This window comes from Equus quagga, chromosome 7, assembly GCF_021613505.1.
Source record: "Equus quagga isolate Etosha38 chromosome 7, UCLA_HA_Equagga_1.0, whole genome shotgun sequence".
NCBI lineage: Eukaryota > Metazoa > Chordata > Mammalia > Perissodactyla > Equidae > Equus > Equus quagga.
Window position 1 is genome coordinate 85,443,600 of NC_060273.1, and position 245,570 is coordinate 85,689,169.

The 245,570-nt window shown below is 36.9% G+C and overlaps 3 protein-coding genes across 6 annotated transcripts in view; all 3 read left to right on the top strand.

Moving 5' to 3' along the window:
• Positions 1 to 4,966, top strand: part of ACSL6 (acyl-CoA synthetase long chain family member 6) — a 59,853-nt gene extending 54,887 nt beyond the window's left edge. For all 3 annotated transcript variants that reach the window (XM_046665536.1, XM_046665534.1, XM_046665535.1), the window contains exon 21: positions 1,496 to 4,966. In XM_046665536.1, the coding sequence (XP_046521492.1) occupies positions 1,496 to 1,633 (138 nt within the window). In that variant the 3' untranslated portion in view covers positions 1,634 to 4,966. The remainder of the gene's footprint in view (positions 1 to 1,495) is intronic.
• Positions 4,967 to 8,477: 3,511 nt separating this feature from the next.
• Positions 8,478 to 100,308, top strand: MEIKIN (meiotic kinetochore factor). The gene is made up of 13 exons (XM_046667793.1): positions 8,478 to 8,568; positions 8,748 to 8,841; positions 9,248 to 9,335; positions 11,004 to 11,064; positions 18,806 to 18,943; positions 26,313 to 26,429; positions 30,637 to 30,676; positions 38,344 to 38,408; positions 43,093 to 43,163; positions 47,423 to 47,503; positions 55,029 to 55,148; positions 91,824 to 91,947; positions 100,277 to 100,308. Exons 1-13 carry the CDS (start codon positions 8,478 to 8,480, stop codon positions 100,306 to 100,308), a joined length of 1,122 nt encoding a protein of 373 aa, XP_046523749.1.
• A 10,203-nt stretch (positions 100,309 to 110,511) lies between these two features.
• On the top strand, positions 110,512 to 240,171 carry FNIP1 (folliculin interacting protein 1). Of its 2 annotated transcripts, XM_046668275.1 has the most exons (18): positions 110,512 to 110,693; positions 153,923 to 154,049; positions 172,086 to 172,220; positions 175,589 to 175,689; positions 175,952 to 176,026; positions 182,060 to 182,151; positions 186,042 to 186,125; positions 187,316 to 187,387; positions 190,035 to 190,170; positions 192,226 to 192,427; positions 196,071 to 196,156; positions 206,812 to 206,958; positions 207,863 to 208,032; positions 211,488 to 212,907; positions 213,684 to 213,852; positions 231,409 to 231,606; positions 235,569 to 235,684; positions 237,396 to 240,171. In XM_046668275.1, exons 1-18 carry the CDS (start codon positions 110,602 to 110,604, stop codon positions 237,472 to 237,474), a joined length of 3,501 nt encoding a protein of 1,166 aa, XP_046524231.1. In that variant the 5' UTR covers positions 110,512 to 110,601; the 3' UTR covers positions 237,475 to 240,171. The 2 variants fall into 2 exon arrangements, with proteins under 2 accessions (XP_046524231.1, XP_046524232.1); XM_046668276.1 differs by lacking the exon at positions 186,042 to 186,125.
• The last annotated feature ends 5,399 nt before the right edge of the window (positions 240,172 to 245,570 follow it).

Here is a 245,570-nt window from a genome sequence, read left to right on the forward strand (position 1 = left end):
ACACATATTTTGAATTAATTTTTAAAAGTCTATATTATAGCAATTCTATTTTTTATATATCTAATGTATATATATATTACACCAAAAAATCTATATGCAGCAATTATAACCCTGTTTGCTATTTAATGATATGGGTCTACTATCCCAACAAAATCACTGAATTTAGACCCAGTTGTTAGGATACAATTTCTTGGAGACAGTGTCACTCCAGGATTCAGCTTAAGTCCAGATCATAAAATTCTCATAGAACTGACAATGACCCTTTCAGCTGGAGCCCCACATGGGAAGAGTCTACCCAGGCCCTCCTAGAATAGTTCATATATCTCTCTGGCTCCCCATTCAGCTTTGCAAAGAGACTTTGTATGAGGAGGCCTGGTATCTGCCTCATGAAAATAGGCAATGTGAACACTAAGTCTGATCCCTCCATGCCTCCTTCAAATAGGTGTGATAAAATTCCATCGCAGAACATTTTTTTTTAATGTAGACTCATCACGTCCCCCCTAGACTTTATGTTCCTCCTATGATTGGTACCCCCATCCATGCAGCCATCCAAGCCAGAAACCTAAGAATCCTTGAGGCTGCCTCCCTCTTTACTACATCTTGCCCATTTATCTCTGAATCGTTCTTAGAACAGCTTGCTTGTCTCTGTCTCTGCCACTGTCCTAAGTGTAGGCCCTTATCTTCTCCCTCATGGACTGGCCAGATCCTTCTGATTAGTTTCCCTGCTTCTAATATTAATGTTCTTAAAAAACATTTTCAGATTTCTCTTGGAAAGATCTTTCTAAAATGTGTATTCAGCCATGTCATTGCTCTATATAAAAACCTTCAGTGTCTTCCTATTGTCTTCAGCATAAAGTTTGAGCTCCTTTGTAAACTGTCCCATCTAACACTTCAGCTTCATCTCTCACACCCGTTACCTCCTACTTTATGTAACTACAACAAGAAACCACATGGATTTCCTTTCTCACACTGCCATTTCTCACTCCCATAGCTTTGTTTTTGGAGTTGCCTCTCCCTAGAATGCCCTTTTCCACCCACCTCTCCTCCTTTGCTGGTTAACTCTTACTCATTCTGAAAAACACTCACCTGATTGGGGAAGTCTTCTCTGACTACTCCTCCCTCTCCCCTACCATAACTGAGTTAGGTGACCTTTATCCTGTGCATACCATACTAATAACTGCCCAGTGTGTCTGTTCTACCGGATGCGAATGTGCACTCCCTAAGGGCGAGGGCACTCATGATTCCTGTTAGTATCCTTAATGTCTAGAGTAAGCAACCAGTCTATTTCTGTTGACTGGCTAAAGGAAGGAGTAGAAAGGAAAAAAGGTGGCAATAGGCTGAAATGTTATTAACATAATTTTGACTTTTAAATAATTTAAGTGTAGTGTTTTTATATCAATATATCTATTTCCATATGCACATTTATTTTTATCATGTATGCTATAAATGCTGTGTTATATTCCTGATAAAGATGTATTCTTCATTTGGTTTTTAGGTTAAAGCCATTCACATCCACTCTGATATGTTCTCAGTTCAAAACGGCTTGCTGACACCAACACTAAAGGCTAAGAGACCTGAGCTGAGAGAATACTTCAAAAAACAAATAGAAGACCTTTATTCAATCTCCATGTGAAGTTCAAGGAAAGTTCTTCTCAGTACAATGGACTGTGTAGCAATATGATAGTTATTCTTGAAAGTAATGAGTCAGAATGATGCAAATGAAAATGAATAAGCTTGTGACTTTATGACTGAGCCTTTTTCTGTTCCAAGAGGTCTTTAACAATATTTTCTCTGTCATCACTGAGTACACTTTATTTTTATTAAAATGATATTGTAGCAAGCTGCTAAAAATATCACAAATGGCAATGTGAAAATCAAGACTTTTCTCAAGAACCGTGTACCACTAAAAGTAATTATTCTCAATGTTCACGGAACTCCTATTAAACATAAAGGAAAACATAACTGATACATTGTACTTAATTATTTTTGAATAGTAACCATATACAGCAAATATCTAGGCAATGTGGACTACCTCATTCAATAACTGATGTCAAAAAATCACTATTAAACCAGACTTAAAAAAATCAAAACTAGGTGTATAGAATCATGCTAAAACAAAACATGATAACTCACATTCTACATAACTTCAGATTCTTTAAACATGACAATCCTTATTGATGTGAAAAGTTTTCTCTTGAATTTTTACATTTATCCATGAAAAATTCAAAATCAGATATTCTTAAAACAAATGTTATATATATGCAACATTTTACAAAGATCTTTCAATTCATTTTCTCACTTATTAAACTCATTAAAATATTCAGGAACTACAAGAAATGGAATGTCAAACTACTTCAAGGATAGTATGTATAGATTCATGGACTTCTTACCATAATGAATTCTATGAGATGTCTGTTGACTCTACAGTGGATGGACCTTTGGGGAAGACTTGGGAGAAGAAACCCAGAATTATTTCTCAGGGTGGCAGCCATTAATGTACTTAATTTTCCTTGCTGGGTTCTTCCAGTCTTCCATTTTCAATATGTCCGTCCTAGGCCTGGGAAACCAAATATGGCTATAATTCTGAACAATTTCACTTTTGTTCAGTTAGACAGGATGTGGGAAGGTGGGGATGTTATTTCCAAATGAAATAATTTTTCATCAACATAATTTTGAAGAACCTCTTCAAAATGCCCCTAGAAAACTTTTTAAGTCCATCATAGATAAATATCTCCTTAGGGCATAATTCCATTCATAAAATTTTTAGATGCTTCTAGGCTTAACCACAAAAACCTCCTCTCTTGCATTATATTTAGATCTTTCTTACACCTGGGTGCCAATAATTTGATATAATTAAAGCCCAGCTTAGACAGCAATTAAGTTCCAAGCTACAGACGGTGCATCTGAAGAAGCAACTTCTTCTAATAGAGACAGGACTCCAAAAAGCAGAGATGGGGGCAGTGTTCACAGTTCAGAAGCTCCTTTCCCCTGGAGCAAATCCAAACTGTAAATAAATGCTATTGGATAAAAACTGCATAATCACACAGGCCTACTGGATGAATCTGCATCAGTGATTGTGCATTTATATTTCAGTCGCCCACAGCTCATTTGATGTATTTATCCAATCTTTTACATATTCTTTTGGTGTATTTTCTCTGCAGACTCACTATTTGCACTTATAAATTTGACTTTTACTAAATGAGCTAGTTCTATGCACATTAATTTTTAAAGGCATTTCTGAATAAACAAATAACTAAAAATGTCCAAGGCCACATCTATATGGCATTACTTTTTTATATTCAATATATATTTGACTAATTAAAAGAGAAAATCATCACCTGAATTGGATATTCATACTATTTTAAAGACAAGCAGCTTCACATCTAAAAGAAAATGAAGCTGTTTCCCTTTGTCTTCCCACTCAACTAAAATTTCATAGTTGGCTTTGTTTCCAAAAGGATTTTGGACAATGTAATATAAGCAAATAATTTAAAACTTATTTTGATTCTATTTATACCTCATAGTAGTTAGATATAACTGATTGTGGACAACTTAAGATTTCTTTTTCTCACTTTAAAGATCTTATGTTTCTACTAGCCTTCCTTATCTGTGTGAACATCATCACATTTGGGTCAAAAGACAGGTTATTGCAGATGTGCTGAGGAAAGTTAGGGCCCTAAACATACTGGATGTATATTTATCTATTCTTCTGTTTAATTTCACTGAATTTTTTAATAAAGGAGAAATGAAACAATATGTGTTAGAAAAATCCTTCTTCCTCCAGATTTCCCAACTTTATTTTGGGGGAAAAAGTCTGCACTTCTCTTTAACCAATACAGAAAAAGGCTATGTACTTAAGACCTTCACATTCATAGAGGACATCAGATACGATTTAAGTCTGGAGGCATAAGAGAGGTCAACTCCTTAAGCATAAAGATGTTCTTAAATGTTTGGCCTTTTATCTGTTTCTCATTCCAATGTGTTCATAATTCTCACATTTTACAAACTAATCTTGTGTATATTATAAAATAGAATAGACACCAATTTTTTTTTCCTTTGCCATAAAAGACGTCTTTATACTGTATCATGATTCCTCTCCAGGTGAGAGGAAACTCTGACAAGGTGTGGCATTAGGCCTAGCTCCATGTATTAGGAACTCACAGACTCAGAAGTCCAAGGTATAAACATACCATGTCTCCCTCACGTGAGCAAGTCAACCTCTCATTCTGAATTTAGGTAAACCTGCAAGCATGAGAAAAATAGAACTTTCTATTGCACTTTTTATAGTCAGGTAGTGTTTTAGCAACTTGAAGTCAGCCAGCACTTAATTTGATTGTATTAGCCATCAAAGAACCAATAATCTTTTATTTTTCTGCAGAAAAGAAAATGAATTATTCTTTATTTTACAAATGTATAAAGCACAAATGTGATAGTTATTTAGAATACAAAATACTATAAAATGAATGTAAAGAATGGGAAAATATATTTTTGCATGAAAACAGACTACTTACAAACTTGCTTAATATCTCAGGAACAGAAAGAATGAATAATCATACATAAAACTGATAACTATATGTTGAGCTAAGTTGCTATATCTTCTTGCCTGTTTTTATTTTAAGGAAGCATATACATGAAAAGAAAAAAAAGATCCCGGTAGCCTGAATTTTCTCTCAAGTACGCTGCACAGTCCTGTCTGTGAATCTACAATTAAGTACAGTAAGAATGGGAATTAGCATTCAAGTGAGGACAAAGCCCTAAGTGAGAAAGTCTCAGTTAGCACACTGGAATGGTTATAACCCAGAGGCAATAGACAAAAACCTGGAATACAAGCATTTCTAAACGTAGTCCCAAACTGAAAAGATTTTTGTGAGGTGACAAACATTCATGAGACTGGTTATTTTAATTTTCCTTGTTAAGTCATTGCAAGAATTGCATGGGGAAGAAATGGATATTTTTTGAAGAATTGCTTATTCTACTTTCAATTTTTAAAAATTGAGAAGATTAAAATATTACTTTTTAAATATGCATAAAATAACTGTAATTATATTTTTAGTTGCTTTGTTATAATAGCATGCATATCAAATATAAAATGCATTTATGAAAACTTTTGTAAAAAATAAAGATTTTTCATTTCTCAAAGTTGCTTGTAATTGCTATTTTATATGTTTATATAGCATAATTCCCTGATGTTAGTATATTTGGTAATCATCAATCATAGTGCTTATGGTAAACATGGTATCACGCTATATCACTAGTCAACATACTCCACATTCTCTGTAAGGGTTCCAAAACTCCAAAGACTTATGGACTCCCCCCCACCAGAGAGGCTCTCCTTTGCTTGACACATTTGCTGTTACCAAATGTGTCCTGGACTTAAATGTGTCCTGGATTTAAATAATTTTTAAACTTTTAAAAGAACAAATAACTGTATTCAAATCTTCCATCATGATGGGCCTTAAACAGTATTTCCATAATGTCTTTTACCCATGTACAAGTTAACAGGTACACTTTCTTAAAATGGTACATTCTGCCAAGTCTAAGTTATGCAGATTCTGCCTTCTCTTCATGTTTGCTATTGTCCACTCCTCTATTCTCACAGCTGTTAGTGTAGTTGGGGCTGCTCTCATCTCTTGTCTGGAATATTACAGTGCTTTCTTAATTAGTCTTCCTGTTTCCACTCCAGCTCCCTCAAATTTCACCATCCACACTTCAGTCAGGGCGATCTTTCTAAATTGAAAATCTGGTCATGCCACTCTCCTGCTTAATATTCCTTTGATGAAATCCCATAGTTTCCAGGATAAAGTTCAGACTCCCCGGTTCAGCACACAAGGCCTAGCATTTCTTCTCCTGCCCTTCCTCCATGGAGCCTTGGCTCCAATCATACGAACTTCTTTTTGTAGTGCCCTAAAAGCACATGCTTTTCTGTGCCTTCATGTATTATATACAGTCCTCTTTTCATAGAATGCCCTTTCCTTTAATCACCTTAATTCCTACCACTCATCTCTTAAAACTCAGTTCAACTATCCTTTTCTCTGAGCAGTTTCCCACATGGTTGACTGGTTGATTGTCCCTCTGCCCCCTTCTACTCAGACTGTGAGTTGCTTGGGGTTGTAACTCCAGTGGATGCTCAAGAAATATCTATTGAATGAAAATCCCCTTGGCCCTTTTTCATATGTTGCATAGCATTAAGACTGCTATACCTGAAGGTACATTTCATCTATCACTGTGATTTTTTGCATTCTTGTCAACTAAGCAAAAATAAACGGGTTTTCTGTTGGATCCTAAAGCCTATGGATGGTACCACAAATGAAGCTGCTCAGTGGGTCACTCCATAAGAAAACATTGTTCAGAAAGATTTCTGGGCTCCAGGGAATATTAAACTCACGGACTGGTGGTTTTCCAAAAGCTTTCTTCAGAAATCTCTTTGAAATTTGAAATTTGTTTTCCCATGGAAGTTAGCATCTCCATGATAGTTCCAAACCTAGGCATACCCATCACATGACTGAACTGAAACATTGATAGCAGAATTCTGAGTCTAGATATGGGAGCAGTACAACAGAGAAATGGAAGAAGTTCCATTTAACACTCATGGCTGAATGCTTACTCTGGCGTTTGTGTATTTGGGGATGGAATCTGGGGAGACAGATGACTGAATTGAGATGTCTCTGCCCTACTTCATCCTTTTGTAGGGGACACATTTCCCTCCCCTTTTACAGGCTGGCTCTAGGTAAGGCTTTAAACAGACCTGTCTGTAGTCCTTTCCCCTACTTTGCTACCAAGGGCTTCAAGTTCACTTCCCGGCTACTCCTATTCTTTTCCCAGCCATGTATTAGGATGAATGAGAGCATGACAAGCACACTAGCCAAATGCCACCTATGCCAACTGTCATAATGAGCCTCCCTAGGCTGTGGTTTCCTCTGCCGCAAAATGTGGGGGCAAGTAGATCATCTCTAAGGAATTTTTTGGCTCAAGAAACCATACCAAAGGTTATTTCCAGTTTTGAAACCCTGTGCACTAACTCCCATAAATCTTTACTTGATGGCACTTCAGTGAATGTAATTCAGTACAGTGAGACAGAGTTCTAGGGAATAGGACCACTAAAAGGCAGATCAGCTTTTGCTTTAAGCTGTTTTCCTTTTTCAGTGTTTCTTCCATTTCTAGGCCTATGGCCTCCTAGAACCCAGACTGCCCAAAGGTCATTTAAGAACTCCCAAGTTTTTTCACAACAGCTCCCAAAGGGAGAGAAGGAGCCTGGAGACCTGGCTTGTAAACTAGAGACTGCCTGCCTGCATGTTATGGATGTGACTAAAAAAATGATGTTGAAATATGATAACTGCTTTATACTGCAACAAAATTGTGAGCTTCGACTGAAGGACTGTTTCTAACTCACCTCTGTATCCCTAGCATCTATCACAATGCCTAACACAGAGTAAGGGGCTAAGTATAGATTCAGTGACTCAAAGCATTATATCTAATTAGCTAAGAATGCCTACCCTCTGCTCTTTACAAAGTTAAGTTTTAACGATTAGTTATATAAATAAATTAAATAAATGATTAATTATATATTAAATTATATATTAATTATGTTTTAAATCCCTTACCAAAGGAGGTCAATCCTATGTCCCTCCACTTGGGTAGAGCAAAAGAGCTGAGCCCCAGGGCCCTAGCTGAGGAGCCCCTGTGGAATTCTCTACTTTGACCGCAGCGCTGCCCAGATGTCAAGGAGGTGACTGCTGGGCAGGGGCTAAGGGACTCTGCTTGTTGGTGAGAAGAAACCTCCTGGAAGTCAAGATCTTCGAATGCTTGGTTAGTCTCTCAAGTACCATGACCCCCCAGCAAATAGGTGCCCCCAAGGACTGAAATTGATTGCTCAGGAGGATACTCCCTGTCGCTTTAATGTGCTTTCGTTCCTCTCTGACCTTCCTGTACTGAGCCAGGTTGACCCCCAGCTAGATTCCCTGTGCTCAGAGACCTAAAACTGCATTACCACGGCCTTACTGCAGTCTTGATAGGGAGACCAGCCCAGCAGAGGCATCAGTAGCACATGTTGCGCCCATCAGACTAATGAGAAAATGAAAAGCAAGGAGTACCTCCTGGACAAGGAAAAGGCCTTTTCCAATAAGCTTCCTTTGAGAACGGTGAAAGACCCTGTGCCAGGTGCCCAGAAGCCACCAGGCCCACGCCAAACACCAGAGCGCCGTGCCTCCAGGAGGGTGGGGCCGCAGCCACGTTACTCCGTCTTCCCAGAGGCCACCGCGCGACTTGACTGAGATAAAAAGGCGGGAGCGGCTTCGCTCCAGTGCCGAGGTGGGCGCTCAGGCCTGGTGGTGGTGTTTCTTCGCTTCAGTCTTCTCAGGCTGATGCGCAGGCCGCCGCTGGACGCTGACTCCCGCCGACTGTAGCTCAGTTAGTCAGGAAGGCGACGAGACAGGCCGTCAAGGGCCGAGAGGCCGCTGAGGCCTGGGAGTGGGGTGGCAATGTGGCCGCTACGAGTCTATACCCGCAAGAAGCGGGCCGACCAGAGACTCAACCTAACCCCGACGCCGGACCTAGCGGAGCCTCCCCCAGGCCCGGGCCGAAGGCTCGCTGCCCGCTGTAAGCCCAGCCGGGCTGGCCTGCGGGGCGGCGCCCGGGGTGGGGAGCGTGGGGCGAGGGGGCTGGGGCGGCGGGGCCTCGGTCCGGGGACGCCTGAGACCAGCGGGCGGGCCTCCAGGGCTTTTGCCCTGAAACGTGTCGCCCTCTCTCAGGCCTGAAAGGAAATGACAAAGCACACGGTTTGCCGAAGATTGTGGAGAAAGCGGAGCGCAGTGCGCAGGGAGCTGGCTGCTCTGGGCTGCCGAGGTGCGTAGCCCCGAGCAACAGCCCCGGGCCTTCTGGCCGCCTCAAACCTTCAGTCCTGATCTTCTGCTAATAAGAGCTGCTTATTCTAGGAATCAACGAAGAAAATAGAATACTCTAATTTCGCTCTTCTCAAAACATACACCCACAAATTTGACTTCAGAAAGATTTAATTAAAAAACTAAAAAAGAAATCTCGTCAAGTCCCCTGAAAGCAAGTGAGATCGAACTTCCGAGAAAGCATTCATAGCTTTCGTTGGGTATCGGTACAATTCTCCCCATCCCGTCCTTCCTTTTTCCTAATGATGTCCCCAGAGAGCCTTTCAGATTCTGAACAGCGTGAGCAGTGAACAGACACGTGGAGAGCCCAGCCCAGACTGTGCCAACTAATTGTGTTGTTTGTTTGTTAGCACTCAGTTAAGAGTTACAGGAGAGAAAAGCCTGCAAGAAAGTAGCACTAGTGAAGAGCTCCAGGATGAGAAGATGGCTCCGCTGAGCGTATGTATGTTTCTCCTATGGTCCTTGGATACGCTTGGTGTAGAGACCAGCGGTACCTGATGTCCCTCCAGATGAAAGGATAATACGGTCTTTGTTACATAGAGACCACACAGCTTTCTAGTGTTTTTGTAGACATTGATGCTGTGTCTTTAGTCAGGGCCTTGAATTTCTGATTCTGGTAGTTTCATAGCCAGGCATTTTCATTTTTTCCTTCCTGCGACAAAAATTTGAGAAATATCTGTTACTGGCTAATTTTCTGTGGGACTGCTGCAAAGCGTTTCTTGGTAACTCTCATGTTTGGTACCAGTGAAACATTTTAAAGCCATTTTCATGTTTTCTCATTTGACTTTCCGTTAACAACTAGAGACAGAGGGTTCATTATCGTTAGAATATTATGTAACTTCTTGATCGACTCTATTTAATATGAATTCTGTGTAATATTTTAAAGATGTATAGCAATAGTTTGGAGAAACTCAGATTTTTAAAAATTGCTGTGACTCATCTGACATTAGCATTAAATTTGATAGTCATGTTTCAGTGTTTTAACTTATATGTTTCTCTATAGCATGCTTTTTGGGGAGAGGGCAGTTTGAACAAAAGGCATTTTTTGAAAAGGCTTTTACCCTAGATTTTAACAGTGTTAAGTGTTCCTTGTAGATGATTCAGACTATTTGAAAAAATTATTTAAACAGTTTCTTCTAATTTTTGTATATTTCTTTCCATTACTTTTTTCTGTGCCTTTTTAAAATTTTACAATTACCTTATTGTGTATTCCTCTAACATTAGTCTTCAGAAATATGATGTTCAGTATAGTGCTTTGTCTTATAGATAGATATACCATGGTTTATATAACTGGTTCCCTGTGGTTGGAGGAATGAGGTTGTTTCCAAGGTTTTGCTGTTTAGATATCAGTGGACGTCCCACTACGGAAGTTTTTGTGTACCTCAAATTGTTATCCTGAGACAAATACTTTGCAGTGGGTCAAAGGTTGGAACATGTTTAAAATTTTTTATTCATATTGGCAAATTTCCACCATCTTACCTGAAACTTAAAAAATATACATATTTGTTATTTGATAGATGAAATGTGGCATGTTGTTTCATTTTCCATTTTTTGAATGCTAGGAAAGGTGATACTTTTTTCCCCTCATTTTATTGACCATGTTGTTTCTTTTTGTGTGAAATACTTACATATATTGAAGATAGTTATACTTTTACACATACGTATATAACAAATATTTTCATGTTTGTTTGCCTTTAATTTTATTTCTGGTATTTAGACTTATCTTCAATCTTTTCTTTTGATTCATTTTCCTTTCATATTTAGAGAGAAGAAAACCCTTCCTACCTAGGGGATCAGAAAAATATTCACCTTTATCTTGTAGTTACTGGTTTATCTCACAGTAGTTAGTTGACTAGTGTATTGTTGATTCTCTAGGTATGTCCACAATATTATATTTTAATATTTATTTTTAGATTTAATATTAAATATGAGATTACATCTGTGATCAATAAACTGAAAGAATTTATTATATGTATGAAACTGATATGCATAGTTGACCTTAGTGTTTCATTTTCAAAATAACCAAATCAGTGTGATATGATATTATAATATAAAAATATTCAATCTCCTAATTTGTGCTATATCTTTAATTATTATTTCACATAGGAGTCAGTCCCTGATGACCTCCAGATTGACAGTAGTTCATCAAATAGTGAACTGTTATCAGGTAAGACTGTTAGGTATGAACTCCTTCAGTTTTCTTTCTTACAAACATGAGCATCCGTTTGTGTCTCTGCCCCATCTTCCCAACTCAATCTTTCTCCTAGTCCAAGGTGAATCCTTCTGCCTGTTCTCTGGACCTCATCCTCAAAGCCTTCAAGCACATACCAGTAAACTACAATTGTGATAAATGCTACAAAAAAGAGATTGACTTGAGTGTAACTAATTGAATTTAGTTGGAGAGATTAGGGAAGTCTTCCACAAAGGAATGGCAGTTTAATTGAGATCCGAAAACAGTGCAAATTAGCTATGCAAAGAGATGAGTAACAAGCAAGCCAGGTAGAGGAACAGCATGTGCAAAGAACAGCAAAGTAGGACCGACCGTTATGTGTTCATGAACTGAAAAAAGGCCAGTATGGCTGTGGTACAGAGAAGAAGAGGAAATGCGATAATAAGACAAGATTGAACAGACAGAGGCCTTGCATAGCCTTGTAGGCCATGTCAAAGATATTGATGTTTATCTTTGGAGCAGCAAGAAGTCACTGAAGTCTTTAAATAGGAAATGATGGGATTGCTTTAGCTACAGTATGGAAAGAAGCAGGAGTGGATACAAACAGACTAGTTAGGAGGTTATTTCAGTAGTTTGGGGGAGAAGTGATGGTGGTTTGTACTAAGGGATGACATTGGAGGTAGAAAGAAGTGGGCCTATCTGATGGCTATTTTAGGAAGTGAAATTGACAGAATTTGACAAATGAAGAGTGAAGGAGATGGAAGTATTAGAGATGACACCTGTCTCTGGTTTACATAACTGCATATAAGGTGGTATCAGTTGCTGAAAAAATCTTGTTGGAGGGAAAGATCACAAATTTTGTTTTTAATATATTAAGTATGGGTACCTTTCAGGTGACTAAGTAGCAGTGTCAGATAGACAGTTGGTTATGAACAACTGCTGATAGAAATTTGTGAGCCAGTACATATTGGGATACTTGAGGTTACTTTTGAAAACAAGAAAGGATGCCGTCAACACACCAGAGATACTGAAGGAATTCTTAAAAGCAGATGAGATCAGACTGATTAATATATCAAGAGCAGAGAAAAAGCACTGCAGAGGTAAGAATAGTTCTAGAGATAGTTGAAACACTTGGTCAATAAATGCAAAAAACTCTAGTAGAGGGGACCCTAAAGGAATTGTCAAGGTAGTGGATTAAGTACTCTCTGGCACTACATGACCTGGCCCCCTTCTCCTTATCCCCTTCTTATACTGGGAACACTGGCAGTTACCAGTGCCTGCTGCCAGTTTAAAACCCTCGGAATTACTCTCAAGCAAGGTGAACTAAGGGGTTGGCTCCTAAGGTTCAGTGTTGGGGCTTCAGTGAGAAGCAGAGGAGAGTGTGAAGTAACTCCAAATTGCCACAGGATAGCAGAGGGAGAAAAAACTAAAAGATACACATTATGCTTATGCTTGTTAACTATATAATATAGATATAGTATGGCTCTCTGAAGTGTGAATTCTAATACAGGAGACTTCCAGTGTACACACCAGCCAGATATTAGGGCAGCACCCCCATGTAACCTACAATACCCAGAAAATATAGGAGGACATCCCCACCCAGAACATAAGTTCCCCAAATGTCTCATCACTCTTCTAAAATCTCCAGAGGTAGGGTACTGTTTCAGAATTTATACTCATTGCCATACAAACAGAGATTCTCAAATAGAGATATGAACAGACAACCAGAAACAGCCAAATCTTTGAAGAAAACCAGTGACATGGAAGAGAGGCAACAAGTGCAACAAATGGAAGAACTAACACCTGAGGAAAAGGCAGAAAACTTTAAAGTAAATATCCCTTTAGAGACAAGAGGCCATTGAATCCATAATGTAACAGGTTGCTATAAAAAAAAATTATAGTCCCTGGAAACTTAAAAATATCACGAAATTTAAAAACTCAATAAATGTGCCCAATATTGGAATGAATTCAGCTGAAAATCAAATTAGCGAGCTAGAGAATAGAACAGAGGAATATTTCCTAGAATATAGTGCAAAAGAATATGGGAGGTGCTCAACAAATGCTTTTCTCTCCTTCCCTTCCCATCTTTGCCTGGTTAACTTCTACTTTTTATTCAAAAACAAATTCAAGTGCTGTTTCTACTGGGAAGCCTCTCCTGACTGCTCTTCTTTCTTTCTAGATGAGTTTTTCTATCCCGGTAGTTCTGTGGCGCTCTTTGTATACTGTCATAGGACTCAAAACAGCAGTATAATTGTTTTTTGTTCTTCTTGGCTCTATAGCCATTGAGAATAAACACTATCTTTTATCTTTCTTTCCCATACTTGGGACATAATATAGTTTCAAATGCTTGTTGAATAAGTTTTATACTCTATTTAGAGAAAATAAACGATTTAACTATAATCAGTATTTTCTAAAATTGTACTTTAAATATATGGTAAATGTCCTTGGTTACTAGGTTTGTCAAGTTGATGTGTAAAAGGTATAGGGAAATAGAAAATAGACTGTCTATTTTACAGACTGGTTGTGTTCTAAGAGTTCATTTGTTGATTGATATTTGAAACCTGGAATACTGTTTCCCATAATAAAATGTAAATGGTTAGGTTTTGAGTAGCCCACAGAATTCTATTTAACATATAATTAATTGTTTTAATTCTGTCTTGGAATCTAGTAATTTTACAACACGATGAAAATTAATTCAGGACTTCATTTTTAATGTGGAAAATTAAATATACGCATTTACTTCTCCCTTCTGAAACCTCACTAAGATATCAATAAAGGCATAAAAAAGGCATGAAACCACAAGGTGGAGAAAAAGAGAGAGAACCTCAGCTGACATAGATAATCAACTAAAGTTTGGAATTTGGAAGGTAGATGAATAAATTATAACTGGCCTAACAGACCAAAAGAAAAAGAATCCCAAAAAACTGAAAGCTAATTGTCTAGAGTAAGGACAAACCAATAAGCAAACTGACTCAGGCTGTAGGTTCAGGAATTAAGAGGCATCACATATTCCTGAAGGAATGAGTATAGATAGTGTTGAAAATAGGAGGATTTCTGGGAATCTTTAAAAGTACCAGTTAGACACTTTGATCCCTTACCAAACACTGTGTGGCCAGGCAACTACTCTTTTTCCTACCCTGGCAGTCCAGAGACAATTGAAGCAGAGGTTGTAGACTCAGGGATGGTAGGTACTGCTCAGAGCTGGGGTGCTATATTGAAAACTAGTGGGTAGGGTAAGGAGAGGAGGAGGGAAGGGAATTAAGAGAAGTCTGTATACTTAGTGGTAAAACCCTCAGACCCCTTATCCCACTCAGGAAAATACACCTCAACTAGGAGACTGGAGGATTCCTCTTTTGGAAACTTTTCTGTCCAGGAGAGGACCTATATTCTGGCAGTAATGACCTCATTCCTGTCTAAATACCATTCAGAAAATCCCACTACTTCCCAAACCCTCTCACGAATCCAGAGTTTCCAATAGCTACTTTAGTGCCTCATTCTTGAACATTCAAGAATTGCCAGGCATTTAAAGAAAACATTTAAAATAAAAGATAGATACCAAATAAAAAGAAACTTGAAGGACATAGACAATGTAAGAAAACTTTTAAAGACCGTATTTTCATTATTATCCTCAGGATGATAAAAAAAAAAATGTGTCCATGAAACAAGTGCAGGCTACTATAGACAGGAGCATTCAGAGAACAAAAACAATTCTTAAAAAATAAAAATATGGAATAAAAAATTCTGTGAAGGATTAGATGAAGAATTTAAGGAGGTAGTCTAAAAGTTGAACAAACGTCAACGAGAAGATAAAAATAGTGGCAATGGTGACAAAACTCTATGAGTATATTAAAAACTTCTGAATCATACACTTTAAAAGGTTGAGATTTATGGAATATGAATTGTATTCCAATAAAGCTGCTATTTAAAAAGGAAAAATAATTAGAAGACGAGTCCAGGCATTCTAACACCTGAAAAATAGTAGTTCCAGACATTATAGAGTAAACAGAAAGGAAATTATTGAACACATAAAACTAGAAATATTTTTAGAATTAAAAATGGTCATGAGTGTGCATATTGAAAGAGATCACCAACTGCCCATCACAATTAATGAAAAAAGACCCACACCAAAGCACAACATTATGTGATTTAAAAATCCTCAGGATAAAGAGAGAAATCCTTCAGTCTTCCAGAGAAAAAAATTGTTGATTGCAATTATGCAATCAAGAGTGTGGATGGCATTAAACTTGTCAAGAACAACTCCAGAAACTAGAACATAGTGGAAAAATGCATTTAAAATTCTGAAGAGAACTGATTTTGCAGAGACAGGATGATTCCCCACCCAAAATTTGGTTTTAAATTTCAAGATTGATGATGCCACCCACATTCCAAAAGGATATGGAAAAGTTTGTTACTCATATAAAATAAGACTTTCTGGAGAAGAGGGCATCTCCCAAGCAGGCCTGAAAATGTCTTGAGAGAGCAGGGAAGGGAGACTGGGTTGGGGGTTTTATGCGGTTAGAGGATGGGGCCAGGAAGAGGTTTCCTGTGCATGGTTATAACTTGCCATCATTGCCAAAAGATGGAGCACCGGGGCTATCTTATCAGCCTGCCCAGATGTGGGGCAGAAGAGGAAGAGGGAGCAGTGAGGTTTAAATCTGTCAAACATCAAAAATGGGAATCAGGACCGGCCCCGTGGCCAAGTGGTTAAGTTCGCACACTCCGTTTCAGCAGCCCAGGGTTTCGCCGGTTCATATCCTGGGCATGGACATGGCACAGCTCATCAAGCCATGCTTAGGAGGTGTCCCACATGCCACAACTAGAAGGACCCATGACTAAAATGTGCAACTGTGTACTGGGGGGATTTGGGGAGGAAAAAAAGCAGAAAAAAAATTGGCAACAGTTGTTAGCTCAGGTGCCAATCTTAAAAAAAAAAAAAAATGGGAATCAGTTTTTTTAAGGTACCAGTTTGGAATTCTATACCCAGCCAAATAATCACTCAAGTATGGAGACAGTATAAAGAAATTTTTAGACAGGTCTTCCATGCATCTTTTCTCAGAAAATGGAGATATTCCAGCAAAACTAGAGAGTAAATCAATAAGAAATCATGGGATCCAGGAATCAAAGGAATACAGGAAATATGCAAAATAATTTCATAGGATATTAATTTCTTAGGTAAAGGGAAATCCCAAGAAGACACCTGTGCAGTATGTCCAGAGGACAAACAGTCCAAATTTGAGTGAGTGTATTGAGATTGCCCATAGCAATGCTTCTTAAAAAAAGGAAAAAGAAAAAAGGAAAGAAAGAGAAAGAGGAGAAGAAGGAAGGAAAGAAAAGAAAGAAAGGAACTGGTAGATAACCTGGTGTTTTTTAAAGTATTGACAGAAAATTTACATGTTTGACAGAAGTTGGGATGAAATAGTGATAGATACTTAGAAAACTAAACATTACATAATCAACTCAAAGAGAAAATAAAAACTTGTAGCAAAAAGGTGATGAATATAACTCATAGTACATGGATCATCTGTAAATATATTTGAGCAATCATAATCATTGAATACATTTAATTTAGAAATATGAAGGTGGATATTAAAAGAAAAAATTACTAGAGCTGAAAGTAGTTGTCTCTAGAGTGTAGAAATTATGATGGGGAGGTATGAGACAAGACATTGCAGTTTTTGTTATAAGCCTTGTAGGACTACTTGACTTGTTAAAAAATGTATCATATAATTTGCTATAAATGTAATTTTAAATGCAATTACATTTCTAAATTGTGACACCAGGAACACCCTTCCACTGATATAGTCTGAACATTTATTTATTCTTTTCTCTACCCAACTACCCAGATGGTGAATACAGGGCTTTCCAAATTTCTGAACCTGGCTTGACTTCTGGGGTTTGGTGGAAAGGATAGCTTTCCTGTGAGTGGTATTTAGGGAATTTTGTGAGATGGAAGGCAAGAGAGATGTAACAACATGTGAGTGGGAAGGATGAAGACAGAGTGAGAAGTGTAAAAAGTAGCAAGGACAAGGACAGGACACTCCAGGGCAGTTGGAATAGGGGAAGCAAAAGATACTCAGAGGGATAACCCACCTCTGATGTCTGAGGAGGTGAAGAAGGATGGTAGATTGGGTTGATCAGTTTAAGTGTTGCAATGGTGGCTGGAGGAGGTGGCCAGATAGAAAATAATTGTCAACTTTAAGGAGGTGGTTGGAGTGGGAGAGAAAGGTGTGGTGAGGTCAAAGTAGGAAGGACAAAGAATTAGTTGTCTCAGGTAGTTAATGGCAATGGATCAGAGATAGGCATGTCAGCTCCAGGACAGGAAATAATAGGATTTAAGAGCAATGCTCCCTTTTCATTCCTTACCCCCTACCCTGCTGGCTTCTGTTAGTGTTGACCTCTATTTTGTCATGTTGGAAGTGTTTAATGAATGCTGAGACTATAGCAGAGTGTGTTTTCCCTTTTCTTACTAAACCTTCTGGTTCTTAACTTTTAGTACTAGGTTCTATCATTTGTTGGAAAGGTCTTCATGCTAGTCTACTCCCACATGGATGACTTCAAGATCTCTGAGTCTCAGAGATTCTCTTCAAATATTTTGCCTATTTTCTTATTGAGATGTTTGTTTTCTTATGATTGAGTTTTCATAGTTCTTTATATTCTGGATTCCAGTCCATTTGCAAATGTTTTCTCTTAGTCTGTGGCTTGAAAAAAAGGGCAGAGGATATGAACAGACATTTTTCCAAAGAAGACATACAGATGGCCAACAAGCAGACAAAAAGATGTTCAACATCACTAATTATTGGGGAAATATAAATCAAAACCACAATGAGATATCGCTTCACACCTGTTAGAATGGCTATTACCAAAAAGACAAGAAATAACACGTGCTGGAGAGGATATACAGAAAAGGGAACCCTCATATGCTGTTGATGGGAATGTAAATTAACAGTCTCTTTTGAAGAGAAGTTTTTAAATTTGATGAAGTCCAATTTATCATTGCTATTGCTTTATGAATCGTCACATTAGTGTTATATAAAAGAAATCTTTGCCTAACTCAGTTTCATGAAGACTCTCTCCTCGTGTTTTTTCTAGAAGTATTGTAGTTTTAGGATTAACATTTAGGTCTATGATCCATTTAGAGTTAATTTTTTATATGATGGAAGGTATGAAGTTATTTATTTTGTTTTGCTTTTGCTTATGGATATCCAGTTGTTCCAGGATGATTTGTTAAAAGAATAGCTTTCTCCACTGAATTGCCTTTGCGTCTTGGGCCAAAATCAGTTGTTCATATATGTGTGAGTCTATTTCTGGGCTTTCTGTCCAGTTATTTTGATCTATTTGTCTATGTTTAGGCTCATTGTTTTTTACATGGCATAACTAGAATCACCCTTTCTTCTCCTCAGTTAGTTAGCTTACAGTTAGTGGGTCACTTATATATAAAACTTGGATTTTTGAGACAAGAATCAAAGTAGGGAGTCAAAGTAGGGAAGGAATAAGTTGTGAAAATTTGAAAAACAATGGAAAAGGATTATAATGCATTTTCTCTACGTCAAAAACAAGATTCTTTTCTAAGTTTGAAATTCAAGCGGTATACAATAGCATGTGTTTTCAGTTGTATGTGGAAGTAATTTTACAGTCTTAGTGTACAACTGCATGTACATTTCTATAACCTTGGATTCTTAGGAATTTTAGTCTGTTTACTAATGAAACATTTTACTCTTTTTGTTTGTTTATTCTACAGGGCTAAGTTTGCAGCACGATATTTCTAGTTCTCTTCTGAGCTATTCAATCACAGACTCTTATACAGAATATAAGAGTTTTGAAGAGAGTTTAAGTAGCTTCCCGTCACCTGAACTCTTCAGAGGATCAGATTGTTTAGGTGAGAAAATAATTTCAACCTTAAGTTGCTCCATATAGAAATTGTTCCTTTGTCCACAAATCCTCCAATGAATAATTTTCTTTTTGAGAAGGCATACTTGTCTTCCTCCCCAAAACCTTTTTCCTCTGCCCACTGTCTACTGTGTTCCATCCTCAATCCTGGGACTATAGATCGAAAGCCCTCAGATCAGGAAAAGATGAAGAGATTAGCATTTACGTGTAATACATATCCAATTATTAAGCAATTTTGCACGTAATGAATGTATACTTGTTCTCTTGAACTATGGGCTAGCTTTTATTTCCTGTACTTCTCTTACTTTTCAGTAGATAAGCTAAATGTTAACTAGGCTATTCCCTGCTTGAATTTTCTCTACAAATTAACAGTTATTTACATTTACTATACATGTAATTAAAGGCCTTTGTTAATGATGACAGGTTGAACACATGCCTTCCTCCACAACTTTTTGCAGTAGCAAAAAGTGACTTTTTTTTAAAGACACAAACACTTAAGGGTAAAGAGCATTGGAAAGAATAAAGCATAAAGTTTGGAAAGCTAGAGAGCAAATGGTCTGATAAAGCAGACTTGAGAAAGCTGAGTCCTAAGTCAACAATGGAAATACACCAGAAACAAGCTGGTTTGTACTATGGTATCCCAGAAAAGCTCACAATTTGGCTGCAGCAAACACTTGTGAAAAGATACGTCTGAGGGGGCCGGCCCGGTGGTACAGCGGTTAAGTTCACGCATTCTGCTTTGGCGGCCTGGGGTTTGCCAGTTTGGATCCCGGGTGCGGACCTACATACTGCTTGGCAAGCCAGGCTGTGGGAGGCATCCCACATATAAAGTACAAGAAGATGGTCACAGATGTTAGCTCAGGACCAGTCTTCCTCATCAAAAAGGGGAGGATTGGTGGCAGATGTTAGCTCAAGGCTAATCTTCCTCAAAAAAAAAAAAAAAAAGATGCCTCTGAAACATGAAAGATGTGGTAATTACTCCTTTCCTACTCAAACGGAGTCTACAGATTTATTCTTTGGGATGTTTTGAAATGGAAGGACTCTTGACTGGAGTATACTAGGCACTGTTAAGAGCAGGGATATTGTGGTATTTTGAAATCTTGGTCCCAATTACTCATTCCACTGTAGTAATATTATATATCCATGCTCTTGCCATAGCCTCGTAGTGGGTGGAGTATATTCTCTCACCCTTTGGCTTTGGGGTTGGCCACATAACTTGCTTTGGGCAGTAGGATATCAGTGAATGAAACATATGCAAACCTTTGAAATATGCTTAAATGGTTAGGCTTGTCCTCTTATGCTTTTGCCATCATGAGAAGAATATATCCTAATGAGCTTCTGCCTCTCCTATGGGACCCCACAATGAGAAGTACAGAGCAGAACAGCCCCAGACAACCTGTGAACTGCAGAGAGCTGCACCAGCTGATCAGCAGGCCTCTAATCTGAAGCAGAGCTGCCTGAGCCAACCAGTAAATATGGGAATAAGAAATAAATGCTTTTATTTTATGCCACTGAGATTTTGGATTATTTATTATACAGAAAAAGCTGACTGCTTCAGATACTATACTGAATGTAGAAGAGGGGGAATTAAATGAAACTCTGCATTCTGAATTGTGAGACCTGCTCACCCAATGCCTATTCCCATCCTAACCCAACAGCTCATGTCTCTGCTCAGCTTTCAGAATAGTAGTACCCAGACTTGAACTTTCTAGGCAGAAGAATGGAAGATTCTTTCATGAGAAATCTGAGCAACCCTAAAGAAAATATTTAAAGATACTGACCTCAGTAGTTCTTCAATGAAACTGACAAGAACACCCTACAGTGAAGCCAACTATATGACAAGCCCCAACTAGGCCATAGAGATCCACTTAGCCTTTTAGGGACCCCTCTTAAATACGAGCAGAGAGCCAAGGATCACCAGACTTCTGAGGAAAGCCTGTAACATAAAACACAGAGATCAAAGCAAAGCAAAATATAGGAGTGATGTAAGCAAGGTGTTAAATTGGAAGCCCTGGCCCCTCCTTCCCCTATTGACATACCAATTCAACAGCAATGCACAGACAATTCCCTTTGTGAGAAATCTAAACTAGTTGAGGGGCTCCTGCACCCAAGGGAAGCATGAGACTAACCACTTAAAAGCCAGTAGGAAACATTCAAGACACACTCTCACCATAATCACTACCCCCGACACAGTGCCATACAAACTCCTAGCTCCCAGGTTCTCTCTGGGGAGGGAAGGAAAGGACTGAACCAGGCATCAAATGTTCTAAATTTCCTGGGAGCTTCCCAAAGGATTGGATACCGTCTTACCTATCTTAGAGTGCTCATGGGACCTGACATACTCTAGAAGCTTGATGGGTGCTAAGAACAAAGATAGCAGTTTGGTCTAGCATGCAAGCATTCACTAGATCCCACGTTCTCTCTAGGGAGAGAAAGAGTTGGATCATGTGTCCAACATTGCAATGTTTCCAGAGGCTGCCCGAGGGGATGGCTTCTGTCTCACCTGTCTCAGAGCACTGATGGGACCTAGTATACTATAGATGCTTGGTAGCCACTAAGAACAAAGGTGGTGATTTGGATTAGCAAGAAGGTTTGAGAGAATCCCAGAATCTCTGGTTGGGCTGATTGGTAGGGTCTTCTGTATGATGTCAGTCCATGAAGACTGAGAGAGGTGGCTCTTTGTTCTAATGTGCAGATACCAACACAAAGAATCAAAGAAAAATAAGAAACAAGGAAACACGGTCCAAAAAAAGGAATAAGATAAAGCTCCAGAAACTGATCCTAATTAAGTGGAGATGTATGAATAGCCTGACAGAGAATTCAAAATAATTGTCATAAAGATGTTCAAAGAGCTCAGGAGAACAATGCATGAAAAATGTGACATTTTTAAGAAAGATATAGAAAATTTTTTAAAGAACCAAACAGAAATCTTAGAGCTGAGGAGTATAATAACTGAACAGAAAAATTAAGTAAAGGAGTTCAACAGCAGACTAGATCAAGCAGAAGAAGGAATCACTGAACTCAAAGATGGGTCATTTGAAATTATTCAGTCAGAGGAGCAAAAAGGAAAAAGAATGTAAAAGAGTGAAAAAAGCTTAGAAGACTAATTGGACAAAACCAAACAGATTAATATGTGCATTATGGGAGTTTCAGAAGGAAAAGAAAGAGAGAGAGAAAGGATCAAAAAGCTTATTCACAGAAATAATGGTTGAAAACTTCCCAAATCTGGGGAAGGAAATGTACATCCAGACCTAGAAAGCCCAATGAACCTCAAATAAGATGAACCAAAGAAATCCACACTGGGACACATAATCAAATTGTCAAAGTCAGAGAATTTTGACAGCAGCAATAGAAAAGCAACTTGATACGTACAAGGGAACCCCCATTAGACTGTTAATGGATTTCTCAGCAGAAACCTTGCAGGTTGGAAGGGAGCGGAATGATCTAGTCAAAGCACTAAAAGAAAAAAACTGTTGACCAAAGATACTATAACCAGAAAATCTGTTCTTAAAAAATGAGGAAGACGGGCCAGCCCCATGGTGCAGCAGTTAAGTGTGCACATTCCACTTCGGCAGCCTGGGGTTCGCCAGTTTGGATCCTGGGTGCGGACATGGCACCACTTGGCAAGCCATGCTGTGGTAGGCATCCCATATATAAAGTAGAGGAAGATGGGCACCGATGTTAGCTCAGGGCCAGCCTTCCTCAGCAAAAAGAGGAGGATTGGCAGCAGTTAGCTCTGGGCTAATCTTCCTCAAAAAGAAAAAATTAGGAAGAGATAAGGACGTTCCCAGACAAACAAAAGCTGAAAGAGTTCATCACCACTAAACCTGCCTTAAGAGAAATTCTAAGGGGAGTTCTTCAAGTTGCTCTAAACAGAAACATAAAAGCATATAAAAGTATAAAATTTGTTGATAAGCATATAGACAAATATAATTAATAGTCACTTAATTCTAGTATAAAAGTTAAAAGACAAAAGTATTAAAAATAGCTATAAGAATGTGTTAATGTATGCACTATATAAAAAGATGTAAATTGTAACATCAATAACAAAGTATGTGTGAGAGAAGTAAAAGTGTAGAGTTTTTGTGTATGATTGAAGTTATTATCAACTTAAAATAGACTGTTAAAACTATGTTTTATGTGAGCTCCATGGTAACCACAAAGAAAATACCTATAGAAGATATGCAAAGTAAAAATATGAAGGAATCAAAGTATATCAGTATATTAAAAATCAGTGAAACAAAGGGAGATGGCAAGAAAGGGAAAGAGGAACAAAAAACTACAAAGCAGAAAACAATTAGCAAAATGGTAATAGTAAGTCCTTCCCTATCAATAATTACTTTAAATATAAATGGATTAAACTCTCCTATCAAAAGACAAAGAGTGGCTGAATGGATTTTAAAAAACCAAGATCCAACTAGATGCTATCTACAAAAGACTCACTTTAGATTTAAGAACACACATAGGCTGAAAGTGAAGGGGTGGGACAAGATATTCTATGCAGATGGTGACCAAAAAAGAGCAGAGTGACTGTACTTACATCAGATAACATAGACTTTAAGTCAAAAACTATCACAAGAGACAAAGAAGGACATTATATAAGAGGGTCAATTCACCAGGAACATATAAAAATTATAAATAAATATTCACCTAACATCAGAACACCTAACATATAAAGCAAATATGGACAGAACTGAAGGCAGAAATAGGCAACAGTACAATAATAGTAGGAGACTTCAGTACCCCCACTTTCAATAGTGGATAGAACATCCAGACAGGAAACACTTCTTGATTTCAAAATATATTGCAAAGCTTCAGTAATTATAACAGTATGGTACTGGCATAAAGACAGACATATAGAACAATAGAACAGAATAGAGAGCCCAGAAATAAATCCATGCATATATAGTCACCTGATCTTTGACATGAATGCCAAGAATACACAATGGAGAAAGAATAGTTTCTTTAACAAATCATGTTGGGAAAACTGGGTATCCACATACAAAAGAATGATATTGAACCCTTACCTTCCGCCATACACAAAAATCAATTCAAAATGGATTTGACTTAAACATAAGACCAGAAACTATAAAACTCCTAGAAGAAAACATTGGGGAAAAGCTTCACTGACGTTGGTCTTAGCAGTGTTTTCTTGGATATAACACCAAAAGCACAGGCAATGAAAGCAAAAAACAGACAAGTGGGACCACATAAAACTAAAAAGCTTCTGCATAATTAACAGAGTGAAAAGGCAACCTATGGAATGGGAGAAAATATTTGCAAGCTACATGTCTGAAAGGGATTAATATGCAAAATCTATAAGAAACTCCTACAACTCAATGGGAAAAAAATATCCAAATAGCCCAACTGAAAAATGGACAAAGGACTTGAATAGACTTTTCCGCAAAGAAAACATACAGATAGCCAACAGGTATATGAAAAGATGCTCAAGATCACCGAGCATGAGGGAAAAGCAAGTCAAAACTACAATGAGATATCACCTCACACCTGTTAGGATTATCATTAAAAAATTTAAAAACATAAGTGTTGGCAAGGATGTAGACAAATTGGAACCCATGTACAATGTTGATGTGAGTATAAAATGGTGCAGCTGCTATGGAAAACGGTATGGAGGTTCCTCAAAAAATTAAAAATAGAACTACCATCAATCCTACTTCTGGGTATTTATGCAAAATAATTGCAATGAGGATCTCAAAGAGATGTTTGCACTCCCATGTTCATTGCAGTATTATTCACAATAGCCAAATGTGGGAACAACCTAAAAGTCCATCAATGGATGAATAGATAAATAAAATATGGTATATATATACAATGGAATGTTATTCAGCCTTAAAACCATAGGAAATTCTGCTATATGCAACAACATGGATGAACCTTGAGGACATTAGGCTAAGTGAAATAAGCCAGAAATACAGAAAGACAAATACTGTATGATTCCACTTATATAAAATATCTAAAATAGTCAAATTCATAGAAGTAGAGCATAGAATGTTGGTTGCCAGGGCCTAGGGAGAGGGGATATGGGGAGTTGCCATTCAACAGATATGAACTTTCAGTTATGCAAGAAGAATAGGTTCTAGAGATCTGCTGTACAACACTGTCCCTATAGTTAACAATACTCTGTTGTACACTTAGAAATTTAAGAGGGTAGATCTCATGTTAAGTGTTCCTACCACAGTAAAATAAAAAATTAAAAAATAAAAGGAACCAAGCAGAAATAGAAACACAAGGAGAGGAAAATATTGAAAAAAAATTCTTCATTGAGCTAAGAAAATATATATTGCATCCATTGAATAGGAATAGGATGTTATAAAAAAGAGAATATTCAGAGAACAAATTAAATTCAATAGCAGAATGGAAAACTGAGTAGGAGAATTAGAAGATAAGGTTAAGGAGATTTCCCAGAAAAAAAGAGGAAAAAAGATTGCAATTTGGAGGAAAAAAAGATGTTGGAGGAAAAGTATGTGAAATTTAATATCAAATGAGAGGAGTTCCAGAAAAAGATAATGAAATAAACAGGAGGATGAAAATTATCAGAGATATGATTCAAGAGAATTTTCTAGAGCTAACGAATATGATTTGGGGGTTAAAAGGGTCACAATGTGCCTAGCACAATAGTTGAAAAACACCAAGATAAAGCATTATCAAACTTCAGAACACCAGAGAAAGGAATAAACAGAATGGATTTATACAATTTGGTAGAGTTTGGGATTAAATAGATGAAAAATACTGAGAAAACTAAAGAAACAAACAAAAAAGACTTTTGTTGACTCCAGGATAAACAAAAGGTGGTCATAGTATAACGCAAGAGTCAATAGCACTTTTATAGTAATTTATCATCAGAATGTCTGCACTGAGTATTGATCTAACCAAACATGTAATATAATAATATGAGGACAATGGGAAGTGTGGGAAAAGTGGGGACAGGGGATATAAGAGAGAATAGCCTAATTTTTCCATAGTGGGAAGTCAGTGGAAAACTTAAAACTGATGTCAAGTAATAGCAGTGTGCTATTTAGTGATATGATAGTTAATGGGACATAGATATAACTCATGCATAAAATATGAGAGGCAGCTCCCACGTATGCCATCTGTCCCTAAGATCAATAATCTTTATGAGGCAAAAATCTATGAAAGAAATTCGATTAGAGCACCGGAATAGGCCAAAGATTATTTACTGTACTCATGTCATCAATCCTTCTCATTTTTCTCTGTCTCACTCAAAACCGTCTTCAATTACCACAGCTTGTAGGGGGACCTGGGTTGAAGGGAGAAGATAACCTGCCATTTGTGTGCTGTTGTTCAAAGTTTTGTGCCATTTCTCTCTGCTTTTTTAGATTGGGAACGTCCCAAGTTAGAATACCTGCAATGCAAGAATTCAACTCTTCTGGATACCAGTAAAGCAGTACCGATAGAGAAGGCATCACAGTTTTCAAACCTCTCTGCAATTTTAAGTGAGTTTTCACATTCCTTTTTCTCTTGTCATAGTGGAAAACCCTCGCCTCTGTTGGGAAAGCCAAGTATTTTTTCCTTTGAATGATTTCTAAGCTAAGTTCATCAACTAGGATTACCTTTGGCTACAAGTAACATCTGACTAACAGTAGCTTAAGCACTTATGGGTTTACTTTTTTACTTTTATTTTGAATTAATTTTAGACTTGCAGAAAAGTTGCAAAAATACTACAAAGGGTTCCCATACACCTCTCACCCACCTTTCCCCAGTGTTATCTTGTATAACCTTAGTACAATGATCAGATTCAGGAAATTAACATTGGTATAAACTGTTAACTGAACTACAGATCTTGTTCACATTTCACTAGTTTTTCCACTAATGTCTTTTCTTCTGTTTCAGGATCCTACCCAAGATCCTACATTGCATTTGATTGTTGTTTCTCCCTTAGTCTACTGCAGTCTGTGACAGTTCCTCGGTCTTTCTTTTTCATAATCTTGATACTTTTGAAGATTACTGATCAGTTATTTTGTAGAATGTCCCTCAATTTGAGTTTGTCTAATGTTTTCTCATGATTGAAATGAGGTTATGTGATTTTTTATAAGAACACCACGGAAATGATGTTACACTTTTCTCAGTACATTGTATTAAGGAGTTCTTGATGTCAATATATCTTATTACTGGTGACATTAAACTTCATTACTTGATTAAGGTGGTGTCTGCTGGCTTTCTCCACTGTAAAGTTACTAGTTTCCCTTTGTAGTTAATAAATATCTAAAAAAAGATAGTTTGAGGCTCTGTAAATCCTGTTTCTCCTCAAACTTTCATTCACTAATATTACCAGTCATCAGAGAAACTTGACTACAACAGTTATTACTGTGGTGTTCAACTAATGGTGATTTTCTATTTTATTCTTTCCTGCTATATTTATTAATTGGCATTCTACTGCAGAATAACTGTCTCTTCTCTGCCATTTCTTTATTCAATTATTTATATCAGCATGGACTCATGGATATTTACTTGATTTTATGGGTTAAAATCCAATACTTTCATTATTTATTTTCTTATTTATTTAATTCTAGTATACACATAAAGAAGTTTTAGAATTGTTAAACCAGACCTCTGTGAGAAACACATTTACTAAATAGGTTATAGCGTTTATGTCCAGTTCCTTTTGTCTGTAGCATTACAATATCCAGTCAAAATACTGTTTTCCAAAGTTATGTAGGTTAGTTCTTTTCTTCCCCTCTCTTTTCAATGCTGTTGTTATTCACTTGTAATATAGTTAGATTCATTTGTTAGTGTTGGATTCAATTTTTGTTTCTCCCATCCTATTTGGTTTCTTTATTTATTCAAGGAGAGGGGACTATGTAAACGTATGTGAAACATTACTATGGCTCTAAGAGTCATAGGTATACAAAAAAAATATTCTCAGAAAAGTTTTGCTTCCTCCTTCTTCCTGCTACCCCAATCCCATTCCCCTTTTCTTTCTACCTCTTTCCTACCCACCCCTGTAAGTACCAACCTCTTCTGTTTATGGTTTATCCCTCTTGTATTTCTTTGCACAAATGAACAGATACCTATGTATTTTCTTATATCCTCTTGTTTCTTACATGAAGGATAGCATACTTATAGTGTTTTCATTTTGCTTTTTCCACTTAATAGTACGTTCTGGAATTCACTCAATATGGTTTTACAGGGATCTTCCTCATGTTTTTTATAGCTGCATAGTACTCCACTGTATGGATGTACGTTCATTTATTCAACCACTTGCCTATCAATTGGGTATTTAGGGTTTTTTCCCCAATATTTGTCATTAAAAACAATGCTTCAGTGAATAAACTTATGATATATACTTTCGTATTATTGGTGGTATATCTTCAAGGTAGATTTCCAGAAGTAGGATGGCTGGTCAAAAGGTAAGTGGATATAGTTTTATTGAGTATGCCAAACTTTCCTTTACAAGGATTATACTAGTTTTCATTTCCACCAGCAATGTATTAGAGTGCTTGTTTCCCCATATGCTCACCAAGAAAATATATTGTCATATTTTTAAATTATTGCTACTCCAATAGGTGAGAAATGGTATCTCAATGTTATTTTAATTAGCATTTCCCTAATTATATGTGAGTGCAAACATTTTTCATATGTTTGAGGACCATTTTTATTTTGTATGTGTGTGTGAATTTTCTGTTCATGTGTTTTCCCCATTTTTCTATCTGTTTTTTTATCCTTTACCCTCAATTTTTAAGAGTTCATTATATATTAATATTATTAGCCTTTTGTCTATGATATATATTGTGAATATTTTCTCCCAGTTTGTTGGGGTTTTTTTGTTTATGGTATTTTTTGTCAGCAAAAAATGTTTATTTATATTGAATTTACTTTTCTTCCCAGGCCAGAGCTAGTGGAGCAGCTCTATACTATCATCAAGATCGTGGACTCTTTCTATCTTTCTACTACCAAGTGTATTTGCTTGTTACTGTATAGGTGTAAAATGGCTGTTAAACCTCCAGGCATTGCACTTGTGTTCCAGGCAGAAAGAATGAGAAAGGGCGGTACCAGCCATGTACATCTCCTTTTATCAGAAGAGCAAAGGCTTTCCAAGAAATTCCCCACCAGACTTCTATATAAGTCTATTGGCCAGAACTGAGTCATCTATCTACTGACTCCTTAGGAGGCTGGGAAACCAAGTATTTTGCTTTCTTAGCCTCTGTAGTGGTAGAAAGCAAAGGAAAATGGAAAAATGGAGAGGAGGAGTAGAAATGGATATTGTCAGCCCACCTATGAGAGCCTGCAGGGGGAATATCAGTCAAAGAATTAGGCATTGGGGTCGGGATCCTTTATGGGAGAGTTGATAGCTGTCTGGATGGCAGTATTTCTAACAGTATTTGAAGGCCTTGTCTTCTGTGTTATGTTAGTTTGGCAACTCCTTTGCTGATGTAAAGTGCCCAAAAAAGTGGCCTGTCTCTTTAGCAAGTATTTCAGTTAGGTTCTTTGTCTACCGCAAATGACAAAAAAAGCCTACCTCAGACTATGTTAGATTAGAAAGGGAATTTATTGCCACATATACCTGAAAAATGCAACAGTAAATCAGATGCAGATACAACTTGATCCAGGGTTTCAAATGATATCAGTAGAACCCAGTTCCTTTCCATCTCTCAGCTCAGGATTCCTCTGTGTCTGTTGTGCTCTCATCCAGGGACCCTTCATATAGTAGTCCTTTTAGTTCCAGGTTTATATACTCACAGCCTCAAATGTAGTGAACAAAGTGCTTCTCTTTCCCAGTGATTTGACAAGAAGTCCTGAGCCGTACACATTGGCTTAAATTAGTTTATGTGCCTATCCCTGAACAGTCACTTGGCCAAGGAGATGCAGGGCTCTTACTGCGTTGAGTCACAGGCCATGTCTGGAGCATCAGAAGAAAAAGCAGGAGACTGTTATCAGCAAAAGCAGAGAATATATGCTGGATGATAAGGGTCTACAGTAGTTCTTTGTGTTGTGGGAAGCTTCCTTTCAGGGAAATGCTTTGCAATGATTGGGAGGCACTATTCGCTTCACTTTCATTTAACTGTTGGGATTTTTAAATTCTAATTTAACGTAAGCAAAGTTCAGCAGCTGCTGAGGGTTATAACTTCTTAGAAGACTACTCCTGTGGTTTTTTATATTCCTAGTAATAATATTCTAGTGTACCTAGGCAGTAAAATGTTGACTGGTAGGAATTCTTTTAACTAATCAATCTACTAATATGCATACCTGTGTATTTGGTACTGGACTAAGAACCATGAGTTTAAGTTCTAGGTGTACAGCTAGGTATACAAGTTTCATAACTTGACCAGTTTTTCTTTTCTTATATGTAAAATGGGGATAGTAAATTGGTATATTTGCCTCACAGGATTATTTTTAGAATCAATTAAGGTAATAGATGTAAGAGGACTTCAAAAATTATAAAGAACTATCTAAATACAAGGTGATATATTCTTGCATCTCATAAAATTTTGCAACAATTTTGTTTTATTTTGGTATTTTGAAAATACTTCCACCTAATTTAAGTGGTAGACGTAAACAATATAAAATAATAAAATTATAAAAATAAACTGCACAATCAACATGTATTTTAAAGGAATTATTTCTTTTTACCTAGAGTAATTTTAGCTTCTGGCCTATGTTTGAATTATATTTTTAATAGATTGGGGTTTTTTCCTTTCCTAGGTACCTCTTCAGAAGACTATCAGAAATGCCATAGGAAAATGTAAGAACTACATTTTTTAAATTGTGCTTTTTAAAACTCTGTGTTCTAATAGTTATATAGCAGTATGATTGTTAGCCCACAAATTCACGTATTCGTTTTTTCAATATTTGTTGAGGACTCACTCCATGCCAGAACTGTTGTGATTTCTGGAGATAGATAGTACTAAACGCAATTGATTAAAAACAAAATCCCTGCCCTCATTGAGTCTACATTCTAGTTGCAGGAGATGGACAATAAACAAATAAGCAAGTAAATTTATATTGTGCTATATGGTAATGAATGCTGTGGAGAAAAATAAAGCAAGATAGGGGGCTAGGAAGTTTGGGATGGAGGTTTGCTATTTATTTTACGTATTATGGTCAGAGATGTTATCATTGAAAAGGTAGCATTTTAGCAGAGACCTAAAGAAGGAGACAGAGCAAGTTGTCTGACTCACTGGAGAAAAGAGCATTCCAGGTAGGGGGAATCACTGGAGCAAAACCCTGGGTTCCTGGAGTGGAGTGAGGGAGGAGGAAAGAGGTAGGAAATGAAATGAGAGAAGACGCAGGAGGCTAGATCATATAAGGCATTGTAGGTGAATACAAGTGGATTGGGAAGCCTTTGAAGGATTTAGAAGGATGACATGATATGACATTTGTTTTATTTATTTATTTTCTTTTTTTGAGGAAGATTAGCCCAGAGCTAACTGCTGCCAATCCTCCTCTCTTTTTGCTGAGGAAGACTGGCCCTGAGCTAACATCCATGCCCATCTTCCTCTACTTTCTATGTGGGACGCCTACCACAGCATGGTGTGCCTAGCAGTGCCATGTCTGCCCCTGGGATCCGAACCAGTGAACCCAGGCCGCCGAAGAGGAACTTGTGCAGTTAACTGCTGCGCCACCAAGCCGGCCCCGACATTTGTTTTAAAAGAATTGCCCCTGGCTTCTGTGTTAAGACTAGGCTCCTGAGGAGCCAGCCCTGATCGCCTAGCCGTTAAAGTTCCACGTACTCCAGTTCAGCAGCCCGGGTTTAGTTCCCAGGTGTGGAAGCATACCACTCACCTGTCAGTAGTCACACTGTGGCAGCAGGTCACATAGAAGAAGCAGGAGAACTTAGAACTATGCACAGCTATGTAGTGGGGCTTTGGATGGAGGAAAGGAAGAAAAAAGAAGGGAGATAGACAATAGATGTTAGCTTAGGGTGAATCTTCCCCTGCAATAAAAAAGACTCCTGAGGAAGAGTCTAGAAATTAGGGAGATTATAGTTAGGAGACTGTTGCCCCTAATCTAGGCAAGAAATAATGGAGTATGGACCAGAGTGGTAAGAGTAGAGGTAGTGAGAAGTCAGACTTTGGATATATTTTGAAAGCAGAACTAACAGGATCTATTGATGGACTGAATGGTGGAGTATGAAAGTAGTAAGGCTGACTCCACAGTTTTGGCTTGAGCAACTAGAAGGATGGAGTTGCCATTTATTAAGATGCAGAAGACTGAGGAGAAACGTATGACTGGGGAAGATCAAGAGTTTGGTTTGGGGCATGTAGACTGAAGGATAAGGTGTATGTAAGAGAGACGATATCCAAGTTCAAGGAGGTGGTCATAGTCTGGCTCATGGATGGTCTTAAGGGCTGGGATTTTTCTTTTATCCTGAATATGATGGGAGCCTCTGAGAGATTTTCAATAGGACTGTAAAATAGAATGAAAATTTGTAACAGCTTAATCTGGAAAGGTTGAAGGATCTTATAAAAAATTTCATACAAGTTTAAAAAGTCAGGAGATATCAATCAAGAAAGTGAAAAGACAGTCCACAGAATGGAAGAAAATATTTGCAAATCATACATCTGATAAGGGACTTGTATCCAGAATATATAAAGAACTCTTACAACTCAACCATAAAAGGACAAATAACCCAATTTAAAAATAGGCAAAGGATCTGAACAGACATTTATCTGTAGAAGATATACAAATGGCCAATAAACACATGAAAAGATGCTTGATATCATTATCCATTAGGGAAATGCAAATCAGTGTTAATGAGATACCACTTCACACTTGCAGGGATGTCTATAATCAGAAAGACAGTAACAAATGTTGTCTTAGATGTGAGAAGTTGGGACTCTCAGGGCCAGCCCCGTGGCGCAGCGGTTAAGTTCGCACGTTCTGCTTCTCGGCGGCCTGGGGTTCACTGGTTCAGATCCCAGGTGCGGACATGGCACCGCTTGGCAAAAGCCATGGTGTGGTAGGCGTCCCACGTATAAAGTAGAGGAAGATGGGCATGGATGTTAGCTCAGGGCCGGTCTTCCTCAGCAAAAAGAGGAGGATTGGCAGTAGTTAGCTCAGGGCTAATCTTCCTCAAAAAAAGAAAAAAAAGAAATTAGGACTCTCATACATTGCTGGTGGGAATTTAAAATCGTGCTTTGGAAAATACTTTGACAGTTCCTCAAAAATGTTACATGTGACCCAGCAATCCACTCCTAGGTATGCATACCTAAGAGAAATGAAAGCCTATGTCCATGTGAAAACTTGTACATGAATGTTCACAGCAACGTTATTCATAATAGACAAAAAGTGAAAACAATCCAAGTGTCTATCCACTGATAAATGGATTAAAAAAATGTGGGATATCCGTAATGGAATATTATTCAACAATAAAAAGAAATGAAATTCTGATGTATGCTACAACATGGATGAACCCCACAAATATTACGCTAAGTGAAAGACGCAAGTCATACAAGATCACGTATTTTATGGTTGCATTCATATGAGATAGCCAGAATAGACGAATCTGTAGAGACAGAAAGCAGATTAGTGATTGCCTAAGACTGGGAGATTTGGAAAGAAATGGGGATTGATTGCTAATGGGTACAGGGTTTCTTTTTAGAGTGATGAAAATGTTCTAAAATTGATTGTGATGGTGATTGTGCAACTCTGTGAATATACTAGAAGCTATTGACTTATACACTTTAAGTGGGTGAATTGTATGGTATGTGAATTATATCAATAAAGCTGTTTAAAAAAACCAAATTTAGAACCAAGGAAATATAATTTGTGTGTGTGTGAGGAGAATTGGCCCTGAGCTGACATCTGTTGTCGATCCTCCTCTTTTTGTTTGAGGAAGATTGTCACTGAGCTAACATCTGTGCCAATCTTCCTCTGTTTTATGTGGGATGCCACCACAACGTGGCTTGACGAGGGGTGCTAGGTCTGCGCCCAGGATCCGAACCTGTGAACCCCAGACTGCCAAAGCACAGCATGTGAAATTAACCACTATGCCACTGGGCTAGCCCTGGAAATACAGTTTTTAATAGGAGCTATTGATAAGAAACAGGATAGAACAAAAATGAATAAGTCATAAGAGTTGAGTCAGATGGTTTAATTGAGCCATATTTTGGCTCTCAGCTTCTTGAAATACAAGGAAAAAGTCTGTAGCTTTTTGTAGATTTTGTGTCCTTCAAATAATCCTGTACAACTCTTACTGTCTTATAAATAGGTTTTTTTTTTTTTTCACCAGAATTAAGCGGTAGACTGTACAATGTTGTCTTCTTTGTTGGGGATCTATAGTATAGGTGTTCTGTGCTGATGAGTGTGTGAGGGTGAGAATCGGTATATTTTTGAGTGCAGATTTTCTGTAGAACTTTTACATTACTCAACCAAAATTCTTGCCTGTTATCCCACCTCTTCACAGAGATATACATGATCATATTTCTGTCATAGAGCAATCATTCTTGCAGCAAAGAAAAAAGATGGATTAGTGGAAGTGGTTAGATTAAAGGGATGACTATTGTAGCATTCCAAGTGAGACATGATTAGGATCTGAACTTTAGCAGCAAGGACAGCATAAGGAAAAACTTGAGAACAATTCAGGAGGGATAATCAATAGTTTTTAATGATTGGTTTGTTAAGGGAGGAAGATGGAACCCCAGCCCTCTGATTTAGGAAACTGGATGAAGGATGACTCTTTCACTGAGTGAAGGAACTCAAATAGAAAAGCAAGAGTGAGTTGGGGTGACAGATTGTTTTAGTTTGGAAAACACTGACATACCTACAGTATTTTGGAGTGGAGATATCTAGCAAGCAGTTGGATATCCCAGCCTGGAGGGCAAGGGAAAAGTTCTGGGCTGAAGACGTTGTTGTCCCCTTGGGAAAGTGCTTAGAGTAAGAGAAGTATAGCATTAGTGTGATAGCCTCCTATAAATATGCTTGTATCTAAATGGTGAGAAATTTCTGAAGAAAATAAAATCGATTACTGTTATTCTTGGGTGAATTATTCTTCTTTGGTAAATAACAGAAAATTCTAAAGATAAATTATTAAGGTCACCAGAGAGAAAGGATGATGGACTCACTTTTTAATCCTTTCCACAATTTGCAATGCAATATATTCTTAAGAAGGAAGGAGTGATGTTTGAAGAATAATGATACCAATTTTGAGCACCTGTTATCTACTAGACATTTTGGCATTCTCTTTAATAAACAGCACATTCACAAAGTTAAAACTGTACAACTTTGACATAATACGAGGTGGGGAAAAGGAGTTTTGTTTATATTGCTGTAAGATCTGTGTAGACCCACTTCAATGACTGTTGCATGAGTATTGAAATGGAGCAAACGTAACATAACGCTTGGTTATGTGTATCTGATCCTATTTCCTGTCTCCCTTAAATGCTGCCCTATCTTTAAAAAATAAAACCTACCACTTGAATGTGCAAAGAAACTATATCTTTATTTCTTATAATAACTGATCTAAACTGCTCATGGGCTCTCATCATCCTTCTACCCTATTTAGCTGGGTAATTATGAGTTAAACTTACTTATTAATGCCATCCAGTTACTTCCAATTAAAAGTCTCTTTTGGATGAATACTGAGTCCTTCAGGTTTTCTCCCCATTCCATATTTCTGAGGATGGCATGTAGGTAGGTGATCATAACTCTTGATTTGCCTGGGACAGTCCCAGTACGTGCCTGTTGTTCTGACATATTTTTAACTGAGCTCCCTTTTATTCTCAGAAAGGTTCCAGTTTGGACAAATAGTCACCCTAAATATGGGTTCATAGGCATAGGGGCAGGCCAGAGGTGGGAAGGGGTGAAGTTGGGGCTTGAGGGTGTCTGGAATCCACGAATTGTCTATGGACTTTTACTAATTTGTGCTGCAGGTCTCAAGACTGGATCTGTACCTGGGATGGACTCCATAGATAAAGTCATTGGTGAAAGGGCCTTATTTAGGGCCAGAGGTCCTCCACTGCTGATTTTTCTTCACCTTAGCTTTTGTTGCTACCCCAAACCCCTTGAGTCTCATTGGAGTCCTCATCCAGACTTTGACTTGGTTGCTTTCTACAATCTTTGTGGTAAAGTCACCTCACCACAGCAGCCCTATGCCAGGTATTTTGGTTCTAAACATGACCATCTTCTGCATTGCCCTTGGTATGTGGAACCTTGAGAACTTGTTCACAATGTACAGGAATTAAGGGACTCTCAGAAGGGCTAACTGAGGTCCCATCTCTGCTTGAATGTCCCAAGCTCTTACTTTTATGTTGTGTTTCCACCCTGGGTGGATGTCTCCTGCTAGAGTTCTAAATGGAGTTTGGCACACGTTTCCTCTACTTTTGGCTTCCTCTTTCCCTTTTCTAATGTCATCTTCCTACCTGTTACCCCTACCTCCAGATTTTGGGCTTGAGGGAGAGAAGTCAGTTCCCGTTGTCTTACTTCTTGTTTCCTAAGCCTCTGTCCTCTTTCTCTTTCGAAGAATCCTCTAGGCTGGAAGGTGCGGAAGGGGGATCTGTCTTTGGTTGCAGCCTGAGTTCTTTCTATATTCTATGGCTAATAGTAAAACTCCATGGTTTTGTCCACCAAGCCTTAATTTACGTATGTTAATAGGAACTTGAGGAATGTAGCAGGATGTTAAATGTGGCTTTCATGTAGCCTTAGAGTTTGGATAGTGACCTCAATAGATGAAAACAAAATAAAAATGACAATTACCCTTATCAGTATTCTGTATAGGACCATCTATGTAGACTTTGTAAAAGGTAAGGTCAAAACCCAATTCTTCGAGCGTAAGCCCATCATCAATCTCCAAACTACTTAAGAAAAACTAAGAATGCACTGAAAGGGTGAAATGACCAAGAATGTGTATTTCTTTGATAAGAGTTATTGGTGTCATATGCAAGGAGAGAGGGAGACTTCTCTGTCACCTTGATACAAGAGAGGAAGCTCCAGGAGAATCATTTGGAAAGTTTGACATATGTCCCCTGGAATTTGGTTTCTGACTCACACCTGAAAAGTCTAAAGGCAAGAGGGTGTGTTAGATGATTTAGAGTGCCAGAATCAAGAGGAGGCTAGATGTACTTTCAGAGTTTGGCACAACAAAGATTTGTGCATAATGCCCATAGGTCAGACATAGATCCCTCAGAAGGGAGCCGGTTATAGATTATCTTGAAAGGGATCATGCCCAGTGAGACTTCCTGCAAAGGACAAAGTAAACTCAATTGAAAGAGGCTGGAAGTTCTCTCATCGAATGGCAAAAGCTGAGGAGATCATTAATAGCAGCAAGTGAGAGAGCCCCAGGGATAGGGAAATCCTATCACTGAACACTTCAAAATACTTCAAATTTGAAAGAGTCAGCATTTGGTTATCTGTCACACCCAAACGGCACCAATAGTGTATTATAATTGTATCAGTCAAGATCAAGAAAAACCTTTCCTCTCCCTTTCTACAATCCCATCCCCCTACTCCAATGCCAGAAGACCCCAAAGAGTAGTTACCAAATGGGGGAGGAAAAAGAACAAGAAATAAAGAAGAAACCAGCCATGGTTGCTTTCCTCACTGCAGCTTATAAATCTAAATCAGGCCTAAGCTGGGAAAAGAAAGAAATTTAAACTGGATAATAAGAGTTTGGTGTTGGGCTTTTTATTATCCAAAAAATGACTATTTACTACAAGAGAATGCCACAAAAGCAATGAAATACACCTGAACGTTCATTCAGGGGCAAGAAAAAGTACTATTTTGACAGGATGAATTCAAAGGGGAAATATGAAAGAATAAAACTGTTTTTTGCTTACTGAGTTCAACTTTTCAATAAACCCCTAAAAGGAATTTAGAAAATCATCTTCTCACATTTGATTTCCAACTCCATTGTCTTGCTAGGGACTCAGAAATCCCATTTTGGTGATCACAGGCTGAGTTTTGATCTTTTTATATTCCTCTTGTAATAGCTAATCCTCTCCTACACATTTAGATAGATTTGGAGGTGGTCTTATTTATGAAAGTATAAAAGAGAAAAGGCTATTAATTTTAAGAAAGCTTTATCTGTCATGTTACTTGAGATCCTTACCATAAGAATCCTGAGAAACAAAATTGATATTCCTTTTGCATAAATGAGGTAACCAAGACTCAAGGCAGATTAAGTAACTTTCCCAAGGCTACTCAAGTGCGAGTAGCAGAACTGGGCTTTGAACTCAGGTCTTCTGATGGCCTTGTCCTCTACATATATTGTCTCAAACTGATAAATATATAAATATGTTGCCTTTCATTATTAAACTATTTGTTCATATAGATATGGTAACATTTTTTTCTAACCAGTATTTTCTCTATAGGATAATTGATTGCATATAAGTGTCCTGATTTTAAGTATTATTTGAGGATTCTTGAAGGTTACTGAAAGATTAAGAGTATACCATTAATTTGTTCTTATTATAGAGGGATGCTGTTAGCAGACCAAAACATTCCTCCAAAACCAAAGAATACTTCAAATTCAGAATCAGGTAATAAATAGTGAAACTAATTATTTTCATAATTCTGTTTTTCTTTATTTTTGTCACAATGTAGTGTATATTAAGAAAATTGATAGCAAGGAAACTGAGTACTTTTCAGCTTGTATTTAAGCTATTGTGTTTAAGTATTTAAGAACTGAAGATATGTGAGGATAGAAAGTGGGTCTTAACTATCCCCACAGCACCTGTCCTTAATTAGTTTAATAAATATTTACTGAGTATGTACTCTGTACTAGGCCTTGCTATATACATATACCAGTGGGGAGTGATATACATTCCCTCCCCTTGTAAGTTTCAGTCATAGCAGAGGAAGATAATCAGTAAACAGATATATTGGAGTTATGTGTGATGATTGAAAAATAAAAGGATCATCAAAGTGCCTTGCATATTAGGCACTCTGTTATTTAGTTTACTATTAGAATAAACTTCGCAAGACATTTACAACCTTACTAACCTCTGCTGTATCTCAAGATTCCTGTTTTCTTTATTTCTGGCAACAAGTTTTATAGTATCTATGTGAGGGTAAACTTGAAGAATTGCTGGTTTTGCTCCTGATGGGTATAAATGTCTGTATGAACTTAAAAAAAAAAGTTTTCAGTTTAAGAAGTTGTCTTAATGAGCATTTACTAAATGCCAGATATTACATTATGAACTGTGGGTATAAAAATGATTAAGATAGTTTCTGTTCTAAGGAAAATTAATCTAGTGATACAAACTATACCTGTGAAAGCACACATCCTTGGAAGGAATAGCACCTATTACCCTGAAGGGTGAGCATTAGAAGGAGGATTTGTTTTATAGATCAAAGAGTAAGGGAACTTGTGAACAAGAGAAGAGAGGAGATGACAGGGAAAGTGGTTCGGGTACCAAAAAACAATCTTGATTTCACCTAGGTCTTGCCTAATAGAAAGTTTTGCTTTGGCTGTGGAAAATATTATTTATAAAGCCTGGTAGTAAGGCAGAATAGTGATTCTGGATTTGTGTATGCTTTTGTACTCTTACTTTTATGTGGTTGATCGATGTAAAATTTAAAATTAAATAAATCATGTCTTGCTCTAGAACTACTTTTTACACATTCCTTAATTCAGCAAATACAACTCTGTTCCAGTTGTGTATCAGGCTCTTTACTAAGTATTCGAAAACTGAGAAATGGCTGTTTTCCTGTCCTCAAGGATCCAGTAGTCTAGTAATAGAAACAAATAAACAGGAAATTACTTCTCAGGAAACTCCTGCGTAGTTTCCTTTGCAATCTTATCTACTGCTATTAGCCATTAAATGTGGAGTTCTTCAAGGCTGGTTCCTAGATTTTAACTTCTTTTCAATCTACCCCCGATATGTACAGGTATCCAGTAAAAAGCAGGCCTTGTAAATTTTCTCTCAGTCTGGAATCTCTTCTGAGTTGAAGACCCTTATATGCGGCTGCCTCTGAACATCTTCTCTGCAATGTTTCAGAGACACCTCATCTCGCCGTTCATTAATACCATTCATTCAGCAAATATCTATCAAGCACCTGCAGTGTAACACAAACAGTTTTAGTTGCTGGGAAACATGACAAAGTCCTTGTCCTAACAGAACTTATGTTACAGTGGAGGAAGAAAGATAATAAACAGATAAACAAATAAATACATAACAACTTCAGAAATAAGAGTAATGAAGGAAAATAAGGCAGAGTAAAAACAGAGAGTGGGACTAGGGATGCTATTTTAGACAGGGTAATCAGGATAGGCCTCTGAGGAGGTGACATATGTGCAGAGCTTGGATGGAGTGAGAGAGTGGGCCAAAATCTAGGTGCAAAACATGCCAGGCAAAGGGAACAACAAGAGAGTAAGCCATGAGATGGGAATGTGCTTGGTGTGTTCGAAGAAGAGGAAAGAGGTTAGTGTGACTGGTGCAAAGAGAGTAAAAAAATAAACGGTTGAAATTGTGGTCAGAGAGCTAGTCAAGTCGTGTATTGTAGAGTCTCGTATGCTGTCGTAAGGAGTAGGGATTTTGTTCTTTTCTTTCTTTTTTTTTTTTTGGTCAGGAAGATTCACCCTGAGCTAACATCCATTGCCAATCCTCCTCTTTGTTTTTTTTTTTTCTTGAGGAAGATTAGTCCTGAGCTAGAATCCATGCCAATCTTCCTCTAGTTTGTATGTGAGATGCCTTCATAGCATGGCTGATGAGTGTGGTCGGTCAGCACCCAGGCTCTGAGCACAGGGCTGCCAGAGCAGAGTGCACAGAACTTTAACCACTTGGCCACAGGGCTGGCCCTAGGATTTTATTCTAAATGTGCTAAGAAGGACATTTTAGAGCAGAAGGATGATGTGATCAAAGATATATATTTTTTTAGAATCATCACTCTGGCTACTATGTGGAGATAGACTAAGGAGGCAAGAGTGGAAGCAAGGAGATCTTGTTAAACTATTGCAGTGGTCAGATAATGGTGTATGAGACTAAGGTGCTAGCAGTGGTCTGATATGGAATATATTTTAAAGGCAGATGTGCCAGGATTTTCTGGTTAGGCTAGATGTTGGGTAGGAGAGAAAAATAGAAGTCAAGGATGAATCTTAAATTATTGGTTTGAGCAACTGGATGAATGGTGGTATCATTTCTTAAGACAGGAGCTCTGTAGAGCAGAGCAAGTTGGGAGAATGATTAAGAGAATTTGATTTGGACATGTTAAATTTTATCTGTCAGCTCACGTACATAATGTTACATGAGAGAAGGCAAACACAAACATGTATATACTGTGTAATTCCATATATATGAAGTCAAGAACAGGCAAGACTATTCTGGTGGATAGAAGTCAGAATAGTGGTAATCTACGGAAAGAGGGAACTCACTGGGAAAGAATATATAGGAAACTTCTGGGGTGTTGGAAATATTTTATATCGTGATCTGTTTGGTGATTATATGGATGAATACATATGCATACAATATTTGTGCCATATTAAAACATTGAGAGGCTTATTAGCCTTCAAGTGAAGATATCATGAAAGCAGTTTGTAACACAGGAGTCTGGAGTTCAGGGCAGAAACGGGCTGTAGATAAATATGTAGAGCCAGAGTATAGATGTTTTGAAGCCATAGGATTAGATGAAATCACATAGGAAGTGAAAATAAGTAGAAAAGACATATATAAAAAGAATATAAATGGAACACTCCAACATTTAGAAGTAGCTAAAACAAAAGTTACCAAGAGATTAAATAAAATGAGAATTGAGGACTGAGAATTGTCATGACCAAGACCTAATCTGGTCCTCCTCTGGTGTCCTCCATTTCAGTTAGCAAATGTAGCTTAGCAAACCAGAAACATGGGGATCATCCTCAACACCTTCCTCTTTATAATACTTCCTATTTCTGATCTGTTACCAAATTGGTACCAATTTTATCTCTTACAGAACTCTCAAACCTACTCCTTCTCTCTACCTTGGCAGATGAAAATGAGAGGAGTGATCAGCCTCAAAGGTTGCCAGATTTAGCAAATAAAGATACAAAATGCCCAGTTAAATTTGAATTCAGATAAGCAGCAAATAATTTTTTAATATAGTCTGGTCACAGATATTGCACATGCTTGTACTGTTACATGGAAAATACTTAAACTAAAAAATTATTCATTGTTTATCTGAAGTTCAAATTTAAGTGGGCATCCTGTATTTTATTTAGCAAACTATTGCCCTCGACAATGAGACTGGGAATATATATACAATACAGGGATCATAAAAACCAGAATTTTGTATGCCAAGTACAGGAGGTTAAGTTTTAACTTGAGGGCAGTGGAAAGCCTTTGAAGAGTTTTAAGCAAATAGTATTAGATTTGTATTTTAGGTATATAGTGTGAACAATGGACTGCAGAGGGAGGTGAATTGAAAAGCTATTGGAATAATCTAAAGGAAAATATTTTGGTGCCTTAAATCAAGGTACTGGTGTTAAGAATAAAGAACAGCCATTAAGTATATATGATAGGTAAAATTAGCACATAGCAGACACTCACTAAATATTTGTTGCTTTGGATTGAGTCTGGAGAGTGAGGAAGAGAGAAGAGTCAAGATTGAAGATGCCGGAGGGGGGAGATGTTCCTGCCTGTCGTACTGAGGTCCAGTAAGGTGCAACAGGAAATGTTTCTGCTCATATTGATGTGAGCTGAAACTAGATTGTTGTGGGTTTGGGAATAAATAGGAAGAGAGGAAGTTATGTTAGTATACGTGGACAGCTCTTTGAAGAAACTTGCCTGTGGATAAGAAGAGAGAGGGGATGTAGCAGGAAGGGGGTTGGGATACAGATAAAGTTTTTGGTAAGATGAAAGAGGCCTGAGCATTTTTTAAATGCTGGTAGAAAAGCTGCAGTAGAAAGGGAAAGCCTGAAAATACAGGAAAGTAGAAATGGAAGGATAATTAATGAAGAATTTTAATCACATAGAACTTTTTCTACTAATCGAAAAGTAAATCTTATATAGAGTTTATTTACTCCTGTGAAATCTGGAGCTCTTGAGATAAAGATATTTTAAAGAATACTTTCTCCTATCTGTAGCAAGTCAGATTATTTAACATATATTGTTTTTCTTTGATAACTATTAAAAGGCATAGTCGGTAAAATCTTTTTTGTTTTTTTTTTCCAAATTTGAGTTCTCTTTTCTGTACCTATAGTTAATAGAGGTTAAATAATTAAAATCTAAAGTATGTTTTTATTTATAGATAATGCAGCTTGTGAAGTTTTACTTGCTGAGAAAACTTGTCCTTCAACCCCTGAAAAAACAAAGAAAAAAGCAAGTATTGAAGCAGAATAACTACAAAAACCATACATTTCATTAGTATAGGGCATACTTTTAACCATCACTTTTATTGGAATTATTTTTCATCTAAGTCAATAATTTAAAACATTTTTGGAGTTTGCAATTAGGTTACATTATTGTTACATGAATATGTACTCTATATAAGTTTAATGAAAGAGAGTTAAAATTTACAATCTTTCCAACTTCCTTTTGGATAGTTGGTTGTCTATTAATCATTAATTTAAGGTAAAAATGAGACATTTGCTGTGTAGCCAGAGCAGTGTTTTATGCTGAGGAACACTTGTGAATTAGTACATTAGACCTGGAATCTGGAGGTCTTTGAGAAGGAATTTGGACTTTATTTTGTTTGTAGCAGGAGCTACTATTTGAGTGGCTACTCAGTGCTAAGCTTTATTCTAAGCACTTTTCATTAATTATGTCTTTTCTTTATAGCATTCCTATCATGTAAGTTTTTTCTTTGTTTTGGTTTTATCTATTTTATAGATGAGAAAAAAGAGGTTTGGATGTTAACTAAGATGTTTGAGGAGCTTGTGGTAGGTCTTTCTGGATCTAAAATCTGTATTCTTTCCGCTATACCCTACTGTCATTCTATAATTAGGGAGCAAATTGAAAGAGGGCGAGAGTGTTGGCAAGAAGACTCATTAGAATGAAATTGCAAAGATTTTTGGTGCAAGATTGTGGAAGTTTTGACTAGGATGTTTTGTAAGGAAGATGGAGAAATATGAATGGATTCAGGATAGTTTTGCCTGTAGAGTTCATTTATTGGATATAGAGGATGAATGAGTGAGAGGTGTCAAGACTTCTAGGTTTCTGTCTTAAGAAGCTTTGGTTAAAGGTGCTATTTAACATGAAAAGAAAGGCAGGAAGGAAGTCTGAAGGCACATTAATATGAAAATGTTGGAAGGGCCATTGGCTATAAGTCTGCAGGTCAGGAAAATAGAAGAGGAGTGTACAGTATTATAGATATTTTTAAATTTATGAAAATAGATAAAATTACCTGGGAAAGAGTATCTATAGAGTGAGAAAATGATAAGGGTCCAGGATCAATCCTTGGAAAACTCTGTAGTCAAGTAGAAAATGAATAGTGGACAGAAAGAAGGAGGAAAATAAACACAATATGATATCATAGAAGCCAAGAAGAATGTTTACTCCTAAAAGGGGGAGTGGTCAACAATGTATATGTATTACAATAAAAAGAGGACATCTGAGAACTGCTTCAAATGCTTCTACAGCAATTGAATACTGTGAAATATATTTCACAATTGTGAATTTGGTTTCAGCCTGAAAAAGATCCTGAACCTAGAGATACAAATTTTCAAACAAAGTTAAGCTCTCAGCATCTAAAAATCAAGGTTCCGTCATCTCAGCAGAAGTCTACTCTTGAAAGCAGTGCAGGTAGATCAGTTACCAAAGTTCTGCTGCCTCAGCCCCTGGAAACTGCATTGGTAAGCACTGGCCTTTTATTAACTAATTCTTGAAAAGACTATAAAAAGAAAATGTACTTATTGGGAAGATTTAGATATGCATAATTTCTTAACAAATTTAGGAAAAAATGCAGAGAAGCTATATACTTACAGCTATATACAGGCAGATGTTTTTTAAGTGGACTGTTAGTTGACAGTTGTATTACTTGGAACCACTGGGAAGCAGATAGACTTAAGAGTTCAGGTGGCATATTGGAGGGGCTAATAGCTGAGAAAGTAAACCAGGGAGGAAGCAGGACTGGGCAGGAATAGCCTCAGTCCTCAATGCTCAATGATCTGACAAAAGCTCTCCCAGTGGGGACCTCTGGAGCAAAGATTGTCCATTAGAGGAATCTTATGTTGGGCTGCTGTGTTCAGATGTTGGCTAAGGATTGCCTGAGAAGATGGTGGCCTCAGCCTGAAAACTGAAGGAGATTCTAAAGATGTTGCACCTGGGGGCTATCTGCTGACTGCATTCCTTTCAGTGGAACAGTGGCTCCTTTGTTGAAGGAGATCTGAGTAGAGCACCTCCATGGCTGCCACAGTGATAATAATAATAGCTATCATTGAATGTTTCCTACTCTCTGGGCACCATAGATTCTCTTTACATGTACTGTTTGTAATCTTTGCACAGCAATCTCTAGGGTAGAATAATAGCCCTTGTTCAAATGAAGAAATTAAAAGATTATATAACTAATAATTATAGAGCTGACATATTCATTGTAACAAGTAAATATATCCATAAATTTGTGTGTGTGTGTGTGTGAGGAAGATCGGCCCTGAGCTAATATCTGTATTTTATGTGGGATGCCACCACAGCATGGCTTGACAAGCGGTCCTAGGTCGCACCTGGGATCCGAACCTGAGAACCCCAGGCCACCAAAGTGGAGCCCAAGAACTTAACCACTACACCAATGGGCCAGCCCCCATAAAATATTTTTGATAAAAATTTTCCTGATAAACTATTCCAGATTATGTCTTGAACAAACAACTAGTTTAAGAGATTTTAAGCCAGAAAGAAAGAAAAGAGGAAAGAACGAAAAAGAAACCTAACAGAAACTTTCCTATGATGTTCAAGTTTTAACACTGAGTTTGGGTTCCAGACTTGGCAGCGTATAATAGACACCTATTCAAAGAGATTTATCAGAGAGATGTGGTTGTTGCATGGAATCCAGGAGTTGAAAAGGCCGCAGATTGCTAGAAATAAAACTGCCCATCTTCTCTCTCTTTAACTATCTCTATCACTCTGTTTCTCTCTGCTCTGTGTTTCTGTTTCTTTGTCTTTGCTCTCCCTAGTTTTGTCTCTCAGTCTCAAGCTCTGTCTCTCTCTTCTCCATGTCTCTATCTTGATCTCTCTCCGTCCTTCTATGTCTCTGACTTGGTTTCTCTGACTGTGAATCTCTTTCTGCTCAGTCTCTGTTGATATCTGTCTTCTCCATCTCTCTTCTCCCTCCCTCTCTCCTCTCAATCTTCCTGTCTTTTTTCCTTCCTCTGCCTTTTGTCTCCCCATCCTTCCTTTCTTCCCTTCTTTACCCGCTTCCTCCTTCTCCCTGCCTTTCTCTCCCTTCCTTCCTCCCAACTTGTCAATCCGTCCTTCCCCCTCTCTCTTAAACTCTTTAGCTCTCTGATCCTGTCTCTTTCTCTTCTTGCTCTGTCTCTCACTCTTCTTGATTTGTCTGCCTGTCTCTCTTTGTCTGTCTCTTTGCATCTTCAAGAAATAGAAAATGATGGGGCTGGCCCGGTGGTGCAGCGGTTAAGTATGCACGTCCGCTATGGGGGCCCGGGGTTTGCTGGTTTGGATCCCAGGTGCGGACATGGCACCGTTGGCACACCATGCTGTGGTAGGCGTCCCACATATAAAGTAGAGGAAGATGGGCATGGATGTTAGCTCAGGGCCAGTCTTCCTCTGAAAAAAGAGGAGGATTGGCAGCAGTTAGCTCAGGGCTAATCTTCCTCCAAGGAAAAAAAAGAAATAGAAAATGAGTTTGTATCCTACTTTATAATTTTTTTAACTTTATGTTCCATAAAAAGTATCTATATACATTTAAATGTATGTATTTTAAACCAATTATCTTTGTTCCATATATATTTTAACAGTGTCAGAAATAACTTATAATCCCTTTCCAGAAAAAGTACAATAGTATACTAGAAATTAAACAAATGCTAAATGTAAAATACATTTATTAGCACTTAACAAAGATAATCAAAGCACCGTTTCCTAATTCAAAACTTTAATTAGGGGGCCGGCCTGGTGGCGCAGCGATTAAGTTTGCACATTCTGCTTTGGTGGCCCGGGGTTCTCTGGTTTGGATCCAGGGTGCAGACATGGCACCGCTTGGCAAGCCATACTGTGGTAGACGTCCCACATATAAAGTAGAGGAAGATGGGCACAGATGTTAGCTCAGGGCCAATCTTCCTCTGCAAAAAGAGGAGGATTGGCGGCAGATGTTAGCTCAGGGCTAATCTTCCTCAAAAAACAAAAAAAAAACTTTAATTAGGTTTCTTCCTAAATTAACAGCTATTTCAACCAAAGTATTCTCATATAGTTGTTGTACCTCATAGAGGTCTCTTGAGAGTTGTTTGACCTAGCTCAAGCTGGAAAATTCTTTAGTTACCTGTCAAGTGATTTAAAATTTAATTAGCAGATTAAAATTTTATTAGTATGACATGTTATGATCTAGTCTACTAATTTTAAATTGTTTTTTTACTGTATTAAAGTAGTTTATTTCTTTCTGCTATTCAATTCCCTATTTCACAAAACATTGATAGAACACAAATTCCAGTACTCCTGATAAGAAAAGCAGAGGCCTGTTAACAAGTACTCCGTCTTCACAAACAGCTGGCTTCGTGGTAAGTATTAGAGTTTGGCACTTGTAGTATCTATTTTCTGGCTCTTTGTCCTCCTCATTAGAATACTGGGGAGTAGAATACTTTTGTCACACCAGGGGAATACTGCAGATAGAGAATAATGTCTGTATTTTTCTGTTGCATTAACACGTTCACTGGATGTACTCTATATATTTCTGTACATAGAAGAAAGAAAGATTAGAATACTGCAGCACCGACAAGGTTCTTCTTATTTTGTTTTTCATTTTTTTATTGTAGCAAAATATACGTAAATTTTATCATGGTAATGATAAATTTTATCAATTTTATCAGTCATTTTTTATCAATCATTTTGACCATTTTTAAGTGTACAGATCAAGTACATTCACATTGTTGTGCAACCATCACCCCATCCATATCCAGAACTTTCTTCATCTTGCAAAACTGAGACTCCATACTCATTAAGCAATAATTCCCCATTCCTCCCTCCCCTAGTCCCTGGCAACTACCATTCTACTTTCTGTCTCTATGAATTTGCTCTAGGTACTTCATATAAATGGAATCATATATTATTTGTCCCTTTGTGACTGGATTATTTCACTTAGCATAATGTCTTCAAGGTTCATCCATGTGATAGCATGTTTCAGAATTTTCTTCCTTTTTTAAGGCTGAATAATATTCCATTGTGTGTATATACCACATCTTGCTTATCCATTCAGCTCTCTATGGATATTTGGGTTGTTTCTGTCTTTTGACTATTGTGAATAATTCTGCTATTAATATGGGTGTACAAATATTTCTGTGTCCCTGCTTTCAGTTCTTTTGGGTATATACTTGGAGGTGGAATTGCTGGATCATATAATAATTCTCATTTTAACTTTTTGGGGAACTACCATACTGTTTTTCATAGCGGCTGCGCTGTTTTACATTCCCACTAACAATGCACAAGGGTTCCAGTTTCTCTACATCTTTGTCAATATTTGCCATTTTCTGTCTTTTTGAATAATAGCCCTCTTCCCGGGTGTGAGATGGTATCTAACTGTGGTTTTGATTTGTATTTTCCTAATGGCTAGTGATGTTGAGAAGAATCATTTCACATACTTATTGGCCATTTGTGTATCTTTTGAGAAATGACTGTTTAAGTCCTTTGCCTATTTTTAAAATCAGGTTGTTTATTTTTGTTGTTGTTGAGTTGTAGGACTTCTTTATATATTCTGGATATTAAACTCTTATCAGATATATGGTTTGCAAATATTTTGTCCCATTCTGTGGGTTACCTTTTAATTCTGTTGATAGAGTCCTTTGATGCACAAAAATGATTATTTTTTATGTAGTCAAATTTATCTATTTTTTTCCTTTGTTACCTGTGTTTTTGGTGTCATATGCAAGAAATCAGTGTGACACCCAATGTCATGAAGTTTCCCCCCTCTGTTTTCTTCTAAGAGTTTTATAATTTAGCTCAAACCCAACCAGGTTCTTCTTAGGTTCAAGTGAACAACAGGAATACAGCTTGCAAGCAGGTCAGAATCAGGTGTTCCCTTCTGGGGAAGCAGTCCTCATACGAGGCCATGTAGCAGCTTATATAGCAGTCTGGGGACAGCTCAGGTACAAGGAGATGAGATCCAATGTCTTTTTTTTTATTATTATTAATGTTATGATAGATTACAACCTTGTGAGATTTCAGTTGTACATTATTGTTAGTCATGTTGTGGGTACACCACTTCCCCCTTTGTGCCCTCCCTCCACTCCCCCTTTTCCTTGGTAACCACTGATCAGATCTCCTTTTCAATATATAAACTTCCACCTATGAGTGGAGTCATATAGAGTTCGTCTTTCTCTGACTGGCTTATTTCGCATAACATAATACCCTTGAGGTCCATCCACGTTGCTGCGAATGGGCCAATTTTGTCTTTTTTTATGGCTGAGTAGTATTCCATTGTGTATATATACCATATCTTCTTTATCCAATCATGAGTTTCTGGGCATGTAGGTTGGTTCCACGTCTTGGCTATTGTAAATAATGCTGCGATGAACATAGGGGTGCAAGGGACTCTTGGGATTTCTGATTTCAGGTTCTTAGGATAGATACCCAGTAATGGGATGGCTGGGTCATAGGGTATTTCTATTTTTAACTTTTTGAGAAATCTCCATACTGTTTTCCATAGTGGCTGTACCAGTTTGCATTCCCACCAACAGTGTATGAGGGTTCCTTTTTCTCCACAACCTCTCCAACATTTGTCGCTCTTGGTTTTGGATGTTTTTGCCAATCTAACGGGTGTAAGGTGATATCTTAGTGTAGTTTTGATTTGCATTTCCCTGATGATTAGCGATGATGAACATCTTTTCATGTGTCTATTGGCCATATTCATATCTTCTTTTGAGAAATGTCTGTTCATGTCCTCTGCCCATTTTTTGATCGGGTTGCTTGTTTTTTTGTTGTTAAGCAGTGTGAGTTCTTTGTATATTATGGAGATTAACCCTTTGTCAGATAAGTGGCTTGTAAATATTTTTTCCCAATTAGTGAGCTGTTTTTTTGTTTCAATCCTGTTTTCCCTTGCCTTGAAGAAGCTCTTTAGTCTGATGAAGTCCCATTTGTTTATTCTTTCTATTGTTTCCCTCAACTGAGGAGTTATAGTGTCTGAAAAGATTCTTTTGAAACTGATGTCAAAGAGTGTACTGCCTATATTCTCTTCCAGAAGACTTATTGTTTCAGGCCTAATCTTTAGGTCTTTGATCCATTTTGAGTTTATTTTGGTGTGTGGTGAAAAAGAATGGTCAATTTTCAATCTTTTGCATGTGGCTGTCCAGTTTTCCCAGCACCATTTGTTGAAGAGACTTTCTTTTCTCTATTGTAGGCCCTCTGCTCCTTTGTCGAAGATTATCTGTCCATAGATGTGTGGTTTTATCTCTGGGCTTTCAATTCTGTTCCGTTGATCTGTGGACCTGTTTTTGTACCAGTACCATGCTGTTTTGATCACTGTAGCTTTGTAGTATGTTTTGAAATCGGGGATTGTGATTCCATCAGCTTTGTTTTTCTTGCTCAGGATTGCTTTAGCAATTCGCGGTCTTTTGTTGACCCATATGAATTTTAGGATTCTTTGTTCAATTTCTGTGAAGAATGTTCTTGGGATTCTGATTGGGATAGCATTGAATCTGTAGATTGCTTTAGGTAGTATGGACATTTTAACTATGTTTATTCTTCCAATCCATGTGCAAGGAATGTCTTTCCATCTCTTTATGTCATCATCAATTTCTTTCAAGAAAGTCTTGTAGTTTTCATTGTATAGATCCTTCACTTCCTTGGTTAAGTTTATCCCAAGGTATTTTATTCTTTTCGTTGCGATTGTGAATGGGATTGAGTTCTTGAGTTCTTTTTCTGTTAGTTCATTGTTAGTATATAAAAATGCTACTGATTTATGTATGTTGATTTTATACCCTGCTACTTTGCTGTAGTTGTTGATTATTTCTAATAGTTTTTCTATGGATTCTTTGGGGTTTTCTATATATAAGATCATGTCATCTGCAAACAGTGAGAGTTTTACTTCTTCATTACCTATTTGGATTCCTTTTATTTCTTTTTCCTGCCAAATTGCTCTGGCCAACACCTCCAGTACTATGTTGAATAGGAGTGGTGAAAGTGGGCACTCTTGTCTTGTTCCTGTCCTCAGAGGGATGGTTTTCAGTTTTTGTCCATTGAGAGATCCAATGTCTTTTTAATAACACATACATAGCTTCCCAGGCCCCCACAAGGGACATGCCTAATTACAAGAATCAAGGAAACCCAAAGTATGGGGCTTTTTATAGTATTTATTTAGTTATAATGCATTTATCATTTATTTAGAGCGCATTTATAACTTCTCCCCCTCCAGGTACAATCATCATTTTTACCATAAGCAATGTTGTCTGGTGACACAGTTGACTTTCTTACCTTTATCAGGTTCCTAGTGGAACAGAGCTAGAAAGTTAACCAAAGATAAGTTTTGTTTTGTTTTTTTAAATCTCTGCTCTCCTTGGCTTTCTTTCTTTCTTTCTTTTTTGTGAGGAAGAGTGGCCCTGAGCTAACATCTGTTGTCAATCTTCCTCTTTTTTTTTTTCCTTCTCCCTAAAACCCCAGTACATAGTTGTGTGTTTTAGTTGCAAGTCATTCTAGTTCCTCCATGTGGGATGCTGCCACAGCATGGCTTGATGAGCGGTGTGTAGGTCCATACCCGGGATCTAAACTGGTGAACCCTGGGGCACTGAAATGGGTCACGTGAACTTAACCACTCGCCCATGGGGCCAGCCCCCAAAGATCCATTTCTCAAGCTAGGTAAAAGTGTTCTGTTAACACTCTGCTCACAGTCTTTTCAGTGTTCTAAAAGTTAGTACTTTTTCCAGAAAATGAGTGTTTCATTTTTTGTGCATTTTTACTTAATATTTGGGGTTAAAATGTATGGAAGGGGAATAAATATTTCAGACTGAGTTTTTTCCCCAGAAAAACTAATTTAGTGACTATTTTATGAATACCAACATCTTTAAACAATTGAGCTATAATCCACATTTTATAAAATCTACCATGCTAGAGTGTGAATTCAGTGTTTTTTAGCATATTCATAAGGTTGTGCCACCATCGCTACAATCTAATTGAAGAACATTTTTTACCACTCTATTAGCAGTTACTTACCATTCACCCCCTCTCACCCTCCAGTTCCTAGAAACTACTAATCTACTTTCTGTCTCTACTTTATTCTGGCTATTTCATATAAATGGAATCATATGATATGTGGCCTTTTGTGTCTGGCTACTTCCACTTAGCATAATGTTTTCAAAGTTCATCCATGTTATAAGATGTATTAGTACTTTGTTATTTATGGCTGAATAATATCACATAATAAGGATATACCAATTTTATCTACTAAGTCATCAGTTTATGGGCATTTGGATGAATAAGATTGCTATGAGCATACATGTACAAGTTTTTGTGTCAATTATGTTTTCAGTTTTCTTGGGTATATACCTGGAAATGGAATTAGAATTGCTGGGTCAAATGGTAACTGTATGTTTAATACTTTTTTTGTAGTGGGCTTTTTGAAAACAGCTTTGTTGAGATATAATTTGCATACATACAATTCACCTATTTAGAGTGTAAAATTCAGTGGTTGTTTTATATCCACAGAGTTGTGCAGTCATCACCACAGTTACTTTTAGAACATTTTTATCACCTCAAAAGGAAACCCCAGGGGCTATCCCGGTGACATAATGGTTGGGTTTGTGTGCTCTGCTTTGGCGGCCCAAGGATCGCCAGTTCGGATCCTGGGCGCAGACCTGTGCACTGCTCATCAAGTCATGCTGTGGTGGCATCCCACATACAAAATAGAGGAAGGTTGCCACAGATGTTAGCTCAGTGACAACCTTCCTCAAGCAAAAAGAGGAAGATTGGCAACAGATATTAGCTGAGGGCCAGCCTTCCTCACCAAAATAAAAAAAAGAGAGAAACCCCATACTCTTTAGCTTTTACTCCCTTATTCCTCCATCCCACTATCTAGCCCTAAGCAACCACTAATATACTTTCCATCTCTATAAATTTCTGGACATTTTATATGAATGGAATCATATAATATGTGGTCTTCTGTGATTGCATTCTTTCATTTAGCATAATGTTTTCAAGGTTCATCCATATTGTAGCATATATAAGTGCTTCTTTCCTTTTTGTGGCTGAATAATATTTCATTGTGTTGAAGGCCATTTGGGTTGTTTCCACCTTTTGACTATTATGAATAATGCTTCCATAAACATTCAGCTACAAGCCTTGGTGTGGATATATGTTTTCATTTCTCTTGAGTATGTACCTAGGAGTAAAATTGCTGGGTTATATGGTAGCTCTATGGTTAAGTATTAGAGGAACTGCTAGATGTTTTCCAAGGTAATAAAACCATTTTACACTCCCAGCAGCATCATATATATGCTTTGATTTGTCCATATGCTCACCAACACTTATTATCATCCATCTTTTTAGGTGTGAAGTGGTACCTCATTGTGATTTTGCACTTATTGGCCATTTGTTTATCTTCTTCAAAGAAATGTCTACTTAGATCCTTTGCTTATTTTTAAATTAGGTTATTTGTCTTTTTATTGTTGAGTTGTAAGAGTTCTTTATATATTCTAGATACTAGACCCTTATCAGATATATGGTTTACAAATATTTTCTCCCATTTTGTGGGTAAATTCTAGTATCTCTTGTTTTTTTATTTTTATTTTTTTTTTGAGGAAGATTAGCCCTGAGCTAACATCTGCTGCCAATCCTCCTCTTTTTGCTGAGGAAGACTGGCCCTGAGCTGACATCCATGCCCATCTTCCTCTACTTTATATGTGGGACGCCTAACACAGCATGGCTTGCCAAGCGGTGCCATGTCCACACCCAGGATCCAAACCGGCAAACCCCGGGCCACCTAAGCTTAATGTGCGAAATTAACCACTGTGCCACCAGGCTAGTCCCTCTAGTATCTTTTAATAAGTAAAAATACTTTTGAGAACATTTAATGTTCTTGACATTTTAAAGTCTGTATTTTCTTACCAAATGAGTCTGAGACTGATTGCCCTTTGGTGCATTCCACAGCTTGCTCCCACCAAATGAAGCATGTATATCCCCTTCAATTACAAGCTGTCAGTCCTTGGCTGGCCACCTCTAAATAAGGCTGGTTAACTCCAGAACTTTGGGAGATTTTAATTTTCCTGGGTCTCACTTTAATGTGGCCTTTCTGACACTGTTCTAAGATACAAGTGAGTAGGTGAGAAGTTGTTCTGTCCTCCTAAGAGAAAGAGGAGCTAGGCAAGGGTAGACACCTGCCCACTCCCCACCCTGCACAGCTGATAATCCATTTTGAGCACCCATGCATGTGGTCTAGCCTAGGTTCAGGCCAGATTACTCTAGTCAGGTCTAGCTGGTCAACATGACAGAGCTTCTTGGAATCCCAACCTAAAGATTATGGATCATGAGTCTGGTTTTAAATATTTTCAGTTCAATATAGAAATATGTGGTGATTTCAGTAACTCGATAGTGATGTGGATATGGTGCTCAAGAAAGAGTTCTTTGCTAGAGCCAGAGATTTTTAAATCTCTGGTGTTCAATTTGTGGGCAAGAATACAGCAAGCGCAGAACACTGGGGAAGGCTGATGTTGAAGGGAAGAGCAGGGGAAATTATTCCAGGAGGTGTGGTTGCTGGGTAGATGAATCTCATTTAGTAAGTGCTTAATAAATATTAATTGGATGAATGAATAGGAAAAAATTACATAATACTGTAACAAACAAAAATTCCTATTTAAAAAAGAACTTTAAAGCTAAAGAGCATTATAATCTTCTTTATAGATTGATTTGTCCCCAAACATGTGTCTTTTGAAGAATTATTTCCAAATATTAGCAATTATATTAATTCAGATAAAATTGTTGGTATGTCAAGCTCACAAGAAAATGCTTCTAATGAGACAGTATTTCAACTTTCCTTTAATTACTTAAAAATAATTGTTTTTGCAACATTTAACTTCTACAAAAGAGTAATATATTCTTTTATAGATTGATTTGTCCTCAGTGCAAAAAGCATCTTTTGAAGAACTATTTCCAAATGTCAGCAAATATGTTAATTCAAATGAAATTGTTTCTGGGTCAAGTTTGCAAGAAAATGCTTCAAATGAGGTAGTATTTTCCATTTTTCCTTTAATTACTAAAAGAAATAATTACTGTTATATGAGATACTTTGTATATGAGATACTTTAAGAAACCTGTAATTCAGTTAAGGCTAATATCATCCACATGTGGAGTAAGTATCAGTCACAATTCTAAATAAAGGATATTAGGCTGCCACAGCCAAAACGCTTTGTATCATCAGGACTTGGGGGTATTAAACAACTAGAAGAAACAGTAGTATCCTACTTGATCCAAAATTCAATTTTTGTTTGTACATATAAATTGTAGTCACCAACCTCATTATATTAGGATGAATATATGGAAGTGCTATGCTCCATTAATTCAAAAGACATAAAACTCATGACTCTAAGAGCCATTGGGGGTGGGAGTAGAGAGAGGGGATGAGCAGAAAAAGAGAGAAGAACAAAAAAGAGGAGGGAAGAGAGAAAGGGCCAGAAAGAAGGGCAGTAGGGGCAGAAAGACAGAGTAAGACAGAGAGAAAAAAAATAGAGAGGCAGTACTTTAGAGATATGTAGTGGCTCAGGGTAGCTGGACCTTTTCAGTGTGACCTGGGATAAGGGTGGGGATCCAGCTGGTGAGGAGAAAGCTGGAGATGAGATTATAAAGATAAACAAGGGCCAAAATCATAAAAGGTCTCATAATCCATGTGAAAATTTGGATTTTTTCCTGAGGGGTGCCAATAAAGAATTATAAACAGAAGATGATATCAGATATTCTTGTGAAAAGTTTATTCTGGCTCCAGTGGTGGAGAACAGATTGTGAAAGGCTGAGACTAGAGGCAGTTAGAGGGATAATCTCCTGAGAGCGAGAGTGAGAGAGAGAGAGAGAGAGAGAGAAAATGTAGGATAAGAGGCTTAAGGAAAGTAAAAATAGTTTGAAACAGGAGTTTGGGGGAATGGAAGAGCTAGGGAACACGATTATAGCACGTTGTTGAGAGCCCAGTTGAAAGTGGAAACTATTACTTTTTTAAAAAGAATCTTTACTGAGGTATAATTGACATGCAATAAACTGCATATATTTAAAGTGTAAAATTTGAAAGTCTTTATGTACATATGCACCTTTGAAACCACCCCCATAATCAAGATAGGGAAAATGTAACCGAGCAAGGGCTCGTTCTACACACTGCAATCTTGAAGCCAATCAATTGCAAGATGAGTCTGTGCTTGAGAAAGGAATTTATTCAGTTAGTCAATAAAATTGAAAGACGGTGGACTCATGTCCCAAAGACCATCATAAACAAGCACAAAGTTTAAGCAGTTATACAGGGCTAATGGGCTATGAAGGAGAGGTCAGGTATGTTAGCCATCTGGCATGAGTGACCAGAAACACCAAACCAGATCTTTCAGTTATCGATGATGGATACCAGCATAGAAGTTCTTCTCTGAGGAGGTCATCATATTCCTAAGAAACTCCAAAGAACAACGTCATCACCTATCACTACAGGGAGTACATGCATTGGCCAGGATTATAAAATCTACAGAGTGTGCACGTTTCCCAGAATGAAGCTATTTATTTCCTAGGCTATGTGCAAGGTAAAACATATACAGTGTGAGTGAATTAGTCAGAGGTCATTCTGAGTTACAGTATAGCTTCCCTCATGTCAGCTTTATCCTAGACTGGTATCAAAAATATCCATCACCAAAAGTTTCCTCCTCCCATTTTATAATTTCTTTCTTCCTGCCCCTGCCCCACAAACAACTACTGATTTAGTTACTGTCATTATAGATTGGGTTACATTTTCTAGAGTTTGGAGTCATGAGAGACAGACAGAGAGAGAGATCTTTTTTGGTCTGGCTTCTTTCACTCAGCATAATTTTTCTGAGATTCATTTATGTTGCTGAGTGTATCAGTAGTTTGTTCCTTTTTATTGCTAAGTAGTATTTCATTGTATGGTACACCAAAATTTGTTTATCCATTCACCTGTTTTTGGACATTTGGGTTGCTTAGTTGCTATTCATGTACAAGTATTTGTATTGACAAGGACTCTCTCCTCGATCAAACTTTAGTTAGCATCCTTTGAGCCCTCTTCTCACCTAGGCGTTAAACTGGGACTTGCTGAGTACAGTTTTAGCAAGAATTCTGTGAAGTCACTTTAGAGAGAATCTTCCATCCCGATATCTTATTACCCTGGCCTGCCTTTAGCACCTTGTCCTATTAGGTCTAATTGGGTTCCTAGACCCAATAACATGTGTGTGTGTAGAGGAGGCAATTTCTCCACACCTCCAACAAGCAATGCTCCAGAGACCAGCTGGGTGTCCTAGAATTCAACTCAATTCTGACACTGTCTACCCAGAGATAGTATCAGATTCCAAAGGTAAAGGGCTCAGTTCCCAGAAGACCACCCCTCACTTCAATGACAATCACAAGCCCAGGTTGTTACCTGTGCTTCTGACTGACTGGCTACCGATTGGAGATTCCCCCTCCTTCAGTTCCATTAATTTGCTAGAGCGGCTCACAGAACTCAGAGAAACATTTTAATTACTGGATTACCGGTTTATTATAAAAGGATATAATTCAGGAACAGACAGATGGAAGAGATGCATAAGGCAAACTATGGTGAAAGGGCACGGAACTTGCATGCTTTCTCCCAACATTCCACTATCCCCAAATCTCCACGTGTTCACCAACCCAGAAGCTCTCCAAACCCTGTCCTTTTGGAGGCTTTTTTTATGGAGGCTTTGTTACATAGGTATGATTGATTAAGTCGTTGACTATTGGCTATTGATTCAGTCTCCAGTCCCTTTTCCCTCCCTGGAGTTCAGAGGTGGGCCTGAAAGTTCCAACCCTCTAATCACATGGTTGGTTCCCTGGGCAACCAGTCCTCATCCTTAGGTGCAGTCCGAAGGTGACTTCATTAACATAGCAAAAGACACCTTCCTTGCTTTCATCCCTTAGGAAATTCCAGAGGTTTTAGGAGCTCTGTGCCAGAAACAGTCATGAAGAACAACTATATATTTCCTGCTATAAATCACAATATCACAGGTCAGTTTAGCAAGAATCCCCTTACCCTTGATGTAATTTCCTAACCACTGATGCCCTTACTCTGCTCATTGGCTATAAATCCCCAACTGCCTTTACTGTATTTGGAATTGAGCCTGGTCTCTCTGCTCTGTTGCAATAGTCTTGAATAAAGTATTCCTTATTGTTTTAACAAGTATCAGAATAATTTTTTCTTTAACAGTATGAATGTATATTTCCTTTTCTCTTGGGTAAATAGTTAGGAGTGGAAATTGCCACTGTTTTCCAAAGTGATTGTACCATTTTACATTTATACCAACAGTGTTTGAGAGTTGTACTTTCTCTACATTCAACATTTAGTATGGTCAGTCTTTTAATCTTAACCATTCTAATAGGTATGAAGTGATATCTTATTATGGTTTTAATTTGCATTTCCCTAATGACTAATGATATTGATGACATTTTCATTTTTTTTTTTTTTTTTTTCCATTTGTATATCTTCTTTGGTGATGTATCTGTTCGAATCTTTTGCCCATTTTAAAAAATTGCTTGATTTTCTTATTGTAGATTTTGAGTTTTTTATATAATCTGGATGCAAATCCTTTACCAGATATATACTTTGAGAGACATTTTCCCAGTCTGAACCTTGTCTTTTCATCCATTCCACTATCTTTTTAAAAAAATGAAGAAACAAACTTTTTGTGGTATATTTTACAAGTCATAAAATTCACCCATTTCAAGTTTACAATTCAGTGATTTTTAGTAGATTTATGGAGTAGTATAGTCATCACCATATGTTAGTTTTAGAACATTTTCATCCCCCTGTAAGATCCCTCATGCCCACTTACACTTAAGCCCTGTTCTCACCACCGGTCCCAGCCAAATACTAATCTACTTCCTGTCTCTAGAGTTGCCTTTTCTGGGCATTCCGTATAAATGAAATCCTACAATATGTAGTTTCCTGTGAAACTATCATTTGAAAAACATAAGTTTTTAGCTTTGATGAAGTTCAACTTGTCAATTTTTTTTTTAATGGAGAGTGCCTTTGTTTTCATATCTAAGAAATCTTTGCCTAACCCAAGGTCACAAAGATTTTCACCTATGTTTTCTTCTAGAAATTTTATAGTTTAAAGTTTTATACATGTCTGTGAGTTAAGTTTTGTATGTGATGTGAAATATGGATTCAACTTAATTTTTTTGCATATGGACATTTAATTATTCTAGCACCATTTGTTGAAAGACAATTCTTTCTCCACTGTATTGCATTCATACCTTTGTTGAAAAACAGTTATTCATGTGTATATATATGTGTGTGTGTGTGTGTGTGTGTGTGTGTGTGTATGGGTTTGTGTCTGGATTTTCTATACTGTTCCATTGATCTACTTGTCTCTTTTATGCCAGTATCATACAGTATTGAATAATGTGGCACTGTAATAATTCTTGAAATCAGATAGTGTTAGCTCTCTAACTTTGTTTTTCTTTTTTCAATTGTTTTGGCTATTCCAAGTCCTTTACATTTCTTTTTTTTTCCAGTTATTTTATTGAAATCATATTGGTTTATAAGCTTTGTAATTTCAGGTGTACATTATTATATATCAGTTTCTGTATAGACTGCATCATGCTTACCACCAATAGACTCGTTTTTATCTGTCACCATACACATGTGCCCCTTCACCACTTTCGCCCACCCCTCACCCCTTCCCCTCTGGTAACCACTAATCTGTTCTTTTTATCCATGTGTTTGTTTACTTTCCACATATGAGTGAAATCATATGGTGTTTGTCTTTCTCTGTCTGGCTTATTTCACTTAACATCATATGTTCAAGGTCTATCCATGTTGTTGTGAATGGGATGGTTTTGTCTTTTTTATGGCTGAGTAGTATTCCATTGTGTATATATACCACATCTTCTCTATCTAATCATCAGTTCATGGGCACTTGGGTTGCTTCCACGTATTGGCTATTGTGAATGATGATGCAATGAACATAGGGGTGCATAAATCTCTTTAAATTGTTGATTTCAAGTTATTTGGATAAATATACACAGTAGTGGGATAGCTCAATCGTATGGTATTTCTATTTTCAATTTTTTGAGAAATCTCCATAGTGTTTTCCGTAGTGGCTGCACCAGTTTGCAGTGCTACTAGCAGCGTGTGAGGGTTCCCTTTTCTCCATACCCTCTCCAGCATTTGTTATTTTTTGTCTTGGTAACTATAGCCATTCTGACCAGTGTAAGGTGATACCACATTGTAGTTTTGATTTGCATTTCCCTAATAATTAGTGATATTGAATGTCTTTTCATGTGCCTGTTGACCATCTGTAAATCTTCTTTGGAAAAATATCTGTTCATATCCTCTGCTCATTTTTTTTATTAGATTGTTTGTTTTTTGTTGTTGAGTTATATGAGTTTTTTATATATTTTGTAAATTAACCCCTTGTCAGATATATGATTTACAAATACTTTCTCCCAGTTAGTTGGTTGTTTTTTCATTTTGTTCCTAGTTTGCTTTGCCTTGCAGAAGCTTTTTAGTCTGATGAAGTCCCATTTGTTTATTTTTTCTTTTGTTTCCCTTGCCTGAGTAGACATGGCATTCGAAAAGATACTGCAAAGACTGATGTCAAAGAGTGTACTGCGTATATTTTCTTCTAGGAGTTTTATGGTTTCAGGTCTTACATTCAAGTCTTTAATCCATTTTGAGTTAATTTTTGTGTATGGTGTAAGATAATGGTCTACTTTCATTCTTTTGCATGTGGCGGTCCAGTTTTCCCAGCAAATAAAATTTATTGAAGAGACTTTCCTTTCTCCATTGTATGTTCTTGGCTCCTTTGTTGAACATTAGTTGTCCATAGATGTGTGGTTTTATTTCTGGGCTTTCAATTCAGTTCCATTGATGTGTGTGTCTGTTTTTGTGCCAGTACCATGATATTTTGATCACTATAGCTTTGTAGTATATTTCGAAGTCAAGGATTGTGATGCCTCCAACTTTGTTCTTTTTTCTAAGGATTGCTTTGGCTATTCAGGGGCTTTTGTTGTTCCATATAAATTTTAGGATTCTTTGTTCTATTTCTATGAAGAATGTTATTGGGATTCTGATGGAGATTGCATTGAATCAGTAAATTGCTTTAGGTAATATGGACATTTTAACTATGTTTAGTCTTCCAATCCATGAGCATGAAATATATTTCCATTTCTTTATGTCTTCTTCGATTTCTTTCAATAATGTCTTATTATTTTCAGTGTATAGGTCTTTCACCTTCTTGGTTAAATTTATTCCTAGATACTGTATTCTTTTAGTGGTGATTGTAAATGGGATTGTATTCTTGACTTCTCTTTCTGCTAGACTGTTGTTTATATGTAGAAATGCAACTGATTTTTGCAAGTTGATTTTGTACCCTGCCACTTTGCTGTAGTTGTTGATTATTTCTAATAGTTTTCTGGTGGATTCTTTAGGGTAATCTATATATAGAATCATGTTGTCTGCAAAGAGCAAGAGTTTCACTTCTTCCTTTCCAATTTGGGTACCTTTTATTTCTTTTTCTTGCCTAATTGCTCTGGCTAAAACCTCCAGTACTATGTTGAATAAGAGTGGTGAGAGTGGGCACCCTTGTCTTGTTCCTGTTCTCAGAGGGATGGCTTTCATTTTTTTACCATTGAGTATGATGTTGGCAGTGGGTTTGTCATATATGGCCTTTATTATGTTGAGGTACTTTCCTTCTGTACTCATTTTACTGAGAGTTTTTATCATAAATGGATGTTGGATCTTGTCAAATGCTTTCTCTGCATCTATTGAGATGATCATGTGATTTTTATCCTCACTGTGTAAATGTGGTGTATCACATTGTTTGATTTGCAGATGTTGAACCATTCCTGTGTCCCTGGTATAAATCCCACTTGATGGTGGTGTGTGATCCTTTTAATGCATTGCTGTATTAGGTTTGCCAATATTTTGTTGAGAATTTTTGCATCTATGTTCATCAGTGATATTGGCCTGTAATTTTCCTTCTTTGTGTTGTTCTTGTCTAGTTTTGTTATCAGGGTAATGTTGACCTCATAGAATGAGTTAGGAAGCATTCCATCTTCTTCAATTTTTTGGAATAGTTTGAGAAGGTTACATATTAAATCTTCTTTAAATGTTTGGTAGAATTCTCCAGAGAAGCCTTCTGGTCTTGGACTTTTGTTTTTTGGGAGGTTTTTGATTACTGCTTCAATCTCTTTACTTGTAACTAGTCTATTCAGATTCCCTATGTCTTCTTGATTCAATTTTGGGAGGTTGTATGAGTCTAAGAATTTATCCTTGTCTTCTAGGTTGTCCAATTTGTTGGCATATAATTTTTAATAGTATTCTCTTATAATCCTTTGTATTTCTGTGATATCCATTGTAATTTATCCTCTTTCATTTTTAATTTTATTTATTTGAGACTTCTCTCTTTTTTTCTTAGTAAGTCTGGCTAAGGGTTTGTCAATTTTGTTTATCTTCTCAAAGAAACAGCTCTTGGTTTCATTGATCCTTTCTACTGTTTTTTTTTTAGCCTCTATTTCATTTATTTCTGCTCTAATTTTTATCATTTCCCTGCTTCTGCTGACTTTGGGCTTTGTTTCTTCTTTGTCCAGTTCTGTTAGGTGTAGTTTAAAATTACTTATTTGAGATTTTTCTTGTTTATTGTGGTGGACCTGTACTGCTTTAAATTTCCCTCTTAGAACCACTTTTGTTGCATGCCATAAGAGGTGGTATGTTGTATTTTCATTTTCATGTCTTCAGGTATTTTTTATTTTTCCTTTATTTCTTCATTGATCCAATAATTGTTCAGTAGCATGTTGTTTAGTCTCCACGTGTTTATGACTTTCTCATCTTTTTTTTGTAATTGATTTCTAGTTTCATAGCACTGTGGTAAGAAAATATGCTTGATTTGATTTCAATCTTCTTAACTTTTTTGAAGCTTGCTTTGTTTATGTAGTCTATCTTTGAGACTGTTCCATTGCACTTGAGAAGGTGTATTCTGCTGGTTGTGGACGGACTGTTCCAAATATATCTATTAAATCCATCTCTTCTAGTGTTTCAAGTCCATTATTTCCTTGTTGACTTTCTGTCCAGATGGTCTATCCATTCAGGTAAGTGGGGTGTTAAGGTCCCCTACTGTTATTGTGTTGCTGTCAATTTCTCCCTTTAGGTCTGTTAATAGTTGCTTTATATATTTTGGTGCCCCTGTGTTAGACGCATATATATTCATAAGTGTTATGTCCTCTTGGTGGAATGTCCCTTTTATCATTATATACTGCCTCTCTTTGTCTCTCATTGTCTTTTTTGTCTTGAAGTCTGCTTTGTCTGATCTAAGTATGGCAATGCCTGCTTTCTTTTTTTCACATTTGCTTGGAGTATCATCTTCCATCCCTTCACTCTGAGCCTCTGTTTGTCTTTAGAGCTGAGAGATGTTTCCTGGAGGCAGCGTATTGTTGGGTCTTGTTTTTTAATCCATCTAGCCACTCTGTGTCTTTTGATTGGATAATTCAATTCATTCACATTTAGAGTGATTATTGATATACAAGCGCTTAATACTGCCATTTTATCTCTTGTTTTCTGGTGGTTATATATTCCCATTGTTTCTCTTCCTTTGTGTTTCTGAATGCCTTTTCAGTTTGGTGGTTTTCTGTGATGGTTTTATCAGTTTTCTCTTTATTTATGATTTGTGGCTCTTCTCTGATTTTTTGTTCAGTGGTTACCATGAGGTTTGTATAAAAGATCTCATAGATGAGATAGTCCATTTTCCGATAGCTTCTTATCTCCAGTAGCCTAGGCAGGCTCCATCCCTTTCCACTTCCCCTTCTGAGTTATTTTTGTCACAAATTATCTATTTTCTGTTGTGAGTTTGTGACTAAATTGAAGTATTTATAGTTATTTTTGATGCTTTACTTCCCTTTATCTTTTACATTATAATTAAGTGTTTGCTAACCTTTTCTGATAGAGAGCTGCAATTTTCTGATTTTGTGTATCTCCTTGCTCAAAGCTTTGTAAAACTTTTCCTTTTTTGTTTTGGCTATGAGGGCTTCCTTCATCATTTCTTGTAAGGGAGGTCTAGTGGTGATGAACTCCCTCAGCTTTTGTTTATCTGGGAAAGCTTTTATGTCTCCATCATATCTGAAGGATAGTTTCACTGAATAAAGTATTCTTGGCTGAAAGTTTTTGTCTTTCGGTATTTTGAATATGTCATTCCATTCTGTCCTAGCTGGTAAGCTTTCTGCTGAGAAATCTGCTAAAAGCCTGACAGGCGTTCCTTTGAAGATTATTTTCTTCTTCCTTGCTGCCCTAAATACTTTTTTTGTTGTTGACTTTTGCCAGTTTTTCTATTATATGCCTTGGAGAAGGTCTTTTTGCATTAATGTAATTAGGAGTTATATTGGCTTCATGTACTTGTAAGTCCAGTTCCTTACCCAGGTTTGGGAAGTTCTCAGCTATTGTTTCTTTGAAGAAGCTCTCTGCTCCTTTCTACCTCTGGAATACCTATAAGCCTTATAGACCTTTTCCTAATTGAATCAGATATTTCTTGAAGAATTCCTTTATTTTTGAAAAATCTTAGTTCTCTCTCCTTCTCCATCTGAAGCATTTCTGTATTTCTGTCCTCTAAATCATTAATTCTCTCCCTTATAACATCACCTCTATTTTTTAAGGATTCTAGATTATGTTTTATCTCATTAATTGTGTTCTTCATATTGGAATTTCTCTTTTTTTTTTTTTTAGAGTTTCAATCTCTTTAGTGAAGTATTCCTTCTGTTCATTAATTCTATTCCAGAGCTCATTGAACTGTGTGAGTTTTCTTGTAACTCATGGAGTTTCTTTATGCCAACTATTTTGAATTCTCTGTCATTTAGATTGTAGATTTCTGTGACTTCAGGATTGGTTTCTGGAGACTTGTCATTTTCCTTCTGCTCTGAAGTATTACTGTAGCCTTCATGGTCTTTGATGAACTGATCCTTTGCCAGGACTTTTGTGGTAGTATGTGGTCACAGGTTCCATCTGCCACTGCTGAGAGGAGGCAGGAGCTGTTTTTCTGATCCTGTCTCATCTGCTGAATGTTGTACAGGTATGGCTGCTTTGCATTTACATGGCTGGCCACAGCTGCTCAGTGAGTTGCTCTTGTGGGGGCATGGCATCTGTGCTCAGTGTGTGGGTTGTGCAGGCATGGGCCAGCACTGTGCTGGATACTGTCACAGGGACTGAGCTGAGGCCACTCACTGGGGAGCATACCCACTGGCAGGGCTGCTGGGGCACAGTAGGCACTCACACAGGCTGGGCTACCCCTCTGAAGGTGTTCATACTGGGCTTCTCCAGCCTTCTCTTACAGTCATGCTGGCCCCTGTGCTTTTTGAGTAGGGCCCCTTCATGGGGGCCGATCTGAGGTCACTTGGTGGGGAGTTTTCTCACTGGCAGGGCTGCCAGTATGCAGGGAGTGCTCGTGCATGGTGGGCTACCCCTCTGAAGGTGTTCATGTGCACACCAGACTGCCCCTGCCTCTGCTTACACTCATGCCGGCTGCTGTGCTTGGTGGACGGGGCTCCTTCACAGAGGCTAAGCCGTGGCCCTTGGTGGGGAGTGTTCCCACTGACAGGGCTGCTGCAGCATGGTGGGTGTTCCTGTAGGCTGGATTACCTGCAATAGTGTTCTCATGCAAGCTGGGCTGTCTCCACCTCCTCTTAGGGTCATGCTGGCTGCTGTGTGAGGCTCTGCAACCTGGATCACTGCTGCTGGAGATGGGGAGGGGTGCGCTCACCCAGTTCCACTGCTTCCCAGGGATCCAGTCCACCACCTTCAGATGTGTAGCTGGGTGGTTCTCTCAGGCATCCTATTGTGCTGCCTGGATATCCTCTGTTGGTTAATGGAAGTCCGTTTAGTTGTAATTTGGTGGGGGAGAGACAAAGGGAACAGCTCATTCCGCCATGTTGCTGATATCACCAAGCTCTTGTATCCTGCAACCTTGTTATAACTGATTATTAGCTCCAGGGGGTTTTTTGTTGATTCTTTCAGATTTTCTATATAAACAATCATGTCATCTGTGAATAAAAATAGTTTTATGCCTTTCTTCATGCTCTGTATATCTTTTTTTGGGAGTGACGTCAGCATCATGGCAGAGTGAACTTGCCCGGGACGTTCTCCCTTCCAACATATGACAAAAAGGAGCAACCACATTCCAAAAGAAAATACCCTAAGAGCACAAAATCCTCAGAGAGTCACAGCAGCCACATGGTGGAGGGTGGAGAGGCTAGAGCCCCTCTTGGAGGAGCTGGAATGGGATAAGGGAGAACTTCACTCCCTCCCCGAAAGACTGGGATCAGTGCCATGGGAGGCTCCAAGAGGTAAGGAGTTGGGGAGGGGTCGTGCATCTGCAGGATCACCCAGGACTCCCTAGGGCCCTTGCAGCCTAGAGGCAAGCCCTCTAATGGTGCAAAAGCTGTCACACAGGGTGACCTCATCAAGCAAGACGCCAGGAGACCAGACAGTGAGAGCTGATCAGGAAACCCAAGACTGCACACAGGCGAAAATGCCCCTCCCCCAACCCGTGCCATTCCATCTCTGCTGAAGGCAGAGGGCTCAGAATACGTGGATCTCGACCCCCACCCAGTGGTGATAGGCTGTAACTGCAACCAAATAATACCAGAATGGGAAAGACCCTTCGTTCCAGCGTCAGGCACTTTATCAAATCTCCAGACCAGAGGGAAGATGACAAGCACTCAGAACTCAGTCCTGAGGACACAGAAATATATAAACTAAATGACAATGAATTCAAAATAGCTATCATCAGAAAACTCAATTAAGTAAAAGAGAATATAGAGAAACAATTCAACGAGTTCAGGAGCTATTTCACAAAAGAGATTGAAACTATCAAGAAGAATCAATCAGAAATATTAGATATGAAAGACACAATGGAAGAGATAAAACAAAATATGGATTCCCTGAATGCTCATGTGGACATTGTAGAGGAGCAAATCAGCATACTTGAAGATGGACATGTTGAAATGCTCCAGACAGAGGAGGAGAGAGAACTGAGACTAAAAAGAAATGAAGAAAGTCTCCAAGAAATATCCAACTCAATGAGGAAATGCTACATAAGAATTATAGGTATTCAAGAAGGTGAAGAGAAGGAGAATGAAGCAGAAAGCATGAAATAAAAAGAAAGAAATAATAGCAGAGAACTTCCAAAATCTAGGGAACGAGAGGGAAATATATGTGGAGGAAGCTTCCAGATCTCCTAGATTTGTCAATGTGAAAAGACCTACTGCAAGGCATATAGTAGTAAAACTGGGAAAAATAAATAACACAGAAAGAATACTCAGGGCAGCAAGGCAGAAGAAAATAACCTACAAAGGAACCCCTATCAGACTCTCAGCAGATTTCTCTGCAGAAACATTATAGGCTAGGAGAGAATGGAATGACATATTCAAAACTTTAAAAGATAAAAATCTTCAGCCAAGAATACTGTATCCAGCAAAAATATCCTTCAGATATGAGGGAGAAATTAAATTTTTCCCAGACAAACGAAAGCTAAGGGACTTTGTAGCCACGAAATCCCCACTACAAGAAATCTTCAAGAAGGCCCTCATACCTGAAAAAAGAAAAAAAGGGAGAAAGGGGTCACAAAACACAGGGTAAGGAGACAAATAGGTAAACAGAACCAGAATAGGATAGCAAACATTCAACTATAGCATTAGGCTAAAGGGAAGGAAAACACCAAAAACAAAGACAATCTTCTCACTTTAACCACAAACTCACAAGTTGGAATAAGATATGAGAAAAATAACTTAGGAAGGGAGGAGGAAAGGGACTGAATCAGTTTAGACTAAGGAAATAAGAGGCCATCAGAAAATGGACTGTCTTATACACGAGATTCTGAATACAAACTTCAGGGTAGCCACTAAACTAAAAAGCAGAACAGAGACACAAAAAATAAATAAGGAGAAAACAAAGAAACACTTCTTTAAAAACTACAAAATTCAACGGGTAGCCCAAAACACACAGGACAAGAAACAAAGGAAATGCAGGGAAACCAGAAAACGAGTGATATAATGACAGCATTAAGCCCTCATACATCAATAATCACCCTCAATGTAAAGGGATGGAACTCTCCAATAAAAAGACACAGAGTGGCAAGATGGATTAAAGAACAATATCCAACAATTTGTCACCTCCAGGAAACACATCTCAGCTCCAGTGACAAACACAGGCTCAGAGTGAAGGGGTGGAAGATGATACTCCAAGCTAATGGCAAACAAAAGAAAGCAGATGTTACAATACTTATATCAGACAAAGTAGACTTCAAGATAAGACAGGTAGAGAGAGACAAAGAGGGGCAGTATATAATGATCAAAGGGGCACTCCATCAATAAGAAATAACGCTTATAAATATCTGTGCACCCAACACAGGAGCACCAAACTTCATAAAGCCACTATTAACAAACCTAAAAGAAGATATTGAAAATAACACAAAACTAGTAGGGGACCGCAACACCCCACTCACATCATTAGACAGATCATCCAGACAGAAAATCAACAAGGAAACAGTGGAATTAAATGAAAATCTAAACCAGTTGGATGTAATAGACGTATATAGAACATTCTGTCCAAAAACAGCAGAATACACATTCTTCTCAGTGTATATCTTTTTTTTAACCTTTTCTTGCCCTATGGCATTAGCAAACACTTCCAGCACAATGTTGAAAAGCAGTGGTGAGAGGGGACATCCTTGCTTTGTACCTGATCTTAGTGGGAAGTTTCAAGTTTCTTACCATTAAGTATGACATCAGCTATAGGGTTTTTTTTGGTGAGGAAGATTGGCCCTGAGCTAACATTTGTTGCCATTCCTCCTCTTTTTGCTTGAGGAAGATTGGCCCTGAGCTAACATCTGTGCCACTCTTCCTCTACTTTGTATGGCTTGATGAGTGGTGCAAGTCCACACCTGGAATCCAAACCTGCGAACCCCGGGCTGCTGAAGCAGAGAGTACTGAACTTAACCAATACACCACCAGGCAGCCCCAGCTATAGGTTTTTAATGGATATTCCTTATCAAGTTGAGGAAGTTCCCTTCTATTCCTAGTTTACTGGGAGTTTTTATCATGCACAGCGTTGGATTTTGTCAAATACTTTTTCTGCATCTATTGATATGGTCATGTGGCTTTTCTTCCTTAGTCTGTTGATGTGATGGGTTGCATTAATTGATTTTCAATCGATGAACCAGGCTTGCATACCTGGGTTAAATCCCATTTGGTCATGGTGTATAATTCTTCCTGTACATTGTTGGATTCAATTTGCTAATATTTCACTGAGGACTTTTGCATCTATGTTCATGAGAGATATTTGTCTGTAGTTCTCTTTACTTGCAATGTGTTTGTCTAGTGTTGGTATTAGGATAATACTAGCCCCTCTGCTTCTATCCTCTGAAAGAGATTATAGGGAATTGGTATGACTTCTTGCTTAAATGTTTGGTAGAATTCACCAGTAAGTGCATCGGGCCTAGTGCTTTCTGTTTTGGAAAGTTGTTAATTATGTATTCGATATCTTTAATAAATATAGGCCTATTTAGATTGCCTGTTTCTTCTTGTGTTCATTTTGGCCAATTTTGTCATTCAAGGAATTGGTCCATTTCATCTAAGTTATCCAATTTGTATGTATAAAGTTATTCATAGTATTCCTTTATTTTCCTTTTAGTTTTCATGGGCTTTGTACTGATGTCTTCTCTTTCATTTCTGATAGTGGTAATTTGCGTTATTTCTCTTTTTTCTTAGGTAGCCTGACTAGAGGCTTATCAATTTTATGGATCATTTCAAAGAAGCAGTTTTTGGTTTCATCGATTTTTTTCCACTGATTTCCTGTTGTCAATTTCATTGATTTTTGTTCTAATTCTTATTATTTCTTTTCTTCTCTTTACTTTGGATTTAATTTGATCCCTTTTTTTCTAGTTTCCTAAGGAGGAAACATAGATTCCTAATTTTAGATCTTTCTTCTTTTCTAATATATACATTCAATGCTATAAATTTCCCTCTGAACACTGCTTTTGTTGCATCCCACAAATTTTGATAACTTGTGGTTTCATTTTTATTTAGTTCAAAATATTTTGAAATATATCTTGAGATTTCTTATTTGACCTACATGTTATTTGTGTGTTATTTAATCTTCAAGTGTTTTGAGACTTTCCAGCTGTCTTTCTCTTATTGATTTTTAGTTTAATTTCACTGTGGTCTTTTAGCACATACTGTATGATTTCTGTTATTTTAAACTTGTTAAGATGTGTTTTATGGCCTAGAATGTGATCTGTTTTGGTGAACGTTCTGGGTGAGTTTGAGAAGAATGTGTAATCTGCTGTTTTTGTATGAAATAGTCTATGGATGTCCATTATATCCTGTTGATTGATGGTTCTGTTGAGTTCAACTATATCTTTACTTATTTTCTGCCTGCTGGATGTATCCATTTCTGAGAGAAGGTTTTAAATTCTCCCAGAACAATAGTGGAATTATCTATTTTTCATTGCAGTTCCATCAGTTTTTGCCTCATATAGTTTGATGCTCTGTTGCTGGGTGCATACACATTAAGAATTTTTATGTCTTCATAGAGAATTGACCTATTTATCATTATGTAATGTTCTTCTTTACCCTTGATAACTTTCCTTACTTTTAACTCTGCTCTGTCTGAAATTAATATAGCTACTCCCACTTTCTTTTGATTAGTGTTAGCATGTTATATCTTTCTCCATTTACTTTTAATCTATGTGTCTTTATTTGAAGTGTGTTTCTTATAGACAACATAAAATTGAGTTGTGTTTTTTGTTTCAGTCTAACAATCTCTGTCTTTAAATTGGTGCATTTAGGCCATTGACATTCACAGTGAGTATTGATATGGTTGGGTTAATATCTAGCATATTTGCTACTGGTTTCTATTTGTTGCCCTTGTCCTTTGTTTCTTTTTCTTCCACATTTTTTCTTCCTTTTGCCATTTTAATTGCACATTTTGTGTGATTCCATTTTCTCTCCTTTCTTAGCACATTAGTTATACTCAAAATTTTTTTAGTGGTTGCCCTAGTGTTTGCAATACACATTTACAACTAATCCAAGTCAACTTTTAAATAACACTATACCACTTCATGGGTATTACAAATACCTTATAATACAAAAATAATCCTAACTCATTCCTCCCATTGCTTGTATCATTGTTGTCTTTCATTTCACTTATATATAAGCATGCATAAGTATATATTTTATATATGTATAAGATATATACATAAGGAATCACAATTGAATTCATTGCTGCTATTATTATTTTAAACAAACTGTTGTGTGTTACATCAATTCAGAATTGATTTTTAATTGATTTTTTATTTTAATTGACAATTGATTTTTCAATTAAGAAAAATAAAATTTTTTATTTTATCTTCACTTATTTATTCTCCCATGCTCTTCCTTTCTTTATGTAGGATCCAAGTTTCAGACCTATATAATTTTCCTTCTTCCTAAAGAACTTTTATTAATATTTCTTGCAAAGCAGGCCTGTTAGCAACAAATCCCTTCAACGTTTGTTTGTCTGAGAAAGTGTTTGTTTCTCCTTCCCTTTTGAAGTGAATTTCACAAGGCGTAGAATTCTAAGGTGTTGGAGTTTTTTCTCTCAACACTTTACATATTTTATTTCACCTTCTTCTTGCTCAGGTGGTTTCTGAGGAGAGGTCTGTAATTCTTATCTTTGCTCTTCTGTAGGTAAGGTGTTTTTTCCCCTCTGGCTTCTTTCGAGATTTTTTTATTTCTGTTTTATTTTCTGATGTTTGAATATAATATGCCTAGGTGTAATTTTTTGGGAATTTATCCTTCTTGGTGTTCTCTGAGCTTCCTGGATCTGTCGTTTGGTGTCTGACATTAATTTGGGGAAATTCTGTCACTATCGTTTCAAGTATTTCTTCTGTTCCTTTCTCTCTTTCTTCTAGTATTCCTATTACACGTTACACCTTTTGTAGTTGTTCCACAGTTTTTAGATATTCTGTTCGGGGTTTTTTTCCAGTCTTTTTTCTCTTTGCTTTTCAGTTTTACAAGGTTCTATAGTCACATCCTCAAACTCAGATATTCTTTCCTCAGCTGTGTCCAGTCTACTAATGATTCATCAAAGGCATTCCTCATTCTCTTACAGTATGTTTTATCTTTAACATTTCTTTTTGGTCCTTTCTTAGGATTTGTATCTCTCTGCTCACATTATCCATCTGTTCTTAAATGCTGTCTACTTTGTCCACTAGAGCCCTCAGCATGTTAATCATAGTTGTCTTAATTTCCCGGTCTTTTAATCCCAAGATCCTTGCCATGTTTGGTTCTGATGCTTGCTCTGTCTCTTCAAATTGTGTTTCTTGCCTTTGGTTTGGCTTGTAAGTTTTTCTTGATAGTTGTACATGATGTCATATTAAAAGGACATGCTGTAAAGACGTCTTTAGTAATGTGTTGGTGAGGTGTGGGGGGAGGGGAAGCATTCTATAGTCCTATGATTAGGTCTCAGTGTTTTAGTGAGCCTATGCCTCTGGACTGTTAACTTCACAAGTGTTTCTCAGGTTTTCTCCTCCCCACTTAGGTGGGATAGAATGGCTAGAGTGGGCTGGAGTTGGTTCTCTCTCACACATGGAAAGATAGAGCCAGCTGGAGTAGGTATTTCCCTTCCCCAGTTAGTTAGGCTCTATTAACTGGTTTCCCCCGAGGATAAGTATTGTTAAGAAGAACAGAACGCTGTGGCTTATTTCAAAATGATTCCTTTTCTCGTCCCCTTACTGGAAGCCTGAGAGGATTTTCCTCTGACATTTACTGTGGGAATCTAGTGGAGCTCCTGTAGGTAAATCTCACAATATTATGGGACCTTCCCATGACTGGGTCCCCCTGGATTTTTTAACTCTCGCGGTTGTCCACACTGAGCCTCCGGAAATTCATCACTTACAGTTCAGGTTCGCCTACCCCAGCACTGGTTCCCACGGCAGTTTCAACTCTGGAGTCTCTGTTCCTGTAAGCCTAGACCCCTGTATTCACCTGTTTGTCTCTTCGGTCTTAGAGGCAGCAGTTTATCCTGTGTCTTTTTCTCTCTTATGGATCCAAGAAGAGTTGCTGATTTTTCAATCTGTTCAGCTTTGTATTTATTGTTAAGATGGAATGGAGACTTCTAAGCTCCTTACTTGCAGAACCACCATCCTTTTGCTTTTCATTAATTTGTGGTTATGTAGTGTGTTTCTTATAGGCAGCATATAATTGGGTCTTGGTTTTTAATCCAGTCTGTTGATCTCTGCCTTCTAATTGGGGTACTTAGATCATTTGCATTTAATGCAGTTATTGATGTGTTTAGGTTTGAGTCTATCATCTTGCTGTTTGTTTTCTGTTTGTTCTATCGTTCTTAATTTTTCCTCTTTTTCTGCCTTCTTTTGGAATAATTGAGCATTTTCTGGTGATTGCAGTTTATCTCCTCTGTTAACTTTTAGCTATAACTCTTGGTTTTGTTGTTTAGTGGTTGCTTTATGGTTTATACATCTTTAACTTACCACAGTTTACCTTAAAGTGATATTGTACTGCCTCACATATGCTATAGTACCTTCATTTCTTACTTCCCAGCCTTTATACTATTGTAAGCATACACTTTACTTTTACATATAAGCCCCATGAAAGTGTTATTACTTATTTATTTTGTTTCTGAGGAAGATTAGCCCAAACTAACATCTGCCACCAATCCTCCTCTTTTTGCTGAGGAAGATTGGCCTTGAGCTAACATCTGTGCCCATCTTCCTCTATTTTATATGTGGGACACCTGCCAAAGTATGGCATGATAAGCAGTGTGTAGGTCCATGTCCAGGATCCAAACCAGCAAACCCAGACCACCAAAGCAGAGCACACGAACTTAACTGCTACACCACTGGATCAGCCTCAAAAGTGTTATTATTTTTGTTTAAGCAATTATGTTTTTTTTAAGATCATGTTGGTTTATAACATTATATGAATTTCAGATGTACATCATTGTATTTTGACTTCTGTATAGACAGTGTCATGTTCACCACCAAAAGTCTAGTTGCCATCTGTCACCACATGCATGTGCCTCTTTACCCCTTTTGTCCTCCCCCCACCTCCTTCCTGTCTGATAACTACCAGTCTGTTCTCTGTGTCTATATGTTTGTTTCTTTATCTTCTGCATATGAATGAAGTCGTATGGTACTTGTCTTTCTCCATCTGACTTATTTCACTTAGCCTAATTACCCTCAAGGTCTGTTTATGCTGTCACAAATGGCACAGTTTCATCTTTTCTGAAGTTGGAGTAATATTCGATTGTGTATATATAGCATGTCTTTATCCATTCATTCGTTGATGGGCACTTAGGTTGCTTCCAGTCTTGGCTATTGTGAATAATGCTGCAATGAAGATGGGGTGCATACATCTTTTCAAATTAGTGTTTTCATGTTCTTTAGATAAATACCCAGAAGTGGAATAGCTGGATTATATGGTATTTCTATTTTTAATTTTTCAAGAAGTCTCCATACTGTTTCCATACTGACTGTACCAATTTACATTCCCACCAGCATTCCTTTTTCTCCACATCTTCTTCAACACTTGTTATTTCTTATCTTTTTAATAATAGCCATTCTGATGAGTGTGAGATCATATCTTGTAGCTTTGATTTGCATTTCCCTAATAATTAGTGATGTTGAACTTCTTTTCATGTACCTATTGGCCATCTATATGGCTTCTTTGGAAAAATGTCTGTTTATGTCTTCTGTCCATTTTTTGATTGGTTGTTTGTTTTTTTTATTGTTGAGTTGCTTGAATTGTTTATATATTTTGGGTATTAACCCCTTATCAGATATGTGATTTGTAAATATTTTCTGCCAGCTGGTAGGTTGTCTTTTCATTTTGTTGATGGTTTCCTTTGCCATGCAGAAGCTTTTTAGTTTGATGTAGTCCCATTTGTTTATTTTTTCTTTTGTTTCCCTTGCCTGAGTAGATATGATATTCAAAAAGATATTGCTAAGACTGATGTCAAAGAGCATACTGCATATGTTTTCTTCTAAGAGTTTTATGGTTTCGGGTATTACATTCAAGTCTTTAATCCATTTTGAGTTAATTTTTATGTATTGTGTAAGATAATGTTCTACTTTCACTTTTTGCATGTGGCTGTCCAGTTTTCCCAACACCATGTATTGAAGAGACTTTTCTTTCTCCATTGTATGTTCTTGGCTCCTTTGTTGAAAATTAGCTGTTCATAGATGTGTGGTTTTGTTTCTGGGCTTTCAATTTTGTTCCATTGATCTGTGTGTCTTTGTGCCAGTACCATGCTGTTTTGATTACTATAGCTTTGTGGTATATTTTGAATTCAGAGAGTGTGATACCTCCAGCTTTTTTCTTTCCTCTCTGGGTTGCTTTGGCTATTCAGGGTGTTTTGTTGTTCCATATAAATTTTAGGATTCTGTGTTCTATTTCCATGAAAAATATTGTTGGGATTCTGATTGGGATTGTGTTGAATCTGTAGATTGCTTTAGTTAATATGGACATTTTAATTATGTTTATTCTTCCAATCCATGAGCATGGAATATCTTTCCTTTTTTTAATATCTTCTTTAGTTTATTTCAACATTGTGGTACAAATTTCAGCATATGATCTTTCGCCTCCTTGATAAATCTATTCCTAGGTATTTTATTATTTTTGTTGCAATTATAAATGGGATAACTTTCTTTATTTTTCTTCTGATAGTTTGTTATTATTGTATAGAAATGAAGCAGATTTTTGTATATTAATTTTGTATCCTGCAAATTTACTGAATTCTTCTAACAGTTTTTTGGTGGAGTCTTTAGGGTTTTCTATGTATAGAATCATGTCATCCACAAATAGTGACAGTTTACTATCAACTGTAGTAAACTATATTTTACTTATATATATTTTTATATATTTTATAGTTTATTTTATCTATTTTTATATATTATATAGTTTATGTATTTTATAGTAAACAATAGTTTACTTCTTTTTTTCCAATTTTGATCCCTTTTATTTCTTTTTCCTGACTAATTGCTCTGGCTAGGACTTTCAATCTTATGTTGAATAAGAGTGGTGAGAGTGGGCATCCCTGTCTTGTTCCTGTTCTCAGAGGAATAGTTTTCAGTTTTTCACCATTGAGTGTGATATGGGCTGTGGGTTTGTCATATATTGTCTTTATTGTGTGGAGGTACTTCTATACACATTTTATTCAGAATTTTTGTTATAAATGGATGTTGAATCTTGTCAGATGCTTTCTCTGCATCTATTGAGGTGATCATGTGATTTTTATTCTTCATTTTGTTAATTGGTTTATCACATTGATTGATTTGCGAATGCTGAACCATCCCTGAGTCCCTGAAATAAATCCCACTTGATCGTGGTCTATGATTCTTTTAATGTATTGTTGTATTTGATTTACTAATAGTTTACTGAGGATTTTTGCACCTATATTCATCAGCGATGTTGGGCTATAATTTTCCTTTTTTATCTTGTCCTTGTCTGGTTTTGGTATCAGGGTAATGTTGCACTTGTAAAATGAGTTAGGAAGCATCCCTTCCTCTTCAATATTTTGGAAGAGTTTGAGAAAGGTAGGTATTAAATCTTCTGTGAATGTTTGGTAGAATTCACCAGAGAAGCCATCTGGTCCTGGACTTTTGTCTTTTGAGAGTTTTTTGATCACTGTTTTAGTCTCTTTACTTGTGATCTGGTTATTCAGATTCTCTATTTCTTCTTGATTCAGTTTTAGGAGGTTGTATGAGTCTAATTTATGCATTTCTTCTAGGTTATCTAATTTGTTAGTGTAGGTTTTTCATAGCATTCTCTTATAATCCTTTGTATTTCTGTGGTATCCATTGTGATTTTTCCTCTTTCATTCTGGTTTTATTTATTTATTTCTCTCTCTCTTTCTTAGTGAATCAAGCTAAGGATTTGTCAATTTTGTTTATCTTTTCAATGAGTTAGCTCTTAGTTTCATTGATCCTTTCTAATGTCATTTTAGTCTTTATTTCATTTATTTCCACTGTGATTTTTATTTCCTTTCTTCTACTGACTTTGGGCTTTATTTGTTCTTCTTTTCCTAGTTCTTTGTGGTGTAGTTTTAGATTGTTTGAGGTTTTTCTTGTTTCTGGAGGTGAGCCTATATTGCTATATACTTCCCTCTTAGTACTGCTTTTGCTGCATCTCATCCATTTTGGTATTTTGTGTTTTAATTTTCACTTGCCTCCAGGTATTTTTTGATTTCTCCTTTGATTCTTCATTGAACTAATAGTTGTTCAGTGGCATGTTGTGTAGTCTCCACATATTTGTGAGTTTTCCAGATTTCTTCTTGCAGTTGATTTCTAGTTTCATACCATGTTTCACAATGTTGTGAAACTAGAACATGCTTGCTGAAAACATGCTTGATTTGATAGCAACCTTCCTAAATTTATTGAGACTTGTTTGGTGTCCCAACATATGGTTTATCTTGGAGAATGTTCCACGTGCACTTGAGAAGAATGTGTATTTTGCTGCTTTTGGCTGAAATGTTCTCTATAGATCTATTAAGTCCATTTCATTTAAGGCCAATGTTTCCTTGTTGACTCTCTGTCTGGATGATTTGTCTATTGATGTTAGTGGGGTTTAAAGTAGTAGTGGGATTAAAGCCCCCTACTATTTTTGTTTTGATGTCAGTTTCTCCCTTTTGTTCTGTTAATAGTTGCTTTGTATACTCTGGTGATGCTGTGTTAGTTGCATATACATTAATAAGTGTCTTCTTGGTGGAATGTCCCTTTTTGCATTATATAATGTCCACCTTTGTCTCTTGTTATCTTTTTGGTTTGAAGTCTGTTTTGTCTGATATAAGTATGACTATACCCACTTCCTTCTGCTTGCCATTTTCTTGGAATATCATCGTCCATCCCTTCATTCTGAGCCTATGCTTGTCTTTAGAGCTGCAATGGGTCTCCTGGAGGCAGCATATTCTTGGGTCTTGTTTTTTAATCATCTAGCCAGTCTGTGTCTTTTGATTGGAGAGCTCAATCCATTTATATTTAGAGTGGTTATTGATATGCGAGAGCTTAATATTGCCATTTTATGTTTTGTTTTCTGGTTGTTCTATATTTCCATTGTTTCTTTTTCCTTGTGTTTCTGTCTGCCATTTCAGTGTGGTGGTTTTCTGGTTTGTTTTTCTCAGTTTCCTGTTTTTTTATGTTTTGTGACACTGCTCTGAGTTTTCGTTTTGTGGTTACTGTGAGGTGTGTATAAAAGATCTCATAGATGAGATAGTCCTTTATCTGCTGATAGCATCTTATCTCCGTTTGCCTATACAGGTTCTTTTTCCTCTTCCTCTTCTATGTTTTTGTTGTCACAAATTATCCTTTTTTGTATTGTGAGTGTCTCCCTTTACTTCTAGAAGAAAGCTGGTAATATTCATTATTGTCCTACCCCTTATCAGATTCTCAGAATCTAAATTGCTGTGATCTGGAGGGTGAAATGAAGAAGTAGAGAAAAATTTCACCCAAAGAGAATTTCAGAAATTCACTAATTTGCATTGTAAAAATCCCCAGGATATTTTAATTATTCTTTCATTCAACAAATACATATTGAGCATTTATTATGTACCAGACACTGTGCTAGAGTTAGCACAGTGAACAAATGCAGACAGAATATCTGCCTTTCTGTCTGATGGGGAAGACAGAAACAAGAGGAAAATTACAGCTCTGACAAGTGCTACAAAGGAGAGGCACATGGTACTATAAGAGCCTACTTGGCGTAGTTGAGGAGATAACGGAAAGCTTCTCTAAGGAGCTAACAATTGACCCTAGATCTTAATGATAAGTAAGAGTTATCTAGGCAAGGAAGGTTAGAAAGAGTGTTTGAAGAAGATGACTTGGGGGCTGACCCAGTGGCACAGCAGTTAAGTTCGCATGTTCCACGTCAGTGGCCTGGGGTTTCCCGGTTCAGATCCTGGGTGTGGATCTATACACTGCTTGTCAAGCCATGCTCTGGCAGGCATCCCACATAAAATAGAGAAAGATGGGCACAGGTGGTAGCTCAGGGCTAGTCTTCCTCAGCAAAAAGAGGAGGATTGGTGACAGATGTTAGCTTAGGGCTAATCTTCCTCAAAAAAAAAAAAAAAAAGATGACTTGGCATAAGGCCCTGTGGTGGGAAGGGCCTGAGGGAATGCCATCATGACTAGAGTGGTGAAAACAAGTGAGGGGATGATTTAAGATATGGCTGAATGGTGAGAAAAAGTTGGTCAATTTAGAGTTTTTAATGCCACGTTATTGATTTTGATTTTTATGAGTTTGTTAAACTTTATTTTTTATTTTATTTTTTTTTTGAGGAAGATTAGCCCTGAGCTAACTACTGCCAATCCTCCTCTTTTTGCTGAGGAAGACTGGCCCTGAGCTAACATCCATGACCATCTTCCTCTACTTTATACATGGGACGCCTACCACAGCATGGCTTTTGCCAAACAGTGCCATGTCCACACCTGGGATCCGAACCAGTGAACTCCAGGCTGCCAAGAAGCGGAATGTGTGCATTTAACCATTACACCACTGGGCTGGCCCTGTTAAACTTTTAAAATTGAGTAACTTAAAAAAACCCTTTCTCTCAAATTTGTCATTGAGGCAGATTTGATCTAGCAATAAATTGTCAATATAATTCAATAAAATACATATCTCAAAACAAAAAATTCAATAACTTTGCTGTTTTTATTGTAATTGTTTTTAGGATCACTTTTTATTTTTGACGAATAATAATGATTTTCCATTCATGAAAATGATACAAATCTTCTTTTGTTTATTTATTTTTATTTTAGTTTTATTGTGGTATGAACACATAACATGAGACCTACCCTCTTAACAGATTTTTAAGTGTACAATACAATATTGTTATCTACAGGCACAATGTTCTACAGCAGATCTCTAGAACTTATTCATTTTCGTAACTGAAATTTTATACCTGTTTATTAGCAACTCCTTGTTGTCCTCTCCCCCCAGTCCCTGACAATCACAGTTCTGTTCTTTGCTATTATCCAAAAAAATAAAAGACAACAAGTGTTGGTGGGGTTCTGGAGAAATTGGAATCCTTGTATACTATTGGTAGAAATGGTGCAGCTGGTATGGAAAACAGTGTGGAGATTCCTCAAAATATTAAAAATAGAACTACCAGGGGCCAGCCCCGTGGGCGAGTGGTTAAGTTCGTGCACTCTGCTGCAGGCGGCCCAGTGTTTCGTCGGTTCGAATCCTGGGCGCGGACATGGCACCGCTCATCAAGCCACACTGAGGCGGCATCCCACATACCACAACTAGAAGGACCCACAGCTAAGAAGATACAACTATGTACCCGGGGGCTTTGGGGAGAAAAAGGAAAAAAATAAAATCTTTAAAAAAAAAATAGAACTACCATATGATCCAGCAATCCCACTTCTGGGTATTTATCCAAAAGAATTGAAGCCAGATCTCAAAGAGATATTATCACCCCCATGTTCATTGCAGCACTATTCACAATAGCCAAAATGTGGAAACAACCTAAACATCCCATTGACAGATGAATGGATTTTTTAAAACGTGGTATGCAATGGAACATTATTCAGCCTTTAAAAAAATTGGAAATTCTGAAATACAAGACAACATGGATGAGCCTAGAGGACATTATGCTAACTGAAATAAGTCAATCACAGAAGAACAAATACTGCATGATTCTATTTATAAGCGGTATCCAAAATAGTCAGTTTCCTTTTAAAATTAAGTAAAAAGTTGGTTAATTTAAGGAAAATATTAGTATGTAATTGATATGTGGATATGACAAAACAAAGAAGATGATACTGAATAACTAAACTTTGAGATCAGTGCTTTAAAGAATGATTTGGGGGAAGGAGGGAGCTAGGAGGTAAAAGCTGCAGCATCGCTGTCTATGGTGGAGGGCAGAAACGTGACTGGTCTAGACGTTCTTGTATAAATTGTTTAATTATCTTGGTGTTTACCCCATAGCCTACTGCTGTTCAACTTGGGAGCCCATTAATTCTAAGTTTGGAGCTTTTATGGGGTGTGTTTGGGAAGAACAATGCTAATCTTGCCTCAGGTTTTTCTTCTTTGGTTTTGTTGAGTTATAATTGACATAAAACATTGTGTTAAGTTTAAGGTGTTCAATGTGATTTGATACATGTATACATTGCAATATATATATATTGTTTACCAAAATAATGTTAGTGAACACATCCTTCACCTCACACAATTACCATTTAGTAGTTGTGTTGTTATGGTGAGAACATTAAATCTCTACTCTCATAGCAGCTTTCAAGTATACAATATGGTAGTGTTAACTGTAGTCATCATGCTGTACCTTAGGTCCCCAGAATTTATTCATCTTATAACCGAAAGTTTGCACCCTTTGACCAACATCTCCCCATTTCCTCTCCCCCTCAGCCCCTGACAACTACCATTCTACTGTTTCTATGAGTTCGATGTTTTTAGATTCCACATATAAAGTGAGATCATACAGTATTTGTCTTTCTCTGTCTGACTTATTGCACTTAGCTTAATGCCCTCAAGGTCATCCATGTTGTTGCAAATGGCAGGATTTCCTTCTGTTTATGGATGAATAATATTCCATTGTTTGTATGTATGTGGTCTCATTCGTTTTTTTTCCCTTAAGATTGGCTCCTGAGCTAACACCTGTTGCCGATCTTTTTCTCCTTCTCCTCCTCCTCCCCCTCACCCTCCTTCTCCTCCTCCTCCCCTCCCCCACGAAAGCTCCCCGGTACATAGTTGTATATTCTAGTTGCAGGTCCTTCTAGTTGTGCTATTTGGAATGCTGCCTCAGCATGGCTTGATGAGCAGTGCTAGGTCCACAGCCAGGAACCAAACTGGTGAAACCCTGGGCTGCCGAAGTGGACCATGCAAACTTAACCACTTGGCCACGGGGCCAGTCCCATCATTCTTTTTTGATATACATGTACTCAGTACACTATCTTGATCCGGAAGCTTCACCTTTAAACTTTTCAAAAGTGTACTTTAACTTATATTTTGTTCATTGTCAGAGTAAAACATTATCGTTTGTGTCCCCCAAATTTAAAATGATGATTTTAGTGTATTTTTCCTTCCTAACCAAAATACTTGCATTCAGTTTTGTAGCCAGATTTACAAAAATTATTAACATTTATCATTGTTTGTTTCAGTATTCACCCAGTTATCTTACATCATGACCCTCCCTTTTCTGAGTTCTTAACTTTCATTTATTTCTTAATTAGACAAGGTGTATCTGAAGGCAAGATTTTCATGAAGAACACAGTGATGCATTTTCAGAGTTTTTATTATTTGAAAATCTCTTTTTGTCTGTACAGGGGGAATGTAAGTTAAGTATAAAAATCTTAGGTTATGGGGCTGGCCCGGTTGAGCAGCGGTTGAGTGCACATGTTCCACTTCAGTGGCCCGGGGTTCGCCGGTCAGGATCCTGGGTGTGGACATGGCACTGCTTGGCAAGCCATGCTGTGGTAGGTGTCCCACATATACAGTAGAGGAAGATGGGCATGGATGTTAGCTCAGGACCAGTCTTCCTCAGCAAAAAGAGGAGGATTGGCAGGAGATGTTAGCTCAGGGCTAATCTTCCTCAACAAAAAAAATAAATTAAAAAAATATCTTAGGTTGCAAGCCTTTTCTTTTCAGAACTTAGTAGACATTGTTTTATTGTTTTATTTTACAAGTTTCTTTGGTTACAAATACAAAAACTCAGCTCAAGTAGCCTAAGGCAAAAAGCAAAAGGAATATTATCAACTCATAAATGAGAAAGAGAGGATTGAATCCAGAAACTCAACTGAATCTTGTTAGAAATCCCTCTTGAAGCTTCTAGGTGTTTTTATTCTCATCTTGTCTTTGGTTAGCTTCATTTTCTTGGGCTCCTGCTGCAAACAGGCTTCCACAATTCTTCTGTGGTTCATAGCCTTGAGTGAAGGAGGGAGTTTCTTTTTCTGTGTGTGTATTTTAGTCCTGGGTCAGGACACCAGTTAACTTTGCTTGGGCCATATGCCTGCCTCATGGACCAACTATCATTGCCAGGGAAATGTCAAACTATGATTGGCCAAGCCTGGGTCACTTGCCTACATCTGAAGTCAGGGAACCAGGTTTATAGCCGAAAAGAGGATGAGAAACTTGCTGAGCAGACAAAACAATAGCTATCATGGTCCATTGTAATTTTTTGTTTTGTGTTTAGTGTTGAAGAAAAAAACTAGCCTATTTTTGTTCCTTTCCTGATAACTTGTTTATTTTTCTACCTGGTCATTTGTAAGCAGAAAACGTCCTTCTTTTGAAGTACTTGAATATAATTCTTTTTGATTAAAATAAAGGAAGAGGGAACAATCCTGTGTGGTATATTTGAAAATTGTTAAGAAAGTAGATCCTAAAAGTTCTCATCACAAGGAGAAAAGAATTTTTTGGTAAATATATGAGTTTATAATTGTTAACTAAACTTATTGTGGTAATCATTTTGTAATATATATGTATGTCAACTCATTACGCTGTATACTTTAAACTTACACAGTGTTGTATGGCAGTTATATCTCGATAAAACTGGAAGGAATCAAAAGAGGGAGAGGAGGCTTTAGGAGCATGTTGAGGGCTTTCAGTCCTCTTGCACAATTTCTTTTTTAGCTCAAAGATTTTCTAGTATATCTCTGATTATTGCTTAACTTCATTTAATCTCTGTTCTAGTACAAAATAATCTTTATTTGAATGTTTTTGATGTTTTCTGTATTGATCTATCTTTTCTCTTATTATTTTCATCTTTCGGTTCTTTTCCTCTGTGTTTTGAAAGAGCTTCCCAAGTGTTTCCTTCAAAATATTGGAAATTATAGCAACCTCATACAGCAGCTACCTATATAGAGGCTGTTCATTCTGGAAAGGCACTGAGTCTTTGATTTGGGAAAGGGTTGATCTTCAAAATATTTAATAGCTCAGGCAGAGGTACAGCTACTGATCTATCAAAATGGATGTTGGCCCAATCAGATCAACCTCAGATAACTGATACAGATGTGAACCGCAGCTGAGTGTCTGCCCTATAGTCAGATGGTGGATGAGCGAGAAAAGATCCTCCTCTTAATTTTTTCAGGCACTCTGAAAATGGAAGTTTTGTAAGACTGAGACATAATGGGTTTTTCTCAATTCAGTTTCATAAATCTTAAACTCAATGGAGCTTCTACGCTATTTATGGTATAAGATAAACTATTATTACCACTTTTCCTTCTGTTTTTTCTGGAGTAAATAATTATCCTCTTTACTTGTATTGGTTTCCTAGGGCCACAGTAACAGAGTACCACAAGCTAGGTGGCTTCTTAAAACAACAGAAATTTGTTCTTTCACAGCTCTGGAAACTAGAAGTCTGAAATCAAGGTGTTAGCAGGGCCATGTTCCCTCTCAAGCCTCTAGGGAAGGATCCTTCCTTGCCTCTTCTAGCTTCTGTTAGCCCCAGGCATTTATTTCTTGACTTGTGGCAGCACAACTCCAATCTCTGCCTCTATCTTCTTGTAACTGTCTTCCCTCTGTGTCTGTGTCTCCATGTCTTCACGTGACACTCTCCCTGTGTTTTTGTGTCCAAATTTACCTCTTATAAGGACACCAGACATACTGGATTAAATCCTACCCTAATGACCTCATCTTAACTTGATTAAATCTGCAAAGACCGTATTTCTAAATAAGGTCACCTTCACGAGTACTGAGGGTGAGGACTTCAACATATCTGTTTTTGGGAGGACGCAATTCAACCCATGAGACTTGCTTTCTTATTTTTCTGTCTAATCAATCCTAAACTCTTTTCCAGTTATCCATATGGCCTCTCTAGATCTTCAGTTACATCAAGTTTTCCATGAATTTCAACTTACTAAAATCTCTCCTGAGCCTTCTGACCTGTTCTAATATTATGTTCTATATTACCCTCTATGCCTGGGACGTAGTTGTCATCCTGGGCTCTCCCCGTACCATCATCCTGGGGATTACTTTGCCTCTCTCCAGGGTTGGATTTCCTGTTTCTCCTAACCCATGGCTTTCTCTTTCTGCCTTATTTTGGTGGAGTTGGTGACCCATTAGCTTCCTGAGAAAGGGTACATGGTATAGAAATTGTTTGAGACCTTTCATGATTGAAATGTTTTTATTCCGTCCTCATGTATGATTGATAGTTTAAACTGGCTGGAGAATTCTAGGATGGAAATAACTTTCAACCAGTATAACTTGATTATGGTTCTGGTCTCCAGTGTTGTTTTGAGAAGCATGCTGGTTCCTATTCTTTTATTAATGACCAACTTTTCCTCTGTGGAAGTTAGATCTTCTCCTTTTCATCAGTATTCTGAAATTTCATCATGATGTGCCTTCGTATGGGTCTTTTTCCATGCATTGTGCTAGAACATGGGGGATTCGTTTAATCTGGAAACATGTGCACTTTGGTTTTGGGAGGTTTTCAAATTATTTTATTGATAATCTCTACTTCCCTGTTTTTTTCTCCTTTTTCTGGAACATCTATCATTTGGATAGTGGACTTCCTGTACTGGCCCTCTCATCTTCTTATCTTTTAAAAAAATCTTTTAGCCTTTGGTTCTACTCTCTGGGAGATTCCCTTATATTATTGAATATATTGAATATATATTCAAATCTTATATTGAAGATTTTGCATTTATGCTATAGTTTTTAATGTACAAGCGCTCCTTTTTTTTTTTTTTTTTTTTTTTTGAGCAAGATTAACCCTGAGCTAACATCTGCTGCCAATTCTCCCCTTTTTGCTGAGGAAGACTGGCCCTGAGCTAACATCTGTGCCCATCTTCTTCTACTTTGTATGTGGGATGCCTGCCACAGCGTGGCTTGCCAAGCGGTGCCATGTCCACACCCAGGATCCTGACCGGCGAACCCCGGGCCACCGAAGCAGAACGTGTGCACTTAGCTGTGCTACGGGCAGGCCCTACAAGAGCTCCTTTTTGTTCCTTGGATACTCCTTTATTATATCATACTCATTTCATGGTTGCCATATCTTCTAATGTTCAGTAGTTTAATCTTGATGTTTTCTTTTACTACTGTAGTCTCTGTTTCCTCCAAAATGCATCCTTTCTTGTTTCTTTTCCTTTCCCCTCCCTCCCTCTTTCTTCCTTTCTTCTTTCCTTCCTTCCTGTCTCTAACTGTTATGTTAATTACTCAGCTGTCTACTCATATTATTGATTGTGGATCTAGAAAGCTGATTGGAAACTCTAGCTCCTGGATGGGGTTTTTCAACTGTGAAATTCATTGTAGGGTGATATGGCTGAGCCTTTTACTTGTATCAGCAACTTTAGATTTTTCCCTTTTGGACTGCTGAGAGAAGAATCTTTCACTCTCTCGCCTGGAGGATAAAGGCCTCTTTTAGGGCTGAGTCTCAGCACAACACCTCCTCCTTCAGCTGCAGGGAATCCCTCAGAGAGGATACCATCGGTTCTACCCTTTTCATTGAAAAATCCTCCAGTCTTTTGCTTGAGTTGGGGAAGAACAGTTACAAGAAGTGGGAAAGTAGGTCTGGGAATCTGACTGCTTTCTCTTTATATAAATACAGCATTCATACAAAAGAGCCTATGCATAGTTTAAAGGAAAAAATAGATGAACACCCTTGTGCCCACCATGCAAACAATGAAATAGAACATTACAAATTTGTACCCCCCTTACAACCAATGAGTCTCACCGTGATTCCATTCACTCTCTCCTATAAGTAACTATTATCTTGAGGTTTGTGTCATTCATTCCTCTACTTTTATTTTTATTTTTTGGAACTAACATCTTTACTAAATCTTTCTTTCCATGAATGTAGTATATCTCCTCATATATTTAGGTGTTCTTTAATATTTTTCAATAGATTTTTATCATAACCAGAATGATCTTGCATTTTTTTGGTAGACATATTCCTAGGTATTTTATATTATTTGATGCTATTGTAAATTATATCTTTTTGTAAGTTACATTTTCTAATTTTCACTAAGGGAGTATAGAAATACAATTGATTTGTGCATATTTGTTTATCACCAGAACCCTGCTAAATCTTATTAATGCTAATGTATGTCTGTAGATTCTTTTGGATTTTCTATGTAGACAATCATATCGTAAGTGAATAATAACAATTTTATTTCTTCCCTGTGAATTGTACTTTATTGTCCTGGATAAGACCTCCAGTATAACATATTTCTTATGTGGGATCTTAAGGGAAATTTTTTTCAAAGAATCACTGTTAAGATTAAAGCTTGTGCAACTTATTTTATAGATAACTTGTACTAAGCAGAATAAGCTGTGGTAACAAATAACTCAAAAGATTTTAGCAGCTAAAACAATAAAGGTTAATTTCTTGCTTATGCTATACCTCCATTGGGTTGACTAAGGGCTCTGCTCATTGTAGCTGACAGAGCAGCCACCATCTTGAATATTGCCTGAAACTAGGCTAGTGAAAAAAGAAAGCTCTGAAAGGTCTTCTTACCTTGGCAATTAAACATTCTAGCCTGGAAATGACATTCATTACTTCTGCTCAAAACTCACTGGCTACAGTGGTGTAGTGATTAAGTTTTCCTGCTCTGCTTCGATGGCCCAGGTTCGCCAGCCTGGATCCCGGGTGTAGACCTACACACTGCTTATCAAGCCATGCTGCAGCAGCACCCACAAACAAAATAGAAGAAGGTTGGCACAGATGTTAGCTCAGGGCAAATCTTCCTCAAGCAAAAAGAGGGAGATTGGTAACAGATGTTAGCTCAGGGCCAACCTTCCTCACCAAAACAAAAACAAACAAACAAACAAAAATATTTGGTGGGGGTTGGGAGAGGAAAGATGCAAATGAGTTATTCTTTAAAGGTGATATTATATTTTTCTTTACCAATTTTTTAAGATTTTTGAGGGCTTCACTTAAGCCAACATAAAAATAAAGTTATAACACACATAAAATGCCTGGAGGGAAAAGTAAAGACTAAACATCAGGGGCTGGCCCCATGGCCAAGAGGTTAATTTCACGCACTTGGCCTCGGCAGCCTGGGGTTTCACAGGCTCAGATCCTGGGTGTGGACCTGGCACCACTCATCAAGCTGTGCTGAGGCAGCATCCCACATAGCAGGACTAGAAGGACCTACAACTAAAACATACAACTATGTACTGGGGGGCTTTGGGGAGAAGATAAAAAAAAACAGGAAGATTGGCAACAAATGTTAGCTCAGGGCCAATCCTTAAAAAATAAAAAAAAAATTTTAAAAGACTAAACAGCAAAATACTTTGAAACATGTGGGAAAAGTGTGCACAGATGATAGACTGAAGAGACATATGAAATGCTATACAGAGTAAAACATTATGTATTCTCCAAATACAGTGCACAATTCAAATGTGTTCCACATCATAATTTCTACCTAGAAACATAGAATAAATTGGGGGAATGTCTTCGTCTGAAACTGTGATGTCAAAGTATCACTTTGTATCATGTACTTATTTACTGTGTATTAAAAGGCATTGCACTTGAAAAAGGAAAAAAAAACTTGCTGGCCAGAAATGGTCACGTGGCCTTACTAAACCACAAGGGAGCCAGAGAGTGCATCTTCTCCAAGGAAAACCAAAAATCTTTGAGAAACAATACACAAGACCACCAACATCCTTAACTAGGTTGAGAACTTCCCCATATTTCTAGTTCACTATGATGTGAATATGATTTTTATTAAATATTTTTTCCGCATCTATTAGGTACATACTTCTGTATTGACAGTGATTTTTCTCTCTGCTCTTTGATCAGTGGTATCGTTCCACTGTCTTCTGACTTCCATGTTGCTTTTGCGACTCTTCTGTTAGTCTAACTTTCTTTTTTTGTTTGGTTTTTGAAGAAGATCAGCCCTGAGCTAACTGCTGCCAATCCTTCTCTTTTTTCCGAGGAAGACTGTCCCTGAGCTAACATCCGTGCCCATCCTCCTCCACTTTATACATGGGACACCTACCACAGCATGGCATGCCAAGCGGTGCTGTGTCCGCACCCAGGATCCAACCAGCGAACCCCTGACCCCCAAAGCAGAATGTGTGCACTTAACCGCTGTGCTACTGGGCTGGCCCATGTTAGTCTAACTTTCATTCCTTGTAAATTATATGTATGCTGGAAAGGGTTAGCTCAGCAAGCCTGCACATTCCCAAGATCCTCAGGACTGTCTTGGGGCAAGGCTCCTGGGAGATGACCTCTGAGCCCTTGAAGTATCCTGCCTGATAAGAGTGTCTTTGTATGTCCTGAGCCACAGCCAGATAGTTTCTGATAACAATGTGATTTATGGTAAACACCCTAATGCCTGAGACTTTGGGCCACCTTGTATCAGTTTGACCTCTGGGGGACTGGGGTCTGAGTAGCTCAGGTCAATCACACAGGCCCCACATGCTTATGTGACTGACTCCAAATAAAAACTCTGATGTCAAGGCTCACTGAGCTTCCCTGGTTGCCAACATTTAGCATATGGAAGAATTAAATGCTGTCCGTGTGACTCAAGTAGGAGAGGACAACTGGAAGCTTGTCCTTCTGGATTCAACTCTATGTGCCTTTTCGCTTTGCTGATTTTATTCTGTATCCTTGTGCTGTAATAAACCATAACTGGGAGTATAACAGCTTTTCTGAATCCTCTGAGTCCTTTTAGCAAATTGTTGAGCCTAATGGTAGTCTTGGGGACTGATATATCTTTTCTTTCTGGCTTCTTTTAAGTTCTCCTTATCTTGGATACGGTATAATTTCACTGGAATGTGTATGTAAATTGATTAACATTTTTGTTTGCTGTTCTTTTTTAATTCTAATTTTGCTTGAGATATTGGGCTTCCTGAATCTGTGGACTCATATCTCTCATCAATTTGTGAAATTTCTTAGCTGTTACCTATTTTATTCTCTCTGGAATGGTAATTAGCATGTTAAGCCTCTTTCTATCCTCCATATCTTTCAACCTCTCTTGAATATTTTACATTTATTTGTTGTATTCTGGGTAATTTCTTCATTAATTCTCTCTTCAGCTGTCATTTCTACTGCTTAAGCCTCCCACTGAATTTTTTATTTCAGCAATTTTTCTTTTTTTAAGATTGGCACCTGAGCTAACAACTGTTGCCAATCGTCTTTTTTTTTTTTCCCCAAATCCCCCTGGTACATAGTTGTATATTTTAGTTGTGGGTCCTTCTAGTTGTGGCACGTGGGATGCCGCCTCAGCATGGCCTGATGAGTGATACCATGTCCGTGCCCTGGATCCAAACGGGTGAAAGCCTGGGCCGCCGAAGCGGAGTGCTCAATCTTAACCACTTGGCCACGGGGCCGGCCCCAAGAATTTTATTTTTCATTTCAAGAAGTTCTCGTTTTTTTTTCAAATCTGCTTTTTGTGCCTGATAGTTTCTTATTACTTGCTCATCTGTGAGATTTCAGTTGTTAATTTTTTAATCATTTCATACATTGTTATTCTCTCTGATTTGACAGTTCTAATATCTGATGTTCTGGCGGCTTAAATCCATTGTTTGATATGTCTGTACGGTCTTACACGTGTTAGCTTGATTTCGCGTGAGTTTGGTACTTCCTTTATTGTTGTTATAATGAAACTATAGGAGAAGGTGAAATGTGCTTTGGCCATCATTTCTGTTTGGAAATATTCTGAGCTGAATCTTGAAGAACAACTCTGACACTGACCTTGACCCTTATCATTTATTTCCTTGCTCTTATTTGATAAGAATCTTATGGGCCCAAATTGGGGATCCCATCTTCCTAAGAGGATTTGATCTGTTTCTACTACAAAAGCTATAGCTAGGGTTGGGTATCAATCTGGGACCACTTTGGACCCCTTTAAGGATTCTGGATTAGTACCAGAATATCAGGTTCAGCATTTCCTTCTTCCTGCTGGCCCATTTACAGTGTCCTTGTCTGAGCCAGTCACTATTTCCAGGGGCATGGAATACATTGATTGGCTAGGCTGGGTCATGTGGCCATCTCACTGCTCAGAAATGTTCTCAGCTCCTCCTGATCTATAAGGAAGGAGTGGTGTGCAGGCTGGTAGAATGAGTAGATTCTTCCAAGAAAACTGTAGTACTATTTAGTACCAGAAGGATGGAAAATGAATGCTGGGCAGGAAAATAGCAGACGTACACCACAGAGGATGATATGAATTTTACAGTAGAAGAGGTTTCCATGCAGGCTTTCTTTAAAATGGGATAGCCCTTGATAAATACATATCTCTACTTCTGAGTTCTAAGAAGTAAGATATGTCACTTCTGAAAGATGTGGTATTTCTTTATTCAAGAGACTGCTTGATAGGAAATTGTCAAAATTAACTGAATTGGGAAATCAAAGAAATTTAGTGTTTGACACAGAATTAAATTTAAATTTGTGTTTTAGTTCAGTAAATCATGTAAACTTTCTCTCCCACTTTGTGGTGCTTGAATCTCAACTCTGTCATTACTATCTCTCTGTCCTTAAATAAGTTGTCCAACCTCTATGAACCTAAGTTTCTTCATTTTACAAATGGGGATAATATAATCCACCTTGCCTGGTTCTTGTGAGTATTAAATAAGCAAATGTTTGAAAACCAATTAGTGTCTGGAGTGGAGTAACCATTTCATAAATGCTTTGTATTGTTAATATCTATGAAATGTGAATATTGAGACTATTTATCTTTGAAATAAAACAACATACAAAAATAGTACCTGGAAGGAAAAATTCTGAAATATCTGCTTCTTTTTTTTCTTTCTCAGGTTCCTTCAAAAACATCAGAAGTCTGTTATATTATTAGAGCATCACCAGGAACTAGACAAGTGAAAAGTAAAAGTGTTATTGTAAAGAAGAAGACATATTCTCCTCCTAAAGATATTCCTCAAGGTACTATAGTATGAATACGGAGCCTACTTTTTGGAAGATATAAAACATTTTTTCATTGTAAATTCCTTATATACACAGGAAGGGCATTTATAAATTGTCTTCTGGGGGGTTCTTGCACACAGTGAAAATGATAAAGTTGTAAAAAGTTTGGTAGTACTATTTTTGTATGTTGTTTTATTTCAAAGATAAATAGTCTCAATATTCACATTTCATAGATATTAACAATACAAAGCATTTATGAAATGGTTACTCCACTCCAGACACTAATTGGTTTCAGAACCTGAGTAAAATAACTTTTTGAAAGTCAAATACTTCATCTTTTGAAAAATTATCTGATGCTGTTGATTTAAAATGTATTTATCTAGGATACTTCCTCTTATAACTTTTGAAATTTAGCGTTGTTGAGTTTCATTTTTAGTAGCATTCTTTTTAAAGATATGGAGATATTTTTACATTCACTTAACGTTGGTTGAGCACTTCCTCTATGAAAAGCATTGAGCTAAGCACCTTATTATATCTCATTTGTTTTTCACTATGACTTTATGATAGATAGAATGTGTACTATTATCCTCATTTTATATATGAAGAATCTGAGGCCTAAAGTAGTATGCAATTTGTCCAAGATCATACTGCTACCAAGTGGTGGAGAGGAATTCAATCTTTCAAGGCTTCTAAACACACATTTCCTTAAACTGTATTTAATCCCCAAATAAAGACAATAACAAAGTCATACTTCTGTGTAATCTAATACAACTCTCCTACAAACAACCAAAAATATGCTAACTCCTTCCCTAGAAGAGGATGCAGAATCCTTGGGTGAAGTTTACTCTTCTCCTTGATATCCCATAATTCGAGTACTGTGATATAAATTTAACTATTATTAATGCATCTTATGTTAGATAGTATGGGGATAAGACAGGGAAGAAAACAAAGATATTTGCTTAACTAGTCATGTGGTTGTAACTGGTATTTATAACTGTCTTCCTCCACTACCCATTCTGTATTCCCTCTGCCCTCAGCAAGCCCTTCAGCTGGTCGTGGTTCTTTAACTGGTTGGGTGACACAGACCCTCGTTTCTGAAGGGTCTGAGCCCTTAGTAGTCCTGTTTGTGTGGGGTTGTTGTAGTTTTCCGTTGACTTCAATCACAGGGCATGGCAATAGTAAGAGATGCCCTAAGGGATCTCTTGTACTCCAGATATACTTTTCCTGACCTCCACTGTGGAGTAGTAGTCCAATTTCCCCTTTGAAATCAGGATCAATCCGCACAGCCAACACAATAAAACTCCCTTCTTTGCCTGTTCACTCAGAGGCATGAGGAGCCCATAGTGGCCAGGTGGCAGTCTCAACTTTCAGTTCAATGGAATCACTGTTGTGTCTCCTGGTGGAAGCATTCCTCCCTTTGGAACTAAGACCTCTAGGCCAATAGAGCGTAAAGTCATGGGAACAGGAAGCAAACATTTTGCTCGTGGGTCACCAGGGGTAATATTGAATGATCCCACTTCCATTTCCACCCCTCGATCCTGGACTTGTAAATCCTGGCTATGGAAGAAACAGCACCATATTGGATGCTGATTCAAAGCATATACAACCTTGTGGAGAACCTTGCCCCAAGCCTAAAGGGTATTGCTACCTAGCTGGTGCTGTAAATGAGTCTTCAAAAAGGCCATTCCACCATTCTATCAAACCAGCTGCCTCAGGATGGTAGGGAACATGGTAAGACCAGTGAATTCCATGAGCTTGGGCCTATTGCCATACTTCTTTTGCTGTGAAGTGAGTTCCTTGATCGGAAGCAATGCTATATGGGATACCATGATGGTGGATAACATATTCTGTAAGTCCTTGGATGGTGGTTTTGGCAGAAGCATTGTGTGCAGGAAGGCAAATCTATATCCAGTTTAAGTGTCTATTCTAGTAAGAATAAAATGCTTCCCCTTCCCTGATGGAAATGGTCCAATGTAATCAACCTGCCACCAGGTAGCTGGCTGATCAATCCAGGGAATGGTGCCATAATGGGGACTAGGTACTGGCCTCTGCTGCTGACAGATTAGGTACTGAGCGGTGGCTGTAGCCAGGTTGACTTTGGTAAGTGGAAGTCCATGTTGCTGAGCCCATGCATAACCTCCATCCCTGCCACCGTAGCCAGTTTGTTTATCATCTTATTGGGCAATGACAGAAGTGGCTTGGGAAAGAGGCTAACTTGTACCCACAAAACAGGTCATCTTATCCACTTGATAATTAAAATCCTCCTCTGCTGAGCTCACCCTTTGGTGAGCATTCACTTGAGGCACAGATATCTTCACATTTTTTGCCCATTCAGAGAGTCTTATCCACATGCCTTTTCCCTAGATTTCCTTGTCATAAATTTTCCAGTCATGTCCCTTCCAAGTCCCTGACCATCCAGCCAAACTATTGGCCACAGCCCATGAATCAGTATATAATTGTATATCTGACGATTTTTTCTTCCCCAACATAGTGAATAACGAGGGGCAGTGCTCAAAGTTCTGCCCACCGGGAGGATATCACTTCACCAGTTTCCTTCAGGGATATCCCAGAAAGCAGCTGTAGTGCTGTAGCTGTCCAGTTTCCGGTGGTGCCTGCATATCATGCAGAACCATCTGTAAACCAAGGCTGAGTTTTCTTTTTCGCAGTCAACTGATCGTAGAGAACTCCCCATGATGCCATGAGTGTAGGCTGGAAGAGAGAAGGTAATGTAGCAGGAGTAGGAGCCATGGACATTTGGGCCACTTCCTTGTATAATTTGTGCCTTCAGAGCCTGCTTGAGTCCAATCTTGTAGACACCATTTTCATATGATAACAGAGTGCTGCTCTTCACAGCCAACTTTAAAGCATCAGACAACTCACAATGCATGATGAGCAGCTTGTCTCTCTTTGAAACTTGGTGGCTCATGGTTAAGCATTCAGTCTCTGTTAAGGCCCAGGAGCAGGCCAAAAGCTGTTTCTCAAAAAAAAAAAAAAAAAAAAAAAAACACAGAGAGAGAGAGTAGTTATCCACAGAGGATGGCAGGGCTTTGCTCCAGAATCCTAAGGGCCTGTGCTGTGATTCACCTACAGGCTCCAAACAGCATCTGTACCTGCCGCTGATACTTCAAACACCATTGGATCTGCTGGATCAATATGGTACAAGTGGCAGATTATATTGCACAGTAGCCAGGATTTGTTGCAGAGCCTTTTCTTTGTTCTGAGACCCTCAAAACCAGCATCTTTTTAGGTCACTTAGTAAATGGGCTGGATTAGTACACTCAAATGAGGACTATGTTGACTCCAAAATCTAAAAAGGCCCACTATGCATTGTGCCTCTTTTTTTGTTATAGGAGGGGCCAGATGCAACAACTTATCCTTTACCTTAGGAGACATATCTCTCGTATCACTGGACCCTTAGAAATTTTGCTGAGGTGCAAAGAGACCCAGAAATTCCACTTCCAGGAATATATCCAACTGTAATATGTACATATGTTCATCAAAAGATGTATACTAGAATGTTCGTAGCAGCTCTGTTGATAAAAGCCCCAAACTGGAAACTATCCAAATGGCCATCAGCAGTGGAATGGATAAAAAAAGCTGTGATATATTCATTCTTTGGAGTGCTATATAGCAGTGAGAATCAACAATGTACAGTTACATGTAACAATATTGATGAATCTCACATAAGGAGTCAGACACAATAGAGTGCATTTAATATTACTTATATTTAGTACAAAGTAGGCAAAACTAAACTATGATGGAAATAACCATAGTGAATGTCCTTGTTGGGGTGGGGGTATGAACTCGAAAGGATTATAAGAGGGAATTCTACGGTGCTGGTAGTGTTCTGTTTCATTATCTGAATGCTGGTTACATGAGTGAGTTAAATTTGTGAAAACCCATCAAGCCGTACAGTACACCTATGTGTACTTCTCTGTGTGTATGCTATACTTTAGTAAAAAGTTAAAATGTAAAAATAGGGAAACTTTCTTTAATTTGATCTTTATGGCCTTTCATCTTTCTTTATGACATCAGCTAATGTCACAATTCTGGGTTTAAATGTGCAATAAATCAAAACAGAAATGTGTCTGGGAAGTTCTTTTGAGTGTTCAGACCAAAATTTTTAGTTTAATTTACAGAAAGACCCCCTGATGCATGTTGAATCAATTGTGCCACCTCCTGGCTTCTTTCTAGGCTCTCACCTTATTTAGCAGCCTGTTCATTTAAGTAATTACCTTTCAACCTCTGGCCACTTGTCTCTCCTTTCCTTTAGTAAAAATAGCAAAGCCACAAGCTAACTGGTGGTCATGTTATTTTAAACATGCAGCAGCCTATTTTTAGTGCTGGCATTTAACATTTTAGCTAGTTTGGCAGTAATCTAATCAGGACTACAGAGTGAGGTTCACTTTTGATAGTCTAGGACCCCTGTTCAGTATGCTGCTTGTTCATTAATAACTGGCACTATGCTGATTAAAGAAAAAATTTGGTGAAAGTACACCACTATAGGAGTCCAAAAAAGATGTGAGAGAGGAGGTGGTGTGGGCAAGAAGAGGTCCAAGAATGGTGACAGCCAGACAGAAGAGCCTTAGTAAACATCTAGCCCAAGGTTTCTCAATGTGTGGTCCTCTGACTACCTGCACCAGAATCACTGTAGACCTGGTAAATTATAATCTCTAGAGATATGGCACAGGAATCTGCAATTTGATGACCGCTGAAAGGGATATCCAATAAGGTCTAAAATTTGAAAGCATATAATGATCTAATCTATTTTGCTCATTTTACATGTAAGAAAAATGACCTGGCCAAATCAATAAGTGACTTGCCCACGTTCACACAGCTGATTACTGGCTGAATTAGAACTACTGCTTAGCTTTCTCAGTTTTCAGTAATTTGACTGGTTGGTTGTCAAATAGGAGATGGTGGGTACAGTAGATAGGGCTCTGAGTTTCCCAGTTCATCCAGCCAGACAAAGCAGTTTTACTTCTCTTTGCTTTGCACATTGGGCTTCTGTATTCTACTTAAACAGAGACTTTTTTTTTTTTTGCGCCAAGAAAAGGCTTGGGCAATCATCGCTTTGTACTTCTTACAGTTATAGCAATGGATGTTTAGTATATTGGTACTTTAATTTGTCCAACAAGCATGCATTCGGCACTGCAATATTAGCTAGGATATGAGTACAACCATAGCTCTCTGGGGTTTACAGACTAGTGATGAAATAGTCACAGTGTTCTCTATAAGGTGATAAGCTAGAAGTAGAACAAGGCATTATAAGAACCCAGGAGGGGATACTTTTAACTTTGCTTTGAAGTGTCAGGGAACACTTCCAAGCTAACAATACCTTTTGGAAAATCAGACAGAACCTGTAGCTATCCTTATAGTAAGATTTTAAGATTTATATTTTATTTTGATTTCCAGAAGAGATGATAAATGATGTGTTATAAATTCATATCTCAAGCTGGTAGTAGAATATTCATTATTCATTTTACAATAATTATTATTTGCTTCTATAAGTTAGGTTAATTCCTGAAGTCTAGCTCACTACATTTCCTTTTCTCTCTTTGAAAACTATTCCTTTGTTTTTATTAATTTACAACAAACCTAAAATATGTGCTACGTTACTGTATTTGATGATAGATTTGGTTATGCTATCTCATGTAAAAAATATATCAGTTAAGTGTAGTCCTTGACACAGACACATTGATCTAATACAAATACAGAAATGAAGTATGCCAGTTAGTTTGTTGGGGAAAAAGAAATCAAACTTGACATCATGGAGACCTTTTAAGCCTGTTGATTTGGTGTCATGTAGCTATAGAATAAAAAGATGAAGTTCTGCAGTTGTTTGGTTCATTCATTCAGCAAATATTTATTGAGTCTATATGTCATGTGCTACATGCAGTTAGTTGCTGGTAATATTAAGATAAAGACATAGTGGTCTTTATGAAGTTCGTAGCTCAGAGAGGAAGTCAGATACGTAATACAAGTCCAGAGGAGGCACAGGTGCTTTCATAGAGTTATATGTGAGACCCTGTTGGGGTACATAGGGAAGATAGGAAATGCTCTGAAGGATGACCTGAAGCCCTCAGGGGTATGCTGAGCATAGGCCTTCTAGGCAGAGGCACCGGCATAAATAAATGCACAGAGGCTTTAAAGCATCCTCGGGTAGTTAAGGAACTGAAAGTAGTTATGTTCGGCTGGAGTAGAGATTGGACTCTCTGAGAACTTAGTCTTGAGCAGTAATCAGGGGTCAGATCGTGGAGAGCCTCCTATGCCATACTGACTTTTGACTGTATCCTGGGCAAATTGCTTTTTAATTAGATCATTCTGGCTAGAAGTGTGGAGTAATTTGCAAAGAAATGAACCTGGAAGCGAAAAGATCAGCTGGGAGTTTTGCAAAAGTCCTGATGAACAAAGTTGAGAAAATAAGGATCTGAGCTTTGTATCTCAAATTGTGGTACTCAGACCACCTAAGGAATTTTTAAAAAATGATGCAAATTCCCAGGTCATTGCTTCTTCAGTGATTTTATTCAGGAAATCTGGGATTTTAGAACCAGTGTAAACTAAAAATGTTTATTGGTATAATTGTCAGGGCTTAGTGACTGATTAGGTACTAGTACAGGGTAGTGAAAGAGAAGGATAGTTAGAGGATGACTCCTGAGTCTCTTGTATTGTGAAGTATCAGAAATGATGCGTTCTAGGTGATGTCAGGGGAAAATATAGGACATAGCCCTGGAAGTATGAAGGCTAAGCAGGGGTAGGTGAGACTAGGTAGTTGAATGGGCTGTTTACCCAATGGGAAGTTACTCAAAAGTTGGTATGCAGGGGCCGGCCTGGTGGAACAGCGGTTAAGTTCGCACATTCTGCTTCTTGGCGGCCCAGGGTTTGCCGGTTCACATCCTGGGTGCGGACATGGCATCACTTGGCATGCCATGCTGTGGTGGGCGTCCCACATATAAGGTGGAGGAAGATGGGCATGGATGTTAGCTCAGGGCCTGTCTTCCTCAGCAAAAAGGAGGAGGATCGGTGGTGGTTAGCTCAGGGCTAATCTTCCTCAAAAAAAAAAAAAGTTGGTATGCAGAGGATGACTGTGGCCCAGTTTCCAAAGTCTTTAATAAATGAGCAGACAGTGTCTGAGGTCAGTAAAGACAACAATAAGGAGGAGTAGAGGGTAGAATAGCCAGTGCTTCCCAAACTTTAATACAGTCGTGAATTGTTTAAGGATCCTGTTAAAATGGAGATTTTGATTCAGTAGGTCTGGAATGGAGCCCACGATTCTACATTTCTAATAAACTGCTAGGTGATGATGAAGTTACTGGTCCATGGGCCACACTTTGAATAGCAAAAATATAGGTCTCGTGTTCAAACTTAGCTGCACATCAGACTTTCCTGGATATTTGAGTCCCTTGCCCAGAGATTCTGATCTAATTGGTATGGAGTATGGCCTGGATATCAAGGATTTTTAAAAGCTCAGGTAATTCTAAGGTGCAACGAAGTTTGAGAACCATTGATATAGGCTGATTAGGCCAGGGGAAGACGTGTATCTTAGTAAGAAAGTGGCAATGGGAGTAGGTAAAGCTGCCTCTACTCTGGATCTCCTGGTACAAGATATGGGGGGAAGCCCCAGAATTCTGTACTGGGAAGAACGTGGGTTCAGCTACAACAAAGAGTAGGAGAATGCAAAGGAATGGTGGGTAGGAAAATGTGAGAGGCTTCTTCCTGGGTGGTGGCTGAGGAGGCAGGGATGAGAAGCACAACTGGATCAATTCCTCCAGGTTACAAGGCAGGGGTTAGAGGCCTTATGATGGCCCCAGACAGCTGTCTTTGCTACACTTTCCACTGGAATGTTATTGAGCAGGTCTCTTTGTGTCTCCAAAGAGAAGTGTTCTCAGCATGTTCAGGAAGGAGTGAGCCAGCTATTCCTTTTTTTTTTCCAATGGCCTCTGGAATTGTTTCCTAAGGCTTGACTGAGTGAAACTAGAGTGGCCTGGGCATCAAGAGTTCTCTCCTTCAGGGGCCGGCCCAGTGGCACAGTGGTTAACTTCACACGTTCCGCTTCTCGGCAGCCCAGGGTTCCCTGGTTTGGATCCTGGGTGCGGACATGGCACCACTTGGCACGCCATGCTGTGGTAGGTGTCCCATATATAAAGTAGAGGAAGATGGGCACGGATGTTAGCTCAGGAGCAGTCTTCCTCAGCAAAAAGAGGAGGACTGGCAGTAGTTAGCTCAGGGCTAATCGTCCTCAAAAAAAAAAAAAGAGTTCGTTCCTTCAGGGACTGGTTATTTGTAACTATGGGACACCTGCTTGTGATGTATATGAAGTAATCTATTGTTATATTTTTTTCTCCAGATATTATAATAAAAACAAATGGCAGGATGTAGCAGCTGTGGCTGAATTTAAACTACTTTGAAGACATGAATATGAAGTCAAAGTCTGTGAAACAAAATGTCTGCCTGAAATTGCATGAAATTCGAAGATCAGAAACCTCTAATTATTTGTGATATATCCTGGTGTTGAAATTCTACTGAGATTCTTGTAATTTACCTTTAATAGTTAAGAAGGAAATATTTTTCTTTATGCTTCTTCAATACATATGTATTTGTGTTGTAAAATAAGAACAGATAGCTTATATTAGAAGACTGTACACTAAATAGATGATTCCAGCTATCTATAAAGAGCCATCACCAGAATACTATGTAACTTCCTTTGATTGTTTTTTCCCAAAGTTTATCCTTTCTATGGATTAAAAGTAGTAAAGTTGTTGAAGCGCTAAAAATGAAAATGCTTATATTACGAGCTATTTTTAACAGAACTTAATTGAAACCACATGAGTGAGAGACCTAATTCCAGGTCTGACTGAAAGAAACTCTATACTCAAGGTTTGCTGAAGCAGGGAATGTATAATATGTACAAGCAATCATACACTAAGTATTGAATATATTACCTCATCCCCAACAACTTTGTTTAGCTAATACTATCCGCAGGTTGGTCTTTTTTTTGGTAAAATAATTTGTTGTGGCATCTTGACAACGCCCTTCCTAAAAAGCAGCAATCCTGTTGTCAGTGAACATAGTACACTTGTATAACTGTTGGTGAGATTTTAGCTCTGATGGTTATACTAATGTTATTATACATAAAAGTAAGTAAGAGTAAAAATTTCAAAGCTGCTTAAATAAGAAAGTTCTAAAATCGATAGAATAATTTGAGGTTATGTAATTCATATAGTATTGATTTTTAAATAGGAGTCTTGTGAAGATAGTCTTGTAAATAATTTGACAAGGCCTTAAGCCACTAACAAAGCTATTTTTGATTTGTTTCACATTTTCATATGGAGGTGAAATATGGGAAAATTGTTAGGAAATGTAGAAGAGCTCATTAATGATGGAGGCTAGAACCAAATTTAGACCTGAATTCTAAATCAGTACTCAACTAAGTCAGCAACTCTTGTGGTGGTTTTAAAAGCAGAAATGTGATAAGCAGTGGGGGGAAAAGAAATGAAATAGAAGGCCTATTCCCTGCCTTCAAAGAGTTTATAATCCAAGGGGGAGGGGAGAGAATGAGAATGAATTATTAGTTTCCATTCAGGTGGTAGGTTCCTGGGAGAAGGAATGACATCTCATTCTTAGACTGGGCCTAGTGGGGCTGGAAGAAATAAACATTTGATAGTTTCACACTGCTCAGAAGGAAAATATAACTAGCGCAGTGAAGTAAATACTTGGCCAGGCCGATGTAATTTAGAAAGTGATAGAGCCAAGATTTGAAGGCAGGACTATTGGAGTCCAATATTTTTGTTTTATCAGCTAGAACACAGGGAAAGGTGGGAGGGAGGAAGAAGATGCAATTGGCATTCAATGCTTAGGGGTGGAGGACATCAAGTATGATTAAGAGGAAAGAAAATAGAATAAGCCTGCTTGCTGTCTGGCAGACACAAGAAATCCAAAGATTCCTGCTGGCAAATCCTAGAAGGTGCTACTTTTTTTTTTTTTTCCTGAGGAAGATTAGCCCTGAGCTAACATCTGTGCCAGTCTTCCTCCAATTTATATGTAGGTCGCTGCCACAGCATTGCTGAGGAGTGGTGTAGGTTGGTGCCTGGGATCCAAACCCACCAACCTGAGCTGCTGAACTGGAGTTAGCCGAACTTAACCACTAGGCCATGGGGCTAGCCCCTATACTCTTAACTTTATATCTGTGGGTAGGCCTCAGAGGTCTTTCAGTGAACGTCCCTGGAAGAGCATCAAAAAAGGAGTTCAGGGACCAGCCCAATGGTGTAGTGGTTAAGTTCACGTGCTCTGCTTTCTTGGTCCAGGGTTCACAGGTTTGGAACCCCAGGTGTGGACGTACACACAGCTCATCAAACCATTCTGTGGTGGCATTCCACATACAAAATAGAAGAAGATTGGCACAGATGTTAGCTCAGCGACAATCTTCCTCAAGCAAAAAGAGGAAGATTGGCAGCAGATGTTAGCTCAGGGCAAATCTTCTTCACACACACACACACACACACACAAAACAGAACAAAAGAAAAATGAAAATAAAATAAAATAAAAAAGGTTAACAATGGGACTGGAACCCTTTACTTCAGCATATAAGTAATTGAATTTCATTTTTAAGCATTTAAAATTATATTTTCAAATTGTACTTCATGAAAAACAATAATCTCAGGTAATAAGTAACCAGAAAATCCAGTTAAAAATGCATGAAAGTCCAGGCATGATGTCATTTCCATTTAAAATTTTTAACTGGTGTTTTTTTCACCTCTCCAAGGTATAATTCATCATGGTTCAGTTATGAAAAGCCTCTTTATCTCATATTGTATATATAGCATAGGTGTTTATATGAAGGGTGTAATGCCCAGATTTTCCAGATAAAAATTGTCTTCAACTTCTCCTGTTCTACTGTTGCTTTCTAACCTGAATTTTAAAATGTTGAATCATCTTATGTCTTAAATCCTTTCTTGATTCCATATGTTCTTCTACCTACCCAATCTTTCCACGCCTGTTTAGGTCCGTTTTTCCTAAAAAGAATGCTTTCTGCTTTCTCACTGATCCTCGCTCCTCAGCCCTTCTGCACCACCCGCCCCACAAACATAGCGTCTGGCTTCAGCTCTGGTTCTCCACTGACACTGGGCCTCTCAAGGCTACCAGCAACCTCCTTGATGCTAACCTAAGGAGTATTTTTCAGTTCTCATTTTACCCAATCTCTCCTAGCCAATGATGTTGCAGATTAGTATGCTTTTTTTGAAAGCCTCCAGTAAGAAATGACCTCTTTAAAACATTACTCTCCAGGCTTTCATCTCATCTCTAGCTCTTTCTCTTCCATTTCTTCTGAAGGCTCATTTTCCTCTGTCCAGTCTTTAAATTTTGGTGTTTCCCAGGGCTCTAGTCTAGGGCCTCCTCTCATGTTACACAGTCTCCCTGGGTGATCTTATCTACCACTGGCTTCAGTTACCATCTCTGTGAAGTTGACCCCAAATCTTTGTCTCTAACTGCCATGGATATTGGTAGTGGACATGTATGGTGACTGTCCCTGCATCTGTCCCCCAAAAGGTTCATTGTTTTTCCTTGTATTCCCACAGCATCCTGTACTTGCCCACATCATCATAGCATTTATCACAATGTACCACAATTGCCTGTCAAATTCTGTTTTTTCTTCCTAGACTATAAACTCCTTGAGTGAAAGAACTACATGTTCTTCATCGTGGTATTTCTATTCCCTTCTACCTCCATCCTAACTGGATTTTGAATTTCCAAGCCATATGGTTTAGGTGGGATTGATCCCACCCTTCAGTTCCAGGGGTGGCCTTTAATGGCTTAAGTCAATAAACACAGCCCTCTCAACTCTGACACAGTGATTGGCTCAGGAATGGTTTCTAAAAAGGCCCAAAATGATCCTATCAGATTAAAATCTCAGAGCTTTTTCTGGGAATGCTGGGATACAGACTTTTTCCTTTTTTCTTGGATTTTTACCTGAAGGGATTTTACCTGAAAGGAAAGCTGCTGGTAGCCATCTTATGTCCACAAATGGAGGCCCTCTGGGAATGGAGTTCACACAGAGAAATTAGAGCTGTGATGGAGAAACTGGATTCTTGATATCATTGTTGCAGTCCCTGGATGCAGTTGTGCCTGAACTGTCCATCTTCTTTAGGTCCAATTATGAAAGCTAATCAATTTCTTCTTTTGCTTACCATAGTTTAGTGTGGGTTTTCTATCATGTGCAAAATAGAACATCCTGGACTCACGGACTCAACCAAGACCTCGCTGGAGTTCTAGATCTGTGTAGCCAAATGCTTACTTGTCATCACTACCACTACAGGGGTTTACATGGTATCTCATACTCAGTGTACCCTAAGCTGAATTTATCTTCCCCCTGAAGCAGTTCTTTCTCCTGTTATCTTTTTCTTTTTCTTTTTCTTTTTCTTTTTGAGGAAGATTAGCCCTGAGCTAACTACTGCCAGTCCTCCTCTTTTTGCTGAGGAAGCCTGGCCCTGAGCTAACATCTGTGCCCAACTTCCTCTACTTTATATGTGAGACGCCTATCACAGCATGGTGTAGCCAAGCGGTGCCATGTCTGCACCCGGGATCCGAACTGGCGAACCCAGGGCTGCCGAGAAGCAGAACGTGCGAACTCAACCACTGCCCCACTGGGCCAGCCCTCTTGTTATCCTTTTCAATGTTAGCTATCTTCATCCATCCAAGTTACCTGAGCCAGAAATTTGGCCATCCTCCATGATTCCTCCCTTTCTCATACTTTCTCACAGGCAGTCAATCATGAAATCCTGTTGATTTTGAATCCTAAATAGCCCTCAATATTTTCCACTCTGCTCCATCCCTATGGATGTTGTCTGAGTTCATGCTTGTACTTTCTTGCGTGGTTTAGTGTAACAGCCTCCTCACTAGTTTTTCAACCTTTATGCTTGTACCCTATAGTTAATTTTCCACAGTGCATCTAGAAGATTTCTAAAATGCTTATCTGATCATGTTGTATTCTGCTTAAAATCCCTCAATAGTTCTCCAATGCCTTCTAGATAAAGTCTAATCTTTTAAGTATATTTTACATAGTTTCCTTAATCCAGTTCAATTTTACCACTAGATTATCTTATAGGTCACTGATTTTTATATTTTCTCTTGCCTCCAAGCCCTGCATGTACTGCTCCATCTGCCTGAAACATACTTTTCCTGCCCACATCTTCTTTTCTTTACCTGCTTCTGTTTTTATTTTTAATCCTTATTTATTCCTTCCTTCAGAAAACTCTCCTTAATTTCCCCAAAAGGCTAGTTGTCTTTGTTTATATTCGCACAGCTTCCTGTACTTATTCACATCACAGCATTTATCACAGTGTACTATAATTGCCTGTCAAATTCTGTTTTTCTCCTTAGACTGTAAGCTCCTTAAGTGAAGGAACTACATCTTATTCATCATTATATTTCCATGTTCTAGCACAGCTGCCAGACACATATTAAACATATTAAGTGCTTGAAAAATATTTGTTGAAAGACTGTTTGTCATAGAGGTGTGCCATTATTTAAAGACCTGCTTTTTGTCTACTTCTAATAGAATTCAAGGTGATGATTTCAAGCTAGTTTATTTTATTTTGAAGGTAATAGTTTGATTCCTTAAAAGCACTTACCATAACTTGTAATAACTTGTTTGTTTGTTTACTTATTGGTTTTTTAAGGGTGAGGGCTGTACCTGTCTTGTTTGTTATTGTATTCTTAGCACTTGGAATATAGTAGGTGCTTGATTTCACCATCTCTATTAGATTATTTCCATTAAATCCACACAAAATTCTCTAATATCTTCCATCTCAAAAGAAGAAAAGAAAACAAAATTCCTCTCAATCCTGATCTCTTTGCTCCCTATCTCAGCAAAACAGAAGAGTTGTCTTATACTTGCTTTACTACTTCCTCTTTACTCTTTTTTTTTTGAACCCACTTCATTCAGGCTTTTGCTCGCATGACTCCATTGAAATTGCTCTTGTCAAGATAGCCATGTTGACAAATCTAATGAACACTTAAATTTTCAACAACATTCAACACAGTTGAACCCTTCCTCCTTTTTGGGGCATTTTCTTATTACTATTCTTTCTCATTCTTCTTTGCTGGATCCTTCTCTTCAACACTTCTAAGTGTTGTCCTCTTTTGAGTCTTAGTCCTGAACGCTCTTCTGTATATATATATACATTCTCCCTAGGTAAACTCATACATTCCATTATTTTAAATTCTAAGTATGAGCTGATGCCTCCCAAATTTCTCTCTCCAATCCTGCCTTCTCCCCATATATTCTACTCAGAATCTTCACATGGATGTCTGTTAGGCAATTCAAACTTAATATACCCAAATTTAATATGCTTGATTTTCCTCTTCAGACCTATGCTTTCCCTGGCCTTTCTGTCAGGAAATTACACCCGTTTAGGTGCTCAAGGCAAAAACCTAGGAGTCAACCTGTTTTTTTTTGCCTTCACTCCTATTAGAAGTCCTGTTAGCTATATCTCCAAAATAACCCCAGTCAGCCACCATCAGTTCTCGCCTAAAATACATGGTCACCTCCTATATGGTTCTTTGCTTCCATTCTCATTCATTTATAATCCCTTCTCCACAGAGCAGCCAGAGTAATCTGCTAAAGTCATAAATTGGATCATGTCCCTTTCCTGTTTTAAACTCTTGCAATAGCTCCCATCAAATTTAATCTAATCTCCTTCCAATGACTTACAAGGTCCTACATAATCTCACCCCTTATTTCTTTCTACCCACATTGCAAACATCTTCCCCCTCCGAGAGTGTACTCAGCTACTCTGGCCTTCTTTTTCTTCTTCCATTTTTTTTTTAATGTTGCAGCTTCTTTTTTTTTTTTTTTTTTAAAGATTTTTATTTTTCCTTTTTCTCCCCAAAGCTCCCCAGTACATAGTTGTGTATTTTTAGTTGTGGGGCCTTCTAGTTGTGGCATGTGGGATGCCACCTCAGCATGGCCTCATGAGCAGGGCCATGTCCGTGCCCAGGATCTGAACCAGTGAAAGCCTGGGCCACCCCAGCAGAGCACGCAAACTTAACCACTCAGCCATGGGGCCGGCCCCTGGCCTTCTTTTTCTTCTTCAAATAGGTCAAACCCATTGCCACCTGGGAGCCTTTGTACTTTCTCTTCTCTCTGCCAGAGTGTTCTTCACTACTTTCTTCCCATGGCTGGTTCCTCTTCATTCTTTAGACCTCAGTTCACATCCCACATTTTTGGAGAGGCCTTACCTCACCACCCTGTCTAAATTTGGTCCCCTTCTGTTGCTTGCTATCAACTCTTTCTTTTCCTAGCTGCTAGCACAACTTGCAAACTTGTTTATTTTGCCTCTTCCCACTAACAACTAAGTTCCCAAGAGTAGGGACTCTCTTGTTTAGCACCATATCCTCAGTGCCCTAGAACACAGTCTCAGACTTTGGAGGGACTCAGGAAATATTTGTTGAATAAATGAATGTTGTTTATGTTTTCTGGTGCCTAAAACCACTGACATTCTCTTACTATATAGCAGTAAATTATTAGTTGCTTTAAGAGTTTTTAAAAACTGAGGTACCCTGAGTCCATCTGTGTTATTCACACCGTTTTACTTGATCATCTTGATTCTGAATGTCTTGTTCTGAGATGTTATCAATGAGAATTTAATTTGTTTCAGGAGAATTTAGCATAATTGAAGCCATGCTTAGTAGCATCGTGGTTTAAGGAGCAAGATTCCAGTTTTATTGCCACCATTTCCTATATATGGTAACCAGAATGAGTGCCCCTGTGTTCTACGTTATTGGAAGCAGGTGGACAGAGACCCATAGGCCGTTGGGGTTTTGGGGACACTGAATCTTCTACTCCTGAGTGAAAGTACAGGCTAAGATGTCTAATCTTTCTAACCCAACAGTTCCACATTCATATAACATTAATGAATAGCTAACAGTTATTTTCTCTTTCACATTTCCTCTTTGCTGACTCCCTAAACTTAAAGAGGCTACTTTAAGACACCTCAGCCTCTTTATAGGAAGAGGTAGTATTAAGTAAATGGGGGGAAAAAAAGATAATATACACCTTTACTGAACTTGGAAATATTTTCAATTTAATTTCCATAATTAAGTATAGTTAAATGTCCTCTTTTATGACAAACTTCTACCATTTCAGTGCTCTCTGATTATGTAATTTATTATGCTGCAACATAAAGGAAATATGATGAATAATGGAAGTAAATTTACTTTTTTCTGTACCTTTCAAGTATAAGACTAAATGAGACTACAGAAATGAAGTTATTACATGATAAGAGAATACTAAAACAAAGTATCTCTTATGCAAGCAGGACTGTTCTTTCCCTTACTATTAATATCTATAATTATCCATGAAGTAACTTTTTCCCAAGATGAAAGCACACAAGGTTATTGTATTTAGAAACTACCTTCTGGGGGCCCTGAAACTACTCTTCTCTGTGCCAGCCATGGACCAGCCATGAGTCCTCAGTGTCTTTGGTCCTATACAGACAGGGTTGAGCCTGTTTCCACTTGCACTCATTTGGTGTAACTTGCTATTATAAATACAAAACAAAACTTCCCCAAATGATTGATTCATTAATTGATTTATAGGATGCACATTTTCTCATTTTTAAAAAGTTGCATTGATTTCACTTTTTGGTTTACAAAAATTTCATTCCGTGTTCACATTTTGTGTGAGAAAAATATGCATAGCTCATTTTGACTTATTAAAATCTTTCAGTGTTTGGTGCCAGAGTCCAGAGGATTATCTTAAGTGTATAGGTGATATAGTCCTGCTATTTTGAGCCTATATTGCCCAGTAACTTCTGGAGCTTGGGCAATATACAGAGGAACTTTGAATGAATCTTAACCTGAGCACCTCAAATGTCACCTCCTCAGAGAGACCTTCCCACTCTATTTCATAGCTTTCATAGTTTCATAGTTCTCATACAGAATACTAGTCTGAAATTACCTTGTTTACTTATTTACTGTCTCCTCATAAAGTTAGCTTTCTTTTTTGTTTACTTTGGATCCTCAGTGCCTAGACCAAGGGCACTTAAACATTAGTGAAATGAATAATTTATTGTCTATAAATAGTGCTTTAAAAAATCTTGTAAACATTGAAACTCAACATGACCACTGAAATTCTCAAATATATATTCTGCCTATTACTTTCTTTTCTTTTTTCTATATAAAAATAATTTGATTTGTATGCCTAGTTAAATAAAATTCTCAAAAAAAGTATTTTTATCTAACCTTCCAACCACATAGCAGTCATTTCCCGACATCCATATTTGTCGGAGAGTTGCATCCCATGGTACAAAATTTCTCATCCCGGAGGGGGAGTGGGTGAATGAATAAGGGTGCTGAAAATTTGTGAGACCAATTTGATCCGAACCCTGAAAAATGTTGGCTCCTTGGGTTTAATAAGACTATAAGGTCATTTATGAAGAATGTTTTTCTTCGTTTTTGGGGGGGGGGGGGGGAGATCAGCCCTGAGCTAACATCTGCCAATCCTCCTTTCTGCTGAGGAAGACTGGCCCGGAGCTAACATCCGTGCCCATCTTCCTCTACTTTCTATGTGGGACACCTGCCATGGCGTGGCTTGATGAGCGGTGCCATGTCCCCACTAGGGATGCCAACCGGGGACCCCAGGCCGTCAAAGCGGAACGTGCGCACTTAATTCGCTGTGCCACCGGGCCAGCACCTATTTTTCTTCTTTGGAAAGCGGTTTTCCTCCTCTGAAGCCCATTTGTTTACAATTCCACAGTCCTCTCTCCCTCCATACCTAGACATTAAGACTGAGCCTAAATCCTGAGCATCCATCGCCAGCTCTTCCAAGGAGCTAATTCCTGGTGTCAGGGTTTGAGGAGCTAATCGCAAACTCTGAGGGCAGCTGCTCGCAGTCCCGGCCGAGGCCGTCTCTGCTAGGAGTCATGGTTGTGGCGAGCGTCTCGGCAGGGTCCTCCACCAGACCCCGAGAGCCAGCCCCGCGCTGTCAAGCTCTGAGCCCAAACCTCTCACGGCCCCGCGCGGGCGGGCCTCTGGCCCCGGGCTCGAAGTCCAGCCTATGCCGCGGCCTCATGGGTACGCTCCGGCGCCTTCTCTGCTCAGGGGGCCGCCAGACTAGCCAAGCGCCGGATAGAGGTGCGAAGCCATAGAGGCTAAGGAAGGGACGGCGGGGGAGGGTCGGCTGCCAGTGGTGCTCTAAACATCGCTCTGTTGTGGGTGCGGGGAGCCGAAGGCTTCTGCACTCTCAAGTCCCTGGCGTCGTGCCCGCGCCACCCCGCCCTAGCCTCAGATAGCAGCTGACAGCGTCGCGGAGAAGGACCGGACCTGGGCGCGTTTCTCCTTCACTTCCCCGGCCCCGTTCTCGCTCCCCGCCCCTCCTTTCCGCGCACGCCCCGCCCCGTGAGCTGCCACGTGAGGGAATCCTCTCGCCAGCCTATGGGCGCCAGCTCCGCCCCACGCCCCCGCCTTGCCCCTGCTCCTCGCACCGCCACGTGATGCGGCTCACCGCCAGCCAATGGACGCCGCCCTTGCCTCGCGCCCCGCCCCGCGCGCCGTGGCCGTTTGAAGTGACTAATTTCTGTCATATGACTGAGGCGCCCATGGGGGTGGCGGGGCGGCTGTAGGAGCGGGGGCCTAGCAAGCGCCCTGAGGAGCGACCCCGGCCTGGCCGTGGCCAGCATGGCCCCTACGCTGTTCCAGAAGCTCTTCAGCAAGAGGAGCGGGCTGGGCACATCCGGTCGGGACGCGCGGGACCCGGATTGCGCGTTCAGGTAGGGCGCTTCGGGGCGGGGGGCGCCGAGTCGGTGGCCTTGTGGGCTCCGAGCTTCGGAAGAGCTGGGGCCTTCGGTGTTCACACCCGTGCGGCGGTGCCGCGCGGGGACCTGGACCCCTGGCCCGCGGGCGGGAGGGGACGGGCAGCTGCGGACCTGCGCTGGAGGGTTGGAGCGAGGTCCTCTCCCCACCCCCTACTCCCGCCGGCGCCCCTTCCCCCTCTTCGGGGTCGGTTTGTTTACGTCCTGCTCGGCAGCCACGCGCAGTTCTGCCCTCGGGACCGAGCCCCGCGGCCTGAGCGTAGGGTCCACACGCCTTCCTGACGGCGAGTGTAGTTGGGCGCGGGCTGGATTGGATCTCTGCCGCCGTCCTCCGGGTGGAGAAGTTCTCCCCTCCTCCCTGCGACCAGTCGCCCTCTGGGTGCTCCATTCCAGCTTGGCTGGAGGTGAGGAGAGAGCTGCACGTTTTGGCCAACCTTCTGAGTGTAGAGAAGGCTGGAGGAGCGAGTAGGCAAGGTGCCGTTCTTTAAGGTTTCTTGGAAACTAAAATTGGAGGTGTGCAGTTACCGGACCGAACGGCCTTAGTGTTATCGAAGGAGAAATGTGAAACCTAAGAGGTTATGGTTACTACCGACAGTGAAGCAGGACCGAACCAAATGAAGCATGGCCATAGAATTGACAATAGAATCATCCCCGTAGAACCGTTGCTAAAAAGGAATCTTTAACTATTGAAAACGACAGCAAAATATTTTGTAGTATTACAGGCTATTTAATTTTTGGTTGCAGTACCTGTTGCTGGTAGAAAAACTTTAAAATGGTAAGGCAATGTAAATCTGAATTCAAGGTAAAATTTAGTCGCCAAACTGCATTTGAAGAAGAGATTATGTCTTCCAAACAGCCTTACTACTTGTTGCGGTGTGGAAACTTGTAAATATAACTAGGCTAGATGTCAAATATCACTCAAACCTGGTAGGATAGCAAAGAGCCCAGTAGTACATTAGTAGTAGGAAAAAATGAGAATCTCTTAAATTTTGCAACAGAAGTGTGAAATGAGTGTACCACCTTGGTTTAAAAGGTTTTGGTGTTCTTAAAATTATTCACGCTCTCTCACTAATGCAGATCACATTAGTAAACATTCAGTAATACATGTGGAATTGAAGTATTAAATGGAAAAATTTAACTGACTTTTAGAGGAAGAAAAATCTCAGTTTTGAACATCTTGGAAAAGTGCTTAATAAAAGACAGTTTTCTAGGTTTTCGTCTTTTCCACTGGAAAATAAATGTCTTGCCATGCTTATCTAATGATTTTCTTTGAACAGTTCCTTAGTGTTTTTCTTTTGAAAAATGAAAGTGCAGTCTAGATAAAACCACATTGAACCATTCAGTTAATTAAGAGTCAGTAGAAAGCAAGTTCAGGAGGGATATTAAAAAGGTGGCTTTCAAGTAGGCTTTCTATTTCTGGGCAAAGATTGACTCTGGGGTACTCCAGTTTCCAAGGGTCTCAAGTCACTCGTGAAAAAAACGTTTTCACGTTTGTTTTTTAAAAATGTAAAGTTTACTATACAGTTGTGTAATACTTCTTTAGAGTTGCCAAAGCACTTTCTCATTAGTTATCTCATGTGGTATTTCACAACAACCTTGTGAGATAGGGCAAGTAGCACTGTAACTAGATGATCTTTTTTCCAGTCGAAGTAAAGATTATGTGTGAGCCCATTAACTGCGGTACACTATAGAAGTGATTGCTTTAAAAATAAAGCGTGTTCAAATGTGCGTATGAGAAAATGAAAGCTGGTTAATGTCACACAGCTAGTAACTTGCAGATCTGATTAACCCGGATCTTTTTTTAAACCACTTCACTGAGCTATAATTTACATACAATAAAATTGAGCCATTTTAAGTGCACAGTTGTCTGAATTTTATGTGTATTCAGTCGTGTACCCACCACCCCAGTGAAGTTTTAGAAACTTTCATCACCCAAAAAGTTCCCTTGTGCCCTTTTGCAGTCAGTCCTTAACCCCTCCTCACCAAGGGCAATCACTGAACTGCTTTTTGTCTAATGATAGCAGTTTTGACTTTTCTAGAATTTCATATAAATGTAATCATACTGTTTATAGTCTCTTCTGTCGGGCTTATTTTAGCTCAGAGTGATGATTTGGAGATTCCATCCATGTGGTTGTATTTATCAGAAGGTCCTTCCATTTTACTGCTAAGTAGTATTCAGTTGTACAGGTATACTGTAATTTGTTTATCCATTCACCAGTTGGCAGACATTGGTTTGTTTCCAGAGTTGGGTTGTAATGAACAATGCTGCTGTAAACATTTGTGTACAAATCTTTGTGTGGACATATGGTTTTGTTTCTTTTCAGTGTATACCTAGAAGTGGGATTGCTGGGGCAAATACTAAGTGTATGCTTAACTTTAAAAAAAATAGCCGAACTTTTCCAAAGTAATTGTACCATTTTGTATTCCTACCAGCAGTGTATGAAGGTTATGGTCGCTCTACATCCTCTCCAATACTTGATATTGTTAGTCTGTTCTTTTTTAGTTAAAAGTTTTTTGTATTGGTGGAATATAAACAAGTACTGGGACAAAGAAAACAGTTCAGTGGTTACCAGGGGAAGGGGGTGGGAGGGACATAGGGGGTGAAGGGGAGCACTTATGTGATGACAGTCAAGAAATAAGGGACAACTGAAATCTCACATTGATATAAACTATTACGAACTCAATTAAAAAAAAGTATTGTAAAAAACACATAATATAAAACTTACTAGCTTAACCATTGTTGAATCTTTGATAATAGCCGTTCTAGTGGGTATAGTGGTATCTTGTTGTGCTTTTAATTTTCATTTCCCTAATAACAAATGATGTTCAGCATCTTTTCTGTAACTCAGGTTTTTGAGTGGACTAAAATTTAATGTTCATTCTAGTATACCATGTTTTCCTTTCTAGGTTCCTTTTTTGGTTTTGTTTTGTTTTAGTCAGCTTAAGTTGTTAAATCGGGCTTGGACACAGTTAGCCTTTGGCATCTAAGTGTAGCTCAGCCTCTAAGAGTCAGTTCCTAGAGTAAGCAGTATACAGGAACCCAGTGCGAAAAGCCACAGTAGAGCTCTAGGATAGGAGAGGCTTGTGATAAAGAAGGCTTAGGAGCCTTTCAGTATTCGTCTTTTATAGTTAGCCCATTGGAAAAGGTGGTTGTGTCTGATGTGTAATGTATAGCTAGGAACAGGCCTGTTAAGATTTGTAGAATTAAGCAGATTCCTAGGAGGGAGCCAAAGTTTCATTACAGGGAGTATCACAGGGAGGGAGATCATTTCAGTCATTTATAGAATTAAAATAATCACTTGTTTTCATCTTCTGAAGAATTTGAGAGAGAAAGTGCTTTCTAGGAGAAGACACTGCTTTATGTTTTCTCCATCAGGCCACCTTCCAGTGGAATTAAGAATTAAGTGTAAGTCCAGTAACTGCAGTACATATAAAATGATTGCTTTAAAAATAAAATTCTTGAAAAAAATGTCTAATTTAGTGAAGAAGGTTATTTCAGAGTTAAATGTAGGATATAATTCATGTTTTGTTCAAAAACAATTTCTATATTTTTGTTTTGTTTCCACTGCATGAGCATTTGCTGTCTGTAGCAGGAATTCTTGACTTGTTAAAACAACCTGTTAATTGGTCTTTTCCATCACTCGCCTTTCTGCAAACTACTCTCAACACTTCATCCTTTGAAAAAGTGTAAATTCTGATTATGAGCAGGCAAAATGGTATAGAATTTTAGGTCTCCATTACAGAGTTATTTTAAGGATTCAAAGAGATAAGTCGTGTAATGTACTTAATGCAGTGCTTAGCACATGGCTTTCAGGAACCAGAAGTCATTATTGCTATGATGATCTCATGCTTATGTGTTAAACCATTCAGTGTAGGCACGAACTCCTTAAAGTGGCCCTGTGTGGTGTGGTTTTTGTAAGGTCTCTAGCCTTGACCATTTTTTTTCCCCATAAGGTAATTTTTTAAACACAGCCATTATTCTACTGTTATATTTAACAGAATTAATAGAAATTCCTTAATATAATTTATTTTTAGTCTATATTCAGATTTTCTCAGTTGTCTCAAGATGTCTTTTTTCCAGTAGGTTTGTTTGAATCAGAATCTTAAGAGTCTGCATATTCCATTTGCAGTTATGTCACTTAAGTAATTTTTATTCTTTATTCTTAAGTAACAGCCTCCTCCCCTTTTAAAAATATGATTTGTTGTTGAAATTGGGTCATTTTTCCTATAAAATCTCCCCCATTCTCTGTTTTGCTGTTTGCTTCCTTATAGTTTCCTTTAATTCACTGGTTCCCAGCAGTTTGTGTTTACAAGCCCCCTCCAGGTGATTCTGATGCTCAAGTTTGAGAACCATTCATGTAACTTATTCTCTATTTTCTGAAAACTGGTAGTTAGATACTTTATTAGATGGAGGTTCAGTCTTTTTTTTTTTTTTAATAAAAATATATCACAGATGTTGCTGTGTACTTCCTGTCCATCAGAGTTGCATAATGTCTGGTTGTCCTACTTTTAGTGATGCTAAGATTGATTAGTGATTTCAGGTGGTATCAGCCTTATTCTTCCATTATAAAATTCCCCTTTCGTTAATGCTCTTAGCATCTTTTGTTGATTATTGCCTGAATCTATTATCTTGTTAGGGGTTGTGAAATGGTGATATCCTGATTCATTCTTTCTCCATTTGTTTCCTGGAAGAACTTTTTCTTACCGTGTATTTGGTTACTCTTTGCTACAGGAAAGGCAGCATAAAAGTTTTGGTTGTTTCATTTTATCATTTTTCCGAATAATTTATGAGTTGTTCAGTGAAGGTTTTTTTTTTTTTTTTTTGAGGAAGTTTAGCCCTGAGCTAACTGCTGTCAATCCTCCTCTTTTTGCTGAGGAAGACTGCTCCTGAGCTAACATCCATGCCCATCTTCCTCTACTTTGTATGTGGGATGCCTACCACAGCATGGCTTGTCAAGCGGTGCCATGTCCGTACCCAGGATCCAAACTGGCGAACCCCGGGCCGCCGAAGCAGAACGTGCACACTTAACCGCTGTGCCACTGGGCCAGCCCCAGGTTTTTGTTTTAATTATAAATTTTAATATCATCATGAGCTCTTGGATTTTAATGTGTTTTAATCTATATTTGGTCAGTGGAAGACTTTTCAAGTTGACTTCTTTGTCCTTTTGACATGATCTCATTAGTCTTTGATAACTTCTTGCTTTCTTTTGACCTTGTCTTAATCCTCTTTCCCTCTTCTCTGATTTTATCACCTTGGACTTGTTTTAGGTTTTGGGATGTGCCATGCTGTGCTCTTCCCTGTTCTTGGCATAGTCTTCTATACCTTTCAGTTTAGCTTTTTGTAATGATCATCTGAGCTTATCCTAATTATCTTTCCTCCAGGAAGCCTTTTGTGATTTCTCCTAGACCTAGTTAGGTTTCATTGTAATTATCTTCCATAGCTTACTGCATTTCCTTCTGTGACATCTGTCACAGTTGTCATTATTTGTCCACATCTCTCTTCTTTGCTTGTTTGAGAGCTCTTTTCAACTTCAAGGTGTATTTTGGAGTTAGAACCATATGGAGCCACCTGATGGGTTGTGAGTGGAGAACAGATACCTAGGTTCTTGGCTGGAGCAGCTAGGTAGACACCATTTTTTGAAGGAGACAATGTAATGTTGTGGAGGCCTGTCTTGAACACTCTATCCAAAGTAGCAGACCTCTCCCCTATTCTCTGTTAGAGCACACTGTTGATATCCTTCATACTTTTTTTTTTTTAATTAATGTTATGATAGATTACAACCTTGTGAGATTTCAGTTGTACATTTTTGTTAGTCATGTTGTGGGTACACCACTTCCCCCTTTGTGCCCTCCCTCCACCCCCCCTTTTCCCTTCCTTCATACTTCTTTTTACAACTTAGCATCTGTCTCCCTCAAGTTCACGTTGTTGTGCCAGTGTACAGCACAGTGCCTGAGCATATGCTCAGAAAATATTTGTAGAATGAATATATGAAATAATTTTAAGGACAGAGGGAGAGTCAAAAGTTCTGTTTTGGACGTTTTGTCTAGTTTTAATTGCCAGTGACATACCCACAGAGTTGTCCATTTGACAGTTTAATAAAGTAAATCTGGAGTTCACAGTAGAGGTTGGGACTGGAGATAAGAATTTGGGCTTATGGTCAATTTTAAAACTAAGGGAGTGGATGAAATCATCTAGGAAAAGCGTGTAGATAGAGAATTGGAAAGAACAGGGCTTTGTGCTGAGGAAATGTAAAATGTACAGATGTGGGAGAGGAAAGTGTACAAACAGAACTGCAAAAGAGAGAAGGGGAAAGCCAAGGGTGTGTGGTGGTAGAAAAGCCCAGAAAAGAAAGTGTTTCAGAAATGTTGGAGTAATAAACTGTTTTGTATGCTGGTTACTGATAGCTCTTCTGAGATGAGAACCAGAAAAGTATCTACTGGATTTGTCAAGTTTGAGATAATTGGTGACCTTAATGTTTTTTTTTTTTTTTGAGCAGGGTATCTTTGTGCGAGAAAGTAGGATAGATGTGGAGTAAATATGAGAGGCAAGGAAATGGTTTTATTGCTAAAGCTTTCTGTTTTTGTAGAAGAAACAATGTGTAGTGCTGAGTTATTTTTTTCACTTTTAGTATTCTGATTTTATGTCACATTTTGGGCTTCTGCATTCTTAAAAGCTAGCTTCTTAATATTGTCAATATTTGTAAGAACCACATTTCAGAAGTTTTGTTTTCTCAGTGTGACTTTTAAAGATTTGCTGCCTTCACAAAGGTTTTTATTATTTTTAAAATACTACTTCTCCATAAATTTACCTTTTAATCTTACATTAGAAATAGTGGGGGGGGGGGCTGGCCCCGTGGCCGACTGATTAAGTTCGTGCGCTCCGCTGCAGGCGGCCCAGTGTTTCGTTGGTTCGAATCCTGGGCGCGGACATGGCACTGCGCATCAAACCACGCTGAGGCAGCGTCCCACATGCCACAACTAGAAGGACACACAATGAAGAATATACAGCTATGTACTGTGGGGCTTTGGGTAGAAAAAGGAAAAAAATAAAATCTTTAAAAAAAAAAAAAGAAATAGTAGGGACCAGCCCCATGGCTGAGTGGTTAAGTTTGCCCACTCCGCTGTGGTTAAGTTTCACCAATTCGAACCCTGGGCATGAACATGGCACTGCTCATCAAGCCAACGCTGAGGCAGCATCCCACATGCTACAACTAGAAGGACCTACAACTAAAAAAATATACAAAACTATATACCGGAAGGCTTGGGGAAGAAAAAGGGAAAAAATAAAATCCTTTAAAAAAAAAAAAAGAAATAGTAGAAAGTTATAATATTCTTTACAGATAATTCTTTACAGAGCATCATGTCTTTCTTATTAAAGTGGGAAGCTGAGAATTTTAAGTAATCACATGTTAATGTTCTGTGGTGTCAATATGTGGTCAGTAAGAGTCTAATTTTGCAGTAATAAATGCAAGTATTATATTGTATTGTTAATTTGATTTTCTTTTCTATCTTTGAGTAGTAGTATTAGATTTATTTTTTTAGACCCATGTTTATTAAAAGAAAATAAGTTAGTGAAAAATATAACTTCAATATTCAGTTTATAAAACTTGGACTTCATTTCTTACTAATATAATAATTATTGTCTTAAATCCTACTGAGTTTAAATTATTTTTTAGGAAAGACTTGTTTAAAACACTCCCTACATAAAACATAGCATAATCTCCTTTTCTTAAAGGAGTCCTAAACCATCCTCACACAATCTTCTGTTTCTGTTCCTGGCACCACCATTCTCTTAGTCTACCAAGTTGAAAATCAGAAAATCATCTTTTACTCCTTCCGTCTCTGGTTGCCACATTCAGTCGTTTGTTAAGTCCTGTTGATTCAGATTCTGCAGTGTCTTAGTTCTTTTCCATTTATCTCATTTAGACCTTTAACACTTTTCGTAAAAGCTTGCTATAACTTTCCCACTTCATGTGTGCTCCCCTCTACACCATTCTTCTAAATTGATTTTCTTAGACATAATTCTGAGCAAATCACTCAGAAATCTCCATTGACTCCCTACTCCTTAATAGGGGATTGCTCTGTGCCGCACACTGTTTTAAGTGCTTTACACATGTTCGTTTAATTCTCATGATAGCTTTATAAAGTGGATCTGATTATCCCTGTTTTATAGACGAGGGAATGGAGACACAGAGAAGTTAAGAACCTTGCCCCAGGTCACACAGTTAGTGAGTGATGAAATTAAGATATAAACTCAGATATTCGAGTTCCAGAGCCTTTGTGGTTAACAAAGTCCAAACTCTTCAACTTGGCATATCAGCCTCTAGAATCGTATCTTGCTGTGATGGACTTGAGTTCAGATCCACTCCAAGAGTTTCTGTATATATATAACCTTGCGAAGCAGTAGCATGTTGTTATTAAAGGCGGGGTGTGTGTGTGTGCATGTCTGAGTTGGGGAGTGGATGCTGGAGAGATAGTCCTAGTGTCCATTGCACCTACCATCTTAGAATTGTTTTGAAGATTAAATGGCATGGCAATCTCTCAAATGTTAGAATTACTTCCCACATCTCCTCACCCCTCAGTTTACCCTTTCCAGTCTTCTTTCTCATTTTTCCTCTAGCTTTGGGTTCTGAATCAGACTACTTAATATTTCCTGAGAATAATCTGGTTTGCACACTATTTGGAATAACACAGCTACAGCACATCTTTCTTTCAAGCTCCAATAGAACCCATGTTTTTCCTGTATTTCTGCATCATGGCAATTTATTTTCTTGTGTTGTTTTTGCTTATTTGTGTATCTATATCCTTTACTAGATGGCAAGTTCCATGAAGGTACAACCTTTGTCTGACTTGTGTAGTGCTATATTCCTGCTGCTTGGCTCACAGAACACATTAAATAAATATTTGGTGAATGAACAAGTGAATAAAAATAGTCACTGAGTTGAGGAAATTTTGATTTGTTTAACAAAGATGCTTCTGTTTTGGGTTATTTGCCCAAAGTTGTTATTCACTCTGAGTAATTTAAGCAGGTTTTTCTTTGACGTCAATGTTTACTAATTTAAAGGAAAACTTCATTGCTATTTTGATTTTTTTAAGATGGCAAGGGTGGTCTGATTTTCTAGAAATGGGATAGATCTTGCATTTATATCCCCTTGTAACACCTCTTACTTTCCCTTCTTACCGCTTATCACATTCAGAATTTGTGTGTGTGTGTGTACACACAGATGCCTTCCCTGACACAGTCAGTATTTGCTGAATGGGTAAAAGAATGAATAAATGAACTAATATACGCCTTTCGGTAGTAGGAGTTTATTTCAAGAACACAAGAGGTTTTGAGGTACCATGAGATTCCTTTTCCTTCCGTTTGAGCATACTGAGTCCTTGGACCCTCTAAGATTGTCAAGCAGACCTTATCGGGAACTGGAGCAACAATTTAACCTAGTTCTTTGGGGACACATTCAGAGCTCTAGAGGTCTGCATCCTTGTACTCACACTGCCTAATATAGAGTATCTCTTGACATAACAGCATTTTATCCCAAGTCACCCCAGAGGTGGTTCGGCATTGTCATATACTTTTCAGTTCTCCCTAGCTAATCCTAATGGTTAGAGCGGCAGAATTGGTTTCAAGAATGTGTGGGATAATGAGCCATTCCTGTTTATACAGTTATGATCCCATTTGTAGGACGAAGCTGGCAGGCTCTTTACAACTTTTTGGCCTGCTTTCCCACTCTGTTGTGGTCTGTTACATAATTTAAAGATTTCCACTTATGTCAAGAAACTACAGATCGTGAAGTTAGTGAGAAGGTGAATAAAATGGAGTCGTGATATGACTTCCACAAACAGGGATTTTGTGTTAATTTTGGTTAATTCCTAGTTACTTTAGAATATAAAACATACATTGTACATTTCTAGAATGCATAAATATAGCAGAAATTATTTGTGAATAACTTAAATGTCTTAAATTTGTACCAAAGAAATGCCTGGACGCATTTTAAACATTAGATCGTAAAACCCCATGTTAATGCACCAGCTATGACATGACTGGCTCCTAGACCCTTGGAACCCCTGACTGGCTACCTAGGCAAGCTCATTACTTGTGATAATCTGACTCTAAATTTTACATATTGAATTTTTTGCCCATAGCCCAACAGCATTATGGCTGGAATTTATCATAGTAAATTCCTCAAACCCAATCCTGATCCTTGAGGCAACTACTTTTTCAATTATTTTGCTGTTTGAGTATTTGCTTTTGTATTTCTACATAATACAAATGTACTGTTTTTAAAAAAATTTATTCATCTTGGACATTCTCTGTTTCCTGTGTTGGTAAAGATTTAGTTCTCAAACATGCACATATATACACATACTTATATCCTTCCCCTTCATTCTTCCAATATTATAGTTTTTGGTTAATTTAAATGACCAAGGTTAACTGTATTATTATAATATTAATATTCACTACTGAGCTAAGTATATTTTATGTTTTCTTGTACTTTTTACTTTTTTTGGAGTTAATTGCCCTTTTTTTTGCTTCTGTTCGTTTTCTTTGAAATTTTTGGTATTTCTGCATCCTTCAACAGCTCCATAAAATACCCCTCAAACAACTTATCTCTTAATTAAACCTATCAGATACTTGATTAGTTCATATTTTTTCCTCCTGGATATGTTCTTCTTGGAGCCCTCTGCCCTTCTCCTGCTCTAGTTTGGACTGCTTGCCCCTAGGTCTGCTCCACAGCATCATCATGAGGCTTCTTTTGCCTTCCTCCTGGAAATTCCTTTAACATTTTTTTTTGTTAGGATCTCCTGTCAACTGGCTTCGTCGACTTCTTCCTCTTTGGATTATTCCCTTATTTTGGTGGTGCATAACCCTCCAGGAGCGTCCTGAGAATGAGTGCATGGAGATAAATTTTTCGAGATTTTGCAAATCCGAAAATGTCTTTATTCTATTTTTATGTTTGATTTGAAGTCTGGTAGATAAAGAATTCTATGTCGAGAATCATTTTAACTCAGAAATTTGAAGGCATTGCTCCATTGTCTTCTGACTTTCAGTATTGCTTACTGTGAAGGCCAAAGCCATAACTTTCAGCTGTCAAGGAGCTTTTGGAGTTTTCTCTATTTTTTTCTGAAATTTCATGGTAATATACCTTTGTTCTTTAAAAATTCATTTCCTGTTGGTGCGCCTTTCATTCTGGAGACATTTTAGTTCCGGGGAATTTTCTTACATGGTTTCCTCACTTCTGTTTGAAACTTTTACTAGTAAAGTCCTCTGGGGGAGATTTCTGTACTGATCCGTCAAATTCCTTGTTTTTCTCTCCCAATTTCTGTCTTCATATCTTTCCACCCTACTTCTGGGAGATTTCTTCAACATTATTTTTGGGTGAATTTTTATGTCTGTTTTTATTTCAGCTATCATATTTTTAATTTCCAGGAGTTTATTATTCTTTTTCATAATCTCCTGTTTTCAGCCCTCTGTCTCAACCGTTTTCACTGAAGTTCCTAAAGACCTTGAGGCTGGTGCTTCTTTGACAGTTTCCCAAGAGAATGAACATCTGTTCTGTACAAGGGGTAGGACTAGGAGGATGGAGAAGGCCAGCTTCACGTCCTGTGAAGGATATGCTTTTTGTTCCTCTGTATACTTTTTAATACCTCATAGAATTATACTTGGTTCTCTGTTCTGCATTTACTTTATAAAACTTAAGCTAACATCATGTAATCTGTGCAACAGCATATAAAGTGAATATTGTAGAGGTGATTGCTTTGACATGCGGCTACAAGATCTTTTAGGCACAGAAGGAATTCAGAGGGGATGTGATTAGCAAATTCAACTGACAGTTGTCAGAGAAACAGCAGGAGGCTCCAAACATTTTATAACAGTTGAATTTTTCTTTAATTTATTCCACTGCTCTGTCATCTTATTCCTCCGCTTTTTGAAGTACAATTTATTGAAGTATAACACATATACAGAAAAGTGTGCAGGTCATAAAATGTACAACTCAGCAAACTTCCTCAAAGTGAATACGCTTATGTGACTAGCACGCAGATGCAGAAACAGAATGTTAGCAGTTTCCTAGAAGCCTGCCTCCTTCCCCCTTCTAGTCATCCTCTGTCACCTCTGTGCAGGTTAACCACTATCCTGACTTAATAACACTGTAGTTTTGTCTCTTTATATAAATAGAATCATATTGTATTCACATACTCTTGTGTCTGGCTTGTTTTGTTCAGTGTATTTCAGATTTATCCATTTTGTTGCATGTAGCGTTAGTAGTTGCTGTGTAGTATTTCATTGTGTGAATATGCAATAATTTATTCATTCTTTTATTGATACAGAATTATTTCCAACCAAAGAGTTGATTCTAATTTTTGACTATTAAGAATAATGCTGCTATGAATATTCTTATATATGTCTTTTAGTGAACAGATGCTGAATACTTTAAACTGATAATTTCTCTTTAGCATTCGCATGTTTGGAGTATACATTACGTGACAGTTCCCAAGACACACAGATTGCATTCCTGAATATGTTATGTAATACAAGTTGCACATGTCAAACTGCATATTTAGCCCTAATATAATTATGCAATATAGTTATCCTCTAACATGTAGAGGATATAGATGAAACCAGACCTTTCCATGTAAAATATGTGAAAGTAGACACCAGTGATATCAATTTTGCTGTGATTGCAGTAAGCAGTACAGTTCTGCACATATACCATTTTAAAAGCAGTATGTCAAACTTTCTGGATACAGAGGTGAATAAGACGGCTGCCAAGAAACTCACAGCCTAATAGATAATGTATGATGTGAACATACCTATTTTATGTTGTGCTGCAGTCATTTAAGTGCCATAGAGAATGTTTGAAGTACTATAGTAGGTAGAAGCAGGATAGATTTTGTTTAGCCAGAGGAAGGACGGTTGGAATTTAGATAGATAGATAGGATTCCAGGTAGTGGGAACAACGTGAGCAGAGTCTCAAGGGGGAAGACCACAAGTATATTCAAGGAACTTTGAGGAATACAGGTTTACTTGACCATATGGTTTGTGAAAGGTGAGTTAGGTCTAGATAGTGTAGAATGCAATACCAAGAAATGTTTGTGAACAGTGGATGATCCTGGAAATTTGAGGAGTGATGTTGATGTTTGAATACTAAAGTGGTTCTGTGTACCACAACCATAGCTATGATCTTCAGTTTCAGAAGCATTTCATAAAAATAAAAGGCTGTATCACCCCTTACTTATGCCTGCATTCAGCCTGCTTTTTTTAAAAAAAAATTGCAGCTTCATTGAGATATAATTCACATACCATATAATTCACCCATTTAAAGTGTGTAATTTAGTTGTTTTTAGTTTATTCACAAAGTGGTGCAGCCATCACCACAATCAATTTTAGAACATTTTCATCATCCAAAAACAAACTTTGTACCCATTAGCAATAATTCCCAATTACCCCCACTGACTGCCACCTACTCTGTCCCAGCCGTAGACAACCACTAGTCTTACTTTCTGTCTCCATAGATTTGCCTATTCTGGACATTTTATATAAATGGAATTATACAATATGTGGTCCCTTGTGGCTGTCTTCTTTCACTTAGCATAGTGTTTTCAAAGTTCATCCATGTTATATAACATGTATCAGTACTTCATTCCTTTTTATGGATGAATACTGTTTCGTTCCATGGATGTCCCACATTTTATTTACCCGTTCATCAGTTAATGGACATTTGGGTTGTTTCCGCTTTTTGGCTGGCTATTATGAATAATTCTGTGAACTTTTATATACAAGTTTTTATGTGAACATATTTTCATTTCTCTTGGGTATGTGATAGGAATGGAATTGCTGGGTCATATGGTAACTCACTGTTTACAATTTTGAAGAACTACTGTACTATTTTCCAAAGAATCCACTGACACATCTTTGTGATGTTGAGACAAAATAACTTTAAGCCTAGAATTCTGGTGAATTCTTCAGAATATCTAGGGAAACTTGTTTAAGAGTGAAGGCAACAAATATATATCCTTTAGACAAACAAAAGGTAAGGGAATACCACTAATAGAAAAATATTTGCAATACGAGAATAAATGGTAAAGAACAAGAAATAGACAGCAACGTAAACAGTACACATGAGTATATCTACACAGATGTTGGCAGTATAAAAACAACAAACATGTCAAAGACAGAGTTAAAATACTAGAAAATAGTGCCTTGTGAAGGAATAAGTGGTTGAGGTGGAGAGTGGAGTATAAGTAAACATTCTAAAGCTCTTTTCTTTTTTTGAGGATGGTAACAGTTCAGTGATAACTTAAAGTATAAAATATGCATATTAAAATTTCAAGGTTACGTGCTAAATGAATAGAAGTAGAGTATATAATTTCCAGATTAATAGAGGGAAAATGAGTATAGAAAGATAAAGAGAATGTAAGAAAAGGTAGGAAAATGAAGAGAAGTCATAGAACAAGTACAAAGCAACAGAATAAGGTAGTTGAAAGAAATGCTAGCATATTATATGGATCACGTTAAGTGAAAGCAGACTAAATAATGCAGTTAAGACAAAAATTTGTTAGGCTGGAAAAAAATCCAGTCCAGCTGTATGCTGCTGTTTATAAAAAAATATATACTCAAGATATACAAATACAGAAAGATTAAAAGCAAAAGGATAAAAAAAGATATCTAGACAAATAACCAAAAGAAAGCTGATCCAGTCATAGCAAATAAAATAGACTTTAAGACACACAAATTACTAATGATAATAATGACAAAAGGTTAATTCACCAGGAAGGTACGATATATTTTGAAAATACGTAAAGCAGAAATTGCCAAGGAGAAATGGGCATATCTACTAATATAGCAGGTGATTTTTCACATACCTCTCCTAGTTACTGAAGGTCAAGTAGAAAAAAAAATAAAAATTTTTTAAACAAAATCAACATACTTATTTGATTTAATAGACATATATAGAAACCTGCACTTGGCAACTGGAGTAAACACATTCTTTTCTAACATTCATAGAACAGTTATGGAAAACCTTGTGAGTCAAAGGAGAAGAAATCGTGAATGGAGTTTAAAAATAACTAGAACTGAATTATAATAAGTGCCATATTACAAAACTTGGGATGTAGCTAAAACCTTGCAGTAAATTTGTAATGTTTACATAAGAGAAGAGGAAAGGTTCAAAGTTCAATGAGTTGAGTATTCTACTTAAGGAGTTAGAAATGGGAAAATAGAATAAACCTAAAGAAAATAGAAAGAAAGGAACAATAAAGCTAAGAGCCCAAATTAATGAAATAGAAAACAAATGTATAATGAGAGAATAAAGAACTGAAAGCTGGTTCTTTGAAGTAGGCAAACCTGGTAAAAATAATAAAAAGAAATGAGGCATAGATAAATAATACTAGGAATAAAAAATGGGACCGATCTACAGATGAGTAGAGATGAAAAAGATAAGAGAATCTTAGTAATTGTTACAGCAAAATATTTGTGCAGTGCTTGTTATGTACCGGGCAGTATTTTAAGGACTTCAGATATATTAATTCATTTTTTCATCAGAACAACTCTACAAGGTAGGTAATATCATCCCTATTTTGTAGATGAGGAACTGAAGCACAAAGAGGTTAGATAACTTGCTCAAAGCCTAACAGGTAGCAGGAGGTGGAGCATTAAGAACCCAGATGCTGCAGCCTGATTGGTCTTGAATGTTAGCTTTGTGTTTGTTGGTGAGACCTGAGGCAAGTAATTAAATCTCTGTGCCTCAGTTTCATTATCTGTTAAATGTAAATAATACTTCACTAGTTCATTAGAAGGATTGAGTCAGTATATGTAAAGCACTTTCATCAGTATCTGGGACATTGAACTAAGTGTTAGTTATTGTTTTTATTATTTATTGAAGGAGAAAGACTACATGATTAGTCAATAGATACGGATTTACTTGAGAAAATTCAGCATCCATTTATGGCAAAAACTCTTAGTAAACTAAGAATAGAAGGGAATTTTCCTAATCTGGATAATGTTTGGTAGATAAAGGGTATCTACCAAAACCCACAGCGAACATATTTGGGGAAAGAACAGTGCAAGCAGGTTGACATTAGTTTGGCAAAGGCCAAAAAGTTGGATAGTACCAAAAAGTAGCAAGAATATGGAGCAGTGAAAACTCTTAATAGTCCTTATGGGAATATAAATTGGTACAACCACTTTGGAAAGCAGTCTGGCTTTATTAAGTAAAACAGAAAATACTCATACCGTATGAGCCACTAGTTCCATTTTATGGCAGATTTGTTTACTTCTCAGAAAATTTTCATACGCTCTTCTGTATTTCAGAGCTCTTGTAGTCAGACAGGGCCATGTGACTGTTGTTGCTTATTGGCTGTAAATGCCATTTACTTGTCATTTCTGGGGTCAAGCTTGGAATGGATGACATGAGTTCTTCATGCTGTCATCTCTTGCTATGAAAGCAACCCATATCCCTAACTCTACCCTTTGGAAGGAAGCTGCCCTAGAGAGCAGCTGAGCTCACGGTGGACCTTAAAGCCAGAAAGAAATTTACTTATATGTTAAACTTAAATGTTAAACTCTACTGAGTTTGGGTTCTTTTCTGTCTCCTCCCTTCCCCCTTCTCTCTCTCCTCCTCCTTCCTTTCCCCCTTCTTCCTCTCCTCCCTCTCACCCTCCATAGTTATATCCTAGCCTATGTTGACTAATGTACAGCCCTTGTACGTGTTCTAGTAGAGCAACTCATGCTTGTGTGACCAGGAGATATGTGTAAGAATTAATAGGAGCTGGAATGATAAAATTTCTGGACTGTAGTGTGGAGGCTGCAGAGTAGGAGAGAGAGTCATTGTTTCTAGAATCATGGACCTGTCAAGTGGCTCTGTAGTCGATAACCAACCCCCACTTCCCTCCACCCCCAGACAGTTTCTGATTGGGTTTCTGTCGCTATAGATGAATTTTGCCTATTCTAAAATTTCATGTAAATGAAATCCTATGATATGTACTCTTTTGTATCTGGTTTCTTTCACTCAGCAGAATGTTTTTGAGATTCATCGTGTTTCTGCTTGTTTCAGTAGTTCATTGCTTTTTATTGAAGACCAGTATTCCATGATGTTGATATACAAAATTTTGTTTATTCATACGCCAGTTGATGGATATTTAGATTATTTCCATTTTGGGGACTATTATGTATAAAGCTGCTATGAACATGTTTTCATTTCTGTTGGGTAGATACCTAGGAGTGGAATTGCTGGGTTGTATGCAAATGTGTGTTTAACTTTATAAGAAACTGCCAAACTGGTTTCCAAAGTAGTTGCACCATTTTACTTTCTCACCAACGTTGTGTGATACCTCTAGTTATCACCAACACTTGGTATCAGTCTTTTTCATTTTAGCAATTCTAGTGGTTGTATAGTGGCATCTCATTGTAGTCTAATTTGCCTTTCCCTCATGCCTAGTGATGGTTGAGCATATTTTTTGTGCTTTTGGCTATGCATATATCTTCTTTTGTAAAGTGTCCAAGTATGTTGCCCATTTTAAAATTGGATTACTTGCTTCCTGTTGTGAGTTGTGAGACTTCTTTATTTATTCTGGATAAAAGATAATACGTATTGCTAATTTTCTCTGGTTTGCCTCTACTTTTTAGTGGTATAGTTCAAAGATTAGAAGTCTTAAATTTGATGAAGTCTAGTTTATTGTACTTTTTAAATTTTGTTTTTTTGTGTGTTGTAAGAAATTTTTGCTTAAAGATCAGCAAGATTTTTTCATGTTTTAGAGATTTTATAATTTTTGAGCTTTTTTATTTAGATCTATGGCTCATTTTGAGTTAATTTTTGTATGTGGAGTGAGATGGGGTTGAGCTTTAATGTTTTCCATATGAACATCTAGTTTATCCAGCCCCATTTGTTGAGATGTGATCTTTTGATTTTTGCTTAATTAGAATACGTTAACATGTATCTCTCTCATATTGATGCATCCTAGTTCAGAGGGAATTTCCCAATGAACAATAATAAATGCTGTCCATCATATACTTGAGGTAGTATAGTATAAGATTATGCATATTTTTGAAATGTAGAAAGAGAAGTTATGACATTTTATTCTAATAATCAGCAGAAAAACTCAATATCCTGTACATAATATGCTTAATAAATAAGAATGTTTGCTTTGGGACTTAGCTTTAGCTGCACATAAAATATTTTTATTCAGCTCTTCTAAGCAGTCTGTAGGGTGAAAAGCAATAGATGACTGCTTTTAGTAGAATCTCCAACCCCAAGAAATTTAGAATCCAGTGGCAGAGGTTCTGTATATATCTAAAAGGAGAGCACATATTTGGTAATATGTGAGAAAGGGAATGGCCTTTATTTCCTGATTTGGCAGTGGTTCTCAACCTGCTGTGTGCATGAGAGTCACCTATGAACCTCTTTAAAAGTCCTTTAGATTGCCCTAACTGGAATTAATTATCAATCTTCTAGGGAGGTATTTGGGCAGGTAAGTTTGTTTTGAAGCTCTCCAACATGATTTTGATGTACAGCCCCAGTTACCAATCACTGATTAATGGTCTCCATTTTTTCTCATTTGACCTCTCAATCATCTTTTGAGACAAGTAGTGTTAGGTTAGTTTCACACGTAAGGAAGGTAACACTCACTGTGATTAAATACCTTGTTCCACAAGTGATATAAACAAGAAAATTCACAGAAGACATTTTAAAGTGGCTTTAAACATGTTGAATGATGTTTAACTTAATAATTAAAAAATAAAGATATGTCTATAATTTACTAAGCCATCAGTCTGACAAAGATTAGAAAGAGTGATATCTTATGGCAAAACAGTAGTGAAGTAAGCCCTATTTTATGATGGTGAGAGTGTGTATAACTGTTTTGGAGAGCAACAGTTGTGCAGAGGTAATCATATAAGCCTATTCTGATGTTCACTGAAGCATTATTTGAAGTTGTTTCCAATTTAAGTTTTTACTGTGTCCATAATTAGTAGATTCATTAAATAAGTTATGGTATATACATTGGAATACTGTGTAGCTATTAAACAGAATAGAGTAACTGTATGTCCTGGTAGAGATTTCCACATATATTAAGTTAAAAAAGTTGTAGAGTAGTGTGCAATATGATCTTGCTTTTATAAATATTTGCATGTTAACTCTGTTAGTATGTTTATTTTGTACATATATAGGAAAAAGTCTAGAAGGAAATACAAGAGTATTGAGAGTGGTTAAGTCTGGGGAGAAAGATTGGTAGGATAGAGTTTTTTACATTTTATTCTTATTTATTGTTTGTATTCCCTTGTCAGTAAAGTCTGTTGCTTCTATAATTTTAAAAAGATATAAAAATATAACTTGCTCCAGATCAACGCAACTGGTAAGTGGCAGAGTAGGACTTGGAATTATCAGACTCCAAGGGAGAAGTTTTACAGGCAAATATTTATCAATGTGATAAGAATTTTAACTGATTTGCAGTAGAAAAACATTAAAATGTTTTGTTCTTGTTGTTGAGGAAGATCAGCCCTGAGCTACCATCTGTGCAGTCTTCCTCTCTTTTGTATATGGGTTGCTGCCTCAGCATGGCTGGTGAGTGGCATATGTCTGTGCCCGGGATCCGAACCCATGAACCCAGGCTGCCGAAGTGGAGTGTGCCAAACTTAACCCTCATGCCATGGGGCCAGCCTGCTAAAATTTTTTTATTTTTAAAATTTATATACAGTTTCCATTTTTGTGGTGTACAGTGCTGTGAGGTATTTTTTAGTAAACTTTTTACACACTTCAGAAAAGTGTATGTATTTTAACTATTCAGCTCAGTGAGTTTACACGCTGTGCCAGGTTACTAGTACCCAGCTCAAGAAACAGAACATTGCCTGTGTTCCTAAAGTCCCCTCATAACCCTCTCGACCCCCACTATCCTGACTTCTAACACCAGGGATTAATTTTGCCTGATTTTGAGCTTTATGTAAATGGAATCATATATATGTGCTTTCCTGTGACTTCTTTTTTGGTCAACATTATGTTTGAATTTATCCATATAGTTGGTGTAGTCTAGTTCGTTCTCATTGCTGTGAGCCAGGACTTCTCAAGCTCGACCCTGTTGACATTTTGGATGGGATAATTCTTTGTTATGGGAGGCTCTCCGGTGCACTGAAGGATGTTTACCAGCATCCCTGATATCTACCCACTAGATGCCAGTAGCACCCCTTTTTGTGATAACCTAAAATGTCTCCAGACAGTGTCAGATGTCCTCTGAGAGGGGTCAAAATTGTCCCTGGTTGAGAACTACTTCAGTACAGTATTCCACTGTGTGAGTATGCCATAATTTATTTACCCAGGTTACTATGTTGATAGATATTTGGATCATTTCCAATTTGAAGTTGTAATGAATAATGCTGTTATAAACATTTTCGTTACAAGTTTCTTGGGAAAGATGTATACACATTTCTGTTGAACATGTACCTTGGATGGAATTTATAGATCATAAGATATGTACATGTTCAGCTGTATTATATTTTGCCACGTTATTTTCTAAAGTGGTGGTACCAGTTTTCACTCTTAACGGTCATGTATGAGAGTTCCATTTCCTTCACATTCTAATGAGGCTTGAATTTGAACTACGAATTTTTAAAGTTTAGGGCCTAAGTCTTAATCTTTTTGGTGTACCCACTTGTTGTCACAGTAAATGACACCCAGAAGATGCCAGTTGGGAATAAATAAGGGCATAAATTCTGGTTTAATGTTCTGTGATCTTGATAACTTATCACTTAGCTCTGGCAATTGGGAAGCAGTTAGTTACCCATCAGGGGCTTTCTTGTGTTGGTGACAAGCTCTCCCTCTCCACCAACAACAGCAGCTTTTGGACTCTGTAGGCAAGGCCATGTTTCCACTTTGTTGATGAGTTTCATATCCTGATGCAATTATCAAAACCAAATGTCAGTAACTGATTTCAAAGGTAAACTGAGGTTGTTTTTAACCTTTGTCATTCAAACAAGGCTTGCCAGTCAAACAAGAATCCATTTTTCCTTTTATCCTGTGACTATATTTTTATGAAGGGATGGAACTCTTTTTATTTTTTTTAATTAATATGTTTTAAGTGTTCCAGGGGTTCTGCATATTTTTCATGTTATGCGTGTTGAAAGCAGACACTACACTCTCCCTGGTCTTTGTAAAGCACATATCATTACCACTGTATCATCATCGTCGTTGTCACCATCATTATCACCCTTATGTTGCTTTTCTATGAAGCTTCATATATATGTGTTTAGATATATAATTTATTGAGGTCAAATTCATATAACATAAAATTAGCCATTTTAAAGTGAACAATTCAGTGTCATTTAGTACGTTAATAGTGTTGTGCAATAGCCACCTCTGTCTATTTATAAGTAGTTCCAAAACATTTCCATGACTCCAAAGTAAACCCCTTATCCTTTAAGCAGTTTCTCCTTGTCTTCTTCCTCAGTCCCTGGCAACCATCAATCTGCATTGTCTCTATGGATTTATCCATTTTGAATGTTTCATATAAATAGAACCATATGTGACCTTTACTGTCTGGCTTTTTTCACTTAGCATGATGTTTTCAGGGTTCATCCATGTTGTTGCCTGTTCCAATACTTCATTCCTCTTTATGGCTGAATAATATTGCATTGTATGTATACACCACACTTTGTTTATCTTTTCACTCACTGGTGGACATCTGGGCCATTTCCACCTTTTGACTGTTGTGAATAGTGCTGCTAAGAATATGCATTTACGTGTACTTATTTTCAGTCCAGACACGTGGTTACATTATTATAACCACCATCACCACCACCAATACTGAACAATTCCAATGCCCCAGGGAATTCCTTCATGCTACCTCTCTGCAGCAGACCCTCCCCCTCCTAATGGCTGGCAACCGCTGATCTCTTCTCTGGCTTTATAGCAGTAAGAAATTTAAGTAGTATCACAGCTATGTAGTCTGGCTTTCCTTAGGTGTGTAATGGATTTCTCAGGAGTTAAATTTTTAGAATTAGAGACAATGTTTTAGAAGCCAGGGACTAGAAATACTTTATGTATTTACTAAACTCAGTTTTTCCAACTTGCTAATTATAAGAACTAAATTAAAATTACTAGCATGAAATTCTACACTTATCAAGAGAGCAGAGACAGCTGCCAAGAATATTATCTTGAAATATTTTATAAATTCAACATGAAATTATTAGATTAAATAGGTATTTTATTTTTTAGTAAACTGTTTCTTATCCTTACTGTTTTGTTTTATTTGTGTACAAAAGATGCTTTGGGATTTTACATTTTCTTCCTGCCAAAATCTTCAGTTAAATATATACTGATATGTTTACATGTTAATTTTAGAAGCTCAGAGGCAAGATTATTCTTCAGCTTTCTGAAAACATAGCATGCACAATAAAATAACTGTTTGCCAGGAAAAAAAAAAAAGCCCTGTTGTCTTCTAGTACCAGTTGGTATTACGTAGGTTTGTTTGGTGTCTCATGTCTTATTTATAGTAGTTTGGAACTGGAAACTAGATACTAAACAAACACTAATGTTCCACTGTAGCTTAACTATGCATTAGTGTCTTTTTTTGATCATAAATTGTTTTTACTTGCACATATACTTCTGTGAAACCAGGAACTTTTGAGAAACTGGCAGCTCACTTGAATCCGTTTTTATATACTTTATTACAGAAACAATATGTAGCATATCTAAATGTACTCATTTGTTTAGGTGATATTTATAAAAGCTTTTTAACATTATTAATAAGTTATGAATCAATAGAAGATATTAATGATACTCAGTAGTTACGGAGAGAAAGCATGAAGAGACATTTATCAGTATTGTTTGGCTGTAGAAGCTTTCCAGACTCCTTCCTCTCAAGAAAAGAGCTTTTGTTGGGAGGAATCTCAAATCTGATGACTGTGTTTCCTAAAATATTTCAGTTATATACTAAATATTCTAGGGCTCTAAGAACTAGCAAGTGTTTAAAAATCATATTGCTAGGTCATTTCAATTGTGTGTTTATTCTTTTCTTGGTATTTAGCCATTGTCTGACCTTGCTTACCTCCTTCAACATGCAGACCCTATGCATTGGGATGGCTTCATTTTATGCTGGGAGTGACTTTTATTAGTTGGCCTGATTACTTCTTCATAATAACAAAGAGCCTTTGTGAATGAATTTTGCAAAGTCTTACAGAGCATAGTGGGAAAGTATGAAATGAAAAAAAAAGATGTCAGGTATGTGGCTTTCAAAAGTTGACCTTAAAGCTTAAGCGCTTAAAAATCCATCACCCAAGATTTGTTCAGTGTCTTTTTTTTTAGAAGTAGTATAAGATGTCTTATCTGATATACAGTGGTCCCTTGTTATCCGCTGGGGATTGGTTACAGGACTTCCCCCCATACCAGAATCTTTGGGTACTCAAGTCCCTTAGTCAGCCCTCTGTATCTGCAGGGCCCATTCCACCAACCTCAGGTTGTAAACATAGTACACGATCTGCAGTTGCTGGAACCAGCGGTTGGTAGAACCAGCTGTCAACCACTGTACTGTCTGTACTGTTTGGAAAATAAAGAGTACTTTGACTTTGTTTTAAAAATGCAAAGGAGTTAAAAAATTAACTTCAGACGTATATGGATTCATTCATTTGGTAAGCACATTCTCGGCACTTTTTTAAAAAAAGTTTAGACACCATGCTGGGCCTTTGGAGAAGAATGAAATCCTCTATGGCGGGAGTTCTTAATTATTTTTCCTGCTGAGTACCCCTGTGGTAGCATGGTAAAGCTTGTAGACTTCTTTTCAGAAAAATCTTTATTAATGCATAAAGTACATTAGATTATAAAGGAACCTCATTATATTGAAATAATTGTCAAAAATGTTAAATTTGTGATATAGTAGCGTGTACTACATATTAACTCAAATACTAAGAGCCAGCATTGGGTCTAATAAGTATTCTAATTTTGAAGTAATGATAAGCGTAAATAATTTTTCTAGATATCTAGATATAGTGTGATGAAACTATGATTCCTCTTGGTGATCAAAGTTATAAGAACTGCTAATACCTCTGAGGTTTGTTGCCTACATTTTAATTGCAGGAAATGCTAAATTGTGGTTAGATGTTAGTGAAAGTAAATATATCATTTTTTTCCCTATCCAAGTTTATTTTGCACACTGAACCACAGATCCCTTTGTGGGTTAGTTGACTCGATGTTAAGAACCTCTCCTTTAAGGGCTCTTAGTTTTTAGGCTGTGAGACAGACACTTGAATAGGTAGTTATAGCTGAAATCTGGGCAGGGATTTTGTCTTACTCATCTTTGTATTTTCATAATCCCACAATGCCCAGTAAATGTTAAGCAGATGACTATAATATGCTCTAATAGAGCTATGCAAGTAGTTCTGAAGGTGCATTAGGGGAGATTACCTCTCTTTAGTGGTTACCTCTGTTTCTGTTAGAGGATGTGGTATTGAGCTGCATCCTAAATTTAGGATACACTGGAATTGTCATGTTGGCTGAAGTAAGGAAGAGGTCCTTATAGTTGAGGCATGCTCATAGGCATAGCCTAAGGAAAAGGTATGGCAAGTTTAGTGGATTATTGAGAGTTTTAGGGTATATGTATAAGGGAATGGCAGGAACTGAGAAGTTGGGATAATGCTGAGGCTCAAATTATAAGCAGAGTTTTGTGTATACTAGGCAGCTGAGAACTAGCAGTATGATGCGATCATCTTTGTGTTTTAGGATGTTATCTCAGATGGCATTGTGACAAACAAATGGGACAGAGTGGGGAGAGATTGAAAGTAGATGCCAGTGAAGGCACTATTACATTTGTTACAGTCTGTAGAAGGGGAGGTCATGACAGTAGCAGAAAGATGGGAAAGGAGTAGTTATATCTGAGAGAGAAGGATCGGTGACTGAATATGAAATGTGAAGGAGAAGGAGTTGTGGCTGAATCTACTCTTTTGGGAGACAGGAGCATGGGAGAAGATAGTGTCATTAACCGAGGTGAGGAATACAGGAGAGAAGAGTAGGTGTGGTGAAGATAAGGAAGTTTAGCTACACTTAATAAGTTTGAACTACCTTGAGATTCAGGTAGAGGTTTCTTAGTGGGCAGACAATTGGGGCTAGAGATAGAGATTTTGAAATCTTTAAATCAGTGCATTGCAGTCATCTGTGACGATTTGTTTTTTTTTAAGGTTATTTTATTGAGATATAATTTACATGCATTAAAATTCACTCTTTTTTAGGTTTGGAGTTTTTGGCGAGTTTGACAAATATGTAGTCACTCACAACTGCCGTTGAGATATAGAACATTTCCATTATCCCAAAAAGTTCCCTCATTCATACCCCTTTTGTAGTGATTCTCCCCTACCCCACATCTAGTTCCTGTCAACTGCTGATCTGATTTTTGTCTCTATAGTTTTGCTTTTTCTGGAATGTCATATAAATGAAATCGTACATTATGTAGCCTTCTATATCAGGTTCTTTCACTTAGTATGAATGCTTTTGAGATTCTCTCATGTTATTGCATGTATCAGGGTTTTTTTTAATTGAAGCATGACTGACAAACAGTATCCTATTAGTTTCAGGTATGTATCATAGTGATTAAATATTTATGTACATTATGAAAAGATCACCATGATAAGTCTAGTTGTCGTCTGTCACCATATAAAGTTATTACAAAACTATCGACGGTATTCCCTGTGCTGTACGTTACATCCCCATGAGTTATTTTATAACTAGAAGTTGGTACCTCTTAATCTCCTTGACCTCTTTTGCCTGCCCTCCCACCTGCCTCCCCCCTCTAGTAACCACCAATTTGTTTCCTGTATCTGTGAGTCTGTTTCTGTTTTGTTTTGTTCATTCGTTTGTTTTGTTTTTAGATTCCATATGTAAGTGAAATCATATGGTATTTGTTTTTCTCAATCAGACTTTTTTCACTTTAGCATAATACCATTTAGGTCAATCCATGTGGTTGCAAATGGTAAGATTTCATTCTTTTTATGGCTGAATAATATTCTAGAGTGTGTGTGTGTGTATATATGTATATGCTACATTTTTTTGCTTGCTTGTTTTTGTTTTTGGTGAGGAAGATTGGCCCTGAGCTAACATCTGTTGCCAATCTTCCTCTTTTTTTTTCCTTCTGCAAGCCCCAGTACCTAGTTATGTATCCTAGTTGTAAGTCCTTCTAGTTCCTCTATGTGGGATGCCACCATAGCATGGTTTGATGAGCAATGCTAAGTCCGCGCCCAGGATCCAAACTGGTGAACCCTGGGCTGCTGAAGTGGAGGGCAAGAACTTAACCACTACACGGGCCGGCCCCTGTACCACATCTTTTTTATCCATTCATCTCTTGATGGCCACTTAAGTTGCTTCCGTATCTTAGCTATTGTAAATAATGCTGCCGTGAACACAGAGGTGCATATATCTCTTTGAATTAGTGTTTTTGTTTTCTTTGGATAAACTCCCAGAAGCAGAATTGCTGGATTGTATGGTAGTTCTATTTTTAATTTTTTGAGGAACCTCCACACTGTTTTCTGTAGTGGCTGTACTAATTTATATTCCCACCAACACTGCACCAGGTTTCGCTTTTCTCTACAGCCTCACCAAGACTTGTTATTTTTTGTCTTTTTGATAATAGCCATTCTAACAGATATGAGGTGGTATGTCATTGTGGTTTTGATTTGCATTTCCCTGATGATCAGTGATGTTGAGCATGTTTTCATGTGCCTGTTGACCATCTGTATGTCGTCTTTGGAAAAAAAATCTATTCAATTCCTCTGCCCATTTTTTAATCAGATTGTTTTTTGATATTAAATTGTGTAAGTTCTTTGTGTATTTTGGATATTAACTCCTTATCGGGTATATGATTTGCAAATATCTTCTCCCATTCAGTAGGTTGCCATTTTATTTTGTTGATGGTTTGCTTCACTGTGCAAAAGCTTTTTAATTTAATGTAGTCCTGTTTGTTTATTTTTGCATTTGTTGTCCTTGCTGGAGGAGACTGGTCCAAAAAAATATTGCTAAAGACCTATGTCGGAGAGCTGACTGCCTGTGTTTTCTTTTAGGAGTTTTATGGTTTCAGGTCCTAGCTTCAAGTCTTTAATCCATTTTAAATCTGTTTTTCTATTTGGTATAAGATAGTGGTCCAGTTTCATTCTTTTGCATGTAGCTCTTTTCCCAACACTATTTATTGAAGAGATTGTCCTTTCTCCATTGTATATTCAGTAGTTTATTTTTGAAGCTGAGTAGTCTTCTGTTGTATGTATGAAGGTTTTTAAAAACACGTAGACCTGGCCTCCGAACCCTACTATATCTGAATTCAGAAAGATAGCCAGGAAATGGTAATGTGTTGGAAACTGGATAAGGGTATGAGGGAATAGAGTGCAAGGAGGTGACAGGGTCACTTGTGACCTGTTGTGACAGGTTTATGGGGCACTAAGAGGCTGTGCTTAGGTAATTTTTTTAAGTTTGTTTTAGAAGGAAAGGAAATGTGGTAATAATATCGAGTGTTTTAAAGATAAATGGGTGGAAGAAACAAATCAGAGTTATAAGAAACAGACAAGAATGAGTAAGAGTCCAGAAAGGAGGAGATCAACTCTGTAGACGTAGAGAGGGAGAGGAACACCTTTCCCTTTAAGGTAAAAGGGGAGGAGGTGATGTGGTTGGGTGCTGTTATAGGTGAATTTAAGGATGACGGAGGAATGGTTACCTTAGAAAATTTGTGAGCATTCATATGAAAGAAAATAGCCATTGATAGTTTTGCACTAATGGAATGACCTGATGAAGTATTATATTCCTAGAAGGTGAGCCTGGAATGAGTTGGAATGGGAGATCCTGAAGTTAAAAAAAAGGCTCTATGTACGTATAATACATTGAGGGCTTGGACTTTAGGATTGTTGTAAGAAGTGGAAGTGATAGGCACTAGAAATATTTATATTTTTTGTGGTTTAGAGGTTATTTTGAGAATTGTTAGCAATTTAAACTATTAGCTAAAAAATTATTTGGAGAAGGATTAATAACCTGATGGAATTGGTGTCATTGAAATGATGCATGATTTTCCAGTCTTTTGCGTTGATTTTATGTGCCTGTAGAATCACCAGTGTGATTTTAAGTTAACTTATTTTAGTTCTTATTCGTGAAGCCTTCTCTGAATAACCCATAGCACAAAGACTTCTCTAAAACCTATTTCTTTATTTTAGACAACATCCCAATTTTCAAATATTAACTTTAGGCTGATGTTGAAAAATGAAACCTTTTAATTTTTCCTTTTTGAGGATTCAAAAGACTTTAACATGATGAGTGATGTTTGCTTTCTTTCAGATAGCCTCTTGATTCTCATAAGTCCAGAAGCATCTGGTCAATTAAAAGACCCTTCAAAACAGTGGCCTACAGGTTGATTATTATATATACATAAAATACCAGCAGGCTGGTTTTAAAACTACTTCTATTTCTTCTGTAACTTAGGAGTTAAATGTATTGGCTACTAGCTAAAAAAGGGACGCTACTAAGTTATCTGCATACTTTGTTGAGTTTTCTTGTCTTCAAGAATGCTGAGATTTTCTCAACCTAAAAGTAGATGAAAATCTGTTAATTTGGAGATCATTTTAGAATTGGAGACAAAAACAAGGAGAAAGAAAAAAATAGATTTTATTGTAGAAGCTGTCAGCTCTGTGCTTCTGATTTTCAAAATTATGTCTTTATGCCTGACTTTCCAGCAGAGGTACATCCAGACACACATTTTAGCTTTTTTTGGGACATGTTTGATTGTGACGTCCCTCCAGTGCCTTAGGGTAATTACAAAATCAAATTTTTTAGGCTGCTTATGTCTGCCAGTAGGTTATTTTGAGGAATAGTTAGCACTGCCCTAGTACCACATTTAATTATTTACTAAGTCTTTTTGATTCTTGCTTTCTCAGATACTTTCTTCACCATTGCCTTTACTATCATCCTAGGCCCAGTCTTGGTAGTTTCAGGCTGGTTCTCTCTGTTACATTTTTAACGGCACCTATATTGTGCTACTTCCTTGCTAAGAATATGTGATGTTCCTGGGTTTTTCTTTCTGTTGTTTGAGTTTTTTTGGGGCTCATATCTGAAAGTTTTAGAATTCTTATGTCTGAGGATTTCAGTGGGTGAATTCTACCTTTCCATCCTTATTTTCCAAATCTATACACAACCCTTGGGTTTAGTCAGCCTGTGAACTTGCTGCTTATACTTTACTCTCATCTTGTAAGTTCTAGTCAGTACTGTGCATCTCCCCGTATCACAGTGCCTCCTTAGGTATAGAAACTTATAAAGAATTTAGGATATATCTTATAATACTCCATCATATAACAATTAATATTTTGGCACATATCCTGTCATCTTAATTAGATTATAGGCTCTTCCAGGGCTGGGATGGCTGTTTTTACCTCTACAAAAGCCTTTTTTGACTTTTATGTATTATAATAATAATAAAAATACATATTTGCAATGCTAATATTTCTGTAGCATAGAATAAACAAGTGTATTTTTGTATCTTAAGCTTCGTTTCGTGCCTGGTGCAAAATAGGTCTCTAATGTAGTTGTGATCAGTGAGTTAAATGCAATTAATCAATTAATAGCTACCTTTTATTGTATATTTATATTATGCTATGCATTGTGCTAAATGCTTCATACATATTAAGCTCCTCTAAATCCTTGGAACAGTTGTATGAAATAAGTGTTATTTACATTAATAATTGTAACATTTAGCAATAAGTCTAATAAATGATAGAACTGGGACTTGTACTTTGGTCTCTCTGCTTTTAAAACCACTTAATTACTGTGCTGTGCTCCTTCCTGTAAAGTGTGTTTATGTGAATTTATGTATTTAAGATGTCTACGTTTATATTAAGCATCCTAAAACTATCTCATATTTAAGTGCCTGGTTAAAAATATGAAGCTTACTCTGTAAATTTATACTCCTAAAATATAGGATAGTGGTCTAACCTATACATTGCACTGTGAAGAAAAAGTCTAGTTTGACAGGAAATCAGAGGGCAGTGTATACCAATCATAAATTCAGAATTGGAAGTGGTCTTTCAGGGATTCTGACCCCAGAAAGGGAAAACAATTTGCCTAAGAAGTAAGACTCAAACCCAGACTGGTGTCACTGTGTATCTGCCTTAACTAAGGTAGTCTTAGTTTAGTTTTCAATATGAATTGGCTGTAGAGATTTCAGGATATAAGATGAAGCCTTAATATAGTGTTTGATAACAATGATAGGGCTAAATGGGGGGGGCATTTGCTAGATAATGAGTAAGAAATAAATTAAAGCTGTGCCAAGTAACAGCAGTGGTTCATTAGGAGGCTACTATACAATGTTTCTGTTTTCCTATAGCAAGGCTCTTTAGTTGAGAAAGAAAGATTATGGAGTCAGAGGGAAGGATGTGGTGAGGGTGGGAATTCAGGATTGGAAAATGGCCAAGAGTATATCTAGAAGGTAGGGGATCTGAGGAAATTAGGGTGATGGTAAAGGGAGTGTTGAAGTGTCAGGCTGCAGAGTGTAGCTCAACCAGAAGGCATCTGCACTAGAACTAATGAACTAGGGGACTTGAGTTACTGGAGGGACAGGGTAGAGTGAAAAAAGTTGTTTATTCTACAACTGAACAAATATTTTTTTGCTGAGGAAGATTAGCCCTAAGCTAACATCTGTTGCCAGTCTTCATCTTTGTTTTGCTTGAGGAATATTAGCCCTGAGCTAACATCCATGCCAGTCTTCCTCCACTTTATATGTGGGTTGCCACCACAGCATGGCTGGGAAGTGGTATATATCTGCACCCGGGATCCAAACCTGTGAATCCAGGCTGCTGAAGTGGAGCATGCTGAACTTAACCACTATGCCACAGGGCCAGCCCCTTGTGTTTTAATGACTCTGAGCAAAGGAGGACTACTTCTCTTTTTATACTGCAAGCTCTATCCCCATTCCAGCCAGATAGACATAGTACTTAACTCTGTGAACACTTTTTCATTATTGTGGTGGGGGGCCCCGACACCACCCCCAGGTTTGGTAATTCACCATAAGAACTCAGAGGAGTCAGCATATAGTCATACTCAGAGCTAAAACTTACTACAGTGAAAGGATACAAAGTTTATACAAATCAGCGAAGGAAAAGGCGCCATGGAGCAAGATCCAGGGGAAACCAGGTTCAAACTTCCAAGTGTCCTTTCCCAATGGAGTCACATAGGATGTGTTTAAATCCTCCAGCAATGATGTGCTATTTTGGGGGACTGGTCAGGTAGTGCTCAAGGTTTTTATTGGGGACTGATCATGTAGGTACCTCTGCTTAGCATGTACCAAAATCCAGACTCCCAGAAGAAAAGCTGATCTTCAGCATAAACCACATTGTACTATTTAGTCATAGGAAGCCACACTTATCACTTGGGGAAAGTTTCATATCAATGTAAGGTCCAGTTCAGTTCCCACATGCCAGCCAAAAGCCAGTCTTGCAAGTAGGCCTTTCCAAGGATTGCAGTCTTAGGCCTGCCATATTAACTCCTTTCTGCACTGTCATCTGGCTTTATTCATGCTGGTTTCCCAGCTTTCTTGTAGAATGAATGCCTTGTCCCTAAGTAGACAAAGCCAGAAATAGTAGTTTACAAATTTCTTTCATGTATGTTAACTTAATTCTCCCAACAAGTCTGTGCTTGAAGTTGGTAGAGGAGAGAAATTTCATTAACCATTTTGTGGGTGAGCAAATAGAATTTAAGGAGCTTAAATGATGTCCAAAACTAATAAAGTTTGGAGGCCAGCTTCCATGAACTCTAAACATTGTAAATACTCTTTCATAAAGATTTATGCATTTAAATTTGGTCAGCACTGAGAGGAAAGTTAAGAAAGGAGAATTTTAAAGTTAAGTGTTTTGATAGCTTCCCATTAAAATCTCCCTCATGTTTATGACTTGGACCCTCCCCACAATCTTGGAGGAAGAGAGAAAAGAGGATTGTATAATCAGTTTATATTATGTTTTGAATGATTATTCTTTTTGAGGACAAAGGGTTGGGGGGGAATACTGAACGCCGTACTCCTAAGTATGAGCAAGTAGGTACTAAAAGAAATATTTTTATTTCATTTTCATAAGAAAACCCACTAAAATCCCATTTAGTGTTTTGTTAACATTAAACTCATCTCAAGGTTAGAAAGTATTATTGACTTATTGACAGACAGCTAAATATCAGCCATGGTGCTAGACACTGAAATACAGCTGTGCACAAGAGAAGTGTGGTCCCATCCTCACAGGGCTTATGGTCCTGTAGAAATAGAGACAATAAACAGACATTTACGACAGTAGTCGGTTAAGCAACGGGATGGAAGATGTACAGAGTGTCAATTTAGGGCTCTATTTGGGGAAAGAGAGATGCTCTGGAGGCAAATGGGCAAGGGAACCTATTCCAGTTGTAGGGTGGGAGATCATAGTGATCAGGAAGGTTTCTTGTGGGAAGTAACAAGTAAGTTGAGACCTGAAAAATGAACCAGGCAAATAGGGGAAGGACAGAAAAGAGTGTGCCAGACCAGATTAAAAACACAGTAAAGATAGCTGGAAGTAAAAACTTTGCATTTAAAGAACTGATTGGAGTGAATATGGGCAGAGGGTGAGAAGAGAGAATAGGCGAAGGCCAAGTCTATTGAAAAGTTAGAACTTTAACCTGAGAGCAATGAGGTATTAGCCAGGGATTTTTAAGTAGGTGATAAACATATTGAGGTTTTCGCACTTTGGCTACATTGTGGAGAATAAATTGGAGGAAAGCAGGAGGAGAGACTGGGAGACTAATTTAAGCAGTGAGATATTGTGGTAGCTCAGACTAGGATGGTGACAATGTGGTTGTGGTGGTGGTCTGACTCAAGACATTTAGGAGATAGAATGAAAATGACTTAGTGACTTGTAGATTTTTGGTTTGAGCATTTGGGTGAATAGAAACTTTAGTAGGTAGACATTAGAGAAATAAACTTCTAATTAATTCACCTACTGGCTTTCCTGTTTTGGAACACTTCCTTTTTGTTCCATTGTTTCTTAGTTTTGTGGCACTTTGCTGCTTTTGAGCTGGTGGCCATCAAACTTTTCTCTGGCTAGTTCTTTTCTATCCCAAAACTTTTCAGTGGAAAAGCAGATCATGTTCTGCCATAAGATTATGATGGTAATCCAGCTATTTTGTATTCCTTGGAGGAGAGGTTATCCAAAACCTGGGGAGTCAAAGAAGTGCTTATTGAAATGAATGTGAAGTTTTGATACCAGATTAGAGGGTATAGAAGAGCATAATGCGAAAGTAAATGTATTCCTTCCTTTCTCCAATTCCTAGTTTTGTTGCCTAAGGGTCACTTCTTTTAAGAGTTAATTGTGTCTCTTTGTATTAAGTTTATTTATCTTTCTTTAAAATGTTTAGGGCACATACAAACATAGTGATATGTTTGTTTGCCTCCACTCTCATGGCATGCATACTGTTTTGAACCTTACTTTTCTTCACATAATAATTACCTTGGATATCTTGTGTGCTGCTCTATCTCGTCCTATTAAAGGTTTGCACAGTATTCCTCTAAGTGATTGTGCTGCAATTTATTTATGAAGTCTTCTGCTGGTGGGCATTTTAGTTGTTTCTAGTTTTTTTCTCCTTTGATACGTTTAGTGCTGCAGTCAACATGCTTGTATTATGTATGATCATATTAAACTCAAATCTGCATCACAGGTCTATCATGAATGAGCTGTGAAACCTTAGATCTGTTAGCCCTGTAAAACCATTTAGTTTATTTTTGTGTCTGTATGCAGGCTTCTAACTTAAACAATCAAAGATGGATTTTTTAAAAATAGACTTTAGTTTTTAGAATAATTTCAGGTTCCCCCCAAAACTGAGCAAAGGTACATAGATTTCCCATATATTCATGCCCCTATGCGTGAAAGGTGGATTTTAAAAGTTTCTGCCTAATGAATTGTGGAGAAATTGCTAGAACCACTGTGGCAGATATTTGCATATCTCAACAAGTACTAGAATTATTAGAATTCATTATAAGGTATCACAATTAAAATAAAGTTACAAGTTTTGTAACTGGGACAAGAAGGCATTGTATTTGAAAGAGACAGGTATCTCCAGTAGCACATCAGTAATTCACCAAATGTTTATTAATGCTTGATAGGTGTGACACACTGTTTTAAGTGTTGAAAAGGTAAAACACTGTTCCTGTACTAATTATAGATATAGAAGAGGCATCTGAGGACTAGAAAAGTTAAGGCACTTTTCTAAGATCACAGTCAGTCAGTATGTGACAGAGTTCGTATTTCAATCCAAGTTTGGCTGATTGAGAGCCCATTGTTCTGTTTCTGTCATGTTGGATGTGAGGAATGATTCTTGATCTTAGCATGTTGTCTTTTAGGTTGTGGATTAATAGCCCATTGTATTAAGGCATTTCTGTTACTGCATTAGTCATATCTGCATAATACACAGATGTACTCTGGTTTTTCTGGAAGAACATGCTGATATATGTTAAAATACAAACCCAGTGAAAGACAGCATTTTTAAAGCAAGTTGAAATGTCTCTATTTCATGAACCAACCAAATAATGTAATATGGTAGTCTTGTTGAAGTTTATAAATTCAAAGGTAGTATTTTGTGCTAGACTTGTCTATCTGAATTCAACACAGGGTTCAGATTAGTGAGCCAGTTTACATGCTGGCCAGTCTGGGTCCTGTGATCATTAGGGCTTGGTTTTCCAGTTGCTTGTCATCTGGCTAGAACACAAGCTTGCTGTGGCTTCCAAGAATGTGTATGTGTGCTTGTCTGAAATGGCAGAGTTCGGACACAGGGAAGTTGAGAAAGGAGCTATTCTGTTTTCTTGTTTATTAAATGAGCCTGAGTTCCTTATAGATGGGGATTGTGGAAGATTTGGGTTCTAGCCGTAGTTGCATGAGCACTCTGCGCAGGACCAGCCCGAGTGGGTTAAAGCACCCTTGAAAAAAAATTGGCGTTCCTAGTCTGCACTGGCTGCCAGAACAGCACTTAGTCTACAGAATGCTTAGATTGATTTTCTTTAATCATATATTTATAGTAGAAGAGATAAAGGAATTGCAAAGTAGTCATAATTTGCTTCTGTAAAAATCTCAGACTCCAGTGAAACAAAAGAACTGGATGTTACTCATGAAACAGTAGGACTGAATAAATGAAGCCTTTTGTAAAAATAGATTTTGTCATGGGCAATAGATTTCTTAAAGGCTCCCAGTCCCCCATAGTCCTGGTGCTAGGATTTAGCCTTCTTGCATTGCAGCATGGAAAGGCTTTTATTTGAGTTAAGTTCAGACTTCTTGGTATGTCACCTGACAGTCTTGTGGTTTCAGATGAATATGGTTCATTGCTATTATTATCCTGAGCTGGTAGTTGTGCATAACTGGAGTTTTTAGGGATGTTGAAAAGTGGAACTGCTTAAGAGAAATAGAGATGCCACTAAAGTACGGCTTAACTCATTATTTTCAAGTGTTGTTAACATCAAAATCAGCCCAAATCTAATTATAAATTTGGTGATATGTTTGTTTTAAAATATCTGAAGTAAAAATTTAAATTCTGAAATTTTTTAGATATACTTACTTTATGAACAGTTGATTAAAATTGTGGTGATATATTATAATTAGAAGGACTTCTTGAGAATGTGTTAAGCAGGTGGTAATAATTATTTCAAATATCTAATTTATAAATACTGTATATTAGTTCTTGGTGTATGTGTCTCTTATTCTCTTTCTGTCATTCACTGCTCTTTCTCATGTTTACATAGGAACACTCACTACAGATATTTGGAAAGCAGTGTGCTTTTGTGTATGTATCTCATGTACATATTTCTAAGTAAAATTTAAATTAAAAACTTGACATTGTATTATTCAACTCATTGATCATAATCCAGTCATTTTTAAAGTGTTTTTGATATGGACCTTAATTTATCTGGTAATGTTTTTGATGCTCTGTGAACATCTTAACTATGTGACACAACTTTATGACTCGAATTAAATAATTTGAAATAGTAGTAAATTTAGACTAAGGTACATTGTTTTTATATTTTAAATAAATCTTACTATGAAAGTTTAAAAATATTTTTTCAATATGTGTAACCCAGTTGAACAACTTGGATTTGGCTCTCTCAATTGTTTTAGCTCATTTTAACATTCTTCCAGTGTTCCATTGTACTTTCTTAAGTTCTCAGGTATATAGAATTAATGTCAGAAAGTTGAAAACCACATGGGTCAAGTATATTTCAATTACGTGTATGTGTTGCTGAAAAATACTAAGTAAATATGCTAGCAGATATGATACTTTGTATCCTCTCATGGTTTAGAACTTTACTATTACTGAGGTTCCATTTCACCAAGAATTCATGTTATAGATTATTAATTTCCCTTCTCTGAAATACTTTATGTAAAATTTTACTTTGTGTATATGATTTTTAATACATACTAGATTATGGGATAAGTATAAATGGATTTGGGGATGTTTAATGCTGGTAATAGTTTATGTTTTTATCTTACAGTATTTTTTCACATGTATTATCTAGTTTGATTAAATGATGATAGTAATCATCATTGGTGTTTGTACAGCTAGGAAGTACTGATGAAGTACAGCCCAGTAGGTGACTATACTTGTCATTGAAGTATAAATGACAATCATTAGGATTTTGTTTGTTTTGGGTATAATTGAATTTAGTATGACTAAAGACAGACTAAGGATTATCTAGTGTTTTTATAATATTTAGTTTATTAAAATGTAATTGGGGAAAAATAACTGGATGTAAACAACCTATATAAAAATACCATTTTTCTGATAAGAAAAACATCTAGTTGCTAACTAAGTTCTTTGGAACTGAGATTAACAAATAAATCATGGGATTATTTTTCTGTCAGGTTAGAGAATTATAATTGTGTAGAGAAGTAATTACTATACATAAATCCTATACATATAGGCTTCCAATATTAAAATGGTACCTCCTGAAATAGCTATTTATTCACTTACTTGTTCGGTAAATTAATTGAAGTTGTCTTATATTTCGTCTCTCTCCAAGCTTCTCCCTGTGGTACTTAGGAAGATACTGAAACATGAAAAGCAAAATGAAAATATGAACTGAAATTTATGATTAACAAGTTGTCAATCTGGGAGGAATTTCCGCTGTTTATAAAATCGGTTTGAATTATATTGAAAAGCAAAATTGGTGCAATAATGGCACCTTGTCGCTGATGATCCTACCTGCTTAAGAAAACTTTTTTTAAGCACTGCTTTGATGTGTGACTCCTAGTAGAAGTGCAGTGATATTCTGAATAGTGATTTGTATTTTTTCTTATTTTACATACTTTTAAAACTTTCTGCCCTGTAATTTTTACATGTATTTTGTGATTCCTATAATTTTATGTATATGATTCTTCTATTTTTGTATATATCCTGACCTTAGGTCTTTCAACCCCTGAGTTGGGGAGTTAGTGACTTGGGTCCTTGACTCTACAAAAATATTGAGTACTATCTATAAACTGAGTAAGTGTCTGATGCATATGTAGTTCTGTTCTTCGCATGCATATAGATGTTCTTTTGATTAATACTATATTGAATTCATAGTAGCTTTCAATCATATTTTCTCAGGTACTGGATACTAGTTTTCTTAAACATTAAAAAGATCTCCTTTTACTAGAAATGATTGGGGATTGCTGTTATAGACTACATGCTCACAATTTTTATTTTTTTTAATGCACAGTAAATATATCAAAAGGAAAATAAGCTCTCATCTGATACAGTTGGGACTCCCAGATTAATGGAAAAAGTTAATTGAAGTGAGGAATTTAAAGAATTATACATCTTGTGTATCATTTTATTTTTAGCTTAAAACATAAATGTGCATTCATTTGCCAGTTCTTTGCTGGTTAGTATGTTTTACAGAGGGAATGGTGAATATTATTTCTGCGTTGTGTGACCCAAAACCAAAATGTTTGTAAAGTAAAAAAGCATTCTAAGACTTAGATATTTTACTTTCGTGAGACATATTTGAATGTTGGCTAGTTTGCAGCAGATTTCTCTAAGGCAAAATTTGTCTCCAGGTTTTTAACAAACTCAGATTGGGCCAATCCTGTGGCGGAGTAGTTAAGTTCGCACACTCTGCTTCGGCGGCCCAGGGTTTCTCCGGTTCGGATCCTGGGCGTGGACATGGCATCACTAATCAGGCCATGCTGAGGCGGCATCCCACGTAGCACAACTAGAAGGATCTGCAACTAGAATATACAGCTGTGTACTGGGGGTTTTGGGGAGAAGAAGAAGAAAAGGTTGGCAACAGATGTTAGCTCAGGTGCCAATCTTAAACAAACAAAACCCAACAACTCAGATCACTTTCCCCATGTACAGAAAATATTTCTCCAATTGAATATGGTGCTTTTGGCTCTGATCTGATGGTGACCAGTTCTTGGTATGTTGGTATGTTGGGAAAGCTTTTTGCTTGTCTCTTGTAGCCTAATTTAGCATTCTTCCCTTTCTCTCTCCCTCCCTTTCTCCTTCTTTTTCTCCCCCCATCCTTCCCTTCCTTCCCATAATTCATCCTTCACCAAACTCAAAATGTTTTCTGAGACTGGGGGCAGTTTCTGTAATTCTACATACATAGATTTTGAAACTTGGCTGCCCTCTCTCTCCATTTCTTGCAAGAGTATAGGGTGTTAGTAGTTTCTCAGAGCTAATCTGCATCATCTTGCATATTTCCATTTCAGTGAGACAGCAATGATGGACAAGGCTCAGGAAAGAAGAGCTAACATAGTACCAGGTACATAGTAGGCACTATACATATAATTATTGAATGAATGAACTTAAAATCTTCAAGTTTGATAAGAATGCTGTATAAGAGAGATTATCCCAGACCCTTTGATGCTAAGTAGAAGTGAAAATGTATGGATGATCACTTGGAAATAGGTGTAGAAAAAGAGAAGAGACCAGTTGATATTTATCTACAAGTGCATGAAATCGTATTTTAGGATGATGGATGAGGCAGAAGAGTTGGTCAAATGAAAAAAAAAAGGTGAATTATTTAGATGTTTTCTTTTTTTAATTTTTTTTGTTTTTAAGATTTTATTTTTCCTTTTTCTCCCCAAAGCCCCCCAGTACATAGTTGTGTATTTTTAATTGTGGGTCCTTGTAGTTGTGGCATTTGGGATGCTGCCTCAGCATGGCCTGATGAGCAGTGCCATGTCAGCACCCAGGATTCAAACCGTCGAAACCCTGGGCCGCAGAAGTGGAGCGCGGGAACTTAACCACTCAGCCACAGGGCCGGCCCCTTTAGATGTTTTCTTTAAGCATGACAATCGTTAATGTGTAGAGATACAAAAACTAGCGTTTATCCTGGTGTTTCTCAACCTTTTTTTTTTTTTTAACATTACTGTCCCCCTAAGGAGCCTTTTCTTTGACGTTTTTTTCCCCTTAACCAGCCCCCCCATGAAATTTTAATACCGTAGATATACTGTGTATTTGCCTATGTATTGTGGTTCTTTGAGGGCTACACTCATTGTAATATCTAAGGTTTTTTGTCTCTTCCTCCCCTCCCCCCGCCAAGCAAAATTTGCCTCCTTGGAAGCCATCTTGCTCTCATTGAGCATGCGAGATTTAGCCCTAATTTAGTAGCTAGTAACGTGTTATAGGAATTCATATGGTTTTCTGAGGTGCATTGTCAGTTTGTAAAGGCAAGTGTCTATTCCAGCATGTTTATTTTCTATTAGCATTCTTTGAAGGTGTCAGATAAAAAATATGCAGAGCAGATAAGCTGACATAAACTATAAATAACATCTGTGTAGAGTCTTAAAATAGTTTGTGGCTCATCACTGAGTAATTTTCTTACTAAAGTTTAAATTAATATTATCCTCAACACAATAGCTTAATACTGAGCAAAGTTTTGCTATAGTATATAGATAATTTTTGTGAATGGTGATGATGTGCTTACCGCTATTAATGATTTGGCTTAGTTATGTCTTCAGTTAAATTTTGATAAAAAGAGGCAAAGTGGAAAGCGTGGTGGATTAGATCTCAGAAGACTTAGGTTCTAGTATAATAAACGATCATTCCAAACCCTTTGAGTGCTGAGCAGAAGTGATACCAGTGAAAGATAGAGATGGGAGTGAAAGGAAGGGAAGAGAGCAGCCAGCACTAAGCAGAACAATGAATTTAGCTAGGTCATTTCTGCTTCTCTTTCACTTCTTTCATTTGAAAATGAATAAATTTAGGGTGACTATTAACGATTCAAAATTATTTGCATATTAAAGGAATCCCTTTGGGGTTCTTGTTTGTTGTTTAATATCATGTTCTCCTAGCATATTTAAGATAGAATTAATTTGTCAGGCAAGTTTTTGGTAACAAATCTATTGAGTCAATTTTGTGTGTCTATAAATTTCAGACTTCACATTTTCCTTCCATTATAAGGTAAAGGGAATCAAGGCTTTATCAGTAAACACTCTCCATGTCAGGGATATACTCTGCAGAAGCACAGATGTCTTCCCGGATAACTTACGACTAGCTTTTTTTTTTGAATAATTAGTGACTCTAGGGACTTGTGTTGTAAGACCAAAATGACTTCACACAAGATTTCTGTTTAAATATAAGGCTACGTTGTTTCTGACTCTATTGTTATCTTACTCTTTTTCCCATCTTACCTATCAAAATTTTTACCTTGACTGTTTTTTTTTGTGTGTGGGGAAGATTGGTCGCAAGCTAACATCTGTTGCCAATCTTCCTCTTTTGTCGCCGAGTTAACATCTGTGCCAGTCTTCCTCTACTTTGTGTGAGATGCCGCCACAGAGCGGCCCGACAAGCGGTGCTGGGTCCACACCCAGGACCCGAAGCTTCGAACCCTGGGCCGCTGAAGTGGAGCGCGAGAACTCAACCACTAAGCCACCAGGCTGGCCTCTACCTTGACTCTTTTTCGCTCTCTACTATTCCCACATTTTAGAACCTTTCCTTTATTTCCCTTCACCTACTTTACAAAGAAAATAGGGCTCTTAAACATGAATTCTCTCAACATTGTACCATCATATCTACAAATCTTTCTATACTCATGTTTGTCTTTGTCTCCTTTCTTTCCATGCTCGTGCAGGGTTTATCCTTTCTTCTGTTTGAGGCTGATGCCTTAACCTGTATTCTATACTGTATCCTCCTTCACATCCTCAGAGGCCTTGCTTTTATCAGCCACCATCTCCCTTCCACTTCACATTCTTTGAGATCAGTATGTAAACATGTTCAGTTGTGCTTTTTTTAATAACAAAATAACTCTCACTCTATTTCATGATTCCTTTTCTTTCTCTCTTTCCTTGACAGTTTTCTTAATTTACTATTTTCTCTGTTCCCGTTCACTCCTCAGTCCTCTGCAGTTTGACCCCTGTACTCTTTACTCTTTAGAACTGTTCTTGCCACGGTCATCAATGACTTCTTTGTTTCTAAAGCTAGTGGATGCTTCTTAGTGACTGCCATGGCGTTTTTTCTTCCTCTCTAAAATGCTGTTCTTTCTTGGTTTTTGTGAGACCTCTTTCCTGATTTTCACTCTACCTCGCTCTGTCTTACAGTTTCCTTTGTGTAATATCAAAGCTCAGTTTACTAAAAGCACTTCAGTAGCATGCAAATCATTCAGCTCTAAGGATGAATCTCTGGTTTAGCTTGAATGTCTAGGGTAAGTCTTTCATCAGTTCCTTACACACATACATTTGCTAGAGATTAGACAGGAGAAAGCTAAAATTGTATTTACTGTCAAGAGTTTGGCATGAAGATATTTTATGTTGCCAGTTAATGGGTTGTTTAACATGCATGATGGGGTTAGGGCTAAGGTTCTCATAAGGAAATGAAAGAACCCAATCAAAAGCTGTGACTGATGAATTGTGAGGAATTGACCATTCAGCCTGATGTAACTAATGACAAACAGCTCCTGGAATGGCAGTTCTCCTGTTTCTTAGCAACTGTCCTATCAGTTGTAGTGTGTTGTGTACCAGACTAGTATCTCCACCATACGTTTTGTTCTTTTGTCTCTTTCCCTCTCCTCCACATCTCACTCACTCCATTAATCTTCTTAATTGTGAAATATAATGCATATATAAAAATATATAAAACAAATGCAGTGGCTTTTGTTGTTGTAGTTGTACTGTAAAGTAAATATTTATGTAAGCACTATCCAGTCAAAAAATTGAACATAGTCAGTGCCCCAGTTTACCTGGTAAATCCCTTCTTGGTTACACCTCCACCACCTTCAACCTTACTCCAAACTTTTGAAGCCATCACTTCCTTTGTTTTCCTTATAGTTTTAAAAACTAAATATGCACCCATAGATAAAACTTTGCCTGATTTAAACCTTTATATAAATGGGAAAATACAGTAACTATTTGTATGTGTGTTTCAGTGTGTGTCTTCTCATTTCTTTTGCTCAGTGTCCATCCATCTTTTGCCTGTAGCTGAAGTTTTGCCTGTAATGAAGTTCATTCATTGTGTTTGTTGTGTAGTGTTTTGTTATCTGAATAAACCATAATATGTTTACCCTTTCTATTATTGATGAACATTTGAATTTTTTCCAGTTTTCAACTAGTAGGAACAGTGCTGCTATGAACATTTTTGTATAATAGTAAACTTTTTTGTAATGGAATTGGTGTAGTCAACTTCAGTTTTACTAGATTTTGTCTGTTTAGTTATGTATCTTAAAAAAACTCTTCTCTAAAGAGATTGTGCCAGTTTTTACTCAACATCAGTATATATGAGAATTCCCACTACATTTGGACGTTTGTTACTTTTTCACTTGTTACTGGTTTATAAATATTTAGCTGCTGTTATTTAAACTGAAAGCCGTTTCTGTTTTTACATTTCTATGTTAAAGAAACAGTAACAAAACTATTTAAAAATAGACATTAACTTTATGCCATCTGGGTCCATACTATAAAATCAATTTGTATTTTCATTATATTAAATGTACTTATGCATTTTTATTGTTAGCTATTTTTAGATTCATCTTGGATTACTGTATTTTATATACACTGAGTAATACTTGCCACAACTTTTATTTTTACTTTTTAATCTAAAATGACATAGCTATAAGTTTTCAGCCCTAAACTAAATAGTAGTATTTTATAAAGATATCTGCTATAGATTCTTTAGCAGTAATACAACCTTGGGTTTTATTATATAGGTTTTATTTCTAGGTATTTATGTGAAATATTTATTAAAGTAACGCTAATGGGTCTCTATTTTTCTTTAAAGTTGGCCTTTGCCAGAGTTTGATCCAAGCCAAATTCGACTGATTGTTTATCAAGACTGTGAAAGACGAGGGAGAAATGTCTTGTTTGACTCCAGTGTTAAGAGAAAAAATGAGGACATATCAGTATCGGTGAGCATCATTATTGATTTGGAAATATAATGTTAAATATTTTAATTCAAGATAGAATGGGTAAAATTTCAATTATCGTACTTTTGTTTGTGAGTACAAAACATCTTCACCAGATTTTTAAAATTCAGAGCCCTGATTTTGAGAATTTTTAAAGGAAAAAACACTTGCCTTGTCATCACTCTAGTACCAGAGAACATTTTAGTTTGACATTTATTTCCTTATATAATTGTATTGTGCGATATGACTAGAGCTACAGTGATCCTTATAGAGGATCTGGTCCAAACCTCTCATCCCACATTTGTGAAAAGTGTGACCTAGAGAGGTGAAATTATTTTTCTGAAGGTGCAAAGCATATTCAGCCCTTACTCTATTGTATTTTCCCCTACTTTACAGTGGTAGCGAGAGCATCTATTCTGTTAACTTTCAGTGTCATATTTTGGACTAACTTAAAAGACAAGTTTAGTAGTTATATGGACATTTACTTGGTTGTCCAAGAAAACCTAAGTTGTTGCTGCTACTGCTATTACACTTTCTGACATAAAGACTTGGTCCCCTGGACCTGTAATCTGGACATGGAAGCCTGTAATTGTTTTTTTCTCTCCTCTCCTAAATTGACAATTTTCACTAATATTTCAGTAAGCAACTGAAAACAAAATAATTTGAGAGAGCTTCTCCTACCGGTAGAATTGTCTATTAAAGGAAACAAATGTTTATTTTTTGAGACTTGGGAGTTTGTATTTGAGATTTTATGTTCTTAGAAAAATTTAACATATTGGCCATATTCTACTGTCTTATTTACAACTACATCCTCAGCGTCTGTTACACTGGCATGTAATAGGTACTTGACTTATTTCTGAGTTACTTTAATTGCCAAATTTTATGATGTCATTCTAATTACTAACACATTTTTCAGTTTTCTGGCGATTGTGCTTTGTTTAGGTTTCTTAGGCATTCTCTAGGCACTTTTTTCAATCTGGTAAGAAAAAAGCATTACAAAATGTTCTTAAAGTATTGTTTATTTGTGAAAATAACTAAATAACTATGAAGTATTAGGCACTTGGAGATTTAGCAGTCTCTGCCCTCTTGGTGTCTGCAATTAGGCACCCTTTTAGGGGAGGTAGACATTGAACAAATAAGTACACAAATAAATCATTCCAAATTGTGATTGAGTACTATGAATGAAACACACAGGATGCTTATGAGATTCCACAGGGAGGAACCTGGTTTTCTTCCATTTGAGTGTAGGAATATTAAGGAAAATCTCACTAAGGAAGTGAAATTCATGCTGAGATCTGAAGAAATTGAGGGCATGGAACAGGGGATGAGCACTCCTCAAAGCAGGACCAACAAATGCAGTCTACAAAGTGACTTAGGAGCTTGGTGAATTGAAGAAACTGAAAGAAGACCAGTCTGGCTGGAATGGTAGTAAGTAGTATGTAAAGTAGCTAGAGATGAAGTTGGAGAGAGATGGAGCAGCAGCCAGAGTATTTAGGGCCTTATAGGTCTCTGGGTTAGAAGTTTAGATTTATATCCTAAATTTAGAGGGAAGTCGTTAAAGGAATCTGGTTTACATTTCAAAAAATTGCATATAAGATCGTTTGGTTTATGACAAAGGAACCAAGAATATAAATGAGGAAAGGACAGTCTCTTCAATAAATGATGATGGGAAAACTGGACAGCCACATGCAAAAGAATGAAACTGGACCACTGTCTAACACCATACACAAAAACTAACTCAAAATAGATTAAAGACTTGAATGTTAGACCTGAAACCATAAAACTCCTAGAAGAAAACATACACAATAAGCTCCTTGAGATTGGTCTTGGCAGTGACTTTCTGGATTTGACACCAAAAGCAAAGGCAACAAAAGCAAAAATCAACAAGTTGGAACTACGTCAAACCTAAAAAGCTTTTGTACAGCAAAGGAAACCATCAACAAAATGAAAAGGCAACCTACTGAATGGAAGGGAAGTATTTGCAAATCATGTATCTGATGAGTTAATAACAAAAAAATATACAGAACTCATATAACAATAGCAAAAAAACAATCTGGAAAGAGTCCAAGATAGTGGCGTCAGAAGATCCTGAACTTATCTCCTCCCACAGAGACACCAGGTCTATATCTACATATGGATCATTTCTTCCTGAAAGAGATCTGAAAGCTACATAAACTGCTTCTCCACAACCAAGGGTAAAAGGGCCACATTGAGATGTTTAGGAGAGACACAGTCTCATCAAAAACCTCATCCCCAGTGCATTGACACAGAGTAGGGAGGGATCTCACTGGTCCAGCTCTTCTCCTGGAGGAGTGAGGGTTTTGTACCCCACATCAGGCACCACTAACCCCTGGGATCTGCACCGGAGAGATGAATTCCCAAAATGCCTACCTTAGAAAACAAATGGGCTGATGTCCAAGGGACTCAAAGGTCTATAGGGAACTGAGATTCTCCTTTTAAAGAGCTCATGTGCAGCCTTACTCACCCTGGGACCCAGCGCAAAAGCAGCAGTTTGAAAAATGCCTAGATTATTTTTGAAGGTTCATTTGCTAATCTTAAGACATCTGCTGCAGGGGCAGGAGACACTTGAAACTCTCTCTGGACACGGAGGCACTGGCAGATGCCATTTCTGTACTCTTCACCTCTCCAGCTAGTACAGGTGGACAGGCTTGGACTTGGCACCCTCCCGCTGCCTTGCTGAGGTAGGAGGGGGCCGAGCAGTCATGGCACTATCTCTCTGCCTTGCTGAAACCACAGAGCATAGGTGGATGGAGTGCTTCTCCGCTCCCTGGCTAGGGCAGGCAAGGACAAACGGTCACGGCATTGTTCTACTCCTTTGCTAAAGTCTGTGAGCACAGATGGTTGCAACACTCCTGCACTCCCTTGGTGGAGCCGGCAAGCACCAGACGTCATAGCATTTACCTACTTCTTTACTAAAGCTGGCTGAAGCCAGCAAGCATTCCTTGCTCCCTACGTTCTCTACCTGCCCCAGTAAAGCCAGCAGGCCCTGCACAGTTCACACAGGGGATGACCCTTGATTGCCTGGCCCTGGTGGCCAAGGTTGCTGGATTTCCTGGGCCTCACAAGAATGTAACAATTGGAAAGACGGTTCTTGACAGGTGCCACCACCAGGATACTACGCAGTTAGTAGACTGAAACACACCCCCCAGTCTTCCTGTGAAAAAGGCCTATTTGCTTATCCTGGAGCTTCAGCCTGGGGGACAGGCCTCAGGTTTCTCACGCATCTAGAGGCTACAGAGGTGCTTCTAGGGAACATAAGAAGGGAGACTGTATTCTTGTGCATCATGTTAAGTCTCACTACAGCTTAAGGATACCTCCCAGAAACTCATCTGGAACCCAATTTTTGCACCTCTCACCCAGTGGACACCTCCAGATCTCCTGATCTGGAGGCCAGCAAGGTTTAGGATTGAAGCCCCACAAGACTGTATATATTTGCATGCTTTAAAGCTGCTACCTTAGGGTCTGGCTTTCAGTCAGCCTGAAACTAGGTGCTAACTGAGGTTTCTCCCCTTGGAACACTGACAGGTCTGGGCAAACTCTCAACAATGGGAACCTATCAAGAATAAATCAGGCTGTTGAGACAAATCACAAAGGTATGAGAGACAACCAAAAACTAGGGCAAGGTTGAAGGATAAGGTTCATCACCTATACAAGCCCACTCCTTGAAGACTGAGAGAGCTAGGTGTTTTGTTTTGTTTTTTTTTTTTTTTATTAATGTTATGATAGATTACAACCTTGTGAGATTTCAGTTGTACATTTTTGTTAGTCATGTTGTGGGTACACCACTTCCCCCTCCATACCCTCCCCCCACCCCCCCTTTTCCCTGGTAACCACCGATCAGATCTCCTTCTCAATATACTAATTTCCACCTATGAGTGGAGTCATGAGAGCTAGGTGTTTTGCCTCCTGCATAGAAACAAACACAGAGTTAAGCAAAATGAGGAAATATAAAAATTTGTTCCAAATGAAAGAACAAGACAAAACTTCAGAAAAAGACCTTCATAATACAGAGATAAATAATCTACCTGATAAAGAATTCAAAATACTGGTCATAAAAATGCTCACTGAACTTGGGGAAGAATGAATGAACACAGTGAGAAATTCAACAAACAGAAAATATAAGAAAGTACCCAACAGAAGTCGTAGTGAAGATTACAATAACTGATGTGAAAAATACACTAGAGAGATTCAAGAGCAGACTGGATGAGGCAGAACAGATCAGCAAATGAGAGAGAAAGGGGCATAAAACTTATTTCAAGAAATAATGGTTGAAAACTTCCCTAACCTAGGGAAGGAAATAGACATCCATGTCCTGGAGGCCTAGAGAGTTCCAAAAGAGAGGAACCCAAAGAGATCCACACCAAGACACACCGTTATTAAAATGTCAAAAGTTAAAGAGAGAATGTTAAAAGTAGCAAGAGAAGAACAACTTGTTACATACAGGGGAAACCCCATAAGACTATTGGCAGATTTTTTTCAGCATAAACTTTGTAGGCCAGAAAGGAGTGTCATGACATATTCAAAGTGCTGAAAGGAAAGGATTTCCAACCCAGAAGACTGTACTCAGCAAAGTTACCATTCAGAGTTGAAGGAGAGAGAAAGAGTTTTCGAGACAAGCAAAAGCTAAAGGTGTTCATCACCACTAAACCAGTCTTATAAGAAATGTTAAAGGGACTTTTTAATCTGAAAAGAAATGACATTCATTAATATCAAGAAAACTTATGAAAGTAAAAATCACACTAAGAGTAAATATATAGTAAATGTAGTGGATTAATCACTTATAAAGCTAGTATGAGGGTTAAAAGACAAAAGTAGTAAAATTAAATAAGACTATAATAATTAGTTAAGGAATACATGAAGTAAAAAGATGTAAAATGTGACATCAAAAACAATTTTGGTGAGGGGAGAGAATGTCTAATTTTGAATGTGTTCAAATTTAAGTTCCTATCAACTTAAAATAAACTGTTGTACACATAGGATGTTATATGTGAACCTCATGGTAACCACAAATCAAAAACTTATTAGTAGATACATGAAAGAAAAGGAGAAAGGAATCCAAACATAACGCTAAAGAAAGTCATCAAACCACAAGGGAAGAGAGAAATAGAATAAGAAAGAAACAGAGAGGAACTACAGAAGCAGCCAGAAAACAGTTAACAAAATGGCACTATGTCCATACCTATCAATAATTACTTTAAATGTAAATGGACTAAGTTCTCCAATCAAAAGACATAGAGTGGCTAAATGGATGAAAAAAACAAGACTCATCTATATGCTGCCTATAAGACACTCACTTCAGAAGTAATAACACACAGACTGAAAGTGAAGATATGGAAAAGGATATTCCATGCAAATGGAAATGAAGGGAAGGCTGGTGTAGATATTCTTATTATCAGACGAAATAGACTTTAAAACAAAGACTGTAATAAAAGACAAAGAAGGGCGTTACATAAAGATAAAGGGTCAATCCAGAAGGAAGACAAAACATTGGTAAATATATGTGCACTCAACATAGCAGCACCAAAATATGTAAAGCAAATATTAACAGACTTAACGGGAGAAATTGACAGCAATACAATAATAGTAGGAGACTTTAGCACCCCACTTACATCAATGGATAGATGCTCCAGACAGAAAATCAATAAGGAAACATTGATCTTTAACAACACATTAGACCAGATAGACTTATAGATATATCCAGAATATTCCATCCGAAAGCAGCAGAATACACATTCATCTCAAGTACACATGGAACATTCTTCAAAATAGATCGTTAGTCTACAAAACAAGTCTCAATAAATTCAAGAAGATTGAAATCATATCAAGTATCTTCCCTGACCACAGTGGTATGAAACTAGAAATCAGTTACAAGAAGAAAACAGGAAAATTCACAAATATGTGGAAATTAAACATGGTACTGAACAGTGACTAGGTCATCAAAGAGATCAGAGGAGAAATAAAAAAATACCTAGAAGCAAAACAGAAATACAACATACCAAAATCTATGGAATGCAGCAGAAGCACTTCTAAGAGGGAAGTTCATAGCAATATAGGCTTACCTTAAGAAACAAAAATCTCAATCTAATTTTACACCTAAAGGAACTAGAAAAAGAACAACAAATGAAGCCCAAAGTTAGTAGAACAAAGCAAGTAATAAGGACTGGAGTGGAAATAAATGAAATAGAGACTCAAAAGACAATAGGAAAGATCCATGAAACTGACTAAGATCTTGTTCTTTGAAAAGATTAGCAAAATTGACAAACGTTTAGCTAGACTCACTAAGAAAAAAAGACATAAGGCTCAAATAAATAAAATCCGAAATGAAAGAATTAGAAATGAAAGAGTTACAACTGATACCACAGAATTACAAAGAATCGTAAGAGACTACTATGAACAATTATATTCCAACAAATTGGACAACCTAGAAGAAATGGATAAATTCCTAGAAAGCTAAAATCTTGCAAGAATGAATCATGAATAAATAGAAAGTCTGAATAGATCAGTTGCTAGTGAGGAGATTGAGTCAGTAATCAAAAACCTCCCAACAAACAAAAGTCCAGGACTAGATGGCTTCACTGGTGAATTCTACCAAACATTCAAAGAAGATTTAACACCTGTCCTTCTCAAACTCTTCCAAAAAATTGAAGAGGAGGGAACACTTCCAAACTCATTTTTTGAGGCCGGCATTACCCTGATACCAAAAGCAGACAATGACAACACAGAAAAAGAAAATTACAGGCCAATATCTCTGATGAACGTAGATGCAAAAATCCTCAACAGAATATTAGCACACCAAGGGCTGGCCGCTTGGTGTAGTGGTTGAATTTGGCACAGTCCACTTCAGAGGCTTGGGTTTGTGGGTTTGAATCCTGGGCGTGGACCTACACTACTTATCAGCTGTGCTGTGGTGGTGACCCACATGTAAAGTGGAGGAAGATTGGTGTAGATGTTACCTCAGGGCTAATCTTCCTCAGCAAAAACAAAATATTAGCAAACCAAATTCAGTAATACATGAAAAGGATCTCACAACATGATCAAGTCCCCTTGCATTCCAGGCATGTGAGGATGGTTCAGTATCCACACATCAATCAACATGCTACAGTCCATTAACAAAATGAAAGATAAAGATTATATGATCATCTCAATAGATGCAGAAAAAGCATTTCACAAAATTCAACATCCATTTATGATAAAAACTGTTAACAAAGTAAGTATAGAAGGAACATACCTCAACGTAATAAAGGCTATGTATGACAAGCCCACAGCTAACGTCATACTCAATGGTGAAAAACTGAAAGCTTTTCCTCTAAGATCAGAAACAAGGCAAGGATGCCCACTCTCACCACTTCTATTCAACTTAGCAGTAGAAATCCTAGCTACCTCACACCTGGTAGAGTGACTGTTATGAAAAAGACAAGAAATAACAAGCAGTGGCAAGAGTGTGGAGAAAAGGGAACTCTGGTGCATTGTGAGTGGGTATATAAATTGGTGCAGCCACTATGGAAAACAGTATGGAGGTTCCTTCAAAAATTAAAAACTATGATATGATCCAGCAATTCCACTTCTGGATATTTATCCAAAGAAAATGGATACACTAACTGGGAAATATATATGCACCCCCATGTTCATTGCAGCTTTGTTTACAGTGGCTAAGACATGGAAGCAACCCAAGTGTCCATTGATGGATGAATGGATAAAGAAGTTTTTGTGTGTGTGTGTATATATATATAATATAATATATTATACTATACTATATTATATTATATACACACACACATACGTATATGCAGTGGAATGTTATTCAGCCATAAAAAGGACATCTTGAAATTTGCAACAATGTGGATGGACCTTGAAGGCATTATGATGAGTGAAATAAGTCAAACAGAGAAAGACAAATATTGTATGATCTCACTTATATGTGGAATCTAAGAAAAACCAAACTCATAGACACAGAACAGATAAGTGTTTGCTAGAAGTGGGCAGATGGGAGGTGGACTAAATGGTTGAAGGGAATCAAAGGTACAAACTTGCAGTTGTAAACAAGTCATGGAGATTTATTTAATCTACAGCATGGTGACTATAGTTAATATAGTATTGTGTATTTGGAAGTTGTTAAAGGAGTAAGTCTTAAAAGTTCTCATCACGAGAGAAAAAATTGTAACCATGTATAGGAATAGATGTTAACTAGACTTATTGTGGAAAGAATTTCGCAATATATACAAATATTGAATCATTATCTTGTACACCTGTTATGGTATATGTCAGTTTTATCTCAATTTAAAAAAATGCAGGGAAAAATATCAATTTGGCTGCCTTGTGGAGAACAGTTAGATGTGGGGAATGAGGGAGAAAGAGATGTTTGGTGAATCCAACATTATGATTTGAGTAGCTGAGTGGTGAGATGCCTAAGCGTCATAGAATTGTAAATGGTCAACCAGACAGTTTGAAATCTAAGGCCTTGCAGCAAATGTGATAAGCATGTCTTCTTTGTATTTAGACTGCTGATAGATAGCTCAGCAGAACTAGGCTGAGGCTGACAGCTTGACATTGATTAATCAGTACTCTCTTGATTATTTTTTTTAGCAAATATTTGTTGAGGCTTTTCTTTGTGCTTGATATTGTTCCATTGGATTGCAGTGTATGACCTCTCCTTTACTATTTATGTTAATTAATGTTATTTATTGTGTGTTTCTTCAGTATTCTTCCTTTTTATCTTAAACAGCCTTATGAGTCTCGACTCATGCCTTTTCTTGAACCTTCCCTGTGCACCTTTTCTGGGAAGATGCTTCATTAGTCTCATTAGTCTTCTCTCCTGCTGGTGTCTTCTTTATGCCCTCTCAGTTAGCTTTTTTCTTTGCAAACATTCACAAAGCCTCTTTACCCAATACCAACAAAATAATTATTCTTTTGCTTTCTCCTTCATTTATACGTCTTTCTGTCTTTTTCTGTGTCTCTTTGTCCCTCTCAGTCTTCCTTCTCACTGTCTGTTGGTGTTTCTCAGTCTCTGCCTCTCTATCTCTCAGTCTCTACTCAGTGTCTCTTTTCTCAGGCTCTCCTATCTCTTGGTCTCTCTTTGGTGTCTCTTCTTGGTTTCTTCTCTTCTCTCTTAGTCCCCTATCTTTCTCTTTGCGTCTCAATAGTAATCTATCTGCTGGCTCCTCTAGGTATATTTCTTTTCTTCTCCATCAGAATTCTCATAATTCTTTGCACATAGTCTTTCATAGACTTGTGTATCATAAATGTATTTTTAGTGTATTTCTTATTAGACTGGAAAAAGAAAACCAAAGTAAAAAATTTGTTATTCACCTTTGTTTCCTAAGCTTCACACTGCCTCACATATGGTAAGTGCTCAGGATATATTTTGATCAATTTTAATAACTGTTTATTATCAAAATCATGTAAATATTTTCGTGGATATCTTGTATGTTCCTTTTGAACACTACAGAACACATTGAAATACCCATTGTTTCATCCAAATTGCAAGCTGTTTGAATCTTTAAGTGGTTTGTTCCATCTACTTTACTGTACCTGTACCCTTGGAGCATCAAATCATGTGGGTTCTATATAGGCAAAGAAGGACTATGTGATATAAATGATAATTTTAAACTTCTTAACAAAATATTTTTGGTCCATACATAATAATGAGGTAGTTTCGGCATTAGTAGTTTGCTGGATAAAGGTAAATTGTTCAACCTTCTCTTTGCATAGCAGCCTTCTATTTTGACATGATAAATGTTAAGGTCACTTCTCATGTCCTCCTCTTTCTTAGTTTAAAACAATCTACAGGAGGGAATAGGATTATAAATACTAATTTGGCCAAATAATTTACCAAAAATTTCTTCACAGAAATTTTTCTCTTAATGTTGACAAAGTAATAGCATCATGAGTTATAAATAGGAGAGTCAAGCTTTAGAACGTGAGCCCTACTAAATTGCTTTGTTCTGTTCCCTTTACCAAAAATAAATTAACATTTTCTAGTTTGGAAAGAGCTGTAAATTTCTTAGGCAATTTAATACCAGCTTGAGTCTGAATTTTAGGATTATCTTTGAGAAGAACTTATTTGAAAGTTGTCAGGAGTAGAAGATAGTAGTACTTGGGCTCACTAAATAAGTTTGAGTGTAATTAATTGGATCAAAATCATATTAATGAAATTTGTTTGCTTTGAAGCCATAGCAATATTAAGAATGCCCATGTAAAAATAGTCTTGGTCCCTTTAAATAAGACACATGATAGATAGTTTTCTTTGTAAAGATGATAGGTCATCATAATTTACTTTACTGAGTACCTTTCATGTGGGATGGGGAAGAAGTCTGGCAGTATTTCACAACAAAATACTCATTCATTTCTGTATTTGGTTGAAACAAATCCTCTATAAAGAACATGATAGCTCCTTATAGGGATAAGAAAATCATGTCTCTATTTCCACATAAAGCAAATACTGTGTATTTAGAGTATATTTAATGGGTTTTGAGAGGAAATGAGGGAGCTGTGTATTTTATTGTATTTCAAATACTATGACTGGTGAATTACATAAATGCTTTGATGTTGTTTTGGAAAGTAAATAACTTTTCATGCGTAAATACTGTCTTACAATGCTGAAATAAAATCATATTTATCAATGTACAGCTTTCTCAGAACATACATTTTACAGCTCTGTTGTTATATTGTATGAAAATGACTGTTGAACTGGAAAACCTGATAAAAGTGAATACATTCAATGATTTTAATAAAGGGACTTCCCTGGTTTGTAACAATTTATTTTATTTTTTTACATTTGATCCTGAGACCTTATTCATCTTATAGCTGAAATGTAAAAATTATTGGGATGTGGTTTCCTTGAACACTGATATACCCAAATGGATCCAATGTGATTTGATCACATGATATTATCCTTATCTTAGACATTGTTTTTGTTCTAACCATAATGCAGTGCTATTTCATGAGTCCCTGTGAAGTTATATGATCATTCACGTTTCAGCCTCCATTGGTTATACACAAGGGTAAAGTTGTACATCAGCAAATTCACATAACTTTGGAAAACTAAATGCAAATTACAATGTGTGAGAGTTTTGTATGCTCTGAAGCATTGTACAAGTGCTAATAGTAGAGTCTTAATTATATCAAATTTGAAACATAGGACTTGGTTAGGTAATTGGAGGTGATAAAAGTTAATACACAGAAATCAGCTCAGTGTATTACAAATAGCTGCCAATTAGAAGATAATGAAGGAAGCCAAGACTCCATTTAAAATAGCAGTTTTAAAAAGTGCCCGTGCATAAACTTAACAAAAACCTATGTATTTAGAACTTTAAAAGTCTCCTGAAGTCCCTAAAAGCTTACTTGAGCAAATGGAAAGGTAAAATATATTTTTGAGTAATATTCAGTGTCATAGAACTGTCCATTTTCTCTAAGTTGCTTTGTAAAATATGCTGTACCAATAAAAATGCCTGCTTCTTTTTTTTTTTGGTGGGGGATGGTGTCTGGAACTAGATAGTAGATTCTAAAGGTCAAATGGAAAAAAATTAGCAATAGTGGGTTGTAAAAATGAAAAAGAAAGGCAGTGAGGATGAGCTAGCCCTACTAAATTTGAAAATATACTGTAAAGTCTCAATGGTTCAAACAATGTGTTTTTGACACATAAATAGGCAAAAATGACTAATGGAATGAAATAGAGGATCAGAAATAGATCCAAATACGTGGAGGAATTTAGTATATGATAAAAGTATCATCTTAAAATCAGTAGGGTAAAGATTAATAAGTGGTATTAAGATAATTAGATAGCCATTTATTTTTTTAATTTTTATTATTTTTTTGAGGAAGATTAGCCCTGAGCTAACATGTGCCACCAATCCTCCTCTTTTTGCTGGGGAAGGCTGGCCCTGAGCTAACATCCGTGCCCAACTTCCTTTCCTTTGTATGTGGGACACCTGCCACAGCGTGGCTTAACAAGCAGTGTGTGGGTCTGCACTTGGGGTCCAAACTGGTGAACCCCCGGCCGCCAAAGTGCAACATGCGAACTTAACAGCGGCGCCACTTGGCTGGCCACTAGATAGCTAGTTAGAAGAAAAATAAATTTGGATTCATATCTCAAATGTATCAAACATTTAAATGTAAAAAAAAAAAAAAACCTGTAACATTACAAAAGAAAACAAGAGTGAGTTCCTATATATCTTTGGAGCAGGGAAGACCTTTCTAGCTAAGACTTAAAACCCAGAAGCCATAAAGTAAGAGAGTGATAAATTTGACAGTCAAATTAAAAAGAAAAAAACTTCTTTGGTAAACAAAATAAAGCAAAAACAAACAAAAAAAACCCCACCACCATACGGAAAGTTAAAGGACAAATAATATCCTGGGAAAACACTTTTACAATATATACGACCAAGGGCTAATCTATGTGAAGAGTTCCTAGAAATCAACAGGAGAACCACTTAGTAGAAAATTAGGTGAAGGACAAGAGCAGAGAATTCACATATAAATGGCCATTACACATTTAATAAAATTCTTGCTCTCATTCATAATCAAGGAAGTGAAAATTAAAACTGTATTGTAATTTTAGTTCTTTCCTTTTTGATTGGCAAAAACCCAAATGTTGAATGACAACACTTTGCTGTTAAAATGAGTGAAGTGGTACAGTCTTCTTGGAGGGTAATCTGGCAATATCTACCAAAATTATATGTATTTACATTTTGACTCAGCATTTTCACCAGCAGTGTCATTAACAGATGACTGGTTAAATAAGCTATAGTGTATTTATACACCAGAATACTGTGCAGCTGGAGATATATATATATATATATATATATATATATATAAAGAATGTGGAAGATTTCTAAAGATAGATAGAAAGATTCTCCAGGATATTAGTGGAGAATAAAGCAAGGGCAGAACTGAATTACTTACCTTTTCTGTTAGAGAGGAGGAATAGTAATATTATGCTTATATTTGCAAAAAGAAATATTTGAAGAATAATAATAAACCACGAAAAATGACTTTACCTGTTGGGAATGTGTGGAGTGAGAAATAAGATAGTCGAAGAAGGATGGAACCCAGATTTCTTTGTGTATACTTCTTCATATTGTTTTGATTTCTGAATCTTATAAACAGATTACTTACATACAACTTAACATTCTAAAAAGTTGACAGAACAAGAAAAAAAGTTGAAAATTCATTGAAAGAGTTTTGTAAACTGAGAAATACTTTATAAGTACCAGTTATTTATTTGAATTTTAGTTGTGGTATAGAATTTAAAACGTGGAATATGATTGTGTGTCCAGATTAAAAAATTATAATCCACCATGCCTACCTTCCTCCCACCCTTCTCCTCCTTCTAAACAATTGTCCTAAAACATTAGGTAGGGCTGAACACGGATGTCAGGTGCTGGAGGCATGGTGGTCCAAAGCAGAATATCAGAGCCCAGGTAGTTTGAGGAGTGCAACATTTACATAAGGTGTTGACTGACACAGGGTGTTAGTGCCCAAGCGGGATGAGGAGGGCATCTATCCTGTGTATCTTGAGCCTGAGGGAAACATCTATGCAGGTGAGGGAGTGACAGGGAATATGAGAGACTAGTTTTATACGAGGGGGTTGATAAAATAAATATATGTCAAGGAAAATGAGAGACATGTTTTTCTCAGTGTCAGAGACGGGAGTTATAAATAAGGAAAGGGAGAAAACTAGAAGAATCCTGTGATGTTGGATTGGAATTGGAGATATTAGTGTCAACTTATGTTTATATATATATGTACACACACATATATATACACAAACACGATAAATGTAGATATAAACTTCTGTGTGTGTATGTAGACACATACATGTTTTCTCTAGCTGTGTCCACTGAGATTGTCTAGGAACAGTGAGATTCCAGTATAACGGGCATACCTAGCATCTAGATCTTGTTGTCTAAATTTCCTTCTCTGCTAAAAGGAACCAGCACTCCTTGGGGAAATGACTGGTCCCTGGGCTGGGACAGGGAAAGAAAAAGATGAGCCTGGAATTTCTTGTACTGAAAGCTTAAAGAATGATGAGAATGTGTCAAAAGGACAACAGAACCCAACTTGGAGGGGCTCTTACTGGCCAAATCAGGAAAACTTTAGTATAAAAACCAAATAATGATAGTAGCAGATTACAACTCATTGAATAAAATAGGAAACTATGAGTTTATACTAATATAAATGAATAAACTGGAAGTTTGATGAGAAATAGCATATTTATAGCATATAAATATAAACAGCATATAGTTTCATAATCTCCCCTGACAAAAATATTATTAATTACAAAGGAGAAAAGTCTCTTTACAGTGGAAATGCTTGATAGGCACCACCTTAATCAAGTGATCATCAGTATCAAGAATATTATCACTAATGGAACAAATTGAAATCATATGCCACATGATAAGATTCAGTGAGAAGAACACAGTGTTACTTCTGTGATATTACATCCCAGAATGTATAACCTGAATCTTATCATAAGGAAACGTCAGACAAATTTAGCCTGCAAAATAACTGCCCTGTAATCTTCAGAAGTTCAAGGTCATGAAAGTCAAAGAGAGACAGAAACTTTTCCACACTGAAGGAGGCTAAAGATATCTAACAAGTAGGGGCCAGCCCCGTGGCATGGTGGCTAAGTTCACACGTTCCACTTCAGTGGCCTGGGGTTTGCTACTTCAGATCCCGGGTACGGATCTACGCACTGCTTGTCAAGCCAAGCTGTGGTAAGCATCCCACATATAAAGTAGAGGAAGATGGGTACGAATGTGAGCTCAGGGCCAGTCTTCCCCAGTGAAAAGAGGAGGATTGGTGGCAGATGTCAGCTCAGGGCTAATCTCCTCAAAAAAAAAAATATATATATATAACAAATGTAGTGCAAGATTGTGAATTAGATCCTTTTGCTGTATAGAACGTTATTTAGAGAGCTGGCCAAATTTTAATGGAGTCTGGGGATTAGGTGGCTATGATGTATTCACGATGAATTCTGGAGTTTTTGCCTGTGTTGTGGTTACATAGGGGAATGTCGTTTTTTTGTAGGAAGTAGACATTAAAGTAGTCAGAGTTGATGAGTCAACTTGCTGCCATTTGGTTCAGAAAAAAAATGAACTGAACTTCCGACTTGTTTATGTGATTGTTTGAAAATGTGAAAAAAGTTAATAAAAATTATAGTCTATTTATAAAAAGCCAGGGTTTTTTTTCAGTCATGTTTATAACATTTCTTATGCATAAGTAGGGTGTGTTATTTGTTTTTGTGGATTAAAAATAAAATATGGCATCACTTCCCTTAGGAATGAAAGTAAAATAGTAAGAAGAAATCTAAACCCTTTTTGCCCTACAATTTTGCTCATAGAAGGCCTGTGTCTACTTGAGGGTTGCTGACTCTCCCTGGCCCCTCACTACACCATCTTCCACTGAAGTTGTTGCTGTTTGGTTTCAAAAAAGCCGTGACTTCAGAATGGAAAAGAGAAGAGATACTGGACAGCTGGGGAGCTGTGGGAGAAAGGAGTGTGTGTGTGTGTGTGTGTGTGTGTGTGTGTGTGTGTATTTATGTATGTATGTATGTGAGAGCTTTTGTGTACACTGTTACACACGCTTTTATACTTCAGTCCTGGAGCTGGTGTATGTTTGTCCCTTTCCTCTCTCTAGCAAATTGCTTCTTGATTCAGAGGTTGGACATACATAGTTCCCTCAGCCTGGAATATCTTTCTAGCCCTCCCACTCTTCTTCTTTCACCTTAACTCCTGTGCTTTTTTTAAAGTAGTCTCAACTTAAACGTCACTTCCTTGATCTCTCTAGACTAAGTTAAGTCCTTTCTTGGGCAATTTACTTAAGCATCTTAGTTCGTTAACCTCTTCATCTGTAAAATGGGCGTAATCATAGTACCTACTCCGTAGAGTTGTTATGGGGACTGAAAGAGTAAACATATGTAAAACAGAGTAGTACCTTGCCAGATAGTAAGTGCTATATGAGTTAGCTGGTGCTATCATTATTTTATTAGACATATTTAAAATATATATTTCATTATACATATTTGTCTAATTATTTGTTAAATGTCTGTTTCCCATGTTAGATTCTTAGTTCCATGAGGAAAAGGACTGTCTTTTATTCACCTCTATTTACCAGTTCTTGTTACACATAGTAATCAAATACTTTTGTTGACTGATAAAATGGTAGTTGGTAATTATGGATAAGTCAGGCCAACTGGATTTTGACTCTAAGTGTATTATAGCCTTACTAACTTTTATAACCTTGGTGAAGTTACTTAACCTCTCTGGGCTTCAGATTTGTCATTAGTAAAATTGGATTATAATATCTACCACACTGAGTATTATAGAAAATATACTTAAAGGCCTAGTATTTTGTTGGTGGTCAATAAGTAGTAAAATTATTAAGATGTGGCCAAGAATATCCATACTAAAAATGCCAATATTTTAAGCAGGTGTTTAAATGAAATAATATAAATAGACATATCTAGTGAAGTTCCTGATTCCAGAGTAGGCATTCGATTATGTTAACTCCCTTACTTTAACTTTTTTCCTGATAATATTTATAACTACAAATCAGCAACCATATGCTAGTTTTCTAGACATTATTTAGGACGCTTAATATGTTTATTTATATATAAGTATACAATCACACACACCCACACTCCTTACATGTCATGAATAATCTACTCACTAGATAGAGTTTTTCTCCACATTAAACAAATAAGGCTTAGAGAGGTCAAGTAGCTTGCCCAAGGAGCCAGGATTTAAATTTAGGTCTGTTTAGTTTTAAGCCCTTGTTTTCACTTTACCATACTGTCTCTTTACATTTTTGGTTAGAGATGATTTTGGAATTACCAGAGTTCTCTTTTTTAATGCCTTGGTGATGATGGCAACTATAAAACAATTAGTCTTCAAAAAATTGTGATTGCAATCAGATTACTTCTTCTGAAAACCTACCTTAGATATTTACATGGAAGAGTGGACATACTGGTGTCTGTGATCAAGCACTGGATTACTTTTAGGAGTATCAAAGACCGTAATGGATTGCAACTTTGATAGTTGTGAGCAGTGAAACCTCTAGGACCTTTTGGGGGGGAGGAGGAAAGCAAGAGGAACAAAGAAAAATAAATAGAAATATATTCTTCTTCCATACTAGACTGCACAACCTTCTGGTCCTGAGCTTAGCTCTTATTAAAAATTGAACTATTCAATACATAAATACATTCTCACCTATCTCCACCTCCTCCTAGGGGGATGTCTGTCCACCTTCTGATGTATAGCAGCGCGGGTCTCTCATGCATCCTGAGGTGCTGTGTGGATATCCTTAGTTGACCGATGAATGTCCAATTAGTTGTAGTTCGAAGGGGGAGAGACAAAGAAAACTGCTCACTCCGCCATGTTGCTGATGTCACCCATAAATACATTCTCATTTTAGAAAATTAAACTTACATATGTGTACGTATAGTAAAATATTAAAGTCTCATGCATTTCTCCTCCCATCCCTACATCTCTCCCCAGAAGTATTTTTCTATAAAAATATGTCACTTATGTTAACTTGTAATGAGTATGCTGTTATATTTAAGTGGATAAACATTTTTAAATTTCTCAGTTTTAATTTCTAATATGGGAAAATATTGATATAACTCACATAAACAACAGCCCTTTGATGTCCTTAATAATTTTTAAGAACATAAAGAGGTTTTGAGACCAAATAATTTGAAAATTGCTGCAGTGTATTATATGTTTACTAGTTTTGAACATTGTGTAGACCATAGTAATACAGAAAAATTCCCATGATTTAATAATGTGGTAAGAAAAGCACAATACAAACTCCACAAATAATATAATTATTAGATGAAGAATAGAAAAGAATACTGGAGAAAATATAGTCAACTGCACATAGTAATTATATTAAGATTATATTATTTTGAATGATTTCATCTTTAGTTTTTCCAAAGGCGTTTTTTTTACTATAATTAAATTTGTATATGGTGGAAAATCTGCTGAAATATGAAGAGGAATGATAATATCTCTATTTCAGAAACTTTGTAGTGATGCTCAAGTTAAAGTCTTTGGGAAATGCTGCCAACTGAAACCTGGAGGAGACAGTTCTTCCTCTTTGGATAGTTCTATGACTTCATCTTCTGATGTAAAAGACCAGTGTCCTAAGTACCAGGTAAGATCACTGATGTCATTTACTTATTCATTCATTCTCAAATATTTTTGACTGCCTCCGAAGTGTTGTGCACCATCCTAGGGACTGAGGATATATAACAGGGACTAGTCGTTGCCCTCCTGGAGCTTATATTGTAGATAGGGAAACAGATAATTAAACGACTCAGTTTATGAACTTTGATAAATTTTAGGAGAGGGGAAGTACAGAGAGCTATGGACATAGGTAATGAGGGTATTTTCTCCATCTTTTATTTCCCAATTCAGATTTTTTGGGCTACCAGAATAATTTCTTATTTTATATACTTTGTAATTATAGAAATATGAAGATAAGTATAAAATAATACAGTTCAGCTATAGTATGAAATTAAAGTATGATTGGAAATATACACAATCAGAAGTGTACATTTTTATTTTTCAAAAGTAATGTGGCTCTTCTAAAATAGAGAATTAAATCAGTAACTACATAGTAACTTCTATATAAATTCGTTTTATGTAAGATTGGTGTTTGGTTTCATACTAATAAACAAATGTCATCTGATGTGAATTTATTTGTGTCATCCAGGCTTGCATGAATGAATCACAAGTATTTTATATTTAGCAGTACCAAAATAGCATCCTGGGCTTTTTAATTATTTGTAATTATGTAATTGTGTTTGGATGGAAATTGACCCCTATACCATAACAAGAGCTCTGAAGTTATTAAAATCCAGATATTAGGAGGTACTGCATAGTTCCTCCTGTCCTTCTCTATTCCTCCTCCACCTTAGGCATGATACCTTAACAAGTTCCTAATAGTGCTATGCTATGTAACATCATCATACTTAAGCAAATTTGGATGTTTTTGAATTTGATCAATTGTGCAAACTTGCTTTTCTTCCCAATATAATGCAGTTAAAAATGAATGTTAGCAAACGGATCCAGATTGTAGAAACCCTAAAGCAATGAGTGATTGTAATCTCATTTTGCATCACAATCCCTAGAGATTTTTTTTTAAAGTACAGATTCGTAGGTCATGCGTCCAGATACTCTGATAGTAGGTTCAGTATGGTACTGGAAATCTGCTTTTTTAACAAGAAACCATTGAATTATTGTAGCATATAGTTCACTGCACTTGATAAATTGTGATTTTAGATAATAAGTACATTATCTTTGATTTACAGAGATTAGCTTCCAGCAATGAGTACTTGCAAAAAGTACTCTTAAATAAGAGCCTTAAAAAAAGGCATTAGAGATAATAGCATTTTCTTAATTATAACCTTTATAAATAGATTGTCACACTAAAGTATATAACATACCAGTAACATTCATGATTATTATTTGGTATATATTAGAGCAGGCAAAGAGAACCTTTAATAACAAACTATATGGTCTCATAAAATTTAAACACCAATTTATTTTTTACTGCATTTTGGTTTCTGAGGGTTCTTTCCTATTTATAATAGTAAAATCTATAAGTGCCTTGATATTTAAATTCATATATCTGGCTTAATATAAGAAATACTAATTTTAGTCAAACTAAGAATGAAGTTAGATGTGTTACAGCAAAAACAAGCTTGTAAGAGAAGGCTCTCATTTCTCTCATTAGCCGGAAGCAATTTAGGTTGCCAAGTCTGATTGGCAGTGATCTTTAAAAAAAAAAAACAAAACTACTTGATCATTAAATTATTCTACTCTATTTCTAAAATGTTCTTGATATCCAAACCTCTGTGCCTTGATAACAATTTTATCTTAACCAAATCACCAGAATGGTTGGATTGCTTATTTTTACTAACCTAGGTATATCAGAAGTGATTTTTTTCCTTAAAAATTAGCTTTGTGCCTTTATTAAAACAAAATTTAGACTACAGCACTAAGAAAAAACAATATATAAATGATTATATATAAAAACCAATATAAAAATAGTTATGTATAGTGAAATGGATTGCTATTTGAAGATGTCTTTTTTAAGAAAGATGACAAAATGTAAATATATAGATTTTTAAAACCCAAATAGGCAATACATAAGCAAAAGAATAAAAGAATCACATTATGAAAAGAAAAATAGTGTGCAGATATATTCGCTGGCCTCCACTTGCAAAAAGGGGATCCTTGTCACTTTGTTATTATCGTCAGAAGAATCTTTTAAGTATTTTAAAAAACTGATTCCTGGTTTTCCGTGATGGACTGGATTTGTGAAATTTGTGAATAATTTTCATTTACTATCTTAGACAATCGTGTTATTTAGGTCATCTTCCTCATCAGTTGTTTTATTATATAATTGTATCAGTTAGGAATTGCACTGGGACACCTCTAAAACAATGGCTTAAACAAATTAGGAATTATTTTCCTCATATGACAAGAAGTCCGGAGGTTGGCCATAATAGATATGGTATATGGGCTTCAAGATGGCCTCAAGAGACCAAGTCTCCCTATCTTTATACTTAGCCAGAATTAATGTGTAATTTGTTGCCTTGTGGTCCTCATATGGCATTTCCATCTCCAGTGACTTCCATTTATATCTCATTGACCAGGCCTGTGTTGAATGCATATAAATGGATAGTTTTGAAAGCTGCTACTCCATGCATTAGTTTAACCCTTTGAATATAGAAACCAACTCTAACTTAGCCTATTTACAAAGGAGGCTCTGAAATGCGATTTTTTTCGGTTGGGCCCATTGCTGCCCTGAAGCAAATTGAACTTCAAAAAATAAGGAATGAGATATTGGTAGGTAATTAGTGATATTTTTCATAGTATCTAAATACTATGAGTATTTGGATGATTGAGTTCAATTTTTAGATTTTTTCTAACTCCTATGAGGACAATTAAAGAATAATGGAAAAGGATAACTTTTAGTCAGAGTTATTTGAAAACAAGACATTCTAATGTTTCAAATAAGTCCTTTTTAAAAAAATACAAAATAGTACAAGTTACCCCTTTTATGAATGTCTCTTTTCTACAATAGGAGTGGTAAAAACTGTTCTGCATGTTCGGTAAATTCTGCTTCTTATTGTCCTGAAGAAACACTGCTTATGCATAAGATGTGGTTAAGAATGTGTATTTAAGCATTATTTGTAATAGCGGAAACCTAAAAGTGACCTAAATGCCTGTCAGTAAGGGGAACTGCTTGATAAACTGTGGTATTTTCATACAGTAGAATACTATGCAGCTCTTAAAAGTAATCTGTGTATAACAAAATGGTTAGATCTGTAAGAAATTGTGAAATGAAGAAAGTCAAGCTGCAGAACAGTGTGTACAATATAGAATCAGTTTTTTTAAAAACCCATTATGCAGGATATCTATAGCAAAGGAATTTTTAATAAAAATTAATATTTGAAATAGTTACAAGGTTTTAAATTCTGCAGTTTTATGAATGTTATGATTATTGTTTAGGGTTCCCGGTGCTCTTCTGATGCCAATATGCTTGGAGAGATGATGTTTGGCTCAGTAGCAATGAGCTACAAAGGATCCACCTTAAAAATTCATCAGATCCGGTGAGGGATTTTCTGATATTTCTTAAGGAATCCATTTTAGAATATTTAATTTTTTTGAAGATGAGAAAATTTCTTATAGTCTTCACTCAGGTTGCGTATGTCAGATACTCAGTTTATGATATTCTGTAGGTTTAGTGCTGCTTCATGGCTGTTGTCACTATGCTGTGAAATCTGTGACTTGCACATTTTTATTTATTATTAATTGAAAAAGTCCTTGTGTTTTAGTTTTGATATCTTTCTGTCCCTCCCTTTTTCTTCATAGTTCCCCTCCACAGCTTATGCTCAGCAAAGTTTTTACTGCACGGACTGGCAGCAGTATCTGTGGAAGTCTCAATACGTAAGTAGTTATGGATGCAGGGAGAAATGAATTATTCAAGACGTGCAGAGTATGAAAAAGTAACAGACTCCTCTCAGGATTGCAGCTTACATGCAGATTTTCTTCCGTCTCTTAATTTTGAAAGTTTATAAAGGCCAAATTTTTCTCTCAGCTTTATTGCGATATAATTGACGTGCAACATTGTGTAAATTTAGGTGTAACACGTTAATTTGGTACATTTATATTTTGCAAAATGGTTACCACCATAGCATTAGCTAACAACTCCATCCTCTCACATAACTACCATTGCTTTTTTATGGTGACAATATTTAAGATTTACTCTCTTAGCAACTTTCAAGTATATAATAAAGTATTATTTTAGCTATAGTCAGCATGCTGTACATTAAACCCCTAGAAGTTGTGAATCACATAACTGAAGTTTGTTGTACCCTTTGACTATTCTCTCTCCATTCCCCCACCCAGCCCCTGGTAACCACCACTCTGCTCTCTGTTTTGCTGAGTTTGGCTTTTTTAGATTCCATATGTAAGTGATATCATGTAATATTTGCCTGTCTCTATCTAACTTATTTTACTTAGCGTAATCCCCTAAAGGTTCATTCAAATGGTAGTAAATGGCAAGGTTTCTCTCTTTTCTCATGGATGAATAACATCCATTGTATATATTTATGACTTTTTTTAATCTATTCGTCTGGTGACAGACAAATTGTCTCCTTATATTGGCTATTGTCAGTAATGCTGCATTGAACATGAGAGTGCAGATATCTCTGAGATCCTTATTTGAATTCCTCTGGATAAATTCCCAGGAGTGATATTGCTGGATCATATGGTAGTTCTATTTTTAATTTTTTGATGACCTTCCATACTGCTTTCCATAGTGGCTGTATCAATTTACATTCTCAGCAGCAGGGCACAAGGGTTCCCTTTTTTCCACACCCTCGCCAGCACTTGATAGCTCTTGTCTTTTTGATGATAGCCATTCTAACAATCATGAAGTGATACCTCATTGTGATTTTGATTTGCATTTCCCTGATGATTAGTGATGTTGAGCACCTTTTCGTGCACCTGTTGGCCGCTTGTATGTGTTATTGGGGAAGCTGTCTTTTCATTTCTTCTGAATATTCAGAGAAACTATTCATTTTTCAATCAAGTTTGTTTTTCTGCCATTGATTTGTTTGAGTTAAATATATATCTATATCCCTTATCAGGTAAATGATTTGTGAGTACATTCTCCCATTCCATAGTTGCCTTTTCATTTTGTTGATTGTTTCTTTTGCTGTGCAGAAGCTTTTTAGTTTGATGTAGTCCCACTTATGTATTTCTGCTTTTGTTGCTTGTGCTTTTGGTGTCATAGCCAGCAAATTGCTGCCAAGACCAATGTCAAGGACCTTTTTTCCTGTGATTTTTTCCTAGGAGTTTTATGGTTTTGAGTCTTATGTTTGTCTTTAATCCATTTCAAGTTTATTTTTGTGAGTGGTGTAAGATAGGATTCCAGTTTCATTCTTCTGCATGTGGTTATCTGGTTTTTCCAACACCATTTATTGAAGAAAATCTTTTTTCCTCATTGAGTATTCTTGGCTCCCTTATCAAATATTAGGGGTTTGTTTTGGGCTTTCAGTTCTCTTCCATTGGTCTATGTGTCTATTTTTGTGCCAGTACCGTACTATTTTGATTACTGTAGCTTTGTAGTATAGTTTGAAATCCAGAAGTGTGATGCCTCTAGCTTTGTTCTTTTTAGGATTGCTCTGGCTATTTGGGATCTTTTGTGGCTCCATACAAATTTGAGAATTGTTTGTCTATTTCTGTAAAAAATGCCATTGGAATTTTGATAGAGATTGCATTGAATCTATAGGTGGCTTTGGGTAGTATGGACATTTTAACACTATTCGTTCTTATGATTCATGAACATGGAATATTTTTCCATTTGTGTCTTCTTCTATTTCTTTCATCAAAGCCTTGTAGTTTTTGGTGTGCAAGTCTTATACCTCCTTGGTTAAATTTATTCCTAAGTATTTTACTGTTTTTGATGCTATTGTGAACAGAAGTTTTTTCTTTATTTATAGAAATGCAACTGTTTTCTGTATGTTGACTTTGTATCTTGCAGCTTTACCGAATTCATTCTAGCAGTTTCTGGGTGGAGTCTTTAGGATTTTCTGTATATAAAAATTAGATCACCTGCAAACAAAGGCAGTTTTACTTCTGTCTTTCCTATTTGGATGCCTTTTATTTCTTGCCTAATTCCTCTGGCTAGTACTTCCAGTACTGTGTTGAACAGGAGTGGTGAGAGTGGGCCTTCCAGTCTTGTTCTTGATCTTAGACGAAAAGCTGTCAACCTTTCACCATTAAGTATGATGTTGGCTGTGGATTTTTCTCATCTATGGCCTTTATTGTATTGAAATATGTTCCTTCTATAGCCACTTTGTTGAAGATTTTTCTCATGAAAAGGAGGTTGTATTTTGTTAAATGCTTTTTCTGCATCTATCAAGATGATCGTATCGTTTTTCTTTTTCATTCTGTTAATGTGGTGTAGCCAATTTATTGCTCTGGCTTTGCATATATTGAACTATCCTTGCTTCCCAGGAATAAATCCCACTTGATCATGATGAATGGTCCTTTTAATGTGCTGTTGAATTTGGTTTGCTAATATTTTGTGGAGAATTTTTACATCTATGTTCATTAGGGATATTGTCTGTAATTTTTTTCTCTTGTGGTGTCCTTATCTGGCTTTGGTGTCAGGGTAATGTGCTTCATAAAATGAGTTTGAGAGTGTTCCCTCCTTTGATTTTTGGAAGTATTTGAGAAGGATTAATGTTAATTCTTCTTTAAATGTCTGGTAGAATTTACCACAGTGAAACCATCTGGTCTTTGCTTTTCTGTGTTGGGAGGTTTTTGATTACTGATTCAGTCTCCTGACTCCTTATTGTCTGTTAAGATTTTCTATTTATGGTTCAGTCTTGATAGGTTGTATGTTTCTAGGAATTTATCCATTTCTTCTAGGTTATCCTGTTTGTTGGCATATAATTATTCGTAGTATTCTTTCATGATTCTTTTTATTTCTGTGGTTTTAGTTTTTAACGTCTCCTCTTTCATTTCTGATTTTAATTATTAGAGTCCTCTTTCTTTTTTTTTTCTAAGGTAGTCTAGCCACTTGTCAGTTTTGTGTATCTTCAGTTAACCAGCTTTTGGTTTTATTGATCTTTTCTATTATTTTTCTGATCTCTTTCATTTATTTCCCGTCTGATCTTTGTCATTTCTTTCTTTCTGCTAACTTTGTTCTTTTTCTGGTTCTTTGAGGTGTAAAGTGAGGTTGTTTGAGATCTTTCTTGTTTCTTAATGTAGGTATTTATTACTATAAACTTCCCTCTTAAAACTGCTTTTGCAATATCCCATAGATTTTGATATTCTGTGCTTCCATTTTCATTTGTTTCGAGGTATTTTCTGATTCTCCTTCTGAGTTCTTCTTTGACCCGTTGGTTGTTCAGGAGTGTGTTGTTTAATCTCCACATATTTGTGAATTTTCCAGCTTTCCTCCTGTTATTGATTTCCAATTTCATACCATTGTGGCCAGAAAAGATACTTGGTATGATTTCGGTCTTCTTAAATTTGCTAAGACTTGTTTTGTGATTTATCATGTGATCTGTCCTGGAAAATGTTCCGTGTGCATTTGAGAATGTGTATTGTGCTACTGTTGAGTGGAATATTCTGTGTATATCTGTTAGTTCCATTTGGTCTAAAGTATAGTTCAAATACAGTGTTTCTGTGTGGATGGTCTATCCATTGTTGAAAGTAGGGTACTGAAGTCCTCTACTATTATTGCGTTGTTGTCTGTTTCTTCCTTTAGTTCTGTTAGTATTTGCTTAATATGTTTAGGTGCTCTAATGTTACGTGCATATGTATTTATGATTGTTATATCTTCTTGATGAATCGTTTCCTTTATCATTATATGACCATGTTTTTCTCTTGTTACCATTTTTGACTTAAAGTCTATTTTGTCTGATGTAAGTATAGCTACTCCTGGTCTCTTTTGGTTTCCACTTGTATGAAATATCTTTTCCTGTCCCTTTACATTGAGCCTATGTGGTCCTTAAAGCTGAAGTGAGTCTCTTGTAGGCAGCATATTGTTGGGTCTTGTTTTCTTATCCATCCAGCCTCTCTGTGTATGGAGACCAGATTGCTTCCTCGTTTGAGTTTAATTGAAGAACAGGAAATGTGGTTTCTCTTTTTCTAATTTGCTAGAAGCTATATCAGGAGGTAAAATGTTGAATGCATTTCCATGTTAGGTTGACATGCTGATTTTCCATTTTGCAGTGCCATACTGAGTTAACATCTGTAGATTGTGCTCTTCAGTTTTCAGATCCTCTGCAGAATTAATCCTACAGTCAGGAGTGGCCTAGGTCAGCCATATGGTGGGCACAGAGATATTACAAGTTGTTAGTGCCAAGAGTAGAATAGCAAAGCTGAAACAAGGGAAGGCCTGATCTCAGGATCATGGGCTACATGCCAGAATGTAGTAAATGATGGACTGGGGCTAGGGTGAGGTGGTGGTGGACCCCAGAAATGGATTATGCAGGTGCCAAATCAGAACTGGCTAGCCAGAGTCCGTGGGGGTACCCAAAGTCAGAAATAGCAGGAGGTAGGAAGGAGCCTACTCTAAACTGGAGAAATTTTCAGGAGTCTCCCCCTTAACTGTAAATGCTCTAAAAAGACGACTGAGGGGTTTTATTAGCTAAGGTTCTGATACCTGTAGCTCAACTTAAACTTTTCTTTTAGGAAGGAAGGAAAGGGAGAGAGGTTTTTTACAACATCATGGACACTTAAAAAATTTTGATAGCAGGGCCCGCCCGGTGGTGCAGCAGTTAAGTGCGCACGTTCCGCTTTGGCAGCCTGGGGTTCACTGGTTTGGATCTCAGGTGTGGATGTGGCACTGCATGACAAGCCATGCTGTGGTAGGCGTCCCATATATAAAATAGAGGAGGATGGGCATGGATGTTAGCTCAGGGCCAGTCTTCCTCAGCAAAAAGAGGAGGATTGGCAGCAGCTAGCTCAGGGCTTATCTTCCTCAAAAAAAATTTTTTTTTGATGCCATAAGTACTGATTGTTTTTTCCTCTTTTTTTTTTTTTGCTGAGGAAGATTTTAGCTGTACTTCCCTCAATTTCTTCATCTTTTCTAAATTCTAATTGACAGTTTTTTTTGTTTTTTTTTTTTGAGAAAGATTAACCCTGAGCTGACTGCTGCCACTCCTTCTCTTTTTGCTGAGGAAGGCTGGCCCTGAGCTAACATCTGTGCCTATCTTCCTCTACTTTATATGTGGGACACCTACCACAGCATGGCTTGACAAGTGGTGCCATGTCCGCACCCGGGATCTGAACCGGTGAACCCCGGGCTGCCAAAGTGGAACATGTGCACTTAACTGCTGTGCCACTGGACCAGCCCCTAATTGACAGTTCTTAAAATCTCTAGGAAGGGTACTTTATATTAAAAGCATAAAGTAGTTTTATTTTTGTTATTCTGGAAAATTTACTAAAAGAAATAATATAAGCCATTTATAATGTGTAGACTAAAGATACTTTTTGGATATTTGGTTGATTTTAGTTCTTTTTTTTTTTTTCCTGCCAGAAGTTTAGAAAACATTTTTAGGTCCAAAATATGAGGGGAAACTTTGTAATTTAAATCAAGGTCAGTAACCTTTTCCTGCAAAGGTCTAGATAGTAAATATTTTTGGCTTTGTGGGCCAGATAGTATGTTGTAGTTTCTCAGCTCTGCCATTATAGCATTAAAGCAACCCTATGCAATACATAAATGAATGGGTGTGGCTCTGTTCCAGTACAACTTTTTTTGCAAAAACAGGAGACTGGATTTAGCCCTCAGAGTATAGTTTGCCAAACTCTGATTTAAGTATTAATTAGTTTATAGTACTAACAGGGAAACAAAAGTTAAAAAACTGTTTTGCACTTAAATTTCATTGGGATGTACAAAGAATTACCATTAAGAGCATAAAATGATTTTGAAATTTATTTTTTTCTCCTCCTTCTTAGGCTACAAGACAGTCTTGAATTCATCAATCAGGACAACAGTACATTAAAGGCTGATAATAACACAGTTATTAATGGACTACTTGGAAATATAGGTAAATGGTTTCTCTAGTTTTATAAGTTTAAAAAATGTTAACAGTATAACAAGAATTTGCACTTCTTTCTAAATAATGTAGATCTTATGTAAGACCAAAGAGTTTGAAATACCAGAAGTAGAAAAAGCATTTAAATTGCAAGTATGTATAACATTTGTATTATTTGACAAACATAATTTTCATATATTTGAACATAATATTTATTTTGTATCTGAAAAAAGAGAATTACTGAAGATATATCTAATTTGTTTTTTGTTTTTAACTTTGATGCATCTTTGAAAGGCACTGTCATTGATATAAAAAGCCCTTACTCGCTGTTTTGAATATTTCAGCTGAAGAAGACTGGTATTATACTTTCTCCATTCTCTCTTCCCTAACCATAAAAGTAATTTTAAAATGGTCCTTATTTTTATGACCTGTAGTTCACATGAGCAGATATTAAAATTTGATGTTCCTTAAAGATTTATTAGAATAACAGCTTATTTACTAATTTGGTTAGTTGATCGTTATTATTTAAGTTCAATATTTTGAAGTGCCAAACATCTTTCTAAAATTTCTGGTCATTTGTTTTATCCTAGAAAGCTTAACTAAATTGCTGCTGACCAAATTTCCAGTCATAAAGAAATGTAGTATATTAAAGAGTGAATGGCAGTTAGAATAGGATGAATATTTGTCTCATTCCCTGTTTAGTGAGACTTTTTATTTGTAATAATTTTAATAAATATTTATTAGTTATATGTACTAGTAAAAAACAGATTTTTCTTCTACCTTGAACATATAACATTCTATTATTTTTTATAATTTATGTTCATTCTATTGAACAAGTGTTAAGCACCTACTGTGGGTTAGTTTCAGTGTCAGGCATGTACTTTAGAAAGTGCGTATCTTTTATAGAAAACTAGATATTCTGCTTTTTCTTAACTCACTTATTATTTCATTGGTTTTAATAAAGTAAAAATGTGACAAGGAAATAATCTTTTTTTTTTACTAATTTAACACTTTTCAAAGCTCAAGGGGCTTATTAAAAGCTATTTATTTTAATACGAATCCATTGTCACTTATAAAGATAAATTACACTGTAGATGCTAGGTAAATTCATTTTCTCTGTTTTCATGTAGAATAGGAAATTACTCCATTTAACAAAGTACAGACTTTAAATAATGAACAGCTTTCACTTACACATTCTTAATTGTGAATCAAGGATATTTGAACACCATTTCTTTTCTTTCTTTCTTTTTTTTTTAATTGCTTTTTCTCCCCACATACCCCCAGTACATAGTTGTATATTTTAGTTATGGGTCCTTTCTAGTTGTAGCATGTGGGGTGCCACCTCAACATGGCCTGATGACTGGTGCCATTTCTGCACCCAGGATCCAAACTGGTGAAACCCTGGGCCGCGGAAGCAGAGCATGGAAACTTAACCACTCGGCCACGGGGCTGGCCCCTGAGCACCATTTCTTATTTTCTTTAAATTTCCAATTAATCAACAAATACCTATCAAGCACCTGTTATATGCCAAGCACTCTACTAGGCCCTGAGGTACGTTGGTGAAGCAGACACTGTTCCTGCTTCAGTGGATTTATAGTTAGTGGGAATAAGACAGTAACTGTATACAGTATTTGATTCTGTATACAGTATACTGTAGATGATTCTTGGACAGGATTAAGAGCATAGTGTGATAGAAAAGAGGAGGAGCACCTTATTCAGTCCTGGAGAGTCAGGGAAAGCTTCCTTGAATACATGAGGCCTAAGCTTTGAAGGCTTAGCCTGATGGTTGGGGAAAGAAATATTCTATGAAAAAGCAATAGCATGTGCACAGACCTCATAGACTATGGGAGAAAATGTGAATAAATAAGTGTGGATAAAGCAAAGAATAGGAGTAAAGGAAGTGGAAAGAAAGAAAGTGAGCAAGAGCCGGATCACAAAGGGTGCAGTGGGCCACACCGAAGAATTTGGACTTAGGTTTGAGCAGTTAGGTACCAGTGTAAGCAGTGGATCTCAAACTTTATGGTCTCAGGACCCCTTTATACACTTAGAAATTATTGAGGATCACAGAGAGCTTTTGTTTACGTTGGTTACATTTATTGCTATATACATTAGAAATTAAAACTGAGAAAATTTAAAAATATTTATTTAGTAATTCATTAAAAAATAACACAACCCCTTTCATATTCGTACAAATAACCTATGTTTTGAAATAACTATTTTCTAAGACAAAAACAAAATTTGATGAGAAGAGTGGCATTATTTGACATTTTTGCAAATCTCCTTAATGTGTCTGCCTTAATAGTAGACAGCTGGATTCTCATACCTGCTTCTGCATTCAGTCTCTTGTGATAGGTTGTTTTGGTTGAAGTGTATTAAAATCCAGGCTCACACAGATACGTTATTGGAAAAGCTGTGTCCTTACAGACCCCCTGAAAGGGTTGCAGGGACACCCCCCCTCCAGGGGTCTTGGACCACATGTTGAGAACTACTGAACTCTATAGAATTAGATATATGGACAGAAGGCAGAAGAGTTTTGGCTGTGTTTGGATGTTGATGGAAAAGAAAGTTATAAAGAGCATGAGGTTAAGAGGTGGAGGTAATACTTGGTAAAGTAAGATTTCTGAAGGTCCTAGCTGATGTAGAAGAGCTAGTTTTGTAAGGGATGGAGGGAAGGACCTTTCAGGTTTTTTTACTGAATAAGTCCCTAGCACATAGTAAGGTTTGAATAATGTTACCTGTTACTGCTCAGGCAGGAAGGATGCAAGGATGGGTGAGAATTTTATTAAGTTTGGAGATAGGGTGTTGTCAAAAGGAGAGTTACAATCTGATGAATTCTGTGTGTGTACACACGTCTGAACCTGCATCTGCACACAGTAAGAGACAGTCATATGCTGAGAGTAAGGAAGAGGTGGGTAGGGAAGGAGTTTAGAGTGGATAAATTTTGAAGTAAGTAGGGAGATCTGAGGACCTGAACAATGAAACATGGATGGATTGCTGTACATACACTATAATTACAGGAGTTCTTGTTATAGAAAAGTATCTATTAGAAATTTGAAAAATACATTTTTAACTTTTTAAAACAGAGAGCCCCCTATTCTCTTCTGGGTAAACCTCCTAGATAGCTGTTTAGGCCATGTTGCTTAAGCATAACTGACAAGTAACCCAGCTACTTGCTTCCAGGCTATAATGTTGCCCTTTTTGGGTCTTGAGACTCTGTTTTCTCTTGGTCAAGTATGTGGCAGCCACTTTTCTTGGACAGGTGGGAACCTGGCCCTGATGGGGCATTCCTGCTTCTATTCCTGCTTCTCCTGGTCTAGGAACTTTGATTTCTTCCATTACTTTATAACTAATTACTAGATTAGAAAAACGAATTTTCATACTTATTTGTCAGTAGATCCCTTTTATGTATTTGCTCTTTGTTGTATGTTGTGTTCTATTTTCTCAGCCAAATGGTTAGGGGGTTTTTCCCTTACTGCAGTTGCAGGAAAATACTGTAATCTTAAAACTGACTTTTTAAAAGATAAATTTATTTAACAAATGTCAAATTATATGGATAACATTACTGTGCTTTTTTGAATCTTTAAAAACATCACTGTAGATTAGAAAGGATTGAAGATTTATAATAGTTTTTACCTTGTATAGAGGAAGCTTATTTTTATTATTATATACAGATTTATTAGTAAATACGCAGGAAATTATGTTTGACATAAGCCATGACCAGAAGGAAACCTTTCTGTTTCAAAAAAGCGAAGCCAGCTTGAATTATTCTTAGTTAGTTTAAAAGTTTCCATCCGTATCTCTTGGTCTGCTTTTGTGCTGCCTTAGCTCACCCTTTATTCCTGACGCATTGTGGCTTCTCTAACAGCCCTCTTTCATATGTATTTTACGTTTCTGCCATGTAGGTCTTTCACAGTTCTGCAGCCCCAGGCGGGCATTCTCTGAACAGGGTCCGCTCCGCCTGATCAGGAGCGCCTCTTTCTTTGCAGGTTTGCGATGTGCTGTGTGGGTAGACTAGTTGGTGTGCCCAAGAGGCTAGAATCTGTAGTTAAGCTGTGGAAACAAGGGAGTGTATAAATGCAATTGGAGAGGAGTGGTTAAGAAAACATTGCTTAGGAAGTGTAAGAACTTCCTTCCTTTCTATTGAATATGTTCTTAAAATTTCTAGAAACTTTAGGTTATCAGTGGAATTGACATTTCCATGAAATTTTAGTTTGTCATTTCTTATTTCATTATGTAGTAATGATTTTAACTTTAGAATCCTAAACTGAATTTTGGTATGAAAATTATTTCTTAAAATATCAGTTAGAATTTCTAATGTGACACTATCTTGTTTCCATGGCTGAGTAGCTTTTGTATCATAATTCATCAATTGCAGAAAATATCCTATTATCATAAAATTTGTGATCTACACTATTCCGTAAAATGATTTCTCTTGGAGCTAAGATTTAGATGAACAAGCATTATTATATTGCTTTGTAAAAGGCATATATGAGTATGTTTATCTCATTGAATTGATGGGTGTAGAGTGCGTTCAGGCTTCTGTATCCAGGAAGTTTTATCTAACATCTTATTTTAATTAATATTTATTTTCCTTACAAATATGATATATGAACAATACATATTTATTATAGAAAATTTGAAAAATATGAAAAATAGGCAAAAAATACATATTAGCCATCTTGTCAGCCAGAAATAACTTATTTTTTTTTTAAACAAAATTGGGATCATACTACTCACAGTTTTCTTAAAATTTTTATTATGGAGAATTTTTAAACATACATTGATATAAGCAGAATAGTAGAGTGAACTGTCATATACCCATCACTTAGCCTTAGGAACCATTGTTCTTAGTATTCAGTAGCTTTCTTTTTTCCAATTATTAGCATATTGCACATATCCTACTATGTCATTGAATATGCTTCTAAAATACTATTTTAGTCACTTCTTTAGATATTATATCATAGATCGTTTTCATATTATATGTCAAATCTTATGATAGATCTCAAAGCTTGTTCAACTGAATAATAGCTCTTGGTGTTGGGTTTGTGCCATGCTATTGAAAAAAAAATAAAGGAATGCAATGAGATGAGCATGATTTAGTTTGCTATGTAAAAGGAACAACATCAACCTGAATAGCAATGTATTTTATAACTGACAGTTTTATCTTGATTCACAGTTCACAGTAACCCAATGGACATGCCTGGAAGAGAGCTGAATGAGGACAGAGACAGTGGCATAGCACGCTCTGGTAATGCCAGCTTCATGTATTAATACAGTTTTTATGAGATCACTCTTAGCTGACACTGATTTTCTTTTTTATCTTTGCCTTTACATCCAGTTTTATGTACACAGTTTTTAGTATTGATATTAGTCCTTCAAAAGAATTCTAGAAACAGCAGAGGGAAATATTTTGTATTTGAAAATTTTCATGTTTACTATTAAATGTGCCTGGTGGAACATGGCCTGGATGAATGCACACTGGCTTAGACTTAGCCATTACAAGAAAAAAGTATTGCTCAAGAGATTGCTTAGATAGCATAGTAGAAAAAACACATTTGCTTATATCTGCTTGCTCTTAACTAGAGTTTAAATTGTCAGACTGTCTCTTGCCCAGAAGAGCTTTGGCATTTTGAACAAAGGTTGCACATATTTCTTTCAAATATGGACTCTTCCACAATTTGTCTACCAAACTTTTATTGAAACATGGTGAGGATAAAAAAAAAGTAAAGCTCAGATTCTACCCTTAAGGAGCACAGAGTCTCCAGAGAGAAGAGTCAGGAGAATCGTGTGTCATGGTTCTTTGTGTGATATGTTCTCTGATGGACCTGTACAAAGAGGTTCAGAGAATGGGACCTCACTTAGTCCCGGTAAGGGGAAAGGTGCCAGTAATGCTTTACAGAGGGATAATACTTGAGTTGCGTCTTGAGAAATAAATAGGAGTTATACAGGCGAAGGCATGGAAGAAGGGCATTCCAGTTAAAAGGAAAAGTGTTTGTCAGGGCCCAGAGATAAGTGTACATGAAAGGAGGAGTAATCTTAGGCTTGAATTATTGTTAGATATGAGAAACTTTATCTTCTGTGGTTATCCATATGTGTTGTTACATTATAAGACTCTGCAATGTAACTTCTTTACGATTCAGTTTTGAGTTATAGATGGGAAGTCCAAACTTACCATCTATTGTAATCCTAGGTATGCATTAGAATAGCAAGAAGTTTCAAAAAAATTTTCCAGATGCCTGACGTCTACTCCTGAAGACTCTGATTTAGCCTAGAGAAAGGCTTGGCATCTATATTTGAGAGACAGCAAAATGAGACAGCGCAGCACCTGATTCTGATGGACTACTCTAAAATGAAAAGTCTGCATCTTTCGCATAACCTCACCCTTCTTGTCTGAGTTTATTTTTCTTCTTAGGAATTAATCTGGAGTATTTTTCTCTTAATACCCTTTGCTTCTGTATAATGTAGAGATTCAGTTTTCTCTTCTGTGGCAGGAATTTAATTCTCATCATTTTATCCAAGATTTTAAGGAGGGTAAATTAATGTCTCTATACTTCATTTTCTTCAACTATAAATTGAAGGGCCTGACTAGACTGATCTGTAAGCCTTCTTCAAGCCATTAAATTCACATATGCCATTTAAGTTAATTGTGTATTTTCGGCTGTATTCTAATAGGGTTATTTTTAATACCAGAATGTAGTAAAACATAGCTTTTCCACATTTTGAGTGGCATTTGAATTTTCGTTGAAGCCATACCTGGATTAGTTATATGTACTCAGTCTTAGACTACAAAGTTTTATAGTACTAATTGACAAAATGTGGTCTTTTCAAGAAAGTAGTGTAGAATTAATTCACTGGTGGTACAGATGTTTGCATGGCACGGAAAGCTCTCCCTTTTATCATTTGTCAGAGAAAATTCAAATGAACAGATCTTCATAATGATAGTCTCTTAGTTTTCAGTCCCCATGTCCAAAATAATATGTCATCTGGTATGTATCTTTTCATAGATGATGATAATACTTCCCTGTTTTTGATTACTTTAATTTTCAGTATGTGGTTGTAAGCATGAAGATGGGTATCTAAAATATCACTTAAACAAAAGCAAGCCCTTAAGGTCTTTTCCTCTCCAGATCCAGTGGGGAGAAGGAAAGGATCCCTAGTCCAAGTAAAAATACAGAGTTGTAGCTTTTGACCCCCAGTCAAGAAACAGAACTTCTGGATTGCACAGAAGGGGTTTTGTGAAGAAAAGAATTCTCACAGTTAGGGGATTGCAGCAGTTATAATCGTAGTGGACTCTATTGGAATGTGTCTCTCACTGCTTAGAATGCTCTGGAGAGCAATCTATATGATTTACTTTTTCAGAGCTTAGTTGGTATAGTCATGACTCTTATTAAAAGTGGCCAAGCATTCAGAGGCTTGACTGCCTATGCACAAGCCATCCATGAGTACTTTTAAATGATGTCTTTAAATGACATTCCAACACTTATTTTCAAATATGGCTTTTGTTCTTAAAATCTAGCTGCTGCATTAAAATTGAATCATATCATATTTCCTTTAATTTAAGAACTAAGGAATCAGTGAAGCTAGGGACAGTCTCATGGCCAAAGGGATAATGCTTTGTTTCAAAGCAGCATTTTCTTCTGGGTCGGGGTGGGGTAAGGATGTCAAAACAGGATTGTCTCAGAGTCTCTTTCCAACACACTGTTAATATATGATTTTTCTCTTTTGAGACCCTGCTCCAACAGTGTTGTTATTTTTTTAAATGGAAATTTTAGAGACTTAAGAAGCAAAATGGAAAGTTGGAGTCACCACTCTTAAATCTGTTAAAAAGAAATTTGCGCTTATGCTTAGTTATTATTGACTTATACTTTATACTTGTTCTTATTCTGACTTGACAGCATCTCTCAGCAGCTTGCTTATTACACCGTTTCCCTCACCAAACTCCTCACTTACCCGAAGTTGTGCTAGCAGCTACCAGCGACGCTGGCGACGCAGCCAAACAACAAGTTTAGAGAATGGGGTATTTCCTAGATGGTAAGTTGGAACCTTCAGTTTATAACAGGATTGAAAAGTTCCTTAAAATTTTATATGGTTTTTTTTTAGAGCCTGGATTTGTATTTTGTATATTTTAAGTCTGGAACTGAAAACTTTTAAAGTGTATTACTTTTTTTATTGCATAGTGTAAAATTTACCATTTTAACCATTATTAAGGGTAGAGTTCAGTGGCACTAAGTAGCTCCACATTGTTGTACAACTGTCATCACCGTTCATGTCCAGAACTTTTTTTTCTCTCTCCAGACTGAAACTCTGTACCTGTTAAATAATAACTCCCCATTCCTCCCTCCCCTTAACCCCTGGCAACCACCTTTCTATTTTTAGTCTCTATGATTTGACTACTCTAGATACCTCATAAAAGTGGAATCGTATAATATTTGTCCTTTTATGTCACCTTAGCATGTCCTTAAAGTTTGTGTTGTAGCATGTATCAGAATTTTATTCCTTTTTATGGCTGAATGATATTCCATTGTATGTATATACCACATTTGTTTATCCATTTGTCTGTGATGGACTTTGGTTGCTTCCACCTTTGGGCTATTGTGAGTAATACTGATATGAACATGAGTATACAAATATCTGTTCGAGTCTCTGCTTTTAATTCTTTTGGGTATTTATCCAGAAGATGCTGGATCATATGGTAATTCTGTGTTTAAGTTTTTGAGGAATTGCCATACTGTTTTCCACAGTGGCTGCCCCATTTTACATTCCCACCAGAAACTCACGAGAGTTCTAATTTCTCCACATCATTGCCAATAGTTATTTTCTCTTTTTTTGGTAATAGCCATCCTAATTGGTGTGAAGTGGTATTTCGTGGTTTTGATTTGCATGTCTATAATGGCTGGTGATGTTAAACATGTTTTCATGTGCTTTTTGGCCACGTGTATGTTTTCTTGGGAGAAATATCTATTAAGTGCTTTGCCTGTTTTTTTTTTTGAGGAAGATTAGCCCTGAGCTAACATCTGCTGCCAATCCTCCTCTTTTTTGCCGAGGAAGACTGGCCTTGAGCCAACATCCATGCCCATCTTCCTCTACTCTATATCTGGGATGCCTACCACAGCATGGCTTGACAAGCGGTGCGTAGGTCCACACCCAGGATCTGAACTGGAGAACCCCAGGCCGCTGAAGCGGAACATGCAAACTTAACTGCTATACTAGCGAATGGGCCCCTGCTTTGCCTATTTGTGAATCAGATGGTTTATTTTGTTGTTGTTGAGTTGTAGGAGTTCTTCATTTATGCTGGGTATTAACCCCTTATCAGATATATGGTTTGCAAATATTTTCTCCCATTTCATGAGTTGTCTTTTCATTCTGTTCATAGTATCCTTTGATGCACAACAGTTTTTAATTTTTATGTAGTCCAATTTATTTTTTTCTTTTGTTGCCTCTTCCTTTGTTGTCATATCCAAGAAATCATTGTAAAATCCAATGTCATGAAGCTTTTACCCTATGTTTTCTTCTAAGAGTGTTATAGCTTTACCTCTTCTCTTTAGGTCTTTGATCCATGTACTGCATGTTTGGATATTTCAATTTTTCATGTTTCTATTTTGGCAAGTTAATTCATTCTTGAAAGATTTTTTTTTATCCTGTGTTAAGGACAACTATAGATGATGAAGCTTCTTATTTTCCCCTTTACTCACTCTCTTTATTCCTTCATTTTTGATTTTATTCTTGGAATCAAAAGGAGAGACAAGGAGATCTTAGAACAGTGATTAGATTGTGTCAGAATCATTTATAAACCTTAAAATTTAGGCATTTTTAGTTTGGCTATGAATTGGGACTATCTACATTTTTAGTCATCTTATTTAACAAAAATGTTCCCAATCTGACTATTAAAATTTCTTATAAAAATATGAGCTTTATGGAATAGCCAGTAGATTTCTCAAAGAGATACACAACTGATAGGAATTTTTAAATTTGCTTGATAAAACAGCATAGGACCTTTAGCTTGCCTACATTTAATTAGCAAGGAGATTGAATTGTGAATTTAATTATTTTTTATTTTTTAATATAAAAAAACATTTATTTTTTAAGGTCTGTAGAAGAAAGCTTTAATCTGTCAGATGAAAACTGTGGCACTAACCCAGGAATTGTGAGGAAAAAGAAGATTGCAATTGGGGTAATCTTTTCATTGTCCAAAGATGAAGATGAAAATAACAAATTTAATGAATTCTTTTTTTCACATTTTCCTCTATTTGAAAGCCACATGAACAAATTAAAGAGTGCAATAGAACAGGTAAGCTTAGTCATGTCGTTGGTTTGTTTATATCCTTTGGTTTCCTTTGAATCTTACTCTCCTGATTAAGCATTATGTTTATTCATTTGGCAGAAAGATTAACAAGCACTGTGCAGGTATCCTACAAAGTGCTCTGGGAGATGCAAAATAGACTTCAGTTATTTTTAAGCAGCTTACTGCCTAATAAAAGATCTAAGGTCATTCATCCATTCATTCAATAAATAAAAATTGAGGACCTGTAAGGTGGCAGGCACTGTTTCAGCAACTGAAGATAAAGATAAGGAAAAAAGCAACACTCCTGACCACATGGGACAGCAAATAAAAAGATGAATATGTAAGATTTTAGATGATAGTAAGTGCTGTGGAGAAAATTAAAACAGGGAAAGGTTTAAAGGAATGCTGGATGGAAGGATTGCTAATTGTTATAGGCTAGTCAGGAAGGTTCCTGATAAATGACATGTGGTCCAGAGATACAGAAGAAGTAAGCTACAACTATCTGAGAGAAGAATGTTCCAGATAGGGGCAAAGGACATGTGTCAGGAATAAACCTGATGCTTGGGCAACAGTAAGGAGACCAAAGTGGCTGGGTTAGAAGTAAGACCAGATCATGTAGAACCTCATAGGATACCATTGTAAGAGCATTGGCATTTACTCTTAAGAAAGATGGGAAACCATTGGAGGATTTTGTGTGGAAGAATGACTAATTTATTTATGAGAATTGCTCGCTCTTCTGGTGGAGAATAGATTTCTAGAGGCAAAGGTGGATGTTGTGGGACCAGTTAGGAGGCTGTTGCAGTAATCCAGACGAGAGATGGTGTATCTTCAAACCAATTTAGTGATGAAATTGGTGAGAAGTGGTTGAATTTTTGGATATATTTGGAAAATTGAGCTAATGTGATTAGCTAATGGATTGAATTGGGGTGTACGAGAAAAAGAACAGTAGAGATTGACTCGAGATTTTTCACTTGAGCAGTAAGAAGAATGAAGTTGCCAGTACCAAAATGGGAAAGACTACAGATAGAACAGTTTTGGTGGAGGAAGATCAGGAGTTTGAGTTGCATCCTGGATGTCCAAGTGGTTATGTGAGTCTAGAGTTTAGGGGAAAGATCCAGGCTGGACAGTCACCAGTGTATAGATCATATTTAAAGCCATGAAATTGATTGAGGGAGAGAAGAGAGGAGAGGCCTGATTTGTGGAACATTTCAACAGTTAAAATTTGAGGAGTTAAGAAGGAACCAGCAGAGGAGACTGAGTATTGGCCATTCAAGTTGGAGGAAAAACAAGAAAGAGTACTCTTTTTGGGGAGCCAAGTGAAGAAAGTGTTTTAAGAAGGTAGGAATGATTGTGTCAAATGCTGCTGCTGCTGTATATAATGAATTTATGTAAAATAAGACAATTGTGAATACAAGGTAGAGCATAAGGATAACTAAAAAAGGAGGACAAGAAAAGTGTTTTAGGAATTTGTAGGAAAGAAAAATGACTTCCTATTTGGAAGATATTTCATCTGGACTGCATCTTAAAGGATGTGTAGGATTTAAACATAAAGCTTTGCCATCCAGGCCTTTTCTGTCCTTGTACTTTTACTTGGTTGGGATTGTGTTGCATCGATATTGTTTCAATTTTGTGCCTATTTTTAAAAGCTCAGCATTGTAAAATATACATTTTCATGTCATTATAAATGGTTCTTAAATATATTTTAGTGGCTTTCCTCAATTTAAGTAACAATTTTTCTATTAGGCCATTTCTACTTTTTCAGAATTATAGCTACACAATAGTTAACATCTTGGTGAATTTTCCAGATTTTCTTGGTAAATTTTCCAATTTAGAACAGATTCCCAGAAGTCAAACTAATGAGTCACTGGGTGTAACTAAAGTTCTTAATCCCTGTGACAGTATGCAGAAGGGAAAGGATACAAAGAGGAGTAATGAGTGGTATGGCTGGCAGAGTTAATGGGGACCAGATCACAAAGAATCTGGAATGCTTGTCAGAAGATCTGACTTTGTTTTTAAGGCTGTCTCTAAATTGTGCTTTAGGAAGATTAATTTAGCAGTGTGTTTAAAAGAGACTTGAATAAGAAGCCAGAGATGGGAAGACCAATTGGAATGGTCTAGAAAGCTGAGGATGCATTTCAGTAACTCACTAGTGATTGAAGATCATCTCCCTCTAGAGAAGACACTGATGTTAGTTATTCACATTAATTCTGCCAAAAGACAAGTAGATCGTCAGCAGTACTTTTTTACTGAACCAATGAGTAAAGGCTGTTTTCATTTACTTTTTCAGAACTTAGATAGTGGTGACATTTTCTTCAGTTGGCTGCTGTCCCTTTTTGTAGTCTGTTGTTACCAAAGTCAGTAAACACAAGATTTAGCTGTGGCTGAACTGACATTTTGAATTACTGGGAGAAGTGTTTCAAGGTTGTATAAAACTTAAAATATTCAGGCACTATAATCATTAAAGATTGCTTTTTAAACGTTTTAAAGCTTTGAACATTCTACAACCTAAAGTGTACATTGCAGTACTCACAGTTGTCTGTATATTTGTTCATTTAACGTCTCATTTCTTATTAAAGCTGAAAGATAAAGCTGAGTGAATGAATACTTTTATATAAATGAATAGAACTTAATTTTAGAAGTTCTATAGTTGTTAATTAATGATAGAATATAGTAAACACTAGACTGTCCAAAGAAGTTATATTTTAGGTCTAGTTTTCAAACTATCACTTTTTTTTTTTTTTTTTTTTAATAAAAAGCCCTGGATTTTGTTTCTGGGCACCTTGGGGATTATTTTGAAGTCTCTTCCACCTTTTGAGATCTATAATGTAATTTAAATGTTTTATCACTTTTAAATTTAAGAAAGAATACTGCTCAATTCTAGCTAAGGAATGTTCATTTCTTTATAAATTGGGAATCTCTCATCAGTTTGTAAAAAAATAAAGTAAGTTTTACTTTTACCCTATGAAGCTTTTGGATGTACATGAACATGATTTCTGGCCTGAAGTAGTCTGATCTTCTCTTAAATGTAAATTTAAAAAAAAATTGTTTTTACTAATTAGTAATCACATATGTAATGTAGAAGTCCATTCTCTTTGAAAGAGTCTTAAAAATTGCAAATTTTATTTTACATTCATATCCTAATCCTGATCTTTTTGGCTACCTAAAGCAAAGTTTCTCAACCTTGGCTAAATATATTTTTAAGAAAACAAATATTATTAATAGCTTGAGATATCTTTCAGTAGAATCTTTATATTTTAGATTTTAAAACAAGATTTACTTAGAACCATTATCTGCGAAATATTAGAGAAAACTATGAGCTATGGTTATTGAGTTATCATTGTATCTTGTTGTGTTGGGGGGGGATGTTTTATGTAACCAAGAAACTGTCAGCATCACTTTCTTTGTGTGTTGACATTCTGTGGTTTGACAGTTACAATAAGAGATTTAATATTGAAAAATTTGAATTTTGTTATAATCATTAATAGCCATCAAAGGTGCAAAAAGAAAGCCACTGTAATATCTGTGTGTCTTTGTATCTTTCTGGATAAGAGTGGTGGTAGAGTGTTGTAGAAATATGTGATTTTGTTCACTTTTTTTCCATATTTTGCCCATAGTCAATATAAGAATTAACTATTTGATTGCTTTCAAGGCTATGAAAATGAGTCGGAGATCAGCTGATGCCAGTCAGAGGAGTTTGGCATATAATCGAATAGTTGATGCTTTAAATGAATTCAGGTACATACTCTCCAGCTTTTCTTAATATAAAGTTTTGCAGTGTACACTGGAAGATTTATTTGTTTTCTTTAACTTATTCTAATAAAATTTAATTCCTTAGATTTGTTTGTCCCATATTCAAATAAGAGTGTAATTCAGTAGGCCATCAGCTCCTGTGTTATTAAATAGCAAATGTACTTGGAGTTTAAGCACATTTGGGAGCCATCAGTGGTATGGCTTTTAGTATTGGACCATTAGACAAGCATATATGACCAGAAGAGACCCTTGTTCTAGCAGAAATGTGCTTGTCCTGTCTTGGACTACTAGATGTAGGAACTGGTTAAGTGTTACTTAACCAGTGATAGTAATTAGATGTTCTAGCATAGGTGGAATACAAAGATACATGGATATAGGGAATATGAACTTGGTGTTCTGAATAATTCTGTTGCTTGATCCTTTCTCTAGATATGGCACGGCAGATAGTATTTCTTCTGCCAATGTTTTCTGGTACAAACAAAGCTTGTGCCTGGAGCTCCAACAGCTGCTGTAACTGTGCTCTAGTTATACCAAGCAAATGTATTGCATATGAACTTATATTGGGAATCACAATAAGAGACTGATGTGTGTCTCCCTCAAAGGGATTCAATTCAAGGGCTAGCCCCGTGGCGCAGTGGTTGTATTCACACATTCCATTTTGGCAGTCTGACGTTCGCCGGTTCAGATCCCGGCTGCAGACCTATGCACCACTTGTCAAGCCATGCTGTGGCAGGTGTCCCACATATAGAGTAGAGGAAGATGGGCATGGATGTTAGCTCAGGGCCAGTCTTCCTCAGCAAAAAAGAGGAGGATGGTGGCAGATGTTAGCTCAGGGCTAATCTTCCTCAACAAAACAACAACAAAAAAAAGAGGTTCGATTCAGATCTGCTTCATCCTCTCAGTATTTCCTCCTTTAGGCTGGAGAGATATTATACCCCATAGGGGGAGAACTCAGACTTTAGTATCTGACAGACTGTATCCTAACCCTAGCTCTGCCTTTTACTGTCCCTGGTGACCTTGGGCAGGCTCATTAGCATTTTTGATGCTTAGCTTTCTAGTCTAAACTCTGTAATTCAATTAGTAATAATCTAATAGATTATTGTAAGGATAAAATGAGATAATGTGTTTAAAGTACTTAGCAGCATGCCTGACATTAATGACACCACTATTTTCTATGACAAATATAACCTACAGCAGTGCTTCTCAAACTTTAGTCATTCACATCCTCACGCTCACAGTTTTGCCAAATCTTCATATCATCTATGCCATTTTAATTTAAGGTTTCTCTTTAAATTGACCCTCTTTTATACCTTAATAAATGTATTTCATTTGAAACTTTATGCATCATTATTCTAAGTGGGGAATCAATACCTTTTGCCATAATGAACGATCTGTAAAAATGAATGCATAATAATTAAAATTAGAAATAGGTATCTTTGTAACACCTAAGGTTATTACCACCTGTAGTCCATGTACCTTACTTTCAGAAAAGCTGACTGCATATTTGTTCATTGGTGACTGTGCAGTCCCTTATTGGAGCAGAGATCTTCTGGATTGTTTGTGAAAATGCACTATTACATTTTGAAGTGAGAGCCTATTTTAGCTTGTGATATTGCAGGATTGCTGTGATGAAACGGTAGGCATGTCATATATATACTTTTTTTTTAATGCAGATGACTAAGGAGTGGTGTATTTAGTAATTTTGACAAGAAAAAACCCATGTTTGTTTTCAACTTTTTTCCTTTTTTGTTCTTCATTTTTCTCATATTGTGTTAAACCACAGTACGTAAAGTGAAGTCAAGTCAAAGTCAGTCTGAGTCCTTTTTTTAAATTCTCTCAAAAGGAGAGACTTCATTGCCTCAGCAGTGTTCTAGGAACTTTGAATCTATGATAAAATAATTTATTTCCGTAAGTAAAAGTTATGTAGCATAGAAGAGTTCTGTATAATTTGTGTGTGTGTGTGTGGGAAGAAGATTGGCCATGAGCTAACATCTCTTGCCAATTGTTGTCTTTTTGCTTGGGGAAGATGGTCCCTGACCTCACATCCGTGCCAGTCTTCTTCTATTTTGTATATGGGATGCCACCACAGCATGGCTTGATGAGTGGTGTGTAGGTTCAAGCCTGGGATCTAAACCTGCGAACCCCAGGCCGCCAAAGCGGAGTACACAAACTTAACCACTATGCCACTGGGCCAGCCCCAGAGTTCTGCTGTATAATTTTTGAAATGGAATTACAGATAACCATTAAATAGAAATTGAATGATAAAAATAACCTAAACTAATAGAATATTTTATCATGTTTTTAATTTATTTAAATTGAAAAAGTTTACTTTATGGCTATTGTTTAATAATTATCTACTAGACTCAGTTATTGATAAGGAGAAAATTTTCTATTCATTCATCTTTTATTCACCATAATTTTTAGGATAAAAGACATTAAAAGTGAGTTTATAAGTCTTACATTTTTGTGCTGTAAACTCAGTGGTTAGGAGAAATGTAGAGAAAAACACATAAGAGAATTAACTTTCAACCTATATAAAATTTTTTTGTTTTGGAGGGAAATAATTTGCACAGGTAAAAATTATATTAGAGCTGTTATCTCTGCTGTATATTTATGTTAACCTACTAATTTTAGGCCTTTCCTAAGTTATCAACTTAAGCATGATAAATAACACAGTATTTTACTTTGTGATAAAAAAATTTTTTGTTGTGGTAAGAAAACCATGTGAGGGGGCCAGCCCTGTGGCTGAGTGGTTAAGTTTTCGTGTTCCGCTTTGGGAGCCCACAGTTTCACTGGTTCAGATCCTGGGTGTGGACCTGGCACCACTCATCAAGCCATGCTGAGGTGGCATCCCACATAGCACAACCAAAAGGACCTATGACTAAAATATACAACTATGTGTTGGGGGTGCTTTGGGGAGAAGAAGAAGAAGAAAAAACATTGGCAACAGATGTTAGCTCAGGTGCCAATCTTTAAAAAAGGTAAAAAACAGAAAAAAACCCCACATAACGTTAAATTTAATGTCTTAACCATTTTTAAGCGTACAGTTCAGTAGGATTAAATATATTCACATTGTCGTGTAACAAATCTCTAGAACTTTTTCATCTTGCAGCACTGAAACCATATACACTAAACACTAATTCAGTAATACAGTATTTTTAATCAGTATGTTTCTTTAATTTGTTGGCCTCTTCACTTTTTATATATGAATTATGTGCAAAGTTATTTTATTTGTTCATACCTACACCTTAAGAGTTCTAATTATTACATTTTCATGGACTCTCTCTCTCATTTATTTAAATCTTTGATTTCTTTCATCAAAGTTTATAGGTCTTGTACAGTTTTTAAAAATTTATACATAAATATTTCAGGGTTGGGTTTTTTGGGTGTTAATATAAAATTGTATTTATAATTTCAAATTTCAGCTGTTCGTTGCTAGTGTATAAGAAAACAATTGACTTTTTGTATTAAACTTATATCCTGCCATCTTGCTATAATTGCTTATTAATTCCAGGAGGGTGTTTTGTTGATTCTTTCAGATTTTATACATAGGCAATCATGTTATCTGCAAGTAAAGACAGATTTATATCTTCATTCCCAATCTGTATAGCTTTTATTTCCTTTTCTTGCCTTATTGCATTAGCAAGGACTTCTGGTACAGTTTTGAAAAGCCAGTGGTAAGAGGTGACATCTTTGCCTCCTACCAGATCTTAGTGGGAAAGCTTCAGGTTTCTCACTGTTATGTGTGATATTAGCTGTAAGTTTCTTATAGATAATCTTTATCTATGTTGAGGAAATTCCTCTTTATTCCTAGTTTGCTGAGAGTTATTAGTTATTGATTAAATTTCTTAAATAGGTGTAGGACTATTCAGATTATCTGTTTCTTCCTGTGTGAGTTTGGTAGTTTGCATCTTTCAAGGAATTGATCCATTTCATCTCAGTCATCAAATATGTTGACATAGAGTTTTTCATATTATTTCTTAATTATCCTTTTAATGTCCATAGATCTGTAGAGATGACCCCTCTTTCATTTCTGATATTACTACTCTGTGTCATTTCTCTTTTTTTCTTGGTTATTTGGATAGAAGTTTATCAATTTTAATTCATCTTTTCAAGGAACCAGCCTCACTTTTCCATAATTTCCATGTTTGTTTGTTTTTCTTTTTTTGTTTGTTTTTTTTTTTGGTTTCCCTCCTAAATAGATTCTATGTCCTGCAGGTCTTTCATTTATAATCCACTATTATTGTACTGGAGCCGTGTTGATGTGGTAGTAAGGTGTTGGGGCTGAGGAGAGGAAGTGTTCTATAATCTTATGACTAAATCTTAGTTCTTTTTAGTAAGCCCGAGTTCCTGGGTTTTGACCTTCAGAAGCATTACTTACCCTTTTTTCCCCTCCCTTTAGAGGAACCAGGAAGGCTAGTGGGGATTGGAGTTGTCTAATTGCCCTTCTCTCAGTTCAGATAAGGCTCTTGTATAGGAGTTTCCCTTGGGAGGGCAGGCCTTTGTTTTGGAGAATGCTCTGGGTATACTTAAAAATTGTTACTTTTCCCCTCCCCCTATATGAAACATAAAGGGATTTTTTTGATCTTCACGATGAAAATCTGATGGTACTCCACGAAAGTGTGAGGGTCTCCCTAAGACTGGGCTCCCAGGAATTTTTATCACTCAATGCGAGTTCATACTCAGTCTCCAACAATTAGTCGATTCCTGTTTAAAGGTTCCTACCTGTTGTTGGCACTAGAGATGTCTGCTTTAGGGTAAGCTCATGGCAGCTGTGATTCTCTGTATCTCCCTATTTGTCCAGTTTTCAGGGTGATAATTTATTTTTTGACCTCAGTTCTGTGATGTAGCTAAGAAAAACTGATTTTTAGTTCAACTTTTTTCTTGTGAGGATGAGTGTGATGACTTTGAAGCTCTTTATGTGTCAGCTGACATTGGAAGTTCAAATATTAATCAGTATTTTTATATTGAAATTGGAAGTGTTACATTTGAAATTGAAAGTTCAAATATCAATATTTTTATGGAAGAACACACTGAATTGAAATGGAATTGAAAACTTTATTTAGTTAAAACTAAGATTGATTTAGACTTTTGTTTGGAACTTAAATTACTTTATAAGCCTGTGATTAAAAAAAAAAAGCCATTCCATTACTGAGTTAATCACTAGACAGGCATAATGGGAACTGTTTCCCAAACTCCTAGAGTTCGAATCCATAGGTCTAGGGCCTAGCATTTCTACTTCACAGGCTGTTTTGGAAATTATCAACTTAAACTGTTTTCAAGGAGAAAAATTATTAAACTGTATCCTACTCCTGTACTAGTGCATTGCTAGGTATATCTGTAAACCTTCTCTTGTATGATTCCTGCTGTCCATCCCTTAGAGAGGATATGAGAGTCAGCATTTGAGAAGAATTTTGCTTTGAAATTGAGTTTCTAGGCTTGGAAATTCTTGAGAGAGATGATGTATGCAAAGGGGGAAGTTGTTATGTTTTGCTGAAACCAAGAAATGTTGAACCTTAATACCAGGCTAAGCTAAATTATTATCAGCTGGGTACAATGATTATTTATGTATTTCTAATGGTTTATGACGGCTTTGCTTTGCACACATTCCCATGAAGCCTAGTTTATCTGCCATTTACATAGCTGGAAAATTTTACTTAAATACATAACTCAGAAAAAAAATTCTAGAGTGATTTTTCTATCAGAAACCTATAAAATATGCCTCTGTCATGAATATAAGTATTATTTAAGAAGTATGAAAAGTTATAATCATTGTCAATTTCTAAATTTAATCTATAGTTTGCTTGAAAGTTCAACCAACGATTCTTAAGAGTTTTGCTTTTCCTGAAGTAGATACTATACCTCTAATGTAAAAGAAATGTGCAATATATGGTCAAGCATTTTGTTAATAATTTTAAAATTTTTATTGTTTTACTCAAGTTGTTTAGTTGACTTTGGACTAGAATGATTACAAAAATGTGTTTTGAAAAGTTATTTTTGCCTAAAAGAATCCTGCAGTATTCTTTTTGATTTTTACATTTTGTAGTATCATAAAGTAATGAATCTTTGCCCTTGCACTTGGAGCTGTTACTTACATTATTGGATTGACAGTTTCTTTTATGCAGTCACAAGCTTTGTGGCAAAAGGCCAAGAATCCCTATTTGAGTTCTGAGGAAACACTGTCATTATAGATCCAGCTGAGGTTACCAGAATAGTAAATATTGTCATAAGTCTCATTCCTAGTAGAATACTGACCTTGCTCTTGGATTATAAATAACATTTTTATTTAAAAGTTTTTTGAATTAAATACCTATGGGTTAGTTGCTGTGGTATTGAGTACTATAAATGGCCTAGCCTTAGAATTTTAGGATTGCCTGGAACTTACATGTATGAGTTATAAAATCACTGAAAATCATTTCATGATTGTGTACCTTCCCTTTTGCATTAGTTTGATTATCTGACTTCCGTCACTGTGCAAATGTGAAAGCCTTTATAAGTTAGTTAAGCATTCTTACAATATCTTAAAAATACTTTATAAAACTCTTATAATTTCTGTTAAGAGTTGTATCTGTAGAAGTTCTTTCATATGTACAGTTGACCTCATTATTTACGGATTCTGTATTGACGAATTCTCCTACTTGATAAGATTTATCTGTAATCCCCCAATAATATTTACAGAGCTTTTATGATCATTTGTGGACATGCGCAGAGCAGTGAAAATTTTGGCCTAACACACATCCCCATCGATCAAATAAGACCATGCTCTGCCTTCTTGTTTCAGTTCTCATTCTGTAAACAAGTGTCCTTTTTGACATCTATTTAGTGCCACTTTTTAAAAAGTCATTTTGTACTTTTCGTTAGTGATTTTGTTATTAGAAATGGCTCCGAAGCGTAGTGCTGAAATGCTGTCCACTGTTCTAAGTGCAAGAATGCTGTGATGTGCCTTACGGAGAAAAATATATGTGTTAAATGAGTTTTGTTCAGGCATGAGTCATAGTGCTGTTGGCTGTGAACTCAATGTTAAAGAGTCAACAGTATATTAAAGTATCTTAAGCATAAAGTGTCTTTAAGCAGAAACCCGCATAAAACAAGATTATAGATTGATGGGTTGATGAAAATGTTGTGACAAGAGGCTCTTGGGAGCCTAATCCTTTATTTCCCCTAAGAACAGTGATTCAGTGTTCACTAATTCAGTGTTCACATTGACTTTATAGAACACTACTGCCAGTGACGAGAATCTATCATACTTAATTTTAAAATTAAGTGATTATTAAAAATTAGCAAGTAGATCATTTTTAAAGTATGTGGTTGGTTGAGACCAGATGATTAATGAATTTTGGGTAGTTGAGAAGAGGAAGGAAATGATTCATGTGTATGCAGAAGCCCTGAAACCTAGAGAAACAGGAAGCATGTTTAGTTAGCATTGCTACCTGGCAAGATGAGGTTCTTGGATTTTTACTTAGACTTAGTGCGTGTCAAGGAAAACTAAATCATGTTCACAGTTCCCTTCTAACTAAAGGAATCTTTCATTCTCTAGGGACAGACCAGGAAAAATAAAGGGTCAGATGACTGAAAATACATGCGTTGTTTACCTCTGAAGGATAGGGCATGATCTTAGTGGGGAGGAAAGCACCATTACTTCTAGATTGTTAATGACAATATAGAGTTGTATAAAGTAAGAAGCACTATTGCACAGTTAATTTCTTTGCCATCTTTGCACTGGATACGCTCTGAGGTCATAGTACATATCCTTAAACACTGAAACACTAAAACTAATTTCCTCATTGGACCAGTATACTAATGTTAGTGGTCTGCCTCTGGCCCGTGACACATAAAGACTTGTGGTAGACACTACTGTGCTGGAGAAACTCATGAAAAACGAATTGATCAGCTCATTCATTCATTTATACAGTGCTTATTTTAATCAAAAAGTACGTTCAAATGGTTAAGAAATAAAAAAATACATCCTGAAAGATCTAATAATGAAAAATAAATGAACCCTATCCTACTCTTCTCATCCCCATTTACTTCCCAAGAACATTCTCTTTTAACTCTTACATATTTCTTTTGTTATTTACCTCCATATTTTCAAACAGTATAGTTAATGTAGCTATTTCTTGATTTATTAATTTTAGAACATATTTACTTTCTGCCATTAATTTATACCTTCCCCTCAGTCCTGTAGCCTTTCGGTATAGTTCTAGCACTATCTTGTCTTTCAGCTCTGGTAAATTTTCTACTTTCTTTGATAATTTATTTTCCTCTATTTTCTCTCTCTTGAATTCTTTTTATTAGAAACTGGCACTCCTGGATCTTCTATGTCTCTTTTCTATCATGTTTTCCTTTTTTTTAAAATTGAGGTCACATTGTCCTATAACATTATGTAAATTTCAGGTGTACATCATTATATTTCGACTTCTTTATAGACTGCATTGTATTCACCACCAAAAGTCTAGTTGCATCCTTCTCTTTTTCTGAATGTATTATTTTCTATTTCCTTTGACCTCATTTTGTGTGTATGAGTGTGTGTATGTTTCTGTCTTTCTGTCTGTGTCCCTCTCTCCTTTGAGGCTTTCCCTGTATATCAGTATTTTGGTTGCCCATTCATTGTTGAGAGTGAATCACCAAAATACAGGTTGGGAGCTCTGTGCATAATCAGGCATAGATTGGAGAACTTCACTTTAGGGCAAAATTATTCAACTTTTTTGCCTTATCACTCTCTGAAGGAGCATATTTAGACATTTTTCTCCTAATCACCCCCCATGAAATTTTAACACCACAAGATTTACTGTCTGTCTGTTTATATACTGTGAAAGATTCATATATCAGGAAGGGTTTGGGGGATGTCATTTCTCTGGGCTAGTCAATGGCTACATCTGCTCTCCTATCTGTAATTGTTCTGTGGGAAAATGGGGGTAGAGATAGGGGTTACCAACCATTTATGGCCCTTGAATTAGTCTCCCAGTTTACAGTTTTATATAATTCCTGCCCTCTACTTTACCAGGCACTTATGAGTCCTGAGCCTTTTCATGTTTCAGTGGGGTAAATTAACTCCTCTTTGTACATGTCCTCCTTTGTGAGCACTATAATCCATATCTTCCTCTACCCTACTACTTGAGTTAACATTCCTCTTTCTGTTTTGTCTTCTAGAATTTTATTAAATTTGTAATTTTAATTTTCACTAAGGTTCCTCTCCAGTTCTATTTTTCGTAGTGATGTATCTGTTTTCAAATCTTTAACTGGTGTCCAGTTGGGACATCAGAACTGAAAGAGGATAAACATTTGTGCTCAGTTTTCCATCTTGTCTGGATGTCCTTAATAGGCTTTAAAAATAAGCATTTTCACATATCCCTAGTTTATATTTTAGTTATATTTTTCTCTGTAAAATGCCTTTCATTCTTTTCCATTTAAGTACTCAACAATGATTTTATGCTCTGCTGAGAACTCAGTGTGACCTGTATTTGTTATTTTTATCCATTGTAATATATTGTGTTTATATTGTGTTGTTATTCAATAAAACTTGTACAGACAAGGGAACTCTTTTCCTGTTTGTATTCTAGGTGGTAGAGAATTATGCTGAGGTAGTTATCAGAGCTTGTGGAGATCTTAGAAAACTTTCTACAGCTGTATTCTCTAATGTAGTAGCTGTTAGCCACTTAAATTAATCTAATAAAATTTAAAATCCAATTCCTCTGTCATACTGGCCACATCTTAAGTGTTCAATAACTACATATGGCTAGTGACTACTATATTGGACAGCACAGGTATAGAGCGTTCCCATCATTGCCCGAAGTTCTCTTAGACAGCACTGTTCTAGACAGTAGAAAGTGGGACACCATTCTGTAGCTTCTGAGAGATTGACTAGTTTTGTAAACCCCGACTTTGCAGGAGTTGCTTAGTCTAGTGAGTATAAAGAACTCTGCTGAATAGGTTTTAATGTAAAAGGGAAAGAACTGACATCTTAAAGATATCCTTGAAGCCTTCAGGAGAGAGTGCAAGTCACAGGACTAGCTGTTGTCTAAATAAATACAGCAGACAGCCGGAAAAGCACTATCATAATTGTGCAATGATGCTCACTTGTGTTGATTCAAGGAAAAACTTCAGAGAGTTGAGAAAGTCATAAAATGTAGTGTGCAGATATAGTATTCTCATTGTCCTTCAGAACTTTACTAAAGAGTCTCTGCAAAGGCAACAAACTTATGTCGATAAGCTGTAGTTTTGAGTGGGTATATGGATAAGCTGTTACCCCATTTAAAATATTTTTTTCTGTGTTGTGCATTATTTGCTGTATGTTTAAATACAGAATATGCCTTAGAAATATAGAACTAAAAGGGGCGTTAGAAATTATCTAGTCCTATCCTTTCATTTTATAAGTGGAGGAAACTCATCCTTAAAGTAGGGAAATAATTTACCTGAGTGCATGCAGTCATTGGGGGCAGAGCCAGGACCAGAGCCAAAATGCTTTGAGTTCTTGTACAGAACATTTCTCGTGGTACTATGCTGATGACAAAGAAGGAACAACTGATTCATTGTCTTCTCTGAGAAGCTTTAATAAATCTAGGGGTGGCAACATAAACTTTATTTTAAGAGTATGTAATTCTGGGCACTATGAATTTCTTAATGTGTTTTCCTCTTTTTAGAACAACAATTTGTAATCTTTATACAATGCCACGAATTGGAGAGCCTGTCTGGCTTACAATGATGTCGGGGACTCCAGAGAAGAATCAGCTTTGCCATCGTTTCATGAAGGAGTTCACTTTTCTAATGGAGAATGCTTCCAAAAATCAGTAATGGCTTACTCTATCTACCTCCCTCCTTTTCTCCCTCACTCCCTCCCTCTCTATCTATCTGTGCTATCTTAGCTATTATTTAATCTAACTAAGTATCTAGATTGTGATCAAACCCAATTACAAAGGTGAAAGAATTAACCGTTATCTTAGATATTATTTCATATTATTAATAATCAAAACAGAATTCTAAAAGATAATTAAAAGATGGGACATGGAAGAAAGTTACAGAAGCTGATGAATGAAAAACAGTAAAAATGTTTTAAATTATGTATTAAGTTAAAATTCCTGACATCTAATGAAACTTTCTGAGACTTCCTATATTTTATAAATTTTATCCACTTACAGTTTCATTCCATAGAAAAGAAGTGAAAAAAATAGAAGGAAGTGCCAGGATTCCAGAGATACATTTTTAATGTGGTATTTTATCTTATTGTTCTTTTCTTACCATTCATCAAATTCCTAGAATCCAGATGAGTAATTCAGATGTTTTTATTCTCTTTGATAGTGACAAAGTTTGCCTAGTATTTTCCTTCACTTTTGCATTCAGTAATTTGGAAATGTATAGACCTGATTGATTCATTAATAAAATTTTGCAGGTTAAACACTGAAAAGAATCCATAGCTTTTCAAGTAGAGTGGCCTTTTTGTTTTGTAATTATGATCACAAATAGCTCTGTGTGAATGCTGTCTTTAAGGATTTTCTTTAACTCCTACCTAACCAAAAATGTATTAACTTTCATTTTCATCCTAGTGATATACGTATTGTTTCTTCTTTTGTCTCCTTTTTTATGCTTTTTAGCCACATGAGAATATACACTCTCTCTGCTTTATTCTGTTACTACATTTTACCTAAGGTTTCATGAAGGCAGATTGGAATGTGATGGCATGCATTTTATTTTCAGATTCTTGCCAGCACTCATTACTGCAGTTCTGACCAATCATCTTGCCTGGGTTCCAACAGTCATGCCAAATGGACAACCACCGATAAAAATATTTTTAGAAAAACATTCCTCTCAGAGTGTGGACATGTTGGCAAAGACTCATCCATATAACCCACTTTGGGCGCAACTGGGTAGGTAGTCTGAAAACCATTACATTATTCATTATACTTAGACTTTGGTGTAACTGTCTGGTATTATTTTATAGCAAAAACAAGAATAAAGAAAGAAAATGCTCTCTTTTACCTCCTTCAGTCTAAAACACCTTTTCTTTACTTGTCCTTTCGTGTCTGCTAAATTGTCTTATGCCTGACATCATTCCTTATAGACAGAGAACTGCAGCTGAAGCAAGAGGAACAGGATGATGGATAGTTTACTAGTAACTTCAGGATCTTCGTGGTGTTTTGCATTAGGTACTTTGCCTAGATAGAATGAATCAATAAAGTCACCTGTGATAGGTAGAATAAATCTGGTTAGTGGGGAAACAGTCACTGAATTTTCTGTTGTTCCATTTTTGTTCGTTGAGTAGTTTTGGAAAATTTTCCCCTAATATTAGGCCCCACTAAATAAATGGGTAACAGAGGAGAGAGGGGATAGTTGATGAGTTGACAGTTATTAGGAAGAAAGTGTAGCATAATGCTTAAAAGCACAGGCCATAGAGTCAGGCAGACCATGGTTGAATCTCAGTTTCCTTATTTATGAAATGGGAATAATAATAGATAGCACATACTTCATAAATTGTAAAAGTTAAATGAGATAATATATGTAAAGTGCTTAGGACAGTGTCTGGTAAATGTAGCTGCTGCTACTCCTACTCTTACTCTATTGCTATTAGGTGATGAGGGAGGAATAAGATGAGAACATTTTAGTGACCTGGTAGAAACTTTCCTTAGGTTGTGCTGGTGAGTGAGCTTGCCAAGTAGATTGTCATGTGGCTTATCCATGTAACCTCCATCCCTCTCTCCCTTTCTCCCTCCTTTCTTTCTTTCTTCTTAATTGAGGAATAATTGACATACAACAAACACATAGATAAAGTGTACACTTTTGTAAGTTTTGATAGATACTATGTCAAAATATATGTGCTTCTGAAACCATCATGAAAATCAAGATGGTGAACGTATTCATCACTTCCACAAGTTTCCTCGTGACCTTTTGTAAGCCCTCCCTTGATTCCTCCCTGCCATTCCTGTTCACCTTCCCCATACCCAGGCAGTCACTGGTCTGCTTTCTGTCACTGTAGATTGGTTCACATTTTCTAGAGTTTTATATAAATGGAATCACACAGTACATGCTTCTTTTGGTCTGACTTCTTTTGTTCAGTGTAATTATTTTGAGATTCACCTATGTCATATGTATTAATAATTCATTCCTTTTTAGTGATGAGTAGTAGTCCATTGTATGGAGATTAACATACCTTTTTTCAAATCAAGTAATTCAGTAGTATACTCTTTTTTTTTTTTTGAGGAAGATTAGCCCTGAGCTAACATCTGCTCCAAGTCCTCCTCTTTTTGCTGAGGAAGACTGGCCCTGAGCTAACATCCATGCCCATCTTCCTCTACTTTACATGTGGGATGCCTGCCACAGCATGGCTTGCCAAGTGGGGCCATGTCTGCACCCGGGATCCACCTGGCAAGACCCGGGCCGCCAAAGTGGAACATGCGCACTTAACCACTGCACCACCGGGTCGGCCTCAGTAGTATGCTTTTTTGATTTGGACATTTCAAATCTGTTTTCAATTCTACAGTCATTTATTGAGTGCATAATATATCTAAGGCTCTGTGCAAAGAGTGTTACAGGGTATAAAGATGAATATCTAGTCCTTACCCTCAAGAAGTTGATAGTCTAATACTGTAGGTAATATGTATGTAGGCAATAATAGTTCAAAGCAGAACTAAAAGGGAAATGAAAAGTTTAGTGAGTGTTTAATTAGGGAAGCTTACTTTTGCCCAAGGGAGGTTGCTGGCAGGGATACAGAGGGAATTGAAAGTACAGGCATACTTCATTTTATTGTGCTTTGCTTTATCGTGCTTCAAAGATACTGTGTTTTTTTACAAGACTCTCCACCAGCAGAAAGATTATGATTTGCTGAAGGTTCAGATGATGGTTAGCATTTTTGAGCAATAAAGAATTTTTTTAATGAATGTATATACATTGTTGTTTTAGACATAATGCTGTTGCACACTTAATAGTCTACAGTATAGTATAAACATAGATTTTGTATGTGCTGGGAAACCAAAAAATTCATGTCACTTTATTGCAGTGATCTGGAACTGAACTCACAATATCTCCAAGGCATGCGTGTACACTGCATGAGTAAAGGAACCTAGGTGTTAAAAGTTCTGAGCTTGTTCAGTGGTTCAGTTTAAGTAGTCTACTTTAGGTGGGACTTTGGGTGAATAAAGATGAAAAAGGGTAACTATAAGAAGATAAGCCTGGAAAAGTAAAGTGGAACCAGTCATGAAAGACTCACTTGCTGTGCCAAAGCAGGTTCAATTTATTTTGTAATTAGTGGGAACCTTGGGAGTAGTTTTGAACAGTGGCATAATGTTATTAGAGCCAGTATCTTAGCCAAAGGAGAAAATTTGTCATAATACTATCCATAGCATATATTTATTTGACACCTGTTTATGTTTGTTCCTTTAAAAATTGTGAGGTTTTTTTAAAGTAAAAATAAAAGTTTTTAAATGTGTATACTGACAACTTGAAGAAAATTGAGTTAAATTAAAATTAATGACTGTATTCTCCATTTTTAAGTGTGTTTTGGCACCTGTTTCTTTGTTGATTTCATTTGAGCTATAGTGTAAATATACATTTATATTGACATTGAAAACTTCTAGATCCTCCTCCCCTCCTTTTTTTTTTTAATATAATGGCTGTTCATGTCTAGTATGAATACAAAAGTGAAAGTGAACCACATGGATAAATATGTTGCCCTTTCTTCTCCTCTTAGTCAGCATAGGTCTCACTCTTCCTGCCTTTTATGGTCTATTCCTGAGTACCCAGCCCTCTAGGGAATGGAAGGGAAAATGAGCTTTTAAAATCTGAGAGCTAGTGTGGGGTCCTGGGTAGGGCAGCAACAGTTACGGTTCAGGGATATGATTTAAATCAAGGAAGGTTAAGTGTATAATGTGACTACTCTAGCTCTGCTCCATTCCACCACTACTCCCTTCCTCTCCTTGTACCACAGCAGATAATGTGCTTTCTCTTATCTGCATTGGAGGCAGTTACAGAATCCTTTTGCACATAGTACTTCAGGCAGTACTTCTCCATCTAGATGAAGTGCTCTGCGTGGAGCCTGGCACAGAGAACATTCTTGGTAAACGTGACCCTCACAACTGACTCTTTGCTTGTGGTTTCAGAACCACAGTAGCTGCTTGAGGAGGAAGCTAGAAAACCTCTTTAGTCACCTTTTTCTTTGGCTAAGACCATTCATCTCATCTTACTCTCCTGAATAGTCTCACCTATGAAAGAACAAAAGTAAAACCAGAAGTACCTCTCATACAATGAGAGTAGGTTTCTGATAATTGAAAATAGCCTGCTTAGCTGCATGAGTAGAGGATATGTCCATTAACTGATTTTTCCATTGCAGGCGACTTGTATGGCGCTATTGGCTCTCCTGTACGATTAGCAAGGACTGTGGTAGTTGGCAAACGACAAGACATGGTCCAGAGGCTGCTTTATTTTCTTACTTATTTCATAAGATGCTCTGAACTTCAGGAAACCCATCTTTTAGAAAACGGAGAAGATGAAGCCATTGTTATGCCAGGCACAGTAATTACTACCACGTTAGAGAAAGGTGAAATAGAAGAATCTGAGTATGTGCTTATCACAATGCATAGAAACAAAAGCAGTTTACTCTTTAAAGAATCAGAAGAAACAAGGACTCCTAACTGTAACTGTAAATATTGTAGTCGTCCACTCCTTGGGCAAAATGTAGAGAATGTTTCACGACAAGAGAGAGAAGATATTCAAAATAGCTCTAAGGAGCTGCTAGGAATTTCAGATGAGTGCCGAATGATTTCTCCTTCTGACTGCCAAGAAGAAAATGCTGTTGATGTTAAACAGTATAGAGATAAATTAAGAACTTGCCTTGATACTAAGTTAGAGACAGTTGTTTGCACAGGATCTGCTCCTGTAGACAAATGTGCATTGTCTGAGTCAGGCTTAGAGCCAGCAGAGGAAACATGGCAGAGTGAGGAATTGCTGGATTCAGGTAATCACACAGGCAAAGTGTTGAGATCTACAGGAATGGTTGTGGAAAAAAAACCTCCAGATAAGCTTGTAACTGCTGCCTTTTCTTGTGAAGGAACCCAGACAAAGGTTACTTTCTTGATAGGGGATTCTATGTCACCTGACTCAGATACTGAAGTGCGGAGTCAGGCAGTAGTGGATCAGATTACCAGGCATCACACCAAGCCACTGAAGGAAGAAACAGGGGCTATTGATCAGCATCAAGAAACTAAACAAACAAGTAAAGACCATTCTGGAGAGTCTGATATACTGAACATGGTTTCTGGAGAGCCCTGTGAACTTCCCTGTTGGAATCATTCAGACCCAGAAAGCATGAGCTTATTTGATGAATATTTTAATGATGATTCAATTGAAACCAGGACTATTGATGATATTCCAGTTAAAACAAGTACAGACAGTAAAGAACACTGCTGTATGTTAGAGTTTTCAAAGAGATTGTGTACAAAAAATAGCAAACAGAACAATGAATTTTGTAAATGTATAGAAACAGTTCACCAAGATTCATGTAAAACCTGCTTTCCTCAGCAAGACCAAAGAGATTCACTCTCCATTCTTGTCCCCCATGGGGATAAAGAGGGTTCAGAGAAAAAAATTGCTGTAGGAACTGAATGGGACATTCCAAGAAATGAAAGTTCAGATAGTGCCCTTGGGGATAGTGAAAGTGAAGATACAGGGCATGATATGACTAGACAAGTAAGCAGTTATTATGGAGGAGAACAAGAAGATTGGGCAGAAGAGGATGAGATACCTTTTCCTGGGTAAGTAGGAAGTTTTAACCTATAATAGGCTCTATATAAATATGTTCCATTCTTTTGTTTAGCTGGTCTCTGAAGGTTGGTAGTAGCTAATTTAAAAGAGATCACTGTCCTGGACAAATTCTGTTTTATTACTGTGTGCTCTTACTCATAGGAAGGATTAAAGGCTAAGCCCCACAGGCATCATAGAAAGACTTTGGAAAGGTGTTAGGGAAGCGTTTGTTGGTACGTAGGAGAATCCTTATTGCTTAAGAGTGTTCAAGCCCTTTAGGAATGAATAAGCCTGCAACTAGAGAGAGGTAATCACTGAGAAGGGAAATGATTAGAAATAACCATTTGGCTGAGACTAAGAGGAAAACAGGGAATGTATACTTTAGGGCAAGTATACGAGGAGAAGAGTCATACTTGAGAAATGTTATTTACCAAACTTTGGATTTGTGAGTTATTTAACTACTTGTTTTAGATAATGGTTTTCATAATGTGATTGTATCAAGAATGTGTTACATGTACAAGGGACAGTATTCCTAAAGTCTATTATGAAATAATTATGCTTACCTCATTACAGATTTGTTCATTAGACCTTCTTCTCTGCATAAGAAAGAGTATTTTGTGGTCTAATTGACTACGTAAGGCTGTTTTTACTTAAGGAGGATTTTATTCTGATTTTATAGAAGATGATGGTACTGGAAATATGGACTAATAGAGTCCAAAAATATTTTTATTGGTAAAATATGTTTATTGCTAATTAGGTATGCCTTCTTTTGGGACCTTTCTTCCAGGTCAAAGTTAATTGAAGTGAGTGCTGTTCAGCCCAACATCGCCAACTTTGGGAGGTCCCTGTTGGGTGGCTACTGCTCGTCTTATGTGCCTGACTTTGTTCTTCAAGGAATTGGGAGTGACGAGAGGCTCCGTCAGTGTCTGGTGTCAGATTTATCTCACGCTGTACAGGTGAGTGCCTTCATTGCTCTTGAATTTATTTAGAACGAACTCTGTTAACCACTAGTATCCAGAATTGCCTTATATTGTGGTCACACTTCACTGTGTAACACAATCGTTCTCTGAATCCGTCACTTTATATATAAAGTATTATATACTTTATAAAGTATATACTATATAATACTTTATATATTTATTACATATATATACACATAAGGTATTATGTATAATACCTGCATGTTTGTAGCTGTCACCATGAAAGCAAGTAGAGTGTTCCAGGAATCTAGCCAACTGGAAATGTGAAATACAGAAAGTACTGTATGTATTCATAGATGTTCATCACTAGATTATGTATAATATCAAAAAAATGGCAAATGCTTAAATGTGCATGGAATTATTTTCTTAATTTCATCTTCAGATTGTTCATTGCTACTATATAGAAGTATAGTTGCTTTTTGTGTATTTATCTTATATCCTGCCACCTTGTTCAACTCTCTTATTTCTTGTAGGTTTTTGTGTGGATTCCGTAGGATTTTCTACATACAGTCTCTTGTCATCAGTGAAGAGACAGTTTTATATTTTCCTTTCCAATCCGGATGCCTTTCGTTTCTTTCTTGCCTGATTGTGTGGGCTAGAACCTTTAGTACAGTATTGCATAGAAGTGCTGATAGTAGATGTTCTTGTCTTTTTCTTGGTGTTAGGGGGGAAACATTGAGTCTTTCCTTATTAAGTATAAGGTTAGCTGAGGATTCTTAAAAATGCCCTTTATAAGGTGGAGCAAGTTCCCTTCTATTCCTAGTTTTTTTGCCACCCCCACCCCCCTTTAAATCATGAAAGAGTGTAGGATTTTGTCAGATACTTTCTCTGTGTCTATTGAAATGATCATGTGATTTTTCTTCTTTAAACTGGTAATGTAGGGGCCAGCCCCGTGGCCGAGTGGTTAAGTTCGAGTGCTCTGCTTTGGCGGCCCAGGGTTCAGATCCTGGGTGCGGACATGGCACCTCTCATTAGGCCATGTTGAGGCAACATCCCACATGCCACAACTAGAAGGATCCACAACTGGAGTATACAACTGTGTACTGGGGGGATTTGGGGAGAAAAAAGCAGGAAAAAAAATAAAATGAATAAACCGGTAATGTGATAGATTACATTGATTGACTTTTTTTGGATGTTAAACCAACCCTTGTATTCCTAGGGTAAAATCCCACTAGTCATGATATATAGTCCTTTTTATATATTGCTGTATTTTATTTACTCATATTTTGTTGGAGGTTTTGGAGCCTGTATTCATGAGGAGTGTTAGTCTATAGTTTTCTTGTGATGTCTTTGTCTAGCTTTAATATCAGAATAATACTGGCCTCATAGAATGAATGGGAAGTATTCCCTCCTCTATTTTCTGGAAGAGTTTCTGGAAGATTGGTGTTATTTTTCTTCCAAATGTTTGATAGAATTCACCAGTGAAGCCGCCTGGGCTCTTTTTTTAAATTGCTAATTCAGTTTCTTGATCTAGATCTATTCTGATTTTCTATTTCTTCTTGAATCAATTTTGATAATTTTGTCTTTCTAGGAACTAGTCAGTTTCATTTAAATGATATAATTTGTTGGAATAAAGTTGTCCTTACTATACACTTATAATTCTTTTAATTTCTATAAAGTCATTGGTTATCTCCCCTCTTTCATTGCTGATTTTATAATCTGTGTGTTGTCCCTCCCCTCCCCCCACCCCCGAGGTGGGAAATTCTCCAAAGAAGAGTTCATTCATGGCTTGACTTCATCAGTAGATATTTTGGGCCCATATACATCAAAGATCAGATCAGCAAGCTATGGCACAAATAGGCCTGCTTTTTGTAAATAAAGTTTTAGTGCAACATGACCACACCCATTTATTTATGTGCTCTGTGACTCTTTTCCTGATTAAACAGCAGAGTTGTCATTGAGACAGACCCTATACCCACTAAAGCATAAAATGTGTTTTCTGTCTGGCTGTTCACAGAATAAGTTTGCTGATTCCTATTTTAGCTGATGGTTGTCAATTTTGTTGATCTTTTCAAGGAAACAACTTTTGTTTTCATTGATTTTCTCTATTTTTCTTTCTTTTATTTCATTGATTTCTATCCTCGTCTTTATTATTTCTTTCCTTCTGCTTGCTTTGGGATTAGTTTGCTCTTTTTCTAGTTTCTTAAGGTGACAGCTTAGGTTATTAATTTGAAATATTTTTTCTTTTCTAATATAGGCGTTTAAAGCTGTAAGTTTTTCTCTAAGTACTACTCTAATGGAATCTCATAAATTCTGTTCTGTTGTGTTTTCATTTTCCTTGACTTCAAAATATTTTCTAATTTCCCTTGCCACTTCTTTGACCCATGGGTTATTTAGAAGTGTGAGGTTTAATTTGTAAATATTTGTGGAATTTTTAAATTTCCTTTTATTGTTGGTTTCTAAATTAGTTCTGTAGTGGTCAGAGAACATACTTAGTATGATTTCAATCCTTTTAAATTTATTAAGACTTGTATTATGGCCCAGCATATGGTTTGTCCTGGAAAATGTTCCACGTGTGCTTGAAAAGAATAGTTTGCTGTTGTTGAGTGGAGTGTTCTATAGATGTCACGTCAAGTTGGTTGATAGTATTATTCAAGACTTCTATGTCATTGCTGATTTTCTATCTAGTTGTTTCATCAGTTACTGAGAGTGGAATATTGAAATCTCCAGTTGTTGAATTTTCTGTTTATCCCTTTGATTCCTTGTGTCATTTCAGTAATTTTTTACACAAACACTTCTCCTTCCCTCACTCCCCCCCAAAAAAACGTTAAAAAGGAAATAGAGAAAGCCCACCAGGAAATCATGGGTGAGAAAATATGGCTCATTGAGCAAGCAGTCACTTAATTGTTAGCCAGAAACACTTAAACCTTTTGTGTCTATAGAAAATTACCTAAAATTGTAAATCTTGGTGTTTTATTATATAGTGGAGAAATTATGGCAAATTTAGATAAAAACAAACATTGTAAAGAAAATCTCAGAACTTATTTTCTTTATATTTAAAAGCTATTTTGCTCAGCCTTTTAACACCAATCAGATAAATATTTACTGACATACTATGTTCTGGACATAGTGCTAATACTCCAAGGGATATATAGATGAAAAAGAAATAGTTTCTCACCTCAAGTCATTTATTCAGTAATGGAAAAAATAAGGCAAATATATGAATAAATGTAGTACAAGATGTAAAAAAATAAATGCCTGAGGAGGATACTGATAAGTAATTTAATGGTTCAGAGGAAAGAATTTATGTCAGTTGATGGTATTTGTCCTTCAGGGTGAAGGAACTGTTTCTGTTTTTTTCAATTCTGTCTTCCCAGTGCCTGACATAGTGCTCAGTATTTGGTGAATTACTTGGTTAGGAAATCCCATGTGGGTCTTTTTAATGTTCTCTGTGTCCTGCTATCTTTCGTTACTTCTGATCTTAGTCACTCAGTCTCTTTTCTTCTTCCATCTGTACCCATTACTTCACACAGTGTTCTTTGGTGTTCTCTCTGAAAACTTGGCATTGAAAGGGGTTACTGTCTCCTCCTGTGTCCTTACTGTGTGCCAGAGACTTAAATGTGATACCTCACTTAACCTTATAATAATCCTTTGAGGTACTTATTATTATCATCCCTGTATTTCAGATATGGCACAGAGAGACTTTTAAGTTACATAGATAGGGACTGGTAGAGCTAAAATCAGTCCTATCTGCCTATTCTTAAGCTATGCTGTTAAGCTTTTGTGCCGTACTCTCTCTCAAACAGATGAACAAAGGTTAAAACGGAGCAGCCCAGTGGCGCAGTGGTTAAGTTCACACATTCTGCTTTGGGGGCCCAGGATTTGCTGGTTCAGATCCCAGGTGCGGACCTACGTACTGCTTATCAAGCCATGCTGTGGCAGGCGTCCCACAAATAAAATAGAGGAAGATAGGCATGGATGTTAGCTCAGGGCCAATCTTACTTAGCAAAAAGAGGAGGATTGGTCAAGACTATTCCTGATTGTGGAGATGATGTGGGAGCAAAATGGCGGGGTGAGCTGACCCGGGATTCTCTCCCCTCCAAAATACAACAAAGGACTGGAAAAACTGAATTTCAGAGAATAAATCTAATGCCAGCATGTTAGAGACCTACAATACCAAGAAGGCGGAGATCATAAACCCTACTTACGGCCTTGGAGGCACTGGAATGGTAGGAGAGAACATCGCTCCCTCCCCTAGAGTCTGCGATCGCTGCTGGCCGGTTGGGAAGGAGCAGGGGAGGGGCCATGCAACCAAGGGATCCTCCAGGACTCCTGCCGCTGGTTCAGTGGAAACCGGCTGACGGGGGGAAAGCTTCTGTCCGCGGGGACCCCATAAACCCAGGGCTCGGGAGACCAGAGAACAGAACTGATCTGAATCCAGACCAGCGCGTGAGAATAACATCCCCTCCCTCCCAGCAAAGCCAGTGGGTGCAGCCATCTTGCCAGAAGGCGGAGAGCTCATAACACGCAGCTCTCGACCCCCATCTAGTGGCCACAGGCTGTAACTGCAACTGAATTCTACCACCATGCGAAAAAACCGCTCCTCTACCATCCAGCAATTTATAAAAGCCCCAGACCAGAAGGAAAACAATAAAAACATAGAATTAAGTCCTGAGGACTTGGAATTAGGTAAACTAAGTGATAATGGCTTCAGAGCAGCTATAATCAAAAAACTCAATGAGGTAGAGAGAAAGATAGAGAAACAAGCCGAGTTCTGGAGTTGCTTCACAAAGGAGATGGAAATCATAAAGAAGAATCAAACAGAATTACTAGAGATGAAAAACACAGTGGACCAGATAAAACAGAATACGGATTCCCTGAATGCCCATGTAGACACCATAGAAGAGCAAATTAACATAATTGAAGATAGACAGGCTGAATGGCTCCAGACAGAGGAAGAAAGAGAACTAAGAATTAAAAAAAAATGAGGAAAATCACTGAGAGATAATGGATTCAATGAGAAATAAGAACATAAGGATCATAGGAATTCCTGAGAATGTGGAAAAGGAAAATGGAGCAGAAAGTGTGCTTAACGAAATTATTGAAGAGAACTTCCCAAATCTAGGGATTGATGGAGAAATGTGTGTAGAGGAGGGTTTCAGATCTCCCAGATTTGTCAATGTAAAAAGACCTACTGCAAGGCACATAGTAGTAAAATTGGCAAAAAGGAAAGATAAGGAAAGAATACTCAGGGAAGTAAGGAAAAAAAAAAGAGAATAACCTATAAAGGAGCCCCTATCAGACTGTCAGCGAATTTCTCTACAGAAACCTTACAAGCTAGGAGAGGATAGAGTGACATATTCAAAGCTTTAAAAGATAAAAATCTTCAGCAAAGAATACTCTATCCAGCAAGAATTTCCTTCAGATAGAGGGAGAAATTAGCTCTTTTCCAGACAAACAAAAGTTAGGGGAATTTGTAACTAAAAGCCCTCCGCTACAAGAAATCCTCAAGAAGGTTCTCATACCTGAAAAAAGAAAAAAGGGAGAAAGGGGACACAGTCCACAGACTAGGGAGACCAATGGATAGAACCAGAACAGGATAGCAAATATTCAGCTATAGCATTAGGGTAAAGGTAAGGAAACTACCAAAGCAAGGACGATCTTAGCACTCTAACTAAAAATTCATAAGACGAGTTCAAATAAGAAATGAAAATAATTATTTAGGAGAGGAAGAGCAAAGGGTCTAAATCAGTATTGGTCAAGTAAGTAAGAGACCACCAGAGAATAGACTATATTATACACGAGATTCTAAATACAAACTTCAAGGTAGACACTAAAATAAACTACAGAACAGAGTCACAAATCATAAATAAGGAAAAATCTGAGACACCCAGCATAAGAAATTGCAGTATTAAATGGGTAGTCTAAAGCACACAGGAAAAGAAATGCAGGAAAACAAGATAATGAGCGACAGATTGACAGCATTAAGTCCACATGCATCAATAATCACTCTCAATGTAAACGGATTGAACTCTCCAATAAAAAGACACAGAGTGGCAAAATGGATTAAAGAACAAGACCCAACAATTTGTTGCCTCCAGGAAACACACCTCAGCCCCAAGGACAAACACAGACTCAGGGTGAAGGGGTGGAGGACAATACTTCAAGCTAATAGCAAGGAAAAAAAGGCAGGTGTTACAATTCTTATATCAGACTAAGTGGATTTCAAAATAAGACAGGTAAAGAGAGACACAGAGGAACAATATATAATGATCAAAGGGACACTTCATCAAGAAGAAATAACGCTTATAAATATCTATGCACCCAACACAGGAGCACCAAGATTCATAAAGCAACTATTAACAGACCTAAAGGAAGATGTTAAAAACAACACAATAATAGTAGGGGACCTCAACACCCCACTCACATCAATTGACAGATCATCCAGACAGAAAATCAACAAGGAAATAGTGGAGCTAAATGAAAAACTAAAACAATTGGACTTAATAGACATATATAGATCACTTCACCCTAAAAGAGCTGAATACACATTCTTCTCAAGTGCACATGGAACATTCTCAAGGATAGACCATATGTTGGGAAACAAGGCAAGCCTCTACAAGTTTAAAAAAATTGAAATAATAACAAGCATCTTCTCTGAGCATACTGCTATAAGGCTAGAAATTAATTACAAGAAAAAAGCTGAGAAAGGCACAAAGATGTGGAGACTAAACAACACACTACTGAACAAGCAATGGATCATTGAAGAAATTAAAGAAGAAATCAAAAAATACCTGTAAACAAATGAAAATGATAGCATGCCATACCAACTCATATGGGATACAGCAAAAGCTGTATTAAGAGGAAAATTCATCGCAATACAGGCATATCTTAACAAGCAAGAAAAATCCCAAATAAGCAACCTTAAAGCACACCTAACTGAACTAGAGAAAAAAGAACAAATGAAGCCCAAAGTCAGCAGAAGGAGAGAAATAATAAAAATCAGAGCAGAAATAAGTACTATTGAAATGAAAAAGGCAGTAGAAAGGATCAATGAAACAAAGAGCTGGTTTTTTGAGAAGATAAAATTGAGAAACCACTAGCCAGACTTACAAAGAAAAAAAAGGAGAAAGCTCAAATAAACAAAATCACAAATGAGCGTGGAGAAATAACAACAGACTCTGCAGAAATACAAGGGATTATAAGAGAATACTACAAAAAACTATATGCCAACAGAATGGATAACCTAGAGGAAATGGATAAATTCTTGGACTCCTACAATCTCCCAAAGCTCACTCAAGAAGAGGCAGACAATTTGAACAGACCAATCACAAGGAAAGAGATCGAAACAGTAATCAAAGCATCCCAAAGAATAAAACCCTAGGACCAGATGGCTTTCCTGGGGAATTCCACCAAACTTTCAGAGAGGATTTAATACCTATCCTTTTCAAGCTATTCCAAAAAATTAGGGAAGATGGAACACTTCCTAACACATTCTATGAGGCCAACATCACGCTGATACCAAAACCAGACAAGGACACCACGAAAAAAGAGAACTACAGGCCAATATCACTGATGAACATAGATGCAAAAATTCTAAACAAAATTTTGGCAACCAGAATTCAGCAATTCATCAAAAGGATCATACATCATGATCAGGTGGGATTCATACCAGGTACACAGGGATGGTTCAACATCTGCAAATCAATCAACGTGATACACCACATCAACAAACTGAGGAATAAAAACCACATAATCATCTCAATAGATGCAGAGAAGGCATTTGACAAGATCCAACAGCCATTTATGATAAAAACTCTGAACAAAATGGGCATAGAAGAAAACTACCTCAACATAATAAAGGCCATATATGACAAACCCACAGCCAACATCATACTCAATGGGCAAAAACTGAACGCCATCCCCCTGAAAACAGGAACGAGACAAGGATGCCCTCTATCACGACTTTTATTTAACATAGTACTGGAGGTCCTGGCCAGAGCAATCAGGCAAGAAAAAGGAATAAAAGGAATCCAAATAGGGAGGGAAGAAGTGAAACTCTCGCTGTTTGCAGACGACATGATCTTATATATAGAAAACCCCAAAGAATCCATTGCAAAACTGTTAGAAGTAATCAACAACTACAGTAAAGTTGCAGGGTATAAAATCAATTTGCATAAATCAGTAGCATTTCTATACTCCAATAATGAACTAACAGAAAAAGAACTCAAGAACACAATACCGTTCACAATTGCAACAAAAAGAATAAAATACCTTGGGGTAAATTTAACTAAGGCAGTGAAGGACCTATATAATGAAAATTACAAGGCCTTTCTGAGAGAATTGGATGATGACATAAGGAGATGGAAAGACATTCCATGTACATGGATTGGAAGAATAAACATAGTTAAAATATCTGTTCTACCTAAAGCAATCTACAGATTCAATGCCATCCCAATCAGAATCCCAATGACATTCTTTACAGAATTAGAACAAAGAATCCTAAAATTCATATGGGGCAACAAAAGACCCCGAATTGCTAAAGCAATCCTGAGAAAAAAGAACAAAACGGTAGGCATCACAATCCCTGACTTCAAAACATACTACAAAGCTACAGTAATCAAAACAGCATGGTACTGGTACAAAAACAGGTGCACAGATCAATGGAACAGAATTGAAAGCCCAGAAATAAAACCACACATCTATGGACAGCTTATCTTTGACAAAGGAGCTGAGGGCCTACAATGGAGGAAAGAAAGTCTCTTCAACAAATGGTGCTGGGAAAACTGGACAGCCACATGTAAAAGGATGAAAACTGACCACTCTTTTTCACCATTCACAAAAATAAACTCAAAATGGATCAAAGACCTAAAGGTGAGACCTGAAACCATAAGGCTTCTGGAAGAAAACGTAGGCAGTACACTCTTTGACATCAGTATTAAAAGGATCTTTTCGGACACCATGCCTTCTCAGAGAAGGGAAACAATAAAAAGAATAAACAAATGGGACTTCATCAGACTAAAGAGCTTCTTCAAGGCAAATGAAAACAGGATTGAAACAAAAAAACAACCCACTAACTTGGAAAAAATATTTGCAAGTCATGTATCTGACAAAGGCTTAATATCCATAATATATAAAGAACTCTCACAACTCAACAACAAAACATCAAACAACCCAATCAAAAAAAATGGGCTGGAGACATAAGCAGACATTTCTCCAAAGAAATACTGATGGCCAATAGGCACATGAAAAGATGCTCATCATCGCTGATCATCAGGGAAATGCAAATCAAAACTACACTAAGATATCACCTTACACCCATTAGAATGACAAAAATATCTAAAACTAATAGAAACAAATGTTGGAGAAGTTGTGGAGAAAAAGGAACCCTCATACAGTGCTGGTGGGAATGCAAACTGGTGCAGCCACTATGGAAAACAGTATGGAGATTCCTCAAAAAATAAAAAATAGAGCTACCATACGATCCAGCCATCCCACTACTGGGTGTTTATCCAAAGAGCTTGAAATCAACAATCCCAAAAGTCCTATGCACCCCAATGTTCATTGCAGCATAATTTACAATAGCCAAGACATGGAAGCAACCTAAGTGCCCAGCAACAGACGAATGGATAAAGAAGATGTGGTACATATATACAATGGAATACTACTCAGCTGCAAAACAGAGCAAAATCATTCCATTTGCAATAACATGGATGGACCTTGAGAGAATTATGTTAAGTGAAATAAGCCAGCGAGAGAAAGATAATCTGTGTATGACTCCACTCATACGAGGAATTTAAAATTATGGACTAAGAACAGTTTAGTGGATACCAGGGGAAAGGTGGGGTGGGGGGTGGGCACAAAGGGTGAAGTAGTGCACCTACAACACGAATGACAAACATTAATGTACAACTGAAATTTCACAAGATTGTAACCTATCATTAACTCAATAAAAAAACAAAACAAAACAAAACAAAACAAAAAGAGGAGGATTGGTGGCAGATGTTAGCTCAGGGCCAGTGTTCCTCACATACACACACAAAAGGTTAAAATGAGTACAAAAAGCAAAACTAGTGTTACAAAGCTTTCAAGAATTTTGTATATTAGTGGTCCTAGTTTTATTTTTCTTTACACTGGTAAAAAGTAAGAGCTTATTTTGTCTTCTGCCTTCTGTTTTAGTAACTGAGTTTCTGGTCTTTCCCTCTCATATTTTCATGTAATTATATAAGATATTTTATTATCAAAGAGTATTACAGAAAATTTTGAAAAAATGGAAAGTAAGATACCAACCTTAATCTCAGCACTAAGAGGTTGTTGAATTTTTTATGTCATTTTTTCCTATTTATGCACAAGGTTTATTTTTAATGGTTTTAGTTATTATATACTTAATATTTATCATCATTACATTTAATATGAGAACTAATTTTTATGTGCCTACATGGAAAAACATGTAGGAACCTTTTAATACATAAATACTGAGGATAGTACTTTTTTTAAAAAAAGATATAATCTTATTCTTCTGAACTAAATTAGCAGTGTCTTTTCTTTTTCTCCCCAGTTTCTGAGAAAGTCTCATTTTCCTTACTATCAGATCAATATATATTTGTTTTATAAAATGTTGAAATGTGTAGAAAGCTAAACAAAATTTTCCCAGCTCTACCATTCTGTGGCAGCCATTTTTAATATAAAAACAACTCTGGTCATTATGCAGTATATGGTGTCTGATAAAACCCAGACTTGGCCACTCACTACCTATGTATCCTAAGACAAGATATTTAATCTAATAAAGCCTCAGTTTCCTTGGCTATAGTGAAATGATGCTAATGTTTGTATACCAGAGTTATATTGTGTGGTGTTTTATATATATTTTAGGCATTCTGTGCCTTGTATCTTCTTGTCATCATTATTATTCTGTATGTGTATATGTGTGTGTGTTGTGATACACACCATATATATATACATAAAAAAAAATCTGAGGCCTTTTATATATATACACACATATATTTTTAATATATAAACATACTTTTAAATATACTATATACACATATAGTTTTGATAAGTTTTCTTGAAAAACTTTGTTTTTCTTTAGATTTGCCATAATTTCCTTACTGTATAATAAAACAATAAAATTTACATTTTTATGTACATACACATATAATGTAAATACATATATGTATATATTTTTTATATGTACTGTACATATATATAAAATGTGTATCAGTGCGTGTGTATACACATTATATATGGTATTATATTTATTATTGAATTCTGCTTTTGTCATTTAACAGTTGATATAAGAGAATTTCTCCATATTATTAATATACTTTTTAAGCATTGTTTTTAATGTTTACTATTTCATGGTTTTGTCATATGGTTTTTCTCACCATTCTCCTATTTCTTGACTTTTATTTATTTTTCCAGTTTTATTGATATATAATTGACATGTAACATCGTACTGGTTTAAGGTGTTACAACATGATGATTTGCTGTATATATATACACTAGTCGCCTCTTATCCATAGGGGATATGTTCCAAGACTCCCAGCAGATTCCTGAAACCGCAGATACTACCAAACCCTATGTATACTATTTTTTTCCCTATACATACATACTTATGACAAAGTCTAATTTATAAGTTAGGCACAGTAAGAGATTAACAACAATAACTAATAATAAAATAGAACAGTTAGAACAATATACAATCTTGCACTGCATAATGATTTTTCAGTCAATGACAGACTATATATATGCATGTGGTCCCATAAGATTAGTACTATATAGCCTCAGTATGTAGTAGGCTCTGCCATCTAGGTTTGTGTAAAGTATACTCTATGATGTTCACATGACAACGAAATCACCTACGAAATCACCTAATGACACATTTCTCAGAATCTATCCCTTTTGTTAAGTTACACATGACTGTACTGTAATAAAAGTTAGTGTAGATCTTAGCAACCTCACCATACGATTTTTGTCTGTCCTTAGTAAGTTGAGATTGTTTACCTTTTCACTTAAAGGAAGCACTTTAGGGCTTCTCTTGGCGTATCCAAATTGCCAGCATCACTATTCTTGTGCTTTAGGGCCATTATTAAGTAAAATAAGGGTTATTTGAACACAAGCACTTGCGATACCTCGGCGGTCAATCTGATAAGTAAGACAGCTATTAAGAGACTGATGGGTGGGTAGTGTATACAGCATGGATATGCTGGACAAAGGGATGATATACGTCCCACCCTGGATGGAGCAGGATAGCATGAGATTTCATCACACTACTCAGAATGGCTCACAATTTAAAACTTATGAATTGCTTATTTCTGGAATTTTCCATTTATATATTCCAACCAAGGTTGACCATAGGTAAATGAAACCATGGAAAGCAAGACCACACATAAGGGGGGACTACTGTATTGCAAAGTGATTACCACAATAAGTTTCGTTAACATCCATCACCTCACACTTACCAGTTTTTTTCTTGTGATGGGAACTTTTAAGATCTTCTTGCTTAGCAACTTCCAAATATACAGTACAGTATTGTTAAGTATAGTCTCCATGCTGTACATTACATCTCCAGAATTTATTTATCCTATAACTAGAAGTTTGTACCTTTTGACCACCTTCACCTATTTCCCCCACCTTACAACCCCACCTCTGTCAACCACCAGTCTGTTCTCTGTTTCTACAAGTTTGGTTTTTTTAGATTCCACATATGAGTGAGATCATGACAGTATTTGTATTTTTTTGACTTATTTCACTTAGCATAATGCCTTTAAATCCATCCATGTTGTTGCATATGGCAAGATTTCCTTCTTTCTCATGGCTAAATAATATTAGATTGTGTGTATATGTGTGTGTGTGTATATATATATGTATGTGTGTGTGTGTATATACATATATATACATATGTATATACACACATCAAGTCTTCTCTCTACATTCATCCATTGATGGACATTTAGGTTGTTTCCTATCTCGCCTGGCTATTGTGAATAATGCTGCAGTAAACCATGGGAATGCAGGTATCTCTTTGATATCCTGTTTTCATTTCCTTTGGATATATACCCAGAAGTGGAATTGTTAGATCATATGGTAGTTCCATTTTAATTTTTGGAGGAACATCCATACCGTTTTCCATAGTGGCTGCACCAATTTATATTCCCACCCACACTGCACCAAGGTTCGCTTTTCTCCGCATCCTGACCAACACTTGTTATTTCTTGTCTTTTTTTCATAATAGCCATTCTGACGGGTGTGAGGTGATAGCTCATTGTGGTTTTGATTTGCATTTGCCTGATGATTAGTGATGTTGAGCACCTTTTCATCTACCTGTTTTTATGTCTACTTTGAGAAGATGTCTATTCAGTTCCTCTGCCCATTTTTTAATTGGATTTTTTTTTTTTTTTTGCTGTGGAGTTGTATATTTTGGATATTATATACATATTGTGTATTTTGGATATTATATCTTGGATATTATATCTGTATATATTTTGGATATTAACCCCTTATCAGATCTTTGTTTTGCAAATATTTTCTCCCATTCTATAGGCTGCCTTTTCATTTTGCTGATGGTTTCCTTTGCTGTTCAGAAGCCTTTTAATTTAGTTTGCTTTTATTGCCTTTGTCTTTTGTGTCAAATCCAAAAAATCATTGCTAACACTTATGTCTAGGAGCTTACTCCTTATATTTTCTTCTAGGAGTTTTATGTTTCAGATCTTACATTCAAGTCTTTAATCCAATTTGAATTGATTTTTGTGTATGGTATAAGATAGGGGTCCAGTTTCATTCTTTTGCATGTGGCTGTTCAGTTTTCCCAGCACCATCTATTGAAGAGACTATCCTTTCTCCATTGTGTACTCTTGGGTTCCTTTGTCATAAATTAATTGAGCATATATGCGTAGGTTTATTTCTGAGTTCTCTTTTCTCTATTGCTCAGGTTTTAAAAGAGTTTTCTTCCTTTTACTGTTGTAGGTAACCGCTGATACTGTTGCTATGTTTTATGAATTTAAGATTATTTCTTTAGGCTAGATTCCCAGAAATGAAATTACTGGCCAGTTTTTAAGATTAGGACTATTTTCATGTTCTTGATAGATGTTGGTTAGTTTTTTCCCCAAAAGGCAATGCCAATGTGAACAGCAATTTGCAGTGTTTCTGTTCGCTCCATAATATTGAGGTTCTCATTTTTATTTTTGAAGATAATTGAAGAAAACTGGCTAGTTTTGAGGAAAGTTCACTGAAGTTGATGTGGCACATTTTGAGTTTAAAAGTGCAATTTGCAAGACCATGTTTAAACACCTAGCAGACAACTGAAAAATCAGATTGTGTAACAGGGTAGAGATATGGGACAAAGATACTTGAAGATTTGGGAGTTTATGTATTGAGATTCTAGAAATGCCTGGGAGAGTGAAAAAGAGGGTAAGATTGTAAATGAATTTGTAGTTTAGACATCATGGAACTCTTAGAAGAAGGTTTAAAGAAAAATAAAGCTTGAGGTTTACTGCTTCTCTCTCACATACATACACTTCCCATTTTGTGACTTGGAAGTCTCTGAAGCTGGATGATATAAGCTTAGTAAAGATTATGGAGGAGGCTGCTACAAGGTCTCAGTTGAGAACATACTGCCATTGGGTGTAGGCTGCCTTTTTCCAGAAGTTTAAGTTGGAAGCAAGGACTAAGGTTGTTTTAAGTTGAAATTTTATCAGACCAGGACATTGCATATGGCAAGACATTGAATGAAACCTAGTAATTTCAGAATGAGTGACTGGCAGTGCTCCCGAGCCACCTTATGTTTTAACAACTCCTAAAGTGAGTTTTATTTGAATTATTTCTGATCGCAAGCTTGAAATTTAGGGCCTTCTTTCTTGGGAGACCACTAACTTGGGACCATTATCCTTTTCCTTACCAAAAATTAGCTTTTATAGATATTGGTTTGATAAACCTTTTAAATCTTAGCCACATGCCTTTTGATTGGGGAGCTCTAAAGTTAATTTCTAAAGTGGTTTGTAACCCTTTAAACAAGGTATATTTCGTAGCAGTTTCCTTGTTGTCTGTTTAGGCATTTCCTTCTGAGGATAATGGATGGACCCCCTTCATAGTTCTCATCTCCTAAAGATGCCCACTGCTTCTGAAAGTAGTAGTCTACCTTTAACAGTTTGTTATTCCACTTTGGTTATTTGATCATACCTTCTGTCTTATATAACCACGGAGATGCTTACATTAAAATACACGTTCACTTTTTTTTTTAAGATTGGCACCTGAGCTAACAACTGTTGCCAATCTTCTCTTTTTTTTTTTCTTCCCCAAATCTCCCCAGTACATAGTTGTATATTTTTTCAGTTGTGGATCCTTCTAGTTGTGGCATGTGGGACGCCACCTCAACATGGCCTAATGAGCGGTGCTGTGTCTGTGCCCAGGATGTGAACTCTGGGCTGCCGAAGCAGAGCGCACGAACTCAACCACTTGGCCGCGGGGCCGGCCCCATACGTGTTCACTTTTATCTTATCTCTTAAAATGTGAGATATACCTTACGTCTTTAGATATATATACCATTTTCAAAATTATGTTTCGGTAATTGAGTTGATGAATAGAAAAATATTATATCTTTGGTAATAGTTGAGTAAATTTTATAAAAACAAATATAAAGGTTAGAGTTCTAAGGAAAGTCTTCACAGTGTACCTTTCCAGGCATTTTCTTTCCCATTCTCTTCTTCCCCACTTCTCAGTATCATTTTTTTCACGAATTTAGTCACATGCCCCTACTTCTCTCTCTCAATCTTCTCATGATATTCTCTCTTCCACAATTGTCCCTCTCTCTCCATTTTTTACCAGAAGTCCTATCCATACTTAAATATCATAGCCCTATTTCTCTTCTACTGTGTAACTGCTCGTCACACAGAACCCACCGTTGCCCTCCTCTGCTACCCCAACACTTGGTTCCTATTTTGTCTGTTATACTTATGTCTTTTTGTAGGTGTGTTTATTTCTGTCTTCCTCATGAGACTCTGAGCTTCGTTGTCTTTGTTTCCTTAGCATTGAGCAGAAAGCTTTATTCAAAGTGATTGTTCATTAACTGGGCAAAGGGCTATCCTTTGGGGATACCAAACCTGGATTTATCCAGGAGGAAACTGACATTCTTAGCTATGAAACTGTAGTAACAGTAAAAGTTCAAAAGGAAAAAGGTGGTGCAGGCCCCATGGCTGAGTGGTTAAGTTCGCGCGCTCCGCTTTGGTGGCCCAGGGTTTCGCTGGTTTGGATCCTGGGCATGCACATGGCACCACTTGTCAGGCCATGCTGAAAGCAGCGTCCACTTAGCACAACCAGAGGCACTCACAACTAGAATATACAACTATGTACTAGGAGGCTTTGGGGAGAAGAAGAATAAAGAAAAAAAAAAAAGATTGGCAACAGTTGTTGGCTCAGGTGCCAAGTTTTACCAAAAAAAGGAAAAAGGCCATTGAGTTCAAGTATTTCAAATTGTATTTCTCTCAGTCTTATTGCTGCTATTCCATATGGCCAGTGGTGAAGAAATCTTTACCTTTCCAAATACAGAAAGATGTTAAAGTATTGAGCGTTCTAAAGCCATCATCTCTTTCTGATAGTTGTGCTATGTATTTAATTGTCAATTTTGGTCTTTGTGTGTAAAGCATGGGAAACCAAGGGCACGGCCACTTGCCAGTAGTCCTTCTGTTGGTATATGTGAGTTAAAAGTATTTTTCACTATACCTTAAATTTTCTAATTATAAAAGTGTCGTTTAGGTAAATTCTTGTGATAAGAATTCAGACAGTATAAAGATATACAAAGCAAAAAGTAGAAATCCTTCCTCATAGTCTTAATATTCCATAGTTCTTCACAGAGATCTTCATAATAAAGAGTTTAATTTGAGTATTTTCTATACTTTTTCATTGAGATATAGATCTGAATTTTTAAAAATGTAACTGGGATATAAAGTGTTTGCATATATAGTGACTTTTGTTTCCCATTTAACCTCGTATCTTGGAGAGTCATGTTAGTATCTGTTGATTTTTCTTCTTTTTAACTGCTATATCCATACTCTAGATGTACGTCTTGGTAAAATAGAAAAACCTAGCACACACAAGCAAGGCACTTCATCTAATCAAGGGATAGCCCCTGAGGTGTTCAAACAAAGTAATGCCTGCAGTTTGGGATAGTTAGCACAGAACCTTACCTACCATTGACTTGTTCATGTGAATTCCTGTCCTATCTATTTTTAAAATGTTTAGCTCTTTCAAGGTAAACAAAATTTTCTTCCTATTACTTTGCACATAGTCAGCACTCAGTAAATTTGTCAAATGAATGAATGATCAAAAGACTGGTGAAAGTTAAGTTCTGATTTAAAGAATACAAAGTTCTGGTAACAAATCTCCAGCTATGATGATTTCTATATCTTAGGATGTTTGTTATTGAGTTAACTACCTATTCCGTTCTCTATTGTCAAGGATTCTTTGGCAGTAGCTGTCAGAATTTAATATTCTTTTATTCTGTTTTTGTTTAGTGTCTCTTCACTGCCTCATTCCATTAACATTATCTCTGAAAAATTAATTTGCTTATCATAAGATGAATTCTTCTTTTCTTTTCAGCATCCAGTGTTGGATGAACCAATAGCAGAAGCTGTATGTATTATAGCAGATATGGATAAATGGACTGTTCAAGTGGCCAGTAGCCAGAGACGAATGACAGATAACAAATTGGGAAAGGAAGTATTGGTTTCCAGTCTTGTTTCCAACTTGCTTCATTCCACTCTTCAGCTTTATAAACATAACTTGTCTCCAAATTTTGTAAGTATGTGTAAGGCTTGAATTTACTTTGAGCACTCTGTTAGGTGTCTAGTATGTGCCTAGATTGAATACTATTGTTACCTTCATCATTGTTTTCCTGAAAGAAGGTGTTATAGATTGAATTTTTGTATTCCCCTAAAATCCATATGTTGAAGCCCTAAAACCCAGTGTGATGATATTTGGAGATGGGCCTTTCAGAAGTAAGTAGAATTAGATTAGGTCATGAGAGTGGGGCCCTCATGATGGGATTAGTGGCAGGAGAAGAAGAAGAGGAAGAAAGATTGCACTGTCTCTGCCATGTGAGGCACCACGAAAAGGCAGCCATCTGCCAGCCAGGAAGAGAAATCTCAGCAGAACCTGACTGTGTTGGCCCCCTGATCTCAGACTTTCAGCCTCCATAACTGTGAAGCAATAATTCTCTGCTGTTTAAGCCACTGCATCTATGGTATTTTGTTATGGCAGCCCATGCTGACTAAGACAGAAGGAGATGTGTACATGTCTATACAATGTATAATTTCAGCAGCCAGACTTTAGTGCCTGACCAGTATCGTGTAAAGTATGAACATGCAACATCCCCAAGCTTTGTGCAGAACGCCAATACGTTTTAGACCCTCATTGTCACGTCAGGACTTTGAATGATCCCTCTTCGTAATACTGTTAACCTCTTACTGAAGACATCATCTACAACTTCCAAAGTCTTTCTTTTTCTTGTTAGGAGAAATATAATATAGCATAGTTAAAAACTCTTCTGTAGGGGCTAGCCCGGTGGCGCAGCACTTAAGTTCACACATTCCGCTTCTCAGCAGCCTGGGGTTCGCTGGTTCAGATCCTGGGTGCGGACATTGCCCCGCTTGGCAAAAGCTATGCTGTGGTAGGCGTCCCCCATATAAAGTAGAGGAAGAAGGGCATGGATGTTAGCTCAGGGCCAGTTTTCCTCAGCCAAAAGAGGAGGATTGGCAGTAGTTAGCTCAGGGCTAATCTTCTTCTTCAAAAAAAAAACTTCTGTAGATCAACATGATAGAGGCCATATATGACAAACCCACAGCTAATATACTTTTATCACTTCTGTTCAACGTGCTACGGAAAGGTCCTAACCAGAGCAGTTAGACAAGAAAAAGAAACACAAGGCATCCAAATTAAAAAGGAAGAAGTCAAATTATCTCTGTTTGCAGATGACATGATCTTATATATAGAAAACTTAAAGATTCCAAAAGACTGATAAAGCTAATAAACAAATTCAGCGAAGTTGCAAGATACAAAATCGTGCAAAGATAGTTGCGTTTACATACACTAGCAATGAACATTCAGTTAAAAAAGCACTTATAATAGCATCAAAAGAATAAATTACTTAGGAATAACTTTAACCAAGGAAGCAAAAGGCTTATACGCTGAAAACTATAAAACATACCTGAAAGAAGTTAAAGGAGACATAAATAAATGGAAAGACGTCTCAGAGAAGTTCATGGATTGGAAGACTTAGTATTAAGATGACAGTACTACCCACAGTGTAGGATTCAATGCCATCCCTATCAGAAATCACCATGACTTATTTTCTTTTAAGAAATAGGCCCATCCCAAAATTTGTATGGCATCTCAAGGGACCCTGAAAAGCCAAAACAATCTTGAAAAAGGTGGACGACTCACATTTCCTGATTTCAAAACTTACTACAAAGTGACAGTAATCAAAATGGTGTGGTACTGGCATAAGGACAAACATGTAGACCAATAGTATATAAAAAAGAGCCCCAAAAGAAACCCTCACATATGTGGTCACTTGGTTTTTGACAAGGGAGGCAAGACCATTCAAAGGGGAAAGGAGTCTTTTTAACAAATCATGCTGAGAAAACTGGATATCCACATGCAAATATAAGTGCATACCTTATACTGTATGCAAAAATGAACTCGAACTCAAATGTAAACTTAAGTGATAAAACTGTGAAACTCTGAAGAAAAAATATATACAGGAGATAATCTGCATGACTTTGGATTTGGCAGTTATTTCTTGGATTTGACACCAAAAAAAGCACGGGCAACAAAAGTAAAAATTAGATAATCAGACTTCATCAAATTAAAAACTTTTGTACATGAAAGGGCAGTATCAACAGAGTGAAAAGACAACCCACACGACGGGAGAAAATATTTGCAAATCATATATCTGTAAAAAGATTGATATCCAGAATATATAGAGAACTCAACAACAAACAACTGAAAAAATGGGCAAAAGACTTGAATACACATTTCTTTAAAGAAGACATAAAAATGGCCAATAAGCACATGAAAAGATGTTCAACATTATTAGTCATTAGGAGAATGCAAATCAAAACCACGATGAGATACCACTTCAAACCCATAAGCATGGCTATGGTCAAAAACAGCAAAAATAAGTATTGGCCAGGATGTGGAGAAATTGGAACTCTTGTGCTTTGCAGGTGGGAATGTAAAATGGCACAGCTGCTTTGGAGAACAGTTTGGCAGTTCCTCAAAAAGTTTAACAGTGTGTTGTCATGTGATCCAAGAATTCTGCTTCTAGGTTTATACTCAAAACAGTTGAAAGCAGGGACTCAAGCAAATGTGCCATCATGTTCATAGCAGCTTTATTGGCAATAAGGAGAAATTGGAAACAACTTGTTTCCATCAACAAATAAATAGATAAACAAAATGTGGTATAATACGTAGAATGGGATATTTCAGCCATAAAAAGGGATGAATTTCTAATACATGCTACAACATGGATGAACCTTGAAAACATTATGTTAAGTGAAATAAGGAAAACACGAAAGGTTTTGTTTTTTCATACAGACAAATATGTATGAATACAAAATCATACATACAAATATTGTATGATTCCACTTATATGAGATGTCTAGAATAGGTAAATTCATAGAGACAGAAAGTAGATAGAAGTTACTAGGGGCTCGGGGAAAGGAAGGAATGAGGAGTTATTGTATAATGGGTACAGAGTTTCTCTTTGAGATAATGAAAAGAAGTTCTTGAAATGGGTAGTGACAATGGTGGCACAACATTGTGAATGTACTTAATGCCACGGAATTGTATGTTTAAAAATGAGTAATATGGTAAATTTTTTATCTCTCTCTCTCTCTATATATATATTCTGTAAACATTTTCTTCTTCACTTAAGGCATTTTTCAGCCTAAGTGAGCATTATGGAAAAAACATACACCACAAAACAGTGAATGTGCCAAGAAATACATTCAGTTGTCTTTTTCCAAGAAGAAAATCGGTTTTTATTAGGAGCTTTAATAGCTGATTTTCATTGGAAAGGAATACTCTGCAAGAATTTAGTGTTTTAACACCTGAAACTCATGCTTTTTCCTCAAACATATACATATAGCATCAATTCACATGAAAAATCACATATTTTAGTAAATTGAGCAAGTTAGTTGACAGTAAACAAAATGTATTTGTTTTAGTTTTTAATGTTCCAGTTTAAAAACACCTCTCTCCTAGTAAAGACTACAGAGCATTCTCTGAGCTATTGCAAACTTTTTTTCTTTTACTCACCACGGGAGAATGCACCCTTTCCATGTAAGTACATTTGAAATGTATTGATTTGTAAGAATGTTGAATTTATCAAATTTGGAATAAAAACTATTTTGAAGTTCTGGAAATGAATAGTGGCAATAGTTGCACAACATTTTGAATGTACTTAATACCTCTCAATTGTATGCTTAAAATTGGTTAAAATGATAAATTTTATATTATATGTAATTTACCATGTTAAAAAAAAAACCCCAAAACTCTATAGAATCTAAATCTTTGAGATGAACTAGAAAAAGTTTATACTTCTTTAGCTAGAAGGACATGCTTTAAAAATGTGCTCCAAATTTTAGTTGATGGAATAACTAAATAGAATTGTCAAACACATGATGCTTTGGAATTTGCCATTGCTTAGAGATGGAAACCATTTCCTGATTTGGTTTCTGGTTCCCTCCTGACTGCAGTGTGTGATGCATCTTGAAGACCGGTTACAGGAGCTGTACTTCAAGAGCAAAATGCTGTCTGAGTACCTGAGGGGGCAGATGCGTGTTCATGTCAAGGAGCTGGGAGTGGTTCTAGGGTATGTTCTTGGTTCCTTTTCTGGCTTTTCTGCCTCATTGTACTGTCTTTCAGCAAGGAATATTCCTCAGAATTGCCTTTTTTCCTTTTAAGTGTCTTTTCCTGTTAGAAATTGGACACTGTTACCAGTTTGGGTTGCCCTATACCGTATGAAAGCAGATCCCTGTCTTCCATGTCTGAAAGGCATTGTCCCTTGTGCCGTTACAGTAAGTTGAGAATATAGTCAGATAAGAATGAAAATCTAAATTTTTGTCCTAGAAAAATTAAGTAAATACTCATTTTTTTAAATTAAATATGTTGTAGACTCATTATTCCCAGCATCTGTGCTGCCATTCAAATGAGCTGATTGAAATGGGTGTTAGTACATCATCTCTATATTGTTACTCATTCCCCATTATGTATATATTATGTCTATCTACTCCACAATTATTCCTGGGAAGAAGACACTTAGCTAAAATGCTAACTGAAGGAGGAACAGGAAATTGGTGGGAGGCATTGTATAGCCCTTTTCATTATATTCTGTGGTCATTTTCCCTATGTTCTGTGGCTACTTTGTGTGTGTGTGTGTGTGTGTGAGAATTATTTCTTGGAATGATAGTTGAATAAATTAAAACAATCTGAATCTTTTGTCTAATTCAGCTTTTATGAAGGGAGAAAGAGCCAACATCAGTCAGTAGCTACTTTATGTCAGAAACCAAATTAAATTCTTACATAAGGAATAATGTTATTCCTTATCCTCCAGATTGGAAATAGTTAATGGATTGTTTCTTCTTATAGAATTTTGTAATGAATAACATAAAAAAATATAAATTGGCTTATACTCTATTTATAGTTGTGCAACTTGCCTTTTAATATATCTTGAGTGTTCATGTAAGTGTGTTCTCATCTATCTCATTTTTAATGGCTGTGTAGCATTCCATTATATGGTGGAATTTAGATTATTTTCAGTTTTTTGGTCTTACAAACTAATGCTAGAATGAATATAAATGTTTGAAGTTTGTAGAATAGATTCTTTGAAGTAGCATTTTTGGTTAAAGGGCATGTGTATTAAATTTTTGATAGATACTAATAGTTATTTTGATAGTTAATAGTAAATACTATCCAGAAAGTACCAGAATAAATTCTTATGAACAGCAGGAAGCACAGTCTTCCTGCTACTGGCTATTACCAAACTTTTTAATCTTTGCCAAGCTATTCGCTGAAAAGTGAAATCTGATTTTATTCAAATTTATTCTCTAACCATGAGTGAGTCTGCGTAACTTTTTCTGTGTTTATTGGCCATTTTTTTTCCCTACAAATTATTTGTGGTGGGATGTATTTTTAAGAAGCTTTTATTACTTATCTGATTATAGAAACATTTGCATTCCAAACAATATGGGTATACACTATTATTCTATTATTATACATATTATATTTCTTAGACATTTGCCCATTGCCCTGATGCATTGTCCATCAGCAGGTCAGTGAGATGCTTTCTTAATATCCATGGCTTTGTTACAGTTGGGTTTCGGAGGCTTTCTTTTTTAAAAAATCTATGGTTTTGGTTTTTACTTAATGAAAAATTTCTAAGTTTTGTTATTCCTTTTGGCCAGGGTGGCCTAGGTCCTTGACTGATAAGGTCTGGTGACTGTACAGGTAGCAGTCCTTGCCTGTAGGACACCTGTCCTAGGTATAGACAGCCTAAACTGAGTTTTTTTTTCTCCTTATTTCAGGATTGAATCCAGTGATCTTCCTCTTCTGGCTGCTGTAGCAAGCACTCACTCTCCATATGTTGCTCAGATACTCCTTTAAGCTAAAGGTTGTTAGAAATTAACTTCGGTGGAAAGTTAAGTAGAAACCAAGGAAGCAGACACAACATTGATTTATGACAGTTTTTTTCCCTGTTAGACTTCCATCTGAATGAGTCAGTCACCTGAGTATACTGCATTGCAGTGCATATTATATGATCAGTGGATGACTTTTTCCTTTGGACTGGACTTTTGGGGTGGTGGTAGATTTTTAACCAAGTGAAACTAAAACAGCATAAATAATTTGGTGGGGGAAAGCATTTGAAAAGGCCAAAGTATAACTTACAAATTTCTACAAAATGAATAACATTGAAGAATTTCATATGATCTGTATGATGTTGCCACAACCCATAAGTAGCAACAGATGTCTCAAGAAATAGTCATTTCATTAGTTTTAATCCTTTATTTCTAAGGTACAGAGATCTATAAAACCTCAATTATTTGTTGTTTTGTTTTTCAATTCAAAATAGCTAATTTCTGGGTATTTCTCAAAGTATTTTAAATAGCCTGTTAATTATAATAAACTCAGAATAATAAGTATAAATGTATGTTATGTTATCCACCCAAGTGTACATATGTATCTATTTTTTTTAAAAAAGCAGAGGTAGGAATACAAGATTGGTAAACATGCCTTTTAAAAAAATATTTTCAACTAGTATTAATTGTATATAATGTTGAAATGTTACTTTCTGGTGATTTTTCTGCTTCACACACCCTAAAATAGAAGTAAAGCCAATCTTTTTTAAGGCTGAGGAATGTAGATTCCCAAAATAAGAATACTACTTTATACCATTTGTTTGTTTATAAATATAAGCTAATTCTTATAAATGTTAATATTTACTTATTTGCATCTAATTTAATAAATGAAAATTAGGATTAAAAATTACACCAAAGCATTGGCAAAAATAATACTATTTTCTTCAAACATGCTCAGGTAGCTGAGGCCCTTGCTTTCGGTATCAGCCCTTCTTGACCCATAGGAACTGAATATTTGTTTCACTGCTTCATAATATTCAATGTACACTAATAGAACTCATTAACTCTTAAAATTATTCTCTTTTCTCTAATAGTCCCTCCTTTCCAAAAGCTAATTTTTTTCAAAGATTTCCACTTTTCAGTTATTATTGTTTTTGTATATACTGTAGAGTGTTGCTTGTGAGAAAGGCTAATATGGAACCAAACTCTTGTAAGTAATGTAAATAGAAAGACCGGGTAGATGAAGTTTTCAACATACTCTACTACCTCAGTTTACTTGAATACTACATTATAGTTTGTTCTTTACTTTTCTGATCTAAAATACTTTTAATGCTAGAAGTGAAGTTGGTTTCTGCTTTCATGGACTGTTTGCGTCATAATTAATTGATCAGCTTTTAAAAAAGAAAATCACTTGCTTATTCTGTTACTAAATACATTTATTGTATGATAATCTATTCTTGCTGTTTAAACTTTTAGTAATTAGGGAAGATTTCTGTGGTTTGTTTAGTCTTTGACCTTGAATTTATGGCATTGGGTCACATTTTACCTTCTCTTTATGTAGTCAAGAAATCTCCAACTAGACAAAGAAGAAATGGTTGTTTTACTGGAATGTAAACCTGAAATTGGTGTGCCTGCAATCAGTTTGGCCCCCGTGTTCTGTCAGCTGGTCCCAGTTAGTACATGAGTCTCCTGTGGATGACTTGCTGCCAAAGACTGTTTATGGATATATTTTCTTTGGCTTAATTTTCTTATTCCATTCATTAACAAAATTCTTCTCTCTTTTATTATTGTTTGGAATTCTGTGAATCAATGTCTTTGGCAAAATTCAGAATATAGAAAAGTTCATATGTAGGCCAGTGTACATTATTTTTCGATTGTAGTTTAGAATGATATGTAGCAGGTAGGTAATGTCTGTTTTTGCGTGTTTTCTCTTTTGAATTATCAAACTCTTCACAGTCCTATCTATTTGAAATCTCTAATAAATTATCATTTAGGAAATCTACAATAAATTGAGGCTCATGCTACTGTTACTCTTAAAATTAAGCTTTGCTCCGAAGGAAAAGGCCTATAGTTTCTTATAGAATCCTTAATCCTTATAGGATTACTGAGTTTTTTAATTCCCAAACTTCTGTAATTTCTACTGCGTTCATCATAGTTATTCTTTCCTTACACAAAGCCCAAGGAATGAGCTGCTGCTGCTTTAAAGTGTGGTCATTATGATGAATGTGAAAAGAGTTTCTGGCCTGTTCGAAATAATGTTCTTCAACTTTTTATGGTACAGACACATATGTGTTACAAATGAAAAACACCTGTTTGTTGCAACAGGAAATGAAAAAGGGATGTTTTACATTGTAGATTTAAAACTAATTTTTCCTTGTATATAAACTAATTGGTTTGATTTAAAATAGTCCTGGCTTTTATTAATATGTCTTAATTTTGAGTTTGAAAATGTTAAGTGCAATAAACATACTAGCACAGATTTCATTATGTTGCATTTGGCGTACACTGGGGATGATCACTTTAAAAACGACAGATTTTACACATTGCCTACTTCTGGTAGATGTCTTTATGAGATTGTTCTGCTTTCTCTAAGTTATTAGATGGTGGGATATGTAAAATGTACATACTTGTTCTGTCTGTATACATTTCTCAAATGTACACCTGTATTATAATAACCTCCCAGTTCTAGGGGAAATTTGTGCAATAAATACACATGTCAATTTGATGGATGATGTTGGTCTTTCTTTCATGTGTTAATAAGGTATATGTAATATCACGGACTCTGGTGTCAGCCCACCTGGATTCTTTTCCCAAGTGTGATGCTTCTAGGCATGTGACCCTGTTCATAATGTCCTTCTCCAGTCCTAATTTTCTGTATTGGTAATTTAGTAGAATCTACTTTATAAGGTGTTTGTGAGAATCAAGTGAAACAATGAATGTCAAGAATTTATCTCAATGTATGGCACCTCCCAAGTGCTCAATAATTTTTGGCTGCTACTGTTACTAGGTAAATAATCTGGCCCGTCTCCCCTCTATGACCCCTGCGTATTGTGGGGAGAATTTAACATACATTCTTATGAATGAAAATGTAGTAAAAAAGAAAATATTGGTATATGCTTACATTTGACCTAATCCTCATGATAACAAATTGAAAATTTCTTTAAATGCTTTTATGAAAACAAACTGAAAATCATTTAAAACCTAGAAGAAGCCATGTAAACCTGTTAAGAACATTGTATCCAATACAAATTACTATTAACTTTACAATTAAACAAAAAATTGGCCAGTTGGTTTAGGTTCTAATCCTGGGTTCACTGATTTGCATGTGATTCTGAGCAAGTCTGTCTTTTTCCTCCTTAGTGCCTGCTCTGCAGTAGTGATTCAGCCTTGAGTACTGAAGGCTGATTGGGAAGCTGCCTTACTCAAGCTACGTTGTTTTGGACAGAGTTATGCCAGGAAGCAAGATTAGACTATTGGGTTTTTGTAGTACTTGTTTTCATATCATTTTACATGTATCACTTTTACATTTGACCAAAGAGAATAAGTGCACTGTTCTGTTTTTTTATTTTTTATTGTTTTTGGTGAGGAAAATTGGCCCTGAGCTCACATCTGTTGCCAGTCTTCCTCTTTTGTCTTTCCTTCCCAAATCCCCAGTTCATAGTTGTATATCCTAGTTGTTGGTCACTCTAGTTCTTCTATGTGGGATGCTGCCTCAGCATGGCTTGATGAGTGGTGTGTAGGTGTGCAGTCAGTATCTGAACCAGAAAACCCCGGGATGCTGAAGCAGAGCATGCGAACTTAACCACTCAGCCATGGGGCCAGCCCCAAGTGCACTGTTTTAAAGCAGAGAGGAAGGATCAAGTATTTAGGAAGCATCCATCAGATATTTTAGAGGTTTTTAATTGGTGCCTGTGTTTATAGGTGCTGTTCCCTCATATAAATTTAAGAAATCTTGCAACATTTCTGAGATGCATAGAGGAATGATTTTACTAATGAGAAACTGAGATACAGAGAATTTAATGAGGTCAAAGTCTCCTATGTAGGTCTATTTTTTCTCTCAGACCAGAATGGTTTCCAACTAGTATGTAGTGACAAATTTAAAGATTTCTGGGATTTCTTCACTTGTCTTTGCCAATGTAGAAGGGTAGGGGTGGGATGGCCAAGTGGGACGAAACCTGAGCTGAAGGTGCAGTGGGAGTTGGGGGATTGTAACTCTGAGTGGAAAGGATTTAGGCAGACAGAAAAGGGGGAGGTCACAGAATGTATAGTGCTTACTGTCCTTGCTTTGTAGTGCAGCCTGGGGACTTGAACATGTTTACTCTAGACTTAAGATTTGATTTCTGGATTTAAGATTTTCCCTAGAGAAAAGAAAATACAAGCAGTTCAAAAGAGATTTTTAAAGAATATGTGAAATTCCCACCTACCGTTTTTCAGGAGAACTTCAGTGGGACTTTTGATCTTAAAGCATATTCTCAGGTCAGAAGGTCCCATCCCCCCCTCTACCCCACCACCACCAGGAGACTTGGTCCCTTATAACATTTCTTTTAAAAGGGTCTCTCTTTCTGGTGAAAGTACAAATCTAGACCAATCCCTTCATCAGATTGAAGACAGTTCTCTGTCTGGGTTAACACTGTCTGATTAGACCTCCCAGAGATAAACCTGTGTTTACTCTAAGGAGAGTATTAAGTTGAAGAGGCTTGAGCTTCCGTTCTTTCCAAGTGACTATTTTAACAAGGACAGTCCAAAAATATGTCTTTACATTCACCTTGGTGCTCAAATTAAGATTATTGATAAATGCAGTGTTACCTAAATTGTCCCAAGGGAACAACATTGTTGAAATGTTGTGTAAGTATAAGGGAAATATTGTTCTTTCCTCAAGAAACTTATGATGCCACTCGTCACACATTTGTCCAGCACTCACAAGTCAGTATCCTTCACTATGTTACAGGGGCTGGAAATAAGATGGCTCAGACTAGTCCAGAACCTGAATTAGTTTAGTTTTCAAACCTGGTTGCATGTTAGAAACGCTTAGGTAGCTTTTGGAAAATATTAATTCCTAGATGTCTGATTCAGTGATAGTGACTGACCTTCTGGATTTGGGCCAGAAAATGCTCTTATTTTTCCACTAGTAGAGACCTAATCTCCTAGCATACTCCAGATCTCAATTCCTTACTTCATTCCAGTGCTATTAAAACCAGTGCTCTGGGGCCGGCCCCATGGCCAAGTGGTTGAGTTTGCGTGCTTTGCTTCGGCGGCCCAGGATTTTGCCAGTTCGAATCCTGGTCTCAGACATGGCACTGCCCACCAGGTCGTGCTGAGGCGGCATCCCACATGCCACAACTAGAAGGACCCACAACTGAAAATACACAGCTATGTACTGGAGGGCTTTGGGAGAAAAAGGAAAAATAAAATCTTTAAAAAAGAAACAAAACCCAGTGCTCTGTACCCTCACGTTCTTGTTGGTTTGCTGTTATCCTGGAAAGATGGCCATATGATTGATTGTCTGCCTACTGAGCATTCAGTTCTGCATAATACAATGGTTGCCTAGCCAGACATCTTTCTTCGCCATTGAAGAGCAATCAAGTGCCTATCTTTTTAAACAGCAAAATCTCCTCTTAATTACTTGGTTCTTAGATAGTTTCATGTGTTCAGTCAGCAAATACTGAGAACCTGTTATGTGCTAGGCACAGTCTGGGTGCCGGGGATATACCAGTAAATAACAAACTTTGTTCTCTGTTCTTGTGGAGTTTTACATATTTCCCACTGGAGGAGAAGGTACACAAAAATAATATGCTGTCAGGTTGTGGTAAGTATAATGAAGAAAAATAAGGTAGGGTAAGGAATTAAGCCACTTTTTCTTTAAGGTTTAAGCACATTTATTTTCCTAGAATTTAATAAATTACTTGCATTCAAAGCCATTATTTTTTCCTTTCAGATACAAGCCAATGCTGGTGACTCCTATCCTGGAGGTTGCCTTTTCTCTGAAATTAGCTATTAGATCTTTGACAGTCTCCTCACTTTTTTCAGCATACCAGAGCATAGTACAAGATGGTAAAGGACATTATAGATTTTGAAAATGTGCTTAAATTTAGATATGTATAGTTACCGTGGCTATTAACATACTGTTTTAACTATTGTTGTCTTATGATGAAGCCTAATAGTTATTTTTTATACTTAATTCATTTTTCCTTGTTTAATATTATATACAGAAAAGTAAATAAATATTCAGTAATGTACCTGTCACTTAGGTCAAGAAATAAATCATTTTCAGCAACCTAGAAGCTCCCCTTCTCCATGTGCCCTATTGTGATCATAATCCTCTCCCTTCTCGTTTTTGTAACTACCAACCTGACTTTTGTGAACATCATTTCCTTGTCTTATGTTTATAGTTTTACCTCTATTTATGCATCCCTAAGTGATATACTTTAATTTTGCTTGTGTGTGAACTTTGTTTAATTATACTCCATATTTTGTATTTTGCCTTTTTTCTCTCAACATTATCTTGGAGATTCATCCATGTGCTCTGTAGCTGGTATTCCACTGAATGAACATAATTTAACCATTCTATTATTGATGGACATTTGGGTTATTTCCACTTTTTGGCTAATATGAACACTGAACATTTTTGTTCATCTTTTCTGGTGTACTTGGGTATTCTTTAGGACGTATATCAAGAACTGGACTTGCTGAGACAACGGTATGTTAAGTTTCAGCTTTACCAGATACTTTTTTTCAAAATGGTTTCCCAATTTACACTTAACCAGCAGTTTGTGAGAGTTCCTGTTGCTCCACATCTTCCTGAATACTTAAATGTTTCTGAATAGTTACTGATGAAAAAATTTTGGCATTAAAAAAAACCTATCCAATTCTTCAAGCTTGAATTTTTGCTTTTGAAAAATCACTTCCCAGAGGTAAAGTAATAAAAATAAGAAAGAGTGCTTGCATTGTGCAGGCAACATCCTTAAGTGCTTTACCTGAATTATCTCATGTAATGCTAAGAGAATCTCAGAGCAATAGGTACTTTACTACTCCTGTTTTACAGATAAGGAAACTGAAGTTCAGCAATATTAAATAACTTCTCCAAGTCATTTAACTAGACATGGCCTATTAAAGACACAAATTCAGGTGTTTGCCCCTAAAGTTCAAGCTCATGGTCATCATGCTTTAATTCCTTTTCCCTCTTTCAAAATATTGATATAGCTCTGGAAACTGATCCTTAAAGTACGGAAGGGATAACCTTTGTGATCTTAGGCAGACCTTTCAGAGAATATGTTTATACACACACAAAATGACAAAAGTGAGTCATGCAATTCATTGTAATCTCTCAATCACTTTCTTTCTAGAGTGGCTGAGCCATAACCTCCCTGGTAAGGTTTTTGTCCTATACTCAAAAAAGAAATGTGCCAATGTTATGTTGCAAACTTCAAGTTTGGGCAAGCCCAACAGCCAACGGAAAACAAAACGATTAACATCAGCCATCACTACCAGGTCCCAGAAACGGTAAATGTTGATCTCTTCTTTCTCTTTTGTTACTCTAAAATATAATTTTAATTCTTACGTCATTAAAAAATTACTGTGAATAACGTCATAATCATACATGACTTTGAATCATCAGTGACCTATGCTAATTGCTTTGAGAAATCCTAAGATGTACCTAGATGTAGTACACTGCCTTCAGGGAGCTTAAAATTCAGTGGAAAGGACATGCCTATGGTGGCTCCAAAGTAAGGCATTGTGTGTCTAGTGCGGCCCATTTGTGCACTGAGATAGGAGTGAAACGACTGTCTAGAATGAGTAATTCTGGAGTTCTGTCAGTGATCTTGTGAAAACAGCCTCTGCAGCTGTCTGGCTGCCCCCAGGAGTGGTCTGTTTTTTTTAAAGAAGGGACCAATAAATAAATGGAATTTGACTTTATTTGGTCTGTTGGGAAACAGCCTAGTATGTAAAATGTAGCACGGAAGCGGTCACTCTTGAGTCCAGGCAACCCTAAGCCCCGCTGCCTGAAGGGGCTGGGTGGAGGAAGGGCTGCGCTGGGCGTCACTTATGTGAACGCAGTCCAGACCCGGCTTCGCAAAGCAGCAGTAACGTGGAGCTGGCCGCAGGCACAGGCCGCGAAGCTTTGAT

Bases quoted from the DNA above. Each gene is read 5' to 3' on its own strand.
- MEIKIN (XM_046667793.1), top strand. From the start codon at position 8,478: ATGTGGCCGCTACGAGTCTATACCCGCAAGAAGCGGGCCGACCAGAGA. The intron at 30,677-38,343 runs GTAAGAACTACA...TTCTTATTATAG, and splicing joins CAGAAATGCCATAGGAAAAT to AGGGATGCTGTTAGCAGACC. The intron at 47,504-55,028 runs GTAAGTATTAGA...ATTCTTTTATAG, and splicing joins CACAAACAGCTGGCTTCGTG to ATTGATTTGTCCTCAGTGCA.
- FNIP1 (XM_046668275.1), top strand. From the start codon at position 110,602: ATGGCCCCTACGCTGTTCCAGAAGCTCTTCAGCAAGAGGAGCGGGCTG. The intron at 208,033-211,487 runs GTAGGTAGTCTG...TTTCCATTGCAG, and splicing joins CCCACTTTGGGCGCAACTGG to GCGACTTGTATGGCGCTATT. The intron at 231,607-235,568 runs GTAAGTATGTGT...TCCTGACTGCAG, and splicing joins ATAACTTGTCTCCAAATTTT to TGTGTGATGCATCTTGAAGA.